Raw genomic sequence first — 219,766 nt, 5'->3', positions numbered from 1 at the left:
AGCAAGCACCTGCAGGGTGTCTGACCCTGGGTCTGAGGAAGGGCCGGAGAGCCCGTTGGAAGAAGGCAGGAGCTTTGTATTCACTGGTTTTGTTCAAGTGCTCCGGGTTCTTGCTCTCTGAGCTTTTAACACATTTGTCTTGTTTTTACCCCCTGCCTCCCATCAACAACGAGACCGGTCAGCCGCTTCCCGGCAGCTAACTCTGTCTGACTAGCTCCTGTGCAGTGCTCTCTCCGTGGGGTATTGATGAGTGGGGAGGGTGGCTGCAGTATCACAAATCCCCAACCCCAGGGGTCACTTCTGCCTTCCTGACAGGCTGCATGCTGGCTTGGCCATGTCAGCCCCTGGGCAGCTCCGGGGATGGGGGAATGGCCATGGGAGGAGGGGAATTGGGGGGTGACATCTTCATGTCAAATGGCGAAGAAGCAGATTCCAGAATAAACTCTCGTCATCTTGATGTTAACAGAGCCCCTTAGCCGCAGTCCCTGCTATTTACAGGATAGTCTGTAGAAAGCACACAGTGAAACCAGCCCTGGGAACAGACTGCCTGGTCTCTAACTAAAGGTCAGACATAATTACAGAGGGAACCTTGAGGATACTTTATGTGCTTGTTTAAGCAAGGGCCATGTCTCGTGCCGGGGAGGTGCTGGAAGGCAGGTTGCACTGCGTCTGGAGTGGATTGTGTTTCCATGTACCTGTCACCTCCCTTTGCTGTGCTTCCTCTCCCATCACGGCTGATTGCCAAGACGAGGCATTGGAAGGTCTGTCTCCTTTCTAATCAGCCGCCGGCTGCCTGATGCATTCAGCAGTGCTGCAGCACCATGCTTGTCACCTCCCGGTTGTTTCCATGGTCGAGGTCTCTGGAGGACAAGTAGGGGACAGCTAATGGCCTTTCACAGTTTCTATCGAGTGGGTGCTGAGCCAGGCAGAAGCTCTCGAATGTGAAAGGGGACGTGAGGGGGCAGACAGGTTGTCTGGGGCTAACATGGCGATGTGACCTCAGAAGCAGGTGGCCATGGCAGCCAGGCAGAGTCCACATGGGAGCTGTGCAGGGGCGAGGGTGTTGCTCGGTGGGTGCTGGAAGCTGGCGGCAGCTTTCCAAGTGATGGCTGGAGGTAGGTTTGCCAGGCCCAGTGCCCCGGGATACATACCTCCCTCTGGCAGTGGCACCGAAGACTGGCCTGCAGGCTGTGTATTGTAACCAAATGCTGATCACATACACCTTTAAGACTGGCAGGGACTTCAGACTGCCTGAACAGTCAGTTAGCAAGCTGTCCCCGAGACTGGATCTCGGCTCAGAGCTGCAGAACCGGGATGAAATCACCTAGATGCAGAATAAGCCCCCGTTGCAGCTGGTCACTGGCAGCTGTCTGGCTCATTAAGCTGAAGTGCTCTGCTAAGCCGATACCTCGGGTTATACGGAGATACACACGCTCACCACTGTGAAGTAAAGATTTAATCAGAGGGGGAGCCAGCTAAACACTTCTCAGCCCTCCTAGATGGAGCAAATAATCACTGAAATCCAATTAGAATTGTCTCCTAATCGTCAAGAGCCAGCAGGGGTAGGGCTCCATCCGTGGCAGATTCTCCATGTCTGAGGAGTGGTGACATCAGGAGTGAACAGACCCGAGCAGGGATGTGAGCCCAGCTCTAGGCAAGGGGCAGAGCTGTGCGTGCAGGTCCCTAACCCCTGTTTGCCCAGCGTCAGAGAAGCAGCGTGGCCCAGTGGGGGACTGTCCAGGGTTCTGTTCCTGGCACTGCCCAGGACACCACGCACAGTGGCAGAGGTGGGTATGGCCAGACCCCCAGTCCCCTCTTTGGATTCCTAAACCTGCCAACGGAGTCAATTGGAGGTGCTGGAGTTGTGTGTTAATCTAAAATCCACCCCCCCTCCCCCATGGAGCAGTGAGTCACTTTATTCATAAAGGTTCAAAACTGCTTCATGTTCACAGGCAGCTCCGAGGAAAAGTGGGTTTTTAGCTCCCCTTCAGATGCCCCCGAAGCGGTGCTGCGCATGGGGCTGCACACGGAGCGTTGCAGCCTGGCTCAAGGACACGCTGTGTTTGTGCTTAGCCTCGGATCCTGGCTAGGAGAGGTTTGTCTTTGTCCTTCCCCGCTGAACAGCATCAGCCCTGCATTCTGCACGGCTCACAAACCCCCACCCTCTGGCTGTGCTTGGGTGTGGTACCGAAGTGGGGGGGGCTTGTAGGTCCCGGGGAAGGGTGAGGCCCATGCCTGCCCTCATTTCTAATCCTTGAATACTGGGGTCCCAGCATGCTCTCCTCCATCGGCTCCTTCATGTTTGGGACTCCATGGCCACCCCTCCCTGAGACCGCTGACGTCTGGGCAATTGTCAGGGAGCCCTTTGGGATCCCTCCTGGCCTGGCTCAGTTGCACCAGGGCTGGAGCCCTGTCCTGGGCCGGGTCCAGCCTGCCTCTCTCTGCCTCTGCTAGCTGGGGCTGCTTGCCATTGCTCTGGGGGCCAGGCTGGCCCCAGCCCTCCCCTTGGCTGCCTCTGCCCTTGCCACCACTCCCACCCCAGGACGGTATTTGGAACAGCTCGGTCCCAGGAAGGTGTTTCTCGACCTGCGTTCTGGCCGGGGAGAGGGAGGAAGGACACAGCTTGTGTGTTCAGTGCAGGGCCCACCAGCACGTGGACCCGGGGCTCGCATTGCTGCCAGGCAGTGCTGGGGTAAATGGGCCCCGCACAGACCCCCGCCAGGAGCTTCTACCCTCTGCTTCCCAAAGATGGCTCCTAGGCTAACTGTTGGCCTGTGTGTTTAAAACAGGCCCCCGTGACTTTATCCGTGTATTGGAAATCGAACTCCCGTCGCAGTGCTAACCCTGACGCATTTTGATTTCGAAGTGACAACGATTTTATGCCACAAAGAGAAGTTTTTAATAAAAATACAGATTTAGCTGCTGATGCTGCAAACACCTACGCCCATGCTTCCGCTTACAGCGCCGAGCTGGGGCGTTGAAGTCAATGGGGCTAGGCCTCAGGAAAGTTACAGGAATTGCGGCCTTAATTTCCACTATTTTGCTTTTTGCCAATAGTAGTTTTGTACATTCAGATGAGATACCCAGCCCGTCCTTGCACTGAGGGGAAAACCCCACAGCATTGATCATTTACTTCATAATACATTTTAATCTACATTTTTAACAGCACAAATTGTCAAATTAGTTTTACAAAACCTCAGCCTCATTTAAATCAATGATTTAAATTGCCTTGAATCACTTCACCCTGGTTTCAATTTGACGTGTGGTTTTCATTTAATCTCTTCTATGGTCATGTGTTGCTGGGCGCTGTCAAACAGCTGCTGTGTTTCACCCCTGCACTGGCTGCATTGCATTGACTGGAGACAGGATTATATCTATAAAATCATCTTCACAGCGTAGTTTGCCTGAAACAAGTGATAATTTTGGCTGGGTGAATAAATGACCAGTTTTGTTTTGTTTTTTTCTCATCCCCTCGGTAATGGGCATTAGATTTGGTGCTGGGGCTGCTAAATTGTGTATGAAGATAGATGCAGACAGCTCTGGCCTGTGTTCTCATGGAATTCGGGGCCTCATCTGGGATTCCGATGTCTGGCTGGCAGCTCACCTGCGGGGCCCCATCTCTGAGGCTGCATCGGCCTCCCTCCTGCTTTGATCCTCTCTTAGCTGGAGGGAGAGGTCCAGGGAGTTTAATTCCAGGGCTAATCTCTGTGAGGAGGCCAGATGGAAGCTGTGCCCAGCTCTATGCTCAGCCGGTGCTGGGCTCAAGGGTGGCACCTCTCAGCAGGAACTTCCCAGGGGCTGATTTTAGTGCAAACCATTCATGTCAAATGCAGACTGGGGAGCAGTGTGGGCTGAGACGCTCTGTTCCCCCGTAGCCAGCCAGTCAGTGCTTCCTTCTCCCAGATGCTCGGGCATTGGGCCTACTTGGAGTGCTCAGGTCTCTCCTCCCTGCCTGAGGGCCCAGGGCCATGCTGGGGAGGCGGCGGGCAAGGGGACTGGAGCCCCTTGCTGCTTGGCAGTAGGCAGAGCTGCAGCTGGCAGGGCCTGACCCGATGTTAGCTTTGCCACTGGCTTCAATGGGAGCAGGAGCAGGAGCAGGCTTGTAATTAGGATACAGAGTTCTGGCCTCCAGCTGGTTAATTTCCTCTCCCCTTGCCCCCCAGACCCCCACCCCTGCCTGCCCCTTCTCACCTTTCTCCCTCCAGTGTCGGAGACTGGTCTGTGCCTTGCTGGGGGAGGAGGAAGCCGCCTGGCAGCCTGAGGGCTGGCACTGCTCCGGCTGGGTGCATCTGAATTACGGAGCAACTCGCAAAGGACTTTGCCCTGTCCTGTTTCGCACGGTGCCCCAGGAGCTGGCTGAGTGAGCGGCGTTTCCAAGCCTTCCACTGCCAAATGTCCAGGGAGGGTGTCTGTGATTCTGCTTCTCCCAGAGCTTTCAGTTAAGGGGACAGGACCCAGTTAAAAAGTCATTTGCAGGGGGTGGCGGTGTGCCTATCCCACTAATACCCTCCTGCATGAAAAGGGAAGAATTAAAACCCACCGTTCCTGCCCCCTCTAGGGGCAGCTTGTTCCTGTCTGGCCTGGCTCATCTCAGGAGTCAGCCTCCCTCCATGTGTCATGGTGTTACGTTCCCTTTCTGGGGCTCGTGGCCGTGTTTGGAGCTGTGGATGCTGGGCGGGAAGGTGGAGTTCTTCGAGCGATTGCTCATATCGATTCCAATGAATGTGCACATCGCTCTGTACAGAGCGCCCTGGCCTGTGACATGGTGCCGAGGAAGGAATAACCTAAGAGACCCTCGGCACTGGTGCTCCCCTGCACTGCTCCCATTCACCAGTGCCTCACAAGCAGTATAGGAAGACCGACAGGGCGCTCCCCGTGCCAAGTACAGCAGGACCGGCAGACACCACCAGTGCATCCTGCAAAGGAGCACTCGGCACCCAAACAGCAGGAGTCAGCACCGTTGAGTTCGGTTCCCCTGAGGGGACCGTCGAGTCCTGTGCCCGGCGACTCTGCAGAGCAGTGCCAGGTGGAGAAGCTAGAGCTGTCCTTCACCCCAGACACTTTTGAGGCTGCCAGGGATCTTGTTGCCATGATAGCACCACAGCCCCCAGCGATCAGGGACAAGCCTCCAGCACCGCATCATCCGGCACCGTGTAGAGGTAAGCCGGCCATGCTGAGGAGATCACCATCGCCAGTCTGGCACTGTTCGCCCTGGCGCTGCTCCCAATCACTGTTGGCAAGACACTGTTCTCCGGCACCAGGTTCTGGGCATGGCACCAGCGGGGCAACACTTTCCTTCCCTGGCACCGCAAGAGGAGCAGCACTGATCCCTGGCACCGTGTTCCAAGCATGGCTCCCCGGCACTAGTGGGGCGACACTCCCCTTCCCCGCCACCACGAGGAACAGCACCGGACCCTCAGCACTGATCACTGGTACTGGATTCCCAGCACGGTCACCTCGGCACTGGTCCCCAGCGCAATACCCTTCAGCACCACTGTGGTCATCACGGTTGAGATCAGTCTCATCCGACTCTGACAGACTCCTCTTCCCACCGCAGCAGTTTTCCACAGGGATAAGGTGCAGCTCAGGCCTCACCCGGCCTTTCTTCCTAAAGTTGTCACATTTCCATGCCAGACAAGACATTTTCCTGCCTGTTTTTTATCCTAAGCCTCATGCGAGTAGCCGGGAGCAGAGGTTGCACTTCCTCGCTGTTCGACAGGCACTACATCGAGCGCACTAGGCCACTCAGGAAGTTGAACCGGCTGTTCGTAGCAGTGGCAGACTGGATGAAAGGGCTCCTGGTCTCATCTCAAAGAATATCCTCCTGGATCCCGTCCTGCATCCACACGTGCTACGAGCTGACCAAGGTCCCAGCTCCGGCTCTTACTGTGCATGCCACGAGTGCCCAGGCCTCAGCGGCGTTCCTGGCCCAGGTCCCAGCACAAGAAATCTGCACGGCAGCGACCTGGCCCTCAGTGCATACGTTCACCTCTCACTACACCATCATCCGGCACGCCAGAGACGACGCGGCTTTCGGCAGAGCAGTGCTGCACTCAGCGATTCCATAACTCCGACCCCACCGCTTGCGTAGGGCTCGGGAGTCACTTAATGAGCAAGCACTGGAAGAAGAAAAAACAGTTCCTCCCCTCTCATAACTTGTTCTTCGAGGTGTGTTGCTCACGTCCATTGCAACCCATCCCCGTCGGAGTAGCCGGCAAGGAGGAACTGAGGTGGGGCCGGGTCGGCAGGGGCCTGTGTTCAGCGCCATGAAGGCGCCACTCCGAGGGGCTTCACAGCCGACCCGAGGGAGCTGCTAAGGGAAACTCCGACGAGTGTGTGCGCCGCGCAAACAGCTCATTGGACTGGACGTGAGCAACACGTCTTGTGAGTAACCACCACACTGAATCGGGCTGGGTGTGCAGGGTGTGTACACGTGTGTGACAGAGTGAGACCCCACGCACTTCCCTATGGGGACGAGCCTGACTTTTTGCAAAATGCTGCCTTGCAAAATCGGAACTCAGAGCCGGTGGTTCGCCATGCCCGGGGGAGGGAGCAGCCGGGGGCCCCCCTCTGGAGGGTACCTGTGTGAAATCCGTCTGCTCCCGGCTGGACCACACCGCACGCTTCAGAGACGCGGGACCACCAGGGGGCGCTAGAGCAGAGCAGACGAGCCCCCGGGACGTGGGGCAGGCCGGGGGCATGCGAGGGGCAGGGGCTCAGCTCAGTGGGTTAGTGGCTGGGGTCCTGGCAGGGCAGGGAGGGAGTGTGGGCTGTGAATGGAACAGAAATGCAAAGCGCACGTGGAGGCGAGGCCCCAGCGGTGCCCCACGGGCAGTGCGGGCGGGTGGGCGAGGCCGCCGCCCTCGAGGGCAGAGCCGGCAGAGTCCCTTTAGCCGCCCCGGCGATCCCCCCCCTGGCGGGGAGAGCGGGCTGCAGCCTCCCTGGTCCTAGCAAAGGGCTGCGGGCCCCTGGAGCTGTGGACTGGGCGAACGTAGCACCAGCCTCAGGGGTGGGGGCCATGGCAGGACCTTTGTTGGACAACGGGGCTGGGGAAAATCCCAGCACTTGGCTTGTCTCTCGCGCTCCCTGGCTCAGAGCCCAGCTGGGGTGAACCTGCAGGCTCCACCTGAGTCCACGGGGCCTAGGTGATTTCCAGCTGCCGGGGGTCGGGCCCGTTCCCCCGGATCTCGCAGGGCTTTGCAAAGGCAGCTGAGCCTCACTCATTCCAGTACAGCGGGACTCCGGAAATAGGGGCAGGTTCCAGGCGGGGACCAGTTCAGCAACGCCTGGAGCTCACGAGTGCGCTGGGCCGCTGGCTGGTCCCCGGGGCTCCGCAGGGAGCCCAGGTGTTAGATCTTTGTCAGCTCCCTCCAGCACCGCCTGGTAGAACCCCGGGCCAGGCTCCTGTCTGCCCCCCGGTGCAGCCCCTTGGGGCGCACGGGACCTACCTTCTGCACAGCCCCCAGCCACCCCCGCAAGCGAAGAGCCCTTGGCCCCAGTGGCCTGGTCCAGGTCTGACTGGACAATGACTTCGGCGTCTAAAGCTCTCCCAGGGTGTCCGTGGGATGCTGGATTCCTGCGGTCGGTGCTGAGCTGCTGGGGACCGCTGCTGTCTCCCTCCAGAGGGACCTGCCGGGGCAGAGCTCGCTGCGCGTCCAGCGTGGGGTCACTGGACGGGGGACACGGTGTCAGTGGCCGTTACGGGGCAGGAGGCAAGGAGCAGCGGCAGTACCAGCGTGAGAACTCTGTGCCGCTGGCGCTGGGCGTGGAACCGGGCCCCTCCGGAGCAAAGTGGGGTTTGGCCAGCGGCCCCAGCTTGAGCTGAAGGGTTCGCGCCTCGGGCTGGATCGAGCGCAGTGGGGGCCACGCAGCACACGCTGGCCGGCGGCTTCCAGACCGTCCCGTGGGAACAGGGCTTGGCTGGCTTCCCAGAGCGCCTGCCCTTGGGGACCCCACGGGGCCGGGAAGCCCCTGCACTGAGACTCCACCTCCGGCCCTGTCATGTTGTGAGGGTTCAGAGCAGTGAGGGCTTGTGTCACCGCCTGCCCTGAACCCCTGGGTGCCTAAGATGCCCTGCGACTGTGGCTCACAGCCCGGACCCCGGCAGCCAAGGGCCAGGGCCCAGCAGAACTCGGCTCCCCCCTGCCTGCCCGCTCCCCCTAGCTTGGGAGCATGAGCCGGGAGGAACACATCAGCCACTCCTTGTTACTCAGCAGCGGGGGCATTTCTGGAGCTCCCTCAGGCATCAGGGACCCCCTGGCTACTCCCCTCATTTGGTGTGAGCCAGATCCAGCCCTGTCAGGGAGCGACAGGGCTCCCCTGGGACACAGCACCCCTGCCAGATCCATCCCCTGGGCAGGGCACCCTTCCTGCTCCGTGGTGCCCGTCCCTCACTCTGGGCGTGGGGAGCCCTTCCCAGGATGGAGCAGGAAACAAAGGGCTGGATTCCTGTGATGGCAGCTGGCGACGAGGAAGGGGAGCCGGGCTGGCTGGCTGTGCCAGGGCCTGTGCTGCACCAGGGGTTTAGCACGTGGGAACCCCCTTCAGGGACTGGAGCCACCTGTGGAGGCTGAGATGCCAGCCCCTGGCGGAACGGCATCCAGGAGGGGCCCATGACGGTGACAGAGGGGTGCCCAGGGCAGGGGCTGACATGGAGAAATTTCCAGCAAACTCAAAAACACTCAAGGAATATTTCCAGTAAGTTTCACTAAACTTAAAAATGCCCCATGGCATCCAGGCCAGCAACTGGGCGGGGGCGTTGTGGGGAGGGGGAGAGGGGCCTGCACCCAGCCCCATTAAGCGCCTGCTTTTGTAACATCAGAGCCTGCCACTGCTGGGAGTAAGGAAATCGCCCCCCCTCACCGCTGCCCCAGGAGGCAGAGATCTGCTGCGATCCCTTGTAGAATGGCCCTGGCAAGCGGCTTGGGGCAGGAGGCCGGGATGCTGGCCAGACCCATCGGCGGGGCTGGGTTCCAGGCGGAGGGACTGTGACGTTCTCCTGGGGCGGCTGGGCCCTGGTCCTGCCATCCCCAACACCAGTTGCAAGCTCACGACCTGTCGCTTGGGAGTAAGTGCAGAATAAGCACAACTGGCACACGATTTATCAGTTCCTTCCCAGCGCAGGACCAGCCTCCAGCTAGCAATAAATACGGACCAAAGACGGGCTTGTCTGTATCTGGTGCATCTTCATGAATAAAGCCAGGGCAGCCTCACTGTTTACTTGGGCCAAGTGGCTCCTTCTTGTTAAAACAAATAAAAGGAAGTTCTTCTTCACACAGCACAGTGTCAACCTGTGGAACTCCCTGCCTGAGGAGGTTGTGAAGGCCAGGACTATAACAGGGTTTAAAAGAGAACAGGATAAATTCATGGAGGTTAAGTCCATTAATGGCTGTTAGCCAGGCTGGGTAAGGAATGGTGTCCCTAGCTTCTGTTTGTCAGAGGATGGGGATGGATGGCAGGAGAGAGATCACTTGATCATTGCCTGTTAGGTTCACTCCCTCTGGGGCACCTGGCATTGGCCACTGTCGGCAGACAGGATACTGGGCTGGATGGAACTTTGGTCTGACCCAGTCTGGCCGTTCTTATGTTCATGTTAGATGGGTTCCCAGCTCAGGAACGCTGGCACAAACGGGAATCGAAATGAGGCTAACAGGCTCCCAGACAAGCTCCTTTCAAAGCAGACAGAACGTGTCTGCTTGTCCTAGGGCCTGGGTCATCAGCAGAACCCGCCGGGTGGCATGGTGTGACCGCAGAGAGCAGGGGCGGCTCTAGACATTTCGCCGCCCCAAGCTCTGCCGCTCGCCGGTCCCGCGGCTCCGGTGGACCTCCCACAGGTGTGCTGCTGAAGGCAGCCTGCCTGCCGCCCTCCCAGCGACCGGCAGAGCTCCCCCCGCGGCATGCCGCCCCAAGCACGCGCTTGGTGTGCTGGGGCCTGGAGCCGCCCCTGGCAGAGAGGCTGCTGTTTATGGCACCGCAGAGAAATGCATCGGCTGCGCTTGCCAGCAGCAAATGGAGAGTTAGTCTATTAAATGGTAAATTATCCTTCTAACATGTCTTCACTGAAGAGGGTTAATGCCCAGACGTAGTGACCTTAATCTTCCATCAGTAGGGCTTTCCCCAGATAGACCCATTCCCCACTCACAGCCCGGGCTCCAGCGCGGACCCCTTCCTCCTCCCATGGGGCGGCCGCCTCCTATACGTGTTCCTGTCCATCCCTCTTGGTCACAAGGTGCTCCTCAAGATTCGTAGGGACTGAGCTCTGGGGATATTGATAGCACTAGCCTGGCCCTGCCAGCACTGGTTCACATCGCTCCTGGAACTGTCCGTGGAAACCCCGTCACCCTGCCGCTCTTCCAGACCTAATCACGCAGGACCGAACCTCAAGTCGCTCCATTTCATGACATGGAAGCTCCATGGCTGAACGCAGTGGAGCTCTCTTGCTCTGATCAAGTCAGGCAAGTCCTCCTCGGGAGCAGGAAACCCTCCACAAGAGCTACCTACCTTGCCAAATGGAAGACAATTTCAATCTGGTCGGCACAGCCCATTCTGTCTCGGACACTCGCCTCGGTGCCACTTACACTGCACTATCTCCTCCACCTCAAGCAGCAGGGACCGTCCATGTTGTCAGTAAGGGTTCACTTGGCACCATCTCCGCCTTCCACCCAGGCGCAGAGGGACACTCGGTCTTTGCTAACCCAATGGTCGGCTGCTTCCTTAAAGGTCTGGCCAGGCTATATCCGCAGGCCCGACAGCTGGTCCTGGCTTGGGACCTCAACCTGGTCCTTTCCAGACTCATGGGATCGCCCTTTGGCGATGTGCCCTCTGTGCTCTCTCATACCAGGTTCCTGGTGGCGATAACCTCGGCCAGGACATGTCTGAGCTCAGGGCCCTAACATCAGAGCCCCCTTACACTGTGTTCCATAAGGACAAAGTTCGGCTCAGGCCACACCCTGCTTTCCTGCCGAAGGTTGTCTCCCAGTTTCACATCAACCAGGACATCTTGCTCCCTGTATTCTACTCTAAGCCACACTCCAGTGCCAGGGAGCAGAGACTCCGCTCATTGGATGTCCGCAGAGCACTAGCCTTCTACATTGAGAGACCAAACTGTTCTGAAACTCGGTGCGGTTATTCGTGGCAGTGGCGCACAGGATGAAAGGTCTCCCTGTCTCTTCTCAGCAGATTTCCTCGTGGATCACGTCCTGCATCCGTGAGCGCTACAACCTGGTGAAGGTGCCTGCTCCCCCGATCTCTGCTCACTCCACCAGGGCGCAGGCCTCCACAGCAGCGTTCCTGGCATCTGCAGAGCAGCGACATGGTCCTCCATCCACACTTTCACCACGCACGATGCGATCACCCAGCAGGCCAGAGACGATGCAGCCTTCGGACGAGCTGTGTTCCAATCAGTGGACGATTCCAACCCCACCTCCTGAACTTGGGCTTGGGAGTCACCTGATTGGAATGAACAAGCACTCGAAGAAGAAAAAACGGTTACTCACCTTCTCGTAACGGTTGTTCTTCGAGATGTGTTGTTCACGTCCATTCCAACACCCACCCTCCTACCCCTCTGGCGCAGCAGCCAGCAAGAAGGAACTGAGGGGGTGGCGCGTTGGCAGGGGTCTATATTGGGCACCATGAAGGCCCAGGCCGACCCTACGGTTGCTGCTAAGAGAAAAATCTTCCGGCTTGTGCACGTGGGCATGCACACACCTGATTGGAATGGACGTAAACAACACGTCTCGAAGAACAACACTTATGAGAAGGTGAGTAACCGTTTTCTCCACTATCCCCTCGGCCAGACCCCACCACCCCCTTAGAGATACCTCTTTATACCCCAATACAAACACGTTGTGTATTACCCCCTGGCGCGGCGAGCTCCCACCCATCGCCTTGTGCCTGTTGGTTCAATCAGAACACCTCTGTCCATCATACTGTCACCCTGACCCTATTTTTAAGATGGGTCCCTCTTGTCTGTGGGGAGTGCACTGGTGTCGGGGCGGGCTGGTCCTGGCTCTCTGGAACGCGTCTGAGTGACGGTTCTGTGCTTAGCAATTCGTAGCCACGGGGTGTTTCTGCAGGACCAGCCCCGTCCCTCCCAGCTTCTGGGAGCTTGCAGGCAGGCAGAGCCTGGCTTCTGCTCACTTTGCGTTACGTCAGCATGGCAGGGCCACTACTTGAGTTCAGGCCTCAGGCCTCACACTGGGCCTCTGATACGAGGGCTTATGTCCCAGGCTCGCTTTCTGCGACAGTTCCCAGGTCCCAGGCAGGCCCTTCCTGTGTTCGCTCTTCTCAAAATAACCAGCTGTAGCAACACACTCAGACTTGGGTATCGCTTGTCCACATAGGGTAACAGCCTTCCACCCCTCCTAGCTACGGAGTCGCTCCTTCACCCCCGCGAGGGCGAGGCGGAGGCAGCAGCTGGCAATGGCTGCCAGCCCTACGTAAGTAGGTTCTTACATGGGTGCCATCACCGAGCCTCTGGGCGCCTGCGCACACAATGCATTTACCCTCCCAGCATCCGTGAGCCCAGGTTCCAGCGGGGAGCTGAGGCCCAGCGATTAAGTGACTCACCCAAGGACACCCAGGAGTCTGTCTCAGAGCTGGGAACCGCTGCCTGAGGCCCAGCCCAGTGCCTGACCCCTTCTTCCCCAGCCCTGCTGAGCGGCTCCCTGGGCTGCTGCTGCAGCCCCGGTGCTTTCCTGAGCTCCTGGCATGGCAGCGGGGACCCTCTGCACTGGCCGGGGGCCCATTCATCTCACACATCAGGAGGGTGCTCCCTGGCTGAGTGACTCTGGCAATGGCTCCTGCTCTGCTCTGCCCCCACGCCTGGACAGGGAGCCCCGAATGGCTGGGGGAGCTGGCTTCCCACCCCCACCTGCAGGAGCAGGACCCCTCTGTTTGAGCAAGGGCTGGCACAGGCAGGCTGTCCCTAGGCCAGGGGCTCTGGGGCGCGGAGGATACGTTCAGCAGAGAGAGAAGGTAGAGCCCATGGGGCTCCCACAGTGCCCGGCCAGTCCCCTTCTGTGCCAGCTGGGACACTTCCTTGAGCGACCGCTGGGCTTTCCTCCTCCCCTGGGCCGTCTGCAGCTCCGGGAGGCTGGGAAGAAGTGCTGCTTCCCGAAGGTCAGGGCTTCTGCGTAGCAGCAAGAACCAGCCCCTTGCGACGCAGTAGGGAGCGGGGTGGGTTGACCTGGGAATGTCGTTTAGTTTTACCAGCTGGCTGAGAGTCCCGGTGAATCGCAGGAAGGGGGGGTGCAGGGCCCTGACTCCCCCACACTCCGTGACACCCCTTTCATGCGTCTGGGCCTCGGCTCCCTTCCAGCGCTGGGGCCAGAGGAAGGAGATGTCACAGAGACACAGACGGCTGAGGAGCCTGTAACCGAGGCCTAGGGGGAGGATGCTCTGGTGAACCAAGTGTGTGTCCCGGCTGCCTTCCCCGGAGCTGGTGCAGACGTGTGTCTGGTGGAGGAGCACTGGCGTGGGGAGCAGGCTCCCGGCACCCGCCGCTCAGCCTCTGTGGAATATCAGGGTGCCTGGGGGGAGGGTCAGCACGAGCCCCCCGGCACAAGGAGCAGGTGCAAAGAAAAAGCAGAGGGAGTCGGGAGGGAAGAGATGCAGGAAGAAAGAGGAGCCCCTCGATCCTGTTCCCCTGGCAGTTAATGGCGCGACTCCAATGGGACCAGGATCAGGCCCATCTTGGGGCAGGGACCAGCTCTCGTGGGGTCTGGCTGGAGGGAGACTTGGGGAGGGGAGGGGGAAGTTGGCATGGTGCCTCTGACACGCGCTAGGTGCTGCCCAGACTGCTGTGACGAGCCGGTCCCTGGGGCTTAGCAATGCGCAGCAGCCAGGAAATCACCACTGGCCTCAGAACGTCCCGTGAGGCAGCGCCCTGACCTAGGGGAGAAAGCAGAGGGGAAGGAAGCCCCCCCCAGGGGAGTGAGGTGGAATGGTACCCGGGGAGGGTATATATACCGCCCCTCCGTCGCAGTCAGCCCTGCTCCGAATCCACCTCTGGCCCCCGACGCTGGCATGGAGCCGAACGGGCCCCAGCCGTGTCTCTTTCAGTGGCAGCTGTTTTCTGGGCGATACGCTTAGAACGGAGCCGATCATTCACGGCAGCCGATCTCGGAGCAGCAAACACTCCTGATTTTATCATGAATCTCACAAGGTTTGGTATTTTTCTTACAGCCCCAGCTTCGGGAGTCCTGGGCTTCTGTGAGAGACTCAGCTTTCACTGCAATGATGGACATTTCCAGCCCTTCTGCTTGAGGGGAAAAGCTTGGAAATGACACCCCAGAGGCTCTAAGAGCAGCAGGTGAATAGAAAGAACCCCACTGCTTGCAGTGTAAGATCCCATGAGTCTGAAGCCAGTCTTTTGGGAGGGGTGGCGGCCATCAAAAAAGCAAACAGAATGTTGGGAGCTATTAAGAAAGGGAGAGATAATAAGACAGAAAATATCATATTGCCTCTGTATAAATCCATGGGACGCCCACAGCTTGAATACTGCGGGCAGATCTGGTCGTCCCAGCTCGAAAAAGAGATATTGGACTTGGAAAAGGTTCAGAAAAGTGCAACAAAAATGATTTAGGGGGATGTGGGAGCCAGCTGAGGTCACTCAGTCAGGGTGAACTGCAAACAGACAGGGGCAGACAAACCCCAGACGCTGGTGGATCTTCCAATACTTAGATTTACCAGCCAGCACAGAACAGCTTCTGTAGCACCGCCCTGGTTACTCAGAATCCAAACCCCGCAGCTCCCTTCAAGTGCCCAGCCTCAGGCCTCCGGCCAGACACACACGTCAGATATGATGATAGTGTGACGTTATTGATATAAATGGGGACCATATAGAACATGGGTTGCAACCAAGGTCCTGTAGTGGCACCAAACCTTAGGTAAAGGGGGTCATCTAAGGTGTCTAAGACCAGGTTCTGGGTTGCTGGTTATGATTATGCTGTCTGTATGTCTGTGTATCATTTTGTAGTTGAAGTTATAAGTATTGGCTCTGTACTGTCTGTATTTTATATTATGCTCTGCCTCTGGGAAGTGTCCCAGACAAGCTGATGTCAGCCCTGCATAGCTGGCTTGATGGCCCATTAAGGGCCATCAGCTACACAATTGACCCATGGAGAGAAGGCAGACACGCCTTGTGACTCAGCAAAGTATGCAGAAACTTGTCCATGTGACTGCAGACTCCATTTTTGCTGTAAGTTTCCACCGTGAGGACAAAGGGATTCTTACACCTGGAAAAGTCTATATAAGGCTGATGCATCATCTCCATCTTGTCTTCAATCCTGCTTCTGACCTCTGGAGGGACTTTGCTACAAACTGAAGCTTTACACAAGGGACTGAACGACCCATCCCGGTGGGGGATGTATTCCAGAGACTCAATTTGAACCTGCAGTTTACTCCATCACTGCTGCAAGCCTGAACTAAGAACTTTGCCATTACTGTATGTAATTGATTCCATTTAACCAATTCTACCTCTCATCTCTACCTTTTTCCCTTTGTAAATAAACCTTTAGATTTTAGATTCTAAAGGATTGGCAACAGCGTGATTTGTGGGTAAGATCTGATGTGTATATTGACCTGGGTCTGGGGCTTGGTCCTTTGGGATTGAGAGAACCTTTCTCTTTTATTGGGGTGTTGGTTTTCATAACCATTCATCCCCAGGACGAGTGCACTGGTGGTGATACTGGGAGACTGGAGTGTCTAAGGAAATTGCTTGTGTGACTTGTGGTTAGCCAGTGGGGTGAGACCAAAGTCCTTTTTGTCTGGCTGGTTTGGTTTGCCTTAGAGGTGGAAAAACCCCAGCCTAGGGCTGTAACTGCCCTGTTTAAGCAATTGGTCCTGATTTGGCACTCTCAGTTGGGTCCCGCCAGAATCGCTCCGTCACAGATGGTCACTGAAAATCTTCTCTCATCATATAAAAGAAAAGGTTCTTCCACCCCGAAAGGATCAGCCACACACCCAGGTCCAATTACAACTTAGATCTTACCCAGAATACATGCTTAGAGCCAACTCTTATTAACTAAGCTAAAATGTATTAAAAAAGAAAAGAGAGAGCGTGCTGGTTAAAAGATCAATCTACAGACAGACTTGAATTCAATTCTTGAGGTTCACACACAGCAGAGATGAGCTTGTAGTTGCCAAAAGTCCTTTCAGAAACAGTCCAGAGGTTACAGTCCAATGTCCATATTCAGGGTGGCTCCAGTCAGTGACTGGGGATCTCAATCCTTGTGGCTTAAGGTTTCCCCCTCTTGAAACCCAAAGCAGATCTGAGATGAAGCAGGATCGTGTCCCAGGGTTTTTATACATTTCCAGCATCCTTTTGGCTTGAGAAAACAATAGGCTTAACTCTCCTTCTCCCAAACATCCTGGCAATTAGCACAGGGTAATGTATCCATTAAACAGTTCAGATACAGGTTGCCACAATCTTCAAAGAGACATAGAGACAATAATACTATTTCACTCACATATCTTCCTAAATGTTAATATTCCTTTTTTGATCTTTGAATCAAAGCTCTAGCAATAGACAAGACTTGTTTGCTGACATCCCAAGCCCTGAGCAAACACCTCCCCTTCTACCTCTAACAATGCCGGCTGCATTTCAAAGCTCTGTTCATTTACATATTTTCCTAACAAGTCTCTAAAGTTTGTCCCTGGATTAGGTCAGCCTGTGAAGTAATTAACTGTTTCTGGCCCTGTCACCTGTCAGTGATATATTAGATCAGACTCATATGTCTCAGGGGGATATGATCAAGGTCTGATGTGGAGCAAGTGAACAGGGAAGTGTTATTTACTCATAACACAAGAACTAGGGGTCACCAAATGAAATGAATAGGCAGCAGGTTTAAAACAATCACAAGGAAGTATTCACACAATGCACAGTCAACCTGTGGAACTCCTTGCCAGAGGATGTTGTGAAGGCTGAGACTATAACAGGGTTCAAAATAGAACTAGGTAAGTTCCTGGAGGACAGGTCCATCAATGGCTATTAGCCAGGCTGGGCAGGGATGGTGTCCCTAGCCTCTGTTTACCAGAAGCTGGGAGTGGGCGACAGGGGATCGGTCACTCGATAACGGCCCTGTTCTGTTCATTCCCTCTGGGGCACCTGGCATTGGCCACTGTTGGAAGACAGGATACTAGGCTAGATGGACCTTTGGTCTGACCCAGTCTTGTGACTCAGAATTACCGGCACACTGCGGCACTGGCCACGCTGGCATTGGGTGGATTCTGCCTCCTTTCTTGTGGTGAATGGAGAGATTTTCGTTTGTTGAAATCATTCCCCAGGTAACTGCATCAGGAAATACTGCGCGGGTGGTGCCATTGCATAGATTCGAAACTCAGGTCCAGGACAGCAGTCATGTGACACTGTTTCTGTTCCCTGATTGGATGAGACAGGCTTTTGGTTCAGTTCATTGAGGCCAGCTGCAGAGCTTAGATTCAGCCCTGAGTCTCCCCAAAGTTGGGGTGTTCAGATCTGGGGTTCCAGCATGGGCCTAACGTGATCCCCCTCTGGGAGCTGCACCCCTGCCCCCAGACTAATTTCTGCATCCAGACACTAACCAGAGACCCGGGTTTGTTCCTGCTGCACCACAGACTTCGGGGGAGTGAACTGAGCTAACGGAACGGGACAGACCATCGGTGAATATCCTAATGCCCGTGTGGGAATCCCTGGTACGCCGTGAACACGGCCCGCAGCTCTGCTCGCCCGTCTCAGGAAGCTCTCTTAGAACTGGGAAAGACACACAGAAGGGCAACGAAGCTGAGGAGGAGAGCGACCAGCTTCTGTACAGGAGAGATTCCAAAGACTGGGACAGTTCAGCTGGGCAAAGAGACACCCAAGGAGGGGAGGGGGACTTGACAGAGGGCTCTGAACCCATGACTGGTGCGGAGGAAGTGAGCAGGGAAGGGTTATTTACCCTTCACCTAACACCAGGCATCACCCAATGACATGAATAAGCAGCAGGGTTAAAACAAACACAAGGCAGTATTTCTTCACCCAGCGCCCAGTCAACCTGTGGAACTCCTTGCCAGAGGGTGTTGTGAAGGCCAAGACCATAACAGGGTTCAAGAAAGAGCTAGATAAATTCCTGGAGGACAGATCCACCAATGGCTGTTAGCCAGGCTGGGCAGGACGGTGTCCCTGGCCTCTGTCTGCCAGGAGCTGGGAGTGGGCGACAGGGGCTGGATCACTCCATGATTCCCTGTTCTGTTCACTCCCTCTGGGGCACCTGGCACTGGCCTCTGTCGGCAGACAGGACACTGGGCTGGATGGACCTTTGGCCTGACCCAGTCTGGCTGCTCCTATGAGCCTCTGAACGTGTGTGCGCCTTGGTGCCACCTGTACCGTGAGGGCCACAGCCCCGGGCCTGAGGCGGCTACACGAATGGCTGGGCCTTGGGCGGTGCCCAGATCCTAATGTGACGGGGGCTGGAGTCCAGTGCAGCAGCTCCGTCCCTTTGTCCCAAGCAGGCTGGACTCAGCCCGTCCGACCGACCGCTTCTGAAGCGAGGGGAGCTCCCGGGAGCCACTGGCCCCTGCTGCCCCCAGGAGCTGCCGCTGCCGGGGGGAGGCTCCCTTTGCTCTTCCCTCGGAGGAACCTGACTTCTGGACCCGGAGCCCCCAGCAGCATTTGGGCGAGGGGGGCCCCAGGCCAGCCCCCCGGCCGCTCTGCTCGGCAGGGCGCTGCCCCAGGGTTCCTGGCAAGGCTGGACTCGGCAGCGCCACCCAAGGCGCTTTGCCGGGGGGCTCATGGCAGAGCTGATGCTGTGCCCAGGCCAGGCCGTGACCCCCATGTGGTGGGGCGAGACCCCCCCTGCTCCGACAGTAGCCTCGGCGGTGCAACAAGGGGCGCCACGGGGCCGCGGGGCAGGAGCAGGGGGGCGGCGGCCAACCTGCCCCCTCGCCTCCTGCAGCCCCTCAGCCGCATGCGCCCCCCGCCGGGCCCGATCCGGCGGCGGGGCAGCTCCTTTGTGTGCGCGGCGAGGGGCCGGCGCTGGGGGCGGAGCCGGCCGGGGCTGGGGGTTGTGGCTGCGGTTGATGGATGGGGGTGGGGGGCGCGGAGCTCCGCATTCCCCCTCGCACCGAGCCCGGCGCTCAGACGCAGCCGGCTGCTGGCGGGGGAGGGCGCTCGGCGGCGGCGGCGGCGCAGCTCCGAGCCCGGTCCGGTCCGGTCCGGTTCCCGGCATGGCCCCGCAGGGCAGGTGGCTGCGAGCCGGCGCCTGGCTCCTGGCGTGGGCAGCCGCGTGGGGGGTGCGGGCCACCGGCTGCCCCGCGCTCTGCACCTGCAGCGGCACCACCGTGGACTGTCACGGCACCGGGCTCCGGGGCGTCCCCAAAAACATCCCCCGCAACACGGAGCGACTGTGAGTACGGCCCCGCCGCGCCCCGCAGAGACCCCTGCGCTGCCCCTGGGCGGGGGGCCTGGGCGCCTGCCTTTGCAGCGCCCCCCTTCCAGCCTGGCCTCACAGCTACTCACCCGCCCCCCATGGGTGGGGTGGGGTGGGGCTGGGGCTGGGGCCGGGATCGATCCCCCCCCATGTGTGGGCTGGGGCTGGGGCCGGGATCGATTCCCCCATGTGTGGGGTGGGGCTGGGACCCCCCCATGTGTGGGGTAGGGCTGGGGCCGGGATCGATCCCCCCATGTGTGGGGTGGGGCTGGGGCTGGGGCCGGGATCGATCCCCCCCATGTGTGGGGTAGGGCTGGGATCGATCCCCCCATGTGTGGGCTGGGGCCGAGCTGGCATCTATTCCCCCCCCCATGTGTGGGGTGGGGCGGGGCCGGGTTGCCGGGCGGGGCGGGGCAGGCGCCGTGCAGCGGGTTTGCGGGGACCCCCGCGGGGTGACAGTCCCGGCGCGGGGCGCACAAAAGGCGGCGGGGGGGGGAGCCAGACAGGGATTTTTGTCTTGACGCTCCTGAGCCAGCCTCCAATTGTCTTTGTTACGGAGCTGGGGGCGGGGGGCTGCGTCTGTGACTCCGCGCGTGGGGCTGTGGGATGGAATCGGAGCGGGACCCCTCCGCGCACACGCGTGGATCTCCGCACTCTCTCTAGCCGCGCACACACGTGCGCCAGCCCCCCGGGCCGCTGTGTCACGCGGAACGGAGCCCGGCGGGGACGTCCCCCGGTGTCCGTCCCACGCTCCCTCCCCGCGCGTTCCCACGCCCTTTGCTCCGCCGGGGCTGGCTGGGGACGGGTCACGGGCTCCCCGCAGACCCACGCGGCTCCGAGTCAACTTTCCTTCCATTAACCCCCGGACCAGCGCGGGGCGCGTTGTCCGAGGCAGCCGCTTCCCCCGCTCGCTTCGCCAGGGACCCCCAGCCCGGGGCGGGCGGCAGCGGGTTGGAGGGCCCCCCCCGGGACATGGGGACCCCCCCCGTGACAGGGCAGCCGGGCGCAGCAGCGACTGGGGCCGCTGGCTGCGTGGCAGCGGGGCCGCCCCCTCAGCCCAGTTTGCAGCCCCCAGTCTCGACGAGCCCTGAGCCGGGGGGGCGGGAGGGGGCGAGCTCCAGCGAGCCAGCGTCGCCCTTTGTCCTCGGGGAGTTTCCCCCGCCCCTCCCGAGGACGCCCCCCCCGGGGTCCGGCCTGCCCGCCCCCCCCCTCCAGCACAGCGCCGGGTTCCCTGGGCGAGCCCGGCGGGGAAGAGGGGGGGCTGAGTCTGCACCCCAGTCACCTGCTGTCCCCCCCCCCAGCTCTCGGGGACCCGCCATGCTGACCAGCGGCTCCCGTGCCAACTCCACCCTAGGCTCCCGCAGCTCCGCTGGTCTGTAGGAGGTTCCAGCCCCGGGCCCCACCCAGGCTGTGAACCCCGGGGGGAGGGGGCAGGGGCGGGAGCATGAACTCTGCTTGGCCAAGGAGGTTACTGCCATCCTAGACCTGGTGTTCTGCAGCGTTAGGCTGCCGACTGCCTCCAGCTGGGCTGCTCAGCTGCTCCCGCTTAGCCAGGTGGCTGGGCGACCCCACCGGGACCGAAGTCTGTTCCAGGCAGGGGAGGCTCATCCCTACTGAATGCACCAGGGGCAGCCCTGCCTGGGGTGAGCCAGCGGAGCTCGGCTGAGGATGACTCTGGCAAGTGTGGCAGGGAGATTTGTAAAGTGGGTGAAACGTGAATGGCCAGACTGGGTCAGACCAAAGGTCCATCTAGCCCAGTATCCTGTCTGCCAACAGTGGCCAGTGCCAGGTGCCCCAGAGGGAGTGAACAGATCAGGGAATCATCAAGTGACCCATCCCCTGTCGCCCATTCCCAGCTTCTGGCAGACAGAGGCCAGGGACACCATCCCTGCCCCTCCTGGCTAACAGCCATTGATGGGCCTGTCCTCTGTGAACTGATCTAGTTCTTCTTTGAACCCTGTTATAGTCTTGGCCTTCACCACATCCTCTGGCAAAGAGCTCCCTAGGCTGACAGTGAGTGCGTTGGGTGAAGAAATATTTCCTTGTGTTCATTTAAAACCTGCTGCCTATTAATGTCATTTGGTGACTCCTAGTCCTTATGCATCAGCTGCGGGTGCCAGGCCACCAGGAAATGGGTGTCTTGGGGCATCTCCACAGCTCCTCTGGGCTGCCCCTCTGCTCCTTGGCCACCTGTGGCTGACCCAGCAGGAAGTGACGGGAGACATGGCTGCTTTAGTTAATCTGCTCTGCATTGCACAAGGCAGACACCACCCTGGCCTGTCAACACTCTGTCTCCGTGCACAGCCAGTCCTGCCGCATCGGCACAGAGTCTGGGCTGGGGGGGGCGGTGCACGTCTCTGCCCCAGAATTACAGCTTTGGTGTAAGATTCATATTACATGTCTAGCCTTGGCACTTGATCCCAATACAGGGCTGGGCCATGGAGTCTGCAGACCACGGGAAAGAGCAGCTCTGGGAGCTACCCACCCACCTCAGAATGGAGTGATAACCCTGGAACCTAATGATGGCAGTGGCATAAGTGTCATGGTTGTTAACATTTTAGCAGGAATGTCTAGTTACTCTGGGATCGTGACTCTTTCAGGTGTGCGTGGCCCCTGTGAGTCCTTGCTGGGGTGTGTGCTCTTCCTGTGACTTCCCACCTGTCTGCAGAGGCAGCACCTGTCTGGGAGCTCGCCAGCTCAGGTGCAGAGCCAGCTCCCTGGGGCATCACAGTGAGGGGCATCACAGGGCTGGCTCTGTCACTGGGTGAAGTGCTTTGTTGTTAACGGGCTCGGATCTGCCGCAGGAACAAAGGAAGGGCCTGGGCTGTGTGCGGAGGGGCTCAGAGTGTGAATAGCTGCAGAGAGCGGCCCCAGCATGCCCTGGGTGGCTGCAGGACCTTTTTACAAAAGGCTCCAGAGGCGATCCCAGCAATTACAGGCCAGTAAGTCTAACTTCAGTGCCAGGAAAACTGGTTGAAACTATAGTAAAGAACAAAACTGTCAGGCACATAGATGAACATAATTTGTTGGGGAAGGGTCAACATGGTTTTAGTAAAGGGAAATCACGCCTCACCAAGCTACTAGAATTCTTTGAGGGGGCCAAGGGTGATCCAGTGGATCTAGTGTACTTAGATTTTCAGAAAGCCTTTGACAAGGTCCCGCAGCAAAGGCTCTTAAGCCAAGTAAGCTGCCATGGGATCAGAGGGAAGGTTCTCTCATGGGTCGGTAACTGGTTAAAAGACAGGAAACAAAGGGTAGGAATAAATGGTCAGTTTTCAGAATGGAGAGAGGTAAATAGTGGTGTCCCCCAGGGCTCTGTACTGGGCCCAGTCCTATTCAGCATATTCATAAATGATCTGGGAAAATGGGTAACCAGCGAGGTGGCAAAGTTTGCAGATGATACAAAACTACTCCAGATAGTTAAGTCCCAGGCAGACGGCGAAGAGCTACAAAGGGATCTCACAAAACTGGGTGACTGGGCAACAAAATGGCAGATGAAATTCAATGTTGATAAATGCAAAGTGATGCACATTGGAAAACATAATCCCAACTATACATACAATATGAAGAGGTCTAAATTAGCTGTTACCACTCAGGAAAGAGATCTTGGAATCATCATGGATTGTTCTCTAAAAACATCTGCTCCATGTGCAGCGGCAGGCAAAAAAGCGAACAGAATGTTGGGAACCATTAGCAAAGGGATAGAGAATAAACCAGACAATCTCCTAATGCCCCTACAGAAATCCAGGGCACGCCCACCCCGCAAACACTGCGCGCAGGTCTGGCCGTGCCAGCTCCGAAATGATAAATTCGAACTGGAAAAAGTACAGAGCAGGGCAACGAAAGGGATTGGGGGGATGGAACAGCTCTGGTATGAGGAGAGATTGAAAAAACAGGGGCTGTTCAGCTTGGCAAAGATACGACGGGGGGGGATATGATCGAGGTCTATAAAATCCTGACTGGTGTGGAGCAAGTGAACAGGGAAGTGTTATTTACCCCTTCACATAACACATGAACCAGGGGTCGCCCAATGAAATTAATAGGCAGCAGGTTTAAAACTAATACAAGGAAGTACTTCACACAACACAGTCAACCTGTGGAACTCCTCGCCATGGGGTGTTGAAGGCCAAAAGTATAACTGGGTTCAGAAAAGAATTAAATCAGTTCCTGGAGGGCAGGTCCATCACTGGCTATTAGCCAGGATGGTCAGGGATGCAACCCCATGTTCTGGGTGTCCCTGGCCTCTGTTTGCCCGAAGCTGGGAGTGGGCGACAGGGGCTGGATCACTTGATGATTCCCTGTTCTGTTCATTCCCTCTGGGGCACCTGGCACCGTCCTGTTGGAAGACAGGATCCTGGGCTAGCTGGGCTCAGGATGGCCGGCCTGGTGAGGCTTGGCACAGGCCATGGAGCGTGCTCTGTGACAGACCCGTGCTGGACCAGCGCCCCTCACTACCAGTCCTTCCCCAGACCAATTCATGTTCTGGGATTGAGCCGAATTAGGTCAGGGGCCTGTCGGGAATGGCAGCCAGCCTCCTGCGCCTGCCCCGTGTGAGCGCAGCCCCGCAGCCCTGCCAGCGCCCAGCATGTCAGCAGCACCACAGGGCGCCTCTTTAATGGGATTTTCTCTTCTGCTGCTGTAATGATCCTCAGAGCAGTGAGGATTACGCCGCGCAGTGACAGGGCTGCCGCAAGCTGTGGACACAGGGAAGCGCTAATGACCAAACCCACTTTGGGCAGGGGCGCGGGGCTGGGTTTGCACAGACACACAGGTGTGCTCCAGCCCCAGGCGCGTCCCTCTGGGAGCTCGGCAGGACCGATAGTGTCTGTTCTCTCGGCCCCGGCCCGTCAGTGCGCTCGGCTGACAGCCCCGAGAGGCGCGCCCGCTGGCATCTCTGGGAGTGGCCGGTCTCAGCGCCTCTCCGGCTGCTCCCGCTGCCGTTTCCCCCGGCTGCTCAGGGGCGCGAGACATTCTCCTACGCGGGCTCTGACTCCGGAGCTGGAACCAGTCCCACGGGTGGAGTGAATCCAGCCCAACGTCCCGGCTGTGACCGGAGCCAGCACCAGCCGCTGCAGAGAACCCCTGGCACTTACGATGGATTCTGGTGTCAAAAGCTTGGACTCTCGCCACTTCTGCCCCGGAGCCGGCCACGCGCAGCGTCTTGTCCTGGGGGTTCTTCCTTTGCACCGAGCCCGTTGGCACGCTGGGGGCCTTGGGCTGAGCTGGGCTGGGAGCTCTCGTCTCTCCCAGGCGCGTTTGGGGGTTTCCAGCCCCACACGTTAGGCTTTGGGGCTCCCGCAGCCAGACTCCTCCCTCTGCTCTGTCGCTCCTCGGCGTGTGGAGCCCACTCGCTGGAGACTGAAAACTCCAGCCTGTTCCTGACGAGCCCTGGGCACCTGGGAGCTGTATTAACAGTGGGACAGGCCTGCCCCCCGTGGGTCCCGCTGTGCACGGGTCGCCTGAACTCCCCCAGGAGCCTTGCGGGGAGGGGGCAGAGAGCGGGCATGCTGGGAAAATGCCAATTCTTCACCAAAGTCCCCCACCTGACCGGCTGCCCTCCCTCTCCCCCCACAGATGCTTAGGCTGTGGGGGTCTGATGGAGCCCGATACGTTTTCCAGCACATGAGGCCAAGAGAAACCAGGAGCCAGCCCTGAACTGAGTCCTTGGGCCACATTAATTGCTGGGCTGAGCGTATAAACGCCCACTGGGCTCAGTGGAGCTGCGCCTGCTTTTGCCAGCTGTGAATTCGGCCCTAGGCACCTGCCATGGGCGGGGGGCACCTGCCAGCTCTCAGAGGGGACCCCTGTTGGCAGCTAATGTCACAACCGGCGGCTGGGGCTGAGTCTGGAGGGGTCCACGATGGGGCCCAGCCCCTCTCACTGCCTGGTGCAGCTGGAGGAGAGTCCCAGGGGTGCTCTGCTTGTCGGGTCTGGGAGTGGCAGGGGGAAGTGGAGGCGGGGGGCCCTGGTGTGTGGGTCTGGGGGGGCGCGCTCCCCGTCAGCACTCCACCCAGCACGCGTCGGGGGGCTACTTTCATTCGGCACCTGCTTCTCGTAATCAGTGGGCACTTCGGGTTTAATTAGTGGGTAACGAACTAGGCCAAATTGCTCCTCCCTTGCTCAAGGCAAATAGCCCCGTGTCCCCCTTCTCACCTCTCTCCCGGGAAGGCCCTTCAGGCATTGGCTTCCCTGCTGTCATGTCATGAGCCAGTCTACAGCCTCCTGTCCTGCTTGGCCTGGCATTTCATGGCCCATTGGTCCCTTTGATCTCTTGGGAGAGCCCTTAGCCTCACTTGGCTCTAGGATCTAATGCCGGAGCCGCCGCCTCTCTGGACTGATCCTCAGCTGTAGGCAGCGGAGCCCCAGGGGTTTAGCCCACCTGGAGATCTGGGCCGGTGACTTGCAGAGTTGTGAATTCTCCTGATCTTTCTTTCTTGGACTCCTGCCATCTGGTCTGGACCCAGCTGAGCCAGGAGCTGCGGCTGGGTGGAGAGCCGTGCCTGCCTTGTGAAAGCCTGGCGTGTTTCTAAGCCCTGTGTGCACCTCCTGGATGCTGCTGTGTAGAGACATGTGCGCCTAGTAATGTTAATTGGGGCTCAGGGACAGGGGGGGCATTCGCTATGCTGCCCAGCGCCGCTGCGTGGCTCTATTCGATCTCCCTCACCTTTGGGGAAAAGAAAGTTACTGTCCCGGGGCGCTTCCCCAGCGTCCCGTGGGGCAGGGACCAGGGTCTGCTCTGTGTTTGTGCAGAGTCTAGCGCAGCAGGGTCCTAGGCACGACCATGGTACAAATCCTCATAAATCCTGCAGATGGCCAGCCCCGCTGAGAAACAGCCCCATGTGTGTCTAGCAGACGCCCCTCCGCCCAGCCCCGGCTGCGCTGTTCCAGTCCCCGTCCAGTGCCTCCGGAGTGTGCAAAATCCTTCCCGTTTGCTGGTCCCTCGCGTCCGCAGCCCAGGGGCGTGGGTGGCTCTCGCGGATCGGCAGCCTTCACGGAGCAAGAGTGCCGGGCAGCAAAGGAACTTTGTCCTCGGGTTTGTTTTTCCTTTGGGAAACGTTCCCAGCAGCTCAGCTAATGGCCCGGGAATCCCAGCCACGGTGTTGTGAGGCACCTGCCGTCAGTGGGGCCGTGGCTGTGCCGGGTGCGTTGTCACCCGTGCACATTGCTCTTCTGTTAGGGGGGAAATGAGAGACCTGGGCGCTGGAGGCCTGCGACGTGCAGGAGCTCAGACTAGATGCTCATGATGGGCCCTGCTGAGTCTGTGAGCATCAGCCAAAGGGGGCGAGAAAGGCCCGAACGGCCCAAGTTGACTTTCCAGAGTCACGTTGCTCTCTCCCAGCGCAGGGCTGCTCCAAGCCGGGTGTGCTGGGTAGGGCTCTAGGAGCTCGCCTAGGCAGCATGGCGGAGTTCAGGCAGCCTCAGAGCCTCTTCATCCTGCCCCAGCACGGAAAGGCCAAGTGGCCTGTGAATCAGCCTCTGGAGATGAAGCCGAGAGGTTTACATTGCGGGGGAAAGGATGCCCCGGAATCTTGAATTGGGATTTGCGAGGCTGCCTCCTGGCTTCTGCCCACGCCTTTGGCAGCGCTGCAGGCCCCGGGATCAACAATCACCAGCAAATGACGGCTCTTCTTTAAATTCTTCTTCAGCCGTGGACACCAGAACTGTGCAGCTGATTCTCCACCACTGCCCCAAATCTTTGTCAGAGTCGCTGCTTCCCAGGCCAGAGTCCCCCATCCTGCCGTCTTCATTCCTACATGTATGACTTTGCATTAGCCCCATTAAAACACACGTTGTTTGCTGCACCCAGCTCCCCACATGATCCGGATTGTACCCGTGACCTCTGCATTATGTACCACTTCCCCCAGCGTCGTGTCACCTGCAGACTTCCTCAGGGCTGGTTTTATGTTTTCCCCCAGGTCACTGATAAAACTATTAATGAGCCTGGGGCCAGGAACCCTTCAGGACCCCCCTGGAACCAGACGGGGTCACTGAGGATTCCCCGTTGAGCAGGGGCGGCTCTACCTTTTTGGCCGCCCCAAGCAGTCATGCGCGGGAGGTGCCCCGGAGCCGCGGGAGCAGCGGACCTCCCGCGGGCATGACTGCGGAGGGTCCGCGGGTCGCGCGGCTCGGCTGGACCTCCCGCAGCTGCGGACGGTTCGCAGGTCCGGCGGCTCCGCTTGAGCTGCCGCAGTCATGCCTGCGGGAGGTCCAGCCGAGCCGCGGGACCAGCGAACCGTCCGCAGTCATGCCTGCGGCAGGTCCACTCGTCCCGGGGCTCCAGTGGACCTCCCGCAGGCATGACTGCGGCAGGTCCGCCGGGCCAGCCTGCCGCCCTCCCCGGGAAAGGGCCGCCCCACGCGCGTGCTTGCCGCGCTGGGGTCTGGAGCCGGCCCTGCCGTTGAGACCTCTCAGCCAGGCAGCTGTTCAGCCATTGCATGTGCCGTGTCGTCCCAGGGACGGGGTGCGGTACCGCGGGATGCAGCGCCGCTCCCTGGTCAGCCAGACGTGTAACCTCGCCACACAGTTGTAGTCTGACAGCGGCACCAGTCTGAGCGTTCTGTCTCCACAGGCTGGTTGAGGAGAGCTGTTGTCAGCAGCGTTGGGGGTGGCGCCAGAGAACTCGAGGGAGGAAATTTCCCCTTTCTCTCTGGGACCCGGTGAAGGGCCTGCAGTATCATAGGCCATAGCCAGCTGCCAAGGATCCTCTTGCTCTAGGCAAGTGCAGAGAGAGCTGGTGCTGGCCCCGCTCGCTGGACACAGGGGGATGCACTCATGGGTGCAAGGGCTCGGCAGTGAATTGCCCCCCGGGGGTATTTGCTGCCCAAGCAGATGGAGGCGCTCAGCGCGGTGTCTGCAGAGGGAGGTGCAGACGATGACTGGAGCCCTGTGGCTGTTTGTGGGAGTGCACATGCCAGCAGCACTCGAGCTGCCTCTCCTCAGGTGGCCTCAAGGGACGGAATAGGAGACCAGCTTCCAGCTGAGCGAGCACCCAGCATGGCTCCGCTCCCCAGGCCGAGCTGCCCTCCGGAGCCTCAGGCTCGCGGTGACGGGCAGGGCTCTCTCTGGAAGCCAGGCTGCTGCAATCTGGCTCAGTGGATTCCCTTGGAGTCGTCCTCAGGACTGAGCAAATTTGCAATTCTATTCCAATTTCTCCCTTCAGCTCCTTCCAAGGCAGATGCTGGCTATATATCGCCATGGCAACGCTGGGCCTCTCTCCCCATGGAATCGCATGCTGGAAAAATATTAGTTTAAAAAACTATGTTGTGTTTGTATTGACTGGAGCTGAGGCTGGTAGCTGAGAATCTATTGTCCCACGTTGGAAAAAGTCACCGATAAGAGACTTTAAAGCCTCTTGGATTGGCCCCGGGTGGCCACTTTTCACGCCAAGCAGCAGTGGTTTCCCGGGAACGTCTGAGCCATCCCTGGTTATTGCACCGTTTCAAATACGTATTTTTGTCTTACATGTGCTGCTGCATTGTTTCCCCCGGAGTGGTGCTGCTCTGCCGCCATTGAGCTGATGCAGAGCCTGAGAGCGAGAATTGTCTGCCCTTGTAATCGGTAAGCCTGGGCAGTCGCTTCAAAACGTGCTTGTTATTTAGGCTCTTGTCTGTCTGTCGCTTCCCCGTACCGCACGCCCAGCCCTTGGCACGGCCTGGCTGCAGTTCTCACCAATGGCAGCACCCGGGCCCTCTGGCTCCAAAAGCACAGGAGCTGAGAGAATCCCCATTCGCAGTAGAGGGGCAGTGATGTCCGGTGGAACAGTTCAGAGTCCATCCAGCAGGGGGTGTTATTGTTTAGTGTTTGTAGGACCCCATCAGGCCAGGCGCTGGACAAACACAGAACAGAAAGTCTCTGCCCCAAAGAGCTGGTGATTTAAGTGTAAGACGAGAGATGACAAGTGGGTCAGATGGAGGAGTAGCAGGAAACAATGAGAGCCTCAGTCGGCGTGGGCGGGCGGGCAGGGGGCTCGGTGCGGGCGGGCGGGCAGGGGGCTCGGCGCGGGCGGGTGGGCAGGGGGCTCGGTGCGGGCGGCTGAACCGTTGCTGAGTTTTGTGCAGACATCGCAGCAAAGGAGAGTCTTGAGAAGGGATTCGAAGGAGGACAATGAGGTGGCTTTGCCGATGTTTACAGAGAGCTTCACCCCGGTGTGAGCAGCAGCCGGGGAGGAAACACAAAGGTGCTTGTTTGAAAATGTGACAAGGGGGTTCATGCACGTACACACACACACACTCCAGCCAGCTCATTACGGTATTTGCATTTACTTCTAATTTCATGCTCCCTTTCCTTCAGCATTTTCTCCATTTCTGTTTCCCCTGAAGCTGGGAAGCAGCGGGGGGCGAGGCAGACTCTGCCCGGTGTGTAATGAAGTGTCTGGAGAGTGCCGTGACGGGGGAAATCACAGAGCTCTGCCCAGGTTCCGGGGTGAGCCAGCTGTGTACAGAGACTGCCCCGAAGGAAGAGACGCCCACCTTTGGCAGGGGTTTCGTTTGGCCAGGGCCAGGCTCTGTTTTGGCTCATGGCTAGGAGCAGAGGAGTGTTAAAGCGAGGGGGAAGGGGATGTGTGTGGATGGGGGAGAACGGCAAGGTGGAAATGCTGGAACAGAGTCTGCATCCCCGAGTGGGGCCCAATCCTGCGTCGCTGTGTGCCCGTCCGAGGAGTGCTCAGCAACCTCAGCCTTTTTCACTCTCTGTAAACGAGCTTTCCTAAAGCCCAGGGGCCACAGAAACATTCCCAAAGATTCAAATAACAAGGAATAAAGCCAGTTGAGTGCCAGCAAGCAGCTCTTCCCCTGCAGGGTCGGAAACCCAGATTGTTGCTAAGAAGCTGAAAGTGCGACTGACTCTAAAGCAAGAGCCGACGGGCTCCCTGGGGACTTGGCTACACTTACAAATTTGCAGCGCTGCAGCAGGGTGTGAAAACACACCCTCTCCAGCGCTGCAAATTGCGGCGCTGCAAAGCGCCAGTGTGGTCAAAGCCCCAGCGCTGGGAGCGCGGCTCCCAGCGCTGTCCGTTATTCCCCACAGGGAGGTGGAGTACGGACAGCGCTGGGAGAGCTTTCTCCCAGCGCTGGTGCTTTGACTACACTTAGCGCTTCAAAGCGCTGCCGCGGCAGCGCTTTGAAGTGTCCCAGCCGGGAGAGACGCTGTAAGTGACTCAGAGCAGCCAGAGTGACACATTGGATTTCTCCCAGCGTTCACGTCGAGGGCCCATGGGTAACACAGGCAGAGAAAGGGGTTTGTCGAGAGCGTGGCTGTTAAATTCACAGTGTTGCTTTAAATCAGAAGATAAATCATGTAAGACAGAGACCCCTCGTGGTGTAAATCAGGGTAGTTCCCTTGCACACGCTGCCGCCAGGCTGAGTTACAGTACCTGAGGATCTGGCCCAGATCCTGGCCTGTGGCCGGGGCCATTTCAGGCTTCCTGAGGCTTTGCTGAGAATTCTCTTTCCCGGCATGAATTTTGGATGCAAACGCTGATCCAGATAGCAGAGGCAGTGCCCTAGGGGACAGAGATGCTGCTAGGAACGGGTAGATCAGAAAAAGAGAAATGAATTTTTCAGGCCACTGGGCTCTGAAAGCAGAGGAATGCAAGCTCACCGCGCCGATGGCAAGAGCACCGATGGAGCCGGAGCTCGGCAAAGCGAGGATGAGTCACTGGCCTGGGGACTGGAGCAGAAACAGGGTCTCTTGGGTCCCTAACCGGAGCAGGGCGGAGGGGGCAAAGCTGGGAGACGTGGGGATTCAGGAGAGCAAATGGATGTGGGTCATTCAAGAGCCCCCATATCTCAGGGCTGAGGCTTCCTGCAGAAGTCAGTCCCAGCAGCCTTTGGGGCCGCAGCTCCCTGCCGCTCCAAAACCGGGGGTGACAGGAGTCCTGCTTTATTTCCTGTCTAAGTACTTCTGTGGCCCCATTGCCATAGCAACTGAGTACCTCCTAATCTTCCGTGTGCTCTCCGGACGCCCCCCTGCGAGGCAGGGCCATGCTGCTGCTCTCGCCTTCCCGATAGGGGGTGGGGCAGAGAGACTAAGTGATGTGTCCTAGGTCACACGGGCAGTCTGTGGCAGAGCTGGGAATAGAAGCCAGCTCTGAGTGCCATGGTAGTGCTCTAACCACTGGGCTATCCTTCCCCTGTATCTGGGAAATGGGTGCGGCAAAGTCAGTAACCGCAGGACTCAAATCTTTAGTGTGTCCAGCTGGACTAGTGGACGGAGCACAGGGCTGGTTGTCAGGACTCATGGGTTGTGTTCCTATCTCCCAGTCATTGTGCAGCGGGACAAAGTCATGTCCCTGCTCCATGCCTCAGTTTCCCCATCTTTCGAATGAGGATATTGACAGTCAGCCATTATTGTATTAAATCAAGGGCTTTGAAATCGGAGGATGACAAATAACTCCTCTGTGTCTGTGCAAAGCCCACCCAGGGGGAGGAGGGGCTAAGAGCTGGGGCACGAACTCCCCAGAGGTAAGTGAGAAAAAGCATAAAACGCTCCTGTTCCCCAGCACTAGTTTCGCAAGCCGGGCTGCTTGTGAGGCTGAAAAGTTCATTGTGGTGTCAGCCTGGTTCAATACTCTCCTATGGCCTGTCCTCTGCTCCCCAGCGTTCCCTGGCTGCTCCACCCTCGGCTAGGGGCTAGTTAATCAATGAGACCCACGAAAGGGCTCTGCTCCTTGGCTTGCTCCAGGAGGCACCTGGCCGGCTGGCCTCCTGGCAGGAGAAACGCTGATGGCAGCCTTCATCCCCTGTGCCTACTGTGAGCTGCAGGCGGGTGCCCTGGGAAAGCCGGGCGAGCTGCTGCAATGGCGGCTCCTTGCCAGCACGAGCTAGGAATGGCGCCTCCTCACGGTGCGGGATCGGCATGGGGCAGGGCTGGGCCGACACAGGCAGGGCGCTGGGCCAGTGGGTGACGTTCCAGAAGCCGACGGGGCTTGGGGAGGTTTGCAGAATGCAATGGAAGGAGTTTGTGAAGTTGAGGTGGTGTCACCCAGACTCAGGCAGGGACTAGGCCCATGGCGCCAGGCGCTGCACACACAGCTAACGAGAGGAGCTTGCAATCGAAGTGTAAGCAGAAGGGTTCTCCAAGCAGGTAGACAGTGGCTGGGGGTGAGGTGCACACAGTAACAATGGAGTGGCCAGGCAGATTGGCCATTGCAGCCCGAGTCGAAGCGAGAGCCACGTGATCACGTCTGACGGGTGACGGATTAAGCACCAGATCTTTCACAACATGCCTCTGTGTGCTGGTGCATGCATTCTGCATTGGCACACGCCCATCGGGTAGTGAGACGTTGCTCCACTTCCACCTGCCAATGCAGGTTTTTCATTCCACGCCCGAATCTGGTGCAATTTCAGAGGCTGAATCAAGGCCGGCTGCATGCGTGGCCCCGAGAGCCCCATATCCATCGGGCATTGCAGCAAGAAAGCGAAACTAAGTGGGTCAGCACGGTGGCAAGAGCCAAGCGTGTGCCAGCGCCTGTCGTGGTGGGCACACTCGGCATTCCTGGGCTTCGGGCTTGCACTGCCGGGAATTACAGACGATTGGCTCGCTGGGTCTGCCTGCCTGCCTTGCGCCGCTTCCACATCCATCAAGTCCCTGGGGAATAGATCTGATTGTGACCGTGTCTAGCTAATTATCTTTCACCGTTTCCATTCCATTCAGTTGCTACAGGGTGAGCCAGCCCCCAAACCCTCCAAGTGGCTGGGGCAGAATCCAGCAAAGCCACAAGGAACTAATCAAGCCATCAAAATGCAGGGCCTTGTAAGCCAATAAACCGTGGGGTGTGACCTGCTACCCTGGTAACAAAGGGCTCATTCATCTGAACTGATTTCACCAAGGGATGTGGGGGATTTGCCATCACCTGATGCTTGGGCATTTCTGTGTCCTCGCTCAGCTGCCAGTCCTGGGCTGAACGCGGGAAGCGCTGGGGCCGGGGGGGTCTCTGGCCTGTGTTGTATGGGAGGTCAGGCAAGAGGACCGAACGGTTGCCTCTGGCCTTTCCCTCTAGGAACGCCAAGGAAGAGCGAGGCTGTGTGGTTATTTCCCAGCCAAGGAGATACAAGCAGGTGCCCAGCCAGGCCTCGGGCTGCGTCGCTGAGCTCTGGGAGCTGCATGGTACGTGGCCGGGGAGGTATTTTTTACTCTGCTGGAATAGGGCAGCAAGGCAAAGGGTTAGCTCCTGAGCAGCGAGCGTTTCAGAGGCCTGGGGCTGACAGGCTGTAATTTAGAATCTGAGGCACTGGGGGGGATTGCGGGGGGGGGGGGGAAGAAAGTGGCATGAAGTGACCTCACAGCGTTGTTGTCTTGGCAGCATTCGAAACACGCTTTCACCTGCTGCTAATTCCCCTCTGGGCTCCAAAGGCGGCCACTCCTCTGAACAAAGAGGTGAGCGGCGCGCGGGTGGGGGAGTCTGAATGTTCAGTGGGATGATGGTCAGGTCAGTGTGCAGCTGTGAGCACGGCCCAGCCCCCAAACACGCTGCAAAGGGGCTGGGAGCTGGTGCACGAGGCTGGAGATGCTTAAAGTGCTCTGGGAGAAATGGGGGGGATCTGTCCTCATGTGGGAGCTCCAGGTCTGGGAAGACAGTGCTGACAGCTCGCCCCTCAGCACCGCAGCTTGAGGAAAACACGGGGTCCCTGGCTGGGCCTTCGATGCCTGGCAACTCACCCCCCCCCACACACACACTTTCTCTCTTCAATCGCTGGCTGTCAGAGGGATGATTGAGCAGCACAAATGCCTTATGGTTCCTGGAGCTAGAGACGGCCGTGCTGCCCCGACTCACTGCACCGTGCTGCCTGGTGTGTCTCTTGCCCCCTGCTCAAAATCTAGTCCTGAAATATCTCCTAAATTACCCCCAACTGCCCTGCAGCGTCTGCAGTGACTGAGGCTGAAGCTTTTCTGTTTCGCACTCTGGAGCAGGGGCTCTCGGCCTCTCCAGACTGTGGAACCCCTTTCAGGAGTCTGACTTCTCCCCAAGTTTCACCTCACTTAAAAACGACCTGCTTACAGAATCAGAGCTAAACATACAAGTGTCCCAGCCCACTGCTCCTGAGCCATTGCCGACTTGCTCATTTTTACCATCTAATTCTAAATACATCGATTGGAATAGAAATACTGTCCATACATTTCAGTGTCTAGTATATGGACAAGTCATGGTCTGTAGGAACGTTTAGTTTGTACCGACTTCGCCAACCTGCTGTAAAACTAGGCAAATCTCCAGTCGAGTTGCTGTTCCTCCCGCAGCCCTCTCCGTAGCCTGGGGTGCACGAACCCTGCTTGAGAACCACTGCGCTGGAGGCAGTTTGGGGTAGGTGCTAGGGCTCCAGCGCACCCAGTTCCTCTGTGTGGCACTGACCAGCTGCTTGCCTTTGGTCCACGTACGTCTCTCGTCAGAGCCTCTGCCTTCCCGTCTGGAGATCATGGCTCCAGCCTCCCTCCCTGCAGGCTGGGGCTCAGTGAAGTGCTTTGCTAGCCTTGCATTGTTGTTATCAGAGATTCCGAGGCCGAAGGGCCCATTGTGATCGTCTCCGCTGAGCTCCCGTGTAACACAGGCCAGAGACCTGCCCCACCATAATTCCAGAGCAGAGCTTTGAAAAACATCCCGTCGGGATTTAACAATGGCCAGTGATGGAGAATCCACCTGGCCCTGGGTAAATTGTTCCAATGGTTAATTCCTGTCACCGTTACAAATGGACACCTGCTTTCTAGTCTGAGTGTGCCTAGCTTCAGCTTCCAGCCATTGGATCGTGCTCGACCCTTCTCAGCTAGACTGCAGAGCCCAGCAGGAACTATTCGTTCCCCATGTAGGTGTTTATAGACTCAGCAAGTCAGCCCTTAACTGTCTCCCTTTTAAGCTAATTACGTTGAGCTCCTTGAGTCTGTCACTCTCAGGCAAGTTTCCTAATCCTTGAATTATTCCCATGGCTCTTCTCTGACCCCTCAATTTCTCAGCATCCCTCTTGCATTGTGGGTACCGGCACTGGACACAGGATCCCAGCAGCGGTCGCACCAGTGCCAAACCCAGAGGTAAAAGAACCTCCCTGCTCCTACTGCTGGGATCACATGAGCTCTTTTGGCCACAGCGACACACTGGGAGCTCGTGTTCAGCTGCTTATCCACCATGACCCCCAGTGTTTTTCAGAGTCCCTGCTTCCCAGGGTGGAGACCCCCATCCTGTACGCGTGGCTGGCGCTCTTTGTTCCTAGCTGTGTGCCATATTAGCCGTATTAAAACGCAGATTGTTTGCTTGCACCCAGTTTACCAAATGACCCCGATCTCTCTGAATCAGTGATGTGCCCTCTTCATTATTTATCAATCCCCTAGTCTTTGTGTCATCTGCAAACGTCAGTGATGACGTGTTTTCTGCCAGGAAAAAATGTTAAAGAACCGAGGGCCAAGAACCGATCCCTGCAGGACCCCACTGGAAACACACCCGCTCAATGATTCCCCCTTTACAGTGGCATTTGGAGACCTAACAGTTAGCCAGTTTTTAATCTGTTTAATGTGTGCCAGGTTCATTTTATATTGGTCTCATTTTTTAATCAAAATGTCCTATGGTACCAAGTCAAACACCTCACAGAAGTCTAAGTATATTACGGCAAAACGATTACCTTTATCAACAAAAGTTGTAAACTCATTAGAAAACATTATCAAGTTAGTTTGACAGGCTCTGTTTTCCATAAACCCATGTTGATTTGCATTAATTGCATCACCCTCCTTTAGTTCTTTATTAACTGAGTCCCGTGTTGGCCACTCCATTTATCTTGCCTGGGATTGATGTCAGGCTGACAGGCCTATAATTACCTAAGGCATCCCGTTTACCATGTTAGAGACTGGCACAACATTAGATTTCTTCCAGTCGTCTGGAACTTCCCCAGTGCTCCACGACTTATTGAAAATCAACATTAACGGACCAGCGAGCTCCTCAAAGCTCTTGGATTGCAAGTTGTCTGGACCTGCTGATTTAAGAATGTCTGACTTTAGTAGCTCCTGTTTAACATCCTCCAGAGATACCAGTGGAATGGAAAGAGTGTTATTCTCACTATATGAAGAGACTGCTTCATCTGGCTTTACCCCCAAATACAGAACAGAAATATTTATTGAACACATCTGTCTTTTCTGCATTATTGATAATTCTACCATTTCCGTCTAGTAATGGACTAGTACCATTGTCAGGATTCTTTTTGTTCCTGATATATTAAAAAAACTCCTTCCTGTTGTCCTTAAGTCTGCTGGCCATAGATGTTGCCTTGTGTCTCTTGGCTTCCCTTATCAATTTTCTACAGTTCCTAACTTCTGATTTATATTCATTACTATCAACTTCTCCTTTCTTCCATTTGTTATATATTATTTTTATTTTTTTACATCTGCCTTCACTTCCCCTCTAACCTAGGTTGTCTGTTTAACCAGCACAACCTTCTTCCTCAATTGTGGCTTTTTGGTCATCTAATCAGGTGTTCTTAAATGATTTCCAGCTATTCACATTTTTCTGATTAAATTCTTCCTCCCAGCTGATTTGGCTCACAATTGTTTTCAGCTTTGTGAAATGGGCCCTGTTATATATACACATTTGGTTCTATTACTTGTCTAGACTTTATTCCACTTGCACATTATAAATGTGACCATCATGATCACTTGTGCCTAGGCTACCATTCATTTTTAGGTCTGTGATCCGTGCGTCTTTATCTGTTATGACAAGGTCTAACACAGAATTCACCCACGTTGGCTGCAACTCTTTCTGAGTTAGGAGATTGTCAGTTAGAATGTTTAGAAACTCCATGGATGTTTTAGTCCTGTCTGCATGATACCTTCAGCATATGTCACTCTCACTGATTGCACAGCTCTTTGTCCTACACATATAGGTAGGTGTGTAAGGAGCCGGTTGTCCTGTTCCCTGGTGTGATTTGGGGGTCTGTGGGACACCACCAATGTCCTACGTCCTTGGTGAGTGGGCTCAGCAGGGGCAGAACTGGGTGTGACGTGGGGGCCTGGAGCTCAGGGATTGGGAGATGACTGGGACTCTGCAGTCCGAGGCTTATGTCTTGTCTTTCAGAGTGGGAACCCTTTGGGTCAAAGCCTGCCCTTTGCTTGGTGCGTGTGCGTGCATTGCCTGGGACAGTGGGGCCCTGTTGGCTTGTGTATTCCAGCCATATAAATGTTACAGCAGTTTGAAATGAGGTCCTGACAGGGAGTCTGAACCCTGAGAAACCCCGAACCCAGAAACCCCACATGTGCACCATTAACTCTACCCCTGCTTCTGATGTTGCACAATCTGCATCTGTGGGTGCATTTTAGAGCACTTTGGAAAATCGGCACCCACATAAAGTTCTGCCTCTAGTGTGTGTGTGTGTGTGTGCGAGCGTGTGTGTTTCCTTCCTTTTAGCCCTGAGTCAGCTTGGGGCAGTCGAGTCAGGTAGCTGTGAACTCTGTTTATCCATCTCTGTGGACCGTGCCCTGGGCTCAGCCTTGCTGAATTGCCGCGAGGTCCCCATCCTGCCAGGGGATGAACAGCCTCTGTGCGCTCAGCGCCTCTGGAGTTACTCCCCTCCTGGCAGGATCGGGCCCTTGTTCCTGGGGGTGGGGGCAGGAATCCAAACGTCTCTGCCTGCCTGCTGCCTTGGCTTGGCCTGCTGGGAGCTGGATGCGCTGCTGGGTTTCAGTTTAATCAGCAGGGCCGGGAGCGTCTATTCATTCCCACCGAGGCATTCATCAGTGTCCTAGTAACCTGCCCCCCAGCCCCCTCGCACTCGGGCGCACACGGCTCCATAATGGAAGGAGCCAGGCAATCTCAGCAGCTGAATGGGATTTTGAGCTGTGTAATTATGAGACTATACCGGTCGAGTTGGAACTCATTAGCCATTATCAGCCATTTCAGCAGCACAATGCCACCACCCCAGGCTGCGCGGCTCCAGTGTCTGTACATGCTGCCGAGGTGCTGGAGGCCGGCCTGCCTCTGACCTCGGCCATCCCTCGGGCCCCACACTGCGTAGGGACCCCAAGGGCAGGGCCTGGCGCTGCCAAAGGTGTGTGCCGTCGAAACAGCTGCCAGCTCCCGGTGTGGGGAGCAACAGGCAATGAATCTAGTCTCCATTCCCCGCTGTAGGGGAGAGGCCAGATCCCACTCTGCGCTGGCCCCGTCTGAGAGCGCGCGGGCCCCGCTGTGCTGGCCGGTCGGAGGGCACAGGCCCCGCGGTAGGGACCCTGCTGCGCTGGCTGGTCGGAGGGCACAGGCCCCGCGGTAGGGACCCTGCTGCGCTGGCTGGTCGGAGGGCACAGGCCCCGCGGTAGGGACCCTGCTGCGCTGGCCGGTCGGAGGGCACAGGCCCCGCGGTAGGGACCCGCCCGCGCTGGCCGGTCGGAGGGCACAGGCCCCGCGGTAGGGACCCCGCTGTGCTGGCCGGTCGGAGGGCACAGACCCCGCGGTAGGGACCCCGCTGTGCTGGCCGGTCTGACTGCGTGCGGGCCCCCCGCGGTGGGGACCCCGCTGTGCTGGCCGGTCGGAGGGCACAGGCCCCGCGGTGGGGACCCTGCTGCGCTGGCCGGTCGGAGGGCACAGGCCCCGCGGTAGGGACCCCGCTGTGCTGGCCGGTCGGAGGGCACAGGCCCCGCGGTAGGGACCCCGCTGTGCTGGCCGGTCGGAGGGCACAGACCCCGCGGTAGGGACCCCGCTGTGCTGGCCGGTCTGACTGCGTGCGGGCCCCCCGCGGTGGGGACCCCGCTGTGCTGGCCGGTCGGAGGGCACAGGCCCCGCGGTGGGGACCCTGCTGTGCTGGCCGGTTGGAGGGCGCGCGGGCCCCGCGGTGGGGACCCCGCTGCGCTGGCCGGTCGGAGGGCGCGCGGGCCCTGCGGTGGGGACCCCGCTGTGCTGGCCGGTCGGAGGGCACAGGCCCCGCGGTGGGGACCCCGCTGCGCTGGCCGGTCAGAGGGCGCGCGGGCCCTGCGGTGGGGACCCCGCTGTGCTGGCCGGTCTGACTGCGTGCGGGCCCCCCGCGGTGGGGACCCCGCTGTGCTGGCCGGTCGGAGGGCACAGGCCCCGCGGTGGGGACCCTGCTGCGCTGGCCGGTTGGAGGGCACAGGCCCCGCGGTGGGGACCCTGCTGCGCTGGCCGGTTGGAGGGCGCGCGGGCCCTGCGGTGGGGACCCCGCTGCGCTGGCCGGTCGGAGGGCGCGCGGGCCCCGCGGTGGGGACCCCCCCGCGCTGGCCGGTCGGAGGGCGCGCGGGCCCCGCGGTGGGGACCCCGCTGCACTGGCCGATCGGAGGGTGTGCGGGCCCTGCGGTGGGGACCCCGCTGCGCTGGCCGGTCGGAGGGCGCGCGGGCCCTGCGGTGGGGACCCCGCTGCGCTGGCCGGTCGGAGGGCGCGCGGGCCCCGCGGTGGGGACCCCGCTGCGCTGGCCGATCGGAGGGTGTGCGGGCCCCGCGGTAGGGACCCCGCTGCGCTGGCCGGTCGGAGGGCGCGCGGGCCCCGCGGGGGGGACCCCGCCGCGCTGGCCGGTCGGAGGGCACAGGCCCCGCGGTGGGGACCCTGCTGCGCTGGCCGGTCGGAGGGCACAGGCCCCGCGGTGGGGACCCCGCCGCGCTGGCCGGTCGGAGGGTGCGCGGGCCCCGTGGGGGGGACCCCGCCGCGCTGGCCGATCGGAGGGTGCGCGGGCCCCGCGGTAGGGACCCCGCCGCGCTGGCCGGTCGGAGGGCGCGCGGGCCCCGCGGTGGGGACCCCGCCGCGCTGGCCGATCGGAGGATGCTCTTTCCCCACATCACCCTGGATTGAAAGGGCCAGATGTGCTGTCCCCAGTGTGGGTGCACAGACCTGGCAGCCCAGACCCTGCGCTGAAGCCTCCGGCCCCAGGCCCCACTGCCCCGACCCCGGCTCTGGGTCCCCTCTGCCCCAGGCCCCCCAGCTCTCAGCAATCAGCAAGGAGGGGCTGAGCGGAGCGGTTCTTCGTGTCTGAGTTGGGAAGGAGGCGCTTTGCTCGCTGCCCTGCGTGCTCACTGCTCCGGGTGCGTTCAGGGTGTGGCCACGCTGCCAGCAGCCGTGTAGACGGCGCTTTTGAGCTGCGGCTCAGGCTGGCACTCGGGCTCTAAGCTCCCCCCCAGGCTTCAGAGCCTGAGAGCCAGCCTGAGCCGCAGCAGCCACACGGCTGTTCCTAAGCGCGGCAGCACGAGCCCAGCGCGTTTGCCAGCCCGGCTCGGCGCTCGCTGCCAGGGAGACGTCCCCCGAGAGAGGCTGCTGCAGACTGGCAGGGCGGGGGGCTGGGATTTCTGAGCCCCCCCCCCCCCCCCCCCCCCCCCCCCCCCCGCGTGGCTCCATCACCCCAGTACACCTGGGCGCTTGCTGATCAGGAGTTCCCGGGCCCATTGGCCCCTGCGCAGCTGAGTTCTGTGCATCCCCGTGTGCTCGATGTGGCCGGGTTGGGGCGCCCTGCAGCTATTCTACCAGCCAGGCGGGGCAGAGCCGTCGAGTGCAGGGGTCGCAGCGGGAGGCTGGGAGATCGGCGCCTGGGGCCCCATTTGCTCCTTAGCGCTGGGTGAGGCCCCAAAGGCTGGGACTAGCCGGGAGACAAGGCTCTGTGACCCCCTTGGGTAGCCTGGGGGATGGGCCGTGCAAGGGAGCTGTGTCCTGCCCGCCTGGCCCAGGAGTAGCGGGACAGGGCAGACGTAGCTGGGTCTTGTGGGGAAGCCCCCAGGCGGGTTGTAGTGCACGAGGGGGGACCTGTAACTGGGGAGGGCTCTGCCCTGCTTGCTGGCCGGAGCTGCAGCCATGCAGGTCATTGATAGCAGCGGGGCAGGTGTGGCTCATTGGATGCAGGGAGGTGGGAGCAGCCCGGTGCCAGGGGAGCTGGAGCTGGGGTAGTGTTACCCAGGAGTGCCCTCGCTGACCCCGCAGGGATCGTGGGAGGTTGGCCTGGCTTCTCCGCGGCAGCCACACAGGGGCCATGTCTGCACCGGGAACCAGCCAGCCCTCCCTGACCTCCTGATCCCCAGTGGGCTGATTAACCGGCTCCCAAGACAACGGGCCCGGTCCTAGCTGTAGGTGCCTGCCTACCTACCGCTCCTGCTCGGGGACTGGGCTCTTAGGTAGGGACGCGTCCCTCTGCCCACCGTTCTAGCGTGGCAGGGCCTGCCTGGCACTTCCTTCTCCAGGCAGGGGTTTGGGTCAGTCACACCAAAGTGGTGGCCGTATTAATTGGTGCAGTGGCTAATGACAAATAATTTGCACGCAGAAGGCCTTTCCCACCAGACTGTAGCAGCTCACTGGGGGTACGAGTTTGGGCCTAGCAAAGATGATTTTGTCTGTGAAGGCCCCTGGTTCTACTCACAGGTGCTGCTCTCCGGGTGGTGCTGAGTGCGAACACTCCCCTGCTCTGCGCTGTGTGTGTCTCAGCCAGGGCCAGAGCCAGGCTGGGTGGGTGTTTGTCTGTCTGTCGCTGCCCCTCGTTCCCACACCCTCCTGACACCTGGGGATGAATCAGCACAGCCTCCGGACTTCAGGGGGAGCGGCTGAGCCCCTGGCAAGCCAAGCTTGCAGCTCCCCTTGGAGTTCTGGCTGGCTCTGAGCCCCACGTCTTTTGTGGGTGAAACCTGACTCCGGAAGAAACAATGGGGTTTGTGTTAGTGTCTCCTGCGTGGGAAAGTTTAAACGCAGTTTATTTTCCAAACAGCCGTTTCTGCGAGCTGCTTTGATACCACTGAAAACAAACCTAGGGCAGTGGGCTGGGCCTGGGGGGCTCCCAAAGGCCACAGTGTGTATGGGGGAAGGGAAAGGCTTCCATTGACTCCCAGCCTCCAGTGCAGACGTCCCAGTGGTCCAGGCGGCTCTCCCTAGAGAGGCTTGTTCCTGGAGAGCTGGGGCAGGCTGACAGCCAGGGGCGACGTGACTCGGGTTTTGTGCGTGGTGTAAACCTGGCTCTCAGCTGCGGATAGTCATGTTGGGGGGCCTCCCTGCTAATTTAAAGTTCAGAAACCTCCATGGCTCCGTGCGTTTGGGTCTCGGCAGACGCTCGATATTTGCTGCATCGGCGCAAGGGGACGGCATCCCAGGGCTTTGTTGCACATACAGCAGGCAGCTGTCGCTGTTCCTGAGCCGTTCATTGCTTTTGTGGCAGCGACGTTATCCCCTCCCACCTGGAAAGCAGCATCTGGGGGGGCGGGGGGGTGCAGGGAGCTGCCCTGCTCCTGCCCACCCTGCATTCAATGTCATTGAAGGGGGACAGTTAAAAATGAATACGTGGCAATGCTTTTGCACACGGCCCACAAGGGGCCTGTGGAACTTGCTGCTACAAGATCTCACTGAGGCCAAGAGCCAAGCGCTGGCCATTGGCGTGGGTAATGGGTGTGACGTTACAGTCCACATTCCTCAGGGAAATATGCTTATGATATGGATATGATGTAACTGAGAGATACCTCTGTGCAAGATGGCTCATGTGAGATCTCACTGGAAAGGCTCTGATGTACTGAATGTGATTATCCAATCTGTGTGCCGGTATCATGCCTGTATCTGAAGTTAGGGATACTGACTATGTGTCTGTATTTCAACTGTGCTACTTTGGGTGACACCCCCTGCCAAGATTTCAGGTACAACCATGGAAAAGCCAGACAGGGCGGATGGCCCATCAGCGAGGACAATGGACTGTGAAAAGCCTGGCCTTCCTGGGGACGCTCCACACTGCCCCTGCCTCATGGACGCTGTGATCCTACAGAGTCACCTGATACTAAACACACCTGGGATGACTTGTAGCTTTCCACTGGAAGGGAAGGGGGGGAGGGGTCAAGTTTGGGAAACAGGATTCTCGCCTGTTGAAGGGTGGGGAGGAAGGCCTCCTCTCCGTGGCCTGGCTGCCCAAGAATTAAACCTGAAGGGAAGGGAGAGTCGAGCCAGAGACAGGCGTCCAGTCTGAACAGGAATAGAACTGGGACGCTGAACCACAGAAACTTTGCAACCTGCCTGCAACACTGTCTAGGGCAGTGATTCTCAAACGTTTGTCCTGGTGACCCCTTCACACAGCAAATCTCTGAGTGCGACACCCCGCCCCATAAATGAAAAACACTTTTAAATATATGTAACACCATTCTAAGCGGGGTTTGGGGTGGGGGCTGACAGCTCATGACCCCCCATGTAATAACCTCACGGCCCCCTGAGGGGTCCCGACCCCTAGTTTGAGAACCCCTGGTCTAGGGTGAGAAACACTATTGGTAACTGATTTCTTTAGTGAAACTAGCTTAGTTTGCGTGTTTGATTTCACTTGCTTAGTAATCGGCTTTGTTCTGTTTGTTACCCCTTTTATCACTTAAAATCTGCCTTTTATAGTGAATAAAATTTGTTTTATTTATTATCAAACCCAGTTTCTGTAATTTCTAACTGGGGGGAGGGGCAAGCCGTGTGCACACACCTCTCTCCACATTGAGGGAGGGGGTGAATTTCATACTATATCTTTGGGTCTGCACTCCCAGGGAGGGGGGCCTCTGAGTGCTGGAGCCAGTCCCTGACGCTGAGTCTGCCCAGAGCTGATCTGCGGCTGGGGTGGCCCTGCCTGTGAGGGTTAGAGGAGCTTTGAAGAGCCTGGCTCAGCAGGACAGGTGAAGGGGGCCCAGGCTGGCAGAACAGGCAGACTCAGTGGTATCTCAGCACATCAGGTGGCTTCCCAAGGGGTCCCGCCCGTCACAGCGGGAACATCTAAAGCCAGACTAACAGCCGGGGTGTTGAGAAGGGCTGTAAACCCTCCTGCTTTGGGGCATTAGCTGGCCATTAACAACCGGCCATTTGGGGAAAACTTTCTCTGCAGGGGTCCTCGCACCTTCCTGGCCACGGTGTCAGAGCCAGGAGTGTGGCCAGCTGCCTGTTTCCAGATCCATGGAGAAGCCCTGTTCAATCTAGCTGTCCTCTGGCACCTGCCTGCCTCTGGGGGAGCTCAGCCCTCCCCGAGCGCTGGCTGCGGGAGCCCAGGGCTCCGACCCCGCCTGACATCCGCCCCGTTCGCTGACCGTCCCCTCTTCTCTCCACAGGGAGCTGAATGGGAACAACATCACCCGGATCAACAGGAACGACTTCTCGGGGCTGAAGCAGCTGCGTGTCCTGTGAGTCCCCTGCCCGAGCGCTCGCCCCCTCTGAGCAGTGTCTGTGACGGGGGCGGTGGTGCTGCCAGGCCTGCCTGGGGGGAGAGGCCTGCCCGGGCCAGGGCTGACCCAGATGGGACTCTGCCTTGGCTAAGAGAGAACTGGGGCATGCGGCGGAGGGGAACCCGGGCTCACCAGAGGGCCCCTGTGGTGGGAAACACGGTTGAAAGGGGGGGGTCAGAGGCCATTGGCCCCCTTAGGCTGGGAGGGGGGCGACTCCTCTGACGGTAAAGGGGGCTGGGATGAAAGGAACGGAGGGGCCGGGGGGGACAAGGAACAGGGAGCATGTGCCTCAGGGTCCTGCTCCACGTGACTGACCGGGCCACCCCCCAGGGAGGGGGCTGGGGCTGCTGCCTGGTGACCCCAGTATCCCAGAGGGACTTGGGCCCTCGGCCTCCGGCTGGCTCCCTGCCGGCGAGGCCTGCGTGCCCTCCACGGGCCTGGAAAGCGGGTGATGGAAATGGATGCTGCTGGGAGCCAGGCCCGAGCTCTTAGCCGGGAGCTCCTCCGTGGGGCCAAGGAGGAGCCGTGTGACACCCGTGGGCTGGGGGCTCCCGGCTCAGGGACCTGGGAGCCCGGCACCATGGCGGGTGCTGGAGGTGACCGTGAGTGGCCTAGCTGGGGCGCCGGTAGATGTCTGAACAAAGCAGCCCCTTCCCTGGCTAGCTCCCAGCGACGCTGACGGGGGTGGCTGGGGTCCCTATGAAGGTGGCCCCTGCACCAAGGGAGCGTGGCAAGACCGCGGCCGCCCCTGACCTGGGCCCTTGCACCCCTGGAATGAGCATCTCCTGCCCAGTACCCGGGCAGGTCCCCAGGCTGCGGTGCGGGGGCTTCCCGTGGATTCCCGGCGAGTGAGCGTGCTGCCCCGGTGCCTCTCGACTCTGACCCGTTCTCTCTGCCTCCCTTTTCCAGGCAGCTGATGGAAAACCAGATCAGCGTGGTGGAGCGGGGAGCGTTTGATGACATGAAGGAGCTGGAGCGGCTGTGAGTGCCTTGGCGCTGGGGGACGGGGAGGGGGAGAGGGGAATGGCCGTCACTGCTGCAGACACGGTGGTCCCGCGAGCTGCTGGGGGGGCCAGTGGCTGTGCTATCGCGTGGGGGGGATTTGGGTGCAGCCCACTACTCTCCCTGGAGAAGAGCGAGCCCCTGACTGCTCTGAAGTGATCCACGAGCAGCCTGAGCAGAGACCCTTGTGGGGATGGGAGGGGGTGGGGGTCTGGAGCAGACCCTTGTCCATCCCTGCTCTCCAGTACAATTCAGGTGCCAGCAGGCTAATCTGCGGGGCAGGACTCCTGTGGGAGTGGTTGAGGGCAGGGCATGGCAGTGTCTCGGCGGGGTGCTGTGCTGGGGGACGGGCCCTGCTCTCTCGCTAACACAGACAGATGGCTGGACGGGAGGACAAACCTTTTTATCCCCCAGCCGCGGAGCTGCCTGCCGTTTGCACTCAGACGCGTCCCAATCTGCTCCTTTTCCGTCGTGGATCCCAAGAACTCCTCAGCGATGTGCTTCACGCGTCTGTGTGCAAAGCAGCCACAGGCGCGGCTGGGACCTCGCCTAGCAGCTCCTTCAGTGCAGTGCAAAACCTGCACCCGCAGGCAGGTCTCGGCAGCAGACGTGCTGCCTGCGCACACACCGCCCTGAGCTGTGACCCCACCCGCTCTCTCCTGGGAAGCAGAGTCAGGCCTGCCCGGGGCTGGACGGGGTGAGACCCGCGTGCTGATGACTCAGGAGTGGACATTCATCTCGAATCAGAACTGACTCGTGTTCCTGCAGGGCGCCGGGCTGCAGAGGGGGGCATGCGGCTCAGTGGGGGGGCTGCCCCCTCTTGGCATCCACCTGCGCAGCAAAAAAAATAAAGAAAGAAAGAAAACCCCGCGGCAGCCTGGCTCAGACTCAGAACCTGGTCAGCTCACTACAGGGCTAAATATAACTGTGTGGCCCTTCCTGCTTGGGCTGCACCTCGGGCTCTGAGACCTCCCCCTTTCGGGTTCCAGAGCCCTGGCCCCAGCCCGAGTGGCAACATCTGCACTGCTATTTTTAGCCCCGTAGTGTGAGCCTAAGTCAGCTGATCTGGGCTCTGAGCCTTGCAGCCACGGCTCTTGTTTCACAGTGAAGACCTGATTGAGGGCTGAACCCAGGATCCCAGTGGAGTGCTAGGGGTGCTGTGCTAAGGGGGGTGAAATTGTGACCATTAAAGATCCCACAGGGCTGGCACAGGAGTAGGGGTGTCCTGTCCAAAGTACAAGTTGTGCCATTATATTTTGCCTCTTTAAAATCCCCTGCAGTTTCAATCAGAGGCAGCCTCCTTCGCTTTCTGTCCTAAACTGCAAGGTAATGTTGCCGTGTGCTTTTTAAACAGCTACTTGTCCTGCCCGAGAGGTGTCTGCATTTAATGGTGGAGGAAATAAGATACAACCGATACCAATATTGTCTATGTAAAGCACTGCAAACGGGCGATACCTGTTCTAGTTCAGTCGTTGCTAAATAAAGACGGCAAAGAGGCCTGTGGCACCTTATAGACTAACAGACGTATTGGAGCATGAGCTTTCGTGGGTGAATACCCGCTTCGTCGGATGCATGTAGTGGAAATTTCCAGAGGCAGGTATAAATATGCAGGCAAGAAGCAGGCTAGAGATAACGAGGTTAGTTCAATCAGGGAGGATGAGACCCTCTTCTAGCAGTTGAGGTGTGAAAACCAAGGGAGGAGAAACTGGTTCTGTAGTTGGCAAGCCATTCACAGTCTTTGTTCAATCCTGAGCTGATGGTGTCAAATTTACAAATGAACTGAAGCTCAGCAGTTTCTCTTTGGAGTCTGGTCCTGAAGGTTTTTTGCTGCAGGATGGCGACCTTTAAAATAAATAAATAAAGAGATGCTAATGCTAAATAAAGAGACTCTGCAAACTGAAAACCTGACTGGTTCAAGCCGATGGGGCAGACTGACTGAGAAGCGGGTTACCAGGCAAAGCTGCAGCTGACATTGTCTGTGCAATCCTCTGTCAGTGGGCCCGCTCCCGAGCACCGCCCCAGCTCCGAACCTGGGCTGCACATGTCGTTGCACTGAATAAGGTGTACATTTTTACCAGGGAGAGTAATTAACCATCAGAGGAGTTTACCAAGAGCTGTGGTGGACTCTCCATCACTGGCCATTTTTAAATCAAGCTGGGATGTTTTTCTGAACAATATGCGTTTGGTCAGGAGTCAGAGGCTGGCGTCCCGACCATACATCCGGCGGGACGCGGGACAAACGGCTGCATATCGGGACGGCGCTATCCAGGGGGTCAGACTAGGTCAGTGATTCTCAACCTGTGCAGCGCTCTGTGTTACATGGACCGCATCCACACAACAGATATCCTGCCTGTATGGCCCTGAGGATGTCACATGGGCTGCAGCTGATTGGGCCATGGGCTGAGAACCAATGGGCCGATCACCATGGTCTGCTTTAGACACATCACTGCAATGCTCCTGTGTGGCCACTGCTCTCAAACTGAAACCAGTGTCCAGGCAAGGAAACAAAGTCAGTTTCTGAACCAGTTCCGTTAAACCAGGGCGACTTCTGTGCATGGACGAGGCCCCCGCTCAGCCGCGGAGCGCTGCCAGCACGTCTCAGCAAAGGGGGGGGTAACTCCCGCAGCAGGGAGGAAAGCCGCAGCAGAGGGTAGGGGTGAGCGCTGGTGGGTAGGACGTACAGAGCATGTGGGTCTGGGGCTTTGTTGAAGAAGGAGCCGAGCGGATGCTGAGCGACAGGCTGAATTTAACTGCCCTTTGCTGGAGTCTCTAGAGCTGGCAGGAGACCGCTTGCCTTGGGCTGCACCGCACCAAAGCTCAGGCCTGGCTGTGCTGACAATGATTTCAGCGCGAGCTGCTGAAAATCAGGCCACATACTTAGGTATCTAAAGGTGGACTTAGGAGTCCAACTTCCGGGGCCCCGTGTCAAAGATCTCTTAGTGCCCAGAGGCTCCTGGGCAGGGTGTCCCACACACCCCTCGGCTAGCTGTGCACTAAGAAGGCTGCCTGCTAAGGAGAGAATGTGAGTTTGGCCCAGTAACGCTGCAGTTACTCTGTAAGGGGAAGGCTGACGTCTATGAGAGACCCTGTATGGGCCCATGCAGCAAACCTTGATCTTTCCAGCTGCCGGCTCCTTCCACTCCCCGTCCCACCCCCCAGCAGTCCTCTCTCCCAGAGCTTCAGAGCTGGGCACTGGGGGTCCTTGCTGGGCTGGGATCATTTGCCTTCCTCCTGGAAAATGTGACTCCCTGTAACCCTTTCTCTCCCTTTCCCCAGACGGCTGAATCGGAACCAGCTGCACACGCTGCCGGAGCTTCTGTTCCAGAACAACCAGGCCCTGTCGCGACTGTGAGTACCTTTCTTATCGCTCGAGGTTCCATCTCTGCCCTCGGACGGCTCCGACAGTGAGGGGCCCTGGCTGGGTGTGTCGGCGCGGCGAGCTCTCCCTGTGGGAATGCCGCAGAGTTCTAGGGGTTAGATCCAGAGTTCTCGGCTGCTGCACTGGAGCCAACTGGGGTTTTATCAGAAGGGGAACTAACTGGGATGCGAGGAAACGTTTAATTGGAGTGACGTAAATTCATTACCCGACGTCTGCAGTATGAAAAGGAATCAGCCGTGGAAGATCTGAAGGATCAGCATCTTTAAAGGCTGTTAAATGTTATTAAAGAGAAGAGCAGTGGCTAACAAACTGCTTAATATCCGGGCTGGCTGAGCAATGTTAGTATTGTGACATGCAGGTTTGTGAAATGTGAAGGAACACAAACGCCCCAGGGCCCTGGACCTTGAAATGTGGCACTTTCAAACGTGAAGCGAGGCTGTGAGCTCTGGCTTCTCCCAGACCTTTGCTGTGTCTTTCACTTGTGGGCCTGATTCTAAACACACTTATACTGGTGCTTGGACAGAGCTACTTCGGATTTACCCTGCTGTCTGTGAGAGAGGAACCATTCCGGCAAGCCCGAAGCAGGGGGGAATTATCCATAGCTTGGAGATACCAAATGCAAACCGAGGCCAGCAGCAAAGCCCAGCTTTGTGTGCAACACCTTGCTGATTCTGGTAGAGCTGCGTGTGCTGTGTGACGCGTCAGGGCTGCGGGGACGGGATATCTGAGCTGCTGTGTTGATTGCATCAGAGCTAGACTTGCTCCTGAAGGTCAGGCTGCTGGTTTTCAGTTTGTGCCGCCATGCTGAACTCCAGCTGGCATTCTAGGAGCTGGTTTCCGGGCGTGACATGTTCTGGCTGGCTAGCAAGGCCGCTGTGTTGGAAGCCGGTGTTTCTTTGGGCCGTAGAGAAGCATGGCAGTGGAGGAACTGGGAGGAGAGGGCTGAGGTATTGGGGTGCACAGCCAGGTGTCAGACATGGGGTTTCATGGAACAGTTTGGTAGGGACACTTTCCCTGGTAGTGACGGGAGCTCTGATTGTGCCTGGAGAGCATTTCCATGTGTGTGTATATCCTGGTGTGTAGGGTGGAGCCCTTTTGCGTGGGGCGCGAGCTGGAGGAGACACTACTGCTGGATGCTGCGGGCTGGCAGTGCTGGAAGTGCTTTCTCCGGCTCAGTGGCAGGCTTGTCTCGGAATCCAGGATGGTGGTTTGTTGGTGCAGCGTGTCTCTGGGTTGCACGACTTGTGAGTGGCTGGTCCTGTGTGAACGGTATCATCGGGAGCCTGCGCAGGCTGGGCCTGAGCTCTGAGGATTAAGAATGGAATTTCGCGCACGTGCTGTTGTGTGAATCTTTCTGGGGCGCCTTTGCCCCTTGGTTCTTGCTGGGCAGGGACCGGCGGAGAAGGCAGCATGTGCTCTATGGAGACAGCAGTCTGTGCATTCAGCGCTTGCCAAGAGCTGGGGCAGGACAGAGCTGGAACCTCTCTTGGGGGGGATGTTCTCAGGGCCCCTTTTAGGTGGACACTGGGCAGCTGGGGTGTGACCTACATCTGCCATGGTTCCTTTTTCCACTTCTGCTCTGTGTGTGCACAGAGAGGGGAAGAGAGAGATGCCAAGTGCTTTCTGGGTGCTGGCCTGGGCCACTAGCTAACCCCTCCGCCTGCACATTCAGCCTTGCTCCAGGGGTGCTGAAGGACTGGGGGACGCAGCCGCACTGCTGTTCTCCCCGTGTGGGAGACCTGCAGCCGGGGAGAACTGAGTGCCCTTAATGATCTCCTCACCCTTTCCATCCCCAGACCGGCAGGTTCTCGCTTTGTTGGCCTGTGAAGTGTGCCTGGCCAGGGGGAGGCGGGAGATGGTGGAGGGAAGGTGAAAGGAAGGAGGCAGCTGCTAATAAAACAATAATGAATGCAAAGGCAGCAGTGACCTTCAGTCACCAATTAGCGTGTTGGGATGCAGCTGGATCTGAGGCAGGGACTGCACAGCCTTTCAGAAGGAAAAAGGCCCTTGTATGATCGAAGTGTGGGGGTGGGGGGCGCCGGGATGGGACACAGCTGGGAGCCGCAGAAGGGGCTGGGGCTCTGGGGGCGCTGTGCCTGGCACAGGAGAGGTGCCGGGGCAGACCCGCCATGGGGGGGGGCGTTGTTTGCCTGGCTCCCGTGTTGAGGTGGGAGGCTGGGGGCAGGGCGGCTGACTAGCCTGAGCTGGCTCTGCCCCGGCACCGCGCCCTGGAGAGCGTTCCCCGAACGGGCCCTTGGCAGGCTCAGTGGCTGCTCTGGCCGGCGCTGGAGGGGTACGCTGGGCAGCGGGTCCTGACAAGGGGCGTCTCCAGAGGCCTGCGGAGGAGCAGCCTGCCTCGCTCAGAGCACAGCGCTGAGAGCACAGCGCTGTTGTTAGGGGCTCCCCTGGGGACCGGGAGAAAATGTGTCAGGCCATTTCTCAGCACAGGCTGGGCCCTGCTCCCGTCCAGGTGCAGGGGAGGGGGGGAGGGGAAGATTGTTTCCTCCGCTTTGTGTGTGAGAGAAAAGGACAGGAGACGGGGTGGCCTGTGCCAAGCACCCTGAAAAGGGCCCGTTTCTGAGGCAGCCGTTACTATGGCACCAGATGACTTGATCTGGCGCTTTGCCATTGGTCAGCGACTGAGCTCCCATTAGCTCCTTTACCTTGGAAACGCCACGAGCGGTTGGCGGAGGGTTGATCCCCCAGCCCGGATTCTCTTCCCAGGCGAGTTTCAGGCCTGCGGATGTCCTGGGAGTCAGTCCATGCTGGTCCCCACCCTGTGCAGGGCTCAGACTCTGGGCTCGACCCCCGTCTCCCCAGCCTGAGAGCAGGCTGATTCTTACTCCTGCTCTGGCTGGAATAACCCCCGTGCCACACGGGCTGATACAGACTTGGTGCAAGGAAACAGAGGCAGCGTTGCTCAGACTCCGCGGCCCTGAGCGCCGGGTAGGTGCCCAGATGCACAGCGAGTCCCCGTAATGCTGCAATAGAATCAAGCCAGGCCGGGAATGCTGGAGAACCTAGTTCCTGTTTTTCCCCGATTTGATTTGTATTGCAGCCGAGAGGAGCAGAAGATTAGCCGGGAGTCAGGAGCCGGAGTTCTAGCGGCTAGGAGGAGAGTGAGGAGTGTGGCCGTACGTTACGAGGGAGCTTGTATACGTGCCTTGCGTCTCTTTATACGAATGTTCTATCTGTCCGTCCAGCCTGCTGTCCGGCACTGTGGTATCTGGGCGCCTCCACGTCTCATTTTTGAGGGTAAAACCTCTGCTCGAGGAAGAGTTTGTGCTTTTTAAACAGTTGTGAATTTTCTTGTGGTGGGTTGGTTTGTCCCCTGGCTGCGGTTGTTGGGGCGGTTTGGCCGTTCTGGGGGGCTGGGTTCTTGGTACCATTCTTGTGGGGGGAAAATCTTTTAACAGCGCAATTACAAATTCTACATCATAATCATCCCCTTGTCTCCATCCAACTTCCACAGCAAATGTAAACACCAGATGCTGATAGGATTCTGGGCAACAGCCTGGCTTGAAGGCAAGTTGGCTGTCTCTAGAGGCGGGGGTTCGAGGGCGGATGAGTCACGCAGTATGGTCCTAGACTATCTCTAGGTGCAGCCCGTAGCTTGGAGCAGTTTCCTTTGGTGCTGCTGACCCAGTGATCTCCTTCAGCAGGTTGACTGGTTTGGACTTTGTGTGAGTGGGAAGAGTGGGCTAGTAGACAGGGCACTGGGCTGGGGCCCAGGATCCCTGTGAGCCCTCAGGCAAGTCACTTCCTCTAGCCTATGTCTCAGTTCCCAGCTGTGAGCAGAGATAATAGTTCCTGCCTCACAGAGTGTGCGAGGGTAGAGCCCAGGACTGAGTGTGAGGGGGCTGAGGGCCAGGCAAGCCCCATGACAGACGTCTCGGCAGCTCTGCGGGGCAGGCTTTGTTGGCACAGCCAGCAGGTTTGGAATAAGCTCCTGTGCCCACCAGAGAGCTGGTCCCAAGAATCTGTTCACAAATGTATTGTAAAGGGTTAAAACCAGGCTGGGGCTGTGTGACGTTATTGATATAAATGGGGACCATATAGAACATGGGGTGCAACCAAGGTCCTGTAGTGGCACCAAACCTTAGGTAAAGGGGGTCATCTAAGGTGTCTAAGACCAGGTTCTGGGTTGCTGGTTAGGATTATGCTGTCTGTATGTCTGTGTATCATTTTTAGTTGAAGTTATGAATGTTGGCTTTATGCTGTCTGTATTTCAAGTTTGTGCTGTGCTTCTGGGGGAAGCCTCCCAGACAAGCTGGTGTTAGCTCTGCCTAGCCTGTTTGATGGCCCATTAAGGACCATTAAGGACACAATGGACCCATGGAGAGAAGGCAGACACGCCTTGTGACTCAGCAAAGTATGCAGGGACTGGCCCATGTGACTCCAGGCTCCATCTTGCTGTAAATTTCCACAGTGAAGACAAAGAGATTCTTACACCTGGAAAAGCCTATATAAGGCTGATGCTTCATCTCCATCTTGTCTTCAATCCTGCTTCTGACCTCTGGAAGGACTTTGCTACAAACTGAAGCTTTACACAAGGGACTGAACGACCCATCCCAGCGGGGGATGTTCCAGGGACTCAATTTGAACCTGCAGTTTACTCCATCACTGCTGCAAGCCTGAACTAAGAACTTTGCCATTACTGTATGTAATTGATTCCATTTAACCAATTCTACCTCTCATCTCTACCTTTTTCCCTTTGTAAATAAACCTTTAGATTTTAGATTCTAAAGGATTGGCAACAGCGTGATTTGTGGGTAAGATCTGATGTGTATATTGACCTGGGTCTGGGGCTTGGTCCTTTGGGATCGAGGGAACCGTTTTCTTTTATTGGGGTGTTGGTTTTCATAACCATTCATCCCCAGGACGAGTGCACTGGTGGTGATGCTGGGAGACTGGAGTGTCTAAGGAAATTGCTTGTGTGACTTGTGGTTAGCCAGTGGGGTGAGACCAAAGTCCTTTTTGTCTGGCTGGTTTGGTTGGCCGTAGAGGTGGAAAAACCCCAGCCTAGGGCTGTGACTGCCCTGTTTGAGCAATTGGTCCTGATTTGGCACTCTCAGTTGGGTCCCGCCAGAATCGCTCTGTCACAGTGGCGTAGTCGTGCTTGGATCCACAGAACCAGGTCAATTAAGCTTTGGGTCAGAACCCCACGCTATCCAAATTTTAACTTTGGGATTGAGAGTTTGGTTGGTTAAAGATCAGTGACCATGAGGCAGAAAGCATCAGGAAAAGCAAGGAAACTGCAAGCCTTGAGAGACAGCCTGCAGTTTGATTATGAGCAAGAACTGGCAGAAATTCGAATGGAGAAAGAGGCTGATGAGAGAAAGAAAGAAGTTGCTAAGAGAGAAGAAAAAGCTCGTAAGAGGCGTCTGGAGCTGCTGGCTGCTGAGGAGAAAACTCGACAGATGCAACAGGAGACAGCTAGACTCCAACTCCAAGTCAAAAAAGCAATGGAAGAACAGCAGAGACTGTATCCTCTTGAAAGTCCAGTTTGTAACAATGTTGGTATGTTGTATAAATCTGAGCAGTTGTCTGGGGGTAACCAAATGTACCCCAACAATGCCACCTTTTATGTCAATGCTGTTACTGTGTGTTCAGTAGGGGGTGGCCCCATAAATTGTGCCAGTGCTATGGATGGGAATGGTAATGGAAAATTCATAGAGTGTGTAAAAGTCAATGGTAAAAGCTGTTTAGGGCAAATTATGGCTTCTAACATCACTCTTGTTAGAGCAGATCTGGTCAAAGAGGAAGATTATTTACCGAATCAGAGTGTGAATGTTGTGATCCTCTGTGAGTTTACTGTCCATGTGCCTTTAGCCAGAATCCACCTTGAGTGGAATGGGGCTCAGCATGAGGTGATAGCTGGCGTCAGGAAGTTATTGCCTAAAGATCTTTTAATTGGGGAAAATGTTGAAGCTTTGTTCAATCCAGGTAGCCAGTCACAGGAGAGGAATAATCTTAAACCTGTGTCTATTGTGAGCAATGATTTGCCTGAGGTGGGTTGCTCCAAAGGTTTGTCTGTGCAAAAAAGCAGCTTGTCTGGGAATGAAGTTTCTGAATGTCTGTCTCATGTCTCAGAAGTCAATCTGAAGTTAGATCAAGAGCAGAAAGATCTCATTGGGGAGGAAAATGTTTCTCAGGAGCAGATTAAAGTAGATGGTCAGGTTAAAGCCCTAACTGAGGAAGGAAAGGGTAAATTTGTAATGAGTAATGCATTGGTGGCTAGTGCAGCTTGTAGAAGTAAACCTGAAATGGGTAACTGTGATTTGCTAAAAGTAGCTCAGTGTAGTGAAAAAAGCAGCAGCTTCTCTATTGGGAGAGGCAATGTGCCTGGTAGGGAAAGTTTGGAGGAGCCTAGGCAGCCTTGTGAGCTGATGGCTTTGTCTAATCAGCAGTTTGGGAAGGGAGGGATAGTGGAAGATGAGTGTCCATATCCCTTACCTGTTTCCTGTGTGGAGAAATGTGACAGTGAAGGGAATGTGCCTGTCTCTGTCAGGGGTATTGACTTGCCTATGAAGGGAGCTACCTCGGTCTCCAAGCAGTTGTCTGTGAACAGCCCTGTGTGCTGGGACAAGGGAAATGAGATCCCAAGCTGTGTGTCTGGTAAAGGAGAATGTGTCTCCGACTCTTCTGTGTCTGTGGAGCAAACAGAAGGGGCCTTTCAGCCTGTGATGGTTGAGGGTGATTCAGTTGTCTCGGAGTTGGTTGTAAATACAGCTAAAGCCCAGGAAGGGAATAGTCCGGAGTTTGTGTCTGCTGGGGAGAATGGCACTGTGACTAGGTTGCATCCAGTTAGTGTCTTAGCAAGGTCCCAAAGACCAGACAGTTCTGGTGCTTGTAGTTTGCCAGTTGCTAATGTGTGGTTGGAAAAGGGTGTAGCAACTCTGTCTGATCAGGGTGATACCCTAGCCAGGGCACAAGGAGAGCATAAAGGTGATTTAATTGTGTTACCGACTGACAGTTTGACAACTTGTAGCAAGAAGGAAAAGATTCCTGAACTTGTTCATGGCCAAGGGAAGGAGACTGCTTCTGACCTGTTATCTAGAAAGTCTGTAGCATCTGTGGTTGCTCAGGGAAGTGTTCCTGTAGAGCAAGCCCTAGGTGAAGAGGGGAAGGGCAGAATTTCTGAGAGGGGTGAATTGCTGCTTAGAGAAGCTCCTAGGGAAAGGAATCCCCATGGTAGCCTGTGCAAGCAGTTTACTGCAACTGAAGGGTGTAAAAGTGATTTAATCAAGAAAGTTTCAGTTCCTAACAGCCAGAAATTTTCTGTTGTGAATGGATCCACTGACTTTCCTTTTGAGAGATCCAGTGTGGGCAGCTTTGAAAAGGTCTCAGGTGGAGTAGAAGCTGTTAAGGAAGTTGAGCAGCCCTATAACCACCTGGCTGTGTGTGGCCAGCTTGTTGGTGGGGAGACAATGCTGTTGGGACAGGAATGTCTCCATGCTGAATCTGTAAGTGAGCAGTCTGTGCTTCAGGATCTGAGGACAGATTCAGTTACTGGTGTTTCAGAGCAGAACAGTTGTATGGCTAAATGCTTGAGGAGGCAGGGGAGAGCAAGCCAGCTCTCACCCTCAGACTCTTTGGATTTGTGTGGTATCTCTGTGAGACAAAGTCCAGCCTTGGAATCCATAGCAGCTGAAGAGTTAAAAGCTAGTGTCTGTGTTGATGCGAATTACTTGGCTGGCAGGGAGAAGACAGAATTGCTAATAGCTGTTAGCACAGAGGGCCCACCCCATCAGCCAGTGAATTCTGTTAAGCAAGAGAAATCAGGGTTTAATCCAGAAGGAAAGAGAAGACTGAATTTTGCAAAGGGAAGCCACAGGTTAACCCTAAAATGCCCAAACCCCAATGGTATTGAGCCAAGGGTGTGGCATGACAAACATGATTGTAAATGGACACTTGCAATGAATTTGTTGTTATTGCTAATGCTAATTTTTGTAACTAATGTGTTGCTATGGCCAAGAACTGTAACAATGTACAATGTGCCTAATCTTTTGGAAAATCCCTTAAACATGTTGAAAGGAATACATGAAAACACACTTTATGTTAAAGGGCCTTGCTATACTGATGTTTCACCGTTAATGCATGTAAACAGTGTTGGAACTTTTCACAGGGGAAAATACATTCCAGACCTGATGTGCTGTATGAAAGGGGAAACTGAGGCACACTACCATATTGCTTTCATGGCTAAATGCCAAGATTCCTGTACTATGAACAACCTCAATATCTACATTGGTTTAATGTTATTGGGGTTCAAAACATTGGCCAGAACTGGTATGGATAAAGTAGCTATTTTCTTTAGCTCTTGGCAAGATCACATGAAACATACAGGAACCATGCTGCAAAAGCTAACCAAGTTATACCTTGAGTTTGTAAAGAGATCCATTCATGTTATTGAACAGGACTTTGATAAACCATTTCGGTTATACACTGGTACGGCCTCTAGCCCAACACTAGCTGTAGTGAGACAGACCCAAGGAAAGGGGGCTCTTGGGATGCAGTCTGCGATGTTTTGTCATCCCTTCCTGCATCAATTTTGCGTTGGGGGTGTGACGTTATTGATATAAATGGGGACCATATAGAACATGGGGTGCAACCAAGGTCCTGTAGTGGCACCAAACCTTAGGTAAAGGGGGTCATCTAAGGTGTCTAAGACCAGGTTCTGGGTTGCTGGTTAGGATTATGCTGTCTGTATGTCTGTGTATCATTTTTAGTTGAAGTTATGAATGTTGGCTTTATGCTGTCTGTATTTCAAGTTTGTGCTGTGCTTCTGGGGGAAGCCTCCCAGACAAGCTGGTGTTAGCTCTGCCTAGCCTGTTTGATGGCCCATTAAGGACCATTAAGGACACAATGGACCCATGGAGAGAAGGCAGACACGCCTTGTGACTCAGCAAAGTATGCAGGGACTGGCCCATGTGACTCCAGGCTCCATCTTGCTGTAAATTTCCACAGTGAAGACAAAGAGATTCTTACACCTGGAAAAGCCTATATAAGGCTGATGCTTCATCTCCATCTTGTCTTCAATCCTGCTTCTGACCTCTGGAAGGACTTTGCTACAAACTGAAGCTTTACACAAGGGACTGAACGACCCATCCCAGCGGGGGATGTTCCAGGGACTCAATTTGAACCTGCAGTTTACTCCATCACTGCTGCAAGCCTGAACTAAGAACTTTGCCATTACTGTATGTAATTGATTCCATTTAACCAATTCTACCTCTCATCTCTACCTTTTTCCCTTTGTAAATAAACCTTTAGATTTTAGATTCTAAAGGATTGGCAACAGCGTGATTTGTGGGTAAGATCTGATGTGTATATTGACCTGGGTCTGGGGCTTGGTCCTTTGGGATCGAGGGAACCGTTTTCTTTTATTGGGGTGTTGGTTTTCATAACCATTCATCCCCAGGACGAGTGCACTGGTGGTGATGCTGGGAGACTGGAGTGTCTAAGGAAATTGCTTGTGTGACTTGTGGTTAGCCAGTGGGGTGAGACCAAAGTCCTTTTTGTCTGGCTGGTTTGGTTGGCCGTAGAGGTGGAAAAACCCCAGCCTAGGGCTGTGACTGCCCTGTTTGAGCAATTGGTCCTGATTTGGCACTCTCAGTTGGGTCCCGCCAGAATCGCTCTGTCACAGGCTGCCAGCTTGGAGTGTGTGAAACGGTGGATCAGTGCCCAAAATTGGCATATGTCATGGCAGCTGATAACGCACTCTTCCAATTAATTATGGATTGGCATTTCTCTTGGTCTGCGGAGGTGGAGCATGAGGAAGGGCCGTCCTGCTTCAAAGGCTCCTGTTACATAAAAAGAAAAAAACAATGAAGGTAATGAGTGTAAAACGTGAACGTTTTCATTTTAATCTGTGCTGGGTTTTAATACCGTCAGAGGGATACAGATGTGGGGTGGCCCCCGCGGGGTCTGGGATGGCGAGAGCTGTCACGGCTCCCTCTCTGTCTCTTTTTACGGTGCGATTATTTATAGTCCATGCTGGTGTGCATGGAGCTGTGCAGACAGCTGAAAAGGGACCATCCCTGCCTTGAACAGCTCCTGGTCTAACGTGCAAGTGTCCGGACAAAGGGGGCTGCAGGAGAGATGCAAATGGGCAGCGGGGACAGCTTGAAATCCTTTCCGACCTTGCTTTGTGTGGTGTGTAGCTCTTAGCCCTTGGCCTGTTTCTGCTGTGGCCTCCCTGTTCTTATTTTGTTTGTTTGTTCCAACCGTTTCCTTGATGAGTGTGTTTTAGCCCTTTCCTGGTAGGGAAAATAGCAGTTGCCAGGACTCTCTGAAATGTTGTTTTTTGAAACTGTGACTATGCCTGGATCCTGATTTCTCAGCTATCCTGGCTGCTCTTTGATGGTCCGAATGGCGCCTCCTGCTGCTAACTCCACTGTCTCTGTGCTGGCTTTTGCATCCCAAGCTGTGCACGTTCTGTGTCTAATCCTTCGCCGAGTGAAGTGCTGCGGGTTACGTGAAGGAGGAAGGTGTGTGTGAAACCAAACACTCCCTTGCTGTAGGGTGTATTTCATAACAATTGCTGTCCTCGTTATGAGCTGGTACGTTCCAGCAGTAACCATGGAGCTCCGAGGGTTGGAAGGTATTCCAGGAAGGGTGTCTGCAGTGCTGTAATCCTGAATCCAGAGACACTGGGCCAGATTCTGCTTCTCTACACTGGTGTCAGTCCAGAGCAGGGGTCCCCAACGCGGTGCCTGCAGGCGCCATGGCATCCACGGGGGCATCTAAATGCGCCCGCGTCCTGGCCGGCGGTCGAGCATCCACCGAAATGCCGCAGAAATTCGTTGGCAAAACCTCTCAATGACGCCACTTGCCGCCGACAAGCGATATCATCGAGAGGTGTCGCCGCTGAAATGCCGCAGAAATTTGTCGGCGACACCTCTCAATGACGCCACTTGCCGCCGACAAGCGACATCATCGAGAGGTGTCGCTGCCGAAATGCCGCCGAAATTCAGCGGCATTTTGGCGGATGCTCGACCGCTGCCATGGTCAGACGAAAAGGTTGGGGACCACTGGTCCAGAGAAACTGCCCTCTCTGTCTGTTAAATTACTCTGGATTTACTCTGCCGTTGCTGCCAGCCAAGCCTGTCCCGTGCCCTGCAGTGTTAAGTGCAAGCCTAGGTGGGTGCGGGGTGTGACTGGTCCCTGCAGAGCTGAGAGCATGGGACACACTCAGTGCTCCCATGTCTGTGCAGCCTGGAGCTCCAGAGGGAACTGGAGCCGTGGAGGCTTTGCTGGGATTCCCACCCGGGCAGCAGAACGGGCTAGTGACCTGAGCACAGTCAGGAAGGCAGCGGCTGACTGAGTGGGAGGCTCAGGAGACTGATGGCAACACTCGCTGCCTGGGGATCCTGTCAGCCATTTCCCGTAGGGTGCCGCCTCGCCCTGGCACTCCCGGATCCGCACTGCTCCTGAGCGGGAGACTCTGGGTTTAAATGAGAGGGGCTGAGGCGGGAGCGGGGCCCAGAGCAGAGCTGCTCTATGTGCAGAGTCACACTGGGTTACCTGGAGGTGAGATTTAAAATGGATTTAGTCCAGCCAGTGCCCAGGGCCACGCGGATGCTCTTAGCTCCTGTCTACGTGTCTCGGGCTATGTGGATATAGCTTGGCTAGGAACAGGTTTAAGTGCAACTAAGCCCGTCTGGAACCGAATCTAGAGTGTCAGCAGGGGGCTTTGCACCGATTTAACTAGAAACTGGTGCAGCCTGAGTGTGTGGACAAGGCGGTACGGCCCCTCCCTTCCCCGACCTGTCTGCCCTGCAGAGCAGTGCTGGGTTTGGTTGTCTCAGGCTGCCCTGCGGGGCAGGGAGATCCCCTTGGGGGAGCCTTGTGGATCGGGTTGTGCCTGTTCCGTTGGGACTGGCGCCTTTGATAAATAAAGGGGGCTGAGCCGGCTCTGCTGGGCTTGGGTGATAGTGCTACAGAACCCGCCCGTGTTCCCCGCGCTGCCCTGCCACTGAGCCTCAGCCCGCCCTGCAGAGAGCCCCGGGCAGCCAAGGGCCAGCAAGAGCCAGTCATGGCATGGCGGCTTGCACCGGAACTCCTAGGGCACTGCCCAGCTGTCAGACTGCAGCAAGGTCAGTCTCACCTGGGGGGTGCAGCTTGCTGACCTAGAGGAGACAGGCTCCGATTGCTTCTCACCTGAGCCCTGCAATCCCCAGCACCTCCCTGCCTCGCTGGAGCTGTGGAGAGAGAGGCCGGTCTGAGTGCAGAAATGGTTTCTGGCTCCTGTGTCTGCAGGGACCGCTGCACAGAGGTATTGCCTGCAATGAGCAATAGGAGCGTGGGAGGGCCAGGTAACGGGGGTCAGCTAGGAGAGAGGGGGGAGGCTGGGGGAGCTGCTCAGGAGAGAGGCAGCTTGGCATGAGAGCTGCCGAGAGAGGGAACATAATGCTCTTCCATCGCTGGAAATTCCCAAAACCTGAGCAAGGGAATAAACCTGCTTTTGTGCTGCCCAGGGGATTTCTTCTCCCCTGGCTGGCTCAGCCCTCAGTTCCACTGCAGAGAAATGCCGTTCACGTAGTGCAGTTCCTCGTCTCTCCACCCAGGAGTGGAGTCTGGGCCTCTGCCCCCTGAACAACCTGCTCAGGCACGGCTTCGTCCTCCTGGCGGGGGGCCGGCTGCAGCTCCCCCCGGCGTGTTCCAGGGTAAGTCGGAAGCTAAATTCGCTGAGCTGGGACTTGCTCCCCTGACGCTGCTGCTGGGTGATACACCTGCCAGGTGTTCTCTCTGGCTTGCTGCAGGGTGAGCCAGTCTCGGACAGTGGCTCTCTGGCTCCCTGGTGCTGCGGGAATTTGTATGAAACTTGCTTTTTCTGTTAAGAGATGACTTCCTCCTGGCCTACAAATCCCGGCCTGGGGAAGGATCGCTGAGAGCAGAGGGCACTTTGAGATCCAGCGCTTGGAAGCTGAAGCTAGACAAATTCAGATTTAAAATGCAGCACACGGTGGATTCTGTGTTAAATCGTGTGTAAAGCACCCGTGCGAGCTCAGCCAGCAGCTGTGGGCTGGAGGCAGGCGACGCTGGGGAAGGAGCTGTGGCTTGCGCCCTGCAGGAGGCCAGGCCGAAGGGTCGGTACCGTCCCTTCTGGCCTTGACATCTGTGACTCTTGGTTGCCATGTTAGTAAAGCACCGAGGAGGTAGATGCTGGCACTGTACGGTGGGTCTCGAAGCCCTTCCCAGACCGCCCTGCAGAGCCCCGGGAGAGCGAGCTGGGGGAACGGCTGGGACCTGAGGCGTGCAGTGGGGGGTGAGCTGCCGGGGCACACGCTGGGTAGGTCGGCGCCTGACAGAGCCCAGCTCTGCTGACTCCCAGGCCAGAGTATCAAATCGCAATCCACCCTTGTGGCACGTTATGGTCTGAAATCCCATTAGTCACTCGGCTCCGTGCTGCAGGTAGCGTTTCTCCATCCCCGTCATGGAGGGGATTGGAATTCGCTCGGAGCCTCTGACCTCTGGGAACCCAGCGGAGACGATCCCAGAATGCGTGTGCCGGAGCCTCGCTCAGCCCGACCTCTCGGAACAGGCAGGACTGGCGGCTCCCCAAGCCCCACTCCCACCTCCCCTGACCGGCTGGGAGTGATCAGGGCCCTTGGCTTTCCCAGCCCTTCCCCGTCTGTACTGCTGGGGACAGCCCGGGCTGGTGGCTGCTCAGGGCCAACGCCACCCAGGCCCGGGTTCAGACGTATTCTCTGAGGAGCCATTTCTTGGAATTAAGACCAAGGCTTATCTCCCAGACTCCCGCGGGGTGGCTGCCCGGTGCCCTGGGCCCGGCCACGTGCTCTGCTCAGGCCTCAGCTGAGAGGGCAGGGGCACCTGTCTGACGCTACAGGACCCTCCCTCGGACAGGGTCCCACAAGGGCAACCATCAGTCTGGGGCAGGGCACGGCAGGGAGCGGCTGGATATCCAGCGGCTCGTTTCCTGAACTGACATGAACGGAGCTCGCCACGGGCAGTGAGTGCCTCGCTGCTGTGGTCTGCCCCTGCGCAGGGCGCTGCACTCTGCCCTTGTCCCCTGCCTTCTCTCTCGCCAGTCCCAGCTGCATATGGGACAAAGCCGCCGCTCACGGGGTGGCCCAAATCCTTTGTGTCCATGCCAAGGTGTGAGGCAGGGAAGGATCCGGGGACTGGAGGGCCCCGGAATAACTGGCAGAAAGATCCAGGCAGGCAAGTCAGTGTGTGGTGCTCCCTTGTTTACATCTCCGCTGGAACCAGGGGCTAACTCATTAATCGGCCCCGCTGGCTGGAAACGGGGCGATCTGAGATTTCACTGGAGGACGCACGACCCCGCCGACCCCGTCACAAACTGGGTTTAATTAAACTGTCATTGCTGGACGGAAGAACAAAGGCCCTGCGGTTTCCCTCTGCTAATGCAGTTGGGAGGACGGTGTCCCCTGCGAAACGCAGAGCTGTTAAAAATGGACGAGGCAGGAAGGTGACCCCGGCTCTCGGGCTGGGCTCTGCACAGCTAAACACATTTACATTCGCTCCCCATGCACGCGGTTCCCGGCCCCCATCACGCATCTGTCAGGCTGAAGGGCAAGCAGGGGAGCGGGGGGCTGGAAGCTTTTCCCCAGCGTTTCTGAGAGCGCCTGATCCCAGGCCTGTGAGTGTTTTCCCAGTGGCTCCCAGAGTCCTGCACTGGGAAGGGGTTGTGGGATATTTCTTATAACTGCCCTGGATTTCTTCTTTCTCTGCTTCTCCACCCTGCCTTTAACCCTCTCTCCAGAAATTGCTTCCCTCTAGCAGCTGCCACCAGGCACTGTGCTAGAGAGAGATGGGAAAGGGCACAACGGCAGAGCGAGAACGTATGGTGGTAGCTAAATACGGCAGGAACAGTGTCAGGGAGGCAGGCGCGTGGGATGGAAAACTGGTAGCCAGAGGTGTTAAGAAATACTATAAATAAGGGGATGTTAAAAGGGAAAGCGAGCAAAGGGCCGGGGGAGGAGGAGAGCAATATGATCAGATGCCGCTAGCAATCCAGCAGCAGATGGTCCTGCAATGGCTGGGAGACAGAACCACTCTGTCAGAGGACGCTGCCGAAGGGAGCTGTGAGCTCAAGGGCAGTGTGAGAACACGTGTCGGACGGGGACAGGCGGCTTAGGGATGGCGAGACCAGCATGTTCCAAAGTGGTTCCTGAGTTTGGGGGCGAACCTGAGACATCTTGGGGGTGTTGGAGCCCAGCGCCCATGAACAGGGGCCCTTCCCGGTGTCTGAAGTGGGGCCGCCAGCCTCCCTGGCCACTGTCAAAATGTCGGCCTCCAGGTCCGGGTCAGCAGGAGCAAGTAAAAGCCGCCGTCGGCTCTGCCGAGAGTGGGCGGCTCGGTTAGCCACCATCCGCCAGCCCGGCCCGGCACAGGTCTGAGAGCAGACAGCTGAGAGTGAGGAACTATGGACCAGTCTTCAAGAAGAAGACATGGCCCGTTGGTTCGCCGAAGCTCTGCGCCAGGCAAGAGGCTGGAGTGGATTACAGGAGCCAACAGGAAGGGACGAAGCACAGGCAGGAATGCACAGCACAGGGCCACACTAGGGATCTGCTCCTGCTCCCAGTGAGTCAATACAAAACTCCCAGGCGGTTCGGGGGCCAGCCAAGCCAGCCGCGCCCTGTCGCCAGAGAGCAGTAGAAGTGCCTTCAGATTGCGCTGATCGTGACCGGGAGCGCGGTGAGTGGTGCAGTACCAGCGGTGCCCTGCAGGGGTCGCTGCTGGGCGCGGGTTATTTGATGGAATCGAGTTGCAGGCGGCCGGCAGCTGGATGTCTTGTGAGCTCAGGAGAGGCTAGTGGGTAATACACTGAGATTAGCGTGAGATTCAGTGCGGGTTTAACTCTTGCACCAGGACTGAATGGGACCCAGCTGTGTTTGGCAGAGCAGGCAAGACTCACCCAGTGATGGCAAGTGATCTGGAGAAGGGCAAAGGATCCCTCCCCGCAGAGCAATACCCTGATGGGACGGCGCAGCGGGAGGCCGTTCACTGATTAGTAACACAGCAGCGTGAGCCTGCCGCTCAGGTGGGCGGTGTCCATGCCGGGTGCAGCAAGGGGCAGAATGGGGCAGGCCTCCCCAGTTCCCCGGGGGGGGACCAGTGCGACAGAACGGAAGGGATTGATCAAAGAGAGCCAGGAGCAAACACGTGTCAGCGCAGTGCTGGTGTCCAGGCTTTAAACAGCCCAGTTGGGAAATCCAAGGTTCGGGTTCCCACCGGAGTCAGAGCCCCCTCCCCTCCCCTCCCCACGGACCCCACTTTGTGCTGGCGTCCACAGGGTTAGATTTGTGCTTTCCAATGAAATAGCCTGTTCTCCAGTAACCCCAGCGCTCGGATGCTCTCTGACGGTGGGTTCGGCTCCCAGAGGAAATGAGGGAAAGCCTGTCGCTTGGGTAATTTAACACGAGACGAGACAACGCCTCCCCCAGCAGAACAGGCTGCTAGGAACAAGCCTGCACTGACCCCTGGGGAAATTAACATGATGGGACTTGAGATACCTTCCCCATTTCCAGCTCCATCATTTCCCGTCCGGGAACGGGTTTCTATTCCAGAGCCGTCCCCTCTGGCGTCAGGGCCCCTCAGCTGCCGGATTGCTCCCTCCTCCGGTCCCTGTGCTGCTGCAGTGTGTCTCACCTGTGCTCGGCGGGCAGCTTGGGCGAGCGGGGTGGACCCAGCTAGAGGTTTCTATGCCTCTGTTTGTGTATGGGGGGCTCTGATACCCCCCCATCCCTCCACTCAGTGGCCCCAGCCCCTGCCTTCCGACTCATGCATGACCCGGGTGCCGCGGAAGGGCTGATTGGGACAGGAATGCCATGTCTGCACTCAGCTGCCGGCAGGGCATTTCCTGGGTGCCAGAGGAGCTGGAGGCAGCTGTGATCAGAAGCACATGGCGCTGTTCGGAAGGCGAGGGGATGGCTGAAGCAGCCTCTCCCCACCTTTCTCGGAGGTCTGGATATGAGCGACCTGACGTGTCTCCCAGCAGCGCGGCAGCGCTTCCCCGGGAATCTGGGCCATACAGGGAGGGGCAGAGGACTCTGCCTCCTCCCACGCTTGGCACCGGTGGCTGCTGCCCATCTGGAGGAGGCCTGCATGGAGGTGAAGGGCAACTCCATAGCCCCGAGAGAGGCAGCAGCCCCTGGTCAGTGCTATCCACGGGGACTGAGAACGGCCAGCTGCCAGAGCCTTGGCCAGCCAGGCGGTGAATCGGAGGGGTGCCGCAGGCCGGGGCGGAGCCAGAGGTGGTGACTGGGAGCAGGGCCTGTTTGGACTCTGCATCTGTGTGAAGTGCTCGCCTCGCCTGGGTTCCCGCACCCTTCTTCCAGCACCTCCGCTGGGAGCCCTGGTGCTGTTCCCCACTGCCCGGGAGAGCCTGTGTCTCTCCTCCCCTTTGAAGGGGAGTCCCGGTATTAGACATGGCCAGCGTGAATCCTGCCTCACCTCTGAGACTCGCCTCGAGCAGCCAGTCCCTGCCCGTTCAGCCAGAGCGCAGACTTGGAGAGCTTGTCTGGGGTCTGCCGCCTGTCCTACCCCAGCGTGAGCATCGCTGACGCCATCTGATTTACCCCGGGTCAGTACACGCGCACACTGCCAGCTCCACGGGCACCCAGACACCCCCCCTGCAGCCCAGAGGCATGGTGCATCCCTACACGCATCCCCCTGCCCCAGGAAGTGCACCGCTGATCTCTGATCTCATTACAGCCTCACCTCGTTAAAATCCAGCTGATGATCTTCAGCCTTTGTTGGCTGACGGGAATCTCTGCCACTGGGTTTGGTGTGTTTGGCCCCAGGGCCTGGCTCCTGTATCAGGCCCCCTCCCCTGCACCCCCCGAAACACATACAGAGTCAAATGAAGTCGGTGCTAAGATCTCCTGGGCACCTGGCTGCCAGCCTAAGGGCCGGACTCTGCATCTGGCTACACTTTGGTTTCCTCGGGCCTGATTCTCCACTGCCCTCCCCTCCTCTAGCCCTGCCCTCCGCCCCAGTCCGGTAGCGTCTTGCGCTTGCTTCACACACAGGCTGAGCAGCGAGTGGGTTTCCCAGTGGAATCTCATTGACTTGAGCCAGAGACAAGCGTGTAAAGCGCTGGGACAGGTTAGCGAGAGCTTAGTCTGCCCGGGTCTGGGGCCATTGCCTGGTCCCCGCTGCGGCTGCACCAGTGGAGCAATGCTGGGAGTGCTGTGTGCTGCAGGGACTGGTCAGGGTGCCCGAGTCCTTCCTACACTAGTGCTCCCACCATCGCCACCCCCCAGAGGGGTGCGTGGACCAGTCTGAGTCACGGGCCCTGCCCTGAGGAGCTCACCACCTGGGCCCAGAAAGCCTCGGGTCTGGGAGACGGGTCACTCCCCGTTCTGGGGTCCGGCGGCTGAGCGGTGGAGGGGGAATGTCTCGACTGGGCTCTCCTCAGCCTGGCTTTTGTGCCCGGGATGTTCGCTGGGGCGCAGTGTGCCCCCACCGTCAGCCTCTCCCTCTTCCCCGCGAGGGCAAGGGGGCTCCTCTGCCAGGCTCGCACGCCAGGTGCTGCACCCCGACAAAGCCCCTCTGTCAGGGACGGAGCGAGGCGGCGTGGCACAGGGAGCCTGGCCGGAAGGTGTTCATCCAATACCAATCGGGGGGAGGGGGCGTTTTGAGTCCCCCTCCGCCTGCTCTGCTGGGCGGGGGGGCGGGGGCCTTACGCTCTGAGAATGTAACCCCCCCCCCCCCCCCCCCGGGTGTCTGACTCCAGAGCGGGAGGGCTCCGCACAAGCCCAGAGGAACAAAGAGTCACTGTGGCCCGGTGACAGCTCCAAGGAAATGCAGGGAGACAAATGAGGCACTAATAGGTGGGGAGGTTACCTAGGAAAAGAGGGGGCCAGCTGAGCTGGCAGGCCCGGGCAGCCCGGAGCCAGGCCGAGCGGGGCCGGAGGGAGGAGCGCCACGCAGACGGGTGGGAGCCTTGCGGCCAGGCCTGGAGGCTGATCCAAGGGGAAAGCAGAGACCCCAGGGAGGAGCCCCAGGGCTCCAGCCTGACCGCAATGGGGCAGGCTCTGGAGACGCGGGTCCCAGAGATTGGCAGCCGCCCGCTGTCCTGGAGTCAGGCCTGCCGGTGAGAAGTTGTCAGCTGCTTGCTCCTTCCCCAGGCTGCCTCCCCTGCCCCTGTACGAGGGGTGGGGCCCCTGGCCCATGGCCCAGCCAGCTACTGGGGAACTGCAGGGAGGGAGAGGTGGCTTTGGGAGAGCTGGTCCATGGAGCCGGGGCCGGTGCAGAGCTCACTGGAGCAGGGCTTGGAAGGAGGGCCAGGCCCCCTCCCTGCTAATCGCAGACCTCCGCAGTCTGGACACTGTCTAGGCTGGAGCTGGCCGGGGCTCCCAGGAGGAGCCTCGAGCGGGGCAGGCAGGAAAGCCCCAGCACTCCTGCCCCCGGGCGGCTCTGCCTCGGCACTGGGGCACGTGCTGCTCCAGGACTGGAGGCTGGGCCTGGGCCCTGTGGCCTGGCTGCCGCTTCCAGAGGCTGTGCTTACCCAGCTCACTGTAGAGGAGAGAGCCGGGGTCACCAGCGCTCGCAGTTTGGCTGTAAAGCCCCAGCTCCTGAGCCAGGTGGTTCCATGGGAAGCGGCGCTTTCACCCAGAAAACGTTTCTAGTTCTCGTGGTTGTGGAGAAAAGTCTGAAAGGGGATCTACAGGCGCAGAAGCCAGAAGGCAAATAGCAAAAGACCCCCCCCCACACCCCCCCTTTTGAATCCAGTCTCATGACTTTTGAATGCCTGGGCCTTAATGCCACTTAGTGCCTTCATGCCACTGGCAGTGGGAAATGCCCCTGCGTCTCACCGAACAGAACGGTGCACAAGTCTCCAAAGTCTTGTAGGAACAGGTTTTCCCACTGTAGTGCCCACCAGCCCCTGGCCCTCTCCCTGGTTAGGGTCTGCGATGGGCCCGCGGCACAGATCTGGGGTCCAAATCTGAACCTCCCCGAGTCTGGGGGCATTTGGCTCTGGGGTTTTGTTTTGCTCCATTATCCATCTGGTGCATCTTGGGTGTCAGAAAAGAGAGAGACTGTGGCTGAGTCGGCTGCTTGGCGATACCCTCCCCCGCCCTCTCACACAATGGTGTAATTAATACGTCACAGGCTTGAGCCTGTAGGTGTTCGTTAGCCTCCAGCATTTCCTCAGCAAGGGGCAGGCTTGAGCCCTATATCCCCTACCGTGGCCAACTGCCCCCTTGCCTGCTTTCCTTGGGGCGGCTGCACTGGAGAGATTACGCAGCGCGGATGCACCAGGCCATGGGAGCTCCCCTACGTAGCTGCGCTAAGCCGCCGGGAGAGACCTCGCCCGGGGTCACTTGTGTCGCTGAGGGGAGGGGTTTATTCATCCCCTGAGTGCCAGACGCTACGCCCATGCCGATGCAAGAACAAGCGCACACACGGTTGTTACAGGGAGGAGGGAGGGAAATTGTTCTGTTTAACCTCTGAGGATAGGACAAGGAGCAATGGGCTTAAACTGCAGCAAGGGAGGTTGAGGTTGGACATTAGGAAAAACTTCCTACCTGTCCGGGTGGCTAAGCACTGGGAGAAACTGCCCAGGGAGGTTGTGGAGTCTCCGTCACAGCGGGTTGGACACACCCCTGTCAGGGTGTGGATAATACTCAGTCCTGCCGTGAGTGCAGGGGCTGGAGTAGCCGAGCTCCTGAGGTCCCTCCCAGTCCTACGATGCTGGGATTCTAAGCTGCAGTGTAGACATAGCTTCAGAGATCCCCCCGCTTTCCTTGGCCTCTCTCTGTTTGTCCTTCTGTAACTGGTCGGTGATTTGGGGCAGGGACTTGCGTTTGTTCCTGTCTGGAAAGTACCCAGCACATTGTGGGCGCTGCTGAACCCAAGCGGTTAAGAACCAGGAATGTGGGATGATGATTGTTCTAGCGCTAGTCAGAACGCTGGGATTTGGATTGAGCTCTGACGCAAATTAAAAACGTTGGCTTCAGTTTTCGGTTTGGCTGCATGTCCAACAAGCATCCACTACCCCGCGTATCTTGTGCCATCATTTGCACCATTTAAATGGCGCCTACTCGCCCCTGGAGTTCCCTTTTCATTCTAACAAATGGGTATTTGCAGCTCACAAGACAATCGCCAGCAAGTAGAAGCTTAATTTTCCTACCGCTGGGGCAGCGCTGCTGAATACCGAGCTGGTAAAACATGAAGGGACTCGTCTCCCCAAATCCCCTTTCAGCCCCTCCCCTGGGCCACCGAAAGAGTTAAACACGAGCGAATCCTTGTTTATCCATGTCAGTAGCAGAACAAAACCACCTTCTCTCTGGTTATTTTCAGTTCAGACAGTAAAACAAGAAAAGATTCCTGTCCTTCAGTAACTGGGGTATAGGAAATGGAGAGACAAGGCAGCCGCCTGCCAGCTCCTTACATATGCCCAGGCAGCCAGCAGGTAGGGGAATTTGCAGAGCCTTCTGATTAAACTTCATTTATGATGCACTTTATACTGGCTCACCTGCCCACTGATCTCTCACCTTCGAGAATACTTCTAACAAGCCAAAGCCAGCAGCTGCTTCGAGCAGCCCCCTTTTGAAACAGCCTCTCGGAGGAAATGTCTCCTCCCCCCGGGTCCTCCAGATGGCAAATTTGTCTCCATAAATTCCACCAGGATGAGGAGATTCAGGCTTGCCCCAGTGCCGTGTGGAGCTCTTCAGAGCTGGGACTGGGTCGGACGATGGGTTTGTTGCAGTGTCCTGTGCCGGGCTAGGGTGGGGGTCAGTCCTGATTCAGGCTTTAGGGCATGACCGTGATATACATAATAATCTCCAGTACATCACAGCCACCGGGGCTGGAACTGTGCTCTCTATCCCATCCGAAATCCTGCTTCCAGGTGCTCTGTGCTCTGGATATTATCAACTATCAGACCTCACAAAGAAAACTGCTCTGATAATTTTCCTCCCATCCCGAGGCAGACCTGGGCCATTTGAATCTGGTGCTAAGTGAGCGTGAAGCCCTGTGCGGAGGGATGCAAGAAATAAACCCAGTGCAATTTAAAAAAAGTCCCTCGGAACCCTTCTTTCCGACTGGCTTTTCCGCCGTGCGTGGCGCGGGCTGAGTGCGGCATGATGTGGAGGCCAGTGGACTCGCTCAGGAGCTCTGAGGTCACGCCACGCTTGCTGGGAGTATTAATCCTTTGTAGGACAGCGGCGCCGGGAGATCCCGGCTGAGTTCAGGGCTGCGTCCCAGTGGGTGCTGTCTAGTCCACAGAGTCCTGCCGGCAGAGCGTATGGGCTGGAGACGCGCCGCTGAAAGGATGAATTATTATCCCTAGTTCGCATGTGGGAGCTGAGGCCAGAGAGACGCGGGGACTTGCCCTAGGTTATACAGGACGCCTGTGACAGAGCTGGGACCTGAGTCTCCCTGGGTGCCTTTAATCACGGGAGCAGCCGGGAGCTGGGCTCTCTCGGCCCGGTGTTACTCTCACACGTCCCTGTGACTGATGGCTCCCTTTGCCGCAGATGCTCTCCTTCCCTTGGCCTTAGGGACTCCGCTCGCCGGCTCCCCTCCTACCTCGCTGACTGCCTGCTCCTTCAAGGCCTCCTCTGCCGGCTCTCTGTTCTCCCCTCCCCTGCTGTCTGTCGGCTCCAGCCCTGGCCCTCCTCCCTTGGCACCGCTAACCGGCTGTTCTCCCTCCGGGCCGACCACGTACACGGTCTGGGTGCCACGTGGGGCCTTGCGCAGAATCCGCCTGGTGCCATCGCGTTTTCCCCCATTAGCTGAACCACGGCTGCATCTTCTGCGAAACTCTGCCCACACACGCAGCAGACGTGCTGCCAGCTCCCTTACCCGGCTGTGGGCAGAGCCTCCTGGGCAGCTCCGCGGGGAGGTGGGGCCGGCAGCAACACGAGGAAGTAAGGGATGTAGTTACCACCCAGACACAGAGATCGTCTGCGGCCAGGCCCGCGTTGAGCTGTCCAGTCCCTACATCAGTTGGGGCCAGACGGCTTCTACGCCGGGAGCTAGACAGACGTGCTACGGAGGAAGTGGATCCATTGAATGCGGCCGGAAGGGACCAGCCTGACCCTCCATTCTGACCTGCAGAGCACAGGCCAGAGTCCTGCATCACTCACATCGTGCGGCTGAGCTAGAATGAGTCCAGTGCAATAACGACTGAATCCTTTTCTTTCTTTTTTTTTTATGTGAGGAAAATGTGCCTGTTTCACACTCGGGTGACTCAATAGCATTGCAGCTGGTGCTGTTGAAACAAAACCATTAGTCTGGAGAAGCACCGACTGAGCGGGGGACTGATAGTCAGGCTGGTTAAGCACTGGAATAAATTGCCCAGGGAGATTGTGGAGTCTCTGTCACTGGAGGTTTTAAGGGCAGGTTGGACACACCCCTGCCAGGGCTGGTCTAGTTATTCCGTAGCTCTGCCTCGAGTGCTGGGCCTGGACACGTGGCCTACTGAGGTCCTTCCGGTCCCACACGTCTGGGATTCTGATTCTGTGTGCCAGGCAGTGTGCCATTTCAGTGCCAACCGCCAGCCTGAGCGAGAGCTCACCTGCGGCATGCTCAGCCTAAGCTGGAGCGAAAGGCACTAGGAGTGTGTGTCTCTGGCAGTGTCCGGGCATGTGTGCTAAAAACCAGCCGTGGAGCGGGTTTGGTCTAGGAAGAAGGGAATTTGTTCCCCAGATTCTTGGCTGGGTTAAATGAATGATCATCCGTGCTTATCCCCACTTAGACACCTAGGCATAGATGTCTGGTGTTAATTCCCCCTTGGCTGGAGTCTGCTGGAGCGTCTGTGCTATTAAACAGCCTGTGGATTACAGTGTCTCCTCAGCTGCCCCCCCACCCCTACCCCCCAGGCTTCAGTCCCACTTTGTGTGTGTTTTTCTTAAAGGCAGGAAAAGCTGGATGAATTGTTACCCCCCTGACAGAGCCGTTGGTTACTGAAGACGTGTTTTCTGTAAACTGGGAGGCAGGAACCAGCACTGGTGGTTTTCCGATGGGGTGTCCTCAGCGCCCCCCTCCATCCCCGTCTCTTCCTCACTGCCCAGCTTCCTCTCCAGCGGGGCTGGGCTGGGAGAGGGACAGTCTGGGGGAGGGGTTACCTGGAGGGAGTCCAGGTGCTTGGAGCTCTCCAGGTTAACAGCATTAAAGCAGAGAGGTTCTGGAAGGAAGGCAACAGCACGAATGGCTTTTGCTGATAGGCTCCCTCCCACCTATGCCTCTCAGAATGCCTGGTGGTAAACGTCTTCCCAGCTGCCCGGGATGGTGGGAAATATTATACCCATTATATGGCTGGGAAAACTGAGGCACTACACTGCCAAGTGAGTTGTCCAACCCCACGTTCTAGTGAAAGGGCAAGGAACAGAACCCAGGAGTCCTGACTCCCAGTTGGTCTAACCAGCAGAGCCCACTCCCCTCCCAGAGCTGGGAAGAGAACCCAGGCATCCTGGCTCCCAGCCCTGTGCTCCAACCACTACAGACTAGTGTTTCATATCCTAAGTAGCAGAGATGCTCTGAGGAAGCAGCGCTCGTGTTATTGAGGCTGCATGAAGGGCTCTGGGGGACAGTCCCCTTCCCAGCACCCACTCTGCGGCAGCGGAGCTTATCCATGTGTGATCCAGGTGCACAGCACTGGAAACAGAAATAAATCAGTGCCCAAAAACCGGCATGGATGGGTGGATTTGCAGCCAGGCCGGGCCAGGGGCTGGGTGTCTCAGCGCAGCCGAGGGAGGGGGAAGCGGCAGGGAATGTTCTCAAAGACACTTTTCTTTAGAGCCAGCTAACACCTGCACAGGTGGGTGAGCGCTTCCGCCCGTCCTGGCCAGCACAACGCTGAGCCCCCAGTGGCCCAGGCAGGGACCGTGGTGGTGGCTTGGATCCCTACCTGGGCTTCGCGGGCAGGAGCCCGGAGCCCTCGCAGGACCCAGCAGCTCACTGACGAAATGCTGCATGTGCTTTTCCCAGGAGCCATTGTTCCCAGTTGCTAGGAGACGTAGGCCTTCAGGTGTCACCAGGGAAACAAGGACCTGAGTATTTGGCTGTAGGTCAGGCACAATAAAGGCCTCACAATGGGCTGGGCGTCCCGGGCCCTCCTCAGTCATTTGTCAGGCTCTCCCAGCTCCCGCTGCCTGCCGCAGAGCCTGGGCCTGGCGCGGGCGCTGGGGGTGGGCAGGAAGGAGGGGAGGGGATGGAGCAGACTGCCTGGCAGCACGTGCCTGTGCCAGCTCACTAGCCCGCCTGGCTCTGCAGCCATGGGCAGAACTGCTCGGGAACAGTCCTGCCCTGCCGGCCCGGGTGGGACCCCAGCGGGATCTGGTGTCTCTTTGTTTCCTTGAACAGAACTTAGCCTAGTGGATTGACCACAGGCCTAGGAGCCAGGACCTGCTGTTTCCTGATCCTGGCTCAGCCACCAACTTGCTGCGTGACCTGGGGAGAGATCCTTCTGCGCTCTGTGCCTCAGTTTCCCCAGCTGTGCAATGGAGGAAGAGTCCTGACCTACCCCTCAGAAGGCTGTAGGGATTCATTAGTTAAAGGTGACCTCCAGGGGCATTTTAAAGTTGGATTTTGTCCTGAGTTGCTTTGTTTTGATGGATGAAAGAGGCCAGAAAGGTTGCTTTGCTATATTTTATTTTTTTAAGTTTTTTAAATGATATTTTCTGCTTTTTATGACCATAAAGTAATCTCTGGAATGTGAAGTCCTGTGCTGCCCTGGCTTTGCTGCAGGACTCCGGGAGGGACTCAGCTGTGAATTCCTCACTCTCAAAACGTAATTGGTGGGATGGGTTGAGATTTTAACAGAGACGTCCTTTCTCCAGTGAGTTCTTGGGCTCTAGAGTTAAATGGTGTTAAACGAACAGCAAGGGGTTAAAATTCTCTTCCCCTCTCAGCTGCAGCAGCTTCACTCTGGGCTCTTGCTGTGTCCTCAGTTCAGTATTCCTCTTCTCTGCCCCAGGGCAGGCCTAGCCTGGATTTCTAACCGAAAAAGAAGCTGGAAGGGAGAAAACTGTTTTTTGATAAAATCCCTTTCATGCCTCCCTCGTGTAAACAGGGCCGAGCCCAGTTTCTTTCTCCCATGCAGGTCATTTTTAAAGTGCAGATATTGATGTGTGATGTACAGGGAGAGGGACAGGCCACCTGCCAGCCCGCTACAATGCAAAACCCTGTCAGAAGAGAGAGACGGGGAAAAGGGCCTGATCCTGAGCCCCCGCAATTCCCACTGGCGTCAGTTCAGCCCTTAGTTACCATAAGAATCGTTCCATCCGCGCTGGCCCTCAGCGCGCCCAGCGTCACTGGGTGGATGTGACTCCCTATCTGTTCAGACTCCAGTCCTGTTCACACCATGGTGCCCAGAACACAGGAAGTGCTGTGCTGATGTGACAGCCGCCAACACTGCATAGCCGTGTCTCTGCACCTTGCCTGTAGAGACAGGCTCCAGTGCTGAGGCTGTAACAGACTCACATCCTCTGTGGATCAGGCCGGGAGGGGGCTGCGTAACGCACACGGACCAGGGGTGACACAGCCACATGTGAAGAGATATGAAGGAGAAGGCTGGGAGAGGCAGGCCCTCTGCTAAGAGCAGCCCTGGCTTCGCCGCCTTCTTGACCCATAGCTGCCCAAGGAGAGGGGAGCTGGTCCAGTGGTTCGAGCACTAGCCTAGGGTTTGGGAGCCCAGATCCAAGTCCTGCCTCTGCCACAGACTGCCTGTATGACCTTGGGCAAGTCACTTGGGACAACAGATACCTTTGAGGATCTGGGCCTTAGCCTCTCTGTGCCTCAGTTTCCCCTCTGTTAAATAGGGATAACAGCTCTGCTCTGTTGTGAGGAAAAATACATGAATGAGCGTGTGGCGCCAGATATTGCGGTGATGGGGGCCATATAAATACATTATCTAGACTAGCCAGATAGCAATTGTGACTGGCCCTGTTAATTACTGTTTGCTTGTCTATATCATCTAGATGCCCTACCTGAGACCCAGGGGAGCAGGAGAAGGCCAGGGGTGATGCACACACAGTTAATGACAGGCCATGCCGCAAAGAGTTTACAGGCCTCATGGATGGGGGGACGCGGTAGATGTGGTGTAGCTCGACTTTAGTAGGGCTTTTTGATACTGTCCCACATGACCTGCTTGTAAACAAACTAGAGAAATGCAGCCTAGACAAACCTGTAAGGTGGTGCGCAACTAGTAATCATCAGTGGTTCAGTCAAGCTGCGAGGACCTGCAGGGATCTGTCCTGCATCCGGTTCTATTCAGTGTCTTCATCAATGACTTGGATACTGGCATAGAGAGCGCACTGATAAAGCTTGTGGACGATACCGGGCTGGGAGTGGCTACAAATGCTTTGGAGGACAAGATTTGAATTCAAAATGATCTGGAGAAACTGGAGAACCGGTCTGAAGTCAATAGGATGAAATTCAATAAGGATAAATGCAAAGTACTCAGTTTAGGAAGGAACAATCGGTTGCTCACATACAAAATGGGAAATAGAACAGGAGGACTTGTGGCACCTTAGAGACTAACAAATTTATTTGAGCATAAGCTTTCGTGGGATATAACCCACTTCATCAGATGCATAGAATGGAACAACATACAGTAAGAAGATCTTTATACATACAGAGAACATGAGAAGGTGGAAGGAGCCAGATCAACTGTGAGAGGCTAATTAATTAAGATGAGCTATTGTCAGCAGGAGAAAAAACTTTTTGTAGTGATAACCAGGATGGCCCATTTTAGACAAGCATCCCACGAAGTGGGTACTCACCCACGAAAGCTCATGCTGCAAAACGTCTGTTAGTCTATAAGGTGCCACAGGATTCTTTGCCCCATTTTAGACAGTTGACAAGAAGCTGTGAGGATACTTAACATGGGGAAATCGATTCAATGTGTGTAATGACCCAGCCACTGGGAAATGGAAATGGCTGCCTGGGAAGGAGTCCTGCGGAAAGCACAAGCTAAATATGAGTCACCTGTGTAAGGCTGTTGCAAAAAAGCAAACATCATCCTGGGCTGTCTTAGCAGGAGTGTTGTGAGCAAGACACGAGAAGTGATTCTCCCGCTCTACTCCGCGCTGATAGAGCTCAGCTGGAGTATTGTGTCCAGTTCTGGACGCCACATTGCAGCAAGGATGTGGACAAATTGGAGAAAGTCCAGAGAAGAGCAACACGAATGATGAAAGGTCTAGAAAACATGAGCTATGAGGGAAGAGTGAAAAACTGGGTCTGTTTAGTCTGGGGACGAGAAGACTGGGGAGCAGGGGGGACGGACCCCAGGGAGGGTGTGGAGTCTCCGTCACTGGGATGTTTAAGAGCAGGTTGGACACACACCTGCCAGGGCTGGTCTAGGTAACACTGAGTCCTGCCTCGGTGCAGGGGCTGGAGTAGCCGAGCTCGCGAGGTCCCTTCCAGCCCCACCCGTCTGTGATACTAACCCGATCAGAAGGGGAGTATTCCCCTCCCCCCATGCCAGCTCAGCCCAGAGCACTGCTGTCGCTCTGGGGTGTTTCCTACTTCCATGGTCTCCTTGCTCTGTATCTCGCTGCTTCTTGTGCTGCTCATTCCGGCATCCTCGGATTTCACACCCTCTGCCGGGCCGTGTGCTAATGAGCTTAGACCTGAGCTGTAAGCTGCCCCTACCCGTCTGTTTGCCATTCACTCACACAGGCTGCCCAGTGTCTGCCTCTGAGCGGCGCCAGGTGCCGGCTGGCCGGGGCGCTCGGCGGAGCCCTGGGACGAGGCGCCGGGTGCCGGCCGGCCGGGGCGCTCGGCGTACCCCGGGGCGCGGCGCCGGGTGCCGGCCGGCCGGGGCGCTCGGCGGAGCCCTGGGCGCGGCGCCGGGTGCCGGCCGGCCGGGGCGCTCGGCGGAGCCCTGGGCGCGGCGCCGGGTGCCGGCCGGCCGGGGCGCTCGGCGGAGCCCTGGGCGCGGCGCCGGGTGCCGGCCGGCCGGGGCGCTCGGCGGAGCCCTGGGCGCGGCGCCGGGTGCCGGCCGGCCGGGGCGCTCGGCGGAGCCCTGGGCGCGGCGCCGGGTGCCGGCCGGCCGGGGCGCTCGGCGGAGCCCTGGGCGCGGCGCCGGGTGCCGGCTGGCCGGGGCGCTCGGCGGAGCCCTGGGCGTGGCGCTGGGTGCAGAATTTAAGTGGGAATTAAAGGCCGGGGGTGGGCTCCAGTCGGGCGCCCCCACAGAATGGGAAGTGCTGTCTGGGGGCCGAGAAGGGGTTGGTGGCTGTGGGCAGCCCCAGGGTTTGGGGATGGGGAGGCGGGAGCGGCTTGGAGGGAGCGTTAGTCTCTTCTCTGCTGTGCTGGGGCCTGAGGCTTCTGCTGAAGTGTGTCCAACTCCCAGTGTCCAGGGCTCTGCAGCCACCTCCCCAGGGGCAGCCGTGCAGTGACCCCACCTCTGGCCGTCAGGGTCCCCTCTGCTCCGTCTCCCTGGGACAGGCTGCCTGCCCCTCCGGCAGCCCTTCTAGGCCGTGACAGTCACTGTGCCGGCGGACATGGTCTGTAACAATGGACAGGCCCAGGGCAGCTGCACAGGGACTGGGGAGCATGTGGGATGGGGGCAAGAGTGAAAGTAACTTACTGGTACTGCCGGAGTCCTGAGGGGGCGTGGCCTCGCCGGGAAGGGGCGGGGCCTCTCAAGATTTAAAGGCCCTGGGGAACCAGCTGTGGCTGAGAGACCCAAAGCCTTTAAATCAACCAGGGGCTCCCAGCTGCAGAGGTGGCTGGGAGCCCCCCAGGGCTCGGGGCAAATTAAAGGGCCCGGGGCTCTGGCCGCCAGGGGAAACCCCGAGCTTTGCGGGGCTGGGGCAGGGATTTAAAGGGCCCAGAGCTCCTGCCACTGAGGGAAGCCCGGAGCCCTTTAAATCCTGGCCTCCCGCGGCTGGGATTTAAAGGGCTCTGGGCTGCCCGCAGCGGGGGGAGCGCTGAACCCTTTAAATCTCAGCTGTGGCTGGGATTTAAAGGGCTCTGGGTTGCCCGCAGCCGCGGGAAGCCCAGAGCCCTTTCAGTCCCTGCCGTGGCAGTCGATGCGGGCCAGCATGGCGTACTGGCTCTTGCCGGTACACCGTACCGGACCGCACCAGCTTACTTTCACCTCTGGATGGGGGCCTCCATTCCCAGTGGTACCACAGCAATACTGAGCCCTCCTCCAGTGCCTTCTGCCTCTGGCTCGCATGGTGCTCTGTGGACGCGCATTCCTGACCTCGGTGGCAACTCAGTGTCCTGAGACAGGAAACGGAGGCCCAGGGAGGTGAGGTGACCTGCCCAGTGCCCTAGCTCAGCTAACTTCCCTGCCCCTCGTTAAATCTCGAGAAAAGCTTCCGAACTGTCAGGCGCAGACGCCTTGGGAGGTCGTGGAAGCTCCTTGGCTGGCGGTTTCCAAAGGAGGCAGGCTGGGGCCATCTGTCTGGGATGGGTTAGACACCACAAATCCTGCCTCTCGGCCAGGGGTCAGACTAGCTGACCCCCACGGGGCCTTCTGCCTCTGTGGCTCTATGAGGCCAGTGGAATCGCACCTGCTCATCGCTCTGGCTTGAGGAGTCGGCGGGCAAGCTGGGAATAGGCCGGGGAGCTCACCACTTCCTGCTGGGCTAGTCCACCCCGAGGGCCAGGCTGAAGCTGGCTGGGTCAGAAGGGAGCAGAAGAGACACACCAGGCACCCCATCCAGCCAAAGGCCTGAGCTCGCTGCCCTCGCAGCCCTGGGAGTGCGGGGTTCTTCCGTTCCACAGCCACGCGTCCATGGTCGTGATTTCTAACGACGCCGTGGCTTTTAGAGGCCCGCTGCAGGCTGTTCGGGCGTCTCGTTTGCAGCACGGCCACTGCACATGGGCTAAAACGCGCAGGAGCCGCAGTGCTGCTAGTGGCCGTGAGCTGCAGGGGAGCGATGTGGCTGGGCCTGGGGTATATCTCCAGCAGCACTGAATGGCCTAGAGCAGGCTTGGGACAGAGGCTAGCAAGGCCACTGGTGCTGGGACGAGCGTTCCCAGGAGCGGGTTGTAAAGCAGCCTGTCGGTTTCAGTGTGAACCAAGGTCCCGCGATTCATTTTCCACCGAGAAGTCCTAAGGTGGAAGGTCCGTTGCTGGGTACAGATTGCAGGGGGCCAGATCCCACACACCCTTTTCCCCAACCCGGCACCTGACGCAAAAGCTCCACAGCGTTTCGATTCTCCTCTTACATTGTAACAGCTGCTGGGGTTTGCACCATGCCTGGCCTTTCCCCCGTCCATGTGGGGACCTGCATCGCTTGCACCACGCTCGCTGCCTCTCTCCTGCACTGGTTTTCGCAGGACACTTCGTTTGTTGCTCGTCCCTTGGTCTCTCCCCCATTGCAGGAGCAGCATAGACGCCAGACAGGAACCCACCTGTCTCCCTTTCAGGGCAGGCCCTGTCCCTTGGAAGGACCTGGTCTTTGCTTCCCAGGGCGAGCCCATGGGCGCCAACTTATATGGGCTCTTGGAGCTAAAGCCCCAGGAATATTCATAATCAGGGGCTCTGCTCCACCAATATTTGGAGCTAGATTTTTTCCCCCTCCCCGGAGCTTCCCTGCCTGAATGTAAAGAGAGCGCACAGCGCGTCTCTCTCTCCTTTGCTGCTGCTGCCATAGCCTAAGGGCTGCAACATTAGCATAAGAGGAATGCTAACTACTGCTGAAGCACTCAGGAGGGGGAGGGGAGTGGAGGGGGCCTCCCCTCTTCTGCCCCTACCTGGAGGAGACACAAACGGGCCAGGAGACAGACATCATTCACCTTAGCAGCTGCTGGGGCTTCCGTGAGTGTTTGACCCTATGATTTTTTATTATGTTTGAGTGTTTGACCCTATGATTCCCCCCCTGCCCCAGCCCCAGTCCCAGCCCCTACTCCTACCCCCAGTGAGGCACAGCAGGCTGCACAGGGGAGGCAGGAAGCCACATGTGAAGGCAATTCCCCCTCCCCCAGCACCCACCAACCCACCCGCCACAGGAGGGATGGGAGAGGGAGGCTTCCTAGACCTGAGCAGCTGGGGCTTGGGTGAATTTTATGACACCCTGCTCCCCCGTCCCATAGCCACCACCCTGCAGACCCCACTTCTGCCCCATGCTGGGCAAGGGGCAGCCCCATCCCCCATCCCCAGTGAAGTTATGGTGATGGGCAGCAACATGGAAGGCCACCTGTGCCCCCCCCCCAGTACCCATCATAGGGGAGGGGAGTGAGTTTTCTGGACCTGAGAGGGGCCCTAGGAGCATATGCAGAGTGTGTGTGCCGTGGGGGGCAGGAGGGGTCCCTCCCCTGGAGCTTGCTGCTGCCAGTGGTGGTGATGGGGAGTCCTCTCTGGCCCTAGCCCTGGGGCAGCCTGTCTGCACCCCAAGTTCCTCATCCTCAGCCCTGCCTCACCCCAAAGCCTGCACCCCCAGCACCGAGCACGCTCCTGCACTGTGAACCCCTCATCCCCAGCCCCACCCCAGAACCCTCACCTGAGGGGAAAAACATGCAACTTAAATTTGGTGGTCAGTTTGGAGTATCATTGTATTTAGCACAATATTTGATTATTTTACACCCTTCAAAGTATGTAACTGGTCGTATACAGGTGTTTTCTCTGAATACTGTCTGTGTGCCTCAGTTTCCCCAATGCATTTCTTAAGGCTCTAGATGGTGGGATAAGGGGGTGTGATTGTTGTAAAGCCCTAGAGGGCCAGGCCCAGTGTGATGCCGTCTGCACAGAGAATGGCTGCAACCCTGCCTCCAGGCAACTGATGGCCTGGGCCACTCTCCTGCAAGGTGCCAACTGAAGGTGTTGGAGAACAAAGAGATCAGGTGGCCTCCTAATACTTGGAAAAGAGACAAAGGCCAGAGGAGGGAGTGTCAGTGCCTGTGCGGACTTCTGGGAAGTGCACGGTGTGGAAGGGGATGCTGGGATGCTTTGGAACAACTCCATACAAAGCCAGTCAGGACTCTGGGGGAGCCTCCTCTCTGAGCATACTGTCTCCAGGGCAAGAAGCTTACACCTTCCTGGGTCTGACCTCGGAGCATTCAGCCCTTCCACACCATGCACTTTCTGCAGCGAGTCTGCCCAGGCAGGTCCTGGGGCAACCAGAGGTCCCTGCACCCCAACTCCGCAGTCAGATGTGACTCTCAGCCAGACAGTAAAACAGAAGGTTTATTAGATGACAGGGATACAGTCTAAAACAGAGCTTGTAGGTACAGAAAACAGGACCCCTCAGTCAGGTCCATCTTGGGGGGTGGGGAGCCCAGACCCAAGTTCTGGGCCTCTCCCGATTTCCCCAGCCAGCTCCAAACTGACACTCCCTCCTCTGGCCTTTGTGTCTCTTCCGGACAAGGAGGCCACCTGATCTCTTTGTCCCCAACACCGTCAGTTGGCACTTTGCAGAGGAAACTGAGGCACCCACACAGTATTCAGAGAAAACATTAAGAACATTCCCACTGTCACAACAGGTGCAACAAAATTTAATACCGTATATTAGGTATTAATAGGCAAGTGCTGCTTCTGACTTTCCACTTTTAATTGACCCTTGTAATCTTGTGGTGCTGACGCATTGTAGCTTCATTTTATATCAGCTTACAGGGTGAGAGCGGGGGGGGGGGGGACCACCATTTTGGGCCCCACCAAAAATTATACGAACCTGCCGCCTATGGGCGAGCCCCACTTTTTTGGTGATGTCTAGTTGTTTCGAAGAGCAGGATCCCGCGCCCAGGGGCTCTGAGAGCCCTGCGGCTGGGTGGGCTGGCCTGGAGCCCCCCTCAGTCGTGAGCATGCATGTCGGGGATATGTTGTGACCTGGCACAGCTGTTTTCATGCACGCTGTGTCTCCAGACACGCTGCCAAGGTACCGGCTCTGGGGACACAGCTGAGCGGGAGCAGCAGAGCTGAGGAGAAGGGCGTTTTCAGCTGTGGAAGCCAGAGGGAGAGTCAGTGCGATGGAGATGCAGGGTGGCCGTTCCCAGCTGCAGGGGCTGCGGCGCAGGAGGCGCTTGCGCCCGGATGATGAGAAGAGGCCGCCTGGGACTGGGCACTGGAGCAGCAGAGGGACTCGGGAGGGCTCAGAATGAGGCACAGACGTGGAGGGTTTTGTGAGCCGGGAGGGCTGGCGTCTGCAGTGAAAGGGGATCTGGGGGGCCTTCCTCACCCATGGGGGATGGGGCCCGACCTCCCGCAGACTTTCTGTCTGCGACCTGCCTGGGCCCTGGCCTCCCAGCCCCCGGCTCTCATTTCCTTCCACAAATATTGAGCAAACAGAGCAGCATGAAAAGGATGGAGGGGGCCCTCTCCGCGCGCAGGCCCCCCGGGAGCCGAGCAGGTGGTGACCCCCGGCATCCCACTGCTCCAAGGCTTAACCTGAGAGAAAGCAAATCTTAGCTTCTGGGCCTGCTCCTCGCCAGCGTCCCATCCCCCCCAGCACATGGCTGGGACGCGGGGTCCCGGGTGCTTGGGGGGCCGCAGACGAGCCCATTGCCCTTGGGTGGGACTGGCCGCCTGGGGCGAGCGGGGGCCCAGCTCTCTCAGCGGATACGCCTGGGCCCAAGCCAGGGGTTACGCCAGCCACAGATTTGGCAGTAAACCCTCCTGTTCCCGACATGCTCCCAGGGCTTGTGCCTCTCTCCCCACAGACTGGGGACGGCCCCGGGGCCGGGGCGCGGTTCCGAGGGGGTCTGAGATTGGGCTCAGGGCCGACCCGGCGTTGCAGGATGTTCCCGGGGGCTGTGGCTCAGAGGGTGGCAATTGCACGAGCTGGGTGGTTCTCACAGGGTTTGGGCAGGCCCTGCTGGTTTGCGTCTGAGCTGGCCCGAAGCCGTGGAGCTGGGCTGGATGCCAGTGTTTGGGCTTCGGGGGGGTCAGTCGCTGGTGTGGTCCGGGTTGGGCCTGTCGCTGGGCCCTGCCTGTGGCGTGCCCTGGGTCTCACTTCCCAAGGGGCGAGCGCTCTGCTCCCCGAGGGCTCCTGGGGCGCGATGCCCGGTCAGAGTGACAGTGGCACGTCCCGTGGCTGATTCCCAGGCTGGACGACTTCCCGCGGACGTCTCTGGCGGCTCCTCTCTCTGCCTGCTTGGCCCTGCGTGTGTTTGTGGCAGAACCAGGGAGGATGAAGCGGATGATTTGTGCTGGAGGAGTGAGCCGGCAGCTCAGCTCAGCTCAGTGGTGCTGCGGCCTGAGCTGCACTTCAGAGATAGTGCTGAGAAAAACCTCTGCTCCCTCTGGGAGGCTCTGACCGGAGCTGGGATCCATCGCAGCGAGCGCCAGGGCCGCCCAGAGGGGGGGGCAAAGGGGGCAATTTGCCCCGGGCCCTGGGCTCCGCAGGGGCCCCCAAGAGAAGAGCGGAGGCTCCCGCCTCCGCCCCTCTCCTGGAGCCTCGGCGCATCAAGCGCCAAGACTCCGGCCGAGCCCCTGAGCCCCGCCCCGATCCGAGCCGCGTGGGGAGGGGGCGGGGCTGGGAGCTCCAACGGGGCCTGAGCCCCGCCCCGCTCAGAGCGGCGTGGGAAGGGGGCGGGGCAGCTGCCTCCGCTCGGCGTGGAGCTCACAGCCCCGCCCCCTCACCACGTGGCTCTGAGCGGGACGGAGCTCAGGCCCCGCCGGCGACGTGCTCGGTAAGAGGCCGAGGCTGGGGCCGGGGAGAAGCCGGGGCCGGGCGTGGGGGGGAGAAGCCGGAGCCGGGGCCGGGGCCAGGAGGGGGAGGGGCCGGGGCCGGGCGGGGTGGGGGGGGGGAGAAGCGGGACCCGCCGCCGTCGAAGCGCAGCCCGGTCTTCGGCGGCGGGGGGCCCCTTCTGTTCCGGGACCCGCCGCCAAAGTGCCCCGAAGGCCCGCGGTGGGGACCCCCCCCCCCGCCACCGAATTACCTCAGAAGACCGGGCGGCGGGTCCCGCTTCAGCGGTAATTCGGCGGTGGGGGGGTCCCCGCCGCGGGTCTTCGGGGCACTTTGGCGGCGGGTCCCGGAACGGAAGGGCCCCCCACCGCCGAAGACCCTGGGCCCCCGGAATCCTCTGGGCGGCCCTGGCGAGCGCCACCAACGCTCCTCGCCTGTTCTTGCTGGTACCCAGACCTTAGTCTCTGCTCCCGCTGGGCATCCTCGGTCTCTTAGCAACCGCCTGTGGCCAGCACCTGGGCCTTGCCTCTGCTGGTGCCACTTCCTGCCCGTCAGCTGGAGAGCCTCCAGGAAGGTGTTAACTCCTGCAGGCCTGGCTCGCCGTGCCGCAGAGCCGGCCGGGCTCTCGGAGGGAGGTGAAATGCTATGGAGTCTGCTGGATCCTCAGCAAGGTTTATTGACCCAGTGTCACGGCGTGTGGGGGAGTCTGGGCCCTGCACCCCTACTTCCTGCGAGTCACCGGGACTCTCAGCCAGCCAGTAACACAGAAGGTTTATTAGCCGACAGGACACAGTCCCAAGCAGGGCTTGTAGGTACAACCAGGACCCCTCAGCCAGGTCCCTCTGGGGGGAAGGAGCTTAGACCCCAGACCTGGGGTTCCTGCCTCTTCCCAGCCAGCCCCAAACTGAAACCAAAACCCCTCCAACCGGCTCCCTCCCCCTCCCGCTTTGTCCAGCTCCCTGGGCGACTCGCCCCACCCCCCTTCCTGGCTCAGGTACCGTCCTTCACCTAAAGTCACCCCCTGCTCTCCCATCCCCCATGCAGACAGTGCCAGGTCAATCCACCCCACTCCCTACCGCGTCACACCCAGTAACTATAGCTCCGCTAGTCTGACACCGACCCTGGGCAAAATCCTGGGAAGACTGATCTGGGATGTGCCCAGTGACGAATGAAACGAGAATTAACGCCAGGCCAAACAGTTTCCTGGACAGTTGGTTTTGTCAGACGTACCTGGTATCATGTTTTTGACTGGATCACAGTCTGGTTGGTAACTCTGTCTGTAATGACGTAATCAACATTGACTCCTGTGCGGCACGGGGCTGATTCCTGCGCACAGGCATATAAAACATTAGCACGATACACAGTCTGTGGAGGCAAATCAAAAAACTGATAGACTCAAAAAAGTCACTGTGGATGGGAATTGTCGTCCCGTGGGGGTGTTTCTAGTGGGGTCTGTGAAACTTTGGGCTTCAACCCAGATCAGTAAGAGGTTGTGTCATCAGCCTTGGGTGCCTGAAATGCTTGCTGCCAGGTTCACAGCCCTGACACTAATAGCCAGCCTACAAGCATGTGGTTGCACCCTGGCTGTCAACCCCAGTTACTGTTGGCAGGGTGACCCCAACACCCCCAGTCCCGAGTCTCCCCTGCGGTGTCCAGCCCTCTCCTGGGACAGTCACTGAAGTGAGGATGTTCACTGCTCCCTTAAAGAGAAAGTGTCCAGCAGCTTATTCCCTTAACTGGGGCTAACAAACACTTTGTTTTAAAACTGGCTTCTACCCAAAGTCAAACAAGTTTATTAGGGCTGTTGATTAATCGCAGTTAACTCATGCAATTAACTCAAAGAATTGTGATTAAAAAATTAATTGTGATTAATCGCACTGTTAAACAATAGAATACCAAGTGAAGTTTATTAAATATTTTTGGAGGTTTTTCTACATTTTCAAATATATTGATTTCAATTACAACACAGAATACAAAGTGTACAGTGCTCACTATATATTATTATTTATTACAAATATTTGCACTGTAAAAATGATAAAATAAATGGTATTTTTCAATTCACCTCATACAAGTACTCTAGGGCAATCTCTTTATCGTGAAAGTGTAACTTACAAATGTAGCTTTTTTTGTTACATAACTGCTCTCAAAATCAAAACAATGTAAAACTTTAGAGCCTACAAATCCACTCAGTCCTACTTCTTGTTCAGCCAATCGCTAAGAAAAGCAAGTTTGTTTATATTTGTGGGAGATAATGCTGTCTGCTTCTTAATTACAATGTCACCTGAAAGTGAGAACAGGTGTTCGCATGGCACTGTTGCAGCTGGCATCACAAGATATTTACCTTCCAGATGCGCTAAAGATTCACATGCCCCTTCACAAGTTGGCCAGAGGACATGCTTCCATGCTGATGAGGCTTGTTAAAAAAATAATGCGTGAATTAAATTTGTGACTAAACTCCTTGGGGGAGAATTGTATGTCCCCTGTTCTGTTTTACCCACATTCTGCCATATATTTCATGTTATAGCAGTCTCGGATGATGACCCAGCACATGTTCATTTTAAGAACACTTTCACTGCAAATTTGACCAAATGCAAAGGCACCAATATGAAATTTCTAAAGCTAGCTACAGCACTCAACCCAAGGTTTAAGAATCTGAAGTGCCTCCAAAATCTGAGAGGGACGAGGTGTGGAGCATGCTTTCGGAAGTCTTAAAAGAGCAACACTCCGATGCGGAAACTACAGAACCCGAACCACCAAAAAATAAAATCAATCTTCTGCTGGTGACATCTGACTCAGATGATGAAAATAAACATGCGTCGGTCTGCACTGCTTTGGATTGTTATCGAGCAGAACCCATCATCAGCAATGACACGTGTCCTCTGGAATGGTGGTTGAAACATGAAGGGACATATGAATCTTTAGCACATCTGGCACGTAAATATCTTGTGATGCCAACTACAACAGTGCCGTGCAAATGCCTGTTCTCACTTTCAGGTGACATTGTAAACAAGAAGCAGGCAGCATTATCTCCTGCAAATGTAAATAAACTTGTTTGTCTGAGCGATTGGCTGAAGTAGGACTGACTGGACTTGTAGGATCTAAAGTTTTACATTGTTTTATTTTTGAGTGCAGGTTTTTTTGTACATAATTGTACATTTGTAAGTTCAACTTTCATGATAAAGAGATTTCACTACAGTACTTGTATAAGGTGAATTGAAAAATACTATTTCTTTTGTTTTTTACAGTGCAAATATTTGTAATAAAAAATAAATATAAAGTGAGCACTGTGCAGTTTGTATTCTGTGTTGTCATTGAAATCGATCTATTTGAAAATGTAGAAAACATCCACAAATATTTCAATAAATGCTATTCTAGTATTGTTTAGCAGTGGGATTAATCGCGATTAATTTTTTTAATCGCTTGAAAGCCCTAAAGTTTATCAACCAAAAGGTGGCAGGTTTCCGTGAGACCCGGGATAAGGAACAAAGACAGGAACGGTTATAGGCAAACAAAAGTACAATGTGCTTCTAAGACTAAAACTTGGCAAGTGCCAATCTTGGCCTAAGCAGGTTTCTCACCTACGCTCGGTTCCCAGAGACTCCCGCTCCCTGGCTGAAGGATCCAACCTACTGTCATTCCAGGAGCTCTGGTCCCTTCGTCCCTCAAGTGACGGATGCCAGAATGGCTTTTTCTCTCTCCTTATATCTTCCGAAAGTGCCTTGCCCTGCTTCCCGAGGCAGGACGGCTTCCCGGGGGGGCCGTCTGCATCCCCGTTGAGACTGTTGGGTGGTCGTCTTTCCCCTCTTGCTCTCCCGATGGCTTTGTTCACCTAGTGTGCAAATGTGTATTGCTTTGTGGTCACCTCTTGCTCCGTTTACATTGGAGACACATTGCAGCAGGCGGGTCCACATTCCTCTGCCTGGAGCAGGCATGGGGTGGGCACTGCTCGCCACACACACTGGAAGAACATATCTCCAGCGCAGTGCGATGCAGTCCTTTGTGGGCTTACCATACAGACATCACGCAAGACTACTAACGATCAGTTTTCCAGTGACCTGTTACGCCCCCTTTTCGGTGTCTATCAGAACACCAGTGCGCCAGCGGACTCTGGGGGCTCTCAGGGTCCCAGTACTAGTGACTATCGGTCAGGGAGTGGCAGAAAATATCAAAGAATTGTGGGTAAAATCTGCAGATGACACAGAAATTGGTGGCGTGATAATCCCCTCCTGCACCCTGAGCCCCCTCCCATAGCCAGCACCTCAACCCCCCTCCTGCACCCTGAACCCCCTCCTGCACCCCCTTCTGGAGCCAGCACCCCAACAGTCTGCCCCAGCCCAGAGCCTGCACCCCGGCCCCAGCCCCAGCCCGGTGAAAGTGAGTGAGGGTGGGGGAGAGCGAGCAACAGAAGGGGGGGATGGAGTGAGTGGGGTGGGGCCTCGGGGAAGGGGCAGGGGAGATCCTGGGTTGCCCTTAAATTCAACAAGTGATCTTGGGCATAAAAAGGTTGGCGACCCACTGGACTAGAGGATCCCGATGCTCCCACAGGTCCTTTAAATCTATGAATCTCCTGGCTCTTTCCAGGGGAAGCGCTGCAGGAGATGTGCGACATACCCTCACCTGCAGCAGCCTTTCCACGAAACATTTGTTGTTGTTTGAAGTCACTAGCAGGACGCCTCGCAGCTGTCGTGGGTGCAGGCTGGAGCCCAGGTTTCTCCAGGGCAGTGCCTGCCTCTGCAGTCATTTCTGTTTGGTTGATGTGCCTTGCCCTGCTCAAGTCCCCGCAGCAGGGTCATCGCCAGAGTGGCCCCGTGAGCAGCCGGAACGTGGCCCTGATCTCACCCCCCGAGCGTCTCAGATGTGGCCGGAGCCTGCGCCGGCATTGCCAGGGCCGTCGGAAGCACAGGCTGTGGGGAAGCTACGGTAACGTCCCAGGTGTGCGTGGATTCCCCGCGCGCGGCGCAGATGCAGTGGATGTGCATGCTGACCCCTAAGTCCCGCATGGGAGGGGTTTCCCAGCCCCGGTTAACAAAGGCGCCTGTTCTCCCCGGAGCACACGGGGGGTTGCACAGAGCTCGCCCTGCACACTGGCAGGAGGATAAACCCGGCTGGCCGTGGGAGTGGCTTTCTTGTGTAATTCTGCAGCACAGTGACCTGCCCTGGCCACCCACCGAACGAAGGGACCCTGAGGTGCCCCCCTGGGGACCACAGAAGCTGCCCCAGCCTAGAGCCCTGTGTGACAGCGAGGCCTCTGCCCAGGCCGATCCCGCTCCAGTCCCATGAGCATCTAGCGGAGTCGGCAGCATTCCTCTGAATTGTCCCTGGCGTAGCGCGGCCCCTTGTGCTCAGGCCAGGGGCGTTTGGCAGGAAGGCGATGGCTGCGTTCCAGCATCAGATGCATCCAGCCCCCCCGAGGCTGGAGCTGCCTGTGCAGGGCTGCGGGGATGCTCCTGCAGCCGCTCTGCTCGCCTAGACCATGCTAATGACTCTGTCAAACCAGCCCCCGGTCCCGGACACTGGCGCCGTGCACGCTGTTAAATATTTAGCCTCTCACCACGGCCCCCTCCCCCAGCACAAGGGAGAGTCCCCGCCCGGGACAGCTCCATTAGCGTGTGTCCCGGTGAATTATTGGTGAGCTAGAAGGTTGTTCTTGCTTTGCAATAACAAGGAGAAGGCGAGAGCCGTGTGCATGGCGCAGGACGGGGCTGGAACAGGCAGCGCCTCCCTCCCATTTGTGGCTTTAAACCCCACGTCAGCTGGCCGGGTGGCTGATTAGCGCGGCAGTGCAGGGCCGGCCTGGGCTCTCCTGTGCGCATTCAAGCCCTGGGCGGGCAGGGCTGCGTGTTTTCCCCTCCGAGTCCTGGACGGAGCTGCCAGCCCAACCCAGAGGCCAGGCCTCCCCACAAGCCCTTCTCAGCCTCCCTCCGGGTTGGGCTCCTGCTCTCCGCTCCGTTTGGCATCGCATCCTGAGTGCAGGCCTCGGGTCCCTTCCCGGCTCCGTCAGATCTCCAGGCCAGCCACGTCGGGTGGGATCAGAGCCAGACAGGTCCTGCCCTGCCCTGCACCGCGCCGGCTCTGTCAGAGGCCCTGGAGAGCTGGTGCCAGGGGCTTTCTACCCGGTTGTACAATGTGCTGGGCTCCGCTGACTTCCCCTCTCGGCTCAGCAGAGCTGTGTGGACTGACAGCCACCGGAGATCCAGCGCTGGGCCTCTGGCGTTGCCCACAGCCCCCTTTCTGGGTCGGCTGGGCTTGCAGGGCTGCCTTCTCTGCCTGGCCGCTCCGCTTTCCTCCCCCTTCCCCCAGCTCTCCCCAGAGCCCAGACACCCACTTAGCGTCAGCTGGAGCTGAGCTTTCATCCCAGAGCTCTGCGAGGAGCGGCGCTGCCCCGGATCCGGCGAGCTGCTCCCTGATCCCACAGCCGTGCTCCGGGCGGCCGCTCCTTCCAGCTCCGTGGGGCGCCAGGGACGCCCCTGGCTGCCCAGTGAGCGAGGGGCAGGTGCCACACTCCTGCTAGCAGGTGTCCTCAGCCAGACTTTCCTCGACTGCCGGCAGCCGACCCGCAGTGGGGAAGCTTTCGAGCTGCTAGGAATGTGAGCCTGGGGGTGGGGGCAGCGTGGCCCACTGGCTAGGGCACTAGGCGGAGGGACAGGAGCCCGGAGATCTACTCTGGGCTCTGTTGCTGTGCCCCCTCCCGGGGCTTCGTTTCCCCCCTCGATAAATGGAGTTGATGCTGCAGATCCCCAGTGTAAAGCAGTGGGGGGACCCCTGGAGCTTCTGGCTACCACGGGCAGCGGGGGGAACCCTGGAGCTTTGAGCCCTCGTAGGTGGCGGGGGGACCCCCAGAGCTCCGAGACCCCACGGGCAGTGGGGGGGGGGACCCCCAGAGCTTCAGGCGGCCCCCGCAGCTGCCCACCTCTGCAGGTGGTGTGGGGACCCCGCAGCGGAACTCCCTGTTTGGTCAGGGATATTTTAGTAAAAGTCGTGGACAGGCCGCAGGCTTCCAGGAATTTTTCTTTCTTGCCGTGACCTGTCCGTGACTTTTACTAAAAACATCCCTGACAAAATCTTCGCCTTAGCTACATCCCGGGCCGGGGTTTACCCGCCTGGTGCCCAACCTGCTAGCGGGAAGAGGAGCAGCAAAGCCAAAGTTGCCAGTGCGAATTAGCGCTTACCCTGGAGTGCAGAGCTGAGCCCACCCCACGGCCGTGTCTTCACCTCCATCCTCCGCCTGCCTTCCGCCTGGCCTGGCAGCCCTCCCTGCAGCTTTTACTGGGACTCCTGCAGGATGGGCAGATGGACACGTGGGCTCACGTAGCCAGACTGAAGCCAAGGCACCTAACTGCAGAGCCAGGCATGAGCCAGTCCCGGGGCCCGTCTGTCCTGCACAGCGCGTTGTGATGCGCGGCTGTGATCCCCCGCCTGGGTCCCCCCAACTGGCTCCTGAGGATGGTTTTTACACAGCAAGTCCCACTTCAGCTGTGATCACCCCCGGGCAGTGCTTGGAAGAGAGACCTCTGCTTGATGCAGGAGGCTGCAGGGACTGGGGCTGGAAAATCACTTCTCCTGCTGTCAGTACAGAACTAATGCCCCAGTGTGCTGTCAGGGGGTGCCATGCTGCTAGGAGGCACTGTGCCATGCTACCAGGGGATGCTGTTCTGCCGGAGGCGCCGTGCCGCCGGGGGTGCCATGCTACCAAGGGGCACTGTGCTATTCTGCCGGATGCGCCGTGGTGCCAGGGGTGCCATGCTACCAAGGGGCACCGTGCTGTTCTGCCGGATGCGCCGTGGTGCCAGGGGGTGCCATGCAGTTAGAGGTGCCATGCTACCAAGGGGCACCATGCTGTTCTGCTGGATGTGCCATGCTGCAGGGGGTGCCATGTTACCAAGGGGCACCGTGCTATTCTGCCGGATGCGCCATGGTGCCAGGGGGTGCCATGCAATTAGAGGTGCCATGCTACCAAGGGGCACCATACTATTCTGCCGGCTGCGCCGTGGGGCCAGGGAGTGCCATGCAGTTAGAGGTGCCATGCTACCAAGGGGCACCGTGCTGTTCTGCCGGATGCGCCGTGGTGCCAGGGGGTGCCATGCAGTTAGAGGTGCCATGTTACCAAGGGGCACCATGCTGTTCTGCTGGATGTGCCACGCTGCCAGAGGGTACCATGGCGTCATGGTTTTCCTGGCTGAGCTGCCCCCTTCTGGCCACATGGCAAACCAGAGCCGCGGTGGGTGCCGCCCCTGCTGGCATGCGCCCGCCGTGTGATCCATTGCTACAGCGAATGCCAGGCTTTGCTGCCCCGCTGAAGCCCAGGAAATGGGGGGCTCCAGCGGAACAGACCTGCCAGAGGGAGCGACGCTCGTGAGCAGCCCGGCTCCAAGCCTCGAGCAGGGGCTCTCGCCTGATGCCAGCGAGTGCAGGGGGGCCTAGGGAGAGAGGGGCCCCGGGCGCCTGGACTCCGTGCTCAGGTGCAGCACTGGCTGGCCTGCACACCGAGCCCAGCAGCTGGGAGAGCAGTCCTGCCCCAGCTGGTTCCTTAGCCCCCCGGCTCCCTCGCTCTGGGAGCGCCCCCGTGGTCCCAGTGCTGTTTCATAGACTAAGGTCAGAAGGGACCATTATGGCCATCTAGTCTGACCTCCTGCACAATGCAGGCCACAGAATCTCACCCACCCACTCCTGGAACAAACCCCTGACCTATGTCTGAGTTATTGAAGTCCTCAAATCATGGTTTAAAGACCTCAAGGAGCAGAGAATCCTCCAGCAAGTGACCCGTGCCCCACGCTGCAGAGGAAGGTGAAACCCCCCTCAGGGCCTCTGCCAATCTGCCCTGGAGGAAAATTCCTTCCCGACCCCAAATATGGCATCAGCTAACCCCTGAGCATGTGGGCAAGACTCACCAGCCAGCACCCAGGAAAGAATTCTCTGTAGTAACTCAGATCCCACCCATCTAACATCCCATCACAGACCATTGGGACTATTTACCTGCTAATAATCAAAGATCAATTAATTGCCAAAATTAGGCTATCCCATCATACCATCCCCTCCACAAACTTATCAAATCTGGCGCTGAGCGTGCTGCTTCCAGCTCTGTGCGGAGGAGTGCGGCGTTCGGCACGAACGTTTACAACCCCGACTGGTGGAACGTGGGCGAGAGCAGCTGCCCACTGGCATCAGGCCGGCTGCGAGATTGATACCTGGGCACAGGCTTGGCATGCTAATGCCACGGGCAGAGCTGGTGCCAGAACCCCACAGTCGGAGACCACGATCCCAGGCTCAGAGAAGGAGCGCTGGCCCTGCCAAGCTGTCTCTGTGGGCAGAGGCTGCCGCGCCAGCTCCTTGCGTTTGCCATGACGCCCAGCCAGCACAGATCTCCTGGGATACGGCCAGGAGCTGTTGCTATTCCACCGCCGGCAAGGCAAGGCAAGGCCAGGCCAGGCCAGGCCGGGCCGTCCTGCCAGCGAGAGTGGCCACCGAGCTGTGGGGTGGTGCTGGGCTGTGCAAGGGGAGGCAGAAGTCCAGGTGCCCCAGAGGAGATGTGTTGCCACACAGTCCCTCCGGGGAAAGCGCAGACATGGGTTCTGGATGGACGAGGCAGGAAACGGTCTGCCTGGGCTCCTGGGGCCTTCCCAACAACCGTCCCTGCTGGCCTGGCCTAGGAGGAACTTTCCCAGCCGAATCCAGCTCCCCTTTCTCCCCAACGCCGCCTCGTCCTTGGGCGGGACCTGCGCTGCCCGCGTGCAGCCCCCAAGGTGACGGGCAGGTCGTTCTTCCTGGTTCTGTTTGTTCACATGCTGTCAGAGCGTCCGCGCTGGCCCCACTGCCGAGGACCCAGCCTGGGGGAGCTGCAGACTGGCCCTGGGGTGAGGGCTGTGCTCTGGGGTTCAGCCTGTGGGTCTGCAGATGCCAGTAACGATGTGCCTGCGAGCCCCCTGGTTCCCTGTCTGCATGGCTCCTCGTGGGACTCCTGCCGTCGGGCCGGCATGGAGATGGTCAGTCAAAGGAGCGGCGGTGCGAAGGGTTTGGCTGTGCCAGGGAGCTGTGGTGTGAAGGGTTCAGCCATGTCAGTCAGCCCAGGGAGTGGCGGTGGAAAGGGTTTGGTTGTGCCAGGGATCAGCGGTGCGAAGGGTTCGGCTGTGCCAGGGAGTGGCGGTGCGAAGGGTTCGGCTGTGCCAGGGAGCGGCGGTGCGAAGGATTTGGCTGTGCCAGGGAGCGGCGGTGCGAAGGGTTTGGCTGTGCCAGGGAGCGGCAGTGCGAAGGGTTCGGCTGTGCCAGGGAGCGGCAGTGCGAAGGGTTCGGCTGTGTGTCAGTCAGCCCAGGGAGCGGCGGTGCGAAGGGTTCGGCTGTGCCAGGGAGCGGCAGTGCGAAGGGTTCGGCTGTGTGTCAGTCAGCCCAGGGAGCGGCGGTGCGAAGGGTTCGGCTGTGCCAGGGAGCGGCAGTGCGAAGGGTTCGGCTGTGCCAGGGAGCGGCAGTGCGAAGGGTTCGGCTGTGTGTCAGTCAGCCCAGGGAGCGGCGGTGCGAAGGGTTTGGCTGTGCCAGGGAGCGGCAGTGCGAAGGGTTCAGCTGTGCCAGGAAGCAGCAGTGCGAAGGGTTCGGCTGTGTGTCAGTCAGCCCAGGGAGCGGCGGTGCGAAGGGTTCGGCTGTGTGTCAGTCAGCCCAGGGAGCGGCGGTGCGAAGGGTTCGGCTGTGCCAGGGAGCGGCAGTGCGAAGGGTTCGGCTGTGTGTCAGTCAGCCCAGGGAGCGGCGGTGCGAAGGGTTCGGCTGTGCCAGGAAGCAGCAGTGCGAAGGGTTCGGCTGTGTGTCAGTCAGCCCAGGCAGCGGTGGTGCGAAGGGTTCGGCTGAGTGTCGGAGGGTGGGGATGGGGGCAGCACTCAGGTGCTATGGACAGGACGGCCGTAGGAGCCTCTGTCTAGATGGGGGTTGGCTGAGGCCAGACAATCCCTGTTGACCTCGGAAAAGAGGAACCCACAGAGGAAGCCAGAGACAGCGAGGGTGAGTGAGGGCTGTGCTGCCCTGCATGCTCTGCAGGGAAGTGGCTGTTGTATCTGCCTCCCTACCCAGGGAGCCTGCGTGTTTTGAGGGACCCCCCTCCCCAGAGCACAGAGCAGGGGGGTGACCCCAGCAGTGCAGGCAGCATCCCCCGAAGGAGGCTGGTCTTGGAATGACATTAAATCAGCAGGGAGCCGTGGGAACCCGGCAGCAGAGCCCAGGGGGAGGAGATCGGCTTGAGGAAGGATTTCTGGTATACACTGATCCAGGCTTGTCCCTGGGCCAGAGGTAGTCCAGGGAGCGGAGCCCACCGGGGCCAGTGGCAGAGAGCCCTGGGCACCAGCCCAACCCCACAGCTCCTGGAGCAGTGGGGCCTGCTGAAACCAGCCAGCCAGGCTCCCCCAGACCCTGTCAAGGGGCAGCGGGCGTGGATCTGGATCAGGAGCTGCGTTCCGGCTGGTGCGCGGGTGGGGCTGAGATAACCTGGGCTAACACCGCTCCCTCCCGCTGTGCTGAGCTGGGGCCGGACGCGCTCGGCCTCCCCAGGCCTGGCTTCTCTCAGAGCGCCTCCTTGACAGGATCGCCGAGCCGGCGCCTGGACGGGGAAAAGCCCCGTCGGCCAGTCTCCCGGGGGCTGTGCCCAGCGCTCGATGCCCCTGGGCGACGGGTCCCTGGCCAGATCTGTTCCTCCACCGGGGGCTGCAGCCTGAGTCCCTGCATCTTTCCCTCTCCGGTTCCTGCAGCCAGGACCCCGCTGGGGGGAGATCTTGGCTGTTGGAAGCTGGGAGCTGATAATGAGGAAGGAGTGTAAGTGTCAGCAGGAGACTGGCTTCAATCGGAACCCGCCAGGGGTAATGGGGTGGAGCGGCTCCTCCCCCTGGGTCCTAGAGCCCCTGCTCCGCCGGCACAGAGCCAGCTGGATGCCGAGCGGGGATCGCTGTGTGCAGCCCGGGCTGAGAATCATCCCGGAGCCGCGGTGACAGGGGAGCTGCGCGCTGGGCCCTGTGAGTCCCTCCCGAGCGCAGCCGTCATGGTCCCAGCACTCTCCAGCTGGCTGGCTGCGCTTGCAGCCCCGGTTCCCAGCTGTGATAACACGACAGGCCCACCGCGCTTTCCCTGGGGGAGCCGGACTCTAGCAGCTGATTTAAAGTGACTCAGAAACAGCTGCTTTAGTATTTATTCACCCAAAGGCCCCCAGCCAGCAGAGCAAAGAGAGAGAATAGCAAAAGGCCTGTACGCCTGGGTCCTACCAAAACCGTGTCCCTTCCCTGCAAGGCCTGGGGCAGTTCCACTCAGCCCAGACCCCTACTCCTGGGCTGGGAGAGACAGACAGACAGACAGCCCGGTCGTGTTCCCCCCGCGTCTCTGTCAGAGCCTCATCTCCAGCCACTGCTGCCCCCTAGGCTGGGCTCTTTCATGGGTTGGTGCCCCTTTGATCCTAGGCCTCGGGAAACCGACCCTGCTAGCCTGGTTGGGCATTTCCCAGCTAACAGCTCCCCCCTTGTTACCCGAAGGACCCTGGGTCTTCCCTCTGGAGGTACCTTAGCTCTGTCATCGTTTCGGTTCCTGTTTGTTTCTCCCCAGCAGCCTCCCCGTTGTAGCTCCGTGCAGTCTGGCAGTTGATGCTGATACATTGGAGAGGGGTCGGAGAAGAGCCACGAGATGGGTCAGAGGGTTAGAAAACCTGCCTGGTAGCAATGGACTCAAGGAGCTCAGTGTATTTAGCTTTGCAAAGAGACGGTTAAGGGGTGACTGGATCCCAGCACCGACAGGGGCAGCAGGTATTTACTACTGGGCTCTTCCATCGAGCTGAGGAAGGTCTCACACGAGCCAGTGGCTGGAGATTGAACTAGACACACTCGCACTGGAAATAAGGCGTCCGTTTAACAGAGCCAGGAATTAACCATTGGAACAGCTCACCCAGGGGCCTGCTGGATTCTCCAGCACTGACCATTGGTCCATTAAGATGAGAGGTTTTCCTGCCAGACCTGTTACAGGAATTACTTTGGGGACAGCCCACAGCCTGTGTTCCACAGGCGGCCGATGAGCTGATCACAATGGTCGCTGCTGGCCGAGGAATCTGTGACTCTAAATCGTTTTCATGCTGCAAAATCTCTCACACCTGGTCCCCACTTACAGTGACAGGCTGGGACATGTCACTCAGCCAGTTTTCAGTCCACTGAATGTGATAATCCAGGGTCATGCGGTGCCCAGTCAAACATCTTACTGAAGTCGGAGTGTATCACATTAACACTCACCTTTCTCCACCAATCCTGTCATCTCATCCAAATAAGAGAGTGTCACGGAGTGTGGGGGAGCCAGGCCCTGCACCCCCGGTCTCCCTGCCGATTCCCCAGGACTCTCAGCCAGCCAGTAAAGCAGAAGGTTTATTTAGACGACAGGACACAGTCCAACACAGGTCTTGCAGGCACAGATAACCGGATTCCCCCGGTTAGCCCCATCTTGGGGGGCCTCACAGCCCCCCCCTCCCCGGGGATCAGAGCTCGGTCTCCCTGCCTCCCCTCTCTTCTTCAGCCAACCTCAGTCTGTCAGTCCCCTCCGGCCCCTCCTCTCTCCTCAGCCTCCTTCCTTTGTGTCTGCCCTGGCCAGAGGTGTCACCTCCCCTCCCCCAGGCCCAGCTCAGCCCACAGTTTGAATTCCTGCATCTCACCTAAACCTCTGGCTCCCCCTCCCCCACACAGACAGTCTGTGCTTCCTACTCCATTACAGAGAGCAAGGTAGTTTGACAGGATCTATTTTCCACAAACCTCTGTTGATTGTCATTAATTACATTACTGTCACGGCGTGTGTGGGAGTCCGGCCCTGCACCCCACTTCCTGCGATTCACCGGGACTCTCAGCCAGGGTGTCACGGCGTGCGGGGGAGTCAGGGCCCTGCACCCCCACTTCCTGCGAGTCACCGGGACTCTCAGCCAGCCAGTAACACAGAAGATTTATTAGGGAGTGATGAAGTGGGACTGGTTTTAATGTTCCCTCTGAATACTGTGGGGGGGGCCTCAGCTCTGGCCGACCCTCTGTCTCCTGGCAACTAATGGCCAGGCCCTTCCCCCCTGCAAGGGGATGCTAAAGGTGTTGGAGACAGAGAGATCAGGTGACCTCCTGGCCTGGGAAAGAGACGCAGCCCAGAGAGGAGGGGCTGGGGGGGTTGGGGGTTTTTGGAAGCTGGCTGGAAAATGGAGGGGAGCCCCGAGGAGGCTCGGGCCTCCCAGCGGGGCTGTGGCCTCCCTGGGGCCCCAGATGCAGGGCCGGCTCCAGACCCCAGCGCGCCAAGCGCGCGCTTGGGGTGGCGTCCCGCGGGAGGTCCACCGGAGCCGCGGGACCGGCGACCGCCAGAGCGCCCCCCGCAGCGTGCCGCCCTGCTTGGGGCGGCACAAATCCTAGAGCCGCCCCTGCCCAGATGGACCTAACTAAGGGGGGTCCTGTTGTCTGTACTGGCAAGACCTGGTTTGGACCCTGTTCTTGTCATCGAATAAACCTCTGTGTTACTGGCTGGCTGAGAGTCACGTCTGACTGCGGAGTGGGGGGCAGGACCCTGTGGCTTCCCCAGGACCCCGCCTGGGCGGACTCGCTGGGGGAAGCGCACGGAGGGGCAGAGGATACTGAATGCTCCAAGGAGAGACCCAGGAGGTGAAGCCGTGGGAGCTTCTTGCCCTGCAGACAGGCTGCTCCGAGGGAGAGGAGGCTCCCCAGAGTCCTGCCTGGCTTGGTGGGAAGCCGTTCCAGAGCAGCGCCCGGGGACTCCGTGACAGCCTCCTGATTATCTTGTCTGGGATCCATATCAGGCAGACAGGCCTATAATTTATTTACCTTTCTCAAATATTGGCACAACACTTGCTTTCTTCCAGTTGTCTGGAACTTCCCCAGTGTTCCAAGACTTATTGAAAATCAACATTGGTGGACCAGTGAGCTCCTCAGCCAACTCCTTTAAAACTCTTGGGTGCAGGTTATCTGGAGCTGCTAATTTAACAATTTCTGACTTTATTAGCTACTGTTTAACATTCTCCAAGATACTAATGGAATAGAAAGAGCATTGTCATCATCATACGATATGACCACATCAAATACAGAACAGAAATCTTTAATGACCACTTCTGCCTTTTCTGCATTATTGGTAGTTCTACTGTTTCCATCTAGCAATGCATCAATATCATCGTTAGGATTCTTATTGTTCATAATATACTTAAAAAAACTCCTTATTGTTCTGAACTCAGCTAGCCATAGAGGTCCCCTAGAGTCCCTTTGTTCCCTTATCACTTTTCTAGCTTCTCATTTATATTAATTTAGGAGGCACCTGGGAAGTTCAAACATTCGCCTGGACATTCCAAACCCTCTTTATAGGGATGCTGCATGGATGGGAACCTGTCAGGGAACCTGGGCCAAGAATTCCTCCCTTCCTCCCTCGCTTTTTTGCCTATTTCCAAGTACGCCCACCGAGTGTGGGGAGCCCAGAAGGTGCTTTCAATGCCCACTGAGGCAGCTCATCCCTGCCAAGCCCAGTGTGCTCACGGGATGAGTCTCTTTCTGCCAAGATGCTGGGTTCAGAGCTGAGTTTCAGAACCTCCCAGGCCCTGCATCCCTGGACCTGGAGGGTTGGTTCAGCCCATTATGGAGACTTGGGTCTGGATCAGGGTTTGGCTCTGGGAGTTGGCTGGGGCCCGTCTGTTCCTGGGAGAGGAGCTGGGTTGTGAAATGATGCAGTGACTGCGGGACGCTGAGCCTGCCAGAGGGCCCCAGTCTTTGCTGTTCCAGGGCTCTGGGCATGGGGTGAGAGCCTGTGGCCTCCAGCAGCATCACAGCGTGGCTGGCCAGGCTGCCAGAGCCGAGCCCGGGGCCAGCTGGGACTCACTTCTCAGCTCTGCTCGGATTCATTCTCACCTGCCTTGAATCCGGACGGGCGAGCGAGGCCGACTTCACACTTATTAGCAATGAAAAGCCCCAGAGCCCAGAAGTAAATTAGCTCTGAGCTTGGACGCAAAGCCTCACTACGGAGCGCGGCAGCGGGGCCCAGCGCTGGCTCGGCAGGAAGGGCTGTTTGCTTTTCCATTTACACCTCAGCGGAGTGGTGCTGTGGGGAGACCTCTCAGCTGACAGCCCCCCTCCAGCCCCAGCCAGGGCCGGCAGGACGGGAGAGAGCTCGGGGGCTCCCTGAGGCACCGCACCTCCTGGCGCTGCCATGGGGCAGTGCAGCACGGCACCTCCCCAGTGCGCACCCATCTCATCAGGCACAGCGGAGCCCAGTGACTGAACCGCGTGCAGTTACCGGGCCGCCAGGCACTGCTGCGGCACTTGCTGTCACACGTTTTTTTGTCACACCCACAATGCTGAGAATCTGGGATGCAGCATCCCACAGACTCAGCAGAAAACCCGAGCGCAAAACGCCGGCGTGCGACTCGTCTGATGGGGCTAGACGTGGCCTAATGCGAGTGCTGATTAGTCTATTGATTTCCGTTAACGCCGGAGCCTCTGTGCACCTTCCCGCTCCCTGCTGTCAGGCTGAGCTACTGAGTGTGTTGTGCCTAGCGCTGCCCGCAGGCAGGTTCCGGCTCCCGCTCATTGCGCTGCTTCTACGCTAGGCTGGGCTTGGATGCCGGCCAGGCGGCCCGAGTCCTCCATGCCCCCCCAGAGCACGGGCCTCGGCCTCGGCCAGTCGCTGCACGAGCCCCGCGGAGCTTCCGAAACTCCCTGCCCGGTCAGTGCAGCCTTCTCCCGGGCCGTTCCGATTCGCTTCCCCGAGTGTGCTCCCGAGGGCTTGGGGCCGGGCCGCGCAGCCTTTCCCGCAGGGTCAGGGAGCCAGCGGCTGACGCGGGCGCCAGGCACCGTCCAGTCAGAGCATTCGGGGGACACTGTTCCCAGGGAGGGGGATTAAGCCCTGGGCCTCCGGGGTCTCTCCCTCCCCTGCTGCCCTCGGAGCCTGTCTGGACGAGGTGCGTTGGCCACGCCCGCGTTGAGGGGCGCGCTCAGCCTGGGGGCTCGAATGGTCCCGTCTCACCCTGAACTCTCTGGAGCGAAGGGGTCGGCGGGCTGGGCCCATCCCCGCTGGAGGAAGGGGAGGCGGCTGAGGCTGACCACACGCTGGCCTGGCCGGTGGCTGCTTGCCCCAGGGTTGCCCCAGGGAGGGACCCGACGTTGGCTGGGACTGTGGCATGGGAAGCCCCAGCTGTGTCTGGAATCAGGTGCAGGCGAGGCCTGGTCTGTCGCCCCCGTTCGCTGGGTAATTCCAGAGCAGGTGCAGGGCGAGACCCGCCCAGTCAGACGGAGCGAGGGTGCGAGCTGCCTCCACGTGCCCGCAGCGCCGAGCACGCTGGGATGGCTGGGGCCAAAGCCTTCTCCCCGCCCTCTGCCCGAGAAGGGGCCTGCTTTCACCCCGCCCCCACCCAGTCCTGCCTGCCAGCTGTTGCCTGCATCCCCCCCAGAAACAGGGGGAGACCAACAGCTGGGAAATGGCCTCGCACAATTGCCGGTGCCGCCTCTGTGCTAATTGCAGCCGTCGCCGTGGCTCAGGGATGGGGGTGGGGGACGCTGGGGCAGTCGCTGGGTCCGCTGGCGGGGCCCAGATCAGCCCTGGGGTAAGAGAGCATGACATCCCCTGCAACCAGCGGTGCTGCTCCCCCTTACGCTAAGGCTGCACTCGGCCCACAGTGAATCTCCTTCCTCAGCCCCCTGCGTCAGCTTAGGACCCAGGTGCTGCGTCAGCTTAGGACCAAACAGGGCCTAGGCTGCAGGAGACCCTGGCTTCCCCCAGCCCCTCCCCTGCTGCTGTGAGCCCCCCAAGGTGTTCGGTCTCCGGCCTCGGCCACGCTGATGAGCTCAGCCCATGGCGGCTGGGCCGTTGCACAGCTGTTAGACGCCGGGAGCCATTAGCCGTGAGTAACTGATGGCCTGACCCCTCCTCATTATAAACAAACAATGGGAAATCAAACAGCGGCTCATCTAAAACTGAGAAAACAACGTGCTTTTCCGTGCGTCGCACCGTTAGCCTGTGAAACTCACTGCCACAGGATGGCATTGAAGCCTTGGGTTCAGCAAAAGCCTGGACATTTCTGTGGATAATGAGACCATCTGATGGCCCGTTTGATGGGGCTGTAACGTCTCCTGCATCCAGCCCTGACTGGCTCCTCCTTAGTCGGTGATCCCAGACTGCCATGGCAGGGTTCGTGCCCTTCCTCTGCAGCAGCCGGTGCTGCCCTCTGGGGCTGGATGGCCTCTGGGCTGAGCCGGTCTCTGTTCTGGCAGTTTCTGGCTCAGTTTGGGCTAGTCACGTCTGTGCTGCTTGCAGCAGTTTGTGTGAGGCAGGCAGCCCGGGTGAGGTCCTGCTGGCCCGCACACCGCAGGGAGGCCAGTGCTACTCCACTGGCTTCTCTGGGGGTCACTGCGGATTGACGCTGATGCCGCTGAAGATGGGATCTGGCCCTGCTTCTGCAGCTAAACCCGGCAGATCCCCCTCTCTGGTGAGGGCGGGCTACTGGGGGGAGCTGGGTCCCTCTCCCCGGACCGGCCCCACTAGCGGGAAGGGTGGAAACCCCCCGCTCCGGCAGCATTGGCCGTACAATGGCAGGGCAGAGAGGAGCCGGGCGCAGCGGCCTGCTGCCGGGCCTGGGCAGTTCCTGGGGCACAGCTGTGCCATCCTGTCCCCGGCATGGCGGGCATGAAGGAGTTAAATCCCGAAGCTGGCAGAACCGGCCTGGTGCATTGAGCAGAGAGCCCCAGGAGCAGGAGCCTGGCGGCAGCGAAAGGGTTAACGCCTTTGATCTGCTGCGAGCGTGGCGCCCGCTGGATGCTAACGAGTTCCCGGCAGTAGAAATTCCATTTGCTTGCCCTGACCTGGAGCCGGTGGGTGTGAAGGGCCCAGTGGAGGGGCGAGGAGAGACCCCGAGCGCTCGGGTGCGGGATGTGGAGCCGGCAGCGGACGACGACGTCAGACGCCAGCTGTGAGGGAGGCGAACTCCGGCCCGGCTCCCTGCTTGGCACCAGGCAGGGCAGCAGCGTGGGCCTGGCTGGGGACCCGCCGTGGGCACAGAGCGCTGGCAGGGAGGGCAATGCCAGGGGAAGGGGGGATCTCACTGGGTCAGCAGACAGGGCCTGCGCTGTGGCGTTTGGGGTCGGGGACGCGGCGGGAGCACCCTGTGCGCCAGCAATTCCTGACGGCCCCTGGAAGGCTGCCTGGCCAGGAGCTGGTCCCGTCAGTGCCAGGCTGGGCCAGGGTGCGAGGGAGCGAGAGGTGGCATGAAGCCGTCTGTGTGTGTGTAGCAGGACCTGGGATCTGGTACGTCAGAGCCTGAGTTTCAGAGTTAGGGGCTTGCAAAGGGCGGGTGTGATCCCCGGCCGCAGCCAACCCCGAATTCACACACCCGGCCCCCTGCCCGTGCAGACGGGATCGCACTCGCTGGAGCGCCCCCTCCCTGAGATCACCACCTCCCCTGCGGGCGCGCTGCCCCCAGGATCTCCCAGCACGCTCCGCACTGCGCTTTCGGCTAGCAGGGGGCCAGCGCGCAGCAGATTCCGCCGGCCCAGCCGCCCCGCTGCGGGCTCCGGAAGCCACGGCTTGTGCCTGGCACCAGTGACCCACCCCACCTGGCTAAGGTGCAGCCTGTGATGTGCTGCCTGGGGGGAGGGGAGCTGCCCTGAGCAAGCCACCCGCTCCGCACGTCTCAGTTAACGGGACCCTTCGCCCCAGGCTCTGGGCTTCCTGAGTGGGCTGCGGCAGCGCCGTGGGTGGGGGGTTCTCGCTCCAGGCCCCGCAGGTCTGTCAGCTCTGCCCGCCGGGCGGCAGGGGGCAGCAGGTCTAGTCCCGTCCTGGGGTGCTGGGGGGGACTGGCCCTGCCCCCCCATCGCTCCCAGCTGGGCGGAGGCCGGGGAGGAGCAGGGCTGGGCCGTGGCCCCTGGAGCTGCCAGCTGCCGGGGAGTGCGCGGCGCTGTCTGGAGGGCTGGCACAGCTGCCGTGTTCCCCCAGGGCTGAGCCCTGGGACTGCGGGGAGGGAGGTGGTGAGTCAGCGTGGCGAGGGGGCACTGACCCAGGTTCAGCGTGTGCCGGAGGGGCTCTCCGTGGAGCTGCGAGCTGGGGATCTGGTCCCTGATTTCAGGGAGGGGAGCCCGCCAGGCCAGCCGCCCAGCGCTGGGAGACGGGCTGTGGGGAACTCCGTGCCCAAGGAGACAGCTCGCAGTTGCAGCCAGGTCTCTGCTGCCCGGCTAGCAGCCAGCGGGGGTCAGAGAAGGCAGAGCCCAGGCCGCCAGGCAGCAATTACCTCCCTGCTGCGTCCAGCTGTAATCCCGCCGGCGGCACAGCGCCCATCGCCAAACAAGGCTCAATCAGGTTAAAGTGTGAAGGCAGGATTAGCCCGGAGCCGGAGCCGTGGTAAGAGCCTTGCCTGGCCTCGCCTGCCGCTCGCAGCAGGGGCCGGAGCTTAACCCTGCCTGCTTTGTCTGCTGGAGCGGGCTTCCTGCCGGGCTGAGCAGTGCACTGGGGGCTGCAGGCTTCCCTGCCATGTCCCGACCAAGAGCTGCATCCTGGGGCCGCAGGCCAGCGGCGAGGAGACAGGGCAGCGCCCTCGGCGTGCAGCCAGGTGCAAAGGGAAGCCGCAGGATACGGCCCAGCTCCGCTCTCGCCAGGGCCGGCGCCTGGAGCTGCATGTGCCAGTGCAGGGCAGGACGTCCTGTCATCCCCCAGGCAATGCAGGGGGGGAGCCTGTGGATCTGGGCCCACGCTCGCACTCCTGAGTCCTGGCCTTCTCTGAGACACCGGAGCCCCGCAGGACCGCACAGAGCCCCCTGGCCTCGGCAGGGAGCCCTGGGACCGGACTGGAGGGGAGGGAGAGCAGGGCGCTTTGCGTGCCTGGCGCCAGGGGGGCGGCGCTGGTGAGACAATCAGGAGGCTGAAGGGACACTGCCTGGTCACCCCCTCCCCCTGCGCCGTGGGTCTCGGCTGCGCTCAGCAGGGCCGGGGTGCTGCGTGTGAACAGGCACTGGCCGGCCGGCGAGCTGCCCGGCCAGGGAAGGGAGAAGGCTTGGCTGGGAAGTGGGAGCCCTCCCTGGGCGGCTGGCTGTGGGTTGGGAGGGAGCCAGGGGCTAACGGGAAAGCGAGGGGCCCCGGCAGCCGGAACAGAGGGTGTGGGGGGCTGAGGGTGGGATGGGGCGTGTGCACGGTGCAGACGGGAACCCCCCAGGGTACTTGCAGGGGTTGCCCCGGGCCGTGGGGGCGGGGAATTCTCCCCCCAGGTCTGAGAGCCCTGCCTGGCGCCTAGCGGGTGGGGGCAGCGTGGCCTGGCAGCCTCACAGGTTGTGGCAAAGCAGCCAGGGGCACCCGAGCCGTCCCGGGGGCAGGCTGCAGCCCCGCCTTGCCAGAGTCTCGCTGGGAGGTTTCACTGCCCACCCAGCCAGCGCAGGGGATTAGCCGGATGTTCAGGGCAATGAATTGTCACAGCTCCCTGGTGGCCAGAGCCGGGAGGCTGCTGCTCTCCTTCCCGGCCGGCTGCCGGCCAAGAGCCCTGCAGAGCGTTTCTGCTAGAAGGGTTATTTAGCGCACGTTACAGCAGCGCCCGGGGGCCTGCTCCGGATCAGGCCCCATCTCGCTGGGTGCAGCACAGACCCCCTGGAATTACAGCCTGAAAGCAGCAGAGACACGGCGGGTGGGCGAGGGGGGAGGTGCCGATGGGGGCACGTTTTGGGGGGTGATTTGTGGGAGCAGGTTTCTCCAGTGGGGTTTACAGGCAGGATCAGTCCATTTGTTGGCGATTCCTCCGGCACAGGAACATGGCCGGGGGCTGAGATGCGGGACGCCGGTCTCGGGAGTCAGTCTTTGAGCAAACGCTTTGAGTGGCCTGGGACGGCTGAGTGCCCACGGTGCCCGCTAGGAGGCGATGGGCCCAGGGGCTGGGGCTGGGCGAGTCGGGGGGCGAGCTACGCACACAGCAGCTGTCTCTGGAGGTGGAAGAGAAGCAGGAGGGGAGTGTGTGTGAACAGAGCTGGGTAGGAAGTTTTTTCTGTGCAAAAAACATTTTCTTCTTCGTCAAATAACTGAAACCTTTTGGAAAGGGCTGAAATCAGTGAGGAAAAGGCAATGGGCCAGGAACAAGCCACATTTCCTCCCACCATTCCCGCCCGCTGGCCGGGCAGTGTTTGTGGGCGTGTTGGGCTGGCTGGGGCTCCGTCGACACTGGCTCCCGTATTCCCGGGGCCCAGCTCCCCGTCCTGCCGCGGGGCATGCGAAAGCTGCGGGTCAGACTGCAAGCGGGCGACGAGCGTTTCCTGGTGATCGGGATGGCGACATTTGTGCAGGGCGGTTCGAAAACAGCGGCCGAAGGACTGAAGCAACGAGATGAGAGGATTCGTCTAACGTGAAGCCAAGTGCCGACAGAAGTGTCCCGCACACGACGGGAAGGGTTTGTGCCCTGTTCCAAGGGCAGAAAACTGGCTTCTCCCCGTTCTGCGGGCCAGATGAGCCGGGGCAGGACTCGGTCTGACGAGGCGGAAGAGGTGAACGTTGGGGAGTTTGAGGATCCTGCAGGCAAGAGATTTTTTTATGTCCCTGTCATCATCAAAGCACAGCGGCGGTGACAGTTTCAGCCCCTGCGCTGGGCCTTGCAGCCGCGCTCCGGCTCCAGCTCTGTCCAGCAGCCACGTCCGTTGCTCTCAATAGCCATCGTGCCACAGAAACGCTGGGCAGAGGGAGGCAGAGACTTGAGAACTAAAATGCAGCGTCGCTGATGGGCCGTTTGAAGGCAGGTTTCCTGCCCACCCCCTCAGCGGCGATACCTCGGGGAGCGGGGGGCGGGGGCAGCCTCTAGCCGGCAGGGGCTGACAGCCCTGGCCCGTACCAGTGTCCCTTGCAGAACAGCCAATTTTTTTGGGGAGGGGGGTTTGACGGTGCTGCCCGTGGGAGCCAGCCGAGGTCACTCAGTCAGGGTGAACTGCAAACAGACCGGGGCAGACAAACCCCCAATGGAAGAGAACAGATTGAGCGGGGACATGGGATCTGCCTTCAAAGACGTGAAAGGTGCCGTCGAAAAGTGGTTCTCTCTGGCCACGGAGGGCAGGACAAGAGGCAGTGGGTTCAAACTACAGCACAGCAGATCTAGATTCAATCTCAGAGGAAATTCCCCGACCGTAAGAGCAGTCGGACAGTGGCCCAGACGCCTGGGGAAGCTCCTTCACGAGCCATCTGGCTTGGCTGGTTTAGACCCAATAAATCCTGCATCTCGGCAGGGGTTAGACTAGGTGACCCCTGTGATCCCGTCTACCCCGGGGCTGACGGTGAGAGAGACGAGCCCCCCCGGTCCCTGGGCTCTTCTCTCGGGGGACAAGGTAATGAACTTACCCAGATCCCTGCAGCTCCGGGACAGCCTGTCAGCGCCACCCCCTGGGCAGAACGTGAACTGCACGTCAGAGCTAGAAGCCCCTTTAAAACCCCACCTGCGCCCTTGGCCGGCTGGTGCGAGGCCTGGATTGGCTCTCGGCGCTGAAGGCCAATCTTTCCCCTTGTGTCACTGCTGGGGGACTGAGGCCACCTGCCCCTTTCTCCTTGGGAGACCTGCTGCCTCAGTCCCAGAGAAGCTGTGACTGGCAAGGCCCTTTGCAAATTCAACCTCAGGCAGGACCATCGTTCCCATTGTACTGACAGGGAAACTGAGGCAGAGCGCCTCCCCCTCAGTGCACAGCTTGGATGATTGGCGACATCCCAACAGGGGCGGGCGCTGAGCCTAGGGACAGTGCAGGCCAATCAGGCTCCCGTTCGGGTTGGTTTTCTTAACGCGTCCCATCCAGATCCATTCGGACACGCCCTCCCCCGGCCCCAGGCAGCTCCGCCCTGCCCCTTAGCCATCCCAGACAGCGTTCACCCTGGCCGCGAGCCTGGGGAGGCTGCGACAGAGTCCCCCATGGTCGCTGGCTGCTTCGGGCCTGGGCCCAGTGTCGTCCCCCCGGCAGTCTCTGCCTCTCGCTGGCTCTCACCTGGTCGGTGCTGCCCGCGCCCCCGCCACATCTGTTGTTCATAGCCAAGCCTCAGAGAATTCAATTCTGATTAGCGTGACCCGGGTGGTGTCCGTGTGCTCTGGAATCCGGATCCCATCGCATGGGATGGCTCTTGGCCAACTTGTGGTGGCGCTGCCCAGGGCTGCCCAAGGCTCTGTCCATGTGTTCCTGGTGCCCCTGCCAGCCAGGAGAGCAGCTCCTGCCTCGGGGCCATTCGCTGGTATCTGCACTGAGCCCTGAATAGGCTTTGCTGCTTATGGGATTGAGCCAGAGCCTGGGGGTCTCTCCATTCATTGCAATGGCCATGGGCCCTGTCGCCAGGGGAGCCCCCTTCTCCCAGTGCTCTGCAGCGAGGACAGCTTCCCCCCACACCCCACGCAGTAGGGCCCGAGCAGCAGTGGCCGAGTTAGACGTGTGCATGCAGTGCCCGTGGGGTGTAGTAGTTTAGCTCAGACACGGCCCAGCAGTGGGAAGGTGTCTGCAGAGACTCGGCTGAGACCTCTCCCATCATGCCTGTGCTTGTGATCTGGCCTGGAGGGGTGGTCACCGTTGATGATTTGCGCTTCGTGGGAGGACAGTGGGTGCGGCAGCTGGCACAGGGCAGAGCCCAGAAACCCAGGTCTCTCCAGAGTAGGGAGGAGTGTCTGGCACACTCAACACCAGAGAGTGTAGGAGTGCTACAGCCCCCTAAAGCTTGGTCAATGGTGGTGCTGCTGTGGTACCAGATAGTACACAGCATAAGGAACCCAGCCATGGGCTGCACTCTGCTGCCCTCTGCAGGCTGGAGGTGTGGTTGGGGATAGTCTGCAAACCCGACAGTGCCGACAGAGCATTTTGTGATGTGACTTTTGATCATTAGCCCAGCCTTCGGCCCCGGCTGTTCCTGCCCCCTGGCCTGGCGATACCAGCCAGGGGCACTGAGCTGACCTGACACGTCTCGGTTCCCCCAGCGCCTGCCCCACTCTCAGGGAGGGGACGTCGCTTTCGGGGCTTCGCTGATTTCACCGCCCACGTTTTGTTTCCCCAGGGACCTGAGCGAGAACCTCCTCCAGGCCGTGCCGAGGAAAGCCTTCCGCGGAGCCACCGACCTGAAGAACCTGTGAGTCGCTGTGGTCCAGCCGCTCCTCCGGCCTGGCTCCTCTGCCCCTCCGGGACGGGCCCCCGAGCTGTGCCAGGGGCTCCCCGGTGCTTTGCTGCAGGATCACGCACGCTGGGGGCACTAGAGCGTGGGGAGCCCAGCTGGGGAAGGACGGGTCTCGGGATGCAGAAAGCCATGAGGAGTGTGTGTGTGGGGGGTGTCACGGCCTCCCGCCCCCAGCTCGGGCTTGTTGCATTGGAGTCCCTGGGGCGTCCCGTGCTCTGCTGCTCCCCAGGGATGCAGACAGATGGGTGCTGCCCTGCACCGCACGGCCCTTCCCACCTGTGCAGTGGGAGCGCACGGTGCAGCGGGACCCCCCGCCTGCCATGAACGACGGGACTCGGTGCCGGGCAGCGGGGGCAGGATGATCCACCGAGCGTGGCAATGGGGGGGCTCAGCCCGGGAGAGCCACGTCTCCATGGCAGGGGGCGGCCCCTGGGCTCACAGCCAGGGTGCACACCTGGGGCGATATCTGCTTAGTTCAGGCCAGGAGGGGGCCTCGTGGGGGCAGATACTGCATAAGCCTCCCCCCACAGGTCTGCCAAGGACCACCCCCTCCAGTGCCAGGTCCCCAGCGGTCGCTGTGCCAGACAGGGCCTGGTGCTTACCCGGTGTCTGGAGAGTGCCAGGGACATTCAGGGCACTCTAAATAACAACTAATAATTGTAGTGCCCCTCACTCCCGACCCGCAGCCCCTGCTGTCTCGGCCCTGGGCTCCCGCAGCTCTGCCGGTGCCCCTCACTCCCGACCCGCAGCCCCTGCTGTCTCGGCCCTGGGCTCCCCCAGCTCTGCCGGTGCCCCTCACTCCCGACCCGCAGCCCCTGCTGTCTCGGCCCTGGGCTCCCCCAGCTCTGCCGGTGCCCCTCACTCCCGACCCGCAGCCCCTGCTGTCTCGGCCCTGGGCTCCCCCAGCTCTGCCGGCGCCCCTCACTCCCGACCCGCAGCCCCCTGGGCCTTGACATTCCTCTGCCCAGCTCAGGGCGCCGGCCCGGCCTGCAGACTGTCCTGGGGCCCGGAGTCTGTTCAGCAAAACGGGGTCCCCTTTTGTTGTGCAGGCAGCTGGACAAGAACCAGATCGGCTGTATCGAGGACGGGGCCTTCCGCGCGCTGCGGGGCCTGGAGGTTCTGTAAGTGGGGCGGGCAGGGGGCTCGCCGCGTCTCCTGGGGGCGCGGGCTGGAGTCGAGCCGTGAGTTCGGCTGTCGGGGTGGGGAGCTCCCACCTGCCCGGTCTCCAGGTGCCAGCTCCGGGAACAGGCTGTCCGCGGCGGCCAGTCCGGCGAAGCCTCGCGGAGCAAACCGGGGCCAGAGGCCTGTCGTGGGCCTTGCTAGCCAGGGGTGTGACCTGCTCTCTCCTTGTCCCGCAGAGCGGGGGCCCCTTCGCACAGCCCCCCCGCTCCCTGGCAGGGGGAGCACGTGGGGGGGGGCTCTGGTTGGTCTGTCCCGGCGGGGGAGGGGAGGCAGGCGGGGGGGGGCTCTGGCTGGTCTGTCCCAGCGGGGGAGGGGGGCAGGCGGGGGGGGGGCTCTGGCTGGTCTGTCCCGGCGGGGGGGGGGAGGCGGGGGGGGCTCTGGCTGGTCTGTCCCGAGGCGGGCGAGGAGGCAGGCGGGGGGGGGGACTCTGGCTGGTCTGTCCCAGCGGGGGAGGGGAGCAAGGCGGGGGGGGGCTCTGGCTGGTCTGTCCCGGCGGGGGAGGGGAGGCAGGCGGGGGGGGGGGGGGGGCTCTGGCTGGTCTGTCCCGGCGGGGGGGGGGGGGGGCAGGCGGGGGGGGGGGCTCTGGCTGGTCTGTCCCGGCGGGGGAGGGGAGGCAGGCGGGGGGGGGGCTCTGGTTGGTCTGTCCCGGCGGGGGAGGGGGGCAGGCGGGGGGGGGGGGCTCTGGTTGGTCTGTCCCGGCGGGGGGCAGGCGGGGGGGGGGGCTCTGGTTGGTCTGTCCCGGCGGGGGAGGGAGGCAGGCGGGGGGGGGCTCTGGCTGGTCTGTCCCAGCGGGGGATGGGGGCAGGCGGGGGGGGCTCTGGCTGGTCTGCCCCGGCGGGGGGGGGGCCCTGACCCGTCTCCATCGCCGCTCGCAGGACACTGAACAACAACAACATCAGCACCATCCCCGTGTCCAGCTTCAACCACAGGCCCCGACTCCGGACCTTGTGAGTGCGGGGGGGGGGCAGGGGGGTGGGACGGGGGAGGGGCCGTGGGCCCGGGGGAGGCTCGGCCGAGGATGTCCCCATGGGGGAGTCTGGGGGGGTGGGACGGGGGAGGGGCCGTGGGCCCTGGGGACGGGAGGCCGGGGATGTCCCCGTGGGGGGGGTAGGATGGGGAGGGGCCATGGGGGCTGGGGAGGCCCCTGTGGGGGTGGCCTGGGGGGGAGGGACGGGGGGAGGGCCGTGGGGGCTGGGGAGGCCCCTGTGGGGGGGGTCTGGGGGGAGGGACGGGGGAGGGGCCGTGGGGGCTGGTGAGGCCCCGGTGGGGGGGCACGGGGGGAGGGCCGGTTGAGGGGCCGTGGGGGCTGGTGAGGCCCCTGTGGGGGTGGCCTGGGGGGTGGGATGGGGGAGGGGCCGTGGGCCCCGGGGAGGCTCGGCCGGGGATGTCCCCGTGGAGGGGGTCTGGGGGGGTGGGACGGGGGGGCCGTGGGGGCTGGGGAGGCCCCTGTGGGGGGGGTCTGGGGGGTGGGATGGGGGAGGGGCCGTGGGCCCGGGGGAGGCCCGGCCGGGGATGTCCCCATGGGGGAGGTCTGGGGGGGAGGGACGGGGGAGGGGCCGTGGGCCCGGGGGAGGCCCGGCCGGGGATGTCCCCGTGAGGGGGGGGGCCGTCACTGACCCTCTGCCCTTCCCCAGCCGCCTCCATTCCAACCAGCTGTTCTGCGACTGCCACCTGGGCTGGCTGGCGCAGTGGCTCCGCCAGCGCCCCGCCATCGGGCTCTTCACGCAGTGCGCCGGGCCCCCCCCGCTCCGCGGCACCAGCCTGCCCGAGCTCCAGAAGAACGAGTTCAGCTGCTCAGGTGAGGGGCTGTGGGGGGGCCCTGCCTGGGGGGGTCTGGGCTGCGGGGGGGTCTGGGCTGTGGGGGCAGGGCCCTGCCCGGGGGGGTCCAGGATGTGAGGGGGCCCTGCCTGGGGGGGGTCTGCACTGTGGGGGGCCCTGGGATGTGTGGGGGGGCTCTGGGCTGCGGGGGTGTGACGATGCGGTTCTGGCGGGACCCAACTGAGGTGCCAATTCAGGATCAATTGCTCAAACAGGGCAGTCACAGCCCTAGGCTGGGGTTTTTCCACCTCTAAGGCACCAAACCAGCCAGCCAAAGAGGACTTTGGTCTCACCCCACTGGCTAACCACAAGTCACACAAGCAATTCCCTTAGACACTCCAGTTTCCCAGTATCACCACCAGTGCCACTCGTCCTGGGGATGAATGGTTATGAAAACCAACACCCTAATAAAGGAAAAAGGTTCTCTCGATCCCAAAGAATCAAGCCCCAGACCCAGGTCAATATACACATCAGATCTTACCCACAAATCACGCTGTTGCCAATCCTTTAGAATCTAACATCTAAAGGTTTATTCATAAAAGGAAAAAGGTAGAGATGAGAGCTAGAATTGGTTAAATGGAATCAATTACATACAGTGATGGCAAAGTTCTTAGTTCAGGCTTGTAGCAGTGATGGAATAAACTGCAGGTTCAAATCAAGTCTCTGGAACATCCCCCGCTGGGATGGGTCATTCAGTCCTTTGTTCAGAGCTTCAGTTTGTAGCAAAGTCCCTCCAGAGGTAAGAAGCAGGATTGAAGACCAGATGGAGATGAGGCATCAGCCTTATATAGACTTTACAGCAACATGGAGTCTGAAGTCATGAGGGCAAGTCCCTGCATACTTTGCGCCAGAGGTTGGTCCTGGCGGAAGCCACCAGGGTCGGAGACCTCCTGGACTACGACCGGGGAGACTGGCTGGATCCCCTGACGCTCGCTCGGCGGATGGGGCTCTCCAGACCGTGTACTCCCCAGCGCGTACTACAGGAGGTGAAGGCCGCTTTGCCGCCCGCTGCTCGGGCCTACCTTGACGGGGTCCTGCGTGAGGGCACGCCCCGCCCACCCCCCACCCCGAGCCCTCTGGACCTCTTCATCGGGCCCCTGCTCCGTGGACCCGACCGGCCCCCCCGCCCCTTCACCGCAAGCCGGCTGCACGATCTGCAGCCGGTCCGTTTCCAAACCGCACCAAGGAAGCAGCTCTACGTGCTCGTGCTCCACACCCTTCACTTCCTCACCCTCGTGTCCCGCCCCGACACCAAGTGGCGGGACCTCCTGCCACCTCTGGAGGGTGAGGAGCCCCGGTGGGCCAGTCTGTACTCCACCCTGGTCCCGAGGCCCGTCGGGGATATCGGTTGGCGGCTCCTCCATGGGGCCGTGAGCACGGGCGTGTACTTGGCGCGGTTTACCCCTGTCCCAGACACCTGCCCCTTCTGCGCGCGTGAGGGAGACCCTGCCGCACGTTTACTTAGAGTGCGCCAGGCTGCAGCCCCTATACCGGCTCCTCACCAACATCCCATTGCGTTTCTGGCTGCACTTTTCCCCCCACCTGCTTCTCCATGCACTCCCTATCCGTGGCCCCACGAAGTCGCGGGACCTCCTGGTCAACCTCCTCCTCGCCCTGGCAAAAATGGCCATCTACGTGACCAGGGAGAGGCGGTTGGCCAATGGAGACTCCCGCGACTGTGGGGCCTGTTTCCGATCCTCTGTCCGTTCACGTCTCCGGGCGGAGTTCCTCTGGGCGGCGTCCGCTGGCTCCCTTGACGCCTTCGAGGAGCAGTGGGCGCTGTCGGGGGTTCTCTGCTCGGTGTCCCCGTCAGGCTCCCTCCTTATGACCCTTTGACCTCACTCCTGTCCCTGTTCTTTTATTAGTTGTCCCCCGAAATTAGTGGGTTTCTGAGGCCCTGTAGATCCTCCCCTTAGGCTGACGGGGGGATCCATTAGCAGTGGGGGGGGCTTCCGCCCACCCTGTTTCCCGGAAACCCAATAGATACTTTGCTGAGTTACAAGGCGTATCTGCCTCCTCTCAATGGGTCAGTTGTGGAGCTGATGGTCCTTAATGGGCCATCAAGCCGGCTAGGCAGAGCTAACACCAACTTGTCTGGGGTGTCACCCAGCAGCACAGCACAAGTTTGAAGCACAGACTGTACAGAGCCAATACTCATAACTTGACACAGGCACCCAGACAGCATAATCCTAACCAGCAACCCAGAACCTGGTCTTAGACACCTCAGATGACCCCCTTTACATAGATTTGGTGCCACTACAGGACCTTGGTTGCAACCATGTTCTGTATGGTCCCAGATTATAACCCTGGCTGGGGGGAGGGAGCTGCTCTGGGCTGCGGGGGGGGCCCTGCCTGGGGGCTCTGGGCTGCGGGGGGCCCTGCCTGGGGTCTCTGGGCTGCGGGGGGCCCTGCGGGGGGGCCCTGCCTGGGGGCTCTGGGCTGCGGGGGGCCCTGCCTGGGGTCTCTGGGCTGCGAGGGGCCCTGCCTGGGGGGGCTCTGGGATGCAGGGGGCCCTGCCTGGGGTCTCTGGGCTGCGGGGGGCCCTGCGGGGGGCCCTGCCTGGGGGGCTCTGGGCTGCGGGGGGCCCTGCCTGGGGTCTCTGGGCTGCGAGGGGCCCTGCCTGGGGGGGCTCTGGGATGCAGGGGGCCCTGCCTGGGGTCTCTGGGCTGCGGGGGGCCCTGCGGGGGGCCCTGCCTGGGGGGCTCTGGGCTGCGGGGGGCCCTGCCGGGGGGGGCTCTGGGCTGCGGGGGGCCCTGCCTGGGGGGGCTCTGGGATGTGGGGGGCCCTGCCGGGGGGGCTCTGGGCTGCGGGGGCCCTGCTGGGGGGGCTCTGGGCTGCGGGGCTGGCGCCCTGGGAACCGAAGCGGCTCTCCGGGGGCGCGAGGGGCGGGCGATGCCGCGTCTCAGCCCAGCCCGGCCCCAGCTGCCCCCTGAGCTCCCTGCCCCCGCCCGGCCGGGCCCCCGTCTCACTCGGCCGCTGGTTCCCCCCGGCAGGACAAACGGACGCCGCCCGCGCCCACGTCTGCAGCCTCTCGTCCGGCTCCTGCCCCGCCATGTGCACCTGCAGCAGCAGCGTGGTGGACTGCCGCGGCAAGGGGCTGACGGCCATCCCCGCCAACCTGCCCGAGGGCATGACGGAGATGTGAGTCCGCCCGTGGGGGGAGCCCGTGGGGCGCGGGCACCCAGCTGTCACAGCCCCCCCCTCGGCGCGTCACAACCGGGAGCCAGACCCCTGGGGTCCTCCTGCGCGGCCCCAGAACCCCCCACTTTCTCCCGCCCGCGAGGGTGAGTGGCGGTGCCCCCCCCCACTTGTAGGGCGCTTCCGCCGCTCCTGCCTGCTGGGTGAGTCACATGGCTCCTTGTCCCGCCTCTTCCAGCCAGGGCCCCACCCACAATCCAGCCCTGCTCCGCCCCAGTCCCCCCCCCACCCGCCCCCCCCCTGCTCAGCCCCCCCACTGCCGCTCGCGGCAGCCCACCCCCAGCCTGCGCCCAGACGGCCCCGAATGGTCCGGTCACCCCCAGCCGCGGGGGGAGGCACTGAGGCTACAAACACTCCCCTGCCGCCGGCCCTGCTCCGTCCAGCCAGGCGGGGCCCGTGCCCACGTTAACGGCACCGCGGTGCCCGTGGGGCTGCGTGACGGGGCAGAGCTGAGGGGTCACGGGCCTGGCTCCCTGCCTGCCGAACGCCCTGCGGTGCACACGTGCACTGTCACACACGTCTGTGCACACACGTTTGCACACGCACGGTCTCCCTGGCAGCACTGGGCGGGGGGTGAGGGATCCCCCTCAGGCGCTGCCGAGCGGAGCTGGGGCACTAACAGGCCAGGGAACCGAGTGGGGGCTCCCCCACTCACCCTGCCTGCACCCTGCCCTGCCCCATGGCCTGCCCCTTGCCGGCGATGCCCAGGGCCCCGCACCAGAGGCCCCAGAGGGCTGTGAGCGCCGAGCACGGCCCCTTGCTGCTCCGCCTGGGGGTCCCCTCCCTCGGGAGCCGTCGGGAGCTGCCAGGGCCGCCCACGCCCGGGGAAAGGGGTCGCTCATCAGGGCGGCCGTAGGCAGCAGGAGGCTGGCGCCGGCCCTTGGACGCGCCAGTTGCCCCGGTTCCCCGGCGACCCCCCCCCCGCCCGGGGCGCTGTGGCCCTGCTCGCCCCGTCCCCCAGGACTTCGCCCAAACTGTAACTAGAGCGAATCTCCGTCGGGAGCTCCAGCTGAGCAGCCCAGGGCGAGCCCACGTGTCACGGGGTGTGGGGGAGTCTGGCCCTGCACCCCTCTCCTGAACTCACAGTGACTCTCAGCCAGCCAGTAAAACAGAAGGTTTATTGAACAACAGGAACACAGGATACAGCCCAGCTTGGATTCAGAACCAGGGCCCCTCAATCTGGCCGTTCTGGGGGGGGGTTCAGGGTGCCTGGATCCCAGCTTAGGATCCCCTGAAACCCACCACCCAGCTCCCAAAACCAAAAACTGATTCCACTTCCCCCCTCCCTTTGTCTAGCTACAGCCAGAGGTGAGACCTCCCCTCCCCCAGCCAGGCTCATGTTACAGCTGCAGACCTGTCTCTGCCTACCAAGCACAGAGACAGTCCCTGCTCTCACCTATCAACCACACAGACAGTCCCTATTCCATCATACCTCTCCCCCCTCCGAGACTGAACTGAGCGGGGTCACTGCCCAGTGACCCGGGGAAGTTCGGGGCCCCCTCTCCGGGACAGCGCGTCCGCTATCAGGTTGGCACTTCCCTTCACGTGGACCACGTCCATGTCATAGTCCTGCAGGAGCAGGCTCCACCTCAGGAGCTTGGCGTTGGCTCCTTTCATCTGGTGCAGCCAGGTCAGGGGAGAGTGGTCGGTGTACACGGTGAAGTGGCGCCCAAAGAGATATGGCTCCAGCTTCTTCAGGGCCCACACCATGGCCAGGCATTCCTTCTCGATGGCCGCGTAGTTCTGCTCCCGGGGTAGCAACTTCTTGCTCAGGTACACGATGGGGTGTCTCTCCCCCTTTTCATCCTCCTGCATCAACACCGCCCCCAGGCCCGTGTCTGAGGCGTCGGTAAACACCATAAAGGGCTTGTCAAAGTCTGGGTTTGCCAGAACTGGGCCTCTGAGCAGAGCCTCCTTCAGCGTCTGGAGAGCCTCCTGGCACTGCTCGGTCCAGACCACCTTGTCCGGCTTCCCCTTCTTGCACAGCTCAGTGATGGGGGCGGCTATGGCACTAAAGTGGGGCACGAACCTCCGATAGTACCCCGCCATCCCGATAAAGGCCTGGACCTGCTTTTTGGTCTGGGGAGCGGGCCAGTCTCTGATCACCTCCACCTTGGCTGGTTCCGGCTTTAGGCAGCCGCTCCCCACCCGATGGCCCAGGTAAGATACTTCAGCCATCCCCACCTTGCACTTCTCAGCCTTTACGGTTAACCCCGCCTCCCGGAGTCGGTCCAGCACTTGTCTAACCTGGGACACGTGGTCCTCCCAGGTCTGGCTGAAGACGCAGATGTCATCAATATACGCCACAGCAAAACTCTCCATCCCCCTCAGTAGCTGATCCACCAGGCGCTGGAAGGTGGCCGGCGCTCCCTTGAGGCCGAAGGGCAGGGTCAGAAACTCATAGAGCCCCAGGGGAGTGATGAAGGCCGATTTCAGCCTGGCATCTGCGTCCAGCGGCACTTGCCAGTAGCCCTTTGTAAGATCCATGGTGGTGAGGTACCGAGCGCCTCCCAGCTTGTCTAGGAGCTCATCAGGCCTTGGCATGGGGTAGGCATCAGATACGGTGATGGCATTAAGCTTCCGATAGTCCACGCAGAACCGGATCGACCCGTCCTTCTTGGGGACCAGCACCACTGGGGAGGCCCAGGGGCTGGCGGACGGCTGGATCACCCCTAAAGCCAGCATGTCCCTGACCTCCCTTTCCAGGTCCTGGGCAGTCTTCCCGGTAACCCGAAAAGGGGAGCAGCGTATCGGGGTGTGTGTCCCAGTCTCCACCCGGTGGACGGTCAAATTAGTGCGTCCAGGCTGGTTGGAAAACAGCTGTCGGTACAGTTGCAGCACCCCTCTGATCTCAGCATGCTGAGCCGGGGTCAGCTGATCTGAGAGGGGAATCGCCTCCAGGGGGGAACCAGCCTTTGTCCCTGGGAATAGATCCACTAGAGGGTCATCCCCCGGCTCCTCCCAGTGGCCACACACGGCCAACACCATATTCCCCCGGTCATAATATGGCTTCATCATATTCACATGGTACACCCGGCAGTGATGAGCCCGGTTCGACAGCTCCACCACATAGTTTACCTCATTTAGCTGCTTGACAACCTTGAAGGGCCCTTCCCAGGCAGCCTGGAGTTTGTTTTTCCTCACGGGGATGAGAACCATCACTTGGTCCCCGGTGGCGAAGGCGCGGGCCCGCGCCGTGCGGTCGTACCAGACCTTCTGCTTCCTCTGGGCTCGGGCCAGATTCTCCCTGGCCAGGCCCATGAGCTCGGTAAGTCTTTCCCGGAAGGTCAGGACATACTCCACCACCGACTCTCCATCGGGAGCGGCCTTCCCCTCCCATTCGTCTCTCATCAGGTCCAGGGGCCCCCTTACCCGCCTTCCATATAACAGTTCGAACGGCGAGAACCCAGTAGACTCCTGGGGTACCTCCCTGTACGCAAACAGCAGGTGAGGTAAGTACTTGTCCCAGTCCTGTGGGTGCTGGTGCATGAATGTTTTTAGCATCATCTTTAGCGTCCCGTTGAACCTCTCCACCAGCCCGTTGGTCTGGGGGTGGTACGCTGAGGCCCAGCTGGGTCGGACCCCACATTTCTCCCACAGGGACTGGAGCAGGTCCGACATGAAGTTGGACCCCTGGTCCGTTAAGACTTCCTGGGGGAACCCCACCCGGCTGAAAATGGTCAGCAGCGCATCCGCCACGGTGGCTGCTTCGGTAGAGGACAAGGCCACCGCCTCGGGGTATCGAGTGGCGAAATCTACCACCACCAAGATGTATTTCTTTCCTGACCGGGTCGCCTTGCTGAGAGGCCCCACCATGTCCATGGCCACCTTCTGGAAAGGCTCTTCTATGATGGGTAAAGGCCTCAGAGCTGCTTTCCCCTTGTCCCGGGCCTTCCCCACCCGCTGGCAGGGGTCACAGGATTGGCAGTACTGCCGGACATGGGTAAAGACCCCAGGCCAGTAAAAGTTCTGTAGCAGCCTCTGCCTGGTGCGCCGGATTCCCTGGTGCCCTGCGAGGGGGATGTCATGGGCCAGGTACAGCAGCTTGTGGCGAAACTTCTGAGGAACCACCAGCTGCCTCCTAATCCCCCATGCCTCCACCTCCCCGGGGGGAGCCCATTCCCGGTACAGGAACCCCTTCTCCCACAGGAACCTCTCCTTGCAACCTCTCCTCATGGTCTGCGCTGCATTGAGGTCAGCCCGGTCCCTGGGCTTCTGCAAGGAGGGATCCTTCTGCACCTCGGCCTGGAACTCAGCAGCTGGGACAGGGATGGGGACCTGCTCTCTCTCACCGGCTGGGTCTGAGGCCGCAGCCTCTCTGGGTCGTGTCTCTGGGCGTTCCCTCCCCGCCAGGCACTCGGGCAGAGTACTTTCCCCGTTGTCAGGGTGCAGAGCCCTGCGCCGACTCTGACTACGGGTCACAATCAGGGTACCCTGGGTATTGCCGGGCCAGGTCTCGAGGTCCCCCCCCATTAGCACCTCTGTGGGCAAATGGGAGTGCACTCCCACATCCTTGGGGCCCTCCTTGACCCCCCACTTCAGGTGCACCCTCGCCACGGGTACCTTGAATGGGGTCCCGCTCACGCCCATCAGGGACAGGTAGGTATCAGGCACCATCCGATTTAGGCCCACCACCTCGGGCCGGGCCAGCGTCACCTCTGCGCCTGTGTCCCAGTACCCAGTGACCTTCTTCCCATCCACCTCCAGGGGAACCAGGCACTGTTTCCGGAGGGGCAGCCCCATGGCCACCCTGTAGCAGCCCCTTGGGACCGGAGCATCCAGCCCCCCAGGGGCGCTGACCTGGGGCCCTCCTCCCTCCTCCCCAGGTGGGACGCTGCCAGCCCCCCTCTCCTGGGCACGTTGCCCCTCCTCCGATTGGGTCTGTACCCAGTCAACCCTCGGCGGGTTGGGTCTGCTCGGTCTGTCTCTGAGCTTGGGGCACTGGGCCCGTATGTGGCCTTGTTGGCCACAGTGAAAGCAGCCCATGTCTCGTGGGTCCCCTCGAGGGGGTCGGGTGGATCTGACGCTGGACGTTCCCCTTTTTTGGGGGTTCTCCATAGGGCCCCGCTGGGAGGTCCCGTGGTGACTCTCTCTCTGCGTTGAGGCAGGCCTGCTCCCTCGAGACTCCTCCCTGCCATCCCCCGCCCGATTGTCCATGTATTGGTCGGCCAGCCGGCCTGCATGTTGCGGGTTCTCCGGCTTCTGGTCCATCAGCCACTGCTTCAGGTCGGATGGGCACTGCGCATACAGGTGCTCCAGTACGACTAGGTCAAGCAGGTCCTCTCTAGTTTGGGCCCCAGCTGTCCACTTGCGGGCATACCCCTGCGCCCGGTTGACCAGTTGCAGGTATGTGCCCTCCCGGGTCTTACGTTGACCCCGGAACCTCTTCCGGTACATCTCCGGGGTCAGCCCAAACTCGCGGAGCAGGGCCTCTTTGAACAGGTTGTAGTCCCGCGCCTCCTCCCCTCTCATTCGGCTGTACACCTCCACGGCGGTGGAGTCCAGTAAGGGGGTGAGGCGCCGGATCCTGTCTGCAGGGGCAACCTGGTGCAGCTCGCAGGCATTCTCAAAGGCCGTCAGGAAGGTGTCTATGTCCTCCCCCTCCTTACGCGGGGCCAGGAAGTTCGCATCGAAGCTCTTTGTAGGCTTGGGCCCCCCCTCACTCACCGCAGCCGGGGCCTCCCTATTGTTCAGCTGGGCCATGGCCAGCTCATGACTGCGCTGCTTCTCCCTGTCATCGTATTCCCGTTGCTTCTGCCGGTCCTCCATCTCCATCTCCTTCAGTTTGATCTCTCTCTCCAAGTCCAGCCGCCTGCGCTCCACGGAGGCCGAGCGTCGCCGGAACGATCCCCTGCTGGCCGGGGGGGTCACGGTGCCCTCCGTAGCTGGGCTCCTCCTCCCCCTCCCCCTAGGCCTAGGGGTGGGGGGTCTCGAGGAGCCCTCACCCGCCGACTGGCCACTCCCAGCGGGGACAGACACTGGTGCCTGCGCTGCATCTGCCCGGCTGCTTCCCTCAGAGACAGGGACCGGTTCATCCCTGCGATCTCTCTCCTCCAGCCGGGCAATCAGCTGGGCCTTGGTGAGCTTCCCATGGCGCAGCCCCCTCTGCTTGCACAGCTCCACCAGCTCACACTTGCGCTTCTGGGAGTACATCTTCCTGCTGGCCACTCGCAGGCTGGGGTGCTCGCCGCTCCCCACGGGTTCCAGGGGGACCCCTAGTGTGCCAGTCCTTGAGCTCACCACCTCTCTGCCAGGGTCGAGCTGCAGACTCCTCCGCCCCTGGGATCGCTCGCTGTGATCCCCCGGGGGACCCTGTTACTGCAAAGTCCTTCTCTCTGGCCACACTCGCCCAGGGGTGAATCGCCCCTTCGTTTTACTGCTCCCCAGTCACTTACTGCAGGAAGCGCCGTCCACGGGGTGCCGCCGATCCCACCGCTGCCACCAGTTGTCACGGGGTGTGGGGGAGTCTGGCCCTGCACCCCTCTCCTGAACTCACAGTGACTCTCAGCCAGCCAGTAAAACAGAAGGTTTATTGAACAACAGGAACACAGGATACAGCCCAGCTTGGATTCAGAACCAGGGCCCCTCAATCTGGCCGTTCTGGGGGGGGGTTCAGGGTGCCTGGATCCCAGCTTAGGATCCCCTGAAACCCACCACCCAGCTCCCAAAACCAAAAACTGATTCCACTTCCCCCCTCCCTTTGTCTAGCTACAGCCAGAGGTGAGACCTCCCCTCCCCCAGCCAGGCTCATGTTACAGCTGCAGACCTGTCTCTGCCTACCAAGCACAGAGACAGTCCCTGCTCTCACCTATCAACCACACAGACAGTCCCTATTCCATCATACCACGCCGCCGAGAGCGCCCCCTGCTGGGAGAGGTGGGGCTGGGGCAGCTCCCCCCAGCCAGCGCCCCACTGTGCCCCCACAGCGCCCCCTGCAGGGAGAGATGGGGCTGGGGCAGCTCCCCCCCAGCCAGCGCCCCACTGTGCCCCCACAGCGCCCCCTGCAGGGAGAGATGGGGCTGGGGCAGCTCCCCCCAGCCAGCGCCCCACTGTGCCCCACAGCGCCCCCTGCTGGGAGAGGTGGGGCCGGGGCAGCTCCCCCCCCAGCCAGCGCCCCACTGTGCCCCACAGCGCCCCCTGCTGGGACAGGTGGGGCTGGGGCAGCTCCCCCCCAGCCAGCGCCCCACTCTGCCCCCACAGTGCCCCCTGCAGGGAGAGATGGGGCTGGCGCAGCTCCCCCCAGCCAGCGCCCCACTGTGCCCCCACAGCGCCCCCTGCAGGGAGAGATGGGGCTGGGGCAGCTCCCCCCAGCCAGCGCCCCACTGTGCCCCCACAGCGCCCCCTGCAGGGAGAGATGGGGCCGGGGCAGCTCCCCCCCAGCCAGCGCCCCACTGTGCCCCCACAGCGCCCCCTGCTGGGAGAGGTGGGGCTGGGGCAGCTCCCCCCCCAGCCAGCGCCCCACTGTGCCCCACAGTGCCCCCTGCAGGGAGAGGTGGGGCCGGGGCAGCTCCCCCCCCAGCCAGCGCCCCACTGTGCCCCACAGCGCCCCCTGCTGGGAGAGGCCGGGCTGCAGTAGGCGGCCAGGGGGACGGGCAGGTTTGGTTCATTTTCTGTCTCCCCGCAGACGCCTGGAGCTGAACGGGATCAGATCCGTCCCCCCTGGGGCCTTCTCGCCCTACAAGAAGCTGCGGCGGATGTAAGTGCCCGAGGCTGACCCGGGGCTTGCCCAGTACTGCCCCACACGCCTCTGCCCCATTGCTCCCAGCTCCTGCCCCACATCCCGGCAGCTGCCTCTGGGCTCTCAGCCCCCGAGGAGCCCGAGGGGCACAGCTCCTGCCCTGGGTACCCTGTGGTCCCTCAGCTCCGTGCCCCGTGGAGTCCCCTGGCACTGGGCCCCTCTGCCCTGGGCTCACGCAGCAGGTGCCAATGGGGCTAGGGTGCCTGTGGGGTGCACCCAGCCCTCAGACCCGCCAGCAGCAATTCCAGGCCCCAGGGCAGAACAGCCCCCAGGAAGGTCTGCCCGACACCGGGTGGTGCTGCGCCTGGCGTGGCTGGTGCCGAGCCAGCTGCTTGGTGAGCTCTTCCGGCCCGGCCAGGCCTTCCACGTGCCCACCCGGCTGCCAAGACAGCGGTGCCCCCGGGACCCCGCACCTGCCGGAGAGTTCTAGCCGGTACGGGGCACTGGAAAGACGGGGGGCCCGCTTGGCCCCATGCCAGCGGCTCCCCCCGCACCCCCGGGCATTCACTCTTAACAGCACAGTACCTACGCTAACAAACTCAAACAGGCTTCGTTAGCGTCCGTAGGGCTGGTTTACGGTGGTCAGGCCCAAGGCAAAGGCCCGGGAGCTGGTGAAGACCGGCCGGCAGACGCTTAGTTAGGACGTAAGGGAGGCGCTGGCAGTGTGTTACCGGGAGGGGGGGATTGTCCTCCCCAGCCGTCGTTCAGTGGGGATGCGGGCGCTGGGGTGGGGCCGGGGATGAGGGGCAGAGGGTTGGGTGCGGGGGGTGAGGGCTACGGCTGGGGGTGCGGGCGCTGGGGTGGGGCCGGGGATGAGGGGTTCAGTGTGTGGGAGGGGGCTCAGGGCTAGGGCAGGGGGTTGGGGTGCGGGGGGTGAGGGCTACGGCTGGGGGTGCGGGCGCTGAGGATGAGGAGTTTGGGGTGCAGGAGGGGACCCCAGGCCGGGGCTGGGGGGATCCCTAAGGACCCGGACTCACAACCGGCCGGGCTACCAAGCGCGACAGCTGAAGCTTCCGGCTCCCAGGGGGAGGAGCCGTGGGGGAGACCCATCACCTGCCCCTCTGCCCCAGGGCCTTCCGGGGCCCCCGCCCAGCCCCCCCCAGCCCTTGCCTCCCCCCCACCTGGCCGGGGGCGGCTGGGCAGGGACCTGCCCCTCCATGGGCTGCGGGGGGAGCAGTGGGAGTCTGGCCAGCGCCGGGGGAGACGCTCCCTGTGCCCCCCAGGGCTGCAGCTGAGGGGCTGGGGCGGCGGGCGGGGGCTGGGCATTTCCCCCTTTGCCTTGCAGAGACCTGAGCAACAACCAGATCTCGGAGATCGCGCCCGACGCCTTCCAGGGGCTGCGCTCGCTGAACTCGCTGTGAGTCCCCGCGCCGGCCCCCGGCCCCCCCAGCCCCCGGCCACGGGCTCCACCGCACCCCGAGCCCCGGGAGTCCGACCTCCAGCCTCACTAATCGTCACGCTGCCCTGGGACTCCTCTGCTGCCCCTCACTCCCGACCTGCAGCCCCCGCCAGCCCAGCCCTGAGCTACCCCCCAGCTCCGCCGGTGCCCCTCACTCCCGACCTGCAGCCCCCGCCAGCCCAGCCCTGAGCCGCCCCCCAGCTCCGCCGATGCCCCTCACTCCCGACCCGCAGCCCCTGCCAGCCCAGCCCTGCCCCCCCCACCTCCGCCGGTGCCCCTCACTCCCGACCCGCAGCCCCCGCCCGCCCCGCCCTGAGCCCCCCCCAGCTCCGCCGGTGCCCCTCACTCCCGACCCGCAGCCCCCGCCAGCCCAGCCCTGAGCTCCCCCCCAGCTCCGCCGGTGCCCCTCACTCCCGACCCGCAGCCCCCGCCAGCTCAGCCCGGAGCCCCCCCCCCAGCTCCGCCGGTGCCCCTCACTCCCGACCCGAAGCCCCTGCCAGCCCAGCCCTGCCCCCCCCAGCTCTGCCGGTGCCCCTCACTCCCGACCCGCAGCCCCCTGCTAGCCCAGCCCTGAGCCGCCCCCCAGCTCCGCCGGTGCCCCTCACTCCCGACCCGCAGCCCCCGCCAGCCCAGCCCTGAGCCCGCCCCCAGCTCCGCCGGTGCCCCTCACTCCCGACCCGCAGCCCCCGCCAGCCCAGCCCTGAGCTACCCCCCAGCTCCGCCGGTGCCCCTCACTCCCGACCCGCAGCCCCCGCCAGCCCAGCCCTGAGCCGCCCCCCAGCTCCGCCGGTGCCCCTCACTCCCGACCCGCAGCCCCTGCCAGCCCAGCCCTGCCCCCCCCAGCTCTGCCGGTGCCCCTCACTCCCGACCCGCAGCCCCTGCCAGCCCAGCCCTGCCCCCCCCCAGCTCCGCCGGTGCCCCTCACTCCCGACCCGCAGCCCCCGCCAGCCCAGCCCTGAGCCCCCCCCAGCTCCGCCGGTGCCCCTCACTCCCGACCTGCAGCCCCCGCCAGCCCAGCCCTGAGCCGCCCCCCAGCTCCGCCGGCGCCCAGCACTCCCGACCCGCAGCCCCGGGCAGACCCGACATCCCCCCCCCAGCTCCGCCTGTGCCCCTCACTCCCGACCCGCAGCCCCCGCCAGCCCAGCCCTGAGCCGCCCCCCAGCTCCGCCGGTGCCCCTCACTCCCGACCCGCAGCCCCCGCCAGCCCAGCCCTGAGCCGCCCCCCAGCTCCGCCGGTGCCCCTCACTCCCGACCCGCAGCCCCCACCAGCCCAGCCCTGAGCCCCCACAGCTCTGCCGGTGCCCCTCACTCCCCACCCGCAGCCCCCGCCAGCCCAGCCCTGAGCCCCCGCCCAGCTCTGCCGGTGCCCCTCACTCCCGAACCGCAGCCCCCGCCCGCCCAGCCCAGGGCCGCCCCCCAGCTCCGCCGGTGCCCCTCACTCCCGACCCGCAGCCCCTGCCAGCCCAGCCCCGCCCCCCCCAGCTCTTCCGGTGCCCCTCACTCCCGACCCGCTGCCCCTGCCAGCCCAGCCCTGAGCCCCCACCCAGCTCCGCCGGTGCCCCTCACTCCCGACCCCCAGCCCCCGCCAGCCCAGCCCTGAGCCGCCCCCCAGCTCCGCCGGTGCCCCTCACTCCCGACCCGCAGCCCCTGCCAGCCCAGCCCTGCCCCCCCCAGCTCTGCCGGTGCCCCTCACTCCCGACCCGCAGCCCCTGCCAGCCCAGCTCTGCCCCCCCCAGCTCTGCCGGTGCCCCTCACTCCCGACCCGCAGCCCCCGCCAGCCCAGCCCTGCCCCCCCCAGCTCTGCCGGTGCCCCTCACTCCCGACCCGCAGCCCCTGCCAGCCCAGCCATCCCCACCGAAGCTCTGCCGGTGCCCCTCACTCCCGACCCGCAGCCCCTGCCAGCCCAGCCCTGCCCCCCCCAGCTCCGCCAGTGCCCCTCACTCCCGACCCGCAGCCCCCGCCAGCCCAGCCCTGAGCCCCCACAGCTCTGCCGGTGCCCCTCACTCCCGACCCGCAGCCCCCGCCAGCCCAGCCCTGAGCCCCCGCCCAGCTCTGCCGGTGCCCCTCACTCCCGACCCGCAGCCCCCGCCAGCCCAGCCCTAAGCCGCCCCCCAGCTCTGCCGGTGCCCCTCACTCCCGACCCGCAGTCCCCGCCAGCCCAGCCCTGAGCCCCCACAGCTCTGCTGGTGCCCCTCACTCCCGACCCGCAGCCCCCGCCAGCCCAGCCCTGAGCCGCCCCCCAGCTCCGCCGGTGCCCCTCCCTCCCGACCCACAGCCCCCGCCAGCCCAGCCCTGAGCCGCCCCCCAGCTCCGCCGGTGCCCCTCACTCCCGACCCGCAGCCCTCTGCCAGCCCAAGCCTGAGCCCCCAGCAGCTCTGCCAATGCCCCTCACTCCCGACCCGCTACTGTGCCAACTCACAGTCCCGTCCCATCCCAGCTCTGGGTCCCCCCGAGCTCCGCTGGTGCCCCTCACTCCCGACCCGCAGCCCCTGCCAGCCCAGCCCTGAGCCCCCACAGCTCTGCCGGTGCCCCTCACTCCCGACCCGCAGCCCCCGCCAGCCCAGCCCTGAGCTACCCCCCAGCTCCGCCGGTGCCCCTCACTCCCGACCCGCAGCCCCCGCCAGCCCAGCCCTGAGCCCCCACAGCTCTGCCGGTGCCCCTCACTCCCGACCCGCAGCCCCCTGCAGGTTTGGTCCTTGACCTCTCTGGAGTGAGGGTGAACAGCCCTGTCTGTTGCCCGTCGCATGGTGAGGTGGGTCTGGTTTGGCGGCGGAGGTAAGATCCCTGGCCAGGCCCGAGGCCTGGGGGTCCGTGCTGGGGTCGCTAAAGCTGGGAGCTGGGGGGCCGAGGTGGGGGGATCTGTGCTCCTGTCTGGGGTCCTGCGGGGATCCCCGGTCGCTGGGCTGGGGGCTCAGCCGATGCCCGGGGGGCTGCGTGCGAGCGACCGGCTCTGTCTTTTCCAGCGTGCTGTATGGGAACAAGATCACAGACCTGCCCAGGGGCGTCTTCGGGGGACTCCACGCGCTGCAGCTTCTGTAAGGACGCGGCGGCTCCGGGGGGGGCGGGGGGCTGCTCTCGGGAACCCCCAGTGTCGGCGGGGCCCGCAGCAGGGCCGGCCTGCGTCTCCGTCTGACGTCTCCTGCCCCCCCAGGCTCATCAACGCCAACAAGATCAACTGCATCCGCGCCGACGCCTTCGGGGACCTGCAGAGCCTCTCTCTGCTCTCGCTGTACGACAACAAGCTGCAGGGCCTGGCCAAGGGCACCTTCGCCCCCCTTCGGGCCATCCAGACGCTGTGAGTGCCGGAGCTGGGGGGTTCCTGCCCCGCCCTGCATGGCCCCCGGGGCAGGCGCCTGGGGCAGGCTCCGGGGCTGGGGGGGGGGCAAAGGGGCCTTCACGCCCTCCGGATCCTGGGCTCCCCCGGGGCCGAGAGGGGAAGCAACCCTGGAACCGGGTAAGTCAGAGCAACGGGGAGGGGGGGGGTCCCAGCCCCACGTGCTGCAGCCCCCCAGCAGGGCTCAGTGGGGCAGCATGGAGCTGGCTGGGGCTGGGGGGCAGGCCCCAGGGAGCGGAGGGGGGCCAGGCCCCAGGGAGCGGAGGGGGGCCAGGCCGGGGGTTGCTGGAATTTACCCTGGAGCCCTGCTGGGTGTGGCGCTCCCTGCCTGGGCCCGGGGCCCTGCCCATGGGGCCGGCACCCCCAGCTCAGGCCTGGCCAGTATCGCTCAGCGCTGGGGCCAGCATCCCCCCCCTCCCCTCCGCATCCCCCCAGGCACCTGGCCCAGAACCCCTTCATCTGCGACTGCAACCTGCGCTGGCTGGCGGATTTCCTGCGCGCCAACCCCATTGAGACCAGCGGGGCCCGGTGCGCCAGCCCGCGCCGCCTGGCCAACAAGCGCATCGGCCAGATCAAGAGCAAGAAGTTCCGCTGCTCAGGTGCGTCCGTCCCCTCCCTGCCCCCTGCGGCCGCGGGACCCCGGGGCTGGGGGACGGGCCCAGCAGTGAAGGGAGCGAGAGGCCGGTGCCCCCGTGTGCCGAGCAGGCAGGAGACGAGCCGGGGCGCAGAGTCTCCAGGCAGCCACAGGGAAGCTGGAACCGGGCTCCTGCTCCTCCAGCCCCGGCCCCTTCCCTGGGACCCAGAGCGTCCGTCCGCGCAGCCGCTGTCGCTGCCCCCCCCGCCCGATGCGGGCTGGGGCTCCCCCTCGGGCTGCTGCGAGGGCAGCACTATCCAGAGGCCTTAACCGAGCCGTGGGGTGCTGGGCCCTGCAGAGCCACCGCGTCCCGCCCTGCCCTGCCCAGCTCCCAAGCCACATAGACAGCAAGGGAGGAGGGGAAACCGAGGCACGGAGCTGGAGGGACCCGCCCAAGCTCAGCCGGTGTGTCAGTGGCAGAGCCAGGGCTCGAGCCCTGGTGCCAGTGCCCCAGAGATCTCGCCAGGCCCCACTGGCTGTGCCCAGCCGCCCCCCTGCCCCCGCTAACGTGCTTGTGCCTTTCTCTCCGCAGCCAAGGAGCAGTACGTTATCCCCGGTAAGCACCGGGCAGAGCTCTGCGGGCGGGAGCTGGGGATCTGCACAGGGAGTGTCCGGGGGCCTCTCTCGGACGGGCTGTGCTTTGCCGTGTGACGTCCCTGGGTAGCTGGGTATGGGGCCACGCAGGACTCCCACGGCCCGGCTCTCCGGCCTGGCACAGATAGTGCCGCCCGCTGCTGGCACCCGGGGCTCTGGCTCCAGAGGCAGCGAATGGCCCTAACCCAGCCTGGCCCCACACAGCCCCCGAGCGCAGTGTCTGGCTCCACGCAGCCAGCGCCCCCCGCAGGCACAGAGCAGGAACCCTGCACACACCCAGGAGCCGGCTGCGGCTCGCGGCCTCGGGCCGGCCAGGCACCCAGCGAGGGCACGACGCCGGCGCCGGCGCGGGGGCTGGGATGGAGGTTGAATGAGAGACGAAAAGCAGCCGCGGCCCCTCCCCAGGCCCGGCCGCCAGGCCCTGGCTGGGCTCCTAGCAGAGAGCAGCTGGGGGCTGCGATTGGGGGATCTCGGGCTGGGGCAGGGGTGGCCCTGAACCCCCGATGGTTGCAGGGAAATGGCATCTGCCCCTAGACCCGGGGGAGCAGGAGGTGCAGCTCCATGCGCGGCGTGCTGCGCTGCCCCCTGCTGGCCTCGCTGCACTGGGGCGGGACCGTGGCAGCCCAGCCCCCCGCCCCTCCCCAGCAGGGCGGTGGCTGGCGTCCTGCCCTCCCCGGCGTGTCTCTCGTGGCAGGCGCGGAGGATCAGCAGCTGAACAGCGACTGCAGCAGCGACGTGGGCTGCCCCCCCAAGTGCCGCTGCGAGGCCAACGTGGTGGAATGCTCCAGCCTGAAGCTCACCCAGCTCCCGGAGCGCATCCCGCAGGCCACGGCAGAGCTGTAAGACCCCCCCGCCCCCCCGCGCTGGGCGTCCTGCCCCGGGTCTGTGTCGCACGCGCACTCGCCTTGCCGAGCCCGCAGACCCCCGCGTAACGCCCCCGCCCGGTTCAGTGACGGGGGGCTGGGGGCTTCCTTCATTCCTCCCGGGGGGGGTGAGCACTGCCTGGGGCTCATCCGTTCCACCTTTGTCCTTCTCTCCCCGCCTCCCCCACCCCCAGACGCCTGAACAACAACGAGATCTCGGTGCTGGAGGCCACGGGGCTCTTCAAAAAACTCCCACACCTGAAAAAAATGTGAGTATGACGCCAGCGAGGCCTCGTGGCCGCGGTGCCGGCGTGTGAGACACCGCACGCAGGGCCTGACGATGCAGCGTTAACCTGTGGAACTCACTGACACAAGATGTCACGAGCCGAGCAGGAGTGGGCATTTCTGTGGCTAGTGAGGCCAGCCAGAGTGACAGTAAACCTGCCATTCCAGGGCACAAGCCAGCCTCTCTCGGACAGGGGCCAGGAGGACCCTCCCCCCCGGACCGGTTATTCTACTAGTGCCCACTAGGGGGTGCCGTGCACCTTCTCCGCAGCAGCCGGGGCTGGACTGACGCCCCAAGCCGGCCCGACCGGATTGATGGCCCACAGTGCACAGGGGGGGCTCTCTGGGGGGCTGCATCCCCCATCCCCTACATAGGCCCAGCCTGCCGCTCCCCTCTCTCCCCAGCAACCTGAGCAACAACAAGGTGACGGAGATCGAGGACGGGGCCTTCGAGGGGGCAGCGTCCGTCAGCGAGCTGCACCTGACGGCCAACCAGCTGGAGTCGGTGCGCAGCGGCATGTTCCGGGGCCTGGCGGGGCTGCGCACCCTGTGAGTGGAGCCGTGCCCAGATCTCGTGGCGGGGGCTGGCGGGGGCTGCGGGCGGGTTTCACCGGGGCCTGGGGGAGGCTAAACCCGATGCCTCGTGCCGCCCCCCGCGCCCGCGTCTCCCTCCGGGCGCCTCGTGCCGCCCCCCCGTGCCCGCGACTCCCTCCGAGAGCCTCGCGCCGCCCCCCCGCGCCCGCGTCTCCCTCCGGGTGCCTCGCGCCGCCCCCCAGTCCCGCGTCTCCCTCCGGGTGCCTCGTGCCGCCCCCCCACGCCCGCGTCTCCCTCCGAGAGCCTCGCGCCGCCCCCCGCGCCCGCGTCTCCCTCCGGGCGCCTCGTGCGGCCCCCGCGTGCCCGCGACTCCCTCCGAGAGCCTCGCGCCGCCCCCCCGCGCCCGCGTCTCCCTCCGGGTGCCTCGCGCCGCCCCCAGTCCCGCGTCTCCCCCCGGGGGCCGCGTGCCGCCCCCCCCCGCCCGCGTCTCCCTCCGATAGCCTCGCGCCGCCCCCCGCGCCCGCGTCTCCCTCCGGGGGCCTCGCGCCGCCCCCCGCGCCCGCGTCTCCCTCCGGGCGCCTCGCGCCGCCCCCCCGCGCCCGCGTCTCCCTCCGGGAGCCTCGTGCCGCCCCCCGCGCCCGCGTCTCCCTCCGGGCGCCTCGCGCCGCCCCCCCCGCGCCCGCGTCCTCCCTCCGGGAGCCTCGCGCCGCCCCCCGCGCCCGCGTCTCCCTCCAGGCGCCTCGTGCCGCCCCCCCCTCGCCCGCGTCTCCCTCCGAGAGCCTCGCGCCGCCCCCCCCCGCGCCCGCGTCTCCCTCCGAGAGCCTCGTGCCGCCCCCCCCCGCCCGCGTCTCCCTCCGGGCGCCTCGCGCTGCCCCCCGCGCCCGCGTCCTCCCTCCGGGAGCCTCGCGCCGCCCCCCGCGCCCGCGTCCTCCCTCCGGGAGCCTCGCACCGCCCCCCGCGCCCGCGTCTCCCTCCCGGCGCCTCGGGCCGCCCCCCCGCGCCCGCGTCTCCCTCCGGGTGCCTCGCGCCGCCCCCCCGCGCCCGCGTCTCCCTCCGGGTGCCTCGCGCCGCCCCCCGCGCCCGCGTCTCCCTCCGGGAGCCTCGCGCCGCCCCCCGCGCCCGCGTCTCCCTCCGGGTGCCTCGCGCCGCCCCCCGCGCCCGCGTCTCCCTCCGGGAGCCTCGCGCCGCCCCCCCCCCGCCCGCGTCTCCCTCCGGGCGCCTCGAGCCGCCCCCCCCCCGCGCCCGCGGCTCCCACCGGGGGCCGCGCGCCGCCCCCCCACGCCCGCGTCTCCCTCCGGGTGCCTCGTGCCACACCCTGCGGGAGCTCCCCGGTCCCGCGGATTCGGCGGCGCCTGCGGGAGGTCCCCGGTCCCGCGGATTCGGCGGCTTGCCTGCGGAAGGTCCCCGGTCCCACGGATTCGGCAGCACGCCTGCGGGAGCTCCCCAGTCCCGTGGATTCGGCAGCGCCTGTGGGAGGTCCCCGGTCCCGCGGATTCGGCGGCGCCTGCGGGAGGTCCCCGGTCCCGCGGATTCGGCGGCTTGCCTGCGGAAGGTCCCCGGTCCCACGGATTCGGCAGCACGCCTGCGGGAGCTCCCCAGTCCCGTGGATTCGGCAGCGCCTGTGGGAGGTCCCCGGTCCCGCGGATTCGGCGGCGCCTGCGGGAGGTCCCCGGTCCCGCGGATTTAGTGACACGCCTGCGGGAGGTCCCCGGTCCCATGGATTCGGCAGCGCCTGCGGGAGGTCCCCGGTCCCGCGGATTTAGTGACACGCCTGCGGGAGGTCCCCGGTCCCGCGGATTCGGCGGCGCCTGCGGGAGGTCCCCGGTCCCACGGATTCGGCAGCACGCCTGCGGGAGGTCCCCGGTCCCGTGGATTCGGCAACACGCCTGCGGGAGGTCCCCGGTCCCGCGGATTCGGCAGCGCCTCCGGGAGGTCCCCAGTCCCGTGGATTCGGCAGCGCCTGCGGGAGGTTCCCAGTCCCGTGGATTCGGCGGCACGCCTGCGGGAGGTCCCCGGTCCCGTGGATTCGGCGGCTTGCCTGCGGGAGGTCCCCGGTCCCGCGGATTCGGCAGCGCCTGCGGGAGGTCCCCAGTCCCGTGGATTCGGCAGCGCCTGCGGGAGGTCCCCGGTCCCGCGGATTCGGCAGCTTGCCTGCGGGAGGTCCCTGGTCCCGCGGATTCGGCAGCGCCTGCGGGAGGTCCTCCGAAGCTGCGGGACCAGTGGAGCCCCCGCAGGCATGTCGCCGAAGGCAGCCTGCCTGCGCCCTCGTGGCGACCGGCAGAGCCCCCCCGTGGCCTGCCGCCCCAGGCACGCGCTTGGTGTGCTGGGGCCTGGAGCCGCCCCCGGTGGTGCCACCCTCAGGTGCTGCCCCTGCTGTAGGCAGCGTTGCTGCGCTGACGTGGGGCGTCGGTTTGCTGCTCGTCTGGGGCAGGCCCCAGCTGGCCTGAGTCCCTGGGGTGCTCCCGGGGGGTTCGTGCGCCCAGCACCCCATGCGTGTGGCAGTGTCCCTGGCGGGGCGGGGCCGAGTCACTGCACTGAGGGTCCCTGGGTGCGAGGTGGGCAGAGGGCGGGTGCGGCTGTGGCGACAGGCGCTGCTCGCGGAGCCGTTAACCCTCCCGCTGCTCCCTCCCTCCCAGGATGCTGCGAAACAACCGCATCAGCTGCATCCACAACGACAGCTTCACGGGGCTGCGCAGCGTGCGCCTGCTCTCGCTCTACGACAACCAGATCAGCACCATCGCGCCCGGCGCCTTCGACACGCTGCAGTCGCTCTCCACGCTGTGAGTCGGGGCGTCCCCGCGGTCCCAGCCCGGCCTGGGGACCCGGCCCTCCCCCTCCCGGCCCCCTGGCGCTGGGCTCTGGGGTGGGTGATGCTGTAACCATGTGGGAGCCAGCTGAGGTCACTCAGGGTGAACTGCAAACAGAACGGGGCAGACAAACCCCAGACGCTGGTGGATCTTCCAATACTGAGATTTACCAACCGGCACAGAACAGCTTCTGTAGCACCTCCCTGGTTCCTCAGAGTCCAAACCCCGCAGCTCCCTTAAAGTGCCCAGCCCCAGGCCTCCGGCCAGACACACCTGTCAGATCTGATGATGATTCCTGAAAATCTTATCTCATCATATAAAAGAAAAGGTTCTTCCAACCCCAAAGGATCAGCCACACACCCAGGCCCAATTATAACTTAGATCTTACCCAAAATACATGCTACAGCCAATTCTTATTAACTAAGCTAAAATTTATTTAAAAAGAAGCGTGCTGGTTAAAAGATCAATCTACAGACAGACTTGAATTCAATTCTTGAGGTTCAGATACACAGCACAGATGAGCTCGTAGTTGCCAAAAGTCCTTTCAGAAATAGTCCAGAGGTTATAGTCCAATGTCCATATTCAGGGTGACTCCAGTCAGTGACTGGGGATCTCAATGCTTAAGGTTTCCCCCTCTTGAAACCCAAAGCAGATCTGAGATGAAGCAGGATCGTGTCCCAGGGTTTTTATACATTTCCAGCAGCCTCTTGGCCTGAGAAAACAATAGGTTTAACTCCTTCTCCCAAACATCCTGGCAATTAGCACAGGGTAATTTATCCATTAAACAGTTCAGATACAGGTTACCACAACCTTCAAAGAGACACACAGACAATAATACTATTTCACTCAAGTGTCTTCCTAAATGTTAAAAGAACAGGAGTACTTGTGGCACCTTAAAGACTAACAAATTTATTTTAGCATGAGCTTTCGTGAGCTGCAGCTCACTTCTTTCCATTCTATGCATCCGAAGAAGTGAGCTGCAGCTCACGAAAGCTCATGCTAAAATAAATTTGTTAGTCTTTAAGGTGCCACAAGTACTCCTGTTCTTTTTGCGGATACAGACTAACACGGCTGCTACTCTGATTCCTAAATGTTAATATTCCTGTTTTGATCTTTGAATCAAAGCTCTAGCAATAGACAAGACTTGTTTGCTGACATCCCAAGCCCTGAGCAAACCCCTCCCCTTCTACCTCTAACAATGCCGGCTGCATTTCAAAGCTCTGGTCATTTACAGATCTTCCTAACCAGTCTCTGCAGTTCGGCCCTGGGGCAGGTCAGCCTGGGAGGTAATTAACTCCTTCTGGCCCTGTCACCCTCCCATGAGAGATTAGCTCACACTCAGCACGTCACTGATGCACACGCCTGAGGCTTGGCTCAGGCCCCGCTGGCTCAGGAGCTGGCAGCCATGGGGACTCCGGGTGCCCGGCCCTGCTGCCACCACGTTAGCCCCGCGCTCCCCCTCTGCGGCGCAGGAACCTGCTGGCCAATCCCTTCGACTGTAACTGCCGGCTGGCCTGGCTGGGCGACTGGCTGCGGAGGAGGAAGATCGTGACGGGGAACCCGCGCTGCCAGAACCCCGACTTCCTGCGGCAGATCCCGCTCCAGGACGTGGCCTTCCCCGACTTCAGGTGTGAGGAAGGTAACTCACAGGCGCCATGGGGCTGAGCAGGGGCGGCCGACGAGGGTGACCCCGCAGCAGCGTCCCCAGCGGGTGCTTCCCGGCTGGTCACGTTGGGCCCCCTGCCACCCGGCACCGGCGGTGCTGCCGCGCTCCCGCACCAGCCTCAGTCCTGGCTCTGCCCACCTCCAGGCTGGGCTCCGACACAGAGCCTGGCTGAGCGGGGGCTGGGCTGGGCCATTTTCATTTTTAGCCTTGGTTTGGTTTCGATTAAGGCCACACGAGACTGAGGAAACCTGCCCCGTAGTGCCGGCCCCCGGAGCCCCCTCTGCTCGGTGAAGGGGTGACTTGATTACGCCGGGGGACGGGTCCTGGGAGGTGGCCGCTGCCGGCCAGTCCAGCCGAGGCAGGTGGAACCCGGCCCGGGGCTGGAAGCTGGAGCCAGACGTGCTCAGGCAGGAAGCAGGGCCTGGCTCTGCGCCGGGGGGGAGTGACTGTGGGAACAGGTGACCCGGGGGCAGGTGGATTCTCCAGCCTGGGCGGATGTTTGTCTAGAGTCTGCGCTAGGGGCTGCGGGCGCGGCACAGGGCCCTTCTGGCCTTGGAGTGTGGGAATCTCTGCCCCCAGGACAGGGCAAGAGGCCGGATCTGGGTGGGCCCGTTACTAGCTGTGCCCCCCTTGCAGGCCAGGAGGAGACAGGGTGCGTCCCACGCCCACAGTGCCCTCCAGAGTGCACCTGCCTGGACACGGTCGTTCGCTGCAGCAACAAACACCTCAAGTCCCTGCCCAAGGGGATCCCAAAGAACGTCACTGAGCTGTGAGTATCCCAGGGCTCTGACCGCCTGCCCCGGGCCATGGAGCCTGCGGGGCCGGGAGCCTGCGGGGCCGGGCCTCCTGGACACAGGGAGAGCGGGTCAGATTTCCCAGCAGGGGCTGCGAGGCGGGAGGGAGCCGAGCCCTCCTGCTGCCCCCCCCAACCCCCCCGGAGTCCAGGGTCACCCCCTGCACACTCAGGCCAGCTGATCCGCCCGGCACCGGGCCCAGAGCTGCGTGCATCGCACGCTGGTGCAAACGCTGCTCTGTTACCCTGGTGTAAATCCAGAGGGACCCCACTGGCTTTGATGGCGTTCACCCCGCGGCCCGCGAGCGGAGCTGGCCGCGGGGCTGGAGGTGTGAATTCCCGCCCCAGCTCTGGCCCGTCGTGAGGGGGGCTAGCCCTGAGCCAGAGGGGATTCCCCCTCCGCCGCGGCCCGTGGGAGCCCAGCCCTGTGAACGTGCCCCCTGGTGCCCCGGGGCTCGCCTGGGCACGGCCCGCGAGGGCGCTGGGCTGAGGCTGCTGCGGGAACGCCTAGGCCAGACTGCCCCAAGGGGGGGGGTCAGGCGAGCACCACGTCACTGGGCCCCAGAATGCCGCGGGGCGACCAGGTGAGTGACCCGCCCGCCGGGAGACAGGGGGGGCAGGAAACGCAGCTAACGGGGGCTGCACATTACAGTCGGGGGGGTTAATTGTTCACCCTCCTGTGACCCCCCCCCACCCCATCATTAAACAGAAGCAAAGCAAACCCTGGTTAGCAGGGGGGCCCCCCATGCGCCGGCTGGGCCGGCTGTCGCCGGGCGTTCGTGCAGCACCCGCCGCACTGGGGCCCTGAGCTCGCCCGGTGCTGCACCCACGGGCCCTGCTCCCAGCGGGGGCTGCTGAACCGGCACCAGGCCCCGGCACCTGTCTGCACCGCGGGGCGAGCGCCCGACCTCAGGCTGCCGCGCTAAACTGAACACCCTGCCCCGCCCCTCCTCTGAGACCCCGCCCCCTCCGAGGCCCCGCCCCTCTCACTCCATCCCCCCTCCCTCTGTCGCTCGCTCTCCCCACCCTCACTCACTTCCTCGTTTTCCCAGGGCTGGCGCAGGGGTTGGGATGCGGGAGGGGGATCCGGGCTGGGGGTGGAGCCGAGGGGTTCAGAGGATGGGAGGGGGCTCCGGGCTGAGGCAGGGGGCTGGGCTGTGGGGGGGTGAGGGCTCCGGCTGGGGGTGCAGGTTCCAGGGTGGGGCCAGAAATGAGGGGTTCAGGGTGTGGCAGGGGGTTGGGATGCGAGGGCGGGGGGTGCGGGCTCTGGGGTGGGGTCAGGGATGAGGGATTTGGGGTGCAGGAGGGGGCTGGGCTGACGCTGAGGGGTTTGGAGGGCAGGAGGGGGACCAGGGCTGGGGCAGGGGGTTGGGATGCGAGGGCGGGGGGGGCGGGCGGTGGGGTGGGGTCAGGGATGAGGGATATGGCGTGATGGAGGGGGCTGGGCTGACGCTGAGGGGTTTGGAGGGCAGGAGGGGGACCAGGGCTGGGGCAGGGGGTTGGGATGCGAGGGCGGGGGGGTGCGGGCTCTGGGGTGGGGTCAGGGATGAGGGATTTGGGGTGCAGGAGGGGGCTGGGCTGGCGCTGAGGGGTTCGGAGGGCAGGAGGGGGACCAGGGCTGGGGCAGGGGGTTGGGATGCGAGGGCGGGGGGGTGCGGGCTCTGGGGTGGGGTCAGGGATGAGGGATTTGGGGTGCAGGAGGGGGCTGGGCTGGCGCTGAGGGGTTTGGAGGGCAGGAGGGGGACCAGGGCTGGGGCAGGGGGTTGGGATGCGAGGGCGGGGGGGTGCGGGCTCTGGGTGGCGCTTACCTCTGGCAGCTCCTGGAAGCAGGGGCATGTCCCCCTCTGGCTCCTACGTGCCGCCCCCTCCTGAAGCACCAGCTCCGCAGCTCCCATTGGCTGGGAACCATGACTAGCTCGCACACACTTCCAGCCAGCCCACCTGGAGTCTCAGACAGACTCACACACACACGAGTGCGCCCCCGCGGTCAGAGCGGGCCCCCGATCCCCTGCATGGCTCTGGCAGTGCTCCGCTCCGCGCGGTGTCGCGGGGTCTCTGCACAGACGGACCCCGGGGCCGAACTGGGGCGGTTGGTCCTGCACCCCCACATGAGCCCTGCCCTCTCACTGCCTGTGCAGCGGCCTCCTGGGCCCAGCCCCGATGGGTGACGGGCCTTTGTTCTCTCCCGTAGCTACCTGGATGGCAATCAGCTCACGCTGGTCCCTGGGGAGCTCTCCTCCTTCCGATCCCTGCAGCTGGTGTAAGTATCCTGGCCCGGCCCCGGCGGCTGGGATCCCGGGGGCTGGGCTGGCTGAGACTCGAGCCGCGAAGGCCGGGCAGTGGGGGGGTCGGGGCAGCGAGCTGGCCAGTGGGCCGCGCAGCCTGGCAGCTGTGACAAAGCTGGGATCAGCCCTCGGGGCTCCTGGCTGCGTGTGCGGAAGGTTTCTCAGCTGCTTTCCCACGGGGCCGGGACCGCGGGGGCCCTTCCAGGCTCTGGCAGGCCCAGCTCCTTCTGCCCACTCACCCCCAAATTCCCCCCCTCTGCCCCGTCCCCTCCAGCCTGTCCCTGTCCCAGTCCCACATCCCGCTGCACTTCCCTGTTCAGGGCACAGCCCGGCACCTCTGCAGAGCAGCCCCCGGCGGCTCAGGTCCAGCACCCAGACACCAGGCACACACCGCGACTGGCCCAGCGTCTCGCAGGAACTCTGTGGCAGAGGCAGGGACAGACTCCGGTGCTCCAGGGCAGCACTCGACTGCGTTAACCACGGACACCGAGCAATGGTGTAATCCCAGAGCAAGGGGGGGCCCCGGGGGCCGGCGCGAGCCCCCGCGCTGTGGCCAGGAACAGGAACGGGGTGATGGGCCCCAGAGGGGGCTGGGCAGAGGGCAGGCAGAGGACGTGCTCCGGTGCTGCAGGGATCGGGGCCGTGCTAATGCTGGAGGGAAAATGCGCCTGTACATGGGGTGGAGGAGGGTTGCCGGGCTCTGTTCTGGCCTTTCCTAGCGACTCTGCAACTTTCATATTATTCTTTTAATCCAGTTTTTAGCCCTGCCAGTCCCAGGCTCCTGCCAGCCAACAGCCCCAGTCCTCTGGGGCCCGGCTCCGCAGCCTCCTTCCCCCATCTACCCCTGGGCAGACCGAGCCTTGTTCTCCAGCCTCGGTCTCAGAAACGGCTGAACTGCTTTGGCTGAAACGTTCCCCGAAAATTCAGCCCGAGGCAGCCGCCCGGCGAGGAAAGTTTCAGCCCACGTGGCTGACATTTTGGGGACCCTTCCTGACAGAGGGTGCTCCCAGCCCCTGTCGAGGAAAGCCCACTCCCTTCTCCCTGGAGAAACCAGCAGTGAGCCCCGGGAGCGCTTGTTCCCCGTCGCAGACCCCCCCGCCCCGCAGGCCCCGCGACGAGCTTCTCTCATCGGAGCTGAGAACTAAAACGCGCTGCCCCGGGGCTGCGAAGCCGCCAGACGGAGGAGCTCTGAGGCAATGCCCAGTGGCTGGAGCCCACGGCGAATCCAGCCCACTGGCTGCCCCTGTGCTAACTCAGTGGTTTGCTGGGCAGAATCCCACCAGCAGCCGGACAATTCCCTGCAGTAGCTCAGAGCCGTCCCCGGCTAGTGGCCCATCACCGGCCACGGGGGTATTTGCTACTAGCCGTCGCCGACTGGCCGTTGTGGGCAGCCCCATCACACCGTCCCCTCCACACACGTCTCAGGCTCAGGCGTGAAGCCGGTTTGGTGTCTGGCCCCCGCGGCTCCCCTTGGGGGGCTGGTCCAGACCCTCACCCCTCTGGTGCTTAGAAACCTTCGCCTCATGTTGAGCCCAAACGTGTTGACGGCCTGTTTGTTTCCATTTGTTCTTGTGGAAAGTCTGCGACGAAGCAGCGAACGACTTGCCCAGCGTTGCAGCCCCGCTCGCCTCCCTAGGGCGAGTGGAACCTGCGTCACCCCCCCACCCCACCCCCGCAAAAATCACACCAGGCCACAAAAAGTCACGACAGTGGCTTAGCACCCGGAGGGCAACCAGCAAGTACATGTGGAGCCTTTCCTTTGCCTCCCGGCGCCGGCACGGGCAGGCCACGTTTCAAGCTTTGCTGTGCAACCCAGAGGGCTGGAGACTAGCATTGCAAGGGGAACGCTCAGCTCAGCGCCTGACTCGGCAGCTGGGGCTTACAAGAACCACCAGCGGCCAGGAGACTTGCCAGCGACGTGAGCATTGGCAGCACTCGTTAACCGAGTGACACGTGGTTAAACTGCGACAGGAAAAGCTTCCTCCTGGAGCTGCCGGCGCGCAGTGTCCGGGACCCAGAGGATGAGGGGAGCCCGCAGTGGCAGAGGAATCACCACACCACCTGTAAGGCACCCAGGGGTGTCCTAGACTGGCCACAGGGGGCGGCATCTCCTGCAAAACCACTGTTCCCTCGGGCTTCCAGCCAGTGCCACCCAGTGAAACCAGCCAGCGCCACCCCACGGGCTGGGGGGAGGCCGGGAGCCCAGCTCCAACTGACCCCCCTGCTGCACTTGTGTTTTCCAGTGACCTGAGCAACAACAAGATCAGCTCCTTGAGCAACTCCTCCTTCACCAACATGAGCCAGCTCACCACCCTGTAAGTCCCGGCCCGGGGCCGCGGCTCCTGACCCAGCCGAGCGGTGGGCGGGTGAAGGCCGGGAGACAATAGGCCGGGCTTGCTGCTGAGGCCTCTGGGCTGTGCAGGCCGGCGGCCGGTTCCTGTACTAAGAAGAACCGTAACTAGCGGCCCTGCTGGAGGGCGCCCGAGAGGCAGTGTGCACGGGGTGCCGGGTCTCTGCCCGGGGTGCTAGTGAAACGGCCCGTTAGGGGGGACTGGCGCGGGAGCCGCCCCGGGTGCGTGTCGGTGCTCAGGGGACGTGACCACGTGTTGTTTCCTCCTCTGCCTCCCCAGGATCCTCAGCTACAACGCCCTGCAGTGCATCCCCCTGCTCGCCTTCGAAGGGCTCCGGGCGCTCCGGCTGCTGTAAGTGCGTGGCCGTGCCCGGAGTGGTGCCCTGCCCTGCCCTGCTCACAGCACGGGGCCAGGCCGGGGCCCTGGTGGCACCTCCGTGGCCCTGTCAGTGGCCTGCTTTGGGGGAGTGCTGAGCACCCACAGCTCCGGGGGGTGAGGTGTACGGTGTCAGGACGTGTGTCCCGGCTCGGCTCTGCAGCAGGAGGCTGGGGACGGTGCCGCCGGGCGGACGCAGCGCAGTGCCAGCGGCTGGGGGTCTGGGGAAGGTGCCGGGTGGACGCTGCGCAGTGCCAGTGAACGGGGGGCTGGGGAAGGTGCCGGGCGGACGCTGTGCAGTGCCAGTGAACGGGGGGCTGGGGAAGGTGCCGGGCTGACGCGGTGCAGTGCCAGTGAACGGGGGGCGGGGGAAGGTGCCGGGTGGACGCTGCGCAGTGCCAGGGGCTGGGGGGCTGGGGAAGGTGCCGGGCAGAAGCGGTGCAGCGCCAGTGAACGGGGGGCTGGGGAAGGTGCCGGGCAGACGCGGTGCAGTGCCAGGGGCTGAGGAGCCGGGGAAGGTGCCGGGCGGACGCTGCGCAGTGCCAGGGAATGGGGGGCTGGGGAAGGTGCTGGGCGGACGCTGTGCAGTGCCAGGGGCCGGGGGGGCCGGGGACGGTGCCGGGCTGACGTAGTGCTGTGCCAGGGGACGGGGGGCTGGGGAAGGTGCCGGGCGGACACTGTGCAGTGCCAGTGAAGGGGGGGCCGGGGAAGGTGCCGGGCTGACGAAGTGCTGTGCCAGGGGACGGGGGGCTGGAGAAGGTGCCGGGCTGACGTAGTGCTGTGCCAGGGGCTGGGGGGCTGGGGAAGGTGCCGGGCAGACGCGGTGCAGTGCCAGGGGCTGAGGAGCCGGGGAAGGTGCCGGGCGGACGCTGCGCAGTGCCAGGGAATGGGGGGCTGGGGAAGGTGCTGGGCGGACGCTGTGCAGTGCCAGGGGACGGGGGGCTGGGGAAGGTGCCGGGCGGACGCTGTGCAGTGCCAGGGGCTGGGGGGCGGGGGAAGGTGCCGGGCGGACGCTGCGCAGTGCCAGTGAACGGGGGGCTGGAGAAGGTGCCGGGCGGACGCTGTGCAGTGCCAGTGCAGGGGGGGCTGGGGAAGGTGCCGGGCGGACACGGTGCAGTGCCAGTGAACGGGGGGCAGGGGCAGGTGCCGGGCTGACGTAGTGCAGTGCCAGGGAATGGAGGGCTGGGGAAGGTGCCGGGTGGACGCTGCGCAGTGCCAGGGGACGGGGGGCTGGGGAAGGTGCCGGGCAGACGTGGTGCAGTGCCAGGGGACGGGGGGCTGGGGAAGATGCCGGGCGGACGCAGTGCAGTGCCAGGGGACGGGGGGCTGGGGAAGGTGCCAGGCTGACGAGGTGCAGTGCCAGTGAACGGGAGGCTGGGGAAGGTGCTGGGCTGACGCGGTGCAGTGCCAGTGAACGGGGGGCTGGGGAAGGTGCCGGGCGGACACGGTGCAGTGCCAGTGAACGGGGGGCCGGGGAAGGTGCCGGGCAGACGCGGTGCAGTGCCAGGGGACGGGGGGCTGGGGAAGGTGCCGGGTGGACGCTGAGCAGTGCCAGGGGACGGGGGGCTGGGGAAGATGCAGGGCGGACGCTGTGCAGTGCCAGGGGACGGGGGGCTGGGGAAGGTGCCGGGCTGACGTGGTGCAGTGCCAGGGGACGGGGGGCTGGGGAAGATGCCGGGCTGACGGGGCGCAGTGCCAGTGAACGGGGGGCTGGGGAAGGTGCCGGGCTGACGTAGTGCAGTGCCAGGGGACGGGGGGCTGGGGAAGGTGCCGGGCTGACGTGGTGCAGTGCCAGGGGACGGGGGGCTGGGGAAGGTGCCGGGCGGACGCTGCGCAGTGCCAGGGGACGGGGGGCTGGGGAAGGTGCCGGGCTGACGTAGTGCAGTGCCAGGGGCTGGGGGGCTGGGGAAGGTCCCAGGCTGACGTGGTGCAGTGCCAGGGGACGGGGGGCTGGGGAAGGTGCCGGGCGGACGCTGCGCAGTGCCAGGGAATGGGGGGCTGGGGAAGGTGCCGGGCAGACGCGGTGCAGTGCCAGTGAACGGGGGGCTGGGGAAGGTGCCGGGTGGACGCTGCGCAGTGCCAGGGGACGGGGGGCTGGGGAAGATGCCGGGCTGACGAGGTGCAGTGCCAGGGGCTGGGGGGCTGGGGAAGGTGCCGGGCGGACGTGGTGCAGTGCCAGTGAATGGGGGGCTGGGGAAGGTGCCGGGCAGACGTGGTGCAGTGCCAGGGGACGGGGGGCTGTGGAAGATGCCGGGCGGACGCTGTGCAGTGCCAGGGGCTGGGGGTCTGGGGAAGGTGCCGGGCGGACGCTGCGCAGTGCCAGGGGACGGGGGGCTGGGGAAGGTGCCGGGCAGACGTGGTGCAGTGCCAGGGGACGGGGGGCTGGGGAAGATGCCGGGCGGACGCTGTGCAGTGCCAGGGGACGGGGGGCTGGGGAAGGTGCCGGGCCGACGCGGTGCAGTGCCAGGGGACGGGGGGCTGGGGAAGGTGCCGGGCGGACGCTGCGCAGTGCCAGTGAACGGGGGGCCGGGGAAGGTGCCGGGCTGACGTAGTGCTGTGCCAGGGGACGGGGGGCTGGGGAAGGTGCCGGGTGGACGCTGCGCAGTGCCAGGGGACGGGGGGCTGGGGAAGATGCTGGGCGGACGCTGTGCAGTGCCAGGGGACGGGGGGCTGGGGAAGGTGCCGGGCTGACGTGGTGCAGTGCCAGGGGACGGGGGGCTGGGGAAGGTGCCGGGCGGACGCTGAGCAGTGCCAGTGAACGGGGGGCCGGGGAAGGTGCCGGGCTGACGTAGTGCAGTGCCAGGGGACGGGGGGCTGGGGAAGGTGCCGGGCGGACGCTGCGCAGTGCCAGGGGACGGGGGGCGGGGGAAGATGCCGGGCGGACGCTGGGCAGTGCCAGGGGACGGGGGGCTGGGGAAGGTGCCGGGCGGACGTGGTGCAGTGCCAGGGGACGGGGGGCTGGGGAAGGTGCCGGGCGGACGCTGCGCAGTGCCAGTGAACGGGGGGCCGGGGAAGGTGCCGGGCGGACGTGGTGCAGTGCCAGTGAACGGGGGGCCGGGGAAGGTGCCGGGCGGACGCTGCGCAGTGCCAGTGAACGGGGGTGGGGGTGGGCGAGGGGCGGGACTGCTGCTCCGCTGACTCCATGTGGATATAGCCCGAGTGTCTAAGCTGCCTGGGTGTCCCCCCGGGCACCGCGCTGGGCGGGCGCGTGCCTGGCTCTGATGGAAGTGCACAGGCTGCCCCGGTGGCACACTCTGGCCCTGTGTTGGCATCAGCCTTGATCCCAAGCTGCCGGCGCCCTCTGGGCTCAGAGCCTCTTGTTCCCACAGGTCTCTGCATGGCAACGACGTCTCCGGCCTGCCAGAGGGCATCTTCGCCGACGTCACCTCCTTGTCCCACCTGTGAGTAGTTCCCTGCGCCTGGCTGCCCCGGGAAGGCCGCACGGTGCCAGGCTGGGCTCCCCGCAGAGCCCAGGGATCGCAGACAGGCCCCAAAGGGCAGGAGAGAATCACTGCCGGGTGTGCGGGGGGGTCTTTCCTTCTGGGGTCAGCACCATCAGGCCACGCCTGGGGCCGGGTTCCAGCTTCTCTCTGCAGCCTGGCGGGCGACACGTGGCCGAGGCCTTGCCGTCACCGCCGTGCGACCTGTGCCGCGAGTGCTGCCCCGGCCATGCCCCCGGCTCCCTGCCGCGTTATGTGGGGCTCTCAGCACGAGCTGGCTGGGGCCGCAGCTCCAGTGCCGCTGACGCAGGACCCAGCAAGTGCAGAGGGGACCCGGCTGCTCCGTGCTGCTGGCAGGCGCCATCCCTCTGCGCTGCGGGGCCGGGCGGCTTCTCGGCCTTTTAGCTACGATCCCACTGGCCCAGGCCAGCCAGCCCCTGATGGGGGCACCCGTCGGCTACAGGAGACACCGCAGCAGGCGGGCAGCCAAGGGCCGAATCCCCGGGGAGCAGGACGTGCCCTGGGGCAGCGGCGTCCGATTGCTCCTAGGAGGGGGGCCCCAGGGGGGGGCCCAGGACTGCCTCCTTCCCAGGGCACCTTGGAGCAGGCCGGGACAGGCTGGGACGCCACTCGCCTGGCTCTGGGGAACGGGGGCTCCCGCCTGCCCCAGGGGCTGGAGCTGCTCCCGGCTCTGCAGCTGGCGCTGGCTTTGTGGGAGCGGTGTGCCCCCTGGACGAGGTGCCTTGGCACTGCACCCTTGTCTTCCTGCACCCGCGGGTGGGGGCACCAGCAGCTGCCATGGAGCGCCGGCCCTGCCAGCTGGCCTCGCTCAGCCCAGGGGCTGCGAAGGGAGTAGGGCCAGGCGGGCTCGTCCCGCCCCGGGGCCAGGGGCCAGGTCTCGCTGACTGGCCTTTGCTCTTGTCTCCCCTGTGCAGCGCCATCGGGGCCAACCCGCTGCACTGCGACTGCCACCTGCGCTGGCTCTCGGGCTGGGTCAAAACGGGCTACAAGGAGCCCGGCATCGCCCGCTGCGCCGGCCCGCCCGACATGGAAGGCAAGCTGCTGCTCACCACCCCGGCCAAGAAGTTTGAGTGCCAAGGTGAGGGGCCCATTCAGCGCCTGGGCACCGACAGGGTCCCATGGACTCTGACCCCTGCCCTGGCTGTCACCCCCGCGGGCTAACGCTGGAGCGAATGGGCCGGCTGGGGTCGCTGCAGGCAGGGGATCGTGTGCTGCCGTGGGTCACATGCAGAGCTTGGACCCAGGGGGTCCTGAGCCCTACACCCAGCTCTGAGACACCTTCTCCATGTGGCAAAGCCCCGCCCCAACCCTGTGCCTCAGTTTCCCTCCGCTGATCCTCCTGGGCTGCTGCGAGAGTCAGAGACGTCAGGGCCACGAGGGACCCTGCCGAGCAGCCCATCGGACGTCCTGCACAGCGCAGGCCGGAGAACCTGCCCTGGATTCTGCCTCCAGCCCTGTCGCACTGGAGTACGTCTACCCCTGGCCGCAGCGGGTGGGCTCAGCCGACGGGGGCTCGCAGCGCTAAGCTCGGCTGTGTAGACATTGCGGCTCAGGCTGCAGCCCGGGTTCCGGGACCCAGAGCCCAGACGTCTCCCCAGCAGCTTTCCAGCCCTGCCGGCGGAGAGCAGCTGGCTGGTTGCTGGGCGGACGTACCCCCGGCTGAGCTGGAGCGTGTCGGTCAGGGAGAGGAGTCCAGCCCTGGGCCCTCGGCGTGCTGCTCCGGCGTTAATTCCCTGCCGGCTGGAAATGGGGTTCCCCTTAGTTCTACTGGGAATGGCTCTGGCTTCAGCTCCAGCGGCTGGCTCTGGCTTGGCCCCGGCCTAGCGTGTCGGGGCTCTCTGGACAATGCGGGGCCTGGCACAGGGGCTGGGCCGGGAAAGGTGCCTGGCTGCAGAAGGGCAGCTCTGCTCCCGGAGCCAGGGCCTGGCTCCAAGTGTCTGTGACTCGCGACTCCTGGCCCACGCCGGCCAGTGGGTGAGTCTGACGGCTGAGCCCCCCTTCGGTCCAGCCAGACCCTCGGCGGGGAGAGGAGGACACTCCGTGGAGTCAGACCCTAGCAGCCAGGGCTGGCTGTAGCTAGTCACGGTCGGTAACCCCCCGGCACTGGTCACAGCGCGGCAGAACGCCCGGTGCCTCGCCAGCGCCAGCAGACCCGCCCTGAGTGCAGGCCGCACCGCAGGGCTCTGCAGCGACTGATCTAACCGGGCTTTGCACCTGCTGGGCGTGGGTCAGCAGGTGCAAACGCTGCCTTGTCCTTGTGCCTGTCCCTGCTGCGGGGTCGGGGGTCCCTGGGGCCAGCCCCCAGCACAGCCCCCCAGGGCGAAAGGGACACCGGGGCCCTGGGCCGGGCAGGCAGCTCTCACGTTCCCAGGAGGACTTTGACTCCCCGGCAGCAAGAGGCACCAGTTCAGGCCATGCTCCCCAATCAGGAGCAGATATTTATTGGGGCGACAGGACCCCCCAGGGGGCGGAGCCGGAATTCCAGCAGCACGTGAGACCCCCAGGCCCCAGGGGCTGAGCCAGGTACTGGAGACCAGGACGAGACCTGCGTGGGGGGCGGCTCACCCCACAGCGGCTGCACCGGCCACTCACAGACCGGCCACAGAGGGAGCGGGGCCTTGGGGCCGATCTGGCTGGTGCCGAGTGCCACTGGCCGGTCGCTACCCCGAGACCACAGAGGAGCCCTGTGGGGTCTCGGTCAGCAGCCGAGTGACTCTGAGAAATGACCCCCCCCTCGCTAGGCCTGCTGGGGAGATGAGCCCGTTTTAACCCCTCGGCCCCAGAGCCGGCCCACGCTGCACTGACCAAACAGGGCTTGAAACCCAGGGCGGCGGCGGCAGCTTTACAGACTGTCCCACAGAGGGGGAGACTCACCCCGCCAGGCACGGGCCCCGCTTCAGCCCGGCGGGTCAGCGCTGCCCCCGCTTCCCCGAGGATTGGCAGGGACTGAAACGGAGCCGCTCCGCCTCGCCAGGCTCCCATTCGATGGGCTCCAGGCTTGGGGTGCACGTGCTAGTGGCCATTGCAAACGAGAACCCCACAAACCGGCCTTGGCACACGGGGAGCGGGGCAGGAGCTGGCTGGCTGCTCGGTCCCAAACGTGACTGAGGGGGGCTCGGCACGGGGCGGGCGTGTGGCCAGTGGGGGCCCGCGGGGAGGGGTTCTTGGCCCTACACTGTGTAACATCTGAAACAGGGACCCACAAACAGTCACTAGCCCCAGGTGTGCGGTGACTTGGCGAGCTGGGGACCCCAGGGGAGCAACAGCGACGCTCGGAGGGGTCGATACCCTGAGCGCTGAGGAAGGGCTGAAACCTGGGTGTGTTCAGGCTGGAGCCAGGCTGCGGCGGGGACCTGAGAGCGTATGCGCAGGGCGGTTCTAAAGAGGACGGGGATCAGGGCCCCACGCCCACTGCAGGCCGGACAAGCAGCCGGGGATTTCGGTTTGGTGTTCGGAAAACGAACGCTCAGGGCACAGTGACTCCAGGGCCATCGCGTGGCTCGTGCTGGGCACAGCTCAGATGAGGTGATCACAGGGCTCGTGGCCGTGGCTGCGCTGAGTCTGGTTCAGGGGCTGGAAACCTGCCGTAGGGCAGGAGGCGGCTGGAGCTCCGGCTGCTCAGTGTCTGCTGGCTGGGAGGTGGCTCGATCCCGGTCTGTGTGTGTCGCCCTGGGGAGGGGAGGTTTGGCTAGGGACAGCCCTGCTGGAGCCAGACATTCCCATTGAACAGGGAGGACAATTACCCACTGGCCCCTCGCAGGGCACGGGGCGGGTTCCCCGTCGCTGGAGGCTTTGCGTCGGACGGCTCTCTCGGAACCAGTTCCAGGAGCTCGGGGCCTTGGGGAGGGTCCCTGGCCTGGGTTGTGCCGGCGGTCAGACGGGGCAATCAGCCTGGCCATAGACCCCTGCTCCTGCCCCCCGGACCCCCAGCCCATTGCAGCCAGTGGCTGAGCGCAGGGAGCTGCCCCCGCTGTGCTCCAGGGACGGTCATGCTGCGCTCGGCGCCGGCTGCCTGGCACGGTGCTCGAACACCTCCCTGCGTAGCCCAGCCGTGGCTTAGCCGGCCCTGGGAGTACGGCCCCGAGCCCGAAGCGCCCTGGCTCAAACGGCGGCTGGGCCTGTGCCTCCGCGTCCCCCCACACGGTCACACGCTGCCAGCGGGCTCCAGGGACCCTCCCTCGTAACTCTCGGGACCTTGCCCCCGCCAGGTCCGCCGGCCCTGAGCATCCAGGCCAAGTGTGAGCCCTGCCTCTCCAGCCCGTGCCAGAACCAAGGCACCTGCCACAAGGACCCGCTGGCCGCCTACCGCTGCGCCTGCCCCAGCGGGTACAAGGTGAACGGGGGCGGGCTGGGCATTCGTTCGCTGTCGCTGCCTCCCACTGCATGTCACGGGCAGCAAGACGTGAGCAGGAGCCCAGGGCTCTGCCAACACCCCAGATCGGGGGGGGGGCACTCGCACCCGCTGCCTGCTGGGCTCCGCTGCTGCCCCCCAAGCCTGCCTGGCGGGGCACCGCTCCCCACAGGATGGGGCTCTGCCAGGGTATTGCTCATGAAAGGGTCCAGGGACTGGATGGGGACCGCGCGGCCTGTGCTGTGACCAGCTCCTAGCTTCCAGCTCTCCGTCCCCAGGGCAAGGACTGCGAGGAGCCCGTGGACAGCTGCTCCAGTAGCCCCTGTGCCAACGGCGGGACCTGCCAGCCCCCGGAGCGGGAGGGAGCCGGGTTCACGTGAGTGCGAGCGTGGGGGTTATGGCTGTGGGACCCCTGGAGATGGGGCACCAGGGGACGGCACTGGGCACCCACGCAGGGCCGGGCGGTGCCCAGCGCAGGGTCGTGTGACGCTGCACCGTGGCTCCCAGGGTGGATCTGGGACTCGCCTGCCGCCGGCATGGCTGGGGTTCCCGGCTCCCCACCCCACGCACTCGGGGCCGGAGCAGAGTCTGGAGACCTGCCGCGGGACGGCTCAGTGCGGCGGGGATGGCCTGTGCGGCCGGCTCCCAGGGCGCATCCCCCAGAGCTGCGCTCAGTGGCTCTCCGAGGGGCTGGGAGCGAGGGGGGAACCTCCCGCAGCTTGAGACCTGGGCCCGGCTGCCGTGCAAGCTCAGAGCCCAGGGGGCTGGGACCCCGCGGGCCAAGGCCGGGTGGGGCTGGCTGGGGGCGGGAGCGGGGAGGTGCTGGAGACGGTGCAGCGAGGGACTGGGACTGGGGGGCCGTGCTGCAGCCCACGGGCGCCCCCCCATCCCTGCACGTGCTCTGCTCCGTCCCTCAGACAGGAGCCCCCCATGCCGCCGGGCCCAGCCGCTCGCCCTGTTCCCCGGCGGTGAGAGCTCAGTGCCAGGGCAGGTGCCCGGGCGCGATTCCCCTGGAGCCCGAGTCCAAGCAGGTCTGTGTGCCAGGCCGGTCCCTGCAGGCGGGGGCCCAGGCGGGCGCAGCCGCCAGCCCTGGGAGTGGGGCTCACGCACTCCCCACGGGAAGCCGGAGGCAGCCTGGTCTCTTCCCGCGCTGCGGAGGGAGGCAGCCAATGGGCCCCTGGGAAGCGTGGCACAGCCAGCCCTGCCCCCACGTGCCCCCCCCGACACCAGCGCCCACGCTGGATGGCCTCAGCCCGTCGCCACGGCAACCCAGCCTCCGCGCCAGCCAGCCTGGCGCTTGGGGGTTTGCAGAGCTCACCAAGCAGGCGCCGAGGCTCCGGGCACGGCCAGCCAAGCAGCCCCGACCCCGGGGGAGGGCAGCACGGCCCTGGGCCCACAGCCAGCCACCCCCAGCTTCCTTTGCACACACACGTGTGTACACGTGTAACACGCACATGCATGCTGCACCCATCTACACACGTGCAGTGCGTGCACACACCAGCAACATGCACACACGTGCACTTGCACATGCACTCACTGTGCACTTGCACCTGTGCACATGCACACACACAGTAGCACACGGCACTTGCACACACACTCACATGCACACTGTATGACGCTGCACGGGGCCCGCCCCCACAGCCCAGTACATACACATGCACTCACACGGTGCGCTTGCACACACTCACACACACATACACTGTGCACACACGCACACACTCACACGCACACACACACTGGCAGTGACGTGAACTGATGCTGAGCAGAGATTTCAGGCCAGGCAGGTTCTTGGAACTGCTGGTTTTGGTGCTTCCACGGCTGAACACGGGCCCAGCTCATGACGGGGCGTCCTGTGAACCCACCCCCTGCTCCCGCCCCTTTACAACCATGGGACTCACAGCTGGCCCTGAGCCTGGCCCGGGACTGGGTGCATCCCGGGTTGGGCCCGTGCAGAGACCGTCCTGGGTTCCCACGGATCGGCGCGGTGCCGCAGCCCTCACCCCGGTGCCCGCGCTGCAACGGGCACCGGGCCTCAGGACGCTTCCTGCAGCAGGTGAAGCCCAGTCCAGTCCTGGAGCCTTTCCTGGCCTGATCCTCTCTGCAGCTCTGCACCAGTTCAGAGCTAGTGGGCACTGGGCACAGGGTTTAATCACCAGCATTGCCACAGCCATGCCCGGCTCTGGGCGAGAGGGGGATAGAGCCCAGGACTCCTGGGTTCCGCCCGTGCCCGGCTCTGGGCGGGAGGGGGATAGAGCCCAGGACTCCTGGGTTCCGCCCGTGCCCGGCTCTGGGTGAGAGGGGGATAGAGCCCAGGACTCCTGGGTTCCGCCCGTGCCCGGCTCTGGGTGGGAGGGGGACAGAGCCCAGGACTCCTGGGTTCTGCCCGTACCTGGCTCTGGTCAGGAGGGGGACAGAGCTCAGGACTCCTGGGTTCTGCCCGTCTCTGGGCGGGAGGGGGACAGAGCCCAGGACTCCTGGGTTCTGCCCGTGCCCGGCTCTGGTCAGGAGGGGGACAGAGCCCAGGACTCCTGGGTTCTGCCCGTGCCCGGCTCTGGTCAGGAGGGGGACAGAGCCCAGGACTCCTGGGTTCTGCCCGTGCCCGGCTCTGGTCAGGAGGGGGACAGAGCCCAGGACTCCTGGGTTCTGCCCGTCTCTGGGTGGGAGGGGGACAGAGCCCAGGACTCCTGGGTTCTGCCCGTACCTGGCTCTGGGCAGGAGGGGGACAGAGCCCAGGACTCCTGGGTTCCGCCTGGCTCTGGGCGGGAGCGGGACAGAGCCCAGGACTCCTGGGTCCCACCCCGAGGGGTTGCACGCCAGGGGCTAGAGCAGGGAGCTGCCGGGTGCGGCTGGTTCTAGTCCCAGCTCTTTCGCTGCCTTGGGGTGTCTCCTCGGAGCTCTGGGTGTCGGTTCCCCCCGGGACGGGGGGTCCCCCTCTCCCAGGGGGGTGCGGGCTCAAAGGCAGCCGTGTCTGCAAAGGGCAGGTGGTGCTGCCCCGGCCCCCTGGGCGTCGCTCGCTCCATTGACTGTCCCGGGAACGCGAGCGGGGGGGGGGGTCTGGTGACAATTGCTGCAGAGCCAGCAGGGGGCGCTGCGCAGTGGTTCTGGGGCTGTTTGGAGCCAGCCCAGCCGTGGGGTTAGCCGGGCGGCTGGGTCTGTGGGGTTACCTGTGGGTTGTTTTCCTCCCCGCCTGGCAGGTGCCTTTGTGCAGCAGGATTCGAGGGGCCGACCTGCAGCGCCATCACCGACGCCTGCCAGGACCAGGACCAGGCCTGTGCCAACGGGGGCACCTGCGTTCCTGGGCTCGGAAACGCCACCTGTCTGTGCCAGCCCCACTACACAGGTAAGGGGCAGGAGGGACCCTCCCAGGGCCGCCAGGGAACCGGCCTCCGAGGGCCCCAGCCGGGCAGTCTGGGTGGAAGGGCCAGAGCCCCTCCCCAGGAGGAGAAAGGTCTCCCTGGCCGCCTGCCCCCGCTGCCAGCCGTGCCCATCCCGCCCTGCTCCCCTGAGCTGGGCCCTGCCGCTGGGCAGGTGGTGACAGCCGGTGTCCCAGCCCAGGCCCGTGGGAGCCGGGGGACATTTCACCGGCCAGGCCTCTCCCTGGCCCGGAGCCGAACGAGCAAGGCGGAGCAGGGAGGCCTGGCTGGGCACCAGGGGGGAAGCCTGGCGAGAACCTGGCCTGGGGACCTTCTCTGCCAGGCTGCGGTGCCCTGTGCCAGCCTCCCGCACAGACCCGCCCGCCTGCTCCCCGTGGCCGTGGGGCCAGCGCCCCTCCCTCCCGTCCGTCTCGCTGAGCCGGGCCCAGCGGGAGCTCGGGGCAGCAGGCTGGGAGGGGTCCATGCTGGCACTGCCCACCCGCTGAGCCTGGCCTCTCCCCTCCCTTGTCCAGGCCGGGCCTGCGAGGAGCTGCTGGATCTCTGCTCCATGGAGCTCAGCCCCTGCCAGCCCCGTGCCCAGTGCGTCGTCACCGCCGAGGGGCCCCGGTGAGTACCCGCCCACGAAGGGTTAACCCCCCCCCCCATTCCCTGCCCGTGTGGCTGGGCACAGGGCACCTGGGGCTGCCCCAGACATGGCACGGTCGTGGGCACGAGCCCAGGGACCCCCAGTCCCCAGGCATGGGGGAGGGGCAGCGCCTGTCACCGCAGTGTCTGAATCAGGACCCTGCTCGCCATCGTGCCGGGCTCCCCTCCCTTGGGCCGCAGGGGGCAGCGCTGGGGCTGGGGCACCGGCTGCACGGACCCGCAGCCGGGCGACACCCGGGGGGCCAAGTGCCTTTGGCCTGGCCCCTTTCTGGGCGTCCCTCGGGGCGGTTTGCCCTGGTGCTGGAGGGCACAGACCCCCCCGGTGCTGGGAGCAGGGACGTCCCAACAGACACTGCCCGACCTGCTGCCCGGTGGCGTCCCGGTGCTGCCCTGTGCGCCCTGGCGTCTCGCCTGCGTCCCAGGGCTGGGACTCACGCTGCTCGGGGGGCAGCCAGCGCCTAGCGCTCCAGGGCGCTGGGACCCGCCAGCGCTGAGAGTCAAAGGATCCCCTGGCGCCGAGTGGGGAGCCCGGCCGAGCCTGAGGAGCAGATTGTCCCGGAGTCCCCGGGCGCTGCTCTGGAACGGCTTCCCACCAAGCCAGGCAGGACTCTGGGAGCCTCCTCTCCCTCGGAGCAGCCTGTCTGCAGGGCAAGAAGCTCCCACGGCTTCACCTCCTGGGTCTCTCCTTGGAGCATTCAGCATCCTCTGCCCCTCCGTGCGCTTCCCACAGCGAGTCCGCCCAGGCGAGGTCCTGGGGGGCCACAGGGTCCTGCCCCCCCACTGCGCAGTCAGACGTGACTCTCAGCCAGCCAGTAACACAGAGGTTTATTAGATGACAGGAACAGGGTCTAACACAGAGCTTGTAGGTACCGCGAGCCGGACCCCTCGGCCGGGTCCATCCTGGGGGCAGTGAGCCAGACCCCCACGTCTGCCCTCACTCCTCATCCCCAACCAGCCCCAGACTGACAACCCCCTCCAGCCCCTCCTCTCTGCTCAGCTCCTTCCCCGGGCTAGGGGGTCACCTGACCTCTGTGTCTCCAACACCTTCAGCTGGCACCTTGCAGGGGAGGGGCCCAGGCCATCAGTTGCCAGGAGACAGTGTCAGGCATTTAGGTGCACTGGCCCCTTCCTCTGCAGCAATCGCACCCCCTGATCCCCCCACCTAGATATTAAGAACTGCAGAGGGGACACTGAGGCACCAACCCAGTATTCAGAGCAAACATTAAGAACAGCCCCAGTTCATCACACTGGTTCAGCTCTGCCATGTCCCCCCGGGCAGGAGGGGGAGCGGGACTGGCACAGTGCGGGGGCCAGGCAGTGCCCAAGCACAGGGACAGTGGGGCCTACCCCTGCCCTGGCCCGGAGCTGGGCTGCGGGGGCCGGAGGATCTCTGGGCTCGTCGGAGCTGGGCTGGGGGGGGGCGGAGGATCTCTGGGCTCGTCGGAGCTGGGCTGGGGGGGGGCGGAGGATCTCTGGGCTCGTCGGAGCGGGGCTGGGGGGGGGCGGAGGATCTCTGGGCTCGTCGGAGCTGGGCTGGGGGGGGCGGAGGATCTCTGGGCTCGTCGGAGCTGGGCTGGGGGGGGGCGGAGGATCTCTGGGCTCGTCGGAGCTGGGCTGGGGGGGGGTGGAGGATCTCTGGGCTCGTCGGAGCTGGGCTGGGGGGGCCGGAGGATCTCTGGGCTCGTCGGAGCTGGGCTGGGGGGGCCGGAGGATCTCTGGGCTCGTCGGAGCTGGGCTGGGGGGGCCGGAGGATCTCTGGGCTCTGCCCGGAGCTGGGCTGCGGGGGGGGGCGGAGGATCTCTGGGCTCTGCCCGGAGCTGGGCTGCGGGGGCCGGAGGATCGCTGGGCTCTGCCCGGAGCTGGGCTGCGGGGGGGGGCGGAGGATCGCTGGGCTCTGCCCGGAGCGGGGCGGGGGGGGCCGGAGGATCTCTGGGCTCTGCCCGGAGCCGGGCTGGGGGGGGCGGAGGATCTCTGGGCTCGTCGGAGATGGGCTGGGGGGGGCCGGAGGATCTCTGGGCTCTGCCCGGAGCCGGGCTGGGGGGGGGGGGGGATCTCTGGGCTCTGCCCGGAGCTGGGCGGGGGGGGGCGGAGGATCTCTGGGCTCGTCGGAGATGGGCTGGGGGGGGGGGGCGGGAGGATCTCTGGGCTCGTCGGAGCTGGGCTGGGGGGGGCCGGAGGATCTCTGGGCTCTGCCTGGAGCTGGGCTGGGGGGGGCCGGAGGATCTCTGGGCTCTGCCCGGAGCTGGGCTGGGGGGGGGGGGGGGCTTCCCTTAGGCGCGTTTCCGGGGGAGCAGCCGCCCCCTTGCAGCGGCAGGACGTGGCGGCTCTGAGCAAGGTGCCTCCCCCCCAGGTGTGAGTGCGCCCCCGGCTACGGGGGGGACAACTGCAGCCTGGACGATGCCTGCCGGGACCACCGCTGCCAGCACGGTGCCCAGTGCCAGGCCGAGGGGACCGGCTACTCCTGCCTCTGCAGGCAGGGCTACAGGTGAGGCCGGCAGAGCCGCGTGGCACCCCGGGGAGAGGGGGCTGCCCGCCCTGTGTGGGGGGCGTGGGATGCACAGCGCCGCTAGGCGGGTGCCCGGTGGTCTCCCTAGCACCCCGCCCCGCTCCCTGCGCACGTCCCGGGCGGGGCCCAGCATGGGCCGTGCAGCTGGAGGTGAGGGGCCTCGTGGGCCGGGGAGTCTGCCCCAGTGCGGCCGAGGGGGGCCCAGAACCTGCCTAGCTTTGCTCTCGGGGGTTTGCTGTGGGGGCCGTTGCCCTCAGCACCCAGAGCCCCCTGCACCTGCTGTGTGGCGGCTGAGCCGGGCCTGGGGAGGGGCCGGCCGCCCGGGTCTCGCTGGGGTCCCAGGCGCACGGGCTCCTCTCACCACGCTGCCGGCCCGTCCCTCTCCCCAGCGGGCAGCTGTGTGAGCTGCCGCCTCGCGCCCAGCCCGGTCTCTGCCCGCGGGCCGAGTGCCAGAACGGGGCCGAGTGCGTGGAGCTGGGCAGCCGCGCCGTGTGCCGCTGCCCCCCCGGCTTCGGGGGCCCCAAGTGCGAGAAGCTGCTGAGCGTCAACTTTGTGGACCGGGACACGTACCTGCAATTCACCGACCTGCACAACTGGCCACGGGCCAACATCACGCTGCAGGTACGGGCCTGTGCCGGCCCCGCCACACCCCTCAGCCACCGGGCACGGCCCCTGCCAGGGCTGCCCCTGGGGCTGCTGCAGGGCCGGTGCGTGGGGTGAGCAGGGGGGACTGGGTGCTAGGGGGCAGAGCTGGGTGCAGGGAGCAGTGCTGGGTGCCAGGGGGATGCAGGGAGGTGGGGCTGGGTGCCAGGGGGATGCAGGGAGGTGGGGCTGGGGGTGGGGCTGGGGGCCAGGGGGATGCAGGGAGGTGGGGCTGGGGGCGGGGCTGGGTGCCAGGGGGATGCAGGGAGGCGGGGCTGGGTGGCAGAGGGAGGTGCAGGGAGGTGGGGTTGGGGGAGGGCCTGGGTGCAAGGGGGTTGCAGGGAGGTGGGGCTGGGGGCGGGGCTGGGTGCCAGGGGGATGCAGGGAGGCGAGGCGGGGGGCGGGGCTGGGTGGCAGAGGGAGGTGCAGGGAGGTGGGGTTGGGGCGGGGCTGGGTGCCAGGGGGATGCAGGGAGGCGAGGCGGGGGGCGGGGCTGGGTGCCAGGGGGATGCAGGGGGGCAGGTGCCGGGCGCCAGGGGGATGCAGGGAGGCGGGGCTGGGTGGCAGAGGGAGGTGCAGGGAGGTGGGGTTGGGGCGGGGCTGAGTGCCAGGGCGATGCAGGGGGGCAGGTGCCGGGCGCCAGGGGGGTGCAGGGAGGCGGGGCTGGGTGGCAGAGGGAGGTGCAGGGAGGTGGGGCTGGATGCCAGGGGGATGCAGGGAGGCGAGGCGGGGGGCGGGGCTGGGTGGCAGAGGGAGGTGCAGGGAGGTGGGGTTGGGGCGGGGCTGGGTGCCAGGGGGATGCAGGGAGGCGAGGCGGGGGGCGGGGCTGAGTGCCAGGGCGATGCAGGGGGGCAGGTGCCGGGCGCCAGGGGGGTGCAGGGGGGCGGGTGCCGGGCGGGGATGCTGGGGATCTGCCCAGGCTGGCTGCTGGGCCGCGGCACCTGGTCTGACCGTCCCCCCCCACCCCCGCCAGGTCTCCACGGCCGAGGACAACGGGATCCTGCTGTACAACGGGGATCGGGACCACATGGCCGTGGAGCTGTACCAGGGCCACGTGCGGGTCAGCTACGACCCCGGCAGCTACCCCAGCTCGGCCATCTACAGGTACCACCCTCTCCCCGCCAGCCGCGGCGCCGGGGGGCAGCCCCTTGGGGGGGCAGCCTGAGCCCCCCGCCCCTGCCAGAGCCGTACCCGTGATGTGGGGCCTGGGGCACAGCCCCTGCCCCTGCACTGGGCCCCCAGCCGTGTCCCACAGGCTGGCCGGAGAGCCTGGCCCGTGCCCGGAGGGCTCTGCCAGGCCTGGCACTGTCCCGCCCGCCCCCAGCACAGCTGGCTGGAGTGGCACTGACGGGGAGCAGCCTGGCATGGATGCCCCAGTGTAGACAAGGTCAGCGCCCCCCAGCTCAGTGCAACCGCACCCCTGACGGCGGTGCCAGCCCTGAGCCCTGTGTGTGGAGGAGCCACTCCCTGAACCCCAGTCTGTGCGCTGGGATAGCATCCCCCACCCCGGGCCTAGGCACAGGCCCCCCCCCATGCCAGACACTGACTGCTGTGAGTGTGGGCAGCTGGAGGGGTGGGTGGGGCTGGGCTGGGCTGGGCTGGACAGCCAGGGTGGGGGGAGGCTCTGGGCTCCGTCACTAACCCTGGGATCTGGCCCTGCCCCCAGCGCCGAGACCATCAACGACGGGCAGTTCCACACGGTGGAGCTGGTGACGTTCGAGCAGATGGTGAATCTCTCCATCGACGGGGGCAGCCCCATGACCATGGACGGCTTCGGCAAGCCCCACACGCTGAGCAGCGAGGCGCCACTCTACGTGGGAGGTGGGTCCCGGACCCGGGGCGCCAGGCTTGGGGGAGGGTGTGACAAGGCTGTTCTGGCGGGACCCAACTGAGAGTATCAATTCAGGACAAATCGCTTAAAACAGGGCAGTTACAGCCCTAGGCTGGGGTTTTTCCACCTCTAAGGCACCAAACCAGCCAGACAAACGGACTTTGGTCTCACCCCACTGGCTAACCACAAGTCACACAAGCAATTCCCTTAGACACTCCAGTCTCCCAGTATTACCACCAGTCCCATTCGTCCTGGGGATGAATGGTTATGAAAACCAACACCCCAATAAAAGAAAAAGGTTCTCTCGATCCCAAAGGACCAAGCCCCAGACCCAGGTCAATATACACATCAGATCTTACCCACAAATCATGCTGTTGCCAATCCTTTAGAATCTAAAATCTAAAGGTTTATTCATAAAAGGAAAAGGTAGAGATGAGAGCTAGAATTGGTTAAATGGAATCAATTACATACAGTGATGGCAAAGTTCTTAGTTCAGGCTTGTAGCAGTGATGGAATAAACTGCAGGTTCAAATCAAGTCTCTGGAACATCCCCCGCTGGGATGGGTCATTCAATCCTTTGTGCAGAGCTTCAGTTTGTAGCAAAGTCCCTCCAGAGGTCAGAAGCAGGATTGAAGACCAGATGGAGATGAGGCATTAGCCTTATATAGGCTCTTCCAGGTGTAAGAATCTCTTTGTCCTCACTGTGGAAAATTACAGCAAAATGGAGTCTACAGTCACATGGGCAAGTCCCTGCACTTTGCTGAGTCACAAGGCGTATCTGCCTTCTCTCCATGGGTCAATTGTGTAGCTGATGGTCCTTAATGGGCCATCAAGCCAGCTAGTCAGAGCTGTCAACAACTTGTCTGGGGTGTTTCCCAGAAGCGAGTTTAAAATTTAAAATACAGACAGTATAGAGCTTACAAAGTGATACACACATATAGACACCCTACATTTTAACCAGCCCCCCATAATCTGGTCTTAGACACCTCCTATGCCCTCTTTGCACAAGATTTGGTGCCAGATTATATCAATAATGTCACAAAGGGTTCCTGGGGCTGCCCGGGAGGGGGGGGCTGAGCTCGGCCGCGGGGAGGCCTTGGGGAGGCTGGCACAAGGGGCTTGGCAGGGGTCAGGCCCAGGCTGGCGGTCGGTCAGCCAGGGCGCGTGGGGGAGGCTTCGCTGGGCCCAGGAGGGAGGGGATGGCGGCGCTCGGATCTCTCTGCGCTGTGGGGGCTGGGTGCCCCTGCGCCCGTCTGACGCCCGCCCCACCCGCTCTCTGCCAGGCATGCCGGTGGACGTGAACTCGGCCGCCTTCCGCCTCTGGCAGATCCTCAACGGCACCAGCTTCCACGGCTGCATCCGCAACCTCTACATCAACCACGAGCTGCAGGACTTCACCAAGACCCAGATGAAGCCGGGGGTGGTGCCGGGCTGCGAGCCCTGCCGCAAGCTGTACTGCCTGCATGGCCTGTGCCAGCCCGACGCCGCCCACGGCCCCGTCTGCCACTGCGAGCCGGGCTGGGCAGGGCTGCACTGCGACCAGCAGGGCCACAGCCCCTGCCAGGGCCACAAGTGAGTGTGGGTGCCAGCCCCTTCCCCACGGGCTGCCGACGCTGGCCCCTCGCGGCACCAGCAGCAAAGCCCCCAGCTGGCACAGCAGGGGCTGCAGGTCGGGAGTGAGGGGCCCCGGCAGTACTGGGCTGGCAGGGGCTGCAGGTCGGGAGTGAGGGGCATCGGCAGAGCTGGAGAGGGGGCAGAGACGGGCTGGCAGGGGCTGCAGGTCGGGAGGGAGGGGCCCTGGCAGAGCTGGAGAGGGGGCAGAGATGGGCTGGCAGGGGCTGCAGGTCGGGAGGGAGGGGCACTGGCAGAGCTGGAGAGGGGGCAGAGACGGGCTGGCAGGGGCTGCAGGTCGGGAGTGAGGGGCATCGGCAGAGCTGGGCTGCAGGTCGGGAGTGAGGGGCACTGGCAGAGCTGGAGAGGGGGCAGAGACAGGCTGGCAGGGGCTGCAGGTCGGGAGGGAGGGGCCCCGGCAGAGCTGGGGGGAGGGAGGAATGAGCAGCGTACGGGGCAGCGGGCGCACGCTGCGTATGTGCCGCGCTCCCGCTGGTGCTGCCAGGTGCTCCCTTGCATGAGCCCCGAGGCCACACGCAGCCAATGACGGGCCTGGCTGGGGATGGGCAGCGCGGCCCCGGGTGGCTGAGTCCGAGCCAGGCCCGGCAGGACCGTTGCCGGGGAAGGAGCAGGCCGGGAGTAGCCGGCGTAGCCAGCTCGGACCTGCTGAGTTGCTGGGGGTGACGTGCCAGGGTTGGTACCAGCCTGGTGGGGGGGTGTTCGCCTTCACGCTCTCTGCTGCCAGGGGCTGCTCCGTGGGCGCTGTCCCAGCGGGTCGCTGAGGCCGTGACGGGCTGCCTGGCTTACGGCTAAACCCCTGGGCCAGGGCCCCTGGCAGACAGTAGAGCGCCCGGCGCCCCACGGCCCTGCCTGCAGCACTCGGCTCTGCCCAGGTTCGTGTCTCTGCTCCCGCAGGTGTGTCCACGGGGACTGCGTGCCCCTCGACGCGCTCTCCTACAGCTGCCAGTGCCACGACGGGTACCGCGGCGCCCTGTGCAGCCAGCCGGGGGAGCCCCACAACCCCTGCAACAGCCTGCCGTGCGTGCACGGGCACTGCCAGATCTCGGCCCTGGGGGAGGCGTCCTGCGAGTGCCAGAGCGGCTACGCCGGCCAGCTGTGCAACCAAGGTCAGTGCCCCTGCCCCGTCACGGCCTGCTCCAGCTTGCCCCGGGCGTGGCTGCGACGGCAGAGCCCCACGGACAGGCCTCCCCCGCCCACTGAGAGGTGCCCAGGGCCCTGGCGTAGCGCTGCTGCCCGCGGTGAGTCTGGCCCCACGTCCCTGGAGCAGGGCTCCCGGTGGCGATTGCTATTTGGTGCTAGCTCCTGCCTCGTGGTCTCCTCCGCAGGGAGCACTCGGCCCCCCTGCCTCGGGCTGGGCCTCGGCAGAGTCTCACAGCCAGCAGGTGCCACAGAGCAGTGCGCCCAGGGCCGGGGCCTCGCCCGTGTGCAGGGGGTGACATGCCAGGCTCCTCGGCAGGCGCCAGCCTGCGCCGTGCCCCCGGGGCTGACTGCCTCTCTCCTGGCCCTGCAGAGTCGGCGTGCCGGGGCGAGCCGGTGCGGGAGCACCCCCAAGTGCAGCGGGGCTATGCCATCTGCCAGACCACGCGGCCCGTCTCCTGGGTGCAGTGCCGGGGCTCCTGCCGGGGCCAGGGCCAGGGCCAGGGCTGCTGCACGGGGCTGCGCCTGAAGCGGAGGAAGTTCACCTTCGAGTGCAGCGACGGCTCCTCCTTCGTGGAGGAGGTGGAGAAGGCCAGCAAGTGCGGCTGCGCCCGGTGCATGTAGCGGCCGGCGGCGGGAGGCGGCAGAGCCGGGGCCCGCCGAGGAGAACGCCGCTAGAGACGAGGGGCGGAGCCGCTGGAGGCACCACCCGTGAGCCGGGACTCCCACAGCCCACGTCGCTGCCCAGCCGAGCCGCCGCAGAACACCTGTGTCGATGGGGGGGGTTTAAAACGGCAGCGCCCCCAATGTATTTATAGTGGGGGGACATGGGGAGCAGGCCCAGCCCCCACCCTGTGTTTGTACAGCCCCAGAACCACGCGCCCCCACACCCGCTCCCGGCCTGCGGAAATTCCCCTGGGACGGGGGCTGTCAGGGCGGCCGAGGCACCGGGGGCCTGGCCACCGGAGGGGCGGGGGGGTGCTCTGACCCTGCTGCCTTCGCCTAGGGGTGGCTGGCCGCGCCCGGCTCAGCGGCGTGACGTTGGCTGTAACGGCAGCAGTGTCAGTTTGTGGGCAACGCAGGAGCCGTGGTGGCCAGAGACCTGGGCTCCCCCCGCCCCCCTCGCCATGGGAGTGGTGAGCCCTGCACTGTCCACAGGGCACGAGCCCCCCGCTGTGCCAGGCCCCCGCATCAGTGTTTGGGCTGGAGGCCTGGCCACGTGCCCCCAGGCAAACGCAGGGTGGCCGTGGGCGTAGCAGTGTTGGGCTGGCCGCAGGCAGCTCTCCTGCCCCCTCCCCTCGGCTGGCACCGGCGGCCTGGCTGCAGTGCAGGAGTGCCCGTGGCTGCCGGTCCCCGGGCCGGGCCGCGTACCAAAGGAGCTCCCGTGTCGGCTGTCGGGTGCCACGGGGAGGGGGGGGCAGTGAATGGTTGGACCGCTGGGCTATTTAACCCCCCCGCTCCCGAGCCAGGCTCTGCCAGCGCAGGGCCCTGCATGCTGCGGGGGGCGGGGGGAGACCCCCCCCCACTGCCCTGCGCCCCATGGAATAGGGCACTCGAAAAACCAGGGGGCGCCCGTGGCTGGGGGCCCAGCAGCGAGGCTGATGGCACCAGCTGGTGCACTGAAGGCCCGGCTGGGTCCTGCTCTGGCGTGGGCAGGAAGCAGCCCCACGGCGCTCTGGGGTGGAGCCAGGGATGAGGCGTTTGGGGGTGGGGGGGTGAGGGCTCTGGGCTGGGGCGGGCTGAGAGCTCTGGCTGGGTATGTAGACGCTGGGGTGTGGGGCTAGATGTGAGGGGTTTGGAGGGTGGGAGGGGGATCAGGGCAGGGGGGGGCTCAGGGGTGCAGGCTCGGGGCAGTGCTTACCTCAGGCAGCTCCCAGAAGCAGCAGCAGGTCCCCACTCCAGCTCCTACGCGGAGGCACGGCCAGGTGGTTCTGCACGTGCCGCCCCCGCAGCACCCATTGGCCATAGTTCCCAGCCAATGGGAGCTGCGGAGCTGGCGCAGCATGTGGAGGGCCCTGGATGACCCCACACGTAGGAGCCGGAGGGGGGGAATGTGGAGCCAGGGTAGGCAGGGAGGTGCCTTAGCCCTGCTGCACCGCCGACGTTTAATGGCCCGGTCAGTGGTGCTGCCCGGAGCCGCCAGGTCCCTTTTCACTGGGACGTCCTGGTCAGAACCGGGCAGCTGGCAGCCCTGCACGGGGGCGGCCCAGGGTGTGTCTTGGGGGGGCCTGAGCGGCTGAGCCAGGGGGTGCAGCCGGGATATAATGGAACCCAAGTCACGCCACGGGGTGCGACAGCCCCCCCCCCAGCATCCCCCAGGGGCTTTGTGAGGCGAGGGGGGTGGTTATCCCAGGCCAGGCACTCGCCCTGCTGCCAGCACAGCTCCCCCCCCCGACCCCCCAGCTGGGGGCCAGTGCGCCTGTGACATACCCCTGCCGCTCTGCCACGCCCTGGGGGTGCCTGGTTCCTGGCCCATTGAGACACCCCCGCCCAGTTCTACACAAATGTACCAGGACCTGGGCTGACGGCTCCAGTTCACGGGTCCCGGCTGCCGTTTGCCTGGGCCCCGGCCCTCCCCCCACCCTGGGACATCGGGGCAGTTTGCAGCAAGTTCTGTCAAGAGCTTTAATTGATGCTGGCTTCACCCCAGCCCAACCCACCAACACCCGGGCACCCCCCGTCCTGAGCCCCCCTCCACTGCCTGCTGCTGGGTCTGGCTGGGCCGCGCCGTTTCGCCCGATGCCAAGGCTGGGGTCATTGTCTGTTGCTCGTTGTAAGCTAACCTCTAAAGTATCTCTTTCTACAGAATACTTACAGATTCTAATATATATTTGTATTTCAGTTTGTTATAGTATTTTTATACGTTCCGGGCAAGCCCGCGGCCGGTTCGGTTCGGCTGCAGCTGCGGTGCCGCAGCGAAGGACAAGGGCTCCGTTTGCCTGTTGGTTTTTCACGCATCGAGGTGCTGGGTAGCGCCGGGCAGGGAGGCACCGTGCGTGGCCAGTGGCTAGCAGGGGCAGTGTTGTTTTAGAAGCTGTGTGGTCGTGTCGCTTTGTCTTCCACGTGAACATGACATTGATTCATTCAGAGGTGCCGGCCTGGTCTCGTCTTTCCTGCTAGCAGCATCGGGCCTGGCCCCTTTCCTAGGACACCCCCAGAGCCCCGGGAGGTGATCCCGGGAGCTGACCCCGATGCTGGGATCCCCCCCGCAGGAGCCTGCAGGACGCCCCCTGCTCCATGCGGAACGCTGCCCACTTCCCGGCGCTTTCCACGGGCCGCGTCCTCGGCACGCGCTGGGTGTGCACACGGCGGGCAGCCCAGACACGGCTCCCACTCGCACCCGGGGCTGGGGTGAGAGGAAATGGGACCTCCAGAGCCGCACTCGCCTGGAGGCAGAAGGCTCCAGGGACACAGGTCACAAAACAGCCCCTGCCCCACGGGGCGCGTGGCCGAGGGCAAACCGGGGGCTGGGAGCAGGAGTCCAGGGCTGGAGTAGCTGAGGTGAGCCAGGTGCAGCAGCCCGTGCGCCCCTTCAGGAGGGGCGAGGGCGAGCCGCGTAGGTGCCAAGGGTGGGGGGGGTTCAAGCCTCGGGAGCCGGAGCCTGATGAAGTGGGAGGGGAGCTGTGGGCAGAGGATGAGGTGAGGCACTGGGGTGAGGCACAGAAGGGGCCCTGGGAAGATGACCCACGGGAGCACCCTGCAGGCTCCCCCAGGACAGCCCCAGTCATTGAGGGTGGGCACTGGAGCTGGGCCCTGCAGAGACCTGCCCCGGTGCATCGCCGAGCTGGGAGCAGGAGCCTGGGCCCTGAAACTCCCACCAGCCCAACCGTGACCTGGGCAGGGCTTAGTGCGAATGCCAATGGCTGTGGGTCTGCAACACCTACCTGTGCCAGCCCCTATTGCCCCACTGAGAACCCTGCAGGCAGGGCCGCGCCGCTTGCAGGGGGTTGTTCACAGCTGCACAGAATCTCAGGGTGGGAAGGGACCTCAGGAGGGATCTGGTCCAACCCCCTGCTCAAAGCAGGACCAACCCCAACTAAACCATCCCAGCCAGGGCTTTGTCAAGCCTGACCTTAAAACCTCTAAGGAAGGAGATTCCACCACCTCCCTAGGGAACAGGACCAGCTCTAGGGTTTTTGCCACCCCAAGCAAAAAAACAAAAAACAAAAAAACCCTCTGAGAGTGCAACTGCTGAAGCAAAAAAAACCAAAAAAACCCAGCCGGAATGCCGCCCCTGGCATTCTGCTGCCCCAAGCACGTGCTTGGTTTGCTGGGGCCTAGCGCCGGCCCTGCTAGGGAACCCATCCTGTCCCTGGTCGGACACTCCCGGCTCCCACCCCGTGTCAGCTCAGGGCCGTTTACCACAACTGGAGGCTCAGGCTGAGAGCAAAGCCCGCTCAGGGTAGGGCTGGAGCGGGAGTCGAGAGACGCTCGGCTCGCTGACGGCAGAGGGACCTTTCCGCTCACGCATGTTTAAAAACCCCAGCGCTCGGGCCCCGGGTGCTTTACTGAGAAGCTGCAACGTTCTCTCTTCATGCCCCGCCGGCAGGGGCCTGGCACGTCCTCGGGAAGGAGGCCCCGCTCCCACGGGGGTTTCATTGGACACTGCTGGCGATCCAGGGATCGCCTGCCGAGCAGCCTGCCATTGCTGTGGCCTGGGCTGGCCCCAGGTACTTCCCGGGTCATTCACTCAGGGAACCAGCACCACTCCCAGGCGGGACGCGTGGCTGAGGGGCGGCGAGAGCAGGAGACCTGCTAGGAGTCAGCAATGTCAGCGACTTTAAACACCCACCAGGCCCATTCACTCGCCCCAGTTACCACACCAAGCAGGCTTCGATATCAAAGGGAAGTTTAATAAGCTGCAATAAAATCAGGACTTTTAGAAAGCTCGTTGGGTCGTTATCAATGTCTAAGGAACAAAAGAAAACAAGGTGGTGGGAATCCTGAAGGAGTTTAACCAGTAACAAGAACACAACTTCTCCCAGAGTCTAACAGGAATAAAACACAGGAGCACAGAGTTCACAACGTCACTATTCAGAGACTTGAGACAGTTCAGATCACTCCAGCTCTTACAGTTACACGTATTGTTTTAAAGCAACTCAATATAATTTTATTTTGTTATATACACTTTCCAAGGTCCTTCAGGTGAGGTATGTAAACATTAGCGAATGAAAACCTTGTTCAACACTCCGACCCGCAATTCACAGCAGACATCTCATTTTCTCCAGTCACACTGAAGTCTTTCCTAATACCCAGAACAGAATGGAAATGCAGATCCAAGCCAGATCCTCCAACCTATACGGGCACCAGCCTACAGGCCTCCTAGCTCCCTCTAAAGTTCACATTGGTTAGGCTCATACATACAGTACCAGACGGGGTGGCAGGGGACTCGTGTGGTCCTGGGCTTCTCAGATCAGTGTCACAGGGAAACTACAAAGTTCTCCAAGGGCAGCAGATTTAGATGGAGAAAAACCTTTTTGTTATTAAAAAGGAACTACCATTGAAAAGTTGACACACACTTTAACAGAGAAAATTACTGGTTTCTACAATGTCCCAAAGGAGGAAGTTTGAGGGGTGCAGGGGAGAGTCCTATGTGACCAAGAAAACCAATATCAGGAAACAAAAGATTCCACTGGCTAAAAATCAGAAGTTAAAGGACTAGAAGCACGAGACGCTCCAACGCAGACAGCTTGGGGCTAGGTTTGCTCTTCCTGAGGGCTAGAACCAAGACACGCATCAAGCACAAAAAGAGTGAAAAAAATTCTGAGCACATTTATAAAGACACAAACCCTAGACCAAAATCCTAGAAAGCTCCGAGCAAAGAGCCAGGGAGCATTTGGGAGCCATCCTGGGCAGGTCCCGAGGAAGTCTGACTAAATGCCTTAAAAGCATCAGTGCAAGAACCCGGCGGGTAGGTCACCCCCTCTGTGGCAGTGGAATTACATTTTCCACAACCAGAAGAGCAGACACATGATGGGGACATTAGTTAAAAGGTCCTAAGTTGCAACAGGCTAATAAGTAGCTTGGTCCATCCTGGCCATTTTAGGGGATTCCTAAATTAATCAGGGGCTTTGCCTCAGTCAGATGCGCACTGGAATACAAGCCCGTTGGCAGCTTTCCTCCCGAGACTCCCCAGCTGGTGTCGGGGTCCAGCCCTGCCGTCGGGTCTGTGATTTCCTGTCCTAAGGAGACACGAGAGCGCACAGACCCATAAACGGTGGTTCTAAGCTACCAGGTCCCTATGCAAAGGCAAATCAATCTGCAGTGAGATCCCCCATCCCATCCGTGGGCCCTGAAGACTCAGTTTTACTGACTTGGAACTTATTACTATGAATCTTATGGCTTACGGTGCCAGGGCCAACGAAGGCAACCAGGTCTTGCTAACCAGTTCCGACCAGCTTTAAGAAGATGAGATGAAGAAAAATATTTAATGCTTCGACTTTTTAATGTTGCGTCATTAAAAAATAAATCATCCCACCAGAACAGGCCACTGGCCTGGTGTGTGCCTTGAGCTGTGTCCAACGTGAGGCAAACGTGGCCACCCACTGGCACCAGGAACACTGAGCTGCAGAAAGTACACAAAATAAATATCAAAACTATTTACAAGCGTAGTTTTGGTGAAAGCCAAGAGGGAGGAAATGCCTCAGCCTGCCCAGAAAGCTTATCAAGGAGATCCGCATTTCAATGGCTAGTCCCTGGCTACCCTCCCCAGCACCCACAGAGCGCGGGTACTCCTACACACAGATGCTTAAAAACCAACCACATGTGCTGAACAGGTCAACAGAGGCCATCAAAACCTTGCAACTCAAGTTCTCAGAATGCCAGGTCTGGAAGCTGCCAACGTGCCCAGAGACACGCCCAACACCCTGCCCCCCGTCCTAAAGGGAAGGCGACGGATGTGCTCCTGATGAGAGTAAGACCAATATGGTGAGGAGGAGGAGACCATGACTTCTTCCAAGCCTAGGGATGATCACAATGCAGATTACAGCTCCTGTGAACACCTTAGCTCGGATGGACATTATGCCGAGCCAAGGGGCTGGGTCCAGCTAACCGTCCCTGGTTTGCGGAGCTCCGAGCTGCATGAACCCAGGACTTTCTACAGACCCGCACGTTCAGCCTCCGGGAGGCCCTGCCTGCGTTTTGGGGTGCAGTGTGCGGACGCCTGCGTTCAGGTGTGTGGATGCCAGCGTTCAGGTGTGTGGACACCTGTGTTCGGATGTGCTGTGTGTGGGCGCCTGCGTTCGGGTGTGCTGTGTGTGAATGCCTGCGTTCGGGTGTGCAGACGCGTGTTCGGGTGTGCTGTGTGCGGACACGCTGGCATCGAAGGCAGCTGAGTCCAGCCCATTTTGGACATGCAGGCGCGAGTTCACGCACACACCTACGCAATCAGTAAATCGGGCTGGGAGGCGCCAGTGATGAGGGGAATGTAGCTCAATGGGGCAGTGACCCATTCTCTGCCCCGTGTGGGACTGGCTCCGGCGGGGAATGGACCTGTCACTACCAGGGATAAAAACAGCCCAGCGCAAATGAGGTCCCCCGTTTTCCGATTGTTTTAGTTCCTCACAGCTCCACCTAGTGGTGGCGACAGAGCTCTCAGCGCTCGGAACTGAACGACTGGAATTACTGTCAATCTACTGGGCCAAAGAGCTGAAGGCTTTGTTCACCTGCCAAGGGTGCAAAGATACTCGGGGGCCGAAGACAATCTCCAGCCCATCGAACGTTTAACAGCCAGGGAACAGCAGGGAAAGAAGATTTTCCCTCGGGGGGTTTCCAGGACAAAACACGGCAGTTGGGAAAGTTTGTTCCTAACAGCAAATACACGACTGGCAGCTCTTCCCCAAAATTCCTGGTAAATCCGTGCTACCGACGTGGCCTGGGGGGAGGTGTCTGCACAGAGCAATCCCATTCTTAACACAGTAAAACTAACCTTAGAGCGGTGGGTCCAAGTGTGTGTGGGGGAGGGGTGCACACACAGATCCCCCACCCCCACCGGCAGAGACCATCTCCCAGCTAGGAGCAGCTGCTGGAAGCAGTTCAGAGCTCTAGCTGCACTTTCAGGTCTGATGTCAACATGCAGGACAAATCTCACTTGAATTCGGCCCGGTGCACGCCACGCACTGCAAACCAAGCCGCTCGCAGAATTACCTGTGAGATGCTTCGTTACAGATGCAGCGGGGCTAAAGACGCTGCATGGAGACCCAAGGGAGGGCTAGCCACAGAAGAGGGATTTAAAGAGATTTGACCCAAACTGGCCAGTTGATGTGGTGGAAACATCCCGGGAGGCTGTTCCGGACGGATGGGGTTGCGGAGAAGTGTTATCTGACGGGAGCTGGGAAGCGAGGGAGGCCAGGGCTCGACTAACAGGAAAGGTCCAGAGGGGGTCTGGGGCCCGCCGAGGAGGGTGTTTGTTGGTGAACCCTAGGATGGCCACTGAATGATGGATCCCGACCTAAGGAGAGTCAGGGTGGGGTCTGAAGATGGGGGTGACGTGGCCTTGTGGCAGCCGCAGCATTCGGGGCTTGGGGAAGATGGGAGAGCAGGCCGCCAAGATGAGGAGTCCAGCAAGGCTGGAGAGCCGAGAGTGGCCCTGGAGCAGATGGGAGAGGAAAGCGCAGAGCCACAGGCCAGGCCAGGAACGAAGGCAGTAAAACACACTGCTTCTCATCCGCCATTAACTGCCACTCGCTCCAGCCGCCTCGTGTCTTCGCTCTGTGAATGCGGCAGGGATCTGGAGCTGGTGGCCCAGCCACGTGCAGTCAGGCTGCGCAGCAGAGACAGGAGCAGCCCGTGTACAGAATTACCAATAGGCAGACAGGTTCGGACAGTATCATCTGGGTGCACGTCATATCTCCAGCCCACAGCAGTAAGTGACAGGCCTGCGCCGAGGGCAGATGAGGAAGAGTGTGATGCAAAGACGGCTGGGGGGGGGCGGGGGGAGTCTATGAGGCCTGGCTGCCCACACAGCTCTGCCCCACAGGATAAAACAGACCCTGCGGTTTCTAATTCGTCCCTTCCCCGGAATCAGCAAGGAGCCCAGTGCCTGCCGGACGACGAGCTCCACCCTGCACTTTGGAAGCCGTGGTGGCTACAGGTGTAATGTAGTGACGCAGGAGAGGTGGACGGGGAGCGCGGCTCCCCCCAGAGCACTGAGCCGTAGCAGGAGTCCACGACAATGGGTCGGAGAAGCCCGGTGGGTGTTTGCTGCCCCAAGAGCCCAGCGACCGTGCCGGTGTCTGCAGCTCAGGGACCAGCAAGGGGATGCTGCTGTCTCGGCCCAAAGGCTAAGTGCTAAGCCACAGCGTTGGGTGGCCTGTAGCCATCATGGCCACCTCCTGAGAGGCCAGGTCCCCCCGTAACCCTTCCTGGCCATCAGCCCAGGGTCTCGCTGGCCTTCCCTTCCACGAGGACGTGCTGCTCCAGGCACCCACTGCGCAGACATGCCCAGCTCAGTCCGGGGGCCTAGCGTCTCCGGCCAGGGCCACGGGGGACAGCTCAGGGGGGTGCTGAGCCAGCAAACCAGCTCCTGCCCTTTGAGCTGGCTGAGAGCTGCCCCAGTCCCACAGCACTAGGCGCCCGGGCTCCAGAGCCGGCTCGCGGCGCAGCTGTGCTGGGAGTGGGCGAGCAGGGGCTGGAGACACAGCACCTCCTGCTCGGAGCAGGAGGGTTCATATTCTCCCACACACAGTTACCCAAACGAGCGCAAGCTCCCAAATGAAGCTGCCTGGGGCGGCTGCGGCGTCCCCGGGCCCCTCAAACGAGGGCGGCGTGGGTAGGGTTAAAGCAGCGAGAAGCCAGCTGCGGGCCCTGCCTGGCACGGGGACGGGCACTTCCATAGCAGAGGCACCAGGACGGGGACCGGTGCAGCCTGGCCCCTCCCCGAAGGCGTGGAGCAGTCCTGGGCCCCACCTGCTGCCCCACACGCAGTGTTTGACCCACCGCGGCCCAGTCGCACTCACATCACTCAATCAATCCACAGGGTTTGCTTGGCAGCGGAAAGACCTGAATTGCATCCTCTCCCCTGCTTTCTACAGACCCACCCGTGGGTACTCACCCCCCCGCTTCCCCTGCTCTGTCCCTATAGGCTAGAGCCAGCCACTCCCGCACTCAGCTCCTGCTCACCCCAAGCAATAGGTGTCTCGCCCCTGCCGGCCCCGGGCGCTGGATCGGGCCCCTCCTTTGAGCACTTCACAGCTCCTGGGGACACCAACACCTCCGCCACAGGAGCTGCTGGGACCCACGTCCAACCCCCCGCACTCCCAGCCTGTGCTGAGCTGCGTGTCTGACCCGCCTGCCCCCTGCAGCAGGCGCCCTGCCCGGTGATGCCCGGCTCAGCAGCTGCCCCAGCGGCGTCTCCACGGCTGAGGGCCGCGTTCTCTGGCCCGGCTTAGTGCTCTGACCTCTCAGCAATGAACACACACACACACACACTCCCCTGGCTCACCAGCGGGGGAGGTGAAAGGACGCAGGCGGGGGCCTGCAGGGGGGACAGGAAGATTTTCTTTTCTTTTCTCAATGTAGCCTCCTGGGAAGAGTCTCCCATTTCCAGGGACTGTGTCCTAGCTGGGCACCACTGGCAGGTGGGCACGGTTGCCCCCTTCCCCGATGGGCACACTGGCCCGTCTCTCACCCCAGTCAGACTCTGATCCAGACGTGCCACGAGTAACGTGGCAGCCCCTGGGTGACGTCACGCCCGGAGAAGGGACACTGGCTCCAAAGGCAGGGCAGGCAGCGAGCGACGAGCTACACAGGAGCCGGCAGGGCGAGACAGGCCCTAGAGCCCACCTGTCATGGCCCTGCCACAGCCATGTGCAGCTAGGCCTGGAGACCTAGCAGGCAATCTGCAGCAATCGGCTGCCCAGAAGAGCTATTGCAGCTCCTGGTTATTCTCAGATTTCTGTCACTCCCCAGCCTGAAGCTGGACGTTAAAATAGCCCCCGGTTCCTTGCAGGTTGTGAAGGACAAACAGTCCTAGGAGAAAGCTTTGAAATGCTAAAACCCCACAGAAACCGAACACCTTTTCTTTCCACTCTGGCATACACACGAAAACAGATGGGGTGGGTGGGGTAAAGGTTTTATTGGCATGACGTTGGGATAGGGGCACCATTCAGAGACAGCAAAGGTCCTTGCACACGTGCGCACACACATACACACTCACTATTTATGAAAGCAGCCCAGACTACAGGAAACAAGAATATTCTAGATCAGAATTAAAAAAAAATCCAGCTTTTTAACATCTGAGGACCAATCCTCCACCAGCAAGTACAGCCCCCCCCCTCCTTAAATGCCTTTAGATCTGTTCTGGCGGAATGCTTGACATATTTAATATGCACAATACAATTAAAGTAATAGATAACTGCATATGAACCAGTACAGGGCCGACAGGCCTGGCAGCCACAAAACAACTGTCCAGCATTTACTTTATTCAGCATGATTAAAAAAATAACAGTGCTTTAAAGATCAGTGATTTCCAAGTCCCCCTGCCCCTGGGCTCTGGCTGTAGCACCGCCAGTGCGGGTGCCCGCCTGTCTCAGCACACGACACTCTCCAGCACACGGGGAGCGAACTACTGCACTGGGAAGAGTGCTGTGGAGTCTCCAAAGCTTAGTTTCATCCCCTGTGCTAAATGGATCCAGCAAGAGATTGAAGACAATTAATTATCCACTTTCTGCCTCCAATAATGAGCTTTGGTATCTGAGGTTCAACGCTAACCGTGAAAATCAATTCCTCTGCAAGGCCGCCCTCTCCACGGCCCAAGAGGCATGCTCCTGTAACGCTCTCGGAGGGGAGAGCCTCGTTTAAGCTGGTTGGTACAACACAGATCTGCATGTATATTCCGATCGCGCCAGGACAATGGCGGCTGGAAGCTATTCTCCAAAGGTCAGGAGATTTCAGAGCCTTCACAATCACATTTCAGGTGCTGAACCTAGTGAATGGAAGGAAGTTTGCTTAGAAACTTGTGCAAACAGCCCTTCTTTTGTACCGGCTCGGAGTGGAGCTTTTGAAATAAAATGAGTGGCCTTGAGCTTTTAAACTTGGGCACAGAGTGGGAGCTGACGCCATCATCTTACAGCTGCTTACACAAGGGGCGGGCGGAAATTTTCAACTCCCCACCCCCACCCCAATTAGCTCCACCGCCAGTGTCTGCGGTGGGAATATGATTCTATTAATTTCTAACAGGTTTTTCTCCGCGTATCAGCTGTTACTCTTCGTGGTTCTCCACTGGAAACTATTGCTTGACCTTTAAGCAGTGCAAGGTGTGTGTTGATTAGACCTTCAAGGCTATGTTTGCAAGGCGGGGTGTACAGAGTGCCTGGGCTGCTCTGACGATGAAGGGAACTACCCGCTCCTAGACTCCACAGCACACCACAACGCTGGCTGGAACCAAAACAGCTTCACTTTATTTTAAAATGAGATTGAAGTTAATAAAAAAAAGGAATCAGAGACTTTAGATCTCAGCATTATTCAAAGTTGACATTAAGAATTTTGCCTTAAAATACAGGTGTTCTGTGCGGGTGGGGGAAGACAACGTGGGGAGGGTAAAAATATCCCTTTCACACAGACTGACTAAATAACAAGTGGAAATCTGCCCTGGCTTTTCACAGGAAGGAAAATACCCGATTATTAGTGAAAAGCTACCGTCCGAGAAAGCAGAAATCAACATGGATCCAGGTGCTATGAAACAAAACGCTGATTGGAGAGGGCGTTTTGCCCAACAGTAAGGCACCGTGGGACCAATTCATCCCTAACATACCGGAGAGCCCCAAGGATGAGCTTAGCCCACTGTGCCTGCAAACAGCTGTAGATGCTACAGAACTAGCGGCAATATTCCAAGCAGTGACCCCTTTGCCACGGCGGTTTAGATCAGACCACACCACCTCAAGGCTTAAGAAGCAGCAGAGCAGAAATCGCTGTCTAACCCTAAAGACCATAAATTACACGCAAGTAGCCAACAATTAATATCTTTAAACAGTTACCTGCTGCTAATGAACGGAGTAATGACCAATTACCCCTTCCCTCTCTGGCTACAAGAGAAATGCTTTTGGTTTTGCTTCCAATGTCACTCACAAACACACAGTCAGGATGTTTAATGCAAAGGGAAGGGTTTGTGTGCATGCCCCTCAAGAGGCTGCTGAAAGCTACTTTATGTGCATGAAGGTGGTTTCCTTTCTGCTACAGTACAAGTGCTTGTGCATCAAGTATAAAATGCAAGCCTTTAAATCACACAGACTAGCTTTTTTCTTTATTTGTTTAAAAATGATAAATAAGGCACTGTACTTTTAACTAAAACTGCCTGGTTCCAAGCTTAAAATCCAAGGAACATTCGAATTGCAGTAACTTCCCTCAACAGTAGAGACAGACGGCTCTCCTCTCTGTCTGAGACACACCTTCCGATGCCTAAAATCCCAGGTGTAATCCTTTAGCTGTGGATTTTTGAAGGCTTGCTACAGCTTATAAAAGCAGCTTCAGTTAATGCATGATCAAGGGTTACTACTATACAACAGTTTTTCCACGGCTACCATTCTCTTGGTTATTTTGCATCCAGTCGTGTTCGCTTGCTGTGTGAACAGTCAACTTTTGCCCTTAATTTTCTCTTGCCCTGGGACGTGCTGCTCTCTTGAATTTTCTTCATAGACCTGGTCAGAGTTTTCCCACTGCTGGGCTTCTTATTGGCTGCTTTCTGTGACCTGGTAGAGGGCTCCCCCGCAGGCTTCGGCTTTGCAGATTTTGTGAGCCCTTCCTGGCTGGGTGGGGCTGCAGCTCTTTTGGTGGGGTTCTCTCTGACTTTCGGGATGGGGAGTCTGCCTTTGCCAAGCTGCCTTTTCGGGACTCTCTTCTCTTTCGAAGACACCTTTTTCTCGAGCTTACTGCTTCTTTCCATGGCAGCCTGCTTTCTGGTAGCAGGAGCTTTCGGAGGACCCTCGGAATGTTTTACTTTGCTGCCCTTCTTAGCTGGCAGCCTGTCTTTACTGGAGGAGTGAGACGGCTCTGGCACAGCACTGCCCTCCTGCAGCGTTCTCTTCTTTCTGCCTGGCTGAGGGTCAGCTTTGGGCAAGGAGTCCTCCTGGGACCTGCTTTTCCCTTTTCTTCCCTTTACCGCTGCTTCCGCTCGCATGGACTTAGCAGGAAACACATCTGCTTTGACTTGCAAGGCCAGCTTTGGAGACATCAGCGGGTTGATGCAGACGCTCTTCCGGCTTTGCTTACTTTCCACGGAGGGATGATCAGCTGCACTCTCCCCCTTTCTCTCGTTCTTTGCCAGGCGGTGCTGGGCTCGCAGTTTGCCCCGCAGATTGGAGTATTTCCGCAGAATCCTAGTGCTAGCCTGCGTTGGCAGACTTGGAGGGGGCTGCACGTTTCTGTCTTCACCAGCTTCTTCTGAGCTCGTCTCACAAGGAGACATCCGGTTGGGACTGGCGGCTTCCCCGGGCTCCGTACTGTCAGCGTTCTCCCGAAGCCTGGCCCATAACTTTTGATTCTTCAAGTTATTTTTAGCAGGGGTAGTTGCAGCAAATTTCTTGAGGTGTTTTTTCAAGCGTTCAGCTTGCAGTGAGCTGGGATACAGGCTGGAAGAACAATATTTCTGCAGGGGGATCTTGATGGGGGGCACATCTCCGGGGAGACGGGTATTGAGTTTCTTCACAATGACTAGCGACCTGGTTTCAGTTGTCTCCAAGAACCAACGGCAAATGTTGGATAACTTGAAGGCCTTCATAAACAGCATCTGGACAGGAGAAAGCTTCTGAACTTCGAGAGATGCCCTGCATTTCCGGGTTCTTTTCTTGCTTTTCCAAATCTCTTTCAGCTTGTCAGCTTTGTTCTTTACTTTGGGGGCTGGCTGTACTTCTTTTTCCAACTGAATCCAGCCTTTCTGAACTTTCATATACTGGGCATTAAAGTCAGCAATAAGCTCCTGATTCTCTTCCTCAGCACACCACTCCACAAACTTTGGTTTGTCCTCAGCCACTGTGTCCACCTCCTTCAAATCTATGGTGTCTTTGTTCCCTGAACTGCGTTCTTCCTTCTGGCTTGGATTTGCTTGCAGAACTTCCTTCCCTGGAAGATTCTTTTTTGCAGTGTCCACAGGTGTAGGGGTGTGTCTCAAGTTGTAAACTGGGAGGGCCAGCTTTTTATGCTTCCAAGTCTTGGATGGGACGTGTTTGCTTCCACTTTTGCTACTGGGACCTGTAGGCGAATCAGTCAGATCTTTATACTGTACCTTTCCAGCATCTACAGCATTGTCTGGGTTCTCCACATCACCTGGTTTCTCATCCGATCGCTCTGCATCCTGTACACCTGTTCCACTTTCCCTAGGAAGGAGAACACTTCTCTTATCAGAATTAGCCTCTACACAGATCTCAAGCATCTCCCCTGACTTACTATGGCTGGCTTTAGCAGGGGGGCCATCTTTTGATGACCCTTCTCTCTCTGCTGCACCCTCTTTTGCCAACATGCTTTTATAGGTTTGCCTAGTAGTAATGCCATTTTCATCTCCTCCCCGCTGCACGGGCTCTCTCTCTAGGGCACTCCCGGTGCCTGGGCCCTGGATGTTCTTCAGCAGTGTTTTGTGGAAACAATCCTTTGGGAAGCACACGGATGCTGCTCCATCAAGGTGCACCTCCCTCCTAAAACGCTTTGCACCGGGACTTTTAGAAAGCTTAATCTGAAGACAGGGAAGCTGCAGAGAGGTGGAAGAACCAGACTTTTCAGCACTGCCTTCTGTGGGTGGTTGGGATTGCTGGCTGCGGAGACGCCGGTCTGATGCTACGAGCGCTCTCCTGCCTTTCTTTTGCTTCTTCTCTGGGCTTTCTTTGGACAAGCCGGTCCCTTTACCATCTGTTTCTGAAGTGTCAGGTCCTGATGGCATTTCGCCATCGCCGTTCTCTCTCTCACACAGCCTGCTGCTCTCTGGGGCAGTCTCGCCTGCCAAGATTCCACTGAGCTCTGCAAGAGTCAGCATGGCCTCCCCTGGCTCAGGTGGGCTTTCCTGCACCTCCCTTACGGCAGCTTGTGGGTCAGCAGGAACGCTTGTGGTCACATCGGCAGACTGCAAGCTAGCCGGGGGCTCCATCTCCAAGCTCACCGGGGGCTCCGTCTCCAAGCTCGCCGGGGGCTGCACAGGAGGCTCCAGGTCCATGCTGGCAGGGGGCATGGCAGGAAGCTCCAGGTCTGAACTAGTTGGGGGGTCTCCAGGAAGTGCTCCAGCCAGCTCTGGGTCTACTCCAGCAGGAGGCTCAGGGTCCAGGCCGGCAGGAGGCTCTGCATGGTGCACCAGCTCTGCACTGGTAGGAAGCTGCAAAGGAGGAGTTGGGTCCATGCTGGCAGGAGGCTCTGCATGATGCACCAGCTCTGCACTGGTAGGAAGCTGCAAAGGAGGAGTTGGGTCCATGCTGGCAGGAGGCTCTGCATGATGCACCAGCTCTGCACTGGTAGGAAGCTGCAAAGGAGGAGTTGGGTCCATGCTGGCAGGAGGCTCTGCATGGTGCACCAGCTCTGCACTGGTAGGAAGCTGCAAAGGAGGAGTTGGGTCCAGGCCGGCAGGAGGCGCCGGGTCTAGGCTGGCAGGAGGCGCCGGAACAACGTGTATTTCTGAGCTTGGAGAACCTTCCTCCCTACTAGCAGCTTCTGGCGGAGAAAGAGGTGTCGAATCTGTAGCCTCCCTGCTGCTGTCTTCTGTGGGCTCACAGTCCCCAGCCAGGTCAGCACTGCTGCTAGCTTGCTGAAGAACATTTGCCTCCACCTCTTCCAGCAGCTGGCACATCCTCTCCTCACTTCCTTCAGCAGCAGAGGGGCCGATGGCTAGAGGCTGCGTGGTGGCCGAGCCGCCTTCTGGTGCATTGTCAGGGCAGGCGGGAGCAGAGAGAGCCAGCAGTGGCTCAGTGTAAGCAGCTTCTCTTGACTCCAGCGAGCCGCCCTCGCTGGGCTCCTTTTCGGCTCTCTCGTTAGCTTCTCTGCTGGGGGGAGCCCCTTTGGACAGGAGCCTGAGGGAAGCTCTTTTGTCAGCCTCTTTCCGCCCAGCTGGGGCTGCCCCCGAAGGCTCGCCTCCGGAGCGCGCCGGGCTCTGCTTAGCTTCCGGCCTCAGTGCCGGCCCCACCCGGGAGCTTTTCACCAGCGTGCGGACAGTTGGCAGCTCGCAGCACTCACCGTTGAAGTAATACCCGCGGGTGCTCTTCCGAGCTGTCCTCCGGGACGACACCGACCGCTGGCTCTCCAGGTGGCATTCAGTTATTGGCTGGCTGATGTAGACAACGTCACACTGGTTGTCATAGTCGTTTATTCTCAGCCCCGATGCCCTTTTGTTCTTCCGAGCTGTTCTGACGGCTGAGGACCCTGCCTTAGCTCGTGAGCGCCCACTGGAGGCTTTGTGCATCACTGGCACTGGGGCAGAGGCCACCCATCCGTCTCTGGCATGCTCACGTGGATTCTTGTCGCCAGCATGCGGGTGGTAGCCCCCCTTAGCCTTCCCCAGGGCATGGAGATGGTTTTCTTGCTTTGGTCTTGCATCTTCTTCGTTTATTTCTAAATCCTGGTGCAAAGAGGCTTTGGAGCTGCACTGTAAAGCGTTCTCCTTGTCAGCTCTTCTAGGAGAGTTCACTGGAAACCCTGAATCCCAACCCTCTTCTGGGAAAGCTTTGGAAGAGTTCTTCTGAGAGCCCAGGCAGCTGTCTGACTTGTCCTCACTGCCGTTCACATGGGCCACTTTGACAGCAACGTAGCCGTCTGCTAAGGCCTTGCCTTGGATCTGGTCTTTGTCATCCTCACACTTTCTGACACCAGACTCTTGCTCCTGTCCAGGGGTTTGTCCTTCCGGGCTCCTGGTGCCAGGATGGAAGTGAAGTGAGGAAGAGTTCGAAGTGGTGAGGTATCCTTGGGTGGAACTATCCTTTGGACTAACAGAACTACTTCTAGTAGCAGAGTGTTCAGAGAAGTCTTTTTTGAAAGCAGAACTGAAATTCTCCATCCTGTTCATGGATTTCACCTCTGCGTGCTGCTCCAAGGGTTGCCCTGCAGCACGCAAAGGGCTATGAAGACCCACTGGGTCTCTGTCTGAGTCTGAGGAAGTAAGGGGCTTCAATTCAGAACAGGGAGCAGACTTCTTCCAATTTTCAGTGCTTTGCTGGCTACAACCAGAGCTGCAAGTAGCTGCATCCATGTTTTCGGATTCAGGTAATGGCCGGCCCTCGCAGCCTGGCTGGACTTCCGTGTAGATGTCGTTTAGCACACGAATGAATTGCTTCTGGTGATGTGTACACAGTCTGACCATAAACTTTTCCAGGGGAGACTTCGGCTGATTGTTAGGCTCTATTGCTATTGTCTCCGCTGTATCCTCACTAGAGAGACAAAGAGAGAAACAGTCAGTAAAGCAGAGGACAGAGAATTTAAGTTGTAAAAGCTACAGAAACCCTCCTCCTCCCCCTTAGCAGTATATCCTCTCAAACGGCAACTGGTCTTAGCACCCTTGATACTCAGCAATCCACCCAGGAAGGCAAAGCGTGATCCATTTGCCAGAGCAAGGGGCCTATCGCCATGTTTGGCAGCTCCCTCTCAGCGCCTCGTGGAGATTGGCACTTATCTTCTATGCACGTTTGGACCCAGACTAGCATTTCACTTTTGTCTATCAGCTGGGAATCCCCCCCCCCCCAATCAAAAAGGGAAGATTTCAAGTTGTGGCCATTCGGCGGAGGACGCCTGGACGAGGCCCTGCAGAAACCGACAAATACCAGCCTACAAGACGCCGGGCCCCACAAGCGAGTTCTTCACTGCAGCTCACTGCCACTGCCACCCCCTGCTGTGCCACTGACAGGGCTGCCGTCCAAGCCCAGCCACGGGCTTCTGGGCCCTGCGGCTAGACACCCTCCTCTTGTCTCTAGCCAGCTCGAAGGTGGGCGTGACCATACTTACCTGCTGCACAGAGGCCACTAGCTGGATTAACCAGGGGTGAGGTTAAGGGCTCATTAATATCTGTCCTCGGCTTTGACAGTGTATTATGAAAGCCGTGCTAGTTCCCAATTACAGCTCTTTCAATTTCCACCCGAATGTCCTTCGCCCGAGCCTGCAGCCTGGGCTCCAGCATATCTCCGGGGTCAGAAGCGAGGGGAAGTGGCCCGTAGTTCCTTTGCTAACATCTTTCTCCCCTTTAAAAGCTGGAAGTTACAAGTCTCCCCCCAGCCTTCTGCCAGCCAGTCGCACACCAAGGACAGATGTGCCACATGCGCTAATGGAGGCATCGCATCCTCCGCAATCCCTTTACATCTGGGTATTAACTGGCTGGGCTGGATGATAGTGTGGTGGGCGCAATCCAAGGGCGGGGCTACGAACCTCCTAGCCCCTTTGGTCCTCCCTGCACTAATGCCCCTCTGACGTCTCTGCACCTGCTCTCCGGCCCCAGCGAGAACGGCTCTGGAACGCTTGCTCTCACATCCTCCCTGGGGCCTGGCTCAGACCCCTCTCTCACGCTGCAGCACAGCAAGCCGCGGCAGAGCTGGGAGGAGAACCGGGTCTCAGGGCTTCAACCACTAGGCAATGCTGCATGGATGTAGCTCCAGCTGTTCTCCAGCACTGACAGACGTTACCCCCTACGCTAGACTGAACAGAGCTGACTGTCGCTCCAGGCACATGGCCTAGTCACATGGCTCCCTGGTATATACAGTTAGACCCGTAGCTCCTTAGCCCACCATGTTTCAGTATCTCATTTTAGAAATCAGGATCACACCTAATGTGAGGAGCAGATTACGCCCCCCCCCACTCCCCAGGAGATCTCACACCTTCCCCTGCAGCAGCTGTGCTGGCCACTGTCAGAGACATGATACTGGGCTAGAGAGACCTGGGGTCTGCTTCCATCTGCCTATGTTCCTGTGCTCCCCCCAGCCCCTCAAGGCTGGGTCCCCCCTGCAAGCCCTGGGAAGAGGGAACTGCTGGACCTGCTGCGCCCTGGTGTCTTTCCTGGGGAAGATCCCACAGCTGTGCCACTGGACACTGCGCTCTTTTCACTCCCTCAAAGGCTCTTCACATGGCTGCAAGACGGAGCTGAGCGCCACAGGGTGCAATGGGTAACACCCCTGCGGGGCTCCCTGTGTTACAGAGACACCAAGTGACTGGCCCAGCCGGGGAATCAGGGCCACTGGAGCCAGGCTAGCCCTGGCCCCTCTCCATCAGCCTCTGACTGTTTGGAGGGCAAGGTGTGTTGTTATCCTGGACTCCTCACATTTAACCCCCTGCTTCCCTCCCCATGGTCCGAGCTACAGCCAAATCACTTAGGGCTGGGAGCTGAGAGCGCCGGGGTTAACCCTTGCACGGGAGAGCGCTAAGGGAAGGCTGAAGCGAGGCTGGTGACGGGAGGCAGTCACTACGGACTAACTGCCCCTGTGCCGCACTTGGACTCGGAGCCTCGACCGCCCGGGATTGTTCACAACCCACGGGAAACGGCTGGCCAAGCCCTGGCCAAGTCACTCCCCAAGTTCCACCAATCATTTCAGTTGGATCCAGGCTCTTCGCTGCCTCCTGTCTGAAACAACCAGGTCGTGTGGCTGCTAGACCCTGGCTGGGTTTCAGAGCAGAGAAGGCTGCATAAGCCAGTCCTGTACAATGCAGCACACAGTGTTATTAGACGGGGGCAGGCACTGGTTCCACAGTAATGAAAATGAATAATAATAATGCCTGTAGCTTCTCTCTTCCTCCTCACTCCCTTTCCATGCTAAAGAAATAGCCCTGCCCTCTTTAACCCTCTCTTTATAAGCCCCCCCCCCCCCCCCCCGGCCGGTCATTATTTCGTTACCATTCCCAGCTCGTCTCTCTTTCTGCTGGATCCTGGTTTGGGCGGAGTGGTCACCACTCACTGCGGGATTCGAGGGAAGGGCAGAGACCAGTAATAATGGCTTATCTGGAGAGAGGCCAGAGAAGAGCGACACAGATGATGAAAGGGCTAGAAAGCGGGAGCTCGGAGGGGAGAGGGAACGACTCGGGTTTGTTTAGCCTGGGGAGGAGCAGACTGAGCGGGGGCATGAGAACAGGTTCCAAGTACATAAAAGGTTGTTACAGGGAGGAGGGAGGGAAATTGTTCTCGTTAACCTCTGAGGACAGGACAAGGAGCAATGGGCTTAAACTGCAGCAAGGGAGGTTGAGGTTGGACATTAGGAAAAACTTCCTACCTGTCCGGGTGGCTAAGCACTGGGAGAAACTGCCCAGGGAGGTTGTGGAATCCCCATCACTAGAGGTTTTGAAGAGCAGGTTAGACAAACACCTGTCAGGGATGGTCTAGATCAAGGGTTCTCAAACTGGGGGTCAGGACCCCTCAGGGGGTCGTGAGGTTATTACATGGGGGGTCACAAGCTGTCAGCCTCCACCCCAAACCCTGCTTTGCCTCCAGCATTTATAATGGTGTTAATACATGAAGAAGTGTTTTTAATGTATAAGGGGGGGTCACACAGAGGCTTGCTGTGTGAAAGGGGTCACCAGTACAAAAGTCTGAGAACCCCTGGTCTAGATAATACTTCATCCTGCCGTGAGTGCAGGGGACTAGACTAGATGACCTCTCAGGGTCCCTTCCAGTCCTATGATTCATACATGTTTCCCGCAATACATCCTAGCATTCTATTGCCGTTGTTATATTTTCAGTAACACCCACAATGCCCTTGGCTTCTTCCCGACATACAAGAAGGCAATGCTCCTGAACCAGAGAGCTGACACACAGACGGAGGGTATGGCTACACTTACGGTTTGCAGCACTGGTAGTTTGCAGCGCTGGTCGTCCAGCTGTGTAGGAGCAGCGCTGGTGTGTGGCCACACTCACAGCTACCAGCACTGGTGTGTGGCCACATTTGCAGCATTAGCAGCGCTGTTGGGAGTGATGCATTATGGGCAGCTATCCCAGCGTTCAAGTGGCCGCAACGTGCTTTTCAAAAGAGGGGGGTGGAGTGGGGTCTAGTGTGACAGGGAGCGGGGGGAGAGAGAGAGTGGAGTTTTGGAGCCAACACTGTGTGTTTAGCTTCCTGCCTTGAAAAATCAGAACATTTTTCCGACCGCTTAGTCTTAACTCTTAGGCTTTGGCTACACTTACACTTCAAAGCGCTAAGTGTAGTCAAAGCGCCAGCGCTGGGAGAAAGCTCTCCCAGCGCTGTCCGTACTCCACCTCCCTGTGGGGAGTAACGGACAGCGCTGGGAGCCGCGCTCCCAGCGCTGGGCCTTTGACCACACTGGCGCTTTGCAGCGCCGCAATTTGCAGCGCTGGAGAGGGTGTGTTTTCACACCCTGCTGCAGCGCTGCAAATTTGCAAGTGTAGCCAAGTCCTGAATTGCAAACAGCCTGCAGCCAACACGACTCCCCGCTGTTTCATTCGCTCCCTGCCTGCCTCTCATTTGATTGTTTACAGCCAGGTACAGATGATCACAGCAAACAGGAGCTCTGTTCGGAGCTCCGATCGGAGCTCGTTCATAACAAAACAAAGAGAGGCTGCATAACAAAACAAAGAGTAATTTATAAAAGCATTCTGGGATACATCCTTATACCCTGGAGGCCAATCACAGCGCTGGTGTGTGGCCACACTTGATGACCAGCGCTGCAGCACCAGCGCTGGAATCCTTATTCCCCATGCCGAGTGAGGTGTACGGCCAGCGCTGCAGCCAGGGAGTTGCAGCGCTGGAAGTGCCCTGCAGGTGTGGCCACTTACTAATTGCAGCGCTGGCGGAGGCTTTCCAGCGCTGCAACTCGCCAGTGTAGCCATACCCTAAGGTAGGACACGGGGAAAGAGGAGGTCAAGCTAGAAAATCTAGTGTATTGCTGACACAATGAGTGCGGGTCTGTGAGAGCGCTAGAGAGCTCTCCTCAGTTAGTATCACACAATTACTTGTGGGTTCCTAGTCCCTTTTCTAAAGCTACTAAACACTGGGTTGCTGTCTTCAGTGATCTCTCCCCAGGGACCCTTAGGGTCTGATCCGAAACCCACTGGAGTCTGTGCAAACACTCCCAATGGACTGCAAGTGCTGGACTCAAAGCCTATTTGGGTATTTGCATTCCCACCCCTCGAGATGTTATACTGAGGCCAATCAGTGTGCAAGCTGCTCACACTACTCTTCCCAGAATGCATGACTCTGCACTGGGCTAGGCTGGATTTCATCTGCCATCATGTTTCCTAGTTACCGTATTGTTCCGAGTATAGGCTGCTCCTGATTATAAGCCGCACCCTTAAAGTTTGGTGCTATTTTAAAAAAATTAAATTTTTAACTTTTTTTAACTTAAAGAAAATCTCAGCCACGGCTGGGACTCAGAGGGCTCTGGGCTGTCTGCCGCGGCGGGGAGCCCAGAGCCCTTTAAATCCCAGCCGCGGCTGGGACTCAGAGCGCTCTAGGCTGTCTGCCGCGGCGGGGAGCCCAGAGCCCTTTAAATCCCAGCCGCGGCGGGGACTCAGAGCGCTCTAGGCTGTCTGCCGCGGCGGGGAGCCCAGAGCGCTTTCAATCCCAGCCGCGGCTGGGACTCAGAGCGCTCTAGGCTGTCTGCCGCGGCGGGGAGCCCAGAGCCCTTTAAATCCCAGCCGCGGCGGGGACTCAGAGCGCTCTAGGCTGTCTGCCGCGGCGGGGAGCCCAGAGCGCTTTCAATCCCAGCCGCGGCTGGGACTCAGCGGGCTCTGGGCTCCCCGCTGCGGCGGGGAGCCCAGAGCCCTTTCAATCCCAGCCGCGGCGGGGAATCAGAGGGCTCCGGGCGCTCTGATTCCCCGCCGCGGCTGGGATTGAAAGTATTTTTATTGGTTTTTTTTTTGGCAAGATCCCGCTTATAGGCCGCACCCCTAGTTTAAAGACTTAAATTAGGGGGAAAAAGTGCGGCCTATACTCGGGACAATACGGTATCTCACGTTGTTAGATCCTTCTGAAGCTCCTTGCTCTCCTCCCTAGTCTCAGCCACCCCTCAGAATCATTTCATTTACAAGTTCAACATCTTACAACCATCCTTTAAGAACATAAGAACGGCCAGACTGGGCCAGGCCAATGGTCCATCCAGCCCAGTATCCTGTCTGCCGACAGTGGCCAATGCCAGGTGCCCCAGAGGGAGTGAACAGAACAGGGAATCATCAAGTGATCCAGCCCGTCGCCCATTCCCAGCTCCTGGCAGTCAGAAGCAAGAGACACTCAGAGCATGGGGCTGCATCCCTGCTCATTCTGGCTAATAGCCATTGATGGACCTCGCCTCCAGGAACTGATCTGGCTCTTTTTTGAATCAACTTATACTTTTGGCCTTCACAACATCCCCTGATAGAGTTCCACCGGTGCGCTGTGCGGAGAAGTACTTTCTTGTGTTTATTTTAAACGTGCTGCCTATTAATGTCATTAGGTGATGCCTGGTTCTTGTGTTATGAGGAGTAAATAACACTTCCCTCTTCACTTCCCCCACACCACTCATGATTTTATAGCCCTCTGTCCTATCCCCCCTTAGTCGTCTCCTTTCCTAGCTGAACCGTCCTAGTCTTTTTAATCCTCACTCCTTCTTCCAGCTCTTTAATATTTTTCAAACAACTGATGCCTGGGCACCCCAGTATTAACCACTGGCTACTTTTTACTTCCCATTTCTCCGCCAGCTTTGAATTCATAACAAGACTATCACACACCCTGGTTACAAAGGGTCCCTACCAGGGTTTCGTGTAGGGCTTTAGCAAAGACTTTTGAAAGAGTGAGTACATGACACTTGGTGGGTCTCCTTCAGCCACTGCTTTAGCTCCTTCAGAAAATAGCTAACAGGTTAGAGAGGTACCATTTCCCCTTACAAAAGCCAGTGATATCATTTTACTACACACAGTTTTACTCTCCTTTATCATTCTATCTCCAGTAAGTGTCTGAAAGGTGTTTGCTGAGACTGCTAAGAGACAGCTTGGAATTCCTGAGACAACGTTCTAAAGGCACAGGTACAACGCTGGCATCTCTCCACGGCTCTGTATAGTAACTGTTCTCACTGCATGTCAGAGCAAATCCCTCCCCAAGTCTGCAGAGTAACAATGGAGAAAACAAGCCTCAAACCCCACTAGAGAGAGGAGAGGGGGGGTTTCAGCCTGACTGTTCAAAGAGACGGGGCTCAGCAGTAACTACTCCAACTGAAGGCGATTGCCATTTTCCCAAGGGAGAGGCATGGGTTCTTTTACCTGTTTGAAAGCCCAGTTTCTGAGGATGGCAGCCATTTTCAAGCAGTTGGCCAGCAATCTGGCCTGACTTTATAGCACACTCAGGGGTGTGGCTACTGACTAGCCCCCACCTGTGTGACACACTCCTTTGCCTACTGTGGAATTAGCGAAGTAGGCTCAAAGGAATGCTGGAATGATGGCGGATCAGGAAGTGGTTATGATGGCAAAACAATGAACGTCTTCCTTGTTAGGGCTGGTCTGGGGGGTTAAAGCAATGGGGTTTGTGAAGGCAGACCCTAGGCAGATACCGGATTTATTTGGATCTGCTTGGTATAAGGAAAAGCATGTTGTGATCTGAACAGTTTCTTGCCAGGGACAAGGTTATCAGTCCTCAAAGGCCAAATCTGGGGGCCCCAATCCTGGGAAAGGAAAGGTGGTGACTCTCCCCTGCTTTACATGGACCTGTGCAGCGAGTGTGCAAGGCAGGGGGTGGCACTCTCTGGGCTCTAGGACGGGGAAGCAGCATGTCCACAGAGCCCACGTTCCACTTGCGTCACTAAGATGATACCAAGCTCCCATTCTTAACAGCTCGCAGGGCATGTCTCTCTTCTGCTTGTGCGTAGTTTATTTTATTCCTGGTGTGCAGGCTGGGGGCCTGATTCTGATCTCATTTACACCCCCATAACTCAGCTGGTACCAGTGGGGTTCACTCCTAGCTCCATTAACTTGAAGATTTACAAGGGAGGAAAAAGTTTGCATTTTGTAAAGGAAATAAGGGGGGAGGGGGGGTTATCATCAATAAACTGACAGCCCCCCCCGCCCCCCAGCGACCCAGAGCCACTCAGCTGTTTCGGGGCATCCTTTGTTCAGAACTCTCTGGTTTAACACTTTCAGTCCTGGGGATTTATTTCAATATCTCATCTCCAGTTGACCCATCCCCTCGTCAGCTGGAAACAGTAGTCCTGCCTCTGGCTGTGCCTCATCTCCCTGGGCTGCAGAGTGACCTCAGGGTAGAGATTTCTCCATTACCTGCAGCAACATTCTTCTCTTCCTCAGAGCACACCTATCAGGGTAACCTGGTCTTTTGGGTTCCCCTGTAGTTTTCAGTGCTGAGTGTAGGGTTATAGGTGTTATGGTGCAGATGAGTTGCAGGCTGCTACTTGCTTCCATTCTCAGGTCTACTGGGGACAGCGGCTCTCAGCAGCTAGCATTCCTCACCAATTTGTCTCTGTTTTGGCAGTACTGTGAACCGTGGATGGTGCAAGAAACAGACTGGGCCTGTGGCTTGCTTTGGGATAAATGGTGTTGGGGGGCTCTTTAAGGCACCCAGTGTCCTTTAGGCAGGGTTCCCTACAGATTATGTAGATTACTGCCTAGAAATCATTCACCTGCGCAGTTTATAAAAAAGAAGGAGGAGGAGGGGTGACTTGTGTGCAGTGTATAAATACCTTCCTGGGGGGAGTAGAGGGCTCTTTCATCTAGCAGAGAAAGGCAGAACAAGAGCCAGGAGCTGGAAGCTGGAGCCCAGCACAATTAAGAATCCAACCCACATTTTTAACAGTGGAACGAACTCCAGAGGGAAGTGGCAGATTCTCCACCTCTTGGTGGCTTCAGACCCAGACTGATCACTCTCTGGAATTCATGCATTAGCCAAACAAGTTAATGGGCTTAACACATAGGTAACGAGGCGGACCGTAATGGTCTGTGTTATACAGGAGGTCAGATTAGATGATCTAATGGTTCCTGCTGTCCTTAACCTCTATGACCTGCTCTCCAGTCTCTTTCCCCACTTGTCCTCTTTCCCTGGGGATGGAGCTCAGGGGTTTCTTACTTGGATGCACACAAAGAATCTATCACCCTATCAAGGCGGTCTCTGGAGAAGCTATGGCCAGGGAGAGTCCCTGCTAACACAGTTCTGCTACCAGGGTACAGGGGGGCTGAGTATCTGCTGGGAACACAGGAGCTTCATGTGGATCTGTGAGGATCACCCATGTTTGGGGGCCTGGTCAGGAACTCAACAAGGGGATCTTCGGCGAGATTTACTCCTTGGGGGAAGGGCTGCTCCAGCACTAAGATTGCTAGTCTCAGCCCAGAAAGTTACCGCAGTACCTGTGATGCGCAGGTCCTTGCTGCCAGTCATTCCAGCTTTGAAGCCACTCACGCTGAGCTGTAACTAGCTGTTTTAATGACCCCTTCTTGCACATACTCCACTAGTTGACTGGTCTACACCACCTCAATCCCCGCCTCGCCCTATGTCCCAGCCACACATGCGACTCCAGTTCCACTGCTGCGTACACAATTTCACGTGTACCCGGGGTAGCCCTAGTAGATTCCCTGGCCTGACACAGGTGCTCTTAGCACCTACTAGCTTTCCTGGGGACAGCCCCCTTCTTTTCAATTTGTCGCTGAGGGTGGCAGAGAAATTCAGGGGCAGTAGCTGTCAGCTGTACAAATGCAGCTGTTGCTATGCAACAGTCCTGGTGTAGCAATTAATGCTCAGCAAAATGGGCTGTGCTCTGAAGCTATTTGCATAGCTGGATGCTGTAATCCATTTGTTTGCATTGAGCCTCCACTATTTTGTAGAGTTCACAATCATTCCTTCCCGCTCTCACAAAATCCAGGGGCTCTTACATAAGTGATCTAGCCCATAAAAGGCACTTCTTTATTTCTCAGTAAGAGCCAGAGACTGCCGGGTATGGGGCACGGCCGTGCGGCCCGGGAGGAACCACCAGATTATCTGCAGTGCACGTGGGAGCTCTGCGGGCTCTGCCTTTAACTCATTCTGCCCCTGCCATTACTGTTTATGGAATTACCCTGCTCCTCCGGGCTGGTGCACGTCACTCTGGGCAGCCTCTTGCTGAACGAGCCCAGGATCCTGTGCGTGTCTTCTGGGGCCAGGCAGGGGAGGAAACAGGGAGTGTGACTGTTTCACACCAACCTACCTGGAACGCTGGTCTCCAAAAACCTGTCCATCGGAATAGTGCGGTGCCAGTTTCCCCACCCCAAGAGGCTTTTATTGAGCGTGAAGCCTGGGTCTCTGTTTTTTTAAGCCCCTGAACATCAGTTTGATAGATTATAAGTTTACAGATACGTTTTGTACCTCAGAGGCACAAGAAGCAGCAGCAGAACAGAAGTTCAAGGCTAAGTGTTTCTGTTCCTTTCAGACCACTCTAAGCACCACGATTATATAGTTCCTGAAAAGAAACAAAACATAGCTATAAACTTATAAAATCCAACTGAGTATTGTACTGGGCAGACCTTCCCCCTCCCTCTTCTGCCATCACGCAGATGACTGTGATGGGCAGGAGCACACAATGTACTACGCCCTGCCAAGGCAGGTTCGCCTTTCAAACACAATTAAAGGAACAGATGACATTTTTCAGGACTCTCTATACCTGACCTGAATATTTCTCTAGCAATGTGTCAATCCAAGACACGTTAATGTACAAGTATTGTCATTGTGATCTGTGCTGAGATTCCGGTTTGGTCTACGTTTAAATGTTTTGCCCCCACAGCTACGGCAGTTAGGAGTGTGAAAAAACCAAACCAAACCCCTGCTAACTAACAGAGCTATGCTGGCAAAAGCCCTAGTGTACATGCAGTTACACCACCAAAAGAAGCCCTTTTGCGGGTATAGCTTATTTCGTTCGGGAAACTGGCATACGTTCTACCAACAAAAGAATTCTTTTGCACCCAGTATAAGCTGCATCTCCACCAGGTGGGTTTTTTGGTATAGCTTTTCTAGTGTACACAAGGCCTCAGTAATTAAGTTTGGTTTGGATGAACCAGTTTAGTTGTAACACATTTCAGTGCTCAGCATATGCTTTGAACGTAATACTCCCCAGTAGAAGAACAGGGTAGTTTACAGCTCTGTTGGTGCTGCAGTGATTCTGTCTGACTGCAGAGGAAAGAGACAAGCAGTGCAGACCGAGGAGAAATTCAGTGCAACAACTAGAAGTGAGAGAATGTTTTCTTAACTTAAATTGAAAGCTTAAGTGCTGCATAGCACAAGCAAAACAGCTCCAGAAAAAGACCACAGGCCCACTGAATTTTCAAGGCCCCTGGATTTCTGCTGTCCCTGGTGACCTGCTTTGGGGATTTATAAAGTGTGCGTTTAAACTAAAAGCAGAAAGAAAAAAAAGTTATAGGGATTTTTTGCAAAGTGCACTTGTTCATCAATTTACTTGGGATGTACAATGAATCAACTGGCTCAGATAAACAGCAGGCACCCAGCCCTGGGTCAGACTTTTAACCCTTCAGAGTATTCATTTTGTAGAGGGATTACACATTTAAAGCAACCTTCTTCCGCACCTGTATCCAAACAAAGCCAGGAAAGGCCAATGTAGCTTATACACAATTAAAACCAAACACAATCCATAATACACTCTTGTTTCTGCAGTGTTCCTGTCTCTGCTTGCTTCCACCCCACTCCTGTACAGGGGTTTATCACCAGTTGTGACACATCTAACATTAGCCTCGCTGGGGCTAATTAAAACCTTGCCATCGAGCCCATGTCTTTAAAACCAGGGGAAATTTATCAAGCTGCAAACATTGCCCCACGTACTGGCTTTCAAGGGCTTTTCACAATTGTCCTGACTAATTTCTCTAATTACTAAGGACATTTGGGATTTTTCTTTTAAGAGGTGGAAAAAGAAATTAGCATGAGTGCTCCTGTGTGTGATGGTTCGAACAGCATCAGCGCTGAGCATGGCATTATGGAAGATGGTGGTACCTAGCTACTACAGTGAGGTGCATATTATAAAGCCAGAAGACAGCTGGCAAACCACACCAGTCGTGCAGAGCTCTTCAAAGGCCTTTCACAGCACTGCACATTTTTTAAATGTAAAAGCATCTGGACACACCACTAGAGGAGGACATGCAGGGAACAATCCCATTGCTAAGCAAGAGGATGCACTGTCCGATTGAATGATTCCATGAACACAGAAGAGGCAAGTGGCATCTGAATCTCCCCATAGGAGGGTACTATGTAGACACCTCTACTCTCCGTTTCCGAACACATCATTGCTGCTACCTGGCCTGGGCTCTGGTAAATCAGGAACTGCAGCTCTAAGGCCCAGATCCTGTAATCAGATCCCTATGCCCAGACACTGAAGTCAAGGGGGTTAGTTGCAGGATGGGGACCTTATGGCTTGTGTTCATTAGGGATTTTTGCACCACTGTAGCTACCCCAGCACAAACCCTCACCGGAGATGCCCTGCCCTAGGGTCACACAGGGCTTACGCCAGGGCACGTCTCATGGACGAGACCCTCACTTTAACATCTCTAGTGCAGACAACCCCCGAGTCATTCCAGAGTCCTCCAGCCCTGGAGCCCGAGCACAAAGCACTGCCACCGTCCAACAGAGGGAAACCTGAAGGGTTTTAGTCTCATGAATCTTGCAGAAACAGGCAAAAGTGAGGCAGGGTTTTTTGCTCTGAAGATGTAAAAGATCAGATGCAGCAATTAGCTATAGCACCTTCGACTGCTAAATATACAAGCAGAACAATCGCAATTATCCAAATGTCAGGAGGGACATGCTGAATAAGATCGGAGAATAGTGGGAAACTTCGGTGTAATTAACTGACGTTTGGGAATGTGACCTCATTTCGGAAAAAAGGGAGTTTAGATAACTGAGCGTTGGACAGACAAGGCTGTACTGTAACAGAAACACTTTTGTAACCTCAACTTTAGCATTCTCTACCGACAAATGCTGAAATTTACTGCCTAAGACTATATTTTGAAATATGAATGACCCGTTTCAGAAATATGTCAGTATCTCCAGCTAACTGTTGTCCTTCAATTGGCAACTGACTGTTTGCTAATAGTCCTGCAGAAGGCCTGCCGCTTGGGAAGTAGCTTAAGACAAGGAAAATGCATTTCACCGTTGGAATGCCTGGGGAATAAGACTGACTCAAAGTTGATGGTAAAGTAAGTTCTATTTTTAATGTGGGTTAATTTAGCTGTTGTTCAACTGCTATTAAATGATACAGGTTAATTTTGCAGTAGACAGACAACTGTTAAAACAAAAACATCAACAGGAAATCTTTGAATTTCTCATGCATTCCAATGAAGAGGGACATTTCCTGTGTCCTAACATACCTCGTTCCCTATTAAGATCAAGCTTCTTATCCTCACCTTCAAAGCTCTGCACATCTTCATCCTACCTACATCTTCGTTCTTGTTTCTTATTACTCCCTATATCTCTTCTTTAGCTTCCTACGCTCATCCTTATGTCTTACAGATTTTGCTCCCCTGTCCCTGAAGTTTCTTTCTCAGCTCACTGGCCGAAGAGCGCCTGCACTCTCCAGTCATATCTCTGGACAAAATTCAATGCTAGCGCAAGGCTCACAAACCCCAATCCTTGTCCAGAAAATGCCATCTCCCATCCCCCTAAGTAAGCACTTCACCCCAAGTCTCCCAGGGTGTTTCAGTGTCCAATTTTTGCCTGGGTAGACTGTGTGACGAAGTGGGGACTGTCTCACTGAAAGGGGCCCCCCCGTCCACGGACCGCATGGAGCCAAGAGCGGGCACGATCTGTGAGTCCGTGAGAGACTGTAAGCTATTTAAAGCATGAACCGTGTCTTTAACAGTACTGACCATGCTTTCATCACTTAAACAACTCTTTATTATATTTAAAGCAGGCAAACTCCAGCCAGTGCCTATGACACTGACCAATATCATCTCGTTGTTTTCTTGTGCTCCATGGCTAGGGCTCCTCAGTGCCATGGTAATACCAATAAATAATATTAGATTTTAGCAACTTACTCTTTGTAATTAGATGTTGTGGTTAGAATATATTTTATATTTCGGTGCAGTTTTCATTTACGCAAGAAAATGGTTCAGTTTAAAATTTACAAAAAAACCTGAGTCAGAAAAACATCAGTTGCCTGTTTGCCATAAAAAATAAGTCAGAATTCATCCCCACTAACTTGTACCTTGAGGGGAATCGAACTCTCAGAGAAGTGAATATGACCGGCCACTCGACACCCAAGGGTAAAGACAAACGAAGAAGCCAAAATAACACCAAGGCTGCATTTCCTAGACACATTTTCAGAGATTCTCTCACCATGCAGTTCCACTGGTGCTACCAACTAGGAAAACATTCCCCACCCTTCTCACTGCAGACAAAGCCTACGACCGCCAGTTAGCACAGGCTGATCATCAAATACTCGTGGGTCTCTTCTGCCAAAGGTGTTTGTAACTCCTTAGTGGGAATTGCAAACCCTGAAGGCCCTGTCTCTGCTAGAGCGATCAGGACCCCTAGGTCACTAATTGCTGACAGCATTGTGCTAGCTCCAGTCTTTACAGGGCACCCGCATTTTGACTACTGTGGTCTAACTTCAGATCAGGTGACTCCAGAGTCTGACCATCTTTAGGACACACAGCAAAGCCTCGCTCTTGCCAGGGCCGGCTCCAGGCACCAGCTTAGCAAGCAGGTGGTTGGGGCGGCCACTCCGGAGAGGGGCGGCAGGTCCAGCTATTTGGCGGCAATTTGGCGGAGGGTCCCTCACTCCCGGTCAGAGCGAATGACCCTCCCGCTGAAATGCCACAGATCGTGATCGCAGCTTTTGGGGGGGGGGGGGGGCTGCCTGGGGCAGCAAAACCCCTGGAGCCAGCCCTGGCTCTTGCCGAAAGCCCTGCCATCATTAGTGACTCTCACAATTCAAACCCCCCTTTTATTCCCCAACTCCTACAACTCTCCTTCCTCTGCCGCCAGAAGCAGCTGAGTTTTGATGCTGTCACTCACACTCCCACAGACCATGCCATTGTTCAGAGTCCGAGCTGTCTCTATGGGCTAGCCTACTGGCAGCGTTACAGCCATTTCTAACTGAAATTGTGATTTTTAAGCCGATTATGTTAAACTGTTGTAAGAGGTTGTGTGGACATGTTTGTTTGGATTAAACCCAGTGTGACACCATAGCCCATATTCTTCATAGAAATATTGTTATAATACGATTATAGCCTAACTATGATATACGTTGTGCAAGTTAAGGCAGGTGAGATATCATTGGAGAGGTTATGATCTACTGAATATGATTATCCCATTTGTATCATTTTTGTATCCAAGGTTAGGAATATCCACTGTACATCTGTACTACAGAAGTGTTTGCACCTGGGGAACGCCCACCAGACAGAATGCAACCAGTCTGGCTGGCCAGCTGGGGACAAGTCAACGAACCATTAGGGAGAACAATTGGTCTTTGAAGATGCCAATCTCCCACCTTCCTGAGAAGCTGTCCTGAGATGCCACGAACAACCTCTGACTCATGGCTGCTTTGATACTGCAGGATCATGTGATTAAGTCACCTGGTACTGGACTCCATGATAGAATACCAGTATTTTTCCACTGGGAGCAGTGGGGGGAAAGGGGTGTGCCACACTGGAAAACAAAGGCTTCTGCCATATGTAAAACCTGTAAGACAGAGGAGGGACTTAATCAGGGTTCTTCACTGAATCCCCGCCCAGAACGACTGCGGCGAACATCTAAGAAACAAAGACAAACGAGGGGAGAAGGACTGAGCCCAGGCTGGGAAGGGATCTGGCCTGTGACAGAAATACCTGGAGTTTTAAGCTGCAAGTAAGAGCAGCTGGCCTTCAAGAACCTCTGCAATCCGCCTAAAACAACATTAGGATGAGGAATTGCTACTTGTAACCAGCTTCTTCAGTATTAAGTTTGGTTTGGGTGTTTGTTTCAGTTGCTGGGTAATCTGCTTTGATCTGTTTGCTAACCTTTATAATCACTTACAATCTATCTTCTGTAGTTGTGAAACTTGTTTTTGTTTTCCCTACAACCAGTTTGTGGAATTCATAACTAAGGGGTGAAAAGCTGTGCAGATCTTCCTCCACCCTGAGGGAGGGGGCGGATTTCATGAGCTTACGCTGTGCAGTTCTCTGCAAGACAACACAATTTGGGGTTTACAGCCCAGAGGGGGTGAGCACTTGCATGCTGGGCAATCCCCTAGCTGAAGGCTTCCCAGGCAGAGCTGATCTCAGTGTCTGTCTGTCTGCAGCTGGGCGTGTCCCTACCTGTGTGTGCTGGAGAAGGCTTGAGGGCTGGCTCAGCAGGACAGTGTGAGGGAGCCCAGGCTGATGGACAGGTGGGATCAGTGGCACCCCGGGGTGAACCCGTCACACCAAGCTTATTTCAGCTGGGCTTAAGTCACTTAGGAATCAAGTTTAAGATAAAACACAATAAGCCAAACTAGGAGTGTCCCCAGAGGCACGGTACAGTTCAACCAGGGCAAGTTTGTATGTAGGCAAAGCTTATGTTTAACTGCTTTTTACTCCTGTGTGCTCTGTAAAGCCGACACAGCCGCAGAAATGGGAGCTGGAGTCATAGAAATGTAGGGCTGGAAGGGACCTGGAGAGCCCATCTAGTCCAGCCCCCTGCGCTGGGGCAGAACCAAGTAAACCTGACAGGTGTCTCTCCAACCTGTTCTTAGAAACCTCCAGTGATGGGGATTCCACAGCCTGCCTTGGAAGCCTGTTCCAGAGCTTAGCCACCCTTAGAGTTAGAAATTTTTTCCTAATATCTAACCTAAATCTCCATTGCTGCCAATTAAGGCCTTTACTACTTGTCCTACCCTCGGTGGCCATGGAGAACTACTGATCACCGTCCTCTTTATAACAGCCCTTAACTGATTTGAAGACTGTTAGCAGGTTCCCCTCAGTCTTCTTGTCTCAAGACTAAACGTGCCAGTTTTTAACCTTTCCTCAAAGGCTAGGTTCTCTAACCTTTTATCATTTCTGTCGCTCTTCTCTGGACTCTCTGCAATCTGTCCACATCTTTCCTAAAGTTTTGCACCCAGGACTGGACACAGAACTTCAGCTGAGGCCTCGTAAGTGCCAAGTACAGCAGGACAATTACCTCCTGCACCTTACATACCACACTCCCCAGCCCTGAAGAGGAGCTCTGTGTAAGCTTGGCTCTCTCACCAACAGAAGCTGGTCCAAGAAAAGATATTATCTCACTCGCCTTGAGTCTCTAATACGACACTCCTGTTAATACACCCCAGACTGATATAAACCTTTTTCTCAGGTGCACTGCATTGTTGGCTCATATTCAATTTATGATCTGCTATCACCCTCCAGACCCTTGTCAGCAGTACTATCACCTAGCCAGTTAGTCCTCATTTTGTAATGCATCTGATTTTTTTCTTCTTGAGTGTAGCACTTTGCACTTTATTGAATTTCATCTTGTTGGTTTCAGACCAATTCTCTTATTTGCTAAAGTCCTTTTGATTTCCAATTCTGGTCTCCAAAGTGCCAGCAACCCCTCCCCGCTCAGTGTCACATGGACAGTCTATAAGCAGGCTCATTGACTTTAAGGCCGGAAGGGACCATCGTGATCATCTAGTCCAGGCCTGCACAACATGCGGCTCACGGGGGCTCACTGTGTGGCCCGTGGGGGGTGAGTAGGCAAGTGGTGGGTGAGGGAGGGGGGCTGAAGAGGCAGGCGGGCAGTGGTGGGGGATGAGGAGGCGAGCCGGGGGGGTGGGGGGTGAGGAGGCGAGTGGGCGGGCAGTGGCGGGTGATGAGGAGGCGAGCCGGGAGGGTGGGGGGCGGAGGAGGCGGGCGGGCGGGCAGTGGCTGAGTAGGCGAGCCGGGGGGGTGGGGGGCGGAGGAGGAGGGCGGGCGGGCCGGGGCAGGGGGTGAGTAGGCGAGCCGGGGGTGGGGGGCTGAGGTGGCGAGTGGGCGGGCAGTGGCAGGGGGTGAGCCGGGGGAGTGGGGGGCTGAGGAGGCGGGTGGGCAGTGGTGGGGGATGAGGCGGCGAGCTGGGGGGGGTGGGGGGCTGAGGAGGCGGGCGGGCACGGGTGGGGGCGGAGGAGGAGAGACGGGGGGGTGGGGGGCTGAGGAGGCGGGCGGGCAGTGGTGGGGGCTGAGGAGGCGGGCGGGCGGGGGGGTGGGGGGCTGAGGAGGCGAGTGGTGAGGCAGTGATAGGGGTGAGCCGGGAGGGGTGGGGGGGTGAGGAGGCAAGTGGGTGGGCAGTAGCAAGGGGTGAGTAGGCGAGCCGGGGGGGTGGGGGGCTGAGGAGGCGGGCGGGCAGTGGTGGGGGGCTGAGGAGGCGAGCCGGGGGGCGGGGGGCTGAGGAGGCGAGTGGGCGGGCAGTGGTGGGGAGCTGAGGAGGCGAGCCGGGGGAGTGGGGGGCTGAGGAGGTGAGTGGGCGGGCAGTGGTGGGGGGCTGAGTAGGCGAGCCAGGGGGGTGGGGGGCTGAGGAGGCGGGCGGGCAGTGGTGGGGGGCTGAGGAGGCGAGCCGGGGGAGTGGGGGGTGAGGAGGCGAGTGGGTGGCCAGTAGCAGGGGGTGTGTAGGCGAGCCGGCGGGGGTGGGGGGCTGAGGAGGCGGGCGGGGGGGCAGTGACAGGGGTGAGCCGGGGGGGGTAGGGGGTGAGGAGGCAAGTGGGTGGGCAGTAGCAGGGGGTGAGTAGGCGAGCCGGGGGGGTGGGGGGCTGAGGAGGCAGGCGGGCGGGCAGTGGCAGGGGTGTGTGTAGGCGAGCCGGGGGGGGGGGGGGCTGAGGCGAGCCGGGGGGTGGGGGGGGGGGGGGGTGAGTGGGCGGGCAGTGGCAGGGGTGAGCCGGGGGGGGGGGGGTGGGGAGGCGAGGGGGGGGGCAGGGGGTGAGGAGGTGAGCCGGGGGGTGGGGGGCTGAGGAGGCAGGCGGGCGGGCAGTGGCAGGGGTGAGCCGGGGGGGTGGGGGGCTGAGGAGGCAGCCGGGCGGGCAGTGGCAGGGGTGAGCCGGGGGGGTGGGGGGTGAGGAGGCGCGTGGGTGGGCATTGGCAGGGTTGAGCCGGGGGGATGAGGAGGCGAGTGGGTGGGCAGTGGCAGGGGGTGAGGAGGCGAGCCGGGGGGTGGGGAGGCGAGCCGGGGGGTGGGGGGCTGAGGAGGCGAGTGGGCGGGCAGTGGTGGGGGGCTGAGTAGGCGAGCCAGGGGGGTGGGGGGCTGAGGAGGCGGGCGGGCAGTGGTGGGGGGCTGAGGAGGCGAGCCGGGGGAGTGGGGGGTGAGGAGGCGGGCGGGCAGTGGTGGGGGGCTGAGGAGGCGAGCCGGGGGGGTGGGGGGCTGAGGAGGCGGGCGGGCAGTGGTGGGGGGCTTAGGAGGCGCGCCGGGGGGGGTGGGGGACTGAGGAGGCGAGTGGGTGGCCAGTAGCAGGGGGTGAGTAGGCGAGCCGGGGGGGGTGGGGGGCTGAGAAGGCAGGCGGGCAGTGGTGGGGGGCTAAGTAGGCGAGCCGGGGGTGTGGGGGGTGAGGAGGCGAGTGGGTGGGCAGTGGCAGGGGGTGAGGAGGCGAGCCGGGGGGTGGGGGGCTGAGGAGGCGAGTGGGCGGGCAGTGGCAGGGGTGAGCCGGGGGGTGGGGGGTGAGGAGGCGAGTGGGCGGGCAGTGGCAGGGGTGAGCCGGGGGGGGTGGGGGGCTGAGGAGGCAGCCGGGCGGGCAGTGGCAGGGGTGAGCCTGGGGGGTGGGGGGGGAGGAGGCGCGTGGGTGGGCATTGGCAGGGTTGAGCCGGGGGGGTGAGGAGGCGAGTGGGTGGGCAGTGGCAGGGGGTGAGGAGGCGAGCCGGGGGGTGGGGGGCTGAGGAGGCAGGCGGGCGGGCAGTGGCAGGGGTGAGCCGGGGGGGTGGGGGGTGAGGAGGCACGTGGGCGGACAGTGGCAGGGGTGAGCCAGGGGGGTGAGGAGGCGAGTGGGTGGGCAGTGGCAGGGGGTGAGGAGGTGAGCCGGGGGGCGGGGGGCTGAGGAGGCGGGCGGGCAGTGGTGGGGGGCTGAGGAGGCGAGCCGGGGGAGTGGGGGGTGAGGAGGCGGGCGGGCAGTGGCAGGGGGTGAGGAGGCGAGCCGGGGGGTGGGGGGGGGCTGAGGAGGTGAGCGAGGAGTTCTACTGATCTGGGCTGGCTCCCAGCCCCTCTCCAAGGGGTGCAGCTGGCTGGAGGTGCTGCCTTCCACGGCTGCCTCAGCCACGCCTCAGTCACTCAACAGGGCGACTGATTACAAAGTGGGGGGAAGATCTTATTCTACTGGGAAGGAGGGTTTGTTTCCACGGGGCAGGCGTTGCTGGGGTGGGGAGTATTTCAGGGGGGCTGGGCAGCACTGGGGGAGTTGTGTTTTGGGGGGGCTTGGTGACACGGGGGGGGGGCGGCAGGGCCAGGGGGTTCAGCCCTCAGCTGTTTTCTTTGGAGTAATATGGCCCTCGCCGCTTTACAAGTTGTGCAGGCCTGATCTAGTCTGAGCTGCTGCACATTGCAGGCCACAGAACCTCACCCACCCACTCCTGTGATAGACCCCTAACCTCTGCTAAGCTACTGATGGCCTCAAATCATTGTTTAAAGGCTTCAAGTTACAGAGAATTCACCACTGACGCCAGTTTAAACCTGCAAGTGACCCGTGCCTCATGCTGAATAGGAAGGTGAAAACCCCCCAGCGTCTCAGCCAATCTGATCTGGGGGGAAATTCTTTCCTGTCCCCAAATATGGACATCAGTTAGCCCCTGGGTATGTGGGCAGGACCCAGAAGCCAGACACCTGGGAAAGAATTCACTGTAGTAGCTCAGAGCCCTCCCCATCTCGTGCCCCATCACTGGTCATTGGGGGATATTGACTACTAACAGTCGCATATCAGCTACATCCCATTGTAGGTGGTCTCATCATACCATCCCCTCGTAAACTTAGCAAGCAAGCTCAGTCTTAAAGCCACTTAGGTTTTCTGCCCCACACTGCTCCCCTTGGGAGGCTGTTCCAGAACGTCCCTCCTCTGGTAGTTAGAAACCTTCATCTAATTTCAAACCGAAACTTGTTGACCAGCCAGCTCATGTACTCTCTACTCAGTTATCCAAGTCAGTCCGGGTTTTCAACCAGTTGCGCAACCACCTTATAGTAACTTCACTTGAGATCAACTGCTGTGCTTTATATACTTTTTCAAAAGCTACCACGTCCTTTTGCTATTTATAATGTGATTGCCTGAGCTGAAGAAATGTTTCAGTGCCAGTTCCTTGAGCTGGGAAAAACTATCAGTAGCTTGAATGCCAAATCCTGTCACCTTCCATAAACCTGTTCAATAGTTTGCTTATGAGTAAGCTTGCGAGTGTGTCATGGAGGTCACGGATTCTGTGACTTTCCGTGACCTCCATGACTTCTGCAGTGGCCAGTGCACCTGGCTCAGGGGCAGCTCAGGCAGTGAACTGGCTGTTTCTGGGGAAGTCTTGGGCCACTACGCCCTCCCACCCCCCAGAAAGTTTGGGTGTAGGAGGGGCAGGGGGTTGGGGCACAGAATGGGGTGAGGCGGGCTCTGGGCAGCGCTTACCTAGGGGCTCCCCGGAAGCAGCGATATCCCCCCTCTCAGCTGCTAGGCAGAGGCGTGGCCAGGCAACTCTGCGCACTGCCTCCGCCCAGAACGCTGGCTTTGCAGCTCCCATTGGCCGTGAACGGTGGCCAATGGGAGCTGCGGGAGTGGTGCCTGCAGGCAGAGCTGCCTGGCCACGCCTCTACATAGCAGCTGAGCGAGGGGGACGTTGCCGCTTCCGGGGAGCCCCCAGGTATTGAAGTTAGGCTGACTGGTCTATAATTCCCTGGGTCCTCTTTGTCCCACCTTTTAAAGAGAGGTGCTGTGTTTGCCCTTCTCCAGTCCTCTGGGACCTCACCCATCCTGCCTGAGTTCTCAAAGATAATCACTAACAGTTCGGAGATTGATTCAGCTACTTCCTTAAGTACCCTAGGGTGAAATTTCACCAGGCCCTGCCAACTTGCATACATCTAACATATCTAAATATTCTGTAAACTGTTCCATTACTTTTTGTGCATTAACAGAATTGTTTACCGAGTTACAGCAGTGCAAACCTACTGCCAGCAATGGGGTTATACGTGTGTATCCAAGAATCTAATTTGCCTTATGGAAAGTTTATCACTGATGAATAAGGTTGCTATAGAAAAACCTAGCTTGATTTTCAAATTCCCGGCTGAGATTGAAGGGCTAGAAATCCAAAAAACAGAGTGCATTTGCTGTGGAAATTACACAAAAACGGAATCCCCAACACCATTTTACAAAGACAGTTTTCAATGTTAAAGTGCATTTTAAAACACTGCCAATATCTCACAAGTGGTTACACTCCTCAAAGATTCGGAAGTAACCACACTCAGGGACCATGGTGACAGTATAAAAAGCTGAAGAGAACAAATGAGATGTCCAACCACAACAGCGTACTACTAATGTAGGAGGGGCCGAAACTCCAGTCTGAACTTCACCTGAGGCAGGAACTGGAAACGCCTTTCTCGTATGTGTAGCTTGAGGATATGCAGAAAACAATGTTTCTACACAGAGCAGTGCAGAGCTTTATAAACAGGTCAAAAAGGGAAATGAAATCACCTCCTCACTACCTTAGCCATAACTGTCCCACCTGCCTCTTCCACTATCACCATTCCATCAAGCACCATAGTGGGGTTTTGTTAGTGGATATAACAACTGTAAAGTCGCTGTTGGATTTACAGGACAATATTTCCAATCAGTGTGATAGAAAAACCTCACCATGCACTGCCCTTGGAAGAACAGCATAAGTACAAATACAAATTCAATGTATTGCTAAATTACAGAGGGCAGAGACACTCTACATTCAAGACCATGGTCACCATGTCCGTTTTATTGTGCAGCCAAAGAAAAACCCATCAGGATTCTAAACTACAGTTGCATTATTTGATCCTGTACGGAAGGATTTTAGACTCAGGTTACAACAAGGTTCCCAGCAGGAGAATTCATCAGATACACGAGCACCACATCTTAAAACTACATCGCATGGGCATTAGTCACAGGAGAAAATGGCTGGCTGACCTGCATCTGATAGACTCAATCCTCTCCTCACACAACCCACTATTAAAATTTAACAATTAATGTCAAAACCTGCTTCATGAACTGCTCGGCAGTGCTGAAGTAAAGCATTAAAGCTTTGGGTTTAGAGAGAAAGCAATTCTTTCAAAAAAGGCAGCCTCAGAATCCAGAGATTTCATTCTGAAACAAATTAAGGCAGTTGAATCACTGAGGCTCTGGCCAGTCCTTTGGGAAGATGCAGAGCTGCATTTTAATGCCCACAATCTTTGAACTTTGAGGAAATGGCATTTATGTAACTTAGCTTTGAAAAAAATGTGTTCGACATTTTCTTCAGTTTGTCTGTGTTGTTGATTCCATGAGGCTAGAAAAAGCAACCCAATTGAAATCCTCTATGCCGCTAAATATTCTCTGCACTTGAGACACCAACTCTCACCTTTAATTTTTGGGATCAACTGCTGTGCTTTATGTATTTTTTCAAGAGCTATCACGTCCTTTTGCTATTTTTAATGTAATTGCCCGAGCTGAAGAAATGTTTTAGTGCCAATTCCTTGAGATGGGTAAAACTATCAGTAGCTTGAATGCCAAGTCCTGTCACCTTCCATAAACCTGTTTAATAATTCTTTGCTTTTAAAAAGTTATTTTCAAAATTGTTCCCCAAGAAAGAAGAAGAGTCCAGCTAGGGGAGAACAGACACTTATAAAGTAAGCACCGTAGAGACTTTTTGAACAGCACATGGGGAAACAGGGAAGAAAAGGGAATTCTAAGAGATTGAAGAAATCATTTTAGTGGAACACTGCTAGTGATTTTTATTTCATCAAATGCTCCTGTGTATTGAGTATCCCTATAACATTTCTATCAAGTTGAAGTAGGCCTGCAAAGAAGGAAAATAGAGTTTGCACTTTTCTGATGCTTTGTTATGGACAAAGGCAGCTTCAAAAAGTTAGAATTTTTCCTTTGTTCCTTCAGAATAAAAGGGTGAGATGCTGTTCTCCGATACTAGAAATTCAGGTCTTGTCTACTCAATTTTTTCGTGTAAGACTATGGACAACTGAGAACTTGGTAGGGTTATGACTAAGGCTGTGAGCCTGTGACTTTCCGTGACTTCTACAGCAGCCAGTGCTAGCTCAGGGGCTGCTCAACTCTGGCAGCCCCTGGGCCAGCAGCAGCAGTTTGGGTGTGTGGGATGGGGGCTCAGGGTTAGGGGGAGGGGGTTGGGAGGTGCGGGGGGGGCACTTACCTCAGGGTTGGGGGCTCCCCAGCTCCCACTGGCATGGCCCTGAAGCTCCTAGGCGGTGGAGGAGCCAGTGGGCTCCGCACGCTGCCCGCACCCGCAGGCCACCCCCGCAGCTCCCACTGGCTGTGGTTCCTGCCAATGGGAGCTGTGCAGGCGGTGCTTGTGGTGGGTGAGCAGCACGCACAGCCCCTGGCCCCTCTGCGGCCTAGGCGCTGCAGGGACACGGAGCTGGGTAGGGAGCCTCTGCCAGCCCCTCCCCCCCCAGCACGTGCGGGAGTCCCGGGCCCCCCAGCATAGGTTCCAGGCCATACACCACTCCAGCACCTGCGGGGTCCCACTCCCCAGCACCCCCCACACACACCCCAGCACCAGCGGGGGGCCTGGGCCACCTCCCCCAGCACCCAGAGGCCCCCCACCCAAGTTTTAGTCACAGGCATTTTTAGTAAAAGTCATGGACAGCTCATGGGCTGTGAATTTTTGTTTACTGCCTTGACCTGTCCATGACTTTTACTCAAAATACCCGTGACTAAAACGTAGCCTTAGTTTTGACGTTTGGAAACCAGCCTGAGATAAGTGATTTTGAGTCAGACTGTTTATTACCAGGCTTTGTTCTGGTTCCTCTGTCAGCCCAACAACTCTTTACTTCAAATGCTGGGGGAAACTGTTAGCTGAAAAGATGTCACTCCTCAGTTTTAATCCCTCCTCCTTTTCCACTGCATCCATTTCAACTTTCTTGGATTTGCCTTGAAGGAGCCACATACTTCGCCCCACCTCACGTATCCAGCCTCGCCGGCTGCAGCATCCCTCGCCACCCCGCAATGGCAGCAGCTGGAAGGCTCCATTCTTCTTCAAGTGATTGTTCACATCCATTCCAATTAGGCGTGTGTGCGTTGCACGCACGGACGTCGGCAACTTTTTTCCCTTAGCAGCTCCTGTCAGGACCGCAGGGGAGCCCCCTAGAGTGGGGCTCTTATGGTGGTGTATATAGAACCCTGCCGGCCCAAACCCCCTTCAGTTCCTTCTTACCGTCCGTGACGGTGTTGAAACGTTCTCTCTCACTCGCCAGTGAGCCCTTAGCTATTCAGTCTTCTAGTTAGAGTTGTTGACATACCATTGTATGCAGGTGTCAGGAAGCTAGCTCCAGCACCAGCCTTGGGCTGCAGGGCATGCTGCAAGCCCAGGGTTTCACCACGTGCCGCAAGTCTATGCCTAAGACCGACCCCCACGACTCCTGTCTCCGGTGTCTGGGAGAGGCTCATCAGGCCGAGTGTTGCAAGATCTGTAAGGCCTTCAAACCACGCACACGAAAGACTTTCGTCTTCAGCAGTTGCTCATGGAGGCCATGCAACAACCACCGGCCCCAGACCGCCCGGCACTGGGCCTAGGTTCCTCAGTGCGAAGTGCCCCAGCATCGGTGTGCGATCTGGCACTGCCCAGGCACCGTAAGAACGGCCAGACCGGGTCAGACCAAAGGTCCATCCAGCCCAGTGTCCTGTCTGCCGACAGCGGCCAGTGCCAGGTGCCCCAGAGGGAGTGAACAGAACAGGGAATCATGGAGTGATCCATCCCCTGTCGCCCATTCCCAGCTCCTGGCAGACAGAGGCAGGGACACCATCCCTGCCCAGCCTGGCTAATAGCTAGGGCCCTACCAAAGTTATGGTCCATTTTAGTCAATTTCACAGTCATAGGATTTTAAAAATCGTATATTTCATGATTTCAGTTATTTACATCTGAAATTTCAGTGTTGTAATTGTAGGCGGCCTGACCCAAAAAGGAATTGTGTGTGCGCGCGCGTCTGTGTGTGTGTGTGGGGGGGGGGGAGTTCGGAAGGTTATTGCAGGGAGGGTTGCGGTATTGCCACCCTTACTTCTGCGCTGCTTCTGGCGGTGGCGCTGCCTTCGGAGCTGGTTGGCTGGAGAGCGGTGGCTGCTGGCCAGGAGCCCAGCTCTGAAGGCAGAGCTGCCATCAACAGCAGCGCAGAAAGAAGGGCGGCATGGTATGGCATGGCCACCCTTGCTTCTGTGCAGCTGCCTGCAGAGCTGGGCCCTCAGTCAGCAGCTGCCACTCTCCAGCTGCCCAGCTCTGAAGGCAGGACAGAAGTAAGGGTGGCAATACCATGACCCCCCCTAAAATAACCTTGTAACCCAACTCCCTTTTGGGTCAGGCCCCCAATTTGAGAAATGCTGGTCTCCCCCGTGAAATCTGAATAGTATAGGGTCAAAGCACACCAAAGACCAGATTTCACGGTGGAAGACCAGATTTCATGGTCCGTGATGCATTTTTCATGGCCACGGATTTGGTAGGGCCCTACTAATAGCCACTGATGGACCTATCCCCCAGGAATGTATCTAGTTGTTTTATGAACCCTGTTATAGTCTCGGCCTTCACAACATCCTCTGGCAAGGAGTTCCACAGGTTGACTGCGTTGTGTGAAGAAATACTTCCTTTTGTTTCTTTCAAAACATTGCCCACTTCTCCCAAATCATCGCTGCACTTTCTTACATGCTGCCCCTCAGCACATAAAATGCCATTCCTCAGCTTGTCTGTGGGCTGCTCCTCTCTGCTCATTAGTGCCACAGTTTAGCAAGGTACCTAACCTTAGGCATGTGCTAACACATGCAGAGTGGTCCCTTTGAACTTAATGGGTTAAAAGGTAGCCATATACTTAAGTACCTGGGTGAACCAGGGCCTAACTCCCTCCTGAACAGGGCTTTGGAGCGGAGCCCGGAGCAGCTCCAGAGCAGTGGAGCTGAAGGATTTTGTCTGGAGCTGGAGTGGAGCTGGAGAACAGCTCCAAAGCCCTGCTCCTGAAGACCCATTTCTAGCATGATGCCTGCATGAAAGGAGTTGGCTAAATATAGCTAGGTACAGAGGCCACTGGGAGTTGGCCATTTATTTAATATGCTTTGTATTCTCCTCTTGTAGTTTTACAATATAACCAGTTCAGGGCATGGATGGTGTCTGCTTAAGTTTTACTACGTGCCTGGCATACTTTGGTCACTGTTGTTGTATAAGTAAATTAATAATAATAAATAGCCTTCATTGAAGAGTCTACACCTCACTCTTTTAATTAAAGGCTACAAAACCTCTCAATCCACATCTCTGAGACTCCCAGTGTGTTCTCCAGCAAAACAAGACTTGACATTCCTGATAGTCCTACAGCAGAAAAGTTTATTTCATTAAAAAAATGATGAAAACCTTTCAACCCTTTATACATTTTAAAGAACCCCAAAAGAGGACAAATATATCACCTTTAAAAGGCTGGACACCTACATTTTACAGTGCTGGGTGCTCTAGTCATGCATAAAGATATGGAAAAAGACGGTTACTCACCTTTGTAGCTGTTGTTCTTCGAGATGGTTGCTCATATCCATTCCAATTAGGTGTGCGCGCGCCGCGTGCACGTTCGTCGGAAGATTTTTACCCTAGCAACACTCGGTGGGTCGGCTGGGTCGCCCCCTGGAGTGGCGCCGTTATGGCACTGGATATATACCCCAGCCGACCCATCCGCTCCTCAGTTCCTTCTTGCCGGCTACTCTGACAGAGGGGAAGGAGGGCGGGTTTGGAATGGATATGAGCAACACATCTCGAAGAATGACAGCTACAAAGGTGAGTAACCGTCTTTTCTTCTTCGAGTGCTTGCTCAGATCGATTCCAATTAGGTGACTCCCAAGCCTTACCTAGGCGGTGGGGTCGGAGTGAGATGTCGCAGAATGTAGAACTGCTGAGCCAAAGGCCGCATCATCTCTGGACTGTTGTATCCAGTGCGTAATGTGACGCAAAGGTGTGAACCGAGGACCAAGTAGCTGCACGACATATCTCCTGGATGGGTACATGAGCCAGGAAGGCGGCAGATGAAGCCTGAGCCCTAGTAGAATGGGCGGTGAGGTGGCTCATCGGAACATGGGCCAAGTCATAGCAGGTGCGGATGCACGACGTCACCCAAGATGAAATCCTCTGGGAGGAGACAGGTAGGCCGTTCATTTGATCTGCGACCGCGATGAAGAGTTGGGGTGTTTTACAAAAGGGCTTTGTTCAGTCGATATAAAAGGCGAGAGCCCTACGGACGTCTAGGGAGTGCAGTTGCTGTTCCCGGCGCGATGAGTGTGGCTTCGGGAAGAAGACCGGAAGGAAGATATCTTGATTGATATGAAAGGCCGATACCACTTTAGGGAGGAAGGCCGGATGTGGTCGCAGCTGTACCTTGTCTGTGTGAAACACTGTATGGGGGGGTCCACAGTGAGAGCCCAAAGTTCGGAGACTCGTCTTGCCGATGTAATGGCTACGAGGAATGCTGTCTTCCAGGACAGGTACAGCAGCGAGCAGGTTGCTAGCGGCTCGAAAGGAGCAGCCATAAGCTTGGCTAGAACTAGATTGAGGTCCCAGGTTGGGGCGGGGCGGCGGACCTGTGGGTAGAAACACTCCAAGCCCTTGAGGAACCTAGAAACCATGGGATGAGAGAAGACTGAATGGCCGCTCTCCCCTGGGTGGAAGGCAGAGATGGCCGCCAAGTGCACCTTTATTAATGAAACCGCTAGGCCTTGTTTTTTTAGGGACCAGAGGTAGTCCAAGATGGTAGGAACTGGTACCTTGGTGGGAACAGCGTTACGCTGAGCGCACCAACAGGAGAAACGCTTCCACTTGGCCAGATATGTTAACCTAGTGGAAGGTTTCCTACTACCCAGGAGTACTTGTTGTACCGAGGCAGAGCAGCATAACTCGGACTGGCTTAACCATGCAGCAACAATGCTGTGAGGTGAAGAGACTGCAGGTCTGAGTGGTGAAGTCTGCCATGGTCCTGAGTTATGAGATCTGGCCAAAGAGGTAGGGGGATTGGGTTGGCCACCGACAGGTCGAGCAACATGGTGTACCAGTGTTGCCTCGGCCACGCTGGAGCGATCACAATCAGGTGGGCTCTGTCTCTGCGGAGCGTGAGCAGGACCCTGTGAACCAGCAGGAACGGTGGAAAGGCGTAAAGTAGATGGCTCGTCCACGGTATCAGAAATGCGTCTGAGAGGGAGCCCGGGGAGTGACCCTGGAAAGCGTAGAACACTTGGCATTTCCTGTTCTTGTGGGAGGCGAAGAGGTCTACACAGGGAGAACCCCACTTCCGGAAAACAGAATGGATAATGTCCGGACGAATCGACCACCCATGAGACAGGAAGGATCTACTGAGGTGATCCGCCAGAGTGTTCTGAACCCCTGGGAGAAAGGACGCTACCAGGTCGATTGAGTGGGCTATGCAAAAGTCCCAGAGCTGGATGGCTTCCTGACAAAGGAGGGAGGAACGTGCTCCGCCCTGCTTGTTTATGTAAAACATGGCCGTTGTGTTGTCTGTGAACACTGAGACACAACGGCCTTGTATATGCTCTCGAAACACCTGGCACGCGAGGTGGATTGCCCTCAGTTCCCGCACGTTGATGTGCAAGGTCAGTTCTTGAGCTGACCAAAGGCCTTGAGTGCGGAGATCCTCGAGGTGAGCACCCCAACCCAGAAATGGTCAGGGCCATTGAAGGTTAAGGCGGGTGGAATGGCATCCCTGCACAGACCAGGGTGGGAGTCAGCCACCAGGCCAGGGAGCCTAGGATGCTCGGGGGAATCATGAGGATCGTGTCTATGCTGTCTCGGCCTGGCTGGTATACCGAGGAAAGCCAAGTTTGAAGGGGACGGAGGCATAGCCTGGCGTGTTTGGTCACGAACGTGCAGGTAGCCATGTGTCCTAGGAGGCCGAGACAAGTGCGAGCCGAGGTTGTCGGGAAGTTTTGTAGGCCTTGGATAATTGTTACCATCGCCTGAAACCGAGGCTGTGGTAGGCAGGCTCTGGTGATATTGGAGTCCAGGATAGCCCCAATGAAGTCTATTCTCTGTGTGGGAACCAGAGTGGACTTCTCTATATTGATCATCAGGCCTAATCGCCTGAATAGGTCCTTGATGATGCCCATATGACGGGTCACTTGCGTCTCGGAGGTCCCTCGAATGAGCCAATCGTCGAGATACGGGAAGACGTGTACCTGACGACAACGGAGGGAGGCAGCGACCACAGCCATGCATTTTGTGAATACTCGTGGGGGCCGTAGAAAGGCCAAACGGAAGGACCGTAAATTGAAAATGTCGATGGATGACCACAAAATGGAGGTACCATCTGTGTGGTGGGTAAATTGCAATGTGAAAATACGCGTCCTTCATATTGAGGGCGGCGTACCAGTCTCTGGGATCCAAGGACGGGATGATGGTCCCCAGGGATACCATGCGGAACTTCAACTTTATCATGAATTTGTTGAGTCCTCGCAGGTCTAGGATAGGTCTCAGACCTCCCTTTGCTTTGGGGATTAGGAAATAGTGGGAATAAAACCCCTTGCCCCTCGAGTCTTTCGGTACCTCCTCTATAGCTCCCATGGTTAGGAGCGTCCGTACCTCTTGCAAGAGGAATTGCTCGTGAGAGGAGTCCCTGAAGAGGGACGAGGATGAGGGGTGGGAGGGGGGGGGCGAAATAAACTGGAGGTGGTATCCCAATTCTACTGTGCGTAGGACTCAACGATCCAACGTTAGTTGGGCCCACGCAGGGAGGAAATGGGAGAGGCGGTTGTAAAAAGGTGGAAAAGGATCCTGGGAAACAACTGTTATCCCGTCCTCGGGCGTCCCTTCAAAAGTTCGGTTTGGGTCCCATGGGTAGTTTGGGGGAGCCCTGATTTTGACCCCCTTGGGGCCCAGACTGCCTTCTGCCGAAGTCCTGTCGCGGCCTAGGCAGGGGGTAAGCGCGGTGAGGCTGAGGATGGAAGGACCTGCACTGGGTCACCGGGGTGTGCATTCCCAGCGAGCGCATGATTACCCTGTTGTCCTTTAGGCTTTGCAGCCTAGGGTCAGTCTTTTCAGAAAATAGCCCTTGGCCTTCAAAGGGCAAGTCTTGTATAGTTTGTTGTAACTCAGGTGGAAGGCCTGACACCTGAAGCCATGATATTCTCCTCATGGCCACTCCTGAAGCCAGAGTCCTGGCTGCAGAGTCGGCTGCGTCCAGTGAGGCTTGGAGAGAGGTTCTCGCCACCTTCTTTCCTTCCTCCAAGAGGGCTGCAAACTCCTGGCGGGAGTCTTGGGGAACTAGCTCCGTGAATTTCCCCACCGTCGCCCAGGTGTTGTAGTTGTAGCGACTGAGTAGGGCTTGCTGGTTTGCCACACTGAGTTGGAGGCCTCCAGCAGAGTATACTTTGCGGCCCAATAAGTCCATGCGCCTAGCCTCCTTGGACTTTGGAGCAGGAGCTTGCTGGCCATGGCGCTCCCTTTCGTTAACCGATTGCACGACTAGGGAGCAGGGTGCACGTACAGATACTCGTACCCCTTAGAGGGTACCATGTACTTCCGCTCAACTCCCCTGGCCGTGGGCGGAATAGAGGCTGGGGATTGCCAGATGGTATCGGCGTTCGCCTGAATAGTACGAATAAAAGGCAGGGCCACTCTTATGGGGGTGTCAGCTGATAAAATATCCACCACAGGGTCTTCTATTTCCGGGACCTCCTCCACCTGAAGATTCATGTTCTGAGCCACCCGCCTCAGAAGGTCCTGATGGGCCCTCAGGTCAATCGGGGGAGGGCCGGAGGAGGATGTCCCTGCCACCGCCTCATCTGGAGAGGAGGAAGAGGAGAGGTCAGGGACAAGAGGGTCCTGCGAGGGCTCTTGTTCCTGGGCGGTGTCAGGTTCGGGTGGGACCTGGGAGTCTGCCGGTGGAACGGAGGCCTCATCTGTACCCGCAGGAGGGGGGTGGCTCACTGTCGCCTCTGGCACCCGATGTTCCGATGGCACGGAGCGTGGTGCATCTGGGGAAGCACTTTGGGCTTGGTGATACGCCCAAGGTGTCCAGAACAACCACTGATGGGGGCCTTGCTCTTGGCCTTGGGTCTCCTGGAAGACTCGGCTGGACATGTCTGAGTCACGGTCCTGTGCATAGGAAGCACTGCCAGCGTGAGATGACACTGAGGTGTGTCTAGACGGCCAAGGAGGAGCTGAGAAACCCTGAGAAGGGGCCACGTCTCTAGATGGTCTTTCTCGGGGTGGCACCGGAGAGTGGTACCGGGCACCATAATGGTACCGGGAATGAGACCGGGACCTGCGACCGTATCGGTGCTGGTAGGTTGACCGGGATCTCAAAGCTCATCGCCTGGAACGGCTGCGAGAGGCACGGTGCTGAGAGCGGTTGCCGGGAGCTGGATCGGTACCGGGAGTACCGGGTCGGTGAACGGGACGCTGAGCGGTGCCGTGAGTGCAACTGGTACCGTGATGGAGAGCGGTGCTGGGACTGCGAACGGCGTCGGGACTGGGATCGGCGACAGGACCGAGAACGCCGGTGGGACCGAGATCTTGATCGGTGCCTCTCAGCAGTGCCCACGGAGGGCGGCCTCAGCAGGGCAGGCTTGCCAATTGACTGTATGACCTGCACCGGCAATGCCGGGGGTTGAGACAGTGCGGACTCCATCATCGCAATTAAATCCCTCGCCGTGGAAAAGGTCTCCGGGATGGAGGGGATAGTGAGCTCGACCACAGCGTGCGCCGGGGAGCTTTCAGGCACCGGACTCGACGGCCCTTGCGGGAACGAAATCGACGGTGCCGAAGCTGGCGGTGCCGCGGCAGGTGTCGGTGCCGGGCGGTCTGACTTAGGCGGGTGCTCTGACTGTGGTGCAGGCAGCACCGTAGCAGCGGGAGTCTTATGATGCTTCTTGACCCGCAGGGACAGGGAACGGTGCCGAGCCGACATCGGTGCTGGCGACGGTCAGTGCCGGGGGGCCTTAGCAGTACCGGGGCAATACAGAGCCGAAAGAGCGCTTCTCCCGGATGTAGATTGTTCAGCGCTCGGTGCCGAGGGCGTTGGACTAAGAGCTGCCTTCATCAGGAGCTGTTTGAGACGAAAGTCCCGCTCCTTCTTCGTCCTCGGCTTAAAGGCCTTACAGATCCGGCACTTATCTGAAAGATGGGATTCCCCGAGGCACTTAAGGCAGGAGTCATGGGGATCTCCCGTTGGCATCGGCTTATGGCAGGCCGAGCACGGTTTGAATCCCGGTGACCCGGGCATAAGCCCCGGTACTGGGTGGGGGGAAGGGGCTAATCCCCGATCCCCTCGCAACTATATACACTAACTATATTATAGAAACGACTAAAACTAACTACAACTGTAAAATTGGAACTATATACACAACTACTAGTAAGGAACTACGAGTAGCTAGGGAAGTGGAGATCAGCTAAGCCGCGCTCCACTGTTCCAACGACCGACACGGGCGGCAAGAAGGAACTGAAGGGCCGTTGGGTCGGCAGGGGTATATATTCACCGCCATAACGGCGCCACTCCAGGGGGTGACCCAGCCGACCCACCGAGTGTTGCTAGGGTAAGAATCTTCTGACGAACGTGCACGCGGCGGGCACACCTAATTGGAATCGATATGAGCAAGCACTCGAAGAAGAAATATTAGTTTTCAAGGCACAGAGAAACTGATATTTCTAAATTATATAAATATAAAGAGGCTTATTGCTGGCTTGAAATGAAGTGTCACCTCCAATCAAAAGCACTTTGATTTTATTGTGAAAGGATTATTTGGAAAGTAACTGCTAGTCTAACTTTGTCAAGTAACCTTTGCATTTTCTGTTACTTCATAGTACCAGGGTTAGTAAAACATTGAGAGCAGTTACTTTTCCAGGATTTTTAACTGTGAATTGAATGCAAAGTTACCAAATGTGGGCCCTCATGTACCCAAGCTTAGCTAGCATGAACTATAAATAAGAAACTTCTAGTTGATAAGGGGCAGAAAACAAATGCAGAGCATCACATTTTCCATAGCACTAACAGAATTTCTCAGCAACAGGGAGATTCCTACTATCTGTTGCCTTCACCCAATCTAGGTCCAAATAAGGAATTTTAGCAGAAACAGCTTGAAATTATGTGGGTTCCATCTCTTTGTACAACTTGTGCAGTAACCTACTTTTCACAAGGGAGCATTTCCAATATCAATAATGTATAACATTAAAAGTGGTACACACCAAGTATGGGTAAAAGAAGGTAAATTTGGGTCTAAAGTCAGGAACAGCTGAAGCAGGGTGCCACTATATTGAATGGTACTCAGGACCAAACGGAGCAAGATGCCCGCAAGCACACAGTTACTGTTATTGGAAGCTTTCCGTGTATTAATCGGAGTTGTTGACATTCCTCTTCTATGGAGCAATATCTGCTCAGAGGATGAGAGCAACACTAATGCTGACTTCTGCACAACAAACCGTCAAGCAAACCACAGTTCTCTTGGTCCAATTCCATCTGACAAGCAATCCAGCGACACAACAAAGACACATCAGCACCACTACATAACCGTACACAAGCCATGTCAAACCACACAAGCAGAAAACAGGTATTTATAGCTAGGCATTTACGACCATAGTGTCTACTCCTAATTCATTAGTAAATCCTCAATAAGCCCAGCTGCATCATTTTGCAAAGAGACCACTCTCTCCCTTCACTTGATAAATTATTTACAATGAAAGAAAATTAAGGTGACCCATGCAGGAGAGCTAGTTAGAATAAGGGAGATCATGGGGATAGACATTTCTGCAAGATTGCATTTCAGCTTTCACATGCATCCTCTACTCAACTGCTAAAGAGGTATAATCAGGAATCCTATTTACTACCGAAAACAGATGGAGATGCCAAACCTTGATCCCTCTACCAGTAATTATTTACTTTACATTTTTATTTCTCCTCTGCATCTCTTTCTTCTTGTTAATTTACATTTTACAACCCATCATAGGTTGTAATTGTGACACTTTAAAATACACACTAGAAACAACAGAATTACAACCCTTTTAAAGTTTTTCACAACAAAATTTATTAGAAGAATAGTGGTTTTGAAAAGTCTAGCATCCAGTGAAAACTACCATACACAACGTTACAGCTGGGAATGTGTTTCCAAAATGACATGGTCAAATAATACAATGGAGCCATTAAATCTTACACATGCACAACAAGAGAATTAGCGCTTCTGACATACAATGCAAAAAAAAAAATGGACCACATGAATTAAAAATTTAAAAGTACTTATCACATACATTAAGACACAGCTTATTTAGTCCAGTCAAAAAATCAGAACTGCATTAAAAAAATTAATGTAGTGCAATCAAACCAAAAACCTTAATTTGTGATCATAAGTGCTCTACTACATAAACGTTGATCATAGCAAGGAACAAAAGTTCAAATCACACAGTACAAAAAAATCTGTAAATAAATATAAACTACAGTACAAGAGAAATATTAAATTATACAATTCCGTCAAACTGTAAACAGTATATTGAAATGAGGTCCATAAGAGTAAAGGGGGGGTTCCTGTTTTTTTTCCCATGACACTTGAACTTCTAGAGGTCAGAGAGAAATGCCATTTTCCATACTCGTCAAAGACGATGGGTCACATAAATAGAAAGAGAACTCTTCTCAGATGTAAAGTATCAAATAATAAAACAGAGGTGTTGCTGACTTGCAACTGCAGCCAGATTACTACAGGTGCAGAGAAGCAGATTTGTTTCTTAAAATTTCACCCCCGGTGCAGATACAGCAGACAGGCCCATCACTACAGCTGTTAAGTGCCAACACATTCTGAATTCGTGCTCAGCATTAGAAAAGAGACACCTGTCAGGGGCTTAGTCTTTCCAATTATGTGGTAGTGATTATATAGACTATTATAGACTTGTACCTCTGCTGATTATCTGACAGGTTTACATGCTTGTCATACAACACCGACTTTGGCAGAACAATTACTAATAAACTCAAAGCACTTCTGGCCCATTGGTTTCCATCACAGTGGCCAGTGCACAGAATTCTCTAAAGACATTGCATAACTAGAATGTAGAGGTCAGACACCCAAGGACCGGTGCTTGAATTTAGAAGTAGTTACGGTGAAAGAGAAGCAAGAGCCACATTAAGGAAATGCTTCTGTAGAGTTTACAGAAGCAGCTGGGAATGTATTTTACTTTAGCTGCACTGGCTAGTAGTGGCATTTTTAAATATATACGTTTAAGATTACATATATAATATATATGTATATAATATAATACATATTATATAATATATAGAGAGAAATTTCTTACAATACATCGTTAACAGGAACCCCCATGCGATCTGCTCAGTAGTAACTGAATATACAGAATGCCACTCTAAGTGTCTGAGGCACTGTGTGCTGGAGAGTAATATGCAGCTTTAAAATCCGTTTGGCTGAGTTATACCTGGATACCTGAACTGAGTTTTAAGTTGACATTCATCAAAGATGTGCTATCAGCACGTCAAAAGAAAAGCAAAACAAAAGACAAGTCACTGCTAGGTTTAAGAATAGAGTACAAGTACCTGAATTGAGTGAGGATAGTGTGTAAACTGTCCCTGAGGGTTTTTAAACAGTGTGTACAAGCTGGATTCCTAAGAACATTAGTTTAACTTACATTGCGGACTGATCAAATACCAACGTCTGACAATTTAACAAGTGGAGGTTAGAAAGAGTTATGAGCAAACACTCCAAACATATTTGATACATTTTTTAAAGCAGCAGTAAGCTGCTGTAAGCATACATCCCATCAGTACAAGCAACACATGGGACTCAGATAAAGGTTTCTATTTGCAAAAAGCCCATCACATATCAATAAGTAAAGAATAGTCACCTGCTAAATTAGAATGCACCTAATTACAGACTAGCAATTCAAGATTAGGTTTTTAATCAAATACTTTGCTATTACATACTAAAATTCCTTAAGCACACGAATGCTGGTATTCTAATCTAGTTAGTTTTTTTTAAAATGTTCCCCCTTCATTTAAGAAATAGACCATTCCACAACTTAAACATTAAGATCCATTTTCAGTCCTCAGACGTAAAAATCATGTCAGTGAGTTTATATTAAAAATTTACATGGTAAAAAGGCTTGAATTTCAGCCAAAAGATTCTAAACACTGCTCATTCCCTGAAGGTGTAAGGGAGAAAGAATCCCTACCCATTTTTCTAGTGATATATTTTTCAAACTGAACACTACACAATGGTTTAAAATGATTTTTCGTTTTGGGAAATTTCCCTCCTTCCTCTCCGTTACCCCAGATTCCAAATCTCAAGCCCTGAAATGGTCTGTGGAAATGATTTGTTAAAATATCAAGCATATACATTTAGAAGTTGCCTGAACATTATAAAATATTGTAGTAGTATTATTTAAAGACAGATTAGTATCTCAAGAGAACTTGTGATCTGACATGAAAAGTGGTTAATAATAATCCTAGATTGTAACATTTACAGTATCTAAGACTCTGAAGACCAGATAAATTAAGACTTTAGTATTATACACAAAAAAGTGCTGACGTGTCCCTTTGCCGGTATTGTACAATAGGTCAGACAAGTGCTTTTAGAATGACTGTAAAGTTTACTGTACTTGCTTCCACCAAGCATAAAAATATCATTTGAGATGTAGCACCAAGTATTTGATAAACTGTATTAGTAACTCTAGTGGTGTCTTCATTATTTTAGGGTGGATAAAATATCTAGATCTGATTTCATTTGGCTAGAGACCACAGAAAATTCTCTTCTGATGGATCTGTCTGTATCCTAACCCCAGCCTCCATCATATTCACCCAGACAGACATATCTGCAAATATATTATCTTAAGAATCTTGCTAAATTCTACTCACCCATTCAAAACAGACAAGTAAAATATATTTTTAGAAAGAGAATGAAATTTTCTGGACAGAATTTTAAAAAATCCTTAATAATTGTAAAAAGAGTGGGGAAATCGATTTTGCAACTGGGCTAGGAAATTTTAATGAGGCTACTATAAGGCTATTTTAAAATGAATGTTTTCAGGACATTACCTGAGTAAGGGTATAATTTTGTAGGACATGAAATCCAAGACGGCTGTAATACTGGTACACAGATTTTGCCTAAGTCAAACCCCGAATCTGTGAAAGACAGACGTTGGAATGTATGCATGTAACTGCTTGTGGGGTTTTTTGGTATATGTGTAGTGTACCTGTGGATCATTTTTTGTGTCTACAATATTTCTGTTTAGCGATCATCAAGATATGATGAAAAATTCAATTATATATTACATACTTAAAGAGTAAATATAGTGATTACAATATATGATAGTTCCAAATGAACTTGCAACTAACTAACAGTGCATACGTTTAAGCTTCTGCAGGATCTAATTTCGAGTTTTCAGTACAATTCAAAAGCAGTGGAAACCTTAACAGTACCAAAACTAGTCACAAAAAGAGAATTTGATAGATATAATTTGTATACTAGCATTAGTCAATATAATCTTATTTGGGAAAAAAAAGGTGGGTTTACTTAAACCAGCATAAATCTCACTGCTGAAATTTCTATTAAGGATAGATATTCCTGATCCTCATGAAAATGTAGGCAACATACCAATGTTACCACTATGTTTTGGCAGAGAATTTAAAACAAAACTCATTTTGTGACAAATAAAGCTTTCTGTACAGTGTGATAAATTCTCCTTCATACAGTTTGGACTTGCAGCTAGTGTACATCATCTTTAAACCAAAGCGTTAAGCGTCTGTCTTTATTTAAACAAAAAAAAGACCGCTCCATGTTATAGTTCTGGTAACACTGCATTTTGGGTAAGACAAGGGAATTGCACAGCATTCCCTTCACTCACAGGCCACATTCATCTACCACTCCTAAAACTCGAGGACAGCCAAGAAGAGAGACTTAATCCTAAAGAAACTGAAGAGAAAGACTTGGGAATTTGCCCTTCCACCTGACACCAGTATAACTATCCTTTTCAGTACAGTTTGAAAAACAATTTGATATGAACAAATAAGTTATTACGGCTTGTACAGAGTTTAGTAAACCCCAGGACTGGGGGATCATTTTGCCAGTTATCTTCACAAAACCCTAAACAATTTCTTTAGGAAGCCAACCTACTCTTTAGCACTCCCCTGAAGGAAATGTTTACAGACTCTTTTAAATGCAGATCTGCCATGAAACACAGCACAAACCATAAGCGCTGGAACTAGGGGTTTCAGGGTGCAGCCACACCCCCTGGCTTGCAGTAGTAATAAGAGCCCAAATACATGGTTTCCATGTTCAGCACCCCTACCATAAAAACTGTTCCAGGACCACTGGCAAAAATAATTCTTTGTCTGCTCCTGAACAATCTAAATGTATATGTGCAGCTACCTCTTGTGTGACAGGAGTGTCCTCAGGCATGTGACACAGGAAAGAACCACAAACAAAAGGGTACATAATAGTTACATCAAGACTGAGCAGCTGAATTTGTTACCACGCAAGAGGCACCAATCATATACATGTATTAAGAATCATTTCTGTTCTGAAATGGGAAATATCAGAGCTGGACTTCAGGTCTAGTGGCAGGCAGCATGGGCCAGACAAAGTTTGGGTCCTGGGGCCAGTGAGAAGTAAGAGCACATTTTTTGTGTTGCTATTTAGGAACTTCACCTGACTAATGCAGAATTAACAAGGAGTGATTCCAAAGGAAGCTGTGACGAGCTTTTAATGGACTGCATTGGGCTCTGAGGACCTTCTCTCTACACCAGAAATAAAATAAGCCCAAATACTACATGCCCCTACAATATATAATTGGAATGTTCCATTCTTTATAGCTGGAGTCAAGTGTAACAGCCACAATAAGAATGCCTACTACATTGTGGAATGAGGATCCAACTGGCTGAAAGTGAGGTAATAATTTGTAATAGGTCACTAGAGTTCTAAAAAAGCACTTTTACATTTTACAGGTCCAAATAAAAAACGGATACATTTCATACATGTCGGGCTTGCTCACCAGAACTGTACGATAATTAACTCCACACCAGGACCCCTACCACATCTTCATTATATGCTGCAGCAAAGATTTACCAAGCAACATCTAAACTTCAGTACAATATGAAAATTGATTCTTAAAACTTTATACACACAAAATATAACATTACTTTTCTAGGATGGGAATAGGGAGAGGGATTCTCCTTCATGATAGTTGGACTGAAAAACTAGTTTTCAGAGACTGCCACAAATATGATTCACAGTTTCTTGCTGTCATCAGCCTCTTTCAGCTAAGTGAAAACTACATCATCAGTGTGCTATACAACAATACTGCTGAATCCAATGACTATATCTGATGGTTACCCTTGGGAACAAGAGAAAACTAGTGACTGAAAATACCTGAAAGGCTGCCTCCTACAGACTCCCTGATTTTCACAGGGTAGCAGTTTGTCTGTGTTCTGTTAACATTGTGCTCCCACAAAAGCACCAGGAGGAACAAGGTCTAAGCCCTATCTCCTGTCCAACTGATCCAAATAACAGATATCAGAAATAACATGAGAAACAAAGTCTTTGTTATAAAGACAGCAGTGAACCACCACATCTTCCCACACCAAAATATGGTCAACTGGGAATTCTGGCCATGCAAACTGCTAGTCAGCAGAAAATTAAGCATGCTAATGGACAAACATTAATTCCAATTATATATTTAAAATGATCCCAAATACTACGAAGATAGCTACACTGAAAGCGCCTGTAAAGAATATGTAGTGAAGGAAAGAAATTGAACATCAGTGGATCACTGCAGCACTAGAGCGATACCAGTCATGTGATCAATCACCTCAGAGAAAATACGTTAGATGGGACTTTGAAACAAAATTTAACATTAAAAGGTGCACCTGAATATTACAGACTAAATTTACAAAAC

General features: G+C 59.4%; 2 protein-coding genes across 3 annotated transcripts; one reads left to right on the top strand and one right to left on the bottom strand.

The window, feature by feature from the left end:
• Positions 1–19,129: 19,129 nt before the first annotated feature.
• SLIT1 (slit guidance ligand 1) lies at positions 19,130–162,375 on the top strand. 2 transcript variants are annotated; one of them, XM_045025654.1, is made up of 37 exons: positions 19,130–19,364; positions 44,377–44,448; positions 45,400–45,471; positions 48,769–48,840; positions 109,378–109,449; positions 110,544–110,615; positions 111,552–111,623; positions 112,311–112,474; positions 115,488–115,635; positions 123,317–123,388; positions 124,716–124,787; positions 127,793–127,864; positions 127,981–128,124; positions 128,599–128,762; positions 129,330–129,353; positions 130,086–130,230; positions 130,449–130,523; positions 130,945–131,088; positions 133,710–133,853; positions 135,353–135,519; positions 136,183–136,315; positions 138,531–138,599; positions 140,868–140,939; positions 141,255–141,326; positions 144,680–144,751; positions 145,726–145,889; positions 149,020–149,144; positions 149,441–149,538; positions 152,357–152,502; positions 153,049–153,142; positions 155,532–155,666; positions 156,077–156,308; positions 157,303–157,433; positions 157,996–158,019; positions 159,505–159,732; positions 160,687–160,898; positions 161,303–162,375. In XM_045025654.1, exons 1-37 carry the CDS (start codon positions 19,186–19,188, stop codon positions 161,551–161,553), a joined length of 4,404 nt encoding a protein of 1,467 aa, XP_044881589.1. In that variant the 5' UTR covers positions 19,130–19,185; the 3' UTR covers positions 161,554–162,375. The 2 variants fall into 2 exon arrangements, with proteins under 2 accessions (XP_044881589.1, XP_044881588.1); XM_045025653.1 differs by having other exon boundaries at positions 157,996–158,150; positions 159,444–159,732.
• Positions 162,376–174,457: 12,082 nt separating this feature from the next.
• Positions 174,458–179,914, bottom strand: LOC123374544. Its single transcript, XM_045024613.1, has 3 exons — positions 179,830–179,914; positions 177,211–179,258; positions 174,458–177,144 (listed from the first exon to the last, which is right to left on the bottom strand). The coding sequence occupies exons 2-3, from the start codon at positions 179,189–179,191 to the stop codon at positions 174,458–174,460; spliced, it is 4,668 nt and encodes a 1,555-aa protein (XP_044880548.1). The 5' UTR covers positions 179,192–179,258; positions 179,830–179,914.
• Positions 179,915–219,766: the final 39,852 nt, after the last annotated feature.

Source organism: Mauremys mutica, chromosome 7, assembly GCF_020497125.1.
Source record: "Mauremys mutica isolate MM-2020 ecotype Southern chromosome 7, ASM2049712v1, whole genome shotgun sequence".
Taxonomy (NCBI): domain Eukaryota; kingdom Metazoa; phylum Chordata; order Testudines; family Geoemydidae; genus Mauremys; species Mauremys mutica.
Note: the sequence above shows the minus strand (reverse complement) of the source record. Positions and strands in the feature narration are given on the sequence as shown.

Excerpts from the sequence above, each read along its gene's own strand:
- SLIT1 (XM_045025653.1), top strand. The coding sequence starts at position 19,186 with ATGGCCCCGCAGGGCAGGTGGCTGCGAGCCGGCGCCTGGCTCCTGGCG. Across the intron at positions 109,450-110,543 it reads GCCACCGACCTGAAGAACCT|GCAGCTGGACAAGAACCAGA; the intron begins GTGAGTCGCTGT and ends TTTGTTGTGCAG. Across the intron at positions 149,539-152,356 it reads CGGGAGGGAGCCGGGTTCAC|GTGCCTTTGTGCAGCAGGAT; the intron begins GTGAGTGCGAGC and ends CCCGCCTGGCAG.
- LOC123374544 (XM_045024613.1), bottom strand. The coding sequence starts at position 179,191 with ATGGTCAGACTGTGTACACATCACCAGAAGCAATTCATTCGTGTGCTA. Across the intron at positions 177,145-177,210 it reads TCCTTTGCAGCTTCCTACCA|ACCCAGAGCTGGCTGGAGCA; the intron begins GTGCAGAGCTGG and ends CTGCTGGAGTAG.